This window comes from Sorex fumeus, unplaced genomic scaffold (genome assembly GCF_029834395.1).
Source record: "Sorex fumeus unplaced genomic scaffold, SorFum_2.1 ptg000047l, whole genome shotgun sequence".
NCBI lineage: Eukaryota > Metazoa > Chordata > Mammalia > Eulipotyphla > Soricidae > Sorex > Sorex fumeus.
The window spans coordinates 6,328,084-6,616,441 of NW_026606104.1; the positions used below are offsets into that span (position 1 = coordinate 6,328,084).

At 41.4% G+C, this 288,358-nt stretch overlaps 4 protein-coding genes and 1 pseudogene across 4 annotated transcripts; 1 reads left to right on the top strand and 4 right to left on the bottom strand.

The window, feature by feature from the left end:
- Window positions 1–57,002: 57,002 nt before the first annotated feature.
- On the bottom strand, window positions 57,003–98,937 carry FCRL5 (Fc receptor like 5). Its single transcript, XM_056122814.1, has 14 exons — window positions 98,631–98,937; window positions 94,170–94,424; window positions 93,297–93,581; window positions 81,122–81,397; window positions 74,826–75,104; window positions 67,884–68,162; window positions 66,785–67,063; window positions 64,710–64,988; window positions 60,414–60,530; window positions 58,455–58,464; window positions 58,291–58,373; window positions 58,041–58,109; window positions 57,195–57,226; window positions 57,003–57,092 (listed from the first exon to the last, which is right to left on the bottom strand). Exons 1-14 carry the CDS (start codon window positions 98,935–98,937, stop codon window positions 57,003–57,005), a joined length of 2,640 nt encoding a protein of 879 aa, XP_055978789.1.
- Window positions 98,938–100,080: 1,143 nt separating this feature from the next.
- Window positions 100,081–169,012, bottom strand: FCRL4 (Fc receptor like 4). The gene is made up of 8 exons (XM_056122815.1): window positions 169,009–169,012; window positions 166,070–166,321; window positions 164,100–164,369; window positions 163,470–163,754; window positions 159,740–159,767; window positions 157,583–157,665; window positions 157,297–157,365; window positions 100,081–100,157 (listed from the first exon to the last, which is right to left on the bottom strand). Exons 1-8 carry the CDS (start codon window positions 169,010–169,012, stop codon window positions 100,081–100,083), a joined length of 1,068 nt encoding a protein of 355 aa, XP_055978790.1.
- Window positions 169,013–212,405: 43,393 nt separating this feature from the next.
- Window positions 212,406–247,045, bottom strand: LOC130031471 (Fc receptor-like protein 3). Its single transcript, XM_056122816.1, is given in 13 exon segments — window positions 212,406–212,534; window positions 212,619–212,653; window positions 220,860–220,928; window positions 221,133–221,236; window positions 222,782–222,788; window positions 229,735–230,013; window positions 232,030–232,206; window positions 232,209–232,307; window positions 232,581–232,862; window positions 233,741–234,025; window positions 234,251–234,514; window positions 235,006–235,248; window positions 246,973–247,045. Coding segments are annotated over 13 exon segments (2,046 nt in total).
- Window positions 247,046–266,541: 19,496 nt separating this feature from the next.
- Window positions 266,542–268,209, bottom strand: LOC130031886 (protein Red-like; annotated as a pseudogene).
- A 7,918-nt stretch (window positions 268,210–276,127) lies between these two features.
- On the top strand, window positions 276,128–279,225 carry CD1D (CD1d molecule). Its single transcript, XM_056123546.1, has 6 exons — window positions 276,128–276,188; window positions 276,537–276,803; window positions 277,149–277,427; window positions 277,953–278,231; window positions 278,585–278,678; window positions 278,789–279,225. Exons 1-6 carry the CDS (start codon window positions 276,128–276,130, stop codon window positions 278,808–278,810), a joined length of 1,002 nt encoding a protein of 333 aa, XP_055979521.1. The 3' UTR covers window positions 278,811–279,225.
- The last annotated feature ends 9,133 nt before the right edge of the window (window positions 279,226–288,358 follow it).

The following is a 288,358-nucleotide window of genomic DNA, read 5'->3' on the forward strand; positions in this document are numbered from 1 at the left end:
CTGAAGAGGTCTATGCTTTCTTCAGGGTATTTTATGGAATATGGCCTAATCATGGTCATTAATCTGAATTAATTTTTTTTATATTTTGTGGTATGTGGATCCATTTTTATTTTTGCTTGTGGCTATACAGTTTTCCTGATATCATTTCTTGAGACTTACCTTGTTCCATTTCATGGACCTAACATCTTTGTCTTAGATCATCTGAGAGTTTAATTCTGGAATTTCAATTTTATTTCATTGTCTGAGAGTCTTAATACAGTAAAATATTTTTGATTATTATGGCTGGAGCGATAGCACAGCGGGTAGGGCGTTTGCCTTACAAGCGGCCAACATGGCCGACCCAAGTTCGATTCCTCCGCCCCTCTCGGAGAGCCCGGCAAGCTACCGAGAGTATTCGATATGCCAGACACAGTAACAACAAAGTCTCCAATGGAGACGTTACTGGGCCTGCTCGAGCAAATCGACGATCAACGGGAGGGCCTTTACCTTTATATTTATAGTATAATAGATTTATATAATAGAATACCTCCCATCTTCTTTTTCTTATAACTGCTCTGGCTATTTTGGGTGTTTTATGATTCCATACTAATTTTACTGGCATTTGTTCCAAGTCCTTGAAGAAAGAAATGTAAGGATTTGGTATTTTGATGTGAATTGCATGAATATGTATAATGCTTTGGAGAGAATGCTCATTTTGACAATGTTAATTCTTCTAAAATTTAAACATGGAATATTTATTCATTGCCTGGTATTCTTTTCCATTTCTTAAAAAAATGACTATAGTTTTTGATATATAAATCTTTCAAGGCTCTGTAGATTCCTATGTGTTTTATTTTTATTTTGACACTACAAAGTGGATTTGCCATTTTAATATATATATGTGTGTATATATCTTTTAGTTCATTATTTGCATATAAAATGTATCATATTTTGTGTAGTTTGCTAATTTGTTGTGTTGATTTATTGTTTCTAAATCTTTTTAGTGGAGTCTTTGAATTTTTTTATGTATATTATCATATCATCAATCTCCCCGTGGCATATTCGATATGCCAAAAACAGTAACAGCAAGTCTCACAATGGCGACGTTACTGGTACCCTCTCAAGAAAATTGATGAACAACGGGAAGACAGTGCTACCATATCATCAAAAGTAGAACAAAGATCCTAAGGTGGCACAATGGGAGAACTGACCCACACAATTCAGTTGAGGGAGGGGTTTGGGAAGGAGAAATGTTGGAGCACTTGGGAGCAGGAGGGAGTACACTGGTGATAGATGTAGTGTTGCAGTTAAGTACATGAGAAACCGTTATTAATTGCATTGCAAACCACAAAATCTCAATTAAAATTTTCTTAAAAATAGTAATAGGGGTTGGAAAGATAGTACAGCTGGCAGCCCCTTGTCTTGCATGCAGCCAACACAAGTTTGATCCCTGGCACTCCATATGATCCTCTGAGAATTGTCAAGAGTGATCCTTGAGCAGAGAGCCAGGAGTAAGCTACAAGGTTTGCTCGGAGTAAATAGCACCGCTCAGGACCAAATGGCAACTAGTTGTTGAGATAGCAACATTCCTGCATCAGAGATCACTCTGCTCCAGCACAGGAGACAGGACTTTTGGCCCACTTGGTACCAGAAACTTACCAGGCTGCATTCCATGCTTCCTCACGTGGAACTCCTACAGATATCAGAAAGCCAGACCAAATGTTTTGCCTCGGTCCCACTGATCTCTTTTCCCTTTTTGTGCCCAAGAAACTTAAAATCCTGCTTAGCCTTTCCCAGGGGATGACTCTACTCCAGCCTCAGCAAGGGCCAGTAGGGTCTGCCTGGGAGCACACTTCTCCTATTTCTTCACTTTACTCATCTCTGTCCCTCGTCTGTGTCAGGTGAAGTCTCTAACCTATCATAAGCCCTTGGTTAGGTGTGGCTCCCAAACCAAATCAAGACAAAACATAATAATGATAGTTTTATGTCTTCCTTTCCAATTAAATGCCTTTTATTTATTTTTCTTGTCTGATTTTGGTAATAACGACTTTCTAAGCTATTTGAATAATGGTGGAGAAAGATTACATCCTTGCCTTGTGCTGATCTCAGAGGGAAGGCTTTCAGTTTTTCTCTGTTGAACAGAATGTTGCCTATAGGTTTGTTGCATATGACTGCTTCTATCTTGAGGTACATTCTTCATCTTCCTCTTTATTAAAGGATTATTATAATGAACTGATGCTGATTGCTATCAAAGGCTTTTCTGCACCTATTGATATGATCATGTGGGAAAATCATCTCACTAATAAAAATTCCAATTTTGCCTCAGTTTTCTCGGTAAAATAAGCTTAGATAGATTTAAGGTGTATAGTCAAGCAGAAAAATGTCTTGCTAGGGCAGAACAGAGATTATCATAATTTCAATGTTGAATATTAAAGATACTTGCTGATTGCTTATCATCCTATGACCACAGCAATGCAAATATTCCAGCCTTTGTTCTTAATGTATTTGTTAACTCATAAACAGTGGTCCATGTGGAGGGACCTAGGGGGAAGGTAAAGCTCCACTAATAAAAAACCAAAGAAGGGTAACCCTGTCTTATGCCTGATCATAGAGGAAGGCTTTCAGTTTTTCACCATTGGGTATAATGTTTGCTGTGGGCTTGTGGTAAATAACTTTAACTATGTTGAGGAAGATGCTTGAGCTCCCATTCATTTCATTTCATTCATTGAGAGTTTTTATTGTGAATGGGTGCTGTATCTTGTCAAATGCTTTCTCTGCATCTATTGCCACGATTATAGGATTTTTCTTTTCCCTTGTATTGATAGGGTGCATTGTGTTGGTTGACTTATGTATGTTAAACCATTCTTGCAGCCACAGCACAACTGGGCCCCAGTAGCTCATCAATGAGCTAAAATGAGTTGGTCACTCTCACCACTACTATTTAATATAGTTTTGAAAGTTCTTGCCACAGCAATTAGGCAAGAAAGAGATACTAAGGGCACCCTAATAGCAAAAGAAGAATTTAAACTCTCACTGTTTGTGGATGACATAATACATATTTAGAACACCCTAAATACTGCAAAAAAAAAAGATCCTAGAAGCAATATATTTGTATAGTAAAATGGCAGGCTACAAAATCAATACTCATATATTCATAGTTTTTCTATATGCAAATAATTAAATAGAAGAGAGATAATTTTAAAAATACCATTTACAATTGTGTCCCAGAAAATCAAACACCAAGGAATCATCTTAACAAAAGAGGTGAGAGATTTATACAAAGAAAATTTAAAAAAGCACTAAAATAAATAAGAAAACGGTAGAAAATGGTAATATATCCCTTGTTCATGGATTGGAAGGGTGGCATATTTATTTAAGCAGTTAAAATACTTAACATAGTTGAGGATTTTCCTAGATTTTTGTCCCTATCCATTGATAGGGCTGAATTCCCTCAGTTTTCATTGCTCCTACTGCTATAGCATCTATAGGCTGACTCCAACTTCTTGTGTTTAGGGGAAGCTCTTCCAAGTTGTAGATTTGGTTCCCTCCTGGAGTTGGGAATTGGGTTGAGAGTCCTTGAAATCTACCAGTGCAGTCTGTGGAATGAAGCTCTAGCTACTCACATCCAGGGACATCTCCCACCCACAATTTATCTTTCTTTATAATACAGTGTGGACTCAATAATAAATGAGTTGAATGGTTAAAAGGACTTTTTTTTGTCCTCTTTCTACTATATTGACTGCTGACACTGGGCCAGGAGTCTGTGGTGCAAAAGTCTCTGTAGTGGAATGAAGGGAGGCGTGCAGGTGGAATATACTGGGAGGGTGTGAGTTTGGTGGGTATATTGTCTCTGTCCTGGATGCCTGCCTGTATTGGGAACCCTATTCTAAGGGTTGATTTTGCAGATAGTCAGAAGACCCATATCCTACTTATCCAGGGACCCTCAGTCTGCTATCATCACCCAAAAGTCCAGCTGAAAGGTGATTCTAAGCCCTCTGATTATAAAGACAGACAAATGAATCATATACCACCACACTGGCGAATCCACATTCCTAAGAGCCTTTCTCATCCTTTCTCTCTTTCTGAGACAAATTCTCTGAGAAGAGCAGGGAGAGTACTGACTTCTATGCACTGAATATTGTGTCTGTGTAGCATGTACTAAGTATTGGGCATTGTTTACTGAGTACTGAATTCTGTGCATTTGGGGCTAGTAATGGGTACCGAGTGCATGTCCTAGATATTGTGTACTCTCTTGGATACTATGTTTTGAGCTGTACTGTATATTGAGGATTGTGTACTGCACACAGAATAGCAACTTCTGTGTGCCCCTTGCTCAATCACAATGACAACATGAATGTGTCTTTGACACTGTAAGAAACTGGTTGAAGAATGCTACTTACTTCCTGACTATCTTTTTTTTTTAACTCCCTCACATTAAATGAGAAAAATAAAGTCTTCTTTAAGGTCTATGCATCTTCATCATAATAGTTAGTAGATTAGATTCTAGAGAAAAAGAGAGAAGGAACTTCACAGTATAAAACCACAGTAGAGTGAGGGATACAGCAGAACAATGCCTTCAGACCTTGGCACTGCCTGACTCCCTCTGCACTGAAATACTAGGCCCCAGCAGCTCTGTGTTGCAAGCTGGAGCACTGAACTATGTGGCAGGTTGACTGAGCATTCTGGAAATGACCAGAATCACCTCCGCATCCCCTAGCCCTTGAACCAATGTGCAATTCTGTTTACATTTGCACATCATTTCCTGAGAGTTCATATTGCTGCTGTAATAGCACTGTAGCACTATCCTTCTGTTGTTCATTGATTTGCTTGAGCGGGCACCAGTAACGTCTCCATTGTGAGACTTGTTGTTACTGTTTTATATCGAATACGTCAAGGGCAGCTTGCCAGGCTCTGCCGTGCGGACACGATACTCTCAGTAGCTGGCCAGGCTCTCCAAGAGGGGTAGAGGAATCGAACCCGGGTCCCCAGGTCAGCCCAAGGCAAATGTGCTATCCGCTGTGCTATTGCTCCAGCCCTGTTGTAATATTAACTAAATATCACAACAGTTGTTCACTGTAAATACAAATTCACTAAATATGATTATTTTCTCAACATTTTAAAATTTAAATAAAAAGAGAAGGCAGAGACATGATATGCAACCTTTGTCTTATCTGGCATTTCTTGTTCCCTTTCTACTTCACTTGCATAACACAACCCTCACTAACAATTCCTTTTAAATTTCTCACTTGCTACATACAACAGGAGTTTGGGAAAAAATGCAAGATAGATGTACAAACAATTCTCTCTTCACCAAGTTCATGAATGTGAACAGTCTGAAATTTCTTTCTAACTTGCTCCACAGTCTTAATACATGTGGGGATACAGGAACCATAACATTTCAGAGGCTGTTGTTACTTTTATGAACTTAGAAATTTTATTGGACTCAATGCCCTACACATGCTCATGGTAATCATTGACCTGACTTAATGGAAATCAGACATCCTACCTCATCAAATAGTATAGTTGCTTCTAACTTCCATTTTATTTCATAATGTAGAGACTTCTCAGAAGTTGTTAAATTTTTGGTCTTGTTTTGGGGATGCACTTCATAGTGCTCAGGGCTAACTCCTGGCTCAACACTCAGGGATCACACTTGGCAGACTGAGGTGTTAGGGATCAAATCTGAGTCAACCATGTGCAAGGCAAGCACCTTACTGTACTATCTTCCTGGCCCCCAGATTGTCATATTTTTAACTAGTTTGTGGTACCCCCCAATTTTTCCTTAAACAGTGCTTTGAAACTGGGGATTTCAGGACTGAGATTCATTTGACTGTGAGGGAGATGTGCCCCACAGGTATGACCAGACATCAGCTTTGCAAAAGTTAGTATTTAGTATTATTTAAAATGCAAAGTAAAATTTAAGCCATACCAGCAGTGCTCAGGAGTTACTTCTGACTCTGTGCTGTGCTCAGGAATCACTTCTGGCAGGCTCTGGGGACCATGAGAGATGCTGGAATTGAAACTAGGTCAGCCTTGTGCCAGGCAAGTGCCCTGTCCACTCTACCACTTGTCTGGCCCCAGCAACTTCCACAGGCATAGCGGATAGTTCTGAGAACACTGGCCTTGTTGTTGGACAAACAGTCTCCAGCACAACACTATTATGTTACCTGAACTACAATAATCAAAATGAAATAAGTTAAAAAATAAATATTTAAACGATTTGCTCCCATTGATCGTTGATTTGCTCGAGCGGGCAGTAACGTCTCCATTGGAGACTTTGTTGTTACTGTGTCTGGCATATCGAATACTCTCGGTAGCTTGCCGGGCTCTCTGAGAGGGGTGGAGAAATCGAACTCGGGTCGGCCATGTTGGCCGTGTGTAAGGCGAACGCCTTACCCGCTGTGCTATCGCTCCAGCCCAAGGATAAAAAAATAAAAAAAATGCAAAGTAACACTAAGGCAATGTGCAAAGTTCACAGGGAACTTTAAATTAAACCTTAGGTTGACAAACAACCCTTCCCTTTGTAATGATGTACTTGAAGCTGAGCCCTAATCCTAGGAGGGAGCACAGGGTCACTAGCCTTTACAGTGGAAAAACCAAGAAGTTCCCCAGAACCTAAGAAGCCTCCTCTAGGCAAGGGCAAAGTTTGGCTCTGGATCCCAGAGGCTGCCTATTCTCACTCTAAGTTCTATGACAGGATCTTCTCTGGTTATATCCCTCTCTCAAGGAGACTCCAAACTCTCCTGACATCCCCATTATTTCAGCAAAAGCAGCAGATTTCCAGACTGGGAATCTCCTTAATCAGCACAGATTCTGTGGCTCTACTTGGGTCATTTTTTAAAATAATTGAATCACCATGAGCTACAGTTACAAAGTTTTCATGTTTGAGTTCAGTTATTCAATGATCAAACACCCATCCCTCCACCAGTGTGCATTTTCCTCCACCAATGTCCCTAGTATCTCTTCCCCCATACCCCCTTCCCAACCCTCCCCCACCTCTATGTCAGACAATTTTCCTCTTACTCTCTCTCTCTCTCTCTCTCTCTCTCTGTCTTTCTTTCTCTCTCTCTCTCCTTTTGGGCATTATGGTTTGCGATACAGATACTGAGAGGCCATCATGTTTGGTCTTTTATCTACTTTCAGCACACATTTCCCATCCCGAGCGATCCCTCCAATCATCATTGACTTAGTGATCCCTTCTCTATCACAGCTGTCTTCTCCCCCAGCTCATGAAGCAAGCTTCCAACTATGGAGCAATCTTCCTGACCCCTGTCTCTACTGTCCTTGGGTGTTAGTCTCATATTATGTTATTTTATATTCCACAAATGAGTCATTTTCATTTGTGGACAGTCATTCTAAGTCTGTCTCTCTCTTTCTGACTCATTTCACTTAGCATGATACTCTCATGGACAACTTTTTCCCTCATTCATCAGGGTTGTAAAACCAATGTATTGGATTTCAGCATAAGAAAAATTATCCTGTTCAACAGAAATATCAGATAGCAAAGGAGACTCTGCTCCCCCCTAACCCCCACCCCCAATACACATCTGTCCCATTGAACCGCTCCTCTCCAGGAGCTCAGGACTCACAGAGAAGTATGGTGAATCCCAGTAGCCAGAACTTCCAGCAGAGGTGGGGGGCTCCTGTGTGGTACCCCATCACAGATTGCCTGCCAGCTGTTAGAGGAAACCTCTAGAAAGAAAGACAGGAAATGAGAAAAAAAACAGTCAAAGTGGCCTCATTATGCCCTTCCCTCAACCTGGGCAGAGTTACAACTGACTGTGGGAAGAGCTCACCCTCTCCCGGGAGCATCAGTCCTTTTCTCCCCGAACCTCCAGGAGGAGCCAGTGAGTAACTGCAGGACAAATGTATAACCAGCCTCCCTCCCACACTGTGTTGAAGAGATCCTGTCCCTGGGCCACCACAGCCCTGTGATCTCACGTCCCACCCAATCTGATGCCTTCCTGCTTCTCTGCATTAGCACATCTATGCAGGCAGCCCTGCCCAACAAGACCAGGCTACAGTCCTGATAGTATGGTCCAGAGCCTTGCTATTATATCCTGCTCCATGACCTCCTGTTTTGGTGTCTATCCTCTGCCACTGTTGACACTTTATCACCGATTAAAGAGTCAGATTTCCTTTGTGATAAAATACAACAAGCTAAGTAGAATCTGAGGATGATGAACAAAGTTCTTAGTAGGAAGGAACAATACCTTCAATAAAATATTGGCATGTATCTGCTGCCACTCTCTCCTCTTACAGACAGGCTAGCCAAGCGCTGCAGAAGCTGCATCTCACCTAAGCTCTTTCCTGGACCGAGTGTGATGGACACCTCCTCTGGCCACACTCAGCCTCCACCTCCTGATGGTCAGGCCTGGGACTCCTCTCCCAGGTGGACACCCCCACACCTGAGAACTCTCACTCATCATGGCCCAGGGTGTGCAGCACCATCTTCTCAGTCCCCATAAGGGCCCCCTCCTCCCCTCCAGCTGCCTAGACTGGATCTACAGAGCCAATCCTTCAAACAAGCACTCAGTAACAGAATATTAAATCCACTGAGGCTTGTGGAATCTGAACTCAAGGGAAATTGTTCATCCTGTAAGAAATCACACAGAAAATGAAGGAGCAGGATTGGAACGTATCATCACAGAATATAGAAATGTGAGTGTAGTCAGGTCAGTTGGACATGAGCAGGAAAGGAAGGTGCCTGGCCTGCCTGGAATGCACACATAAGCAGGAACGCTGCCTGGAACCAAAGTATCCAGGGTGCGGGGTCTCATTCTCCCCAAACGCCTAGCACAGGACCCTACAGATCAGATGTGGTGCCGGCTTTCCAACACAGTCAGCATTGCAGCAGTGGGACTCTATGGGAACCCCCAAAGACAGGAACAAGAAGGTCAGATGAAAACCCATACAGCTCATCAGGGCTCCTCTGTCTCAGGCCAGGCTGCCCAAAACATCTTTGGAGCAAACTTTTTTTACCTCTCATCATTTTCAGGAAAATTTCTGTCACTGTCACTGTCCTGAATAGATTTTTCTCCCTTGGGAGACAAGAATCACTCAACCTTTCCCGCTTACTCTGGGCTCCCATTAACAGAAATCCCCCCCCCCCCCCCCCCACCACATCACGGCTCCTGGTCTTTCCCTCTTTGGCCTCAAGCACCTCCCCCGAGTCCAGCTGAGCTCCCCCTGAACTTCTCTGTAGTGGCCCAGGTAAGAGGACAGAAACCCAGCATGTGTCCCCAAGGCCACCCAGCAATGGAGAAGTTACCTGCAAGTGCAGTTCCTGAGACGTGTCCTGGGTCAGATGACTTGTGCAGAGTCTAAGTCCAGGAAGTTCATCCACAGGCCCCTCAGGATGATGGGGGCCAAGTCACATATGTCCCTCCAGAGCTTGTGAGTTCACTCTGAGAGAACTTTTCTGTTATGAGAACTTCAGGGAGGGGAGGCGGAGCCTTGAGGGAAAGAGAAGTGAGGCAGCAGGTCAAGTCTCAGGAGGGAGACAGAAAGCAGAAAAAAACAAAATCCCGTGATCTACTCTCTTCTTCCACATCCAAGTCAACAGGGCTAAGGGCTATACTAGCACCCACACCCACTCCAGCAGCTTTGGCCAAGCTGGCCTCAATATAACTGCCTGGTTCAAGAAACGTCAGGGAATTAAAGGAGGGCGGATCTGGAACCCCAAGACCTTGATGTGTTTGTTGTGTGTTTGTGCACATATAAGTGCCAGATAGGAGAAAATGTACAGTTTAATTAGATGAAAAGTACAGGAAGAACAGAGTCTGAGAAGTGACCAGGAGAATATAAGCACCTGAGGATTCATAGAGGATTTGTAGGGAAGTCTCGGGATGTCCCCTAAGTCACATCTGCTTTTTTGTTTGAATGCAAAAACAGTACCCTGTGGTGAAGCTCTGACTTACACGAAGAATACATTTAATGAATACTTCCTCTATGCCAGGGGCTCGACATGTCTGATTTCAATGAATCTACAATGTGATGAGACCAATACTGAAGCACCCTATTATCTAAGTATCATATAGCTCAAAAGAAGAAGCATACAGATTTACCTAAATTTACAACTTTATAAATATAAATGGATATTTATTTTTATAAATATAAATGCAAAAAAGAGTAGATACATTGCCCAAGAATACATTTTTAAGTATGTGGCAAGACTCACAGGTTCTGTTAATGTAGCCCAGCATGGTATGTCTAAGAAGGAAAAGGAAATAAAGATTCTGAGAGATTCAAGTCCTGATTGTGAGAGACCTGGGGACAGAGGGGTGCCTGCTGTTTCCTGAGAGGAAATTGAGGTTTTAGGAGGAGGACAGAGCACTCTGAGGAAAGACAGTGTGGGGACAGGATCTGAATGAAAGGTTTGCTGACCTGCCTGGTGGGTGCACCTGCCAACTGCTGGTTTCCCAGGAGCAAAGAGACCCAGAGGGGCTGCAAGTGAGCAGACAGGAGCAGGTGCAGCCTGCCCACCACTGGCATTCCTTTGTCCTTGCCCTCTATCTTTCATAACCAGATAGCTCTTTGATGACTTACCAACACTAAAATTGTCATTAATTAAAATCAAATTTAGCTAAAACTTTGAATAGCTTCAATGGTCTTTCAGGGAAAACACTTAAAAGCAGAAAAACCTTAGCCAAACATAGAAAAAATTAATTCAGCATGTATGTTGGATGTGAATGGTACTGAGGCAGGCAGAAAGGCAGGTCTCAGTAGGAATACCAAGATATGATGTAGAAAGAGTGTACTCTGTCTCATTTCTTTTGCTAGTTCAAAAGCACAAAGACTGAACCCCCTTTGGAGAAAATGCAGGATCTGAGCCTGACAAGACTGAACGACATTAGCACCAGCAGAGAGAAGATGGTGCCCTCAGGAGAAGAGGAGACGCTGCAGCAGGAACAAAGGCCCTGGTGAGACTCTGAGGCCACCCACGCTTCAGAGTGCTTCTCCTCTGACAATGCCTGAAGCATCCCTTATCTGTTTCCAGGCCAAGGAAACACAAAGCAAACCCACATATAATGCTTTTCTAAAAACCCTTTGGGATTCTCCTCTATCTGGAAAAGCTCACATTCTCTCCTGTATGTGGTTCTCTGCCCTCTTTCCCCTTGAAATAAATTTCTTTGCTTCAGTATTTGCCTTCTCCTGAAAGTTATTTTGTAAGAATAAACAAATCTGGAATACTTGGAAATTCCAGAAATTGAAACAGACCATCATTTTTTTTAAAAAATTATTTTATTTTATTATTTTTTAATGTATCACCGTGAAGTACAGTTACGTACTTACAAACTTTCATGCTTACGTTTCAGTCATACAGTGATCGAGTACCCATCCCTCCACCAGTGCCCATTCTCCATCACCAATGATCCCAGTATCCCTTCCCCCACACCCACCCCATCCCCCTTCCCCCACCCCTGCCTCTGTGGCAGGCACATTCCCTTTTGCGCTCTTTCTCTCTCCTTTGGGTGCTGTGGTTTGCAATACAGGCATTAAGTGGCCATCATGTTCGAAGACCTTCTTCCTTCTCCTCCTCCTCCTCTCTTCTTCTTCTTCTTCTTCTTCTTCTTCTTCTTCTTCTTCTTCTTCTTCTTCTTCTTCTTCTTCTTCTTCTTCTTCTTCTTCCTCCTTTTTTTTTATCAAGAGCAAACCCTCACTCCAATCTGATACCCACAACTTACTAAAAACTCAGGTGGTGGGGATGAGTTCCCACACTGTGAAATCAGGTGGGGCTCAGGTGGAGTTTGATGTACGTCTTCAAGGAGTTTATAGGTAGGACCTCAGTGTCCAAGCTGTGTGTAAGCTTTACAGGCTCTATCAGTCCTGAACTACCCCCTCTCCCCCTCGCTGTCAATGGTGAGATTGAAGCTAGAACAAGCAGGCACCATCTATAATATTTTGTTAGAGTACAACCCATACCAAGTAAGATAGCATCCTATTCTACCTTATTTGTGAAGACTTTCACAAATAGAAGGGCTTCTCATTTCTCAGAGGAAAATAGGAAAAAGACGCCTTCAGGTTACAATTACCAACATTTATTACTGTTGTTGTTGTAGGGACTGGAGTGATAGCAGAGTGGGTAGGGCATTTGCCTTGCACGTGGTTGACCCAGGTTCGATTTCTCCGTCCCTCTCTGAGAGCCCGGCAAGCTACCGAGAGTATCTCGCCCGCATGGCAAAGCCTGGCAAGCTACCCGTGGTGTATTTGATATGCCAGAAACAGTAACAAGTCTCACAATGGAAACATTACTGGTGCCGCTCGAGCAAATGGATGAGCAACGAGATGACAGTGAATATATATATATATATATATATATATATATAGTTGTTGTAGATAGTTAACAAGTTTAAAATAGTGTCAACATGGCATTGATGTACAGTTATCACAACTTGCCACAGCCAAATACCCAAATGTCCTTCAAATCTCTTCTCCATTACTTACCCCCTCGTCCCCATACTGCCTGACAATCTCAGTTCAGCAATCAAAGGCCAAAGGTTGTTATTTCTCAATGCTTTCCTTGTTTGGTTTGTCCACATGCTACAGATGAGTGAGATCATCCAGTATTCATCTTTCTCCCTCTGACTTACTTTGTTTAACATGATACCATCCAGTTGCATCTGCATTGCAGAAATCGCAGGATTTTATCTTTTCTTACAGATGTGTAATATTACATTGTGTATAGATGCAACAATTTCTTATTTATTCATCTATCGCTGGACACATCCATATCTTGGTTTTTACTAAGTCCAACAATGAGCATAGGAAGTCACATATGTTTTCCAATTAATCTTTTTGTTTTCAGGGTTGTTACCAAGAAGTAAATTGCTGGGTATAAAGGTCTTTTTTTTTTATAAGAAATCTCTATACTATTTTCATAGAAACTGAAGTAGATGACATCTCCACCACCAAAGAAAGATGGTTCTTTTCTTCCACATCTCTGCCAACAGTTTTCAGTCTTTCTGATAAATGTCATTCACATCTGTGTGAGATATTTTCATAGTCATTTTATTTTTATTTCCCTGATAGTAAATGATGATGAACACATTTTTTTGGCCACATGTAAGGTGAGCACTTTATTGATTTTTTTCCTGTTGCTTTTTTCCCCCCCAACTATATTTATTTATTTATTTATTTATTATTAGTGAATCACTGTAAGGCACAGTTACAGACTTACAAATTTTCGTACTTGCATTTCAGTCATATGATGATCGAGTACCCATCCCTCCACCAGCGCCCATTTTCCGCCACCAATGGTCCCAGCATCCCTCCCACCATCCCCACCCCGTCCTCTCCACCCCACCCCATCCCACTTCTGTGGCAGGGCATTCCCTTTTGCTCTCTCTCCCCTTTTGTGTGTTGTGGTTTGCAATAGAGTTATTAAGTGGCCATCATGTTCAGTCTATAGTCTTTCAGCCTGCATCTCCAATCCCGAGTGGGCCCTCCTAGCACACTTTACTTGGTGATCCCTTCTCTATCTGAGCTGCCTTTTCCCCCAACATGTGAGGCCGGCTTCTAAGCTATGGAATAATCCTCCTGGTGCTGATTTCTACTATTCTTGGGTGTTTGTCCCCCATTCTGTTACTTTATATTTCACAAATGAGTGCAATCCTTCTGTCTGTCCCTATCTTTCTGACTCATTTCACTTAACATGATACTTTTCATGTTGATCCACCTATATGAAAATTTCATGACTTCATCTTTTCTAACAGCTGCATAGTATTCCATGAACACTTTTTAAAAACTGTCTTATTATTTACTTGTTATTTACTGACCTCTTATTGTCTAGTTCTCACTCTCAGAGAGCCCAGCAGGCTACCAAGAACATCCTGCCCGCATATATGTCTGACTGGGAACACCTGTAAAGGTGATTAGAGGCTGCCCCAAAGGCCTCCGTCCTTCTCAGAGAGCCCAGCAAGCTACTGAGAGTATACTGCCCGCATGGCAGAGCCTGGCAAGCTACCCGTGGCATACTCGATATGCCAAAAACAGTAACAACGATGGTCCTCATTCCCCTGATCTGAAATAGCCCACAATATGCCATTGGGCTACAGTAGCACGTGACAGGGATGAATGGAGATGTTACTGGTGCCCGTTTGAGCAAATTGATGAACAACGGGGTGATAGTGATAGTGATAGTGACTGACTTGTTATTCCTCTTCTGTTCATTTTCTCTCCCCATTTTTAATGGGGTTGTTGATTTTTGTTATTTGTTAAACTTTGTGAGTGCTTTAGGTATCAATAGGTACCATTACCTGGTTCCTCCAACACCGATACTTTGCTGATCTCAGATGGCTTCCTGTGCTCGGAGGGTGAGATGCTGAGAACCGAGTCTTCCAGATCGCTTATAGCTAAGTTTCACCAATCAAGCTCCATCGAGGAGACTGAGATTGAATCATCTGGAGTCTGTACTGGGTGCAGGTGGGGCCGTTTGTGCTGCATTGATGCTGGCAGAGAGCAGGGACAACTGCTCACTGGTGTTGGGATTCCTGTTCATTGCTGGGATGCAGCATCTGAGCAGTTCAGTGCTGCAGTGAGAGTCTGTAAGTCCATACTCAGATTGATGAAATTGTTTTCTCACCCTAAAAAAAATTGTAAAGCTGAGGGGATGGAACGCTAGCACAGCGGGTAGGGTGTTTGCCTTGCATCCAGCCAACCCAGGTTCAATTCCCAGCATCCAATATGGTCCCCCGAGCACCACCAGGAGTAATTCCTGAGTGCATGAGTCAGGAGTAACCACTGTGCATGATAGCTGGGTATGATACAAAAAGCAAAAATAAATAAATAAAAATTGTCAAGCTGATGCAGATCCACTATTAAGTATATTTCTTCTGAGTTACCTAAAGAGAATACTGAATTTACAACTGAAAACTTGTCAAGTGCAATGGAAAGGAAAAAAAGGAAAAGGCCCTCCCGTTGTTCATCGATTTGCTCGAGCGGGCCCAGTAACATCTCAATTGGAGATTTTGTTGTTACTGTGTTTGGCATATCGAATACATCACGGGTGGCTTGCCAGGCTCTGCTGTGTGGGCGAGATACTCTCGGTAGCTTGCCGAGCTCTCCGAGAGGAGACAAGTGCAATAAATAGAAAAAAAGAATTTCCAACAAGAAGCACTCAAAACAATATGAAATTCTCTGTTACTGTCTCTAACCTGACAACCCTTGGGACATACCCATGCTGACAAATGCTGTCAAGAGTGATGTGTAAGGCAGAATGCCACCTCTGTCACTATCATAGCACACACAGCTGGGGACAGAGTCAGGGCAGGGACCTAGACACCCCTTTCTGCTCACAGATCTCCTCACAACAAGGAGAGTGGTTCTTCGATTTCAACTGGGTTTCCGGTAAGGGAATTGACACCTCCTGACAAACTAGTCAACTTCCTGGGGGGAGGCACTATGCTCAGACACCTGGGAGTGGGGGTGGGGGCGACAGACAGAGAGAGAAAGAGACAGACAGAGAGAGAACCAAGGGACAGAGACAGCCTGTGCCTTGATGGTTTCCTGGAGAGCCCCCTGGTGGCATAATTTTTTCCTGCTTTTCTGGTAAAGGTAAAGGCCCTCCCGTTGATCGTCGATTTGCTCGAGCAGGCCCAGTAACGTCTCCATTGGAGACTTTGTTGTTACTGTGTTTGGCATATCGAATACTCTCGGTAGCTTGCCAGGCTCTCCGAGAGGGGCGGAGGAATCGAACTTGGGTCGGCCATGTTGGCCGCTTGTAAGGCGAACGCTGTGCTATCGCTCCAGTCCTGCTTTTCTGAAAGTGAATAAAACTTGCTGATGGGAGACCTGAGAATACGCTATTCTTCCAGCCAGCTCATTCTACAGAAGTGAGCCATGTGGAGAAGATAAACCAAAATGAAATGAAAATAGAATCCCTTGAGGCACTGAGGATACAATTCAAAGGACTGGTGCATATGCTCTGTATGCAGAAGGCCAGGGTTTAATCTCCAGCACCACCAAGGGTAACCTGGATGCTGGAGCACTACTGAGATTCCTGAGCACTGAACCTAGGATAGGGTTGAACGCACACCTCCCCCAAACTAGAGACGTTATTTCTGTTACCCCAGGAATAATTAAAAAAAAAGGCCCTCCCGTTGGTCGTCGATTTGCTCGAGCGGGCCCAGTAACGTCTCCATTGGAGACTTTGTTGTTACTGTGTCTGGCATATCGAATACTCTCGGTAGCTTGCTGGGCTCTCCGAGAGGGGTGGAGAATCAAACTCGGGTCGGCCATGTTGGCTGCGTGCAAGGCGAACGCCCTACCCGCTGTGCTATCGCTCCAGCCCCAGGAATATTCTAAATTATTCAGCTCCCGGATATTCTAAACTATTCAGCTCACGGATGAGAACAGTGCAGTCTTCTGCCCCCGCGCCTGGGTGTAATCCCATCAGCATGTAATCCCATCAGCGGCCAAGACTCAGAGACTATAAAATCCAGATCCCGGAACCGCGCGGTTGCAATTGCGGCCGCGCGACATCTTATCAGAACTTTTTTTTAATGACATCTTATTGTTTCATTCCTACTTTGGACAAACTTGCAGGCTATCGAATGTAGCTTGCCCACAGGGCAGAGTCTGGCAAACTCCCCGTGGCGTACCAAATATGCCAAATACCAGTAACAATGATGGGTCTCATTCTCCTAAAGAGCCTTGAATATAATCTCAGGGCTAGGATGAAAGAGACGTTACTGGGGCCTGCTCGAGGCAATCGACGAATAACAGGATGATGAAATGAAATGAATGAAATGAAATTCAGCTCCCACCTGACAGCCACCTTTATACCTGGGTTCGCTGGAAGTCCAGCCCCAGTAGCATTTCTGGCCCTCTAGGTCTCTGGATGGCAATTCTTCCACAAGATACAGCTAGCAGTGTGTGTGTGCTGGTGTAGGTGATGGAGAACAGAGGTAAGGGATGGTAGGGCAGAATATTACCTGCTTTCTCCCTCTGTCTGTTGTAAATCACATGCAGGCTAAACATACCTGGGGACACTGAGGAGCCAGGAGTCAACTCAGATCAGCCCTTGTCAGTTAGGGGACGAGACCTTTCTTGCACACTAAGCTCCAGTACTAGATACTTGTTTTTTTCTTTCTCCCTTCCCTTTGCCATTGCTATGACAGGATTCACATGCTTGCTGTGGTGCTCTTGGGGGTGGTGTCCCTGATTGTAGTGCTAACACACATGGCCACAGTGCCCCTTCTATTGTCCTGCCTGCTCATTTCCTTGCTCAATGTTGCTCATAAGTTTTTATGTCATTCCCAGGGGGCTTCAGACATCACACATTTGGTGGTGGTGCGAGTGATTGGAACAGCAGAGCTGGGGGTTGCACTCAAACACATGCACGTGGATGGCTCCAGGAGCCAACTTTCACCCTTGAGCGTGGCAGGTGAGAACTGCAAGTGCTGAGCTGCCCCCAGCCATCCCAGTGATTTTTATGGACACGCGGATTGTTTGACTTTATCTTTTTTTGTTCCTTTGTTTTATGTTGCTGTTTAGAGGAGAGGGTTTACACTGGGTGGTGCTAAGGGGATCATGCAGCTCTAGGATAGAATCTGGGCCTGCTGCATGCAAAAACCAGAGCTCCAATACTCCACTGCTGACCTCATCTTTTTTTGTGTGTGTGTGTGATTTTTATACATTTTATTTTAATAAAGTAGTTGACAATATTTCATTATAGAAAATATTCAAACACCCACCCCACTAGCAAGCATCTTCTCACCACAATAAAAGGGAAGTGTATGAAGGTTGTTGTATTTCATTCTGGAGCAAATTAAGCCTGTATATAAGAGAATACAAGCAAGTATGTTAAAACCAAACAAGTGTGTGCTACTTTAGGTACATCTGTGGGCTAGAGTATAAGAGGTCACGTGGCCACAAATGCAACCGTGTGCTACAGGAAATACTGCATCACTTTTCTCCAAGAACTTTATTTTATAGTCTCTGAATCTTGGCCATTGGTGAGATTACATGGCGCCAGGGGCAGTTTGTGGATGTGACTATCAAACTACTGGAAAACTGGGGAGCTGGTGGAGGTGGCCCAGTCCTGATCTAAGCAGGCTTGGAGATCTCAGCCATGGGTCCTGCATACCTGTGTTCCTCTGTCGGTTCCCTCATGGGTGAGGCTTGTTCGAGCATGTGGAGAGTGGCCTGAAGCATGGCTGTGCTGATGTGTTCTGAAGGTTTTTGGCTGCCAGGGTTCTGCTTGGACCAGGGAAGGAAACTCAACCTGCCCCCCTCCAAGGTGCCCCAGTGAAGACAGACTGGTGCAGGGTCTGGAGATTCTGCTGCTGATCTCATCTTGATGGTCTGAGCCATTCCTGCTCTGGGTTCTGATTTCTTTTCTAAAGCACATTCATTTTTTCTTTGTGTGTGTGTGTGTGTGTGTGTGTGTGTGTGTGTGTGTGTGTGTGTGTGTAGGAGGGCTCCATGACCTTCTTAGGAGGTCTGAATGAGGTATGTCTCTCCTAAAAGTGCCCCTTCCAGAGCCTCTGCTCTTGGACCCCAAGAATTTGGCCAAGGCCTCCTAGATCTCCCACAGGGGATTTTATTCTGACAGGACATGCTCAAGGAGCTGACACCAGCAACTGTAGAGCAGGGGGCCAGAGGGTGGTCTGATAGAGCTGGTGTAGAGGCAGGCAGCAAGGCCACAGAGAAAGGAGGGGAGAGGCAGGGGACGAAGAGCTGGGTGGAAGGCAGCAGAGAGGAGGAAGAAGGCCTGGCCAGGAGGACGTAGGTCTAGTCCACACTCTATGTTTCTGAATCGGGACTGGTAGTGGAACCAGAGTGGCAGAGTGGCACCTGAGGCTTTAATGTCTCTGAATATTCACATGGGTGTGAGGGGTTACATGCAGGATAACATATTGTTGACTGTCAGAGATGAGAGCGTGCCTCTTGATATGGTGGGGGGCGGAGGGGCGGTGCACGTGGTTCAATTATTTTTATTTATAATTAATTTTTTTAAATTAAGGTACATGATGTACAAAGTTGCTTATAATAGAGTTTTAGGCATACAGTGTTGGTGGTGTCCTCCTTCAATATGCTTGTATTCCCTTGTCCTATTATTCTATATGCCACAGAGAAGCGAGAGCATCCAGTATTTCAGTATTTGTCCTTTTTTCTCCTGACCTACTTCACATATGTGATAATCCCAGGTTCCATTCAAACTGTTGAAAACTGTGTGATTTTATTCTTTCTCACAGTTGCATAGTATTTCATTGTATACACTACCACACCTTCATTATTTATCCATCTGTCACGGGATACTTGAGTCGATTCCATATCCTCGTGAGTGTACTAAGTGCTGTAATAGATAATGGTTGTATGACCTTTTGAGGGAATTTTTTTTTATGTCCTAGGGGGTAGACAGTGAGAAATGGGACTTCTGGATCCTATGGTAGCTCAACTTTTCTGAGAGATCTTCATACTTTTTTCCATAAAAATTGAACCAGATAGTATTCCCACCAGCAGTGGATGAGAGTTCCATTTTCACTGCATCCCTGCCAACACAGATTATTTTCCGTTTTTTTGTTTATTTGTTTGTTTTTGATATATGCCATTCTTACTGGTATGAGATAATATCTCATTGTCCACTGCTGGCCCCAAGAAAAAACAGCCCTGAGCAGGGAGGACCAAGGTTGACAGAGACTTCAGGGCTGCAGGTTGGCTGTGGATTGGGAGCCTTTTCTGGATTTTGCAAAGCCAGTTCTTCTTCCAGCTAACACAGATGGCAAGGAAAGGAAATGTGTTCAGTTTTATAGCATACAATTCTCTAAAATATCCAGAAATAACCAGAACTATCAGGGTCTTCTTGATTCCCAAGTAATTTTAGAATACCTGTATTACTATTCATAGTGGGCTGGAGTGATAGCATAGCTGGTAAGGCGTTTGCCTTGCAAACGGCCAACATGGGTGACCGGAGTTCAATTCCTCTGCCCCTCTTGGAGAGCCCGGCAAGCTACCGAGAGTACCTCGCCCGGACAGCAAAGCCTGGCAAGCTACCCATGATGTATTCGATATGCCAAACACAGTAACAAGTCTCAAAATGGAGATGTTACTGGGCCCGCTTGAGCAAATCGATGAACAATGGGAGGACAGTGACAGTGACAGCGACTATTCATAGTGAAGAAGGTCAAGCATTTTTTTTCTTATGTGACAGTGCTGCCCATGAAGCATTGCCAAATCATCCTGATTCCTATATATTTCTCTTTCTATTATGGAAACTGAGATCATCCTGACTAAGACTTCACCAAGTTTGTAGGTGCAGGGAAGTCTCTGAACTATGATAAGTCTCTGAACTATATCCTCAGATGCCTGCTGCCTGGGAAATGGCACTTTCAGTTTCAATTGAAGCATATTTTCTGCAAAAAGGAACAAAATTCATATTGGGAGGACATGAGAGAATTTGGAAATACAGTAACATACTGTTTGTAGAGTATATTTCATAAATAACACAAATTTTGGTAGATTGATTTGGGGTTTTTTGGGTGAGTAAGCTTTAGTCCCAAGTGTCTAAGGTACTGGAAACAGAGTAAAGATAATCTGAGTGTCCCAAGACTTAACTCTATTTTCACGTCTTGTGAAAACTGAAGCAAGTGACCAAAACTGGACACATACGTCACATCTAGCACTAGGCATTGTCTCTGCACCCCCATTATGCCACCTATCTTAGGCAAAAGTAGAGCAAATTGGAGGTTAATGACATTTGCTGAGCCTAGAACCAGACGCACACCCTCCCTTACTATCTTTTAGTAAGCAAGTCATGAGATGAGAGAGAGAGAGCGAGAGAGAGAGAGAGAGAGAGCAAGCCAGCCAGCCAGCCAGCCAGAGAAGAGACAGAGCAGTTACAGAGAGAGGTGACAAGGATCAAAGTCATAGCCTCACACGTGAGGAATGCACTATACTGCTTGCTGAATCGTATCCCAAATCTAAGAGTGCATTAGCTGAACTAAAACTACACACTCTCTGGTGGAATGAAGCTGACATTGGTGCCAGAACAACATATGTATAAAACTCAACTATCAATGCACTGTAGCATTGTCATCCCCGTTGTTCATCGATTTGCTTGAGCGGGCAGCAGCAACATTTCCATTCGTCCCTGTCTGCTTGCTCCAGGAGCATGAAGTGAGTCTATCAATAACTTTGTAAATCACCAGTTCTTTAATGAAATAAAGTTGTTTTTAATGTAAAAAGAGCTATACAAATAATATCCTGCTCATCCCCCCCCCATTGCAATGTAATATTTGGTAATTTTTCCAAAATATACTTAGCCATATCCACTAGTTTCATTTATACGCATGAAAGAATTGGTAGATGAGGTGTGCTGATGCTCCTTAGACTTTTATCAGCCCAGAATTCACTGTGGGGGGAGGTCAGGCCGGAAGGAGGGGGCCTGGAAGTTTTTCTCTCTTTTCAGTCTCACTGATAGAGGGGTATGAGGATAACACTTGTAACTGCAATGATTCATTTTTATATTTAACTCTTTTAGAAGACTATTTAAAATTTTTTTTAAATTTTATTTTTACAAAGTTAACAATATTTGATTACATTTACTATTCAAACATCAATCCCACCACCAGTACATCTCCCCACCACCATATTTCTTTTCTTTTTTTTTTTTTAGCTTTTTGGGTCACATCCGGAGATGTACAGGGGTTCCTCCTGGCTTTGCACTCAGGAACTACCCCTGGCGGTGCTCAGGGGACCATTTGGGATGCTGGGAATCAAACCCGGGTTGGCCACGTGCAAGGCAAATGCCCTACCCGCTGTGCTATCGCTCGAGCCCCTTCTTCTTTTTTTAAAAAATTTGTCCCGAAGGTGCAAAACAGCACAGTAGAAGTGACGTCTGCACCTATATGTTCATTGCAGCACTGTTTACAGTAGCCAGAATCTGGAAACAACCCAAGAACAGAGTGCCCAAGAATAGACAACTGGTTAAAGAAACTTTGGTACACCCACCACCATATTTCTATCCTGAACCTCAAACCCTGCCCCCAAAGCAGAACTGAAATAATTTATTTTGTATTTTGTTATGAGTAATCCACTAAAAATGAGACAAAAAAGGTTAGAAGACTATTTTTTAAAATTTATTTATTTATTAATGAATCACTGTGAAGTACAGTTACAGCCTTACACAAACTTTTGTGCTTATGTTTCAGTCATACAACGATCGAGCACTCATCAGTCCACCAGTGCCCATTCACCACCACCAATATTACCAGTATTTCTCCCCGCCCCCCACCCCGCCCCAACTTCCCCACTACCTCTGTGTCAGGTGCATTCCCTTTTACTCTCTGTCCTTTAGGTGTTGTGGTTTGCAATACAGGTATTAAGTGGCCATCATGTTCGGTCTATAGTTTATTTTCAGCACACATCTCCCATCCCGAGCAGACCCTTAAAGCATCCTTTACTTGGTGGTCCCTTTTCTATCTCAGTTTCCTTTTCCTTCCAGCATGTGAGGCCAGCTTCCAAGCTGTGGAGCAACCCTCCTGGCCCTTATCTCTGCTATCCTTGGGTGTTAGTCTCCCATTCTGTTACCTTATATTCCACAAACGAGTGCAGTCCTTCTATGTCTGTCCCTCTCTTTCTGACTCATTTCACTTAGCATGATACTCCCCCATCCAAGTACTAACCAGGTCCGACCCTGCTTAGCTTCCGAGATCAGACGAGATCGGGCGCATTCAGGGTGGTATGGCCATAGTAGCATGATACTCTCCATGTTGATCCACTTGCATGCAAATTTCATGACTTCATCTTTTCTAACAGTTGCATAGTATTCTATTGTGTAGATGTACCAAAGTTTCTTTAGCCAGTCATCTGTTCTCAGGCACTCGGATTTTTTCCAGATTCTGGCTATCGTAAGCAATGCTACAATGAACATACAAGTGCAGATGTCATTTCTACTATACTTTTTTGCATCTCTGGGATATATCCCCAGAAGTGGTATTGCTGGGTCAAATGAGAGATCAATTTCTAATTTTTTGAGAAACGTCTGTACTGTTTCCTAAAAGGGCCGAACCAGTCGGCATTCCCACCAGCAGTGCAGGAGAGTCCTTTTCTCCCCACATCCACGCCAACACTGCTAGCTTTTGTTCTTTTGGATATGGGCCAGTCTCTGTGGTGTGAGATGATATCTCGTTGTTCTTTTGATCTGCATCTCCCTGATGATTAGTGGTGAAGAGCATTTTTTCATGTGCCTTTGCCCATTCGGATTTCTTCTTTGAGAAAGTTTCTGTTCATTTCATCGCCCCATTTTCTGATGGGATTGGCTGTTTTCTTCTTGTGGAGTCCAAACAGTGCTTTGTATATCCTTGATATCAACCCCTTGCTCGAGCGGGCCCAGTAACGTCTCCATTGGAGACTTTGTTGTTACTGTGTCTGGCATATCAAATACTCTCGGTAGCTTGCCGGGCTCTCCGAGAGGGGCGGAGGAATCGAACTCGGGTCGGCCATGTTGGCCGCTTGTAAGGCGAACGCCCTACCCGCTGTGCTATCGCTCCAGCCTATCAGGTATTGGTGAATATCCTTTCCCATTCTGTAGATTGTCTTTGTATTCTGGTCACTGTTTCTTTTGAGGTACAGAAGCTTCTTAGTTTAAGGTAGTCCCATTTGTTTGTCTCTGTTTCCACTTGCTTGGTCAGTAATGAGTCATCTTTGAAGACACCTTTAGCTTCAACGTCGTGGAGGGTTGTACCGACCTTTTCTTCAATGTGCTTTATGGATTCTGGTCTGATGTTGAGGTCTTTAATTCATTTTGATCTGACTTTTGGTGTTAGGTAGAAGTCTGAGTCTATATATTTTTGTATGTATCTGTCCAGTTTTCCCAGAACTATTTGTTAAAGAGGCTTTCCTTGCTCCACTTCACATTTCTTGCTCTCTTATCAAAGATTAGATGATCATATATTTGAGGGTGTGTGCAAGGATATTAAACCCTGTTCCATTGGTCTGTGGCTCTGCCTTTGCTCTAATATCATGCTGTTTAATTATTACCACTTTGACCACTTTGTAGTAGAGTTTGAGGTTAGGGAAGGTGATGCCTCCCATCTTCTTTTTCCCAAGAATTGCTTTAGCTATTTGTGGGTGTTTGTTGTTACATAAGAATTTCAAGAATGTTTGATCCATTTCTTTGAAGAATTTCATGGGTATCCTTATAGACATCACTGAATCTGTATAATGCTTTGGGGAATATTGCCATTTTGACAATGTTAATTCTCCCAATCCATGAGCAGGGGATATGTTTCCATTTCCTTGTGTCCTCTTTTATTTCGTGAAGTAGCTTTTTGTAGTTTTCTTTGTAGCAGGTCCTTTACCTCCTTAGTTGATTCCGAGGTACTTGATTTTCTGGGGCATGTTGTGAATGGGATTGCTTTTTTCATGTCACTTTCTAGAAGGCTATTTTGAAAGGGATGTCTCATTGCAATGAATCAGTACTGCAAAGGCTTGTTAAAAATGAAGCATGAGTGAAAGGAACTATTGAGGCTGCATTCTTCAAGTTATTGTCTCATTAGAATAGTCTGATGGCTTAAAACGAGTGAAATTTTAAGTAAGAATTAAAAAAAGACTCGAATAAATATTCATAATGTTTATAGTAAAAGAACTCAAGTCTATAGCCAGTGGACCAAAAAATGAGTGCATGTATTGCTATTAAATTAGAAATCACCAGTTGAGTTCCAGCAGAATGATACCCCCACATAAAGTGAATGTTAACTTATTTTTTATTGCTGTTTTATTTTTATTCTTTGGGCTTGTACATATTTGAATTATGTCACAATAAAATACTTTGAAGAGAAACTGGAGTATGTTTATCTTTTCTTTTTGGAAACTTTTTTTCTTTTCAAAGGAACCTGAATCTGTCCACTCACCCGCCATGTAATATAGATGACACCTAGTGGCTGGTGGCAGAAGTATAACTAGGTTGAAGGACTTGTTTAAATAGCACAGCGGGTAGGGCGTTTGCCTTACAAGCAGCCAACATGGGTGACCTGAGTTCGATTCCTCTGCGCCTCTCGGAGAGCCCAGCAAGCTACCGAGAGTATTAGATATGCCAGACACAGTAACAACAAAGTCTCCAATGGAGACGTTACTGGGCCTGCTCGAGCAAATCGACGATCAACGGGAGGGCCTTTACCTTTACCTTTTACCTCTTGGATAAACTTTGCTTCTTTTGGAGGCGTTTGTCTTTAATTTCTTTAGCAATTATGATTTACGATTTCACATACTATTGATGGTAGAACTTTATTGATACAATATTCCAACACCAGACCATTCACTGGAGGGCCCATTCCCCTCCACTACTATTTCAAGGTCACCTCCTCACTGGAGAGTCTTGAAATAATTGCCCACCAGTTCCTGGTTCCTTTCACATCCTGCAGTCTGACTCTTCAGTTATTCAAAGCAATTATATGGTGGAAATATGGTGATGCTCTAAGTACAGAACATGGGAACAAAGGATGATTTTTACATTAAGAAAGTTTCCAGTCAGGCATTTCTAACAATTGGAGTGATGCAACAATATACATAATTTAGCTAGAAATTCTCTTCCATTGTATGATGTGATAGATCAGTCTCTCTGAGGCACAGAGCTAAAACACATGAGAGGAATGTAAAGCGCATGGAGGGTCAAGGCTTGTTCTGGCTCTAGGCAAACAGCGACTGACAGAGGTCTCCTTTTATTCTACTTTTTTATCAGTTACATCCTAATGACTTCATCACAGAGAAAGTAACTAATGAGAGTACAAACAGTTATCGGATGAGCATTCATCAAAAGAACATCAGGATATACATTTTCTTGTCAAAGCTATGTTGTTATGATTAAAAAGAAAGATATGGAACTGACACATAGGCTCTCCAGACTACATCCCCCACATTCTTGTGGTTGGTTACACATAAGGCAAAGAGGAGGCTCATACTGATACTTGAAGGTCAAACCAGATTAAGGATGTGTGAGAGAGGGGGAAACTGCTGCCTTGTACTGCCAAGATAATGTATGACCAGGCGGGCATATGACCTGTACTTCTCCAGGTCACTGGACTCACAAGTTTTAGCTTGCCCACTTAATGTGAAAGTGGGGTCTTGGTTCTGCTTCCTGCTTGCAGGGCAGCATCCAGAGACTCGTCTGAATGTCCTGGCTTAGCACCAACATCTCCCTCTTTTTGGTTAGGATAAATTATAGCCATCATACCAAATTGGGCTGTCTGTTCACGCTGGCTTCTAGTTTTTTGTACTGCTTAAACTTCCCATAAAATATAAAACACATAATGGTCAGTACAAGTAGCAGAACACCCAGTCCTACTGATCCCTTGATTCTAGATACAAAGTTGAGGAAGTTTAGGCATTCAGCAATTATTTTCCGTATTCCTGAAGGTCCCATATTAGGAAGATGGTCTTTAGAGGTATCGTTTATTTTACTTTCCAAGTTCAGCATCGTAACTGTAACATTTTCATTTTTATGTTTTAAAAGTGTTTTATCAATATTATCCCAAGGAAACTCAGTTTCATTATGTGGTGCAAGGGTTATACAGAATAAAGAAGTATTCCAAAAACATTTAAAAGACGTTTGTCGGTGGAGACTAGCTAACTGGTCTCTGGGCAAAGTAACAGTTTGTGTAACATCAGCTAATTCAGAGTCAATTTGTCTTTGAGCAGTCCACATCTGGATGAGTTCTGCAGTCTGTGTTCCTTGCTTCAGGGCCACACCAGCTACGGCTGTTGTCGCTGCAATGATCCCCATAATAGCAGCGATGAGCAGACCCAAGAATCTCTTGGCCTGTCGGGAGAGATGGACAAGTAGTTGGTGAAGTGCTCCCATTGTTGGATTCTCTTCCCATGGTGGAGGAAGAGTCACTGGTATCCAAACATCTACTCGGGCTCTAAGAAAATATAAACTCTCTCCTTCTAGCAGTCTCATAGAAGGTTAATACAAGTATGCATGGAACACTTTCTGCAGGAAATAACTCCTTCATGTATCTGCCAATTATTTTTTCCTTTCAAGATCACATAAGGAAGAAGCACACAAGCTAAGACAGGGCAGGTTAAATTTCTGTTGAAATACATCACATCAATAATGCCATTCTTACTTTGGCCTCCCTGCTAAGATGCATGCTCATATACTTCACGGCCTCCAGTTTACACAGAGGTATGGCTGGGATAGATGTATTTGCAGCCAATCCAATAGCTTTAAAGCCTGTAGTTGAGAAGAGAAAACCGAATATCTACCTTACTCATAATGTGATCTACCCATTTACTATGGGTCTTAGTCAACAAAGCACTATGTTCTGTAAAGATATAATCTACAGTTTAAGGTAAGGTAAAGGTAAAGGCCCTCCCATTGACCATCGATTTGCTCGAGCGGGCCCAGCAACGTCTCCATTGGAGGCTTTGTTGTTACTGTGTTTGGCATATCGAATACATCACGGGGAGCTTGCCAGGATCTGCCGTGCAATCTACAGTTTAACAACATATCTAACTTATTTAGTTCCAAATTGAAACCCTTGATTTTCAATTATCTAAGAGTAAAGAGAGTCTGGATACTAGAACAATTCTGCAGATAATTAAAAGAGTTTCTTATAACAATATAGTTTGGTTACAGTTTCTTTCCTTAAACCTCAAATCTACATATTTCTTTATATTCATAAGACTTCTACACATTCCTTTAGATCATTTTGTCCTGTAACCTTTCTTCAAAACCAGTTTCACTTTAACAGGATTCCATTCCTTTTTCTCACTAATGATATCTCCATCCATCATCCTTTTTACTTAAAATATTCTTTCCTTGTACTCATATCTCATAGATTTTAACCTCCTTATTTTACTGAACTTAATATAGCTTGATATGCCGAGAAATTTGGATATACCAAATTTTTCTTGATATACCAAGAAAGTTGCTAATCTTTATCTCAATTACCATGGCTAAGCTGTACTCTGTAGTATTCTTTTAAAAGCATTACATCAGTCTTACAGACATTCAATAGGTTCCTAATTAAAGATCTTATAACATAGGATTCCAAATTCTAGTTAAAATACTCACTCATATATTTCATTTACCTACATATTCCTTCAATCTTCACCCACTTCATCACTTCCAGTGGACTACATTTTGCATTTTTTAAATGACTTTGTAAAGTAAAGGCCCTCCCGTTGATCCTCGATTTGCTCGAGCGGGCCCAGTAACGTCTCCATTGGAGACTTTGTTGTTACTGTGTCTGGCATATCAAATACTCTCGGTAGCTTGCCGGGCTCTCCGAGAGGGGCGGAGGAATCGAATTTGGGTCGGCCATGTTGGCTGCTTGTAAGGCGAACGCCCTACCCGCTGTGCTATACCTCAATTTTTATTTTTCTCTAATACACAACTCAAATAATCACATATGTAGTTTAAGCTTGTATTTTTAAACAATCCTTGAAAATCACAAAAATATAGAGAAAGGGAACAAAGTTTTAGATTATCTATATTTTCCTTAGTACAAAGGTCAAATACTCCTTCTAGTTTTCTCTCTCTCTCTCTTTTTTTTTTTTTGGCTTTTTTTGGGTCACACCCAGCGATGCTCAGGGGTTGCTCCTGGCTCTGCACTTAGGAGTGACTCCTGGTGATGCTGGGGTGGGGGTGGGGGGACCATATGGGATGCTGGGAATCAAACCTGGGTTGACGGGGGACCATATGGGATGCTGGGAATCGAACCTGGGTCGAACCCAATTCGGACGGGTGCAAGGCAAGTGCCCTACCCGCTGTGCTATTGCTCCAGCCCCCTAGTTTTCTCTTTTATCTCCTACTTCCTTTTCATAATTCTTGAGAAAAATCTCTACTGCCAAAAATACTCTAAACTTTAAATTCTTTTTTTACAACAAATATTTATTTTGTTTTTTTGATATACTCAATTCAAAAAGATATTCAAAACTTTTTAGCATTTAGATATTAACTTCCTAACTTCCTAACTTCAAGACCGGAATCAGCATAACACTGTGATATGACTCCATTCCCAACTGAGGCAAGCTCACTTGGGTGGGGCGGGGGTGGGGTGGAGGAGGGGCAGCTGCCTCTGTTCAACTGCAAGGTCACTAAAGCCAAAAGGGCAGTTGTCAGCTGCTTGGATTCATGGCTTCTGTACCTCTGTTTTTTGTAAAAATAGCCTAATTTTTCATTAATATTCTCAGTCTTATAAGATGAAAACTTGCATTCTCTTAGTTCTTTTTCACTTTAGTTTCAGGATCTAATTCTACAGCTCTTTTCCAGATACTACAGATTCTGAAGTTCAAAAGAATTTCAATCGTTAATAACCATTAATGTTTTTCTAATAAGAGATTTTAGATTGAGAAACTAGATTTCTCTGTAGAATTTCAATTTCAACATTCTAATGAAAAAAATGTGTTTAAACTTGGTCTAACAATTTCCAAAAACACCTAAACTTTTAAAAATTGCTGGGTTGCATTTCACTCTTACCTCTTATAATGATGATACTTGTCCAGGTCTAAGGATTTGTACTTCTAATTTCTACCTGGCTCTAACACTTGAGTATTCCACACAAACAGACAGACAGACAGACAGACAGAAAGACAACAGACTGACTACAAACACCACATGCACATGTGCACACACATACAGTTGATCAATCAATCTTCAAGAATAAAATTGAAAAATCTTTTGCCAGAATATTCTGCAGAAGAGAAACAATAGGCATCAGAACGAGGTTTTCAAAAAAGGAAATCAGTGGTTGAAGGATTACATGAAGCTTTCAACGTGGGAAGAGATGCACTAGTGAAAACCATCTTCCATGGGAAGGAACTCAGAATTGTGCTTTCTGTGCCATTAATGAACCTAGTGGAAATCCTGGGATTGGCAGCTTGACTTCATGCAAATGATCAAATGTTCAAACATTCAAGGTATAAATATCTATTAGTTCTTATTGATAGATTCAGTGGATGGGCAGAAACCTTTCCAATCTGTACTGAGAAAACCAGTATGGTGGTTTGGTGTTTCTATATCCATTAGAAAAATCTGGACACAAGAAATCATTTTCTATCAACTATGGGTGAGGCAGTTATTCCTTTCTTTCCATTATTTTTTCCATTATTTTTATTTTTATGAATAGAAATGGGTTGGCATTATATTGATTCAGTTTCAGTTGCTTTGACTCTTATTTTTTTCTAAGACAGAAAACTACTCTCTCTTTACTGGATCAGAATGGACCTTCTACTCCCCCAGGGTCTAATCATATCAAAGTGACGTTCCTCAGTCTAATTGATCTGATCTTTTCTTTCAGATAACTTCAGTAACCCATCCAATTCACTGCCTGGGGCCCACTAAAAACTAAAGTAGCATGAGGTTTCACCCCTTATGTAGGCAGGATCCACGCCCCTCTGTCAGCATGAAGCAGCTTCAGAAGATGGACCACCGAACATTTTTCCCTTAAAGATTTAAGGTGGCAAAATCTCTAGGGGAGAATATGATGTAGGCAGAAAGATAGGAAAAGGCCCTGGACAATGAAACAGGCCAGCAAATTTCTGGAAAGAAAATTCCAGCGCTGATCTACTTTGTGAAAACAGATAAGACCTTGAACGGTGGACTCTGAGGAGATTGGACCCCTCCCCATGAAGGAAATTCCTCAAGTTCTCTTGGACCTCTCCCTCAATCTGATTAACTTTAGTGGTTCAGTCCAATGAAGACCATCACCACTCCCAACCTCCTTGGTAACCTCCTTAGCAACGAACTTTTACCTGAGAAGAAACCCCACGTGGGGGTCAGGTTGGAGGAACCCTATAAAGGCCACCTTGAACAAAGGAAAGGCTCGTATATGCTGCCCGAGTCCATGTGCTGCTTGTGCCCACATGGCCGAGCACATGTGGCACTGGCATCTCCCCTCTTAAGATGTATGCTTTCATGTCTAATGCTAAAATGTGTGAGGAGCCCTCTCTGCCCTTGGAGAAGCCCGTGTTCTCTCTTGAGTGCGTTACTCTCTCTCTCTCTCTCTCTCTCCCCCCACTCCACAACTTAAAAACCCTCCAAATAAAATCTATTTGCTTAAAAAAAGTGCTTTTGATAATATAAAGCCGGCAAAATAAATTATCACAAAACTTGTTGTAAACTTAAAGTGGTCAGATGTTACCATTCTTGACTTTAACTTTAAAAGTTCTTAATTGAAACCCAAGCACAAAAATTTGTAAGTCTACAACTGTACCTCATGGTGTCTCACTAATAAAAATTAAAAAAAAATTTTTAAAAAGGCAAAAAAAAGTTCTTAATTGAGCGGTGTCCTGTTCTTAGGGTATCCTGTGGGCATTGGGGATGTTTCCCACACTCCCAGATCAGTGACCCTCCAGCGCACCTGCCTAGGTCTCACTGGAAAAGTTAGTTTTTCTGATTTTTGATCAGGCTTGGGCTGAGGAATCAAGTTGTTGATAATTACACCATACTCACCCCATTCATCTGCAGGGATCATGTACATGTCATATACATTGATGTACATGACACAATTCTCATCCTACTTTTCCCCCCAGTTTCAAATTGAACTGTTCTCTACTTCTGGGCTCAAACCAATAACAATACTTATATATCCTCTCGAGGAGGCACTGCATGACTTGTTCCTTCAAAGGCAGACCAGCTGCTTTTGTTAGAGAGTTCAGGATGTCAATATATGCATCCTGCTGCGGCATTGAATTGCCCATTCTTTAAGACTGGCTTCTGGGAGACCCTACAGCCCCGACATAATTTTTTATCCCTCCCAGTTCCTCCTGTAACCCGGGTTCTTACCTTCAGGGGCGCCAGATGTTGCATGATGTGATAGAGCAATCGGTCAGAGGCACAGAGATAAAACACATGAGAGGAATGTGAAGAGCTTGAAGGGCCAAGGCTCGTTCTGGCTCGAGGCAAAGAGCGACTGACAGAGGTCTCCTTTTATTGTTTTTATTTTTTTATCTGTTACATCACAGAGAAAGACTCACTAACGAGAGTACAGTTATAGGATGAGCATTCATCAAAAGAACATCAGGGTATACATTGTCTTGTCAAAGTTATGTTGTCAAAGCTATGTTGTTATGATTAAAAGGAAGATATGGAACTGGACACGTAGGATCTCCAGACTACATCCCCCACATTCTTGTGGTTGGTTACACATAGGGCAAAGAGAAGGCTCATACTGATACTTGATGGTCAAACCAGATTAAGGATGTGTAAGAGAGGGGGAAACTGCTGCCGTGTACTGCCAAGATAATGTATAACCAGGTGAGCATATGAGAGCATGCTGTACTTCTCTAGGTCATCAGACTCACAAGTTTTAGCTTGCCCACTTAATGTGAAAGTGGGGTCTTGGTTCTGCTTTGTGCTTGCAGGGCAGAGTCCAGAGGTTCATTCTAATGTCTTGGCTTAGCAGCAACACTCTTCCCTTTGGTTTTTTTTTTTTGGTAATGCCTATATTCCTTGAATTTTTGCACGCTAGGTACTAAGTTTCCCACAGCGTCCGGTGTTTAACAAGAAGCCAATGACCAGGAGTCAAGGAGTCCATTGAAGAGACTCCTGCTTTTGCTAAAATATGGATTGAAGGTCTGACCCTTTTGAAGAACTGAAACAATATAGGCTCAATGTTGAACTTAATCCCAGTGGACCTACTGATGTAGATGGACAGAGTGCAGACTATCCCTGATCCTAATGGTTAGACTCTGATTTTACACTGAGAAAGTTTTCAGGAAGTCAGTTCTAACAGTAATGAAACTAATATCTTTGGATTCTGGACACAGGCCACCCTGAAAAAAGTACTCACTCTGCTCTCCATCTTCATCATATCAATGTTACTTTACTTCTACTTAATGCCAGCAGAGCAACACTTGTGAGTGTCCTTTCCCCTGGGGTGCTCTGGAAATCACTTTGCCTACCAGAGTCTGAGATACTAAGCCTATGGATGGTCTTGAGCCAGGCCTGAGAGGGCCTGGACATCTCTCTGTCTAGTGGAGTCTTTTCCAAATTTGTGAGGATGCGGTGTCATAAACTGAGGGCAGGTAGGGTTCAGACTTGTTCTGCGGCTGAAAAACTGCCTGCCAGGGGCAGAGTTCTGTGGTGTTTCAGACAGAAGGCACCCCATGAATGGAAAGCAAGGATGCCCTTTCTTGAGCTTGCCCTGAGCAGGGAAAAGGAGGAAAGGAGAATCTTTTCTTTACACAGTAAATAACAGCCACAGTCTTCCAGCAGTTTTCTTTTCAGATGCTTCTGGACTTTGAGAATGAGGGAGTTATGACTCTATCTCTCCTTCTTTTCCTTTTCATGTAGCCAAATTCTCATGGATATCATGGCAACAATCCTTTGTGGCATAATAGCATCTTCCTACTAGGTGATAAATTCATCCACAGTTTTGAGGCAAGTTGATGTTCTTATAGACACTGAAATATTATTTTTATGTCCTAGTCAACTATCTTCCTGTCTTTTCACCATTTCACTTGTGACTGACTGTAAGTGGATGGCCAGAGGATGGTTGTGGGGGAGGTTGGGGGTGCAAGGTCTGGATTATATTTGCACTCATTTTTATCACTTAGATTAGCAGTTCTGTCAACAATATATTATTTTGTGAAGGGAGGAACGCTCCCAGTAAACTCTCCTAACTCTGTCTACCAAAATACACAGGGGCCTGAGTATTTGGTGCTGTTGGAACTCTGCCATGCTGAGTATTACCCAGGCCACCCTGATGGTGTTTGGAGGCCATGTGGTATTGGAGATCAAATCTGGGTTGTCCATATGCCAGGCATATGCTCTAACCACTGGATTGCCCCTGGACCATCCTGAATAGTTTTCTTTTCTCTTCCCTTTTCTTCCCTTCTCTTCCATTCCATTCCCTTCCTTACCCTTCCCTTCCTTTTCCTTCTTTTCTTTCCTCTTTTCCTTTTCAGACTAAATCTTGTAGTAATGAAGGATCACTCTTGGTGGTGCTCAGGAGATCATATATATGCGATGTCTGGGGCCAAATCAGGGTCATCCACATGCACAGCAAGTTTTTTTTACCTCCTGTACTGTATCTTTGGTCCCTGCAGTTTTTAAAAAAAATTGTTTATTTTGGGGTCACACCAGGTGGTTCTCGGGGCTTACTCTTGGTTCTGTGCTTAAGGATCAACTCCTGGCAGTTCTCAGGATAGCATAAGCAATGTCGGAGTCAAACCAGAGTTACCACATACAAGACAGGTACTTTAACTCCCATAATATCTCTATGGCCTCTTTCTGCATATTTTATTTTTTTCTGTGCCAGAAATTGAACCCAGAGCTTCACAGAAGCAAGATGAGCACTGTACTGCTGAACCACATTCCTGGCTCTGTTCAGATGTTTGCATAGCATGTATAGCAAAGATCACTGTATGACCTTTCCTTATTTTTATGTTTTGTTTAGTTTGGAGGGCCATACCCAGTGGTTCTCAGGGACTATTCGAACTAATATTTTAGCATCACTTTTTCTTTTTTTCTTTTTTGGGTCATACCTGATGATGCACAGGGGTCACTCCTGGCTCTGCACTCAGAAATTATTCCTGGTGGTGCTCAGGGGACCATATGGGATGCTGGGGACCAAACCTGGGTCGGCCACGTGCAAGGCAAATGCCTCATCCACTGTGCTATCACTCTAGCCCCCTAGCGTCACTCTTGATGGCACCTAGGGGACCATATCGTGGTGTTCATGTAGTCATATGGTGCTGGTTATCTAACCAGGCCTTCTGCATGCAAATCACGCGTTTGGCCCATTGTGCCACTTCTGATCCCTATCAGTAGCTTTTTCCAGAGAATAAAATGTAGGTATTAAAAAAATACATTGTGAGTGCCTTTTGCTTTTACTTGGGGCATTTTTTAGGCTTCAGAAATTAAATTACAATTACCAAAAAGTTAATATTCCCTTGGGAACATGGTATGAGCGCAGGATGACCCAAGGGATCTGTGAGATCTGTGTTACGCTCAGCACACAGCTGTGTTGAGGGCTGCAAAATCTGTTTTCAAACTCACGTGGTGATATTTAATATGTATGTCATTTGTGTAATTTTTTTGGCTTGGTCTTTTCCAAAATAACCCCTTAATGGAATGGGTGGGTGTGACGAAGGGTGAGGTGAGCGGGGAGGGGTGTGGTCAGCCTCTTGCTGAAGCACAGTAACTAGGAATCCAGTGCTGAAATAACCGGCTTGGAGGATATGTGCTTCCTTGGTTGTAGTTCTCTCAAGCTTGTCTCTTTCACTTTGCGCATCTTGTTAAGAAAAATCTTGCTGCACTATCTGGTCTTTTTTACTGGCTCTTCTAGAAAACAGTGTGAGCAATAGAGCCTGCTTCCAGAGCTCCAAAGGCCATCTCCTTCACAGCTGTAGCCACGATAGGCCTCCTTGGGGCGTCTGAGTCCTGCTTTTATGTTTTCACCTCCTATATCCATGGCCTTTGGGATCCGTAGTCACCACACAGGCCTGCTCAATACCCAGAACTTGAGGGGAAGGGCAGAAACTTTCTGTTCTGAGGCTGTGACCTCATGAATGCAAGCTCCAGTCCTGTTGCGGATGGAGAGTTTGGAATTCCTGGTGGGTTGAGACTTTTCTTCAAGGATTCTTGACCTTCCGATACCCATTCCCTCTACCCCTGCAGGACAAGGCCACCAGACACTCCAACTGGGGGGTTCTCTTCCCTAGACCCTGAACTTCTGACTCTGTGCCAGAAGTTTGTTTGCCTATTTTGTTTGCCTATTCCTGAGACTCTTCTGCATCAGAATTGTCTGGGTTTTAGCCTGGGGTATATAGAGTATCCTTCCCCTGCGCCTGGCTGTCCTCACCGGGGCCCCTTGAAGGGGGGCAGGTTGAGTTTCTCCACCCCGAGAAGAGCCCCGGAAGTTGAAGACCTCTGGGATTCAACCATATCCATGCTGAGACCACTAGCATGTGAAGACATGCTAGGATGAGCCTCATGCTTGAAGAACCCAGGTGTGCGGGACCTGGGGCTGAGATCTCCAAGCCTGCTCAGTTTGGGACTGGGCCTCCTCTACCCAGATCCCCCATCTTCCACTAGCTAGGCAGTTATACCCCCCAACTGTCATGTAACCCCATCAACGGCCAGGATCCAGAGACTATAAAACCAAGTTCCTGGAAGCACGTGACTGCATTCTCGGCCGTGTGAACTCTTATTATCTAGTTCTCGCTCTCAGATAACCCAGCAGGCTACTGAGAGTATCTTGCCACATATATGTCTGACTGGGAACACCTGTAAAGGTGATTAGAGGCTGCCCCAGAAGCCTCCATCCCTCTCGGAGAGCCCAGCAAGCTACGGAGAGAATCCCGCCCGCACAGCAGAGCCTGGTGTACTTGATATGCCAAGCTACCCGTGGTGTACTTGATATGCCAAAAACAGTAACAATGATGGTCCTCATTCCCCTGACCCTGAAAGAGTTCCAATATGCCATTGGGCTACACTAACACATGACAGGTCCTAATGGAGATGTTACTGGCGCCTGCTCGAGCAAATCGATGAACATCGGGGTAATAGTGATAGTGATAGATCAGGGATTCAAAAATCAGGCCAAACACTCCAACAGGTATGGCCTGAGACTTCAGAGCTGTGGCAGAGAAGACGTGGTGAAAAACCAAGGCTGCATTTTCCCACTACAGTTTAGGGAGGAGAGATGTGAGAGAAAGCAATTTCTAAAAGAAAATCATTACTTTGCCTTTGGTTTTCTGTTAGGAAAAACGGTGAAACTTTTCTCTAAATACCACAATGAACTTTTTTTTTAAAAAAAAAAAATCAATTCACAAGCGGTTAAAATTTCATGTGTTTATTGCTCTACCAAACTAATTTCCAAGTAATTTTTGGTTTTTACTCTAATTAATTTGGGGTGAGGGGCTGGGCCACACTTGGCTGTCCTCAGGCATTACACCTGATGGGCTTGGAGGACTATTTATGGTGCTGGGAACAGAATTCGGGTTAGCTCTGTACAAGGAAAGTACCTTACCCCCTATACTACCTTTCTAGTTCTCTAATTATTTTCATATGATTTAAATAATTTCTCTAAACAACATGTCAAGGCTTTCAACTATGGAAACACAAATAGTCTATGTGGAGAAAAATGGAAACTTGATTAATTAGGGAGTTCTCTTAATTTGGTTTGTTAGAGTATAATAAGGATAGTGAAAATAAGAACAAGCCCAAACATGAGCTAATTTTTTTGTTCTGAGTATTTTTCTTTAAATCTCTATACCAAGATCTCTACTAATTAAAAACAGTTTAGTCCCCAACTTCTTAAACTGTGGGTTTGGATCATATAAACAAATGTAAAGGTTGTGGGAAAAAATGGCAACAGCAAATGGTTTCTGAATGCATGACAACCAAGAATTAAAATAAATTCAACCGTGTGATGACTTTGAGGTGTTTTGGGAAATGTTCACCTGGGTTAAGTTTCTCAGGTAAGGGACCAGGAGGTGGTGGGTAGGGTACTTGCATTGAATGTGACTGAGCTAGGCTTGTTCCCTGCACCACGTACAATCCTCTGAGCTCTACCAGGAGTGATCCCTTAGTATAGAGCCAGGCACAAGTCCTGAGCATCATAGACCATGACCCCAAAATTAAAAAAAAATAAAATATTATGAGACTGACACCTTACCACTTGGAAAATCGATGAACAACGGGAGGACAGTGCTACAGTGCAGTGCTAAAATAATTTTAAAAAATCTCAGACTGTAGCCCCAAAATTTTAAAAAATTAAAAAATATCAGGTTAACAGCAAACAGAGGTTGTGAGTAGAAAAAGTTTAAAAAACACTTTTTTGGTAATCTAGGGCTATAGTATTCGTCATGATTATCCAGAGACACAGTAACAATGGCCTATCTAGCTAGACAGATTAATAGAAATTTATTGTGAGGGATTGGCTCACCTGATTATGGGGTCTGGGCATCCTCACAATCTGCTCACTGCTAGCCGACCAGGAAGACAGGAGGTCTGGATACAGGTCCAAGTCCAAAGACGTGGTGATCCATCATGTTGATTTTTACCAATTCAAATAGCTCGAGTGAATTTTCCTTTCTGTCTTTTTGTTCTTCAGTCTGAGCCCTCAGCAGATGGGTGATTCCCCTCACCTATACTCAGCCCACTGATTCAAAAGTCATTTTCTTCTGGAAACATCCTTCAGATACCCCATAGTTAATGTTTTACCAGCCACATGCTATCAGTATCACTGTATCACTGTCATCCTACTGTTCATGGATTTGTTCAAGCGGGCACCAGTAATGTCTTCATTTGTCCCAACCCTGAGAGTTTAGCAGCCTCTCCTTACTTTTCCTTCCCAACGGTGCCATATTGGAGGCTCTTTCAGGGTCAGGGAAATGAGACACGTTATTGTTACTGTTTTTGGCATATCAAATACACCATGGGGAGCTTGCCAGGCTCTGCCGTGCGTGCAGGATAATCTGGGTAGCTTGCCGGACTCTCCGAGATGGACGAAGATATAAGAGAATACAAGCAAGTATGTTATTCTTGTATGTTAAGAATAACATAGTTGCTTGTATTATCTTATATAAGAGATGTGTGCTGTTTTATTAAGTTTATTAATGTGTGTTGCTTTATTAAGTTCAGTAAATCACAAATCACAAATCATCCTGTTAATCGTCGATTGCCTCGAGCAGGCCCCAGTAACGTCTCCTTCATCCTAGCCCTGAGATTATATTCAAGGCTCTTTAGGAGAATGAGACCCATCATTGTTACTGGTATTTGGCATATTGGGTACGCTGCGGGGAGTTTGCCAGACTCTGCCGTGTGGACAGGCTACATTCGGTAGCCTGCCAGTTTGTCCAAAGTAGGAATGAGATAATAAGATGTCATAATAGGATGTCGTGCGGCTGCAAATGCGGCCGCGTGGTTCCGGGAGCTGGTTTTTATAGTCTCTGAGTCTTGGCCGTTGATGGGATTGATTACACGGCGCCAGGGGGCCAGTTGGTGGGTGTGACCCCCGCCTACTGGAATTTGGAGGATCTGGGTGGAGGATGCTCGGCCCAAATCCTAGTAGGCTTGGAGATCTCGGCCCCGGAACCCGCATGACTTTGTCCCTCTGCCATGTGTGCGGAGAGTGGTCTCAGCATGGTGGTGGCTGGTTCTGGAGGTCTTTGGCTGCTGGAGCCCTGGTTGGGGCGGGGAGGAAAGCTCACACCGCTCCTCTCCAAGGGACCCCGGTGGCAAGGACAGTCAGGTGCGGTAAATAAGTCAGTAAATAAGGAGGTTAAAACCTATGAGATATGACTATAAGAAGGGAATATAAGTTTGTATATTATGTAAAAAGAAAGATGGATGGAGATATCATTAGTGGAAAAAGGGAAAAGAATCCTGTTAAAGTGAAAACTGGTTTTACTTCTGGGAATATACCCCAGAGATGCAAAAAAGTATAGTAGAAATGACATCTGCACTTGTATGTTCATTGCAGCACTGTAGTTAATCAAATTGATACATATAATTAACTACAGTCTGTCATTTGAAATCACAGCACCATAGATGATACGGTTTAAGCAACAGAAAATTATTTCTAGAAGCTGGAAGTTCCAGATCAATGTCCAGCACTTTGTATCTAAAGAATGCTCTCTCTCTGGCTTGTAGAATGAATAGGTTGCCTTACTGTAGCCTTATATTGGAGAGGAGGTAAAAGAAGGGGAAAAGTGAGAAGATAAGAGAGAAGAGGAGAAAGGAAGGGAGAGGTGTTTCTTCTTACAGGGGAGCTAATCCCATCATGCGGTCCCCATCTTTGTGATCTTGCTGAACCATCATTACTTCATTACTCCAAACATAGCCACTTTGGAACACTAAAGCCTCAACATATAAATTTGAAGGAGAAAAAAAAGTACTCAGACCACACTATTTACCAAAGCTTCTTTCCTTCTGGTCTTCTTGACCTTTTTATTTTATGCAAAAAGTTAACATTGAAAGTCCAACACATATAGAGACAAAACTTCCAGATGTGAGCCTTCAACCAGACAAGCTATGCTCTTTCAAAGAACATTGTTGTGACATTATATACAAAAGCCATAGGATAAGAATTGTCTTTCCTGCTACCCCCTCTTTCTCTTTCTGTTTTGGGGCTACAGCCTGTGGTGCTCAGGGCTTACTTCTGACTCTGTGCTCAGGAATCATCTCTGGAGGGACCCAGGGGACCATATGGGGTGCTGGGAATTGAGCCCGAATTGGTCTCTTGCAAGCCAAGAGCCCTATCTATTGTACTATCATTCCAGCCCCAGAAATTCTCATTTTTAAAGACATTACAGTGAAAAGGAGACAAGAGCCACAGGTTTTAAGAAAATCCAAAACATAGCAAAGCATTTTTCATTAGACTCTGATTCAATACTCAGTCCTCTGGCCCTCTGGGATGGCAGCCTTACCCACAGGGTGCTCATAGGGGTCCTGCCTCCACTGTACCACATGGCTTCCTTGCATCAAGGATGTGGAGAAGGCCATAGCTTGTATAAATGGGCCAATGGCCCTATGTTCTCAACTCAGTTTGATGGTAATTTGCTCTCCTTGAATAACAGCATAAGATCACAGATTCCTATATTTCAATTTAGAGAAGTTAAGAGATGCAGGAAAGTTCCACATAAGAAGGTAAAAGGAATATGAAAAAAATTGGTGAAGTAGATTTGGAATTCATGGTCCGGTAATGGCAATTTACCTATGGAATGGGTCTGACTTCACACATAGTGCCAATCTGATGTTCTCATTTCACATTTCAAAACAACTGGGGACAGGTGGTAGCAATAATTTTACTTAGAGTTGTAATCACTCATTTCCCAAGAGATAGCATTATTTCTCAACATATAACACTTAATTCAACCAATTTATCTTAATAACCACAAATACTAAAATGGAAAATGTGAACTGAAATGCTGTTGACTGGGTATACTGGAATGAGTTGAAAGATCTCTGGAGTGGGTTATAGTTAGGGCAGAGCTGGGAGGCCTGGTTATCCCTCATGCTTCCCCCTTTTTTGCAATTCTGATTTCCTGCTTGCAGGAAAACCCACTGATTCACAGCAACAAATTCACAGCAACAAACCCACTGATTTCCACCAAACACCCCTACCCTTGCCAGTCACTTTTTGGATTTTATTAAAAATTCCCTGTGGTTGGATGGATAAAAAATTTATGACCTGCTTTTGACTGAGCTTTTTACAAAGTGTGGTTCCTCCAGTCAAGGATAAGAGACACCCACTAAACATTACTCTTCTCACCACTGAACTTTTTATCCAGGCTTTTCAAACTGGATGTCAACCTATTGTACTATCATTCCAGCCCCAGAAATTCTCATTTTTAAAGACATGAGAGTAAAAAGGAGACAAGAGCCACAGGTTTTAAGAAAGTCCAAAACTTAGCAAGGCATTTTTCATTAGACTCTGATTCAATACTCAGTCCTCTGGCCCTCTGGGATGGCAGCCTTACCCACAGGGTGCCTCCATAGCACCACATGGCCTCTCTGCATCCAGACTGGATGACAACTGAAAATAACAGTTAGAAGTAGATCTAATGACAGTAACTGCTAAGGCTTGATAACTTCTTCCCATGTGCTAGGCCCTGGTCTCAGGGTCACTCACTGTAGCACTGTAGCACTGTTTTCCCATTGTTCATCGATTTGCTTGAGCAGGCACCAGTAACATGTCCATTGTGAGGCTTGTTGTTACTGCTTTTGGCATATTGAACATGCCACTTACCAGGCTCTGCCGTGCAGGTGGGATACTCTCAGTAGCTTACCAGGCTCTGCCATGTAGGTGGGATACTCTAGGTAGCTTGTCGGGCTCTCCAAGAGGGACAGAGGAATTGAACCTGGGTCGGCTGTGTGCAAGGCAAAACGCCCTACCCGCTGTGCTATTGCTCAGGGTCATTCAAAAAATACATAATATGCAAATCTCATTTGGAGATTTGAGAGAGATAGGTTTGAGCAATGCACACTCAGTCTAGGGAGGCATGCCTGGCAGCAGGATTGTGAGTGAGGTGCTAGGGAGAAGCATGTGCAATGAGATTATATAGTGGGAAGCACAAGACAGCACAGAGTTAGGGGTTTGTATGTGTGTGGGGGGGCACTGACACAGCATTATTTTTGACAGAATACTCAGTGCCAGTCTCAGTTGCAATGTGGCATCTGAACAGAAGTTGGGTGTAGAACAGAAATGAGCCTGTACAACCCAGGAAGGAAGGGACTGGCAGGGCTCAATCAGGGTAAAGACTCAGGCAGGAATCATATGCTAAAAGATTGTCCACCCACTACTGAAACACATTGCATTCATTTGATTGTACAATGCATGGCTTTCAGCTAATACAAATGCTCCTGTGACAGCTACCCCAGTCAAGACAGAGCATTCTGTCACCTGACAGAATCTCCCTATGGGAAATTCCTCACCCTCCTCAGTGGTGGTAACATGTGAGCTTGCTGTCCCTATTCTTCATCTGCGTAAGAATATGACAAACAAGGAAGCACAGGGCTTGCAGTTTTGGAGGACTTTACAATATGTTAACTCTCACTGACAACACAGATTCCTCCCTGGTCCTTCTTTAGAAACATCTTTAGAATTTGTCAGTTGAGTGACATTTGGGTTCTTCCTAATTTTTGGAAAGTGTGAAATAGAAAGCTGATGATGAGCTCAGGATTGGGTAGAAATGGAAGTGTTCAACTCATTTGGATGAACATACCTGGGAGTGGCTGCTGGAATTTGCAGTAGGTGGGTGTTTAACTAGAGGAACTGCTTATGTTCATGCACAAAACTGACTGTATGGGGAAATGTATGTTTTAGGAAGCTGTCAAACTGAAAGACAGTTTCTTGACACTTTAAATATTGGTCTTGGCGACAAGTGCTTGGGGTAGGTGCTCCATGGCTCCCTTTCCCATGAGGACACCAGCTCTGCCTGTGAGGCAGCCACAAAGCCATCATGAGTCATGTGTGCCCGAGGTCTCAGGGAGGGAATGTCAGGAATTTACCCTCAGCCCTCTTTCCTGATGCTTTTTTGTCCTCAGCTTCTGTCTCTCCCTCTGCTGACTCACAGTGTTTGCCTCTCCCAGTGCAGACAGGCCCAGGTCCAGCCTCCCTCTGGTATCATCTCCATCAAGACATTTTCTCCATATCATGCCCTTGGGAGCACCTGATGAATGTGCTTTGGCTTGTGGACCCAACATCAAAGACCAGCTGACCTCCAAGTGCTCCTGGCTGAGCACAGGATGCCTGTTCCCACCCCTGTAAAGGCACCAGTCTCTATCTTCTGCCTCCTTCTGCCCACCCCCCACCATCATTGTCTGCCCAGCCACGGAGGAGCTAGCAAGCAACTATGTCTCCCGTCCAGTTTGTTCAGGGTACTGACCCCTCAAATCTGGCACCTACCTGGTTTCCAATGACATCTAGTGGTAACTAGTAAGAACTGCAACTTTACTTTGCATTTTCACTGGGCAACAAAAATGACCCAGGTACATTATTACAATGAACAGACACATCTGCAGGGAAAGGATACATTAAAGCACTAGATCAAAGCATTTAATATGAAATTCTCCATACATCTTTGTATAATCTCCCAGGGCAGCCAGGGAAGGCCCCAACAGCTCTCCCCCTTGCCACCCGGGTTGGGGAGGGCCCTCAGGCTGCTTGCCCAGCCCGGGCTGCCCAGGCCACGGGGCACACGGAGAAGGAAATCAGGGCCAAGCTGGTTTATTGATCATTTGCCGTTTATTCCATTCTCCTCACGTGCCTGTTCCAGTATCTCTGAGCCCCCCATTCTAGTCTCACACTGTCCCTCATTCCTGTCTCCTCTTGTCTCTCCCTCTCCCCCGCACTCCATCTTGCTGCCTGCCTCTCTGCCAGTCTCTCTCCAACTCCCTCTTCTCTCCTTTTCAAGCTACACTTAGTCCAGTAGCAAAATCAACATAATAAAGCCCTTCCTTTGCTCATGGGGAAAATACCCTTTAAGATGTTTTTTTCTCCTTTCCTCAATCCAATAACTCAATTAACACCTTAATTAACATCTTAGTTTTACTTTTTATTTATTTTATTTAAAAAAATTTTTATTAGTGAAACACCATGAGGTACAGTTGTAGACTTACAAATTTTTATGCTTGGGTTTCAGTTATATAATGATCCAGTACCCATCCCTCCACACGTTCCCATTCTCCATCATTTACATTTTTTAAAAAAAATTTGTATCTACTTTTTATTTTTAAGAAAGAAACATTTGCTTTTATTTTTAAGGAAACACTTGCTTTATTAAATGGAGATTCTTTAAAAATTAGGGTTTTAAAAAAATTTTTTTTTATTATTGAAACACCATGTGGTACAGTTGTTGACCTTACAAGTTTTTGTACTTGGGTTTCAGTCATACAATGATTGAGTACCCATCCCTCCACCAGTGCCCATTCTCCACCACCAATGATCCCAGTAACCCTCCCACCCCTCCCATACCCCCATCCCATCCTGCCTATGTGGCAGGGAATTCCCTTTTGTCCTCTCTCTCCTTTTGGTTGCTAAGGTTTGCAAAAGAGGCATTGAGTAGCAAACATGCTTGGTCTATAGTCTACTTTCAGCATGCATCTCCCATTCTGGGAGAATCCTCCTAACACCCTTTACTTGGTGTTCTCTTCTCTATCTGAGCTGCCCTTTCCCGTAGCATGTTCGGCTGGCTTTCAAGCCATGGAGTAAACCTCCTGTAACTTATCTCTACTATTCTAGGATGTTTGTCTCCTATTTTGTTACTTTATATTCCCCAGATGCATGCAATCTTTCTATGTCTGTCCCTCTCTTTATTACTCATTTCACTTAGCATGATACTTTCCATGTAGTGCCATTAGTATGTAAATTTCATGACTTCGTCTTTTCTGACAGCTGCACAGTACTCCATTGTATAGATGTACTAAAGTTTCTTTAACCAGTCATTTGTTCTTGGGCACTCGGATTTTTTTTTCAGATTTTGGCTATTGTGAACAGTGCAGCAATGAACATAGAAGTGTAGATGTCACTTTGGCTATACTTTTTTGCTTCTCCAGGATATATTCTCAGGAGTGGTATTGCTGGATCAAATGGAGCTCAATTTCTAATTTTTTAAGAATTGTTCATACTGTTTTTCAAAAGGGTTGAACCAGTTGGTATTCCCACCAGCAGTGAAGGAGAGTCCCTTTCTCGCCACATCCATGCCAGCACTGGTTGCCCCCGTTCTTTTGGATGTGGGCCAGTCTCTGTGGTGTGAGGTGATATCTCATTGTTGTTTTGATCTGCATCTCTCTAATGATTAGTGATGTAGAGCATTTTCTCATGTGCCTTTTAGCCATTCGGATTTCTTCTTTGAGAAAGTTTTTGTTCATTTCATTACCCCATTTTTTGATGAGGTTGCATGTTTTCTTTTTGTGGAGTTCAACTAGTGCTTTGTATATCCTTGATATCAACCCCTTATCAGATGGGTATTGGGTGAATATTCTTTCCCATTATAGATTGTCTTTGTATTCTGGTCACTATATCTTTTATATCTACAATGAAAACTATAAAACGCTACTCCATGAAATAAAAGAGGACATGAGGAAATGGAAATATATCCCCTGCTCATGGATAGAAATAATTAACATTGTCAAAATGGTAATACTCCCCAAAGCACTATACAGATTCAATGCAATCCCTATAAGGATACCCATAAAATTCTTCAAAGAAACAGATCAAGCACTCCTGAAATTCATATGGAACAACAAACGCCCATGAATAGCTAAAGCAATTCTTGGGAAAAAGACGTGGGGAGGCATTACCCTCCACAATCTCAAACTCTACTACAAAGTGGTAATAATAAAAAAAATGCATGGTACTGGAACAAAGGCAGGTCTGTAGACCAATAGAACAAGGTGGAATATCCATACACACAACCTCAAATGTATGAAAATCTAATCTTTGATAAAGGAGTAAGAAATGTGAAGCAGAGCAAGGAAAGCCTCTTTAACAAATGGTGCTCTCATAACTGGACAACCACATGCAAAAAATGGGCTTAGACCTCAACCTAATACCATGCACAAAAGTCACATCAAAATGGATTAAAGATCTCAACATCAGGCCAAAATCCATAAGATACATAGAAGACAAGTTCGGCAAAACCCTCCATGATATTGAGGCTAATGGTATCTTCAAAGACAACACTCCACTGACCAACCAAGTGGAAACAGAGATAAACAAATGGGACTATCTTAAAGTAAGAAGCTTCTGCACCTCAAAAGATCTTAGTTCTACTTCTTAATATTAATTTTTTTCTTAATATTAATTTGGGGAAAGCCAAATTTTTTGTAGGGACACAATAAGAGAGACATTGAGGCTTGTAAGACGGCTCTCCTGAGAATATCTCGCCACGGACTCAGACTACAGTTCTCAGGCCAGATTAATCTTTCCTAACCCTAACAGGGTCTGAATCTAGTTATTGTTTTTTGGATCATGACAGCATTTGTCCATGACCATGCTCTTAACTTATAATTAAGCATTAGGCATTTTGGCCAGACCCATTTCGATGTCAGGGTAGCACATAGCTCATTGCTTGCCCTGGGTCCATCCAGTCCTTCATCAGGACCCTGTCTTTGGGGGTGCTAGGAAGTAAGGGCAGCTGAGGCTTAGGTCCAGAGAACAGATGCTCAGGAGGAAAATATCACTGAGAGTCAATAAACTCCCACATTACAAAGCACAGCATTTATTTGTCTTTTTGTGTCCATACCAAAAGGACATTGCTCTGAATAAACTATGCAAAGGACTTAAAGAGTAGAGAAAAACAATATTTACAAGTCAATAGAGCACAAAGAAAGAAGTTACAAATAAACACAGAGGAATGGGAACACTGTGATGGAGCAACCCAATAAACCTAACCTACCTGAGACTATGCAGGCAGGACAAACCAATGTTATCCTACACAGCTCAAAGTTTATTATTAAGATTAATAATTTGTTTTTCACTAACTAGATATCATATATACATGCAAATAATATATATCATATTTACATTCCCGATTTATCAGCCTAAGATAGTACCAATTAAATACTAGAAATTGAAATATCCTACAGTAAACTAATTTTAGGAAAATTAAAGAATTTAGAACCATTAGATGATCTTTCTTCCTTTATCATCTGTCCTGACTTTGATAGTTAACATTATGACCCCTTTCTATATTTTTGTTTTTTTGGGGAGGGTGGGATTAGGGCATGCTAAGTAGTTCTCAGGGTTTATTGCTGGCTTAGGATCACTCATGCTGGTGTTTGGGGTGTGGGGGAACCATATGCTGTGCTGGTGATCCTCTGTACAATCTCTCTGCTCCCTACTATGCTTTTCTAGAGGCTGTGTTTATACTTAAAAAACAGTGTACTTTTATGTTTATTACAGCATTTTTTCAATATCCGATGTATGGAAACAACCTGAGTGCTCATTGATTGGTGAATGGATAGGGAAAATGAAGTACTTATACAGGACTATAAAAATAATAGTCATTTAAAAAAGCCATTTATGACAATGGCCCCTTGGAGGGAGCGGGTTGAGCTTTCCTCCTTGCCCCGACCAGGTCTCCGGCAGCCGACGACCTCCAGGACCAGACACCACCATGCTGAGACCACTCTCCGCACACCTGAAGGTACCGGCAGAGGGACAAAGCCACGTGGGTTCCGGGGCCGAGATCTCCAAGCCTACTCGGATTGGAGTCGAGCATCCTCCACCCAGATCCTCCAAATTCCAGTAGGCAGGGGTCACACCCACCAACTGGCCCCCTGGCGCCGTGTAATCCCATCAGCGGCCAAGACTCAGAGACTATAAAAACTAGAGCCCGGAACCGCCCGATATCTTATTATGACATCTTATTATCTCATTCCTACTTTGGACAAACTGGCAGGCTACCGAATGTAGCCTGCCCACATGGCAGAGTCTAACAAACTCCCCGTGGCATACCCAATATGCCAAATACCAGTAACAATGATGGGTCTCATTCTCCTAAAGAGCCTTGAATATAATCTCAGGGCTAGGATGAAGGAGACGTTACCGGGGCCTGCTCGAGGCAATCGACGAATAACAGGATGATCTGTGATCTGTGATCTGTGATGACAATATGCAAGGATAGACACTGGGCTTGAGTGATAGCACAGTGGTAGGGCATTTGCCTTGCGCGCAGCCAGCCTGACTGAGCAGGGTTTGATTCCTCTACCTCTCTCGGAGAGCCTGGGAAGCTACCGAGAGTATCTCGCCTGCAGGGCAAAGCCTGGCAAGCTACCCGTGATGTATTCAATATGCCAAACACAATAACAACGAGTCTCAAAATGGAGACGCTACTGGGCCCACTCGAACAAATCTATGAACAATGAGAGGACAGTACAGTGCTACAGTGCAAGGATAGACACAGTATTATGCTAACTTAAATAAGTCTGATAAAAAGAAATAAATACTATATATATTATTACGTTTAAGATGAAGCAAGGGCTGGAGCAATAGCACAAAAGGTAGGGCGTTTGCCTTGCACGTGGCCGACCTGGGTTCGATTCCTCCATCTCTCTCAGAGAGCCCCGCAAACTACTGAAAGTATCGCCCTGGCACGGCAAAGCCTGGCAAGCTCCCAGTGGCATATTCAATATGCCAAAAACAGTAACAACAAGTCTCACAATGGAGATGTTACTGGTGCCTGCTCTAGCAAACGAAAAACAGGAGGACAGTGCTATAGTTAGTGCTACAGGATGAAGCAAATAAAACAAAACAGGAACAAGTTCTTACATTCAAAGAACAGACGGCAGCTGCCGGAGGGAAAGGGACTGAAAGAGGTAAAACAGGCCAGGGGGCCAAATTTACGATATGGATGGGAACTAGATTTTCTGTGTGATTGTAATGGAACGTATACAGATATTGAAGTTGAAAATCAATGTTACTCCAATCACGAATCACGAATCATGACCATCCTGTTATTCGTCAATTGCCTCGAGCAGGCCCCAGTAACGTCTCCTTCATCCTAGCCCTGAGATTATATTCAAGGCTCTTTAGGAGAATGAGACCCATCATTGTTACTGGTATTTGGCATATTGGGTATGCCACAGGGAGTTTGCCAGACTCTGCCGTGTGAGCAGGCTACATTCGATAGCCTGCCAGTTTGTCCAAAGTAGGAATGAGATAATAAGATGTCATAATAAGATGTCTTGGCCGTTGATGGGATTACACAGCGCCAGGGGGCCAGTTGGTGGGTGTGACCCCCGCCTACTGGAATTTGGAGGACCTGGGTGGAGGATGCCCGGCCCCAATCCGAGTAGGCTTGGAGATCTCGGCCCCGGAACCCACGTGACTTTGTCCCTCTGCCAGTACCTTCATGTGTGCGGAGAGTGGTCTCAGCATGGTGGTGGCTGGTTCTGGAGGTCTTTGGCTGCCGGAGCCCTGGTCGGGGTGGGGAGGAAAGCTCAACCTGCTCCAATAAATTCTTTTAAAAGGGAAAAATGGTGTACTCAGGCCTCTGTTTTTTGTTGTATCATCATTAGATAAATTCTGTTGATTTTCCACCACACTACACAGGTAATTAGTAGATATAGACCTCTCTCCACTCTCCACCTCCAGATTTCTGTCAGTTACACTATCACTTTTATATGGGACATGTTTATAGTATTTAAGGACTGAAGTAACCATAATCAAATGTGCTATGTGTTTGACTGATTCTGAAAACTGAAAACCCCTAAATAGTATTTAGGACATTACGATTATATAAACATTGTTTACTGCAAAATCAAGTACTGTGATTAGATCCGAAAAAAAGAAAATAAAATACCATGTAATTAAACCCGGAGAATGTTCTATTAACACAATTCTCTTTCTTCCCACTCTATCATTTATTCACAATTTCTCTGTCCTTTAGTCCACAGCACATTTAAACCATGACTTTCTTGTCCTCTTTGCTTTTCCCAGGGTTTCTCAGTGCTGCTCTTTCCCCCTTGTTGTTGTTGTTCGTTATTCATCTCATTATTTAGAATTGACTAAGACCAGTGCAAGATGTTACTTGAAGTTTGTACTCAAATAATTTCTAAGTATACGTTATTTGCCTTGTGATCTTCATAGAAACCAGTCCGCATCCAGTTGCTCTGTTGACGACTGGTTTCTATGTTGCTCAGTGTAACTATTGAACAGAGAGTTTTTTTTGGGGGGGGGGAGGGGGGCACAACCAGCTGTGCTCAGGGCTTACTCTTATCTCTGCAAGCTGGGATCACTTCTTTTGATCCTGAGGACCATATGTGGTACCAGGACCATCTATAGTGCCAGGAATCGAACCCTGATTGTCTGCATGCAAAGCAGATGTCTATGCTCTGTACTATTTCTCCAGCTCCAGGACTGAGATTTTGTTCATTAAACATACAAGTCTCACATTCTCTTGGATATTGTGACTCTCTCTGTATTTTTAATTTTTGCTTGTTTTTGGGTCATACCTAGTAGTGCTCAGGTTGTATCATTTTTGTTGTATCATCTTTAGACAAATTCTGTTGATTTTCTACTGCACTACAAAGGTAATTAGTAGATATAGGCAGGGTTTACTCCTGTCTCTGTGCTCAGAGATCAATTTGGGAAGACTTGGGAAACAATATAGGGGGCTGGAGATCAAACCTGGGTTGGCCACATTGTGAGGTAAACGCTCTCTCTGCTGCTGTGCTATCACTCCGGTCCCAATTTTCTTTTTGTATTTTATAGTTATTGTTCAAGTTTAGATTTTCTGGAGCACATACACCATGAGTGTAGCATAGCAGATAAGATGCCCTTCGAATTTGATGCCTGACTTCAAAGTTGTAGTTTTGAATGACTGTATGCATAGGGTCGAAAATTCTCTCATGTAAAATGGACATGATGTGGTACTTTCTTTGGTTATTTTTAGGACAGGACAAGATGATGTATGCAGAATTATTGAGTCAATAAACAATAAAACGACAGTACTTTGTTGGAAAAAAAGACTACATTGGCATGTTCATTTGACTAGTGGGCCAATCTGAAGCATGGCAGCCAAAGCATCTCTCGAAGTTATGAAGCACTGCTGGCCATGATGCACTTTCTGGACCACATCCTGCTGTCTTTCATGACAGTATGGCCACAGATGTGGCTCCAGACTTCTCCCCAAAATCTGACTTCTATCCAAGGTCTACTTGACTGCTCCACTTGGAGTCCAGCATGGAGCTCAAGTGCAATTTGTTCGTAATGAAACTAATTTCCCAACCCTGTTTTGCTCACGCCATTCGCAGCTTCAGATATTTCAGGAGCTACTTTGAATCTTCTTTTCTCTCATGTGTTGTATCTAACCCATCAGAAAACATGGTGCTCTGTTCCAGAAAGCACCCAGAATCCCATCACTTCTGACTGCACCCTTGATTAAACTGTCACAAGCTTTTCACCTGGATTATCTATAGTGATTCTGATCTCCCTGCTTTTACTGTTGCTTCCTCATTCTCTGGCTAGGCAGGTATGGTCCTGCCTTACAGCCTATATTAACTTTGTGGGACTCTCCTCACATGTTCACTTATTGCCCAAATGGTCGAGAGAAACTTCCATACCTTTGTCAGGTGTCACGTTCCCAATGAAGCCTGCTGTAACCTCTTTTTAAAAAATAATTTAAGTTTTTTCCAGGGCTCTTCTAATTCCTTCTAAATTTCTTTATCTGCTACTTAGTTATTATGTTTATTAGTAGAAACTTCTTTTCCCTTCTGGAACATGAACTCCTTGGTGGTAGGACCTTTATCTAAACTCCTAGTTCCTTGCACAATGCCCAACTCAAGTGCAGGCACCAAAAAAAAAATACAGTGAACAAATGAGTAGATGATGGTGGGGTGAGCAATTTTCTCTCAACGATGACTTGATCCACTATGCCAAGCCTCTGAAGGAAACACCTGGATGAGGAATTTGGCTAATAAGTTCAAGTAACTAGATCTTCTTAAGGATATGGGTGAATCAGGGATGGTTATCACAGGGTAAGAAGGTAGGAAACATGAGAATGTCCCACCTCAGGAGTTGCCAAACCAGCTGGTCTCTCTTCTCTAGGTCTAATCTCCTGTCATTTCAGGCTGCACAAGGTGCTGAGTTCCTTCTCCCTGGAGGTATTTCAGCATAGGCTGGAGGGGATAATGGTATAATAGGTAATAACTCAAGCATGAGAAGTGTATCAAGTATGAACAACTTTCAAATTCTCCAAAAGTGAGATTGGAGAATCTCACTTTTGACTGAACTCCCCCTGACCTTTCCCATCCCCTTAAACCCAAGTCTCTATCCTGGAATCTCTGACCTCGCTGTGCTTCTGTGCCATTCCCCATATACACATTTCCTCCTTGGTGGGAACCATGAACTTCCTCTATCCAACATAGAGTGTTCTATATTTTAGGGAAAGAAATATGGTAGTTACCTTGACCGAGAACCTACATCCTACACAGATGGAAGGGAGATGAGTAAAGGGCCTCTGCATCTCAGTCTTACTCCTTGATCTTTCACTCTCACTCTTTATCACTGACATGGTCTCACAGCTCTCTCTGGACCACACAAGTATACTGCATTTTTATGTAGTTTCCACTTGACACATATGGGCTTGAGGTCCAGAGATGTGGAAGGAAGCACTGGAGAGATGGGATGGAGACTGATGGTCAGGTGAAAAGTAAAGATTAGGGTGGGGCTCAGAGATGGCTTCAAGGACAGCTCTGTAATGCAATCTAGTATCATCTTTTTATATCCAACTCCTTCATCTCTTTGTGCCAGAAAATTTAGAGCTGTGGGCTGCCAGTCTCCAGCTCAAGGAACTGTATTGGTTCAAAATTTTTCTGGTGAGCGAACACTGTACTCTGTAGTACCTGAAAAAGTTTACCTAGGGAATCACCTCTTTGTTTTTATTTTTCTGAAAAATAATCAGAGAGCACTCAATGGAAAATTCTTTATTTGAATTTATTTTTCTAAAAATAATCAACTAGCACCCAAAGGAAAATTTTAAAATGCTAAACATATGTATTCCCACACTCTCACCTAATTATCCCATTCCCTCATGTTAGTTAAAAAAGGTACCAAATAATTTTCTATCACTTCTTGTGGAGTATCTTTATGGCAATTTAACAGCTGCCACACTGTTATGGTGGAGTAGGGATCAACAAAGGCAAATAATCCAACATAGCTTTTGTTGCCAATATGGGTTCCTTTTCTCCTTTCTCTGAGAACATCTGCTTGGTATTTGTAGAGACATTATCTTCTCTATGCATAACCTAACCAGGCACCTGTGATTACTTATTTTACAGAGGAGGCAACCAGAATTTGGAGAAGCAAGATAGGGCATAGAGATACAACAAGAGTCAGGCCTCTGAATCCAAGACGCCTGAGATTTTTTTACTCACAAATGTGTCAGTAGGATATATATTTTGTAAAGAGCTTTTTTATACTTTTTCAAAAAAAGAATGCTGGTAATGAAGAGATAGTATAGCAAGCAAGTTGTTTATCTTGCACGAGGCTAACTCGAGTTATATACCTAGTACCCCATATGATCCCCTGAGTTCTGCCAGGAGTAATCCCAAAGCACCAAGTGAAGCTCTCAAACCAAAAAGTTATTTAATAATAAAATAAAAGAGTAATAGTCACATGAATTTCTTAAAGTACACTATATTATTACTGCCAATATTATTTTTCATGTTCAAATATTCTCAAGGCTAACCTTGGAAATTGATGTAGAATATGAGACCTAGGATTTGAAATCCACTTACTTAAGCATGTAGACATTGATTGTCATAAGAGCAGTGAGATATATCCTGGACTTGTGTGTTCACCTTGAAGTTTCAGGGAATATGGAATTGTGTAATGCAATCCCAGCATAGGGATATTCAGAATAATAGTGTTTGCTGAATATCTGTGTATGGTCTAAATTATTCATACCTTGAATCCCAGTCTCTGATGTGATATGAGGGGGTGCCTTGGTAAGATAACTGGAACAGAGGATAGAGTCCGGAGGAGAAGAATTAGTGTCCTGATCAAGGAAATCCACACAGCCTGGCTGGTTAGCAGCACCAAAGACTAGCCATCTGCTATGGCTGGAGCTGATTGCTTTAACTCCTGCTATGTGTTTTGCTGAATGCCCCATATCTTGGTTTCCCTAGCATGGAAAACTGTGTGCTGAATATTGAGATTGGCATGAAGCCTGCTATTTGGCTACTCTGGGTTGCTCTTTGATTAAGAGACAAGAAAACAGAGGATCTGGGCCATGTTTTCCTTCTAAACATAATGTAGGGCCAGGGAGATAATTCCATGAGCTTATAACTATATTTTAACACTGGAGGACCTGGTCATATTCTCAGAAACACATGATCCTCCATGTACTGCCAGGAATATTCTCCAAGTACATCTATATATGTTCCTCCTAACCAAACAACAGCAGCAGCAAATAAATGTATTGAAGAAAAGTTTCTGCTCCTGGAAGTTAATGAGGTAGAGAGAATAGACTCCTGTTCCTGGAAATCCCTCCTATAGAAGTAGACACAGGAGTGGAAGAAGGTACTCCTATCCCAAGCCCCCATGCCCAGAGTCCTTGGATAATGATTCCTAAAATAATCTCTCACTGGACTCCACTCTGGGGGTCACACCGGAAGAGTTGGTGGGTTCCTGAGACTCAACAAATCTCTCTGGAGATTCCCTGGACAGTTATCTAGGAATGCTATATTCCCACATGGAGGATGAAAGAGAGGTAAAGTCACCTGCAACCACTATGGATGCCAACCTCCATCAGTGAGCTCCTGAAGGATGTGTGTGGAGCCACAAGTGCTCACAGAGACTTAATGGGCTGAGATCCAGCCCTGTGAGGAGGCATCAAAAGTTCCTTCTCAGAACACATGGGTAATCATCAACTGCTAATCTCAGTTTTGTGGCTTTAAGTGCTGTTCCAAGAAAACAGGAAAAGTCCTATTTAACACTGTAACATATTCATTTATTGGCTGTGAGCTGAACATTTTTGTTATATGTTGGGGAGAGGAAGACCTTTTGCTTGTTGAAGAGAGCTTTCCTCACTCAAAAGGAGCTTTCCTCTCCTTCTTAGTTTATTTCTGGCACATGGCAAAGAACAGGGTTTTCTGAGTTTCCAAGGGAACACGGTGTGAGGGTAGGAATTCATCACAGTTGTCCATAGAAATTTACTAATTTAGGGACTATCTTAAACTAAGAAGCTTCTGCACCTCAAAAGAAACAGTGACCAAAATACAAAGACAGTCTACAGAATGGGAAAGGATATTCGCCAAATACACATCCGACAAGGGGTTGATATCAAGGATATACAAAGTGCTGGTTGAACTCCACAAGAAGAAAACATCCAACCCCATCAAAAAATGGGGCAACGAAATGAACAGAAACTTTCTCAAAGAAGAAATCCGAATGGCTAAAAGGCACATGAGAAAATGCTCTACATCATTAATCATCAGGGAGATGCAGATTAAAACCACAGTGAGATATCATTTCAAACCACAGAGACTGGCCCACATCCAAAAGAACAAAAGCAACCTGTGTTGGAGCGGATGTGACGAGAAAGGGACTCTCTTCACTGCTGGTGGGAATGCCGACTGGTTCAACCCTTTTGGAAAACAGTATGGACAATTCTCAAAAAATTAGAAATTGAGCTCCCATTTGACCCAGCAATGCCACTCCTGGGAATATACCCCGGAGAGGCAAAAAAGTGTAGTCGAAGTGACATCTGCACTTGTTTGTTCATTGCAGCACTGTTTACAATAGCTAGAATATGGAAAAAACCTGAGTGCCCGAGAACAGATAACTGGTTAAAGAAACTTTGGTACATCTACACAATGGAGTACTATGTAGCTGTTAGAAAAAATGAAGTCATGAAATTTACATACAAGTGGTACTACATGGAAAATATCATGCTAAGCGAAATGAGCCAGAAAGAGAGGGATAGACATAGAAAGATTGCATTCATTTGGGTAACATAAGGTAACAAAATAAGAGAATAACACCCAAGAACAGCTGTGATAAATACCAGGTGGTTCACTCCATGGCTTCGAGGCCAGCCGCACACTCTAGAGGTAAAGGCAGCTCAGATGGAGAAGGGAGCACCAAATAAAGGGTGCTGGGAGGATCCTCCCAGGATGGGAGATGCATGCTGAAAGTAGACTCTAGACCGAACATGATTGCCACCCAATGCCTCTTCTGCAAACCACAGCACCCAAAAGGATAGAGAGAGAACAAAAGGGAGTTCCCTGCCACAGAGGCAGGGTGGGATTGGGGATGGGAGGGTGGGAGGGATACTGGGATTAGTAGGAGTGGAGAACAGGCTCTAGTGGTGGAATGGTATAACTGAAACCCAAGCACAAAAACTTGTAAGTCTACAACTGTATCTCATGGTGTTTCACTAATTAAAAAAAAAGAAATTTACTCACTTATTCTTTCACTTATTTATTGATTCAGGCAAACACTACCAGAAAACCTCTTGTATTCCAATATTCATTAGATCAACTATCTGGCCATAACTTTTCTCAGTTCTTCTTAAATAATAGGATGAATCTAAGACCTAGGATTTGAAATCCACTAACGCGTGTAGACACTGATTGTCACAAGAGCAGGAGAGATCTATCTTGGAATTGTGTGCTCACCTTGAAGTTCCAGGGAATATGAAATTGTGTAATGTAGTCCTATCATAGGGACATTCAGAATAATGAAGGTGTCTCATTTGGTAGAATAGTGCAGCAGGCCCAAAAGGCAGATGGCAATTGGGAAGGGCATCCTCTAAGACCAGGTGTCCATGGGGAGTTCAGGGGCAGTTCTCTTTGAGGAACTATGGGGTTGTGTGTGTCTGTGAAGGAACCAGAAGACTGGCCAAAATGGAAATTCTCTAATGAAACCAGTGCACATAGTGAGTCCTTTACTGGTAGCAGAATCTTAGGCAAAGCAACTCCTAGAATAATGCTGTCACTTGGGAAATCAGTCTGAGTTCTGTAGGGGCCAGTGTTCTGAGTGAATTATCTAGGATTTATCTGGGAATATGGTCTAGGGCAGACTTAAATCTTCCCACTTCAATGCACCCTTTGCCTGAGGAACAGAGATGGACTGCAGGGTTTAACACAGTGGTCAGGAAGCTGGGTGGGCTCATCTGTGTGGATCTGAAGAAGCCAAGGGCTGAATCCTGGAGGCTGGGGTTGAAGTCACCTTCACCTCGGAGTAGATTACAGGGGAATCCTGCAGGGGTTCGGGGTTGGGGGTAGTGAGGGAAAAAAGCACAGGTGAGAATAGAGATGGGGGAGGGACCTGTGGGGAGGGTATTCTGGTCACAGAACTCACCTCATTCTTGACACTCCTTAGTCCAGAGGCCACTATGGAGAGAAGGGAAGCGGTCAGTCATTAAAAACCCTTAAGAGCTCCCTCCTTGAAGTCGCAGTTGTTTCTGGGGGTCCTCCCACCCATACCTAGGAGATGACTTCTCTCTCTCTCTCTCTCTCTCTCTCTCTCTCTCTCTCTCTCTCTCTCACACACACACACACACACACACACATCCTCCCTTCCTGTCCTATTATGTCCCTTTCCTCAGATCTCATTTATTCACAGCTTTCTCCAACTTTTTCCACATCAGTACACACTGTCAAAGACCTGACTGTGAAAAAATTGTCTTTAAGTTGCAATGTTGCTTGAAATTAAGATGGAAAAAGTAGGCATGGGTCACAGAAAGGGCTGAACTTTCAAAGCTGAGAGGCAAAAAACATGTTTTCCCATACAGCATCCAGGAAGGCAGCCCTAGTTAGACTGTCATTTTAGCCAAGAGACCTGCATCTGACTTTTGACCTCCAGTACAGTCAAATAATAAATTTTTATTACTTAATTCCACCAAGTTAGTGGTCATTTGTCACAACAGCAGTAGAAAACTAGTGCAGGTCCTGTCCCATTTCAAAAATGTGAACTTGGACATTCTGAAATGAAATGACCATCAAGGGCAATGGTTTTGCTACTTAGTGTACATACACAAGGTCATCTGCAAGGAATCAGAAGTCTGCGTGGTGGGTTTGGGTGAACCAGCTGTATATGCAGGAAGATTGAGGTGGCCCTGTGACCTTTCCTGAGCTTTAAACAAACAGATTCTGAGTCAGGGACACACTGAGAAATCATTAAAATCCAGGAGTACTCGGGTCTTACCTGTAGGTTTATTCGTCTCTTTAATACTCTTGACTTCGGAGTATACCACATCTCCTCCACTAAGATTTACTTGGAAAATAAAGTTGAAATTTGAGATAATTCTGAGTTTTTTCCCCCTTTGCTGGAGCTTCTTCTTCCTCCTCTAGCCTGTCCTTGGATAGTTAGCGGTCTGCAGGCCATTGCACATCTCCTCTCACCCCTTAACACACCCTCCCTGGGCTCCGATCAGATGCAGGGTCCTCAATCTCACCATTGCTGTACATTGGTTGCAGCTCTAAGTAGGCTGGTACATTGGAGTAGGTAGGCTCTTGGGGATTCAACTCTGAATGATTCCTATGAGACAAACATTGATGTTTCCCAGGAATTCGGAAAAAAGTTAGCTAGAACAACAATTTCCGACCTTAAACTTCTTACCTTGGGGTTTCTGCCAAACCCAGAAATATAAGCGAACATGTAAAGATAGTCTATTATTAGAAATGTCTTTATTTTTTATATACTAATAGCTTATAGGTAATTGTAAAGTTTATATTTATTATATAGCTATATTATAAATCATGATTAAATTAATATAAATTGCTTTCATATTTTATGGTGCCAGTTGATTCTGTTATTGCTCCTATTTTATAAATTAAGAAATGGAGATTTTAAGCATTAAACTGATTGATTAAGGAATGTGATCAGATAAAAAAAGAACGAAGTCTCAAACTGGTCCCCGAGACTGCTCTCAGATAGATGAGGACTTCAGAGAAGTCAGAATTGGGAAAGATTCAAAGACACTTGGGATAGCTGCTCCCATAGATATAGACTGGGAGCTGGGGTGTGACTATTGGCATCACATGGCAACCCCTTCCTCATATGCTGCCTACTGCTGGCTAAGAGATATCTCTGGGAGGCAAATAAGTGAGTTCATCTTTTCTGCTGACATCACAGGTTTTGGCTACATAGGCCACTCTCAGGTCTTTCTAGCACTTTTCAGGTTCGTTCAGCTATGACCACCTTAGGACATGAATAGATTTAGTAATCAAATGGTCACTTAGACAACCAAAGCAAGAATGATATAAGGCTATAAATAATAAAGTGAAAAAAAACCCCCATTAGCCTGTGATCCCTAAAGAAGGGCTCTGTATCTATAGTGAAAAATAACAAAGTGTTATAAATTGCCTTGAGATTTCTCAAGGGAAATGACACAGGACATGGGAACTATCCACCTTGGTAATACACAGCAGCAACTGTGCTTTTCAATTGCCATCAGATTTAATTCTATTTAAAAATTATTTAGGTATTTTATTAGCCACATGATTGCAGCCCAAGTCTTACCTAGTGGGGTCACAAGAAGGTCCTCCTGTTGCAAGGGAAAGCATAAGGGCATTAGGTACAGAAAAGTCTGCCTTCACAAGGTACATGGTTGGAAGGAGGTGCACCCAGATACAACTAGGAGTTGCTGTCAGGGAGTTGAACCCTTATTTATTCTGCCAAAGGGCAAATTGGGCAAAAATTATATATATCTTTATATATTTGTATGTTTCTTTATATAAATATATGTACACACACACACATATATATATAAATTACGTATATAAGGACATCAGATTCTGGTTTTCTTATACAAGATGATCTTGAAACAATAACATAACAATGCATAGATATGATAAGTAATAGGAGTCAACAAGTTAAAGTTAAGTTATATCAGTAACTTTTAACCTAGAGTTTGTAAAAACAATGAATGTTCAATAGCTGCATGCAAGAAAATAGTCATGATTTGAAAATCAGGTTGTCAAATCTCACTTGGTTTTTGTTTTCTCATGTTTCTCAGAGTCATTTTTCTCCTCTTCCTGGAGGAAGGGGCATGTAATATTTACCTTTTGACTCTGAGAAGCATAAGTAAAAATAGTCTCTGCAGCTTATACTATTGTACAGAGCAGAACTTTTTCAACTTTTCCCACTCCTGACCTTTTATTCACCTGAAAAATGCAACACTGGTGAGCTCTGCCAGAAATACCTCCCGTTCCCTACGTAGTTACTTTTGAGTTGATGTTTTGTTTCTGTGTAATTAGAAACATTTACAGTTGTTAAATTTTTCATGACCTCACTCTTCAATTGTGCAACGTCATATGGAGTTGTGATCCACAGTTTAGGAGTTTAAGAGCGAGAGAGACTACGTTTTTCAACCAAGAGAGCTTTAAAATATATATATATATATATATATATATATATATATATATATATATATATTTGAGCTTGGTAAATACAAGCTCCGGAGGACTGAAGGGGGTGTGAGTTTACATGATTGTGATTTAATCTGTTGAGAGTTTGAGGGCAGTTAGAAAAAAGCATGAGCCTGGTGGAATGGAACTGGCAAGGACAGCTACACACCTGCTTTCTTCCGGATCCAGTGATAGAGCAGAAGTGTCACCGCAGCAAGGCCCATCATGCCGAGCAGCCCCCCTGTGACGCCTGCAGTGACAGAGCCACTTCTGTTCTCTGTTAGCCCTGAGAGGAAGACCCAAATTCAAGATATTATGAGAAGTTACTATGAACAATTTTACATGGTTAAGCGGGAGAACCTGGAAAAAAAATGAACAGTTCCCTAGGATCTATAATATCCCAAAAAAGAGTGAAAAGAAAGTAAAACACTTGAAGAGTTCAATCACAAGTAAGGGAATGGAAATTGTTATCAAGATTCTATCCAAGAACAGAAGTCCTGGTACAGATGGGTTGACTGATGAGTTCTATCAAACCGTTAAAAAAGTTATATTACTTTTGCTCCTCCTATTCTCCTATTCTCTAAAAATATTGCAGAAATAGGAATCCTTTCTAACAGCTTATGAAGGTAACATTTCACCAAAACCCAAAGCAGATAGAGACACTAGCAGGAAAGAAAATTTCAGACCAATTGTCCTGTTCATCAACAAAAAAATCTCATCAAAATTTTAGTGAACCAAATCCAAAAATATCAAAAAGATCACATACCACCATCAAGTGAGATTTATCCTAGAGATGTAAGGATGGTTAAATGCATGAAAATAAATTCACATAACACGTCACATTAATAAAAGTAAAGATGAAAATAAAATGATCATATTAATCAATGCAGAGAAAGCTTTTGACAAGATCTAATATTCATTCATGATAAAAACTCTCAAGAAAGTAATATCTTCAATAACAAACTCACTTCCAGTATCATTCTCAATAGTGAAAAATTGAAAAATTAACTCTGATATCAGAATAAAACCAGGATGCTCATTCCCTTAATTTTTATTCAATATAATATTAAAAGTCAAAGCTATTAACAATCAGGCAAACAAAAGAAATGAAAGGGATCCAAATTGGAAAGAAAGAAGTCAAATTATCACTACTAGTAGATGACAGACTCTAAAAGGTAGCAGACTCTAAAGGGTCCACAAAAAAAGCTCCTAGAAACAATAAAGCAGCCATTAGGCTACAGAGTCAACACACAAAAATCTGTGACTATTCGGTTTTTCCAACACCATTTAAGAGGCAATCTGGAGCTCAAAGGTATTTTCAACGATATGAGTCCATTGGCAAAGGCAACAAAAACCAAAAATAAAGAAGTAAACTATGGAAAACTAAAGCATTTCTATATGGAAAAAGAAATACAGACTAAAACTAAAAACACCCAACTAAATGGGAGAAAATATTTGCATTCAAGACATCAGATAGAGTTAAAATCCAAGATATATAACCTTCAAGATACATACTCACACAGATTACCAAGGAAAACATACAAAAATTCTATCAAAAATGAGGAGAAGAAATTAACATTTTCCTAAAGACAGACAGATGACCAATAGGCACCTAAAATGCTCCTCACCACTAATTACCAGGGAAATTCAAATCAATACAACAATGAGATACCAGCTCATACCAGTGATAAATGGCACATATGAAAAAGAAAAACTGTGAACAGTCTGTGTTGGTGGGGCTGTGGTCAACTAGGAACTCGCATGCATTGCAGATTGGAATGTTGTCTGATTCAACCCGTATGGAAAACAATATGAATATCTTTCAGAAAAGTAAAAGTTGAGCTGCCGTATGACCCATAAATTCTACTTCTCACTATCTATACCGGGGCTGGAGCGATAGCACAGCGGTAGGGCGTTCGCCTTACAAGCGGCCAACATGGCCGTCCCAAGTTCGATTCCTCCGCCCCTCTCGGAGAGCCCAGCAAGCTACCGAGAGTATCTCGATATGCCAGACACAGTAACAACAAAGTCTCCAATGGAGACGTTACTGGGCCCGCTCGAGCAAATCGACGATCAACGGGAGGGCCTTTACCTTTTTACCTTTACTATCTATACCTAGGACACAAAAAGTTCATTGAAAAGGACACATGCACACCCCATTTTTCATTGCAACTAAGCACAGTAGCTAGGCTATGGAATCAACTTAGGTGTCCAAAGAAAAATGAACAGATAATGGAATATTTGTGGTATATAAATAAATGGAATACTGACAGAATGATGGTATAGTGGATAGGGTTTGTCTTGCACACAAACTGATCTGGGTTCAATCCCCAGCATCCCATTTGGTCCCCTGAGCACTGCTAGGAGTAATTCCCAAGTGCAGAGTCAGGGGTAATCCCTGAGCAGCCACAGGTGTGACCCAAAAAGTCAAAGTAAATTTATAAAATAGAATACTATTCAGTTGCAAGCAGCAATGAAATGCAATTTTAAGCAACTTGGATGGAGGTATCACAAATATTCTCATGTATGTGAAGTAAGCCAAACGGACAAATACTGAATAATTTCACTTATCTTCAGTATTAAAAATATGAGGATGAGGAAGTGCAAGGTATCAAAGTGGGTATTACTAGATTGCCCTTGACCATAAAGTATAGACATATGGACAGGGGTGTAGAATAACATAGCCTTAGGTAGTTTAGATTTATTGGGTTGTTCCCATCACTGTGCTTCCTTTCCTCTGTGTTTATTTGTAACCTCTTTCTTTGTGCTCTGTTGATTTGTTAATATTGTTTTTCTCTTCCCCTTAACTCCTTTGTATAGTATATTCAGAGAAATGTCCTTTTTGTATGGGCACAGGAAGACAGTAGTAAATGCTATGCTTTTGTTATGTGGGAGTCATTTGACTCTAAATAATAGTTTCCTCCTGGGCATCTGTTCTCTGGATATAAGCCTCAGCTGCCCTTACTTCCTAGCACCCCCCAAAGCAGAGTCCTGATAAGAGACTGGATGGACCCAGGGCAAGCAGTGAGCTAGCGAGATGGGTCTGGCCAAAATGCCTAATGCTTAACTATAAGTTAAGAGCTTGGTCATGGACAAATGCTGCCATGATCCAAAAAATAATAACTATATTTGAAATCTGCTAGGGTTAGGGATGATTAATCTGGCCTGAGCGCTGTAGTCTGAGTCTGTGGCAAGATGTTGCCAGGAGAGCTGCCCTACAACCTTCAATGTATCTCTTACTGTGTCCATACAAAAATAACTAAAGGAGAAAAACACCTTAAGAGCTATTTTGCCAGTGGGCGGTCAGGAAGGGCTTCCTTATGTTGTTTATGCTTCCAGACCAGGTGAAGCATGAGCCTGGAAGGCAAGGTGGAGAGGTATAAGTAGGAGCTGAGAGAGAAGCAGATGGGGAGCAGTCAGAGTCAGAATTGAGATAGGCGTCAGAATTGAGAGAGGGGAGGAGGAACCCAGGTTGAGAAACACAGCCTGAACAGTTGAGCAGGAGAGATGAGCAGGGATCAAGGGAGAGTTGAGCAGGAGAGATGAGCAGGGATCAAGGAATGAGGGGCAAGGAAGGAATAAGTGAGATTGGAGAGATGAGAGATGGAATAAATGGTAACCAATCAGCAACCACCCTGGTCCTCGTTCTTCCTTCACCTACATTTACATTTACATTTACATTTACATTTACATTTACATTTACATTGCCTACAGTTGTCCCGCCCATTGCCTACAGCTGTCCCTGTCCATACATAGTGGCTTGAGAGCACAGAACTCAGGCGGTGGGAGAGAGCTGCCCTGAGTGCCTTTGAACACACATCCTTCTGTGGGTGAGTTCCTTACACAGGGGAATGAAGAAATTGGGCGGGGTTGGAGAGTTGGGAGAATAGTAAAAGATAGATCAAATACATCAGGGTAAGGGTCAGGGACCTCAGTCACATGGACGACATAGAGGCATGGTATATCTATATATTTAAACAAAAAAGCCAACCACATAAAGTATTATATCTAAACTATAACATCCAAACTTTAAAATGTGCCTGTCAAGGAGGTAAGCTATGGTGTTAGAGGGTATCTGGGTACACTTGTAGAGAACAATTGACATGGTGGTGGGACTGATGTTGGAACACTCTATCCCTAAAATTCAACTATGTGTAACTTTGTAAATGACAGTTAAAAAATTAATTTTGAAAAAGTTGAGGAATCTCTTGTTCAGATTGATAGTGAGCAATGAGAGAAGCAGTTAGCTGATGAACACGATATTTGGTAATACTTTTTACCAACCTCCTCATCTTCCTCAAGGACCATCACTTTAGGAATGCTTTAGAAAATAACATGGAACGCTCCTAGCTCTATCTCTTGAGAAGCGCTGTCCTGGCTAAGCATAATGAGGATTCACCATATACTTGGAGAAAATGTGTTTTTTTCTTTGTTTGTTTACAAATGTAGCCTGAGTATAACATACCTGTGATATAAATTTCCACCACCTTACTGAGCTGGTCTCCCACATCATTGATGGCCTGGCAAGAGTAGTTTCCAGAATGTTCTGCTGTCAGAGAGAGATTGAAGGATGTTCCTCCTTCAGAGATGACTGAACTGTTTTTCAGGATGACGTCTTCATGGTAAAATCGGTATGTGATGGGAAAAGAGCCACTTCGCACCTCACAGTGAAGTTCTACCACATCCCCCACCACAGTCTGGGCCTGGGGAGCCCTGAGGGTGAGGATTGGGAGAGACACTGGAACTGAGAGAGAAAATGTCAGTTGAAGCTGCTATTCCTAACATGTTCACAGTATTTTTTTTTTCATTTTTTGAAACCACACTCAGTGCATGAGCTGATTCCTAGCTCTATGTCCCTAGCTGTGCTAAGAGAACCATGTATTGTTGGTGATGGAGCCTAGTCACCTGCATGCAAAGTATGCACTTCAAATCATTGAGCTATATCTCCATTCCCCATCACATTCATAAAAGAACAAAAATTACTAACAAATGGTGAACTTTAGGTTCCAATCTTGGAAAACATCTTGAAATACCTATGACAGACAAAGATCATGAGCTTAAACTACAAAAGACTTTTCAATGTACAAAAACATCTGACAGTAAAGTGTGAAATTGGTATGAGTCACTGAAAACTTCAAAGGTCATAAACAAAGATTATCATTCCATTACTAATTAAATACAAATAAAATCACTCATCAGTTCTGAAAAGCTTAAAATGACAACACTTATGAGGTTGTATATAAATAGATATCTTGATACACTTAAGGTGGGAATGAAAATTTGAGATGCTTCCTTGAATGACAATATGTCAATACATACCAAATTTAAATTGCATATATAAAATTTGACTTAGAAAATACGAAGGAAATCTTATTTTATTTAGGGGTAATAACATAAAATGCATGAAAATATCTTATTTTGGGGATTTCTATTATAGAATTTGGATAATAGCCCCAAACTAGAGATAGCATAGGTGACTGGCTAATGAAACAGAGAAGCTATTAAATATATACATGGGGGGCTAAAGTGATAGCACAGCAGGAAGGTGTTTGCCTTGCATGCGGCCAACCCGGGTTCGATTCCCAGCATCCCACATGGTCCCCTGAGTAATTCCTGAGTGCAAAGTCAGGAGTAACTCCTGTGCATCGCCAGGCTTGAACCAAAAAGCAATAAATAAATAAATAAATAAATAAAATAAAGATATACATGTACAGCTTATCTAAATTAAAGATGTATTTGTAAATGAAAATGCAAGTTTTATAATTCTTCAATATGATTATACTGCCCTAAAAATTCTATGCCTTTAGATTTATAATATAGTTTAATATTTCTAGAATATACTTGATATCACAGTGGCTATATCTTAGAAGTATGTATTTATGTAAATGTCTAAATTCAGGTAGAAAGGAACTTTCATTTTTCTATGTTTTTCCTGTTGTAACTTTTGATATTTATCATGGCAATAAGTATTCTGAAAGAATAATAAATTATTCTAAATTATAAATTGATGTGGTTCAAAACCAAAGATAAATAAATGATGAATATACTTGTAAATATATAAGCACATAACAATATTAAGAGTGGGCTCTTTTTCTTCTGAGACTATTCATGCTATATATAAATGTGGGGCTTGTTTGCATACCTGGTGATTAAAGGAGTTCAAGAGTGAGAACCACTCAGGGATAAATGAGAGAATAATCTGGACAAGATAATGGCTAAACCTTTTTTTTGTGCAGGAAAACCCCACATGAAAAAAATTTTAGTTTCCCTCGGTACCATGATTGCAAATTGTTATATAGTCTATGTTCCAAGAAACCTTTTCAAAAGGAATTATTATCAGTCAAGAAGACTGTTAGAACTTAGAGCTGGAAGGTTCAGGTTTCAAAACAGTAACTGCTGGACGGATTCTCACTTCCCAGTGGAGATTCTGTAGCAGCTAGATGCCCCAAGAATGTACGGAAGTGTTGGCACTGCCTGTCATCTCTTAGGGGTGAAGGAAATAAGAGCTTGATGCTGCAACTGGTGGAAGGACCAATTCACCTGTGACACTGAGGGTCACTACCTCACTTCTCTGGGCTCCCAGACCGTTGTCAGCCTCACAGGAGAAGTTTCCAGAATGTTCTGCCATCAGAGAGATGTTAAAGGATGCTCCTTCACCAGCGGGGGCTGGGTTGCTCCCCAGGGAGACATGTTCATGATAAAACTGGTACAGGATCGGGGGAGAGCCACTCCAGACCTCACAGTGAAGCTCCACCATGTCCCCCACCACAGCCTGGACCCTGGATGTCCTGAGGGTGAGGACAGGGCGGGAGACTGGAACTGAGGGGAGATAAAAACCATCAGCAACCACTGTTCCAATATGTTTGTCCATTGTAAAGAATTTTAAAACAGGAAAATGTTTTTCTGGACCTAGGGTATCATTCAGAACACAGCCTCTTTAGGAAGAGAAGGGATTTAGTATAGGATGAATACAAGTCTTAAGAAATTAATTTGAGTGGTAGGAGTCAGGGAAGTAATTTTATAGGAGGGAGTAGAAGTATTAATAACTTGGGGTTTCTTTTGAGGCATGATTGGAGGAAATTTTGGTCAGATAAGTGAAATAGTGTGTGTATGTGCTAGTGTGAGACTGACCTGAAGTGGTTGGTGAGTGAGATGGTGGCTTGTGTTGAATGAGTAATCATGCAGACACTAGAAGCATGGGATAATAGCAGAATGAGTTAGGTTGAGTGTGGCGCCAAGTCTGAGGTGAGAGTGGGTGTAACTCTAGGGTTATCCCACAACATGGTTAGGTAGGACATCTAAGAGGGCAGCATGGTGATGTTGGAAAAATTTTAGCAAGACTTTTGAGTGGAAGCCTGAGCTGTCCTGGGCCAGCTGGAGCAGTTAAAATATTGTGAAACAACAGAATATCAGGGGAAAGCCTGATAAAATAATGAAGGTAAAACAAAACAAAACAAAACCAACTAAATGTAAAACCCAGAACTCCCAGAAGTAGGCTAATTAGATAGCACATGAGCTGTCATGATACCACATAGCAAATGGCCCCACGGAACCTAGTGTTGAGGCTATTGTGGAATGCTGAGGAGATGATCAGTTTCTGTTTGTGCTGGAGTTGGAAGGGAAGGGCTGACTGACTTACCTTTGACATTGAGTGACACTCTGTCACTGTGCTGGGCCCCCAGGCCATTATCAGCCTCACAGTAGTATTTTCCGGAATGTTCTGTGGTCAGAGAGAGGTTGAAGGACACTCCTCCTCCTAAGGGGGCTGAGCTGCTCCCCAGGGAGACATCATCATGGTAAAACTGGTACAGGATTGGGGGAGAGCCTTTCTGGGCCTCACAGTGAAACTCTACCAAGTCCCCCACAATAGCCTGGGCGTGCGGAGTCCTGAGGGTGAGGACAGGGCGAGGCACTGGAACTGAGGGCAAACATGAGTTAGTTGATACCAGTATTTGTTTTCCAAAATTTAAAAGCCCTCTGTATCAGAAAACAAAATTCTGTGAATTTCTATAAAGTAAAAATTGCACAAGGAAAAAATAAAAATATTCTTATTTCTTTTGGTTTCATTTCCTAGAAGTGAACTCAGTTGCGATTCTTTATCTTTTCAGTGCTTTCGATTCTTTACCTTTTCAACACTCATCAACATATGAATAAGTATAAAAGTTCTGTACAGTGCTTTGGATCACAATATATATCATAATACATATACAGGTCCATGAACTGATTTTTCCTTTTAGCAACATATTATGTAGCACTGTAGCACTGTCTTCCCGTTGTTCATTGATTTGCTCGAGTGGGCCAGTAACATGGCGAGACTTATTACTGTGTTTGGCATATCAAATACATCATGGGTAGCTTGCCAGGATTTTGCGGGCAAGATACTCTCAGTAGCTTGCCAGGTCTATGAGAGGGGCGGAGGAATCGAACCTGGGCCGATGGGGTTGGCCGTGTGCAAGGCAAACGCCTTCTTCACTGTGCTATTGCTCCAGCCCTAACATACTATGTGTATTAGTAATAATGTATGTTACTGTTACTGTCACTGTCACTGTCCTCCTGTTGTTCATTGATTTGCTTGGGTAGGCACCAGTAATGTCTCCACTGTGAGACTTGTTGTTACTCTTTTTGGCATATCGAATACACCATGGTTGCTTGCCAGGCTCTGTGGGCGGGATAATCTCGGTAGCTTGCTGGGCTCTCTGAGAGGGATGGAAAAATCAAACCCATGTGGGCCACGTGCAAGGCAAACGCCTGACCTGCTCTGCTGTCGCTACAGCCCAACGTATGTTACTATATAAAATATATATTTCATTCACTTTTAAATATATACTTTATTTTTACATATAATTTGAGGCACAATTTTCACACTATAAAATGCAATATTACTTTTTTTCATTTTTACTTTAAATTAAATTTTTTTCTATTTTTTTATTTTATAAAGTAGTTCACAACATTTAATATTCAAACACTAATCCCACCACCATTACAACTTCCCACCACCATATTTTGGATGTTTCCATCTTGAACCCCAATCCCTGCCCCAAAGCAGAGCTGAAATAATATATTTTGTATAGTTTGTTATGAAAAACTGCTGAAATTGCTACAAAAAAGTATTCTTAGAGGAAAGAGGATGAAGATTGTTTTAGTTCACCCAGGGGCCATTAAGCCCTTCTATAAGAGATCACTAACATGTTGTTAGAAGTTGAGCCTTGTGTGTTTTGTATATATATATATATATATATATATATATATACACACACACACACATACATGCATACATATGTGTGTGTGTAAAAATATTTCTTATAATATTGGTTGCTTCCTACTTTGAACTCCATCAAATGTGGTACGGTACTCTTAGAGTATGGATGTGTGTGGGGGTGTGGTATGAAGTGTCGGGGCCGTGGGATCAAGGAATAGGTCCATTCGTGGGTGAAGCTCAGCCCGAGTGTGTGGAGAGTGGCCATAAGTGTGGCAGTGATTGAGTTCTGGAGGTTTTCGACTGCTGGGGCTGGGTCCCTCGGGGTGGAGAGGAGTCTCACCTGCCCTCCTCCAGGGTGCCCTGACTGAAACAGCCAGGCACTGGGTCCAGCATAAAATGCAATAATAAAGTTATAATATGATCATTTTGGGTAACTATTACTTAATTATTATAATAGCCACTGTATGGATTACCATAATACACATGTTACTCCCATTAATGGACATTTATGGTGCTGCTGTTTTCTAGTTAAAAAATGCTATTTATATGAAATAATGTATAATACTATGCATACAAATAAATATTTGAAATATACATAAGTGTATAGTTGTGTATACACAGTTTTAGAACAAATTCTTAGAAGTGGGTTTTTTGGAGGTGAGTGCTATAGGAGTGATATAAAATTGATCTTCAAAAGTTTGAAACTGCCTTTCATCCCCAATTGCCAAGGGACCCTGGAGGTCACGCTCATAAACTGCCTCTGGCTGCTACTTAAGCTCTTTAACTGCCATGATCCAGAGACACACAAAAGAATCTCTGAACTGAGTAGCTCTCTGCAGAGATGCCCCGGGACTTTAAGCCAGGCTGACTGGGGGGCCTCAGAAGGAGGCAGGGGCCTTAAAACCCGGTGACTGCCAACTTCCAGAACCCTATGAGAAGTGCAGGTGTGCAGGTTCTGTGACAACAAACTCCAGACCTCAAGGGATAGGGGATAGACGGAGCCTTCTCATAACCCCTCCCCCACTCCCCATCCTCAAGGGACACTGGAGGTCACACCCACAAACTGCCCCCAGCTACTATTTAAGCCCCGTAACAGCCACGATCCAGAGACTCACAAAAGAATCTCCGAACCGAGCAGCTCACTGCAAAGATTTCTCCAGACTCTTAATCTTAATTTTTAGAATTCCAGGAGCACACAGCTGCTCATGTGGGTGTGCAACATCTTATGCTATTCATAACAAGTAATACAAGAGAGAGTATGGAGGAGACTGTCTGCCATAGAGGCAGGGGTGGGATGGGGGGGTGTACTGGGGAAGGATGGAAAGGGGGGGATACTGGGGACCTTGGTGATGGAAGATGTGCACTGGTGGAGGGTTGGGTGATTGATTATTGTATGACTGAAACCCAAACAGGAAAGCTTTGTAACTGTATCGCACGGTGATTAAAAATTATAGTAATAAAGTTCTTTAAAAAATAAAATTAAATTAACATACTGAATAAAAAAGTAATGTGGAGTTCACATTCAATTCAATCAGCTTAATCAATGGCTGAATAAATAGCAGTACTCCTACATTTTAAAAAATAAGTTTGGATCAATTAACACCTGCACTAATATGTTTTCTCCCTTTCTTATCAGTAGTAGACATAATAATCACCAGATGAATGCAGAAGTTTATTGTTTCATTTACTGCCTTGTCTAGTCTTAAATAGTTGACCAATATGGAATTAACTAATTCATTTTCCCCCCCATACTCTCCCTGCAACCCCTCTTCTATTTCTTAACTCATTCATTCTTATGTCATCCTATAATCTGCTAGTTGATTTTTTAAAAAAAATTTTGGCCACACCCAGTGATAATTAGGGTTTACTCCTGGCTATGCACTCTGTAATTACTCTTGGCAGTGCTCAGGGGACCATATAGGATACCAGGGATTGAGCCTGTGTTGGCTGCATGCAGGGAAGTGCTCTGCCTGCTATACTATCTCTCTGGCCCCTAATAATCTGTTAAATATTTGTAAATACATACAAAATGGAAATTTTCAAAACTAATTTTTAAAAAATCAAGTCAATTCATAGCACAGCGGGTAGGGCGTTCGCCTTACACGCGACCAACATGGCCGACCCGAGTTCGATTCCTCCGCCCCTCTCGGAGAGCCCGGCAAGCTACCGAGAGTATTCGATATGCCAGACACAGTAACAACAAAGTCTCCAATGGAGACGTTACTGGGCTCGCTCGAGCAAATGGACGATCAACGGGAGGGCCTTTACTTTACTTATTGTTCTTTATTTTTCTCTATTATGAAATAATAATCACAAGATGATTATTGTTCTTTTGTTTCTTCTCCCTCTTACAAAATGACTTTTCTTTGTAAAATATAATTTCTTACATTTTTGTTCACTAGATTCCAGATGCTGGTTGAGGACCAGGTGTGTAATGAAGACTAAAACTGATGTGGTGCCATTCTTTTATTGTGCAGAAGCCATTTAGTTTGCTGTACTCCAAATGGTTTACTTTTGCTTTTGTTTTACTTGCCAATGGAGTCAAATCATTAAACACATCACAGAAACCAATATTTCTGTGGAATGATAATTCTTATGTGTTTATGGAATGTTTTCTTTTAAGTATTTATAGAACCAGCTCTTTTTTAGTAAACTGTTGTGCCTGGTACTAATTTAAGTCTTTTATTGGTAACTAGTTTTCCCAGAACTATTTATAAAAACTTTGCTCTCTCCATTTAATGCTCTTAATACTTTCCATAAATGAACATACGGGTATATTTCTGGTATTTCAATCCTAGTTCATTGTTTTTACTTGCATTTCTTGCAGTATAACACTGTTTTGACTATTACTTTTATAAAGTAGTTCAAAATGAGGGAATATGGTATCTCATGCTTTTTGTTCACTCAGGATTACTTTGACAATCAGTAAAGTTTTATGGTCATATACAAAATTTAGTAATTATTGTTCTATTTTCTGGGAGAATGCCATTGATATTTATACCTAGAAATTACATTGAATCTGCATAACGCTTTGGAGGTGTAAGAAAGAGAACCTGAGAATATTGGTGGAAGGAAGATTAATTGGGTTGGTGGGATTGATGTTGGAACATTGTATACCTGAACTCAATCACAAATAACTTTATGAATCATAGTGCCTTAAATTTAAAACTATAAAATACTGAATATTGTGCCTGGAGGAAAGATATAATTTAATTTATAAGATTTTTTAAAAGACATAGGGAAATAGAAAGACATTTCATGTACATAAATTTGAAGTACAGCTCTAGCAATGAGTCAAATTACATTGGTAGTTGAGGAAGAAGCTGAAATACAGAGAAATATGTCATACCCAGAATTCTAAGACGGTTGATTCTAGGGTTAATAGAAGTTTTGAGGGAAGATATTATGAGCTAGAGGGAATACGTGGGAAGGAGCAGCAACAGTTATGGGGCAGAGAAATAGAAAGAAAATAATAAACTAGGACACAGCAAAACATAAGTTTCTAGGTCACTGGGTTTCAAGATAATTTGCTTTTGAAAAATAAATTATATTTGGAGCCATCTTTAGCTCTTCAGTGAACTTTGCTGAGCTGTCTTTCCTATTTTTCTTACTCTCGTAGCATATCCCCTCTCGCTGGAAATTCCTGTGATCTCTCTTTTTCTCTAATGAAGAATGGTCTGATGAGACTCAGTTTATTTATCAAACTTTCTTCTTCCCATAAAAGAAAACTATTCTTTCACCTTTTGTTTTTTAAAAAGAAAATTGAACTTCTATCTATTAAGCAAAAAGCCCAAATGTAAACATAGCCAATTTTACTACTAAAATCACGTTTTTATTAGATGGATTTCCATGATCTGTGCATTGATGGTGGACATACATTTCTAGAGTATGTCATATTTCAACAAAAAATTAAAAACTTTGGGGCAGAGTGATAGCACAGTGGGTGGGGCACTTGCCTTGCACGTGACAGACCTGGGGTTGATACCTGGCACCACATATGGTTTCCTGAGCCCCACAAGGAATGATCCCTGAGTGCAGAGTCAGAAATAAGCCCTGAGTACAACAAGTCATGGCCCCAAAACAAAAAGAAAAGAATTTTAAGACATAATATTTTAAAAAGTACTCTTATTTTAATGAATCGAAATAAGGAATCACAGAAATGCAAGAATACAGAGAAGCTGGTTTACATGGAACAATTTTCTTCCTCTCCTTCACTACCAGTCCTCCCTGACCCAAACCTCTCAGGGAAAGCATGAACATATTGGGAATTCTTTGGAGAGAGTAAAGTCTTCTCCACATTTTGTTCATTTAATTGAATCTATAGTTAAGTTGAAATGTGTTAGTGAGGAAATATGAGATGTTTCTGTGAACTGAATTAAAAAAATTGATTTGGGTCAAAAACTTATAGAGCATGATAAGGTAATTGGAGAACAGTTTCATTTGGCAACAATTGGTGAATGTACTTAATTGTTTCAGGGGTGCTACCTGGGGACTACCTGAGGACTGAAGCCCACATGTGGCTAGTTTTGTGATGGGGAGTCAAGAGGGGAGTAGAGATAGAAGTAGAGTAGAGATAGAAGTTGGAAGTTCCTTGTAAATTCTGAAGAATGACATGAGAGGAATCTGGGTCAAGGATGAGAGACTATCAAAAGACAACATCCAGAGACTCTGAAAGAAAGTTTCCAGAAGAGAGTGACATAGACTGTCCTGACCCCATGCCAGGCTGTCTTCACTGGGGCAGTTCAGAGGGGGACGAATTGAGTTTCCCTCCCTGTCCCAGAAGAACCCCGGCAGCGGAAAACCTTCAGAACTCAACCACAGCCATGTTCAAGGCCGCTCTACACAAGCTTGGAGCCTCACCCACAAGAGACCCTGCAGAAAAACCCAGGTATGTGGGACTCGTGACTGAGATCTCCAAGTTCGCTCAGAGAAGGACTGAGCCTCCTCTCCCCAGCTCCCAAGTTTTCCAGTAGCTTGGCAGTCACACCCACAAACTGCCGCTGGGAAAAATATAATCTAATCAATGGCCAAAAAATGAGTGACATAGGCCATACCTGTGAGTGAATCTGCTCTATAATCATATTCTAAATTTTAGAATTCTGCACCTCTCATACTCTAGCCCACTGATGTACCAAAAGTAGCACACATTTGTTTGGGTTTAACATACATCCTTGTAATCACTTACACAAGGGCTTAAATGACTCCAGGATTAAATACAACAATCTTCACAAACTTTCCTCTTATGGTGATGGGAAAGTGCATGGTAATGGGATTGATGTTTGAATATTAAATGCAATGAATTATTGTGAACAACTTTATAAAATAAAATTATGAAAAATGAAAAAAAGAAGGATGAGAGACTAGCAGAAATCCAAGACTTACCAGCGACAAACAGGTTCACCGCTTCACTGTGCTGAGAGCCAAAGCCATTGTTGGCTGTGCAATAGTAACTACCTGAATGAGCTTCAGTCAGGTGGAAGCTGAAGAATGCTCCTTCTCCAGAGGCAATTGTCCTATCTTCCAGGATGACATTCATGCGGTAAAACTTGTAATTGATGTTGTGTGAACCTCTTTGGGTTTCACAGTGCAGCGTCACTATGTCTCCCTCAAAAGCTCGGGCCCGAGGAATTTGCAGACTGAGAACAGGAGGGGACACAGGTACTGAGGGAGAAAAGGACTTGATCAATAAGTAGCTCTTGCCATTATACCCCAATAAGAGGTCGAATGCTCAGGCTCATCTCTACTGAACTCAAAGTGGCCCAGCTGCCATCCATACTTTCCTCAGCTGTTCTTTCCTAACCTTGCTGTTCTTCTCCTGATCTTTCCTTTCCTATCAGAACTGAAACATCTCTGTAATATTTCTGTCCTCCCTTCTTGGGTCTCTTTTCTACTTAGGTGGTCTAAACTCTTTTTTTCCAGGGGAACTACCTCTGATATTGCCATCCTTTATTTTGCTGCAGACACAGCCAACCCTCACTAGACCAGCCTGCCTCCTTTGTCCTCTGATTCCAGATGAGTCCCTCTGTCTATCCAAGGGAAGACTCTCCTTTGTTCTTGACCTTAAATCAGCTCACCTCAATCCTGGATGTAAATTCTCTACCTCACTTATTTCTTCCAAAACCATCTAGCTATATCTAATCCTCTCCAAATGCAAAAGAGAACAAAAACAACCCTTCACTTTACCATCTTTGCCTCTTAACCTCATAATAATTTTATTGTTCATTTGTCCCAAAAGATATATTAATTTGTCATGACTTTTTCTGTAGGCAATGACAATATTGATGATTAAGTTAATGATGATGATACTACTACTACTAATAAATTCTTATAATAGCAATTGGGTGGAGCGATAGCACAGTGGGTAGGGTGTTTGCCTTGCACGTGGCCAACATGTGGTTAGATTTCTCTGTCCCTCTTGGAGAGCCCAGCAAGCTACTGAGAGAACCCTGCCCTCAAGGTAGAACATAGCAAGCTCCATGTAGTATATTCAGTTCTTCTCTTCCCTTTTTTGTTTTTTAAATTTTTAAATTTAAAAAATTACTTTAATTGAATCACTGTGAGATAAATCCTTACAGAGATGTTTATGATTAGGTTTCAGTCATACAGTGTTCCAAAACCCATCCTTCCACCAGTGTACATTTCCCAGCACCAGTGTCCCCATCATCCCATCACCCATCTGCCCTCCAACACCCACCCCCACCCCCAGTCTGCCATCCTGCCTCTATGGCAGACACTTTTACTCTCTCTGGGTCTCTGTGTCTCTGTCTACGTCTCTCTCTCCCTCTCCAGTTCTTCTCTTTCATTATCCATCATGTCTGTTATTTTTACGTAAACTGGCACTTTCTTTCCTTGGTTTCTATATTACACACTTGCAGAGCATCATTAACTTTGTGCCATTGTGCTTGGGTGGGGGGCTTCTTCCTTTTGGAGTTAGTCTGCATATGGTTCTGCTGGATGCTTTCTTTGTGACAACTTTCCTCTATTCCTGTCTTCTCCTAGAATGGTTCTTTTTCCATTCCTTCACTCCAAAGTTGTCATGAAACTCCCATGCATGAAAACCTTTCATAAATGCCACAAATATTATTGACTAAGCAGCTACAAGTAAGCTTAACCTTTAAAGCATATCTAGAAGTCATCTATATTTCATACACAATCTTCAGAAGCCTCAGATTGACTAATTAATTCTTCAATCTGTACTTTTCAGGCACTGTTCAAATTGCTAGAATATGGAATAAGCCTAAGTGCCCAACTACAGCTGAGTAAAAAAAGAAGTTGTAAATATAGCCAATGGAGAGCAATAAGCAATATAAAGGATGAAATCTTGCCCTTTGAAATGACATGGATGGACCTGGAGTTGATTGTGTTAATACAACATAAAGAGAAATACAAAACACCACACAGTTGAATTTAAGTGTGGAGTTTAATAATATTTTTTATTGTTTTTTTGGGGGGGTTACATATTTAGTTGTGCTCAGGGTTTACTTATGGATCACTCCTGGCATTACTGAAAGGACCCTATGGAGTGCCAAGGAGCAAACATCTTACCTGCTATACTATGTTTCTGTTCCCAAATGTGGAGTCTAAAGAAACTAAGTAAACAAACTAATAAAACACAAAATAAATAATATATAACCCTTAAAAAGGATATGTGACAGTCAATATAACAGTCAATATAACAGTCAATAAATGACAGAGGGAGTTAAGTTGATGATGGTGAATGGTAGAAATCTGGTAGTGTACCTATTGTAGTATATACATCCATCAAGGTGTAAAACTTATCTTAAAACTTACAAAGTCTTCTCAACCCGCCCCCAGTGCCATCTTGCTGCACAAAGCAGTCAAGAAACCAGACCGGCGGGCTCCACAACAACCCGGAGAATTCTCTGGGCCCCATATCAAGCTGATGTCACTGGGAGGTCCCAGATGGGGCAGGTGCTGTCTCCCCACCTTCTCCAGATGGAACCTCGGCGACCATGAGCTTCTACAAGCATGGCTCCAGTATGTGGGCACCAGGACTATTCTTCCAAACTGAACTTTCCTGATATGCAAAGTGAGCAATGGAAAGTAAATTATCTAGCAACTGTCCCTGGAAGGCAGTCTTGAATGGTGGTGGGAAAATTCGAGCAAAATATGATGCCCAACCGAAATGCATCTGGGCTTTGCATTAAACTATGGTGCCATGCTGCCCAGGAGGGGAAGGGTATTTGTCCCTCTGCCTTTCCCCCCTGGCAGTGGCGACATGGTGGCCGCTATCTTTCAGAGCCTAATGGACAGCCAGGTATGAGACTGCAGTGAGGAGGTATGTGGGGCCTCATGGGACCAGAGGTGGAACCGGCCCTGCTCCCCGCCCTGACAAGGACCTGAGTTGCCACCCATGAACGCCTCCTCTGGCTCCTTAGTGACCATGATCCCAGAGGCACACAAACCAATCTCAGAACCCAGCAGCTTTTGGCAGCAATTTCTCCAGACTTATTACTAGAATATCAGAAATCCAAAATCGCCTGGCTGTAATAGCAGTTGCATGACATCACATGCTCTTCATAATCAGCAATAGAAAACAAATTATCTAATGATGTCTTTTTGGCAGGTCTGATTGTTGGGTAAAATTCCAAATAATAATGGTGAGTCTTTTATTTTTTATTTTTTTTTTGCTTTTTGGGTCACACCCCGCGATGCTCAGGGGTTACTCCTGGTTCATGCACTCAGGAATTGCTCCTGGCGGTGCTCGGGAGACCATCTGGGATGCTGGGAATCGAACCTGTGTCGGCCATGTTGGCTGAGTGCAAGGCAAACACCTTACCCGCTGTGCTATCGCTCCAGCCCCAATGGTGGGTCTTTTGTTGTAATATTGAATGTGATCAACGTAGAGAGAGAGTAAAGTGGAAATCTACCACACAGGCAGGGGGAGGAGTGGGAGGGGAATGTACTGGGGTTCTTGGTGGTGAAAAATGTGCACTCGTGAAGGGATGGGTGTTTGATCATTGTATGACCAACTGAGACTTAAACTGAAAGGCTTTGTGACTGTTCTCACAGTGATTCAATAAATAAAAAAATTTAAAAAAACTTACAATGTCTTAAAAATTAATGGTTCATCACAATAAACAACCAAATAAAACCCTTTTGAACTCACTATTGTTCTCTTAGTAAATCCCAAGCCCTCATAGGGCCGAGATATGCCTCTATTTTACTTCATCTCCTCATTCTTATTTATTTACAGTCATCTGAACCCACATCATTCCAGCTCCTTGAGAATTTTATCCTTCCCTCACCACATTTGCTTAGTACCTGGTGCCTCTACCTGAAACAACCTTTTTCTTTTTCTAAAATGTTTCCACACATCCTCCTCATATACCATACCTCACATTAGCCCTTCTAAGGAATTTGCTCTCATATCCCAGCCTAGATGGGGGCTGCACTTCAGATGCTAGTATCTCGAATCTCACTCCAAGTTGTGCTTGCCTTTCCCTTGTATCTGTGTTTGACTGGTTGCTAATCTACACCTGTTATTAGATTCAGGATTGGGTGCACAGATCCATGTTGGTCTAGACTTATGTCTCCTGATACATGATGACCTTCGTCAGTCTGGTATACAGTATAACATAAGTAATATTAGTGAATAAATGAGCCTTAGTATAAATTCTCGGAGAATTTTAGAATGATGTCATTTTTTCCAGCTTCCTTAGAATTCTGAATAAGAGAAAATAACAGAAGCAAACCATCTCTATTTATTTCAGTTGATGTCTCTTTACAGGGTTCCATGGATCCTTCTTTTAGAATCTTTTCATTATCAGTGTTCAAGGAATTGGATTCTGGCTTGTCTTCAGACTTTTTCTTGAGGACTGTGAGCCTTTAAATCAGTGCTCAGGGTACCCAGGAGGCATTCTTGCAGATTCTTGGCAAACAAAGCCAGATGGTTTAATGCTACTTGGGTCCAGAAGTACTAGAGGTCATCAGGGCCTAACTGACTAGGGACTGGGATCGAAGTGCCAGAGATTGAATTAAGGGTCTTGTGCATGCAAGACCACTTGGTTTTGTTATTTAAGAGAAAAAAAATCTGATATAATCTTTCATCTTAGTCCAGGACTAGAGTGTGCCCTCAATATAAGCCAAAATCCAGAAATGTGAATGGACTATTCATTAAATTACAGTGCTGTGCCCCCCCCCCCCCCCACGGGAGGAAAAGGGTGTCTGTTTCTTTTGCCTCCCCCATTCCCTACTCCCCGCCCTGGGCAGCACAGTGGCTGCCGCCTCCGAGCTTATTGGACAGGCCAGGTATGAGCCATCGGTGATGGGGTAACTGTGGCCTCATGGCATGGGGGCAGAACCAGCACATCCTTCCCACCCTGCCACTAGTTGCCCCCCCCCCCCCACGAGTGGCTTTCTGGCACAGCCATGGACCCAGAGGCACACAAACCAATCTCGTAACTATGGGGCTTTTGGCAGAAATCCCTCCAGACTTAATTAATAAAATATCAGAAATCCAAAATGGTGCAGCCGCAATAGCAGCCGCATGACATCATTTGGTCTTCATAACCAGCAATAGAAAACAAATTATTTCACAACGCCTTTTCAGCAGTTCTGATTGTTGGGGGGAAAATTCCAAATAGTAATGTTGCATCTTTTGTCGAAATAATGGATGTAATCAAAGTATAGAGAGAGTTAAGTGGAAATCATTTGCCTCATCAGCATGGGGAGGGATCCCATGGGGGGTATATTGGGGTTCTTGGTCATGGAAAATATGCACTGATGAAGAGATGGGTATTTGATCATTGTATGACTGAGATTTAAACCTGAAAGCTTTGCAACTTTTCTCATGGTGATTCAATAAATAAATTTAGGAAAAAAATATAAGCCAAAATCATATGGCGCCTCCCCCTCCCCCAATTGTACCTGGCACAATATTAAAGCTTCATAAACAATTTAAACATTAAAACCATTTTTCTTTCCTCCACTTTGTTGCTGTTGCAACAATAATTGGTGGTAGCACACTTGGTTATTATCTACACTAGAGGTCACGTTTTTGTGGTGCCTGGGGTCACATTTGCAATGTCTTGGATCTCACTCCACAATGTGGAAAGATGCTTGGAATCAAAGTGGAGGCTCCACACAGGAAAAGTGGATCCCAATTTTTGATCCATATATTTCTATATCATTGACAGCTTCCTTGGGGCAGGGCCAGAGAGACTGTACAGCAGGTAGAACACTTGCCTTCCACGTGGCTGACCCAGGTTGAATCCAATATAGGCCCTCAAACTCTGCCCGGAGTAATCCCTGAGTCCTGTGGGGTATGGCCCAAAAAACAAATAAACAAAAATAACTTTGGCATAGTAAGCTGAGGTAGCAAAAGGGGCTCATCTTTGTTTTCTCATGTTTGGCACTCAGTACTGCTTCTAGTCTCTGTCTTGTTTGCCTCCCTCACCCTATGGCCCTAGTCCTCTCTAACTGAAAGTGCTTCAGCAAGCACTGGGGATCACTTACTGTGCTAGCCAGGCATCACGGATTGGGACTTTACAAGGAATGAGGCTTGAAGAAGCAAATGTCTATTCCAGTTAGCCAAGTGCTCCCAGCTGCACTGGATTGGTTTGTGGAAGAAGCAGAGGCAGCTTGAAGGTGGGGACACATTTATGAAAGGGTCAGTGAGAGAGGCGAGGGTTGAAGAACATTGGACTAGGTCTTACCCGTGACACAGAGTTGTATAATGTTGCTGCGCTGGACCTCCAGATCATTCTTGACTGTGCAGTAGTAGCTTCCAGAGTACTCTGCTCTCAGAGAGTAGCTGGAGGAACTTATTTTTCTCGAAGTCTCTTCTATCTCCTTAATAAGCTCATCTTCATGAAAAAACTGATACAAGATTGGGTGTGAGCCTCTCTGGGTTTTACAGTGCAGTGTCACCATGTCCCCCGCAAGAACTCGGGCCCCATGAGTGTACAGAGTGAAAACAGGAAACACAGACCCTGGAGGAGAAAAGGGCATGGTCAACAGTAGTTCTTGCCATTTCCTCTGCACCCCAGGCAGAGGTTAGTAAAATGTCCAGATTAGGCTTCACTCTCCTCATGTGGTCTGGCAGCATACTAGGCTTTCCTCAGCTACTCTGTCTTGTCCTCCTTACTACTTTATTACTATCCTTTCTTTTCACATCACTACTTTAGATATGTGGCTTCTTCTTCTTGCCTTCTCTCCTTAGGTGATCTCAATCCTGTTTTACAAAGAAACTGCCTCTGGGAGAGAAGTCCTTTATCTTCCTTCAGCTGTCCCACCCACCCAGAGCATTTTGAGTCTTCTTGTCAGTCCCCATTCTCCATGTTTGCATTCTTTTGGGTTGGCCTTGGGGTTCTGCCTATGACTTCTTTCCTTTATATCTGAGTTAACAAGCTAGGACACCTGCTCTATGGGCTATGCCCACGACCAGCCAGGCCAAGGTCATATTAATCCTAGTCAAGTGAAGAAGCACACTCTACTCTTAAAGTATGTTTATGTGTTATGAGTGGAGGCCTTGGGGCATACAAGACACTTTCTTCTCATTGCCTTGAAAGCTTTAAGTGCAACATGGTCATGGTCTTGGATACTGGTCAAGAAGGGATGTGGTCTGGGCTTCCCAACCCCATGCATGTCTTTGGATAAGAAGGTAATTTTGTTAACTGTCTCTGCATGCCTTTGTACATTGGCTACTGTTAACAATTAGACATGAATTGAAACAAAGATAACCATTTCAAGAGAAATTATTTGGGAGATACTAAAGTTGACTGGGAACCAACACATCAAAAGTTTTAGAAGACAAAAAGCAAAAGACTTCCGCAGATTATGGGGATTAGGAGAAGGGTGTGGGAAGAGAGAAGTTGTCTATACATTTAGGGGTGTGGTACTAGCATACTAGCATACTGATTGAAGAATGAGTCCCAGAAGAGAACAACACTTGGACACTTGCTCAGTGTTCTTCAGGATGAGGGCATTAGTATGATGGGATGAGACTTGACACATGTGGTGATAAAACCTTACTCTCAATGTTACTCTTACTGAAGATAAGTCTATTATGAACATCATTAAATTTTAATAACATAATAAGTTATTATTTTCCCATAGTTTGAACTATGGAAACACCTGAAAGGGTGATTAGTGGCAGCCCTAAAAGCCTTTATCCCTCTCGGAGAGCCTGACAAGCTACCGAGAGTATCCCGCCCGCAAAGCAGAGCCTGGCAAGCTATTCGTGGTGTATTCAATATGCCAAAAACAGTAAATTCAATAGGTCTCATTCCCCTGACCTTGAAAGAGACACCAATATGGCAGCATTAAGAAGGATGAGGAAGGAGAGGCTGATAAAATCTCAAGGCTGAACGAGGCTGCCAAAACGAAGAAGGACAAAAATGACTGTTTGTACTTTCAATGCACATATGTTGGCATCGGATACATCCATTGAGGACCTGATGGTGCAAACACGAAAGATCAAGTACAACATCATTGGTCTGACTGAGACGAGAAGGTATCAATCACATCACGGTGTTTTTGACACTGGAGAACTGTTTCTTGAAACATGTGACAAAAGAGGTGTTGGTGGTGTTGGTGTCCTTGTCAACACAAACTTGGCCATGAGCATTGATTCATTGAATGCCTAACAACCTGAATTGGATGATTACATTTGAATAGAGGTGGCTCACTGCCGGCAGTTTCTATCTTCATTGTCTCTGCACCAACATCCAGTTATGATGAAGAAATTGAGAGGTCCTACATGGATCTGGAGAAGTTCTATAAAGAAGACCATAACCTTCTACAAGATTATTGTCGGTGATTTTAATGCCAAGATAGGACTGAGAAGATCAGTCGAAGAACTCTACATTGGGACCCATGGCCTAGAATGGAACAAACAGGGTGAGAGACTGTCTGAGTTCATCATGTCGACCAAGACCATCCATGGTAACTCACAGTTCCAGAAGGCCGAATCTAAACTTACTGGACATGGGAGTCTCCAGGTGGACGGTTCCACAACGAAATTGACCACATCATATTCAATCAAGGTTTTGCCTGACCGATGTTGCTGTTGTCCCAAAATTCCAAACAGGATCAGACCACCATTTCCTTCGTGAAAAATTCTGTTTCATGCAGCGGGGAGAAAGGGCTGTAACTTTTAGGAAGAGAACTCCCAGAAAGACTACCAACTGGGAGCTCGTTGGCACTATTGCAGCAACATGGGAAGACACTGTTGTTGACAACATTGACAAAGAATACGACCGACTGGTTCAGCACCTCCATGATTGTGTGAGGAACGCCGAGAGAGAGAGAGAGCCACAAAAATACACCTGTCTTCAAAAACTCTTGAGCCCACTCGCCAACGTGGCTTGGTGAGAGTCTCAGGCAACTGCAAGCGAACGTCTGAGCTCGCAATGCAGTGCAGAGCAGTGATAAAGGAAGACCTCAAAGAGAGAAGAGCAGCAGTGCTGGCAGATGCTGCAGAAGCTGGGAAAAGCATTCACAACTCCTACCTGTTCTTCACCAACTACAAGACCAAGATGACTGCCCTTTGACATCGTGATGGATCTATCACATCTTCGAGAAGGGCAATAGAGAAGATTATCCATGACTTCTACTCGGATCTCTTCGATAGCCATGTCCACCTGCCCACATATGAAATTCCAAGGTATGATCCATCCATGTTGTTCCCAACATTCTCTCTTCTAAAATCTGACACACCATTTTGTTAGTAAAAACGTGAACAGCAAGTGGCCTAGACAAGGTCGAACACCTGAAGAACCTGCTGTCAGTACTCATCAATACACTGACTCAGATCTTCACATGGTACCTGTCTTAATGCAAGTTTCCTTTCCCTTTTTCTGCTGGAAAACCAGCAGGACTGTACTACTGTATAAGAAGGGAGATATCCACAACATTGGCAATTGTCACCCGATCTGCCTGTTGTCTGTTGTCTACAAGCTGTTCACTCGAGTCATCCTGAATAGGATTGGCAGAGCACTAGATGAAAGACAATCATGCGAGCAAGCTGGGTTCCGAAAAGGATTCAACATGAGCAACCATATCCACACATTAACCAAGCTCATTGAGGTTTCTCGGGAGTTCAAGATGCCGCTCTGTCTAATGTTCATTGATTTAAAGAAGGCTTTTGATTCTGTTGAGACTGAAGTGGTCATCGAGGCCCTATCCAAACAGGGCGTTCAAACTCAATACATCAGGATCCTCTGTGAGCTGTATTACGGATTCACCACCAGGATCTCACCATTCTACAGGGAGGTGATCATTGATGTCAAGAGAGGGGTTCGGTAGAGTGATACCATTTCCTTGAAACTCTTCGGTGCCACCCTCGAAAACGTCATGCGACGATTGGAATGGGAAGAAATGGGAGTGAAGATAGACGGTTGGCAACTACACCACCTCTGCTTTGCTGATGACATCATCCTAATAATACCAAACATCAGCCAAGTGGCACAAAGCTGGCCGACTTTGTGTGGAAAGGTCAGACTACGGCTGATTCTCACGAAGACAATGTTTGTGAGAAACAGTCTCATTCTTGATGTTCCATTCACTCTCAACAGAATGAACATCTCTGAATGCAACAGTTATGTGTACCTAGGTTGAGAAGTCAACATGATCAATGACCTGGCACCTGAGTTGCACAGAAGGAAGAGAGCAGCTTGGTACTCCTTCAAGAGAGTTGAAGAAATAGCTAAGAGGAAGAAGAACCTCTGGCTCTGGGCACATCTCTTTGATTCCACTGTTCTTCCTGCATTAACCAAGCCTCAGAGACCTGGGACCTATGAAAACAGGATGAGAATGCTATTTGGGTCTCCCAAAAGAGGAATCAAAAGAGCTATGCTTGGAGTATCACACTTCACTTAAGTGAGAGAAAGAATCCTGAGTTCCTCTGTCGATCAAGAATCAGGGACGCTGTCTCGTTTGCCAAGGCATTGAAAATCAGATGGACTGGCCCTGTAGTGCAATTTGGAGACGACTGCTGGACTAGAGCCATTTCCAGCTGGATTCCACGGGACATCAAAAGATTGCGTAGCCGCCCACCTATGAGATGGTCAGACTTCTTTGTCAAGACCCTGAATGATTGGTTTGAGGCTCTTCATGTTCCTGGAGCTTGCAGACACCATTAGGCTACACTAGGCACGCAACAGGGATGAATGGAGATGTTACTGGTGCCCGCTAAAGCAAGTCGATGAGTAACAGGATGTCAAGTGATCAACATAATAAGTATTGTTCTAAAATCAGATAGTATGGTGTTGTAAGAAGAGGAAGACACATTAGAGATTTCTCCACCTCCTTGTACACGCATGAAAGGTCTTATACTGGAAATGAATGTCCTCAATACACACCCATTCACTAATCTGTTATTTTAGATTCCCAGCTTCAAGAATTGTGAGAAAAGGAATCTCAGTTGTTTTAGCTGTTCAGTCCATGATATTTTGTGATGATAGCCACAGTGGACTAATACAGATGACTAGATAAAGAAGTAGAAAGAAGGTGAGCAGAGATTGTGTGTGTGTGTGTGTGTGTGTGTGTGTGTGTGTGTGTGGTAGTAAAAGACCTCAAAGTAGAGATGGTTAAACTTTTGTTTATTAACAGAAAAATCAAGACTGACTATCACCTCAACAAAGTAAAAGTGATGTCTGTAATTTCTCTATCACCAGAGATTGCTGTGGAGTAATGCTAAGAGAGTTTTTTTTTTTTTAATCAGACTGTGAATGTTCCTATTTATGATTTACTCACAGGAATTCCAGAGTTTCTGAGAGTGTAGTATAGAAGGCACTCAGAATTTCTTTCTTTCTTTCTTTCTTTCTTTCTTTCTTTCTTTCTGTCTGTCTGTCTGTCTGTCTGTCTGTCTTTCTTTCTTTCTTTCTTTCTTTCTTTCTTTCTTTCTTTCTTTTGCTTTTTGGGTCACACCCGGCGATGCACAGAGGTTACTCCTGGTTCATGCACTCAGGAATTACTCCTAGCGGTGCTCAGGGGACCATATGGGTTGCTGGGAATCAAACCTATGTCGGCTGCGTGCAAGGCAAACGCCCTACCCACTGTTCTATTGCTCCAGCCTGGTACTCAGAATTTCTAAGCAAAGGCCTGAGTCAAAACCTATGATTCACTGTAGCTGGAGTTCTCCAGATTTTGAAAGAAAATCTTGGTTTTGAGCTAACTCACCGATGGATGGTGGTAGTCTTTCCTCAGCCATTATCCAGGCTTAAAAGTCATTCCTAGTGTGTTGTAGGGGTGGAGAGACTGACTGACCTTCTCTAGGGGTCTCAATAAAAATCTGATACAGGATTGGGTGAGAGTCATTCTGAATTCCCAAGCAAACTACCACATTCTTGTGTGATATGTGACCTGAATACCATCAGTGGAAGAAAAGGGTATGTTACAGGGACAGAGGGGGGAAGGTGAAACAGTCAGAGAGGAGCCCTGTACATCCTTAAATCAAGGAGACTGATGAGTGATGACGCAGCCCAGACCAGTTTCAGAGCTAACATCCTATCATTTCAGGCTTTCTCCCAAGGCATTTCCCTGGAACAAAAAAGGAATTCACAAATACAAGATGTTTGGACATTTCAGTCACTGAACCTTTTCTCTAATCTCAATTTCCAAAAGCTCCAACAACCCATCAACACCCTCTGCTGATGTCTGACTAGTTGATAGATTATCCAAAGTATCAACTTATTGGTATTTATCAACCGTATTAGCACTCGACCTTCTGTGTGTGGTCTCACTGAGTCTGATAACCCATTTGTCAGAGGATGTATGGAACAGCCTTTCACTATGTTGTCCACTGGTTTGCTGGCAAAAGAGAGGCGTTCCTTCAAGGCTACCTACTAGTACTCTCCAGCATCACTCATTTTCACCTTGGAGATCTTTAATTCTTTCGAGTTTGACACAATCTCTTTTTTCATACCCTATCTTCTATGCCACACTACTTGGAAGGGTGCTGGGACTCCATCTACTGAGCATGTGAGGACCAGTTCCTGTCCTTCAAACACCAGCTCTATGACTGGGTAGGTGCGTATTTGGATGTGGGCAACAATTTCTAAATAAATAAAAGTGAAATAAGGCACTCCAATCAATCCTCATGATAGGAGAGAAGTTCCATATTAGGAAGGATTAAATCTGTTGATCCAAGGGGGAAAATCAATCTGTGTGAAACTGGGTTTGTTTTTTGGGAAAGGGAAGCAAGAGGAGGATACTGGTGCCCAGTGGCTTCTAATGATCATATAGCACATTGAGCACAAGGAACAAACCAAGTATTTCCATCATCCGATACGTCCTATTGACCCCATGAGTCGGTTATTCCAAAGATTATGTTCAGTGTTCAAGAGTGATATTGTTGGAGTGATATAGTGAAAAGGGGGACAGGAAAACTCTATGATCTTGCTTTACATTGCTGAGGGAAGGGGTATGAGAGGAAAAAGAGACAAAGAAATGATGAGGGGCTTGTCCTAGAGCTGTGGCAATTGCAATACTGCAGTGACTGGGTGGAAGTAAATCATTGGCATATACAGTAAACTTGCCCTTAATTCATTTTTAATTTTTTTTTACTTTTGAGCCATACCTGGCAATTTTCAGGGGCTATTCTCAGTTCCTTAATTTGTAGTTGTTCTCATTTCCAGTGGTATTTGGGGTTCAGCTGCATGCAAAGCATGTATTCAGTACATTGATTTGTCTCTGGTCTGAGCTAAACTTCTAAGTACCTTTAGTCTTAAAGCTAGTCAGAGGTTTTGAACCCGGGACAGCCCCCCTAAGTGGGAAAATCTGAGATGAAAGTGTTCTATACTTCAGCCAGGCATAGTCAGATAAAGATAATTTTGGGAAATACCCTTTAAGCCACCCTGGGGTTATTAAAAAAAAACCAGAAAAACAAAACAAAAAAAAGGTAAGACACCTAAACAAAGAAATGAATTAAACATTAAACTTGAAGCTGGGGTTTAATCAGTTATGTGTGGAAAGGAAGGGAGAGTGCATTCATACTTCTATAGTAATTTTTTGTTAAAAATGTTGGTGATACTCTCCCTACTTTCTCCAAATTGACCTTCCCTAAACCAGTGGCCTATTTTCAGAGAACAGATTAATAAATCTAGGCAGTTTAGAAAACCAGTCACTAAATCACTTAATCACTTAACTTCGCGTTAATCGTCGATTTGCTCGAGTGGGCGCCAGTAACATCTCCATTTGTCCCTGTTGCGTGCTAGTGTAGTCCAATGGCATCTGTTCGCTCTAGGAACATGAAGAGTCTCAAACTGATCGTTCATGATCTTGATGAAGAAGTCTGACCATCTGGTAGGTGGGCGGCCATGCGGTCTTTTCCGAGCACATGGAAAGTGGCCTGAAGCATGGCTGTGCTGATGTGTTCTGAAGGTTTTTGGCTGCCAGGGTTCTACTTGGGGCAGGGAAGGAAACTCAACCTGCCCCCCTCCAAGGTGCCCCAGTGAAGACAGACTGGTGCAGGGTCTGGAGATTGTGCTGCTGATCTCACCTTGATGGCCTGAGCCATTCTCATCTTGATGGCCTGAGCCATTCCTACTCTGGGTTCTGATTTCTTTTCTAAAGCACATTCATTTTTTCTGTGTGTGTGTGTGTGTGTGTGTGTGTGTGTGTGTGTGTGTGTGTAGGAGGGCTCCATGACCTTCTTAGGAGGTCTGAATGAGGTATGTCTCTCCTAAAAGTGCCCTTCCAGAGCCTCTGCTCTTGGATACCCCAAGAATTTGGCCAAGGCCTCCTAGATCTCCCACAGGGGATTTTATTCTGACAGGACATGCTCAAGGAGCTGACACCAGCAATTGTGGAGCAGGGGGCCAGAGGATGGTCTGATAGAGCTGATGCAGAGGCAGGGAGCAAGGCCATAGAGAAAGGAGGGGAGAGGCAGGGAATGAAGAGCTGGATGGAAGGCAGCAGAGAGGAGGAAGAAGGCCTGGCCAGGAGGACATAGGTCTAGTCCACACTCTATGTTTCTGAATCAGAACTGGTAGTGGAACCAGAGTGGCACCTGAGGCTTTTATGTCTCTGAATATTCACATGGGTGTGAGAGGTTAAATGCAGGATATCATACTGTCAGAGATGAGAGCGTGCCTGTTGATATGGTGGGGGGTGGAGGGGCGGTGCACGTGGTTCAATTATTTTTATTTCACTCAATCACTTAACTACCCGTTAGTCGTCGATTCGCTTGAGCGGGCACCAGTAACGTCTCCATTTGTCCCTGTCGTGTGCTAGTGTAGCCCAATGGCATCTGTTCGCTCTGGGAACATGAAGAGCCTCAAACCGATCATTCATGACCTTGATGAAGAAGTCTGACCATTTGGTAGGTGGGCGGCCACGCGGTCTTTTGACACCCCGTGGAATCCAGTCGGTAACAACTTTAGTCCAGCGGTCGTCTTTAAATCTCATTACGTGACCAGCCCATCTGATTTTTGACACTTTGGCAAACGAGACAGCGTCCCTGATTCTTGATTGTCGATGGATGTCAGAACTCCGGATTCGTTCTCTCATTTGAGTGAAACATGATATTCCAAGCATAGCTCTTTCTATTCTTCTTTGGGAACCTGAATAGCGTTCTCATCTTGTTTGCGTAGGGCCCAGGTCTCTGAGGCATATGTTAATGCAGGAAGAACAGTGGAATCAAAGAGATGTGCCCGGAGCCGGAGGTTCTTCGTCCTCTTAGCTATTTCTTCGACACTCTTGAAGGCGTTTCAAGCCGCTCTCTTCCTCCTGTGCAGCTCGGGTGCCAGGTCATTTGTCATGTTGGCTTCTAGACCTAGGTACACATAGCTGTTGCATTCGGAGATGGTCATTCCATTGAGAGAGAATGGGGCGTCAGGAATGAGACTGTTTCTCATAAACATTGTCTTCGTAAGATTCAGCTGTAGATCGACCTTTCCACACTCATGGTCAAAGTCGGCCAGCATTTGTGCCGCTTGGCTGATGTTTGGTGTTATTAAAACCATGTCATCAGCAAAGCTGAGGTGGTGTAATTGCCGACCATCTATCTTCACTCCCATTCCTTCCCATTCCAGTTGTCGCATGATGTTTTTGAGGGTGGCACTGAAGAGTTTCGGTGAAATGGTATCACCCTGCCAAACCCCTCTCTTGACATCGTTGATTACTTCTTTGTAGAATGGTGAGATCCTGGTAGTGAATCCGCAATACAGCTCACGGAAGATCTTGATATATTGAGCTTGAATGCCCAGATTGGCTAGGGCTTCAATGACCGCTTCCATCTCAACAGAATCAAAGGCCTTCTTTAAATCAATGAATGTTAGACAGAGCAGCATCTTGAACTCCTGAGAAACCTCAATGAGTTCTGGGAGTTCTCTTTTTAAACTTTGCAGCCCTTTCTCCCGCTCCGTGAAGTAGAATTTTGCACGAAGGAGACGGTGGTCCGATCCCATTCGGAATTTTGGGACAACAGCGACATCGGTCAGGCAAAACTTTGATTGAATGTGATGTGGTCTATTTCGTTGTGGAATCGTCCACAGACTCAGAGACTATAAAAACCAGATCCCGCAGGGAGAACAGTGCAGTCTCCTGCCCCCGCGCCTGGCTGTTCCTCGCCGTGGCCCCTTGGAGGGAGCGGGTTGAGCTTTCCTCCCCGCCCCGACCAGGTCTCTGGCAGCCGACGATCTTCAGAACCAGACACCGCCATGCTGAGACCACTCTCCACAGACCTGAAGGTACCGGCAGAGGGACAAAGCCACGTGGGTTCCAGGGCCGAGATCTCCAAGCCTACTCGGATTGGAGTCGAGCATCCTCCACCCAGTTCCTCCAAATTCCAGTAGGCGGGGGTCACACCCACCAACTGGCCCCCTGGCGCCGTGTAATCCCATCAGCGGCCAAGACTCAGAGACTATAAAAACCAGATCCCGGAACCGCGTGGCCGCATTTGTGGTCGCGCGACATTTTATTATGACATCTCATTCCTACTTTGACAAACTGGCAGGCTCCCGAATGTAACCTGCCCACACGGCAGAGTCTGGCAAACTCCCTGTGTCGTACCCAATATGCCAAATACCAGTAACAATGATGGGTCTCATTCTCCTAAAGAGCCTTGAATATAATCTCAGGGCTAGGATGAAGGAGGTATTACTGGGGCCTGCTCGAGGCAATTGACGAATAACAGGATGATCTGTGATCTGTGATGATGTGGTCTATTTCGTTGTGGAATCGTCCACCGGGAGACTCCCATGTCCAATGTTTAGATTCAACCTTCTGGAACTGTGAGTTACCATGGATGGTCTTGGTCGACATGATGAACTCAGACAGTCTCTCACCCTGTTCGTTCCATTCTAGGCCATGGGTCCCGATGTTAAGTTCTTCAACTGATCTTCTCGGTCCTATCTTGGCATTAAAATCACCCACAATGATCTTGTAGAAGGTGTGGTCTTCTTTATAGAACTTCTCCAGCTCCATGTAGAACTTCTCGATTTCTCTTTCATCATAATGAGATGTTGGTGCGTAGACAAAGAAGATAGAAACTGCTGGCAGTGAGCCACATCTATTCAAATGTAAACGTCCGATTCGGGTTGTTAGGCATTCAAATGAATCAATGCTCATGGCCAAGTTTGTGTTGACAAGGACACCGACGCCTCCGACACCTCTTTTATCGCATGTTCCGAGGAGCAATTCTTCTCCAGTGTCGAAAACGGTATGATGAGATTCGTGCTTTCTTGTCTCAGTCAGACCAATAATGTTGTACTTGATCTTTTGCACTTGTACCATCAGGTCCTCGATGGATGCATCTGATGCTAGCATACGTGCATTGAAAGTACGGACGATCATTTTTGTCTTCCTTCGCTGTGGCAGCCTAGTTCGGCCTTGAGATTTTATCGGCCTCTCCTTTCTCATCCTTCTCAGTGCTGTCATATCGGTGAAGCCTTCAGGGTCAGGTGAATGAGACCAGTTGTAGTTACTGGTTTTGGCATATCGAATACACAATGGATAGCTTGCCAGGCTTTTCCGTGCGGGCAGAATACTCTCGGTAGCTTGCCAGTCTTTCCGAGAGGGATAGAGGATTTTGGGGCGACCTCTAATCGCCCTCGTAGGTGTTACCATATTTGAACCCTATCAAATATGGTACGGCAATTGGTACGGAAGATGGGTATTTAGTGTCTTATGATGTGTCACGTGGCCGCAAAGCGGCCACAAGGGCCCAGAAAGCATCCTGGAGTGTGGCGGCAGCTGGGTAGTGGAGGTAGTGTCCAGTTATAGACTTTTTTAGGAATGAGGAGAAAATTATAGGGAAGTCTTCTATTTTCATTTCCTTCCCTTATGAAGTTGTGAAAACTGGACTATGTATCTCTTCCAATGCTTAAGTAGACTTTAAGAATGGCACATTTAGTCAGGATATAATGGCTAGCATTTATGCTTGAGGACCGATAGAATTCCAGAAGCTTAGGGAGAGGCAATAAAGTATACTACTATCCCTAGTGATTTCAACTTGGAACTATTTATTCACCCTAAATTCTCTCCCTTCTTGCTTTTATTTACTATGATCTAGGAGTCTGATATTCCAGGACTCTGATTATTTATTTAAGTTGAAGGACTCTGCCACTTCCCATTGCTTCTCTATGGACCTAGCTGGGGATGGGGTGTGTGTGTGTGTGGGAGGTGTTACAAAAAAGAGAAACTTCAGAAGAAACAAGAGAACAATATCTCATGGATTTGAGAGGAAAGTAACTCCATTTCTCTTGGATGTTCCTGGTTCTAAGCTCTCTTAAAATCTTCACAGAATTGGGTTTCTTCTCTTGTAAGACTTCCTTTCTGCATCCACATTAACCAGCATTCCTAGGCAATACCAGCTTTCCCAGGTAATTTGCAGCTCTGCCTATCTTTTACCAGTTATGGCAAATATCAGAATACTCCAGCACTCACTCTGCGTATACATGTAGGATTTCTGGCTTTTTTTCCTGACAGAAATAGTTTGTGTCTGGATCTCACACCAGTAAGCTGCAGGTTTTTTTCTCCACACAGAAATGATATGAAATTCTGGGGATTTTCTCCAGCCTGACCATAGGATTTGAGCATCACTCTGAAAGTTGAACTGGAGCTGGACATCTGACCTTTGTGGAGGGAGATAAGTCTTACAGGTCAGGATCACGGGGCTCCCTTCAATGGGCTTGAGGGCGCTGAATGTCAGCACAGGATCTGGAAAGAGTTCTGGAGAGAAAAATAACAACCTGATAAACTTTCAGCATCTGTATTGCAAACCATAATGCCAAAACGGAGAGAGAGAGAGAGAGAGAGAGAGAGAGAGAGAGAGAGAGAGAGAGAGAGAGAGAGAGAGAGGTGCTTGCCATAGAGGCAGGGAGGGGTGGGATGGGGGCTTAGAGGGGTGGGAGGGAAACTGGGGCACTGGTGCTGGTGATGGTAAATTACACTGGTGGAGGAATGGGTGTTAAAACATTGTATGGCTGAAACCCAAACACTAACAGCTCTGTAAAAAGAAATTAATTAATAAAAATAGAGAAAAAAAGAAAAAATCACAACAGTTCTCAAGTGGTGAGGCTCTGAACTGCTCAGGAGCTCATCTTTAGCACAAACAAGCAAAGCTTTCAAAAGCAGACAATGAAAGAGATGGCAACATCCTCAGAATTCTTAATATTTTTTCGCCTGAAGCATTGCTCCATGTCCTCTATTCCTGAAGGAATACATATTGCAGTTCAACAACATTCCATCTGACCCTGTTCTACAACTTTAGGGATATTCTTTGTGACAAACCTACTTCACAAATGCTGAAAACTTTACCTTGGACTTGGAGTTCAACTGCCTTTGAACTGACAAGGTGATGACCATTCTTAATTCCAATACAGCGATAAGAACCATTGTCCTTCAGACTTGCCTGCTTAATGTGGTATTCAAAGCCTTTTTTAAGATTGGCAAGAAATTTCTCATTCCTGTGTAATTTCACAGATCTCACCGCTGCTTCTGTCTTTTCTCGGCATCTCAGAACCACTGAGTCTGCTTCAAACACAGAGTACGGAGTCTGCAGGATCAGGTCATCTGTAGGAAACACAAGACCGCTAGTTTCATCCCATCAACTCCCTTCCTTCTCATTACTATTCCAAGTAGATTTAATTGGAATGAATATCAAGAAATGGAATTCTTAAAGCAATTATAATTTTTCTTAAGTAAAATTAATACAAGTGACTTGAGGAAATTCAGCCATCAGAATATTAATAAAAGTCTCCTGTCATTGAAATTTTGACATACATATTTCCAGTTCTCTGCACAGCGGGTAGAGCGTTTGCCTTGCACATGGCTGACCTGGGTTCGATTCCTCCATCCCTCTCTGAGAGACCTGCAAGCTACGGAGAGTATCCCGTCCGCATGACAGAGCCTGGCAAGCTTTCCATGGCGTATTCAATATGCCAAAAACAGAACAAGTCTCATAATGGAGATGTTACTGGTGGCTGCTCGAGCAAATCGATGAACAACGGGGTGACAGTGCTACAGTGCTTTTCCATGCACATGCATGTGAAAATCTTAAAATTTCTTTTTATGAACTATAAATATTTGTATAATTATATAATAACTTTCTTTTCACTTACACTGCTATGAAAACCTTTTCTGTCATTATTATCATTGTTGAACCTGAGTTTTTTCAATGACCGCAAAGTATTTCTTCAATTGTAGTTATGTATTTAATTTGTTTTTACTTTGTTTCTATAACTTGTCTTGTTTTATTTGGTGGGTGTACCTGCCATCCTCCCCGCCCCCCGCCCCCCCAGTACACTCACTGTGCTCAGGAATTATTACTGGCTCTGTGCTCAAGGATCCTCCTGGCAGTGCTAGGGGTATTTGAGCTAGAGTTGATCACAAACAAGGCAAGTGTCTAAACTCCTATTATTTCTCTACCTTCCTGTGTTTTCTTTTTTAAATTAATTAGCAATTAGTTACAATGCTGAAGTCCTGCTACACCATAACCACGGCCTGAGTATCGGAATCCTCCTGCCATTAGCATCCTCAGATCACATTTATATTGATAATAGCAAGATTGTTATCTTTTTCTAGCACCTTAAGCTGTGATTAAAAGTTATTTATTTTAGTACCTTTCTTTGTTCCTAATGAATTATTGTATTGCTATGAACTTCCTCCTAATACTGATTTTGCTCTGTCCCATAAGTGTCAGTAAATCATGTCTCCTTTGATTCCATGAATCGTTGAATTTCTTCTCTGATTTCCTCTTCAACTTATCAGTGATTTAGTATTAAGCTGTTTAACTTCCAAGTATTTGAGTTTTTTCCTCATTTTTGTTTGTGACTAATTTCCATTCTTAAGGCATCATGATCCAAGAATATGATTGACATGATTTCTATCTTCTTGATTTTATGGAGATATGTTTTGTGACTCAACATGTGATCAATCGTGGAGAAGGTACTATATGTGCTGGACAAGAATGTTAGTTCATTTTTTAGGGGGAGGAAGGGCCCTCTATATCTTTTTCAATTTGTTTTCAATACTAGTATTTTTCATATGCCAGACACAGTAACAACAAAGTCTCCAATGGAGACGTTACTGGGCCCGCTCGAGCAAATCGACGATCAACGGGAGGGCCTTTACCTTTTACCTTTACTAGTGTTTTTCTATTGAGTTTTTGTCAGTTGAGATCTACTCAGTAGTGATAGAAGAGCGTTAAGTCCTCTAAACACTAACTTCTTGTCAATCTCTTCCTTCAGATCTAGAGCAGTTCTTTTAAATATTTTGATGGCCCATCATTAGGTGCATAGATATATATGAATGAGTTCTTTATGATCTGTATTCTTCATCATTAAGAAATACCTGTCCCCATCCTCTGTAGCCTTTTAAAATTTGAAGTGTAGGCTGTCTTATGTGGATATCCCAACCTTTTAAAGAGAATGATTTGCCTGGAACATTGTTTCACAATCTTTGATTTTGAGCCTTCATTTACTTTGACTGTTCATGTATCATTGTATATAGCATAAAGTTGTGTTTAGTTCTTCAGTCCATCCTGTCACTCTGAATCTCTTGATTGGTGAGTTCAGATCATTGACATTGAGTGAGATTATTGAGATGAAGGAATTTATTGCTATCCTTTTGTAGAACTTATGAGAGTCTATGACGTTTGTTGCTTATTTATTGGTGCTCACCCATTAGTTCTCAGGATTTATGCCTGGCTATGCTCAGGTATCACTCCTGACAGTGCTTAGGGAAGTTTACAGGGTCCTGGGTATTGAGCTCAGGTCAGCTGTGTGCAAGGCAAGCATCTTACTCTCTATACTATCTCTCCAGCTCCATTTCTTATATTTTAGAAAAGCCCTGTTAGTTCTTCTTGCAAATGTAATTTCAAGGCAATGAAGTTTTCAGGTTGTTTCTTATCCACAAAGCTTTATATCATTCCTTGAAATCAAAATGACTATATAATATACCTGAGTAGAATATTCTTTGTAAGGTTATTTGTTTCATTGAGTTTTTAAACTATATCTCCTGACCTATAGAGTCTCACTTGATTAATTTTTGGTTGGGCCCCTTCAGGTCTCTTGAATCTGAGTATGCTAACTCACTAGTTTTGGAAAATCTCCTTCATAAATTCTTTGACTAGTGATTCTTCATTTAGTTCCACATCCTATTCCTTAGGTCTCTGTTTTCATATTGCTTTTTTTGAAGTCATTCCATAGTTCCCTATTGTGCTACTCATTTACCTTAAGACTTATTTTCCATATTTTATTATTTTCTAGAGGTTTTTCACATGTTATCTCTTAGAGTTCACTGATTTTGAAAAGCTACTATGTTTCTGCTGCTTTTGGCCTAAGGTTTATATATATATATAAACTTTGAACTCAATAAACATTTTTGTCATTGTGTATCTAAAGTTATTATCTGAGACATTAGAGAGCTACTTGGAATTAACAGAGCCCACTGGATTATTATCTCCGCTCACTGAGCTTGCTTCCCTGTTATATTCTGCCATCTAAGAATAAATGTTTGCACTTAACCCTCCAAGCCTCCCCTACCCTGAAGAACCTCTATGAGGGTTATAAAAGTGATTGTAGCTTTTATCCTTTTCCTTCCATGTCATACCTATCCCAGTGAACATTTCCTATTTCTGGTTTGTTGTTCTGAGTTCTGACTGAGGATTACAGGGAAACTTTGATATCCTTGACCCTCCTCTCTTCTGGTGCTAAGTGAGGGTTCTATGATATTTTTACTACTATCATAGTCTTATGGGTTTTGTTCTCTAGGATCAGTAGATTGGGCTAGGAATGAGTTACTATTAGCATGAAGTCTTGGATTGCCAATGATATATGAGTCCATTGGTTCATTGCATAGTGTCCTAAGCATATGTCCTATGAAGTTCGAGACAGCAAGCTATTGTGTGCTCACTAGCATAGTTGTTGGTATTCTGAAAACCCTGAGAAACAATTCAACCTGCACCTAAGGGGCAGTGTCTAGCTGGCAGACTTCCTCAGAAGACAGGCTTTAGGCACTCAGAGGGGGGGGATGGGGAAGGAGGAAACTCAGTAAAAAGAATCTGCTCTGTAACAAAGGGGAACACACAATTTCTTTATCCCACTTATTTGCTGCATGAAAACTTGGGTTTTTCTAATGTGTTTCTTTAATTGACCATTTAAGATCCCAGCATCATTTTGAGTATTGCTCTTGCGTCAAGGTCACTTCTAGTGATACCCAGTCAAGTGTGCCACACAGTTCAATATTCAGGCTTTGCTGTGTTTCGTAGGGTGGCAGTGCTGGGGCCATCAAAGGCACACCTGGCAGTCATGTGCTGCTGGGACTTGAACTTGGATTCCTACTCATGAGTCCCAGTCCCCTGAGTTATCTCCCCAGACCCATCAGTAGGTAAATTCTTGAAAGAAAAATAGCCAGTTCGACAAGGATAAACATTTTCTATGCTCCTTGCTACTGTCCTGCTTCCTTACTCATGGGATGAATAACATCATAACTAGAAAAACAACACTTTAAATCGAAACAGATGAATTTAGGAAGCAAAGTGATATCTTTCACTCAGTGTCAAAAATTTTATGTTAGTTATTATCCCAAGTAAATTGTATAGGTTTAAAGCCACACATATATTTAGACATTAGCAAAATTAATTATTCTCAATTTTTCCACTTGCATAAGAAGTTCATAAAACTATATATGCCAGGGCCCTATTTTAGATTTTGATTCAGTTAAATATAGGGTAAATTCTGATATCTAAAACTTTTATTACGTGCACTTCTTTCTCACCTGAGGAAAACAACAAGGTCACAGGCTTACTTAATTTTGAGCCTGGGACCTGGCATCTGTACTCTCCAGAAACACGGACCGTGACAGTGTTTCTTTTGCTTTCAAGTTCTGTTTTTTTCTCAGAATCCCAAAGGTACCAAGTTGTTTCCCCTGGTGCATAGAAGTGATATCCATGGCAAGTCAGATTCACACTCTCTCCTTGGAAGACTGTTGTCCATGGAGGATGGAGGGAAATCACTGGTTGGGGTGTCTCTGTGGAGAAAAGAGAAATGATCTTGAGGTAAGGTAACAGAATCCTCACCATCATGGTTTGTATAGGACAGATGGAAGGGTTTGTGTGTTAAAAACCTCTCAGAACCCCTGGGAAGGCCACTACTCCCTTCAGCCTGGGTGAACCAGAGTGATTGCCTCCTAGCACAGATGGACAGCTCAGGGAAATGCAGGGAGTCATGGTTTCAAAAGGCCATGCTTACAAGGTCCGCTGCTGAATGGGAATGAGAAAAGATAGCTAGTTATCCCACCATGAAACTAGATTCTAGAGAAAGTTACCTCCACCCTGACACTTTGCAATAATTACACATTCAAGAATTTGCCAAGGGGTCATCAAAATGACAAGTTTATACCTTCCTCAAAAGTTTATAATATGTTAAGATTTTGGCATTAAGAAAAGCTTGCGAAATTAACTTTTCTTGACATCTTTGTTTCATAGATGATGGCCCAAAGACCCAGTAAAACTATTATCATGGCTGACTTCAGCAGAGCAAGGTATTAGCTCAAGTCTTCAAGTCATTTATTGAGATCCAGAGGTGACTTAGACAAGACTGAAGGCCTAAGGCCACTAATTTTGGACAAGGAGAGAGGTGGAAACGAGTTCATGGTATACATTTCCCATTCAGATGATATGTTAATAGGTGAGGGCCAGAGAAACAGTACTGTGGGCAAGGTGCTTGCCTTTCATGGTGCTGACCCAGACTCAATTCCTGGCACCACATAAAATACCTCTCTATAGTACACTAAGCTCCATTAGGAGTTATTTCTGAACATAGGGCCAAAAGTAAACCCTGAGCATTGCCAATGTGGCCTCCCTCACCAAAGGGAAAAAAAAAGATAATACATGATATAGATAATGATGAAAATTCTACTCCAATTTACCTTTTTTTTGCATTTATTCTGGTTAAGGATCCACTCTAAGACATTCTTTTTTCCCCCATATAGTTTCTGGAGTATTTTATTCTCAAAAGTGAGATGGTTCTGCTGGTATCACTAAACTGTGACATTTTCAGAGGAGTTTTTCTTAACGCTTGAAATATGTCTTAATCTGAAGTTCTACACATTTGCCAAGGAATTGAGGATGTTCTGTCTCACTGGAGACAGTTTTCAACAGGAGTGGGTGCAGGGTTTATCAAAAACCAGAATCTTTGTGGACACTTGCCACTTCATTCAGAGAGGGTTACAGGATGACCTCGAAGTCATTCTGGCTTGGCAATACCAACAGAGGAGGTGACACTTTCACATCTTTGCCAATATCTAGAGATGTTATTAGGGCTTTTCATATAGCCATTAGAAAAGTTGATGCAATCTTATCCAGAGACACTGAAGAACTAAATTAAGGAGAACTCACCAAATTCACTAACAGGAGCTGCAAAATAAATAAATAAATAAATAAATAAATAAAGTCCAAAACTGTAAAGACAGAATATCATTTGACTTAAAAACATAATGCAGGAGGAAATAAAACATACTAACTTTTTCATTCATTTGTTTCTTTTATTAAACATTCATTTAAAATTTTATACTTTTTCTCCTCTCTCTCTTCCCACTCTCTCCACATACTCAAATCTCAACCCATACATCTTTTCATCTTTTTTCTTTTTGGTTTTTAAGCCTCCTCCCAGCAATGCTCAGGCCTCCTAAGTCTGTTCTCAGGGGTCAATTCTGGTGGTGCTCTGGGGTGTCAGGGATCCAACCAGGGTTGACCATGTGCAAACCAACCATCTTAACCCCTGTATTGTCTCCTCTTCCCCGTACATCCTTCCCTATCAACTGAACTAACTCACTCAGCCATTCCTACTGAGTTTCTCAGCATGGTGAATACATAACATCTTACTCATTTTAATTCCTTAATTTTTCTGCAGTTTATTTTGTTAAATAGGAATACTTTTGTCAATTTTCATGTATAATTTCATTTCTAGAAATTAAATATGAATAAATTAAATATACATAAATTTATATGCATGATTATGTAGCATATATTATACAAATTATATATCAAGCATAAATGTATACTGTAGCACTGTAGCACTGTCCTCCTGTTGTTCATCAATTTGCTTGAGCGGGCACCAGTAATGTTTCCATTGTGAGACTTGTTACTGTTTTTGGCATATTGAATATGCCACGGTGAGCTTGCCAGGCTCTGCTGTGTGGGTGGGGATACTCTTGGTAGCTTGCTGGGCTCTCTGAGAGGAACGGAGGAATTGAACCTGGGTTGGCCACGTGCAAGGCAAACGTCCTACCTGCTGTGCTATTGCTACAGCCCTAAATAATATAATATAATTTTTCTACCTTGCTATAAATCATTGACATAATTTAGATAATACAGAGAGAAATTTAATTTTCACAAAATACCTATTACCATAATTGACCATAACTTGCTTTCTTTGTGATAAAAATTTTCAGATCTATTTTCTTAAAAATGGTATTTTAAATTTACTTTCTTAGCATCTTTCAAATATGCAATACAGCATTGTTAATGCTAGCTAAGTAACTGCTGTCAATCTGAGGAAATAAGAGAGAAAGAATGTTCAATATGAGAAGACAAAAGTGTCTTATGTTCAATCTGAGAAGACATTTTGTGTCAGAATCCCAGAGGTACCAAGACACAAAAGTGTCTTCTCAGATTGAACATTTTTTAGCAGTGTTTCTCAACATTTTCTAGATGTGACCCCTTCCAAATTTCCTTCCTCTTGACACATATAATTCAAGTTGGCTTCTTAGTCTTCTGGTATGGGTTGATACTTAAGAAATTTTCCCTATTGCCCCTTGGAATATCTTGGGCACTCAAAGCCATGGTTCATGTGGTCCCAGTTGAGAAATGCTGGCCTACAAAATCAAGTTACTATTTCACCAGCTTGGTTCAAGTCTGGATATTTTCTTTTTATGGTGTAAACTGATCATTAAAATAAATAAAGAAAGCTCTTCAGGAAATAAAGACTCTGCTCTTTAGGAATCTAGAGTGTTTTTGGAAATGTCAGTGGTTTCAACTCCCCAAACAAAAAGCACATACAGTGATTACATGACCCAGGAAACAAAATTCATCCTCCTAATACTGACTTTAATGTTTTCTTCAATGGATTTGACTCCATTGATAATGAAAACAAAAGAAAAAATTTAATGAGATCATATATCAAACTGGGGGTATGGTGCCACCAGCAGGTCAACCTGTACCTGTGGGGCTAGTACATTAGCAGCCTGATGGTGCCTTCAGAATTCCAGATACCCTAAAATTGTTGCTGTGCCTTTGACCAGACCCCAACATCTTGGGGCCAAGTTTACCAAGAAATTAAATGGCCAAAAGTTAGGTATGTGGGAGACACACCCACAAACCACCTCCAGCTCAGCTCTATAAGTTCAAAGCCTCTGTCACTCTCAGAGAGCCTGGCAAGCTACCGAGGATATCCTGCCCATATGGCAGAGCCTGGCAAGCACCTGTGATGTATTCAGTGTGCCAAAAACAGTAACAACAACATACTCTTCATGTTCCTGGAGTGAGCAGATGCCACTGGGCTACACTAGCACGCGACAGGGACAAATGGAGACGTTACTGGCGCCCACTCGAGCAGTTGATGAGCAACGGGATGACAGTGATACAGTGCTGGAGCAATAGCACAGCGAGTAGGGCGTTCGCCTTACAAGCGGCCAACATGGTCGACCCGAGTTTGATTCCTCCGCCCCTCTTGGAGAGCCCGGCAAGCTACCGAGAGTATTTGATATGCCAAACACAGTAACAACAAAGTCTCCAATGGAGACGTTACTGGGCCCGCTTGAGCAAATTGACAGTGATATATCAAACTGAAAAGTTTCTTTACTCTCCATAAAAAATGGCTAATGTAAAAAGATAACCTATGAAATGAGAAGAAATATTTACACACAATATATCTGACAATTAGTATCTATGATTTGTAAAGCACTCTCAAGACACAACAATAAAAAAGAATCAAATGACTTCATCATAAATGGAGAGTACAGCTGAACAGACATTACCTCAAAGGAGAAATACTAAAGGTCAACAAACATAAAACAGCACATTAATAATCGTGAATGGTGAGACTGGATAGATAGTACAATGGAAAGTACACTTGCCTTGAACTTAGCCAACCAGGGTTCGATCCCCAGGATTCCATATGGTCCCTGAGGCACCACCAGAAATAACTTTGAAATGCAGCCCTAAGAGTACTCCCTGAGCATTGCTAGGTGTAACCCCCAATCCAAATCATCATCATCATCATCATCATCATCATCATCATCAATGATTTTCAGAGATAATGTAAATCAAAATGGCTATGAGATACTGTCTCATGAAGTGGAAGCAGCCAACATCACCCTCAGGCTAGAGAGATAGTACAGTGCTAGGGCACTTACCTTGCATGCAGCCAACTTGGGTTTGATCCATGCCAAATGATATGGTCTCCTGAACACCACAGGTGATCCCTGAGCACAGAGTCAGGAGTAAGCCCCAAGCACTTCTGGGTATGGTTACAAACAAACACACTTAAAAAAATAAACCCTATATCACTGTTGATAAAATCATCTAGCTCAGCTTCTGTAGAAAATGCAGGGAAATGACTCAAAAATTTTTTTTTATTTTTTTTTATTTATTTTTATTTATTTTATTTTTTTTATGACTCAAAAAATTTTAAAATAAAACTCCCATAGGACCCACAAATCTCACTCCTTGTCATCCATCCCAAGAACACAAAAACATTGACTCACTAAGATATAACAGAGGCGTTTTTCAGAGTAGCTAAGATCTTGAAACAACACAGATTCCCAATTACAGGTGAGTGAGTAAAGAAAATGTGATATTAGATCAAATAGAATACCTGCTACAATTTGAATGAAACTAGGAGTGTCATGTTAAAGGAAATGAGTCAGAGTGGAAAGAATACAAGTTGGATAATCTCATTTAAATGTGGTATATAAAGAAATAAAGAAAGTGCAAGGGCAATGATGAATGAAAGCAAACCCCTTAGACTGAAAATAAGATGTTTCAGGGTGGGGTAGAGAATAGGAATCAAGCAGGAATGTGGCTGATTAGAAGGGACATAAAGACAGTGCTGGAGGAGTTTTGGCACTTTGTGGTGGTGAAGGTGCAGTAAGCTTTCCACTAAAGCATAAATAAGAGTTTTGTATGCCATGATTTACAATTTGCTCGAGCGGGCCCAGTAACATCTCCATTGGAGACTTCGTTGTTACTGTGTCTGGCATATCGAATACGTCACGGGGAGCTTGCCAGGCTCTGCCGTGCGGGCGAGATACTCTCGGTAGCTTGCCAGGCTCTCCGAGAGGGGCGGAGGAATTGAACTCGGGTCGGCCATGTTGGCTGCGTGCAGGGCAAACACCCTACCACTGTGCTATCACTCCAGCCCTTGATTTACAATAATAAAAACATTTAGAAAAAACTAGAGAAGGGAGGGTCTGGAGAGATAGTGCAGCAGGTAAGGCATTCCTAGCATGCCTGACTATGGTCCCTGAGCACCTAGGAGTGATCCCTGAACACAATTTGGAGTAAGCCCTGAGCACAACTTAGTGTGGCTCCAAAATCAAGTAACAACAACAACAACAAAAACCTAAAAAGGCTAAGAGAAAACAAAATGAGGAAAGAAGAAGTAAAATAGAATAATTAGTGTAGACTTAAACTTCTATAACCAGAGAAATGTTTAAAGTGCTGTCAGACTTGTGGAAAGGGATATGGTTTAAAGAGCTGTAGTGCTGTAGTGTTAGCTTTGTGCGAGAAGCCTGAGGTTTACGACAGCATCTCCAGGAATGACCACAAAAATAGGCCAGAATGTAGCACTTTGCACTGCTAAGTATGCACCCTCCCCTCCACAATTAAAAGCACAAGAAAAAGTTTTATACTTGAAATGCATAAGGAAATGCATTAAGTTTCATAAGTTTGAAACTTAAGAATATCCTCGAACCCACACACCAGCAGGTATAAAAACTCAGGATGACACATTCTTATGACACCAGAAATACATTCCCATATTTAAAGTTGACTGCTATTCAACAGGGGTTATAAAAACACACAGTCGCACAACGAAGAAAACGTCTCTGATAAATTAAGCTTTTACTTAATATATACATGAGGAAAATGAAATTTGATTAATTGGATTCACACTGAAACCTACATTAAAAAAACTCAAAATAAATCTATGACTTTTTAAAGGTAAAAAGTTGCAAAGCAAATAAACAAAAAAGTTAAAAAGTTACTAGATAGATACACAGGAGGAAACTTGGCATTTAGCAGGGACATGACTTTTTGGCTATAACATTAATAGCAAGGCAACAAAAGCAAAATAGACTAATATTACACGAAAATAAAAAGTTTCTGCAAATGAAAGAAAACAATCAATACAAAGAGGCACTATATAAATCAGGAAAAATATTCACAAGCCCTATATATATAATAATGGGTTAACATCTGAAACGGTAAAGGAAATTTGACAATATGACAATCAGCAGCAAGAAAACAATCTGATGAAAAATCAAGGTAGATATTCTAAACAAAAATGTACAAATGGTTAATGAATATATGAAAAGATGCACAGCATCACTAATGATCAGGGAAGAGCACAGTAAAACCACACGAAGGGAACAGTTTACATCACTTAGAATAAGTATAATCAAAAGATAATAAGAGTTGAGTCGAATGTAAATAAAATGGAACCCTTATGTTCTGTTAGTAGGAACAAAATTTGTGAAATGAGTTTGTAAAATATTACATGAATTTCTAAAAATGTTGAAAACAGAATTCTCATATTAGACATTAGATAACATGTAGGATAAGAAGTTATCTACCAATCCCACCTGAGGGTACCTATTTGAAGGAAATGAATCAGTATCTCACAAAGAAACATCTACCCCTGACTCCCTGGTAGAGCTGTTCATGGTATCTAATATATGGAATCAAGGCAAACAATACAAATAATGAAAAAAAGTCATGTATTTATTCAGTTTAAAAAAATTCAAATCTGATGCTATTGTGATTACATTAATAAACCTGGAGGCTCTTCTGCAGACTGAAATAAACCAGACAGAGAAAGATGGATAAACCACGATTTCACTTTCATGTAGAATTGAGATACAGCCAAACAGAAGCAGAGTATAAAATGATGTTTGCTGGGCAGTGGTAGCAGGGAACTGGGAAGATGTCAGAAGAAACAAACCCTAGCTAAAAGATAAAAATTCTGTATATCTAAGTATGGTTACTATAATAACTGTAAAATAATAACTTTTAACTAAATAATAATGTTTACTTGAAGGTTGCTAATAGGATAGGTCTTAAGTATGTTCGCAGTATACACGGGTGTGCATGCTTGGCAATTATGTGAAGTGATAGAAAGGTTAATTATCTTATCTGTTGTAATGATATGTGATCAATAATCTTTGATGTTACTAGTACAATTATTTTGGGACAACATGAATCACAATATTGGTTGATAAATATTGTGTATATTCTGATTGCTCCACTGATGGGCTATTTCCACCTTACTCCCTATTTGTGGAGTATGTTTCCTCCATATTATATACACAATAATATTAAAATCAGGTCAATTTATAACCCTACAATGATTTTTACATTGTTTTTTTTTGCTTTTTGGATCACACCTGGCAATGCACAGGGGTCACTCCTGGCTCTGCACTCAGAATTATCCCTGGTGGTGCTCAGGGGACCATATGGGATGATGGGGATCGAACCCAGACTCTGTGCTATTGCTCCAGCCCCGATTTCTACATATTTAAGTGAAAATAACAGCCACCATCCTAGATGCTACATCAGAAGCCAGAGGTGCTTGCCTTGCACATGGTTGTCTGAGGAATATCCCCAGTACTCTAAACAATACCCCAAGCACCAGCAGGAGTGAGCCTGAGCACTCTCAGTGTGTTTAAAAACAAGTTAGTTATTCAGAAGATGAAGTCAAAACAGAAACATTAGGGTCCAGAGTGATAGTACAGCGGGCAGGGTGTTTGCCTTGCATGTGGCTGACCTGGATTCAATCCTTGGCATCCCATGTGGTTCCCTGCGCACCACCAAAAATAATTCCTGACTGCAAGAGTCAGAAGCAACCCCTAAGCATTGCTGGGTGTGGCTCAAAAACAAACCAAAAGAAATAAGTTGACTCCAGCCTTCATGGATCACTTTAAAGTATTCAAACTTTAGTGGAAGAAGCAATTTCATAGATACGGTGAAAATAATAAAAGAGCTAAATCTAGAACGTGGGCCTAAAATGTGACTAAATTTTCATAATTGCATGATAAAACTTGAACAAATGAGATTCTCCTTCAAGTAATGAGCAAAAAAAGCGGTTTCTTGAGATGAAATATACTGCTGGTGAACATGATGCAAGCATTGTTGAAACAATAACAAAAGATTTAAAATAGTGAGCTGCAGTGACTTCCACAGGGAGCACCAGTCTATGTAGTCGCCCCCCCCCCCCCAACAGGTACCCGCTTGGTGGGCACTCCCCACCACATCTCAGGACCCAGAAACCCAGCCGCCACCACCTGGCCGAGCAGGAGCAGCTGCAGCCACTTCCGCTGGGAGCACTACCCCCCATCCCAGGTCTGTGGACTAGCATCTGGACTGGCTGGGGGCTTGGACATCAAAGCAGGGGCGTGGCCTCCATTAAAAGTGGGCGTGGACTCCCCAAAGTGGGCGTGGCCTTCTCCAGGCCAGGCAGACACTCACTTGGTGGCAATTATATTTCCCACCCCCAGCATTCTGGACCCGAACGCCAGCCCTTGTCATCTAAATCTGTGAAAAAAATTCTGGCCACCTACACTATAATACAATAACAATCCACCGATCTACTCCAATTCTAACAAAATACAAGTACGCAACAGAAGCTGTATAAACCCAATACTAAAAGAACACCTCCTACAAAGCTTCACTAGATGCCCGTCATAAGCCAAAGAAAAATGCCTGCGAGGGTGCTCAGACCCGAGAAAGAGAAAAGGGTTTCCACCATTGACCGGCCTTATCCAGAATCCTTTCCCATGATAAGAGGGAACAGTGCTAGTGAATTCCAGGGTTTTACCACTAGACAAAAAAAATGACATGAAGAAACAGCGCAAATCACTACAAGGTGAAGAAGAAGAAAAGATTCCCGAATCCTCAACTGGGGTGACCTACAAATATGCTCTCTCCGATAAGGAACTCCAAGACGAAATGCAGAGGATGTTCAAGGATCTACTCAAAGAATCAATGGAGGTTTACTCCCAGTAGTACTCAGCACACGCACACAAAAAAATCAATGGAGGAGATATCCAGAAAACTAAAAGAAGAAATGAAAGAAACAACAGAATGGTTAGTTGAGAAAATACAGGAATAAATGAGAGCAGAAACAAAAAAGCTACAAAAAGAAGTGTCACAGATAAAGAATTCGGTAGATGAAATTAAAAAATCAGTAAGTGCCCTTAGCAAAAGGATGAGTGCAGTTGAAGACAGGATCAGTGAGCTTGAAGATGAGCAAAAGAAATCCCATAGGGAAAAACAAGCAATGGCAAAAGATCTCAAAATGGCTCTAAGGTGAATCAGAGACCTAGGGGATGACGCCAAGAGGAACAACATTAGAATCATCTGGTTAGTACCTCCTAACCAGAAGGGCAGGGAGGCAACCCCAATGAAAAAGCCACAGTCAAAGAAATCACTGCTGAAAAGTTCCCAGAGTTAAAGAATGCAAACATACAGATCCAAGGAGCCAGAAGGGTGCCAGCAAAAAGAGACCCTAATAAAAACACTCCAAGGCATACCATAGTCAAAACGATGGATGCTGTGGACAGACACAATATTACAAGCAGCAAGATCAAAGAAGGAAATCACATACAAAGGAGCACCCCTTAGATTTACAGCAGATCTATCAGAGAAAACCCTCCAAGCCCGAAGGCAGTGGTGGGATATAGTGAAAAAACTCAATGAAATAAGCGCCTCACCAAGAATACTTTATCCAGCTAAACGCTCACTCAAACTCGATAGAACTATACACCATTTTGTAGATAAACAACAGCTCAGGAACTTCATATACTCAAAACCAAATCTAAAGGGTTAAAGGGGCTCCTGTAGGATAAAAATGAAAACAATTAGAAACACAACCAACCCTTACAGAAACATGGCACAAAATCCCATGACAATAATCTCTCTTAATGTCAATGGTCTAAATGCACCAATCAAGAGACACAGAGTGGCAAAATGGATCCAGAAACTGAAACCAACATTCTGCTGTCTACAAAAAACTCATCTGAACAATCAGAGGAAACACAGACTCAAAGTTAAAGGATGAAAAACAATCCGCAAGCAAACAGCTTCCTCAAAAAAGCTGGGCTGGCCATTCTAGTATCAGACAACATAAATTTCAGGTTGAAAAAGATTAGGAGGGACAGTGAAGGCCATTTTCTATTCATCAATGAATGCATACAACAGGAAGAAATCACACTCTTAAATGTATATGCACCTAATGAGGGAACAGCTAAATATCTAAAACAACTATTAACAGATTTTAAAGAGGACATTGCTAGCAACACAATAGCAGCCAAAGACTTCAACATCACCTAATGACCTCTGGATAGATCAACAAGAACAAAACTCAGCAAGGAAACATTGGCTTTGAAGGAAGAAATAGAAGAGAGAGGGCTTATAGACCCATACAGGGCTTTACCACCCATAAAGAAAGAATGCACATTCTTTTCCAGTACACTCGGAACATTTTTCAAAATGTTCTGTGTGCACTGGCCACAAAACACACCTCAATAGAATCAGGAAGATAGAAATAGTATCAACAATTGTTTCAGACCACGATGCACTGAGAATAGAAGTGAATCGTACACAGACACGGAGAACCAAATTAAACACCTGGAAATTAGACAACTCAATGCTGAACAACGAGTGGGTCAGGAAGGAAGTCAAGGGCGAAATAAAAAGATACCTGGAAACAAATGAGAATAAAGACACGAGCTACAAGAACTTATGGGATGCAGCTAAAGCCATATTAAGGGGAACATTTATAGTTCTGCAAGCATATCTCAGGACAGAAGAAAGGATGCACATAAACAACTTAACTTCACAGCTCAAGATCTTAGAAAAGGATCAACAGAAGGAGCCCAAATCAGGCAGAAGGAAAGAGATCATAAAACTTAGAGCAGAAATCAATGACATGGAAACCAAAGAAACAATCTGCAAGATCAATGAAACCAAGAGTTGGTTCTTTGAGAAACTAAATAAGATAGATAAACCACTAGCAACACTCACAAAGAAACAGAGAGAGAGAGAGAACCCTAATAAACCAAATAAGAAATAAGAATGGAGTTATCACAACAGAAACCAAAGAATTTCAAGATCATCAGAGGCTACTTTGAAAGTCTGTATGCCATGAAACAAGTAGAAGAAATGGATAAATTCCTGGATTCCTATAATCTCCCGAAGCTGAGTCAAGAAGATCTAGAGTACCTGAATAGACCTATTAGCATCAAGGAAATTGAAACTGTAATCAAAAGTCTTCCCAAAAACAAAAGCCCGGGTCCAGATAGATTCACTAGCGAATTTTTCCTAACATTTAAAGAGGACCTATTGCCAGTTCTTCTCAAGCTTTTCCAGGAAATTGAAAAAACAGAAATTCTCCCAAACAGTTTCTATGAAGCCCATATCTCTCTAATACCAAAAGGAAACAAAGACACCACAAGAAAAGAAAACTACAGGCCGATATCACTGATGAACATGGATGCAAAAATTCTCAACAAAATACTAGCAAATAGAATTCAACAACTAATCAAAAAGATCATACACCATGACCAAGTGGGATTCATCCTGGGGATGGAAGGATGGTTTAACATTCGGAAATCAATCAATATAATCCATCATATCAACAGAAAAAGATAAAAATCATATAATCATATCAATAGATGCAGAGAAAGCATTTGACAAGATCCAGCACCCGAGAAGAGAGCGCGGACCCCAGGCCGGAGCACGCGTCCAGATCCAGACCGGCGCGCACAGCAGCCGACCGGCCCCCCACATCCAGGTGGGTTGGAAGACCCCAGCGGAGCCCCACCCCTGAACCCAGATGCGCCGCCTGCCGAGTGAGCCCCGCCGGAGGAGAGCGCGGATCCCATGATCCTGGGAGGGAGTGGCCTGGGATTGTCTAGGGGCATGGCCTCTAAGAATGGGGCGGGGCCTCCTAAAAGTGGGCGTGGCCTGCTTCCGGCCGGGTGGACGCTTACGCGGCCGCAGGTATATCACTCACTCCAAGCAACTTGGACCTTCATTCTTTCATCCTTTTCATCAACTTGTTACCTAATACCAACCAAAATTTCTCACCTCTTCTACTACAATTCAACAAAATCCCACTCGCCTACTCCATTTCCAACAAAAGTTCTGTTTGAAAATAGCTATACAAGCTCAGTAGTAAATAGTAACTCCTCCAAAAGTTTCACTCAATGTCAGTTATAAAACAAAGAATAACGCCTGATTGAGAAGAAGGTCAGACTCAGAAAGGTAGAAGAGGCGCATCTAGCAGCAACAAAGCTGAACGGCTCCTGGCAGTCTCCCCTCACTCAACTAGAACAGTAGCAGCGAGTGTGAAGGACCAAACCACACTGGTCACAATGGTAAAGCAACGCAAAAGCCCACCAAACTTTATTATTCACGAGGCTAGCCCAGACGACACCAACAGTACTATAGCGTTAGACAACCTATCCGACAAGGAATTCGGAATGGAGCTACTCAGGATGCTTAGGGAACTAAAAGAAACAATGGAAACCAATGCCAATAAAAGACAAGAGGATTTGAAGGCAGAAATGAGGAAAATGCAATCGGAAATGTCGGACCTGAAAAATCTGGTAGCCGAATTGAAAACCACAGTGGAAGGCCTCAGCAGCAGAGTAACAGCGGCTGAGAACAGAATCAGTGAGCTCGAAGATCAAGTTCAGAGTCTTGTCAGAAAACAGCAGAAAATGGAAAAGAGACTCACAGTTCGAGAACAGATGACAAGAGAAGATCGTGACAAAGCCAAGAGGGGTAACATAAGAATTATTGGAGTCCCAGAGGTACGGGAAGAAAACCTTGATGAAGAAGAAACTGTCAAAGAAATCATTGCTACAACGTTTCCAGAGCTGAAGAAAACTTGTGACCACATCCAGGAGGCCCGAAGGGTACCGGCTAGAAGAAATCCGAATAAAAATACCCCAAGACACATCCTGATCAAAATGAACAAAACTTTAGACAGAGACAAAATTCTGAAAGCAGCAAGATCGAAGAAAGAAATCTCTTACAAAGGAGCATCCTTAAAATTCACAGCTGATTTTTCTGATGAAACCCTCAGGGCCCGAAAACAGTGGTGGGACATAGTGAAAAAACTCAATGAAATAAAAGCTTCTCCAAAAATACTTTACCCAGCGAGACTTTCATTCATAATAGAAGGAACAACACAAAGTTTCACGGACAAACAACAGCTCAGGAACTTCATAGACTCAAAACCATGGTTACAAGTACAACTAAATGGGCTACTTTAAGACAAGACAGGCCTCTCAAATACACCAAATTTCAACAGAACAATGGGACAAAATCCCATAACAATAATCTCTCTCAATGTCAATGGGCTAAACGCACCAATTAAAAGACATAGAGTGGCAGGATGGATTAGAAAATTGAACCCAACATTCTGCTGCCTGCAAGAAACACATCTCAATAGTCAAAGCAAACACAGACTCAGAGTCAAAGGCTGGAAAACAATCCTACAGGCAAACAGCTCCCAGAAAAAAGCTGGGGTAGCTATCCTAATATCAGACCACATCGATTTCAGAGTGAAGAAGGTCATAAGAGACAGTGAAGGCCATTTCCTATTGACCAAAGGATCTGTACAACAGGAAGAACTTACAATAATAAATGTATATGCACCTAATGAGAGACCAGCAAAGTACTTAAAACAATTACTCATAGATTTGGAAAAAGACATTGATAGCAACACAATACTAGTGGGAGACTTCAACACCGCTTTGTCACCTCTTGATAGATCAACCAGACTCAAGCTTAGCAAGGACATACTTCATCTGAGGGAAACAATGGAAGAAAGGGGCTTAGTAGATATATACAGGACACTTCATCCACAAAAAGCTCAATACACATTCTTCACAAGCGTACATGGAACGATAGACCACATGCTGAGCCACAAAACATGCCTCCATAAAATTAAGAAGATAGTTAAGAAGATAGAGATTATATCAACAATCTTCTCAGACCATAATGCGCTGAAATTAGAAGTAAATCACACACAAAAACAGAAAACTAAATTAAACACATGGAAATTAAACAGTGCGCTATTAAACAACGAGTGGCTTAGACAGGAAATTAAAGAGGAAATCAAAAGATTCCTAGAAACGAATGAAAATGAGGACACGAGTTACCAAAACTTATGGGACACAGCAAAAGTGGTCTTAAGAGGAAAGTTTATAGCTCTACAAGCATTCCTCAGAAAGGAGGAGCGAGCCACATAAATAAACTAACCTCACAGCTTAAGAACTTGGAGAAGGACCAACAAAAGGAGCACAACCCTAACAGGAGGAAGGAAATAATAAAACTCAGAGCAGAGATTAACGGGATGGAAACCCAGAAAACAATCCGAAAGATCAATGAAACCAAGAGCTGGTTCTTTGAGAAAATTAACAAAATCGATAAGCCCCTAGCAAAACTCACAAAGAAAGGGAGAGAGAAAACCCTAATAAACCGAATCAGAAATGAAAAGGGGGTCATTACAACAGAAACTACAGAAATTCAAAGGATCCTCAGGGAGTACTTTGAAAAGCTTTATGCCACGGAACATCGAAACCTCGAGGAAATGGATAAATTCCTAGACTCCTACAGACTCCCAAGGCTGAACCAAGAAGACCTGGAATACCTGAACAGACCTATCACCATCAAGGAAATTGAAATGGTAATAAAAAGTCTCCCCAAGCACAAAAGCCCTGGCCCGGATGGATTCACCAGTGAATTCTTCCAAATCTTTAAAGAAGACTTACTCCCAATCCTCTTTAAGCTTTTCCATGAAATTGAAATATCAAATACACTTCCGAACAGTTTCTATGAAGCAAATATCACACTGATACCAAAAGCAGACAGAGATAACACAAAGAAAGAGAACTACAGGCCGATATCCCTGATGAACACAGATGCAAGATCCTCAACAAACTACTAGCAAATAGAATCCAACTACTCATCAAAAAGATCATACAACATGACCAAGTAGGATTCATCCCAGGGATGCAAGGATGGTTCAACATTCGGAAATCAATCAACACAATCCGTCATATCAATAAAAGAAAAGATAAAAAGCATATGATCATATCAATAGATGCAGAGAAAGCATTTGACAAGATCCAGCACCCCTTTATGATGAAAACCCTAGCAAAAATGGGTATAGAGGGGACTTTCCTCAACATAGTTAAAGCCATCTACCACAAGCCTACAGCAAGCATCATCCTCAATGGGGAAAAACTGAGAGCCTTCCCTCTAAGATCAGGGACGAGACAAGGATGCCCACTCTCTCCACTGCTGTTCAATATAGTACTGGAAGTACTTGCAATAGCAATTAGGCCAGAAAAAGATATTAAGGGAATTCAGGTAGGAAAGGAAGAAATCAAGCTCTCACTATTCGCAGATGATATGATACTATACTTGGAGAACCCAATAACCTCCACCAAAAAACTCCTAGAAACAATAGACTCGTATAGTAAAGTTGCAGGTTATAAAATCAATACCCAAAAGTCCATGGCTTTCCTATACGCAAACAGTGAGAGAGAGGAAAGCTATATGAAAAAATCAATCCCGTTCACAATTCTGCCCCAGAAAATCAAGTACCTAGGAATCAGCTTAACTAAGGAAGTAAAGGACCTGTACAAAGAAAACTACAAAACGCTAATTCAGGAAATAAAAGAGGACATGAGGAAATGGAAAGACATCCCCTGCTCATGGGTCGGGAGACTTAACATTGTCAAAATGGCAATACTACCGAAAGCACTGTACAAATTCAATGCAATTCCTATAAGGATACCCATGACATTCTTCAAAGAAATGGAGCAAACACTCCTGAAATTTATATGGAACAATAAACCCCCACGAATAGCTAAAGCAATTCTTGGGAAAAAGAAAATGGGAGGAATCAACCTCCCTAACTTCAAACTTTACTACAAAGCGGTAATAATCAAAACAGCATGGTACTGGAACAAAGGTAGAACTGTAGACCAATGGAACAGAGTTGAATACACTGACATCTCCCCTCAATCATATGGTCATCTAATATTTGATAAAGGTGCAAGAAATGTAAAGTGGAGTAAGGAAAGCCTCTTTAACAAATTGTGCTGGCATCACTGGACGGCTACATGCAAAAAAATGGGCTCAGAACTCTGCCTAACACCATGTACAAAGGTAAGATCAAAATGGATTAAAGACCTCAACATCAGACCAGAAACCATAAGATACATTGAAGACAAAGTTGGCAAAACCCTCCATGACATTGAGGCTAATGGTATGTTCAAAGATGACACGCCACTGGCTGAGCAAGTGAAAACAGAGATAGATAAATGGGACTTTCTTAAACTAAGAAGCTTCTGCCCATCAAAAGAAACAGTGACCAAAATACAAAGACAGTCTACAGAATGGGAAAGAATATTCGCCGAATACACATCTGACAAGGGGTTGATATCAAGGATATACTAAATACTGGTTGAACTCCACAAGAAGAAAACATCCAGCCCCATCAAAAATGGGGCAATGAAATGAACAGAAACTTTCTCAAAGAAGAAATCCGAATGGCAAAAAAGCACATGAGAAAATGCTCTACATCATTAATCATCAGGGAGATGCAGATCAAAACCACAATGAGATACCATCTCACACCTCAGAGACTGGCCCACATGAACAAAAACAACCGTTGCTGGCGCGGATGTGGCGAGAAAGGGACACTCCTTCACTGTTGGTGGGAATGCCGACTGGTTCAGTCCTTTTGGAAAACAGTATGGACGTTCCTCAAAAAATTAGAAATTGAGCTCCCATTTGACCCAGCGATACCACTCCTGGGAATATATCCCAGAGAGGCAAAAATGTGTAGCCGAAGTGACATCTGCACTTGTTTGTTCATTGCAGCACTCTTTACAGTAGCCAGAAACTGGAAGAGACCTGAGTGCCCAAGAACAGATGACTGGTTAAAGAAACTTTGGTACATCTACACAATGGAGTACTATGTAGCTCTTAGAAAAGATGAAGTCATGAACTTTACATACAAGTGGTACAATATGGAAAGTATCATGCTAAGCGAAATGAGTCAGAAAGAGAGGGATAGACATAGAAAGATTGCATTCATCTGGGGGATATAAAATAATAAAATATGAGATTAACACTCAAGAATAGCTGAGAGCAACACCAGGAGAATTACTCCATAACTTAGAGGCCAGCCGGGTATTCTAGGGGAAGGACAATTCAGATAGAAAGGGGAACACCAAGTGGAGGGTGTTTGGAGGATCCTCCCAGGAGGGGAGATGCAGGTTGAAAGTAGACTGGACTGAACATGTTAGCCACTCAATGCCTCTTTTGCTGATCACAACACCCAAAATGAGAGAGAGAACAAAAGGGAATGCCCTGCCACAGTGGCAGGGGGGGTTGGGGGGGGGTGGGGGGATGGGGGGGAGGTATATTATCCTGGTGGTGGAAAATGGGCACTGGTGGAGGGATGGGTATTTGATCATGGTATGACCGAGATACAAGCACAAAAATTTGTAAATCTACAACTGTACCTCATGGTGTTTCACTAATAAAAAAAAACAGCAAAAAAAAAGAAAGAAAGAAAGAAAGAAAGAAAGGAGGGAGGGAGGGAGAGAAAGAAAGAAAGAAAGAAAGAAAGAAAGAAAGAAAGAAAGAAAGAAAGAAAAAAAAAGATCCAGCACCCGTTTATGATGAAGACCCTCGCCAAATTGGGGATAGAGGGGACTTTCCACAATATAGTTAAAGCCTACAGCAAGCATCATCCTCAATGGGGAAAAACCGAGAGCCTTCCCCTTAAGATCAGGGATTAGACAAGGATGTCCACTTTCTCCACTACTGTTCAATAGAGTACTGGAAGTACTTGCAATAGCAATTAGGCAAGAAAGAGATATTAAGGGCATCCAACTGAGAAAGGAAGAAATCAAGCTCTCACTATTCGCAGATGATATGATACTATGCTTTGAGAACATTAAAACCTCTACCAAGAAACTCCTAGAAATGACAGATCTGTATAGTAAAGTGCCAGGCTATAAAATCAATACCCAAAGGTCCATGGCTTTCCTGTATGCAAATAGTAAGAGAGAAGAAAATGACATGAAGAAAACAATCCCGTTCACAATTCTGCCCCAGAAATTCAACTACCTAGGAATTAGCTTAACTAAAGAAGTAAAGGACCAGTACAAAGAAAACGACAAAATGCTGCTTCAGGAAATAAAAGAGGACATGAGGAAATGGAAAAATATCCCCTGATCATGGATGGAGAGAATTAACATTGTCAAAATGGCAATACTTCCCAAAGAACTGTACAAATTTAATGCGATCCCTATAAGGATACCCATGACAATCTTCAAAGAAATGGAGCAAACACTCCTGAAATTCATATGGAACAATAAGCCCCCACAAATAGCTAAAGCAATTCTTGGGGAAAAAATGGGAGGAATCAACCTCCCTAACTTCAAACTCTACTACAAAGCAGTAATAATTAAAACAGCATGGTACTGGAATAAAAGCAGAGAAGCAGAACAATGGAACAGAGTTGAATATACTGACATCTCCTCCCAAACATATGATCATCTAATCTTTGATAAAGGAGCAGGAAATGTAAAGTGGAGTAAGGAAAGCCTTTTTAACAAATTGTGCTGGCAAAACTGGACGGCTACATGCAAAAAACTAGGCTCAGATCTCTTCCTAACACCATGTACATAAGTAAGATCAAAATGGATTAAAGACCTCAACATCAGACCGGAATCCATAAGGTACATTGAAGACAAAGTTGGCAAAACCCTCCATGACATTGAAGCTAATGGTATCTTCAAAGATCTCGTGCCACTGACTAAGCAAGTGAAAACAGAGATAGACAAATGGGACTATTTTAAACTAAGAAGCTTCTGCCCATCAAAAGAAACAGTGACCAAAATACAAAGACAGTCTACAGAATGGGAAAAGATATTCGCCGAATACACATCCGACAAGGGGTTCATATCAAGGATATACAAGGTACTGGCTGAATTCCACAAGAAGGAAACATCCAACCCCATCAAAAAATAGGGCGAAGAAATGAACAGAAACTTTCTCAAAGAAGTAATCCAAATGGCTAAAAGACACATGAGAAAATGCTCTACATCATTAATCATCAGGGAGATGCAGATCAAAACAACAATGAGATATCACCTCACACCACAGAGACTGGCCCACATCAAAAAGAACAAAAGCAACTGGTGCTGGCGTGGATGTGATGAGAAAGGGACCCTCCTTCACTGCTGGTGGGAATGCCAACTGGTTCAGCCCTTTTGGAAAACAGTATGGACGATTCTCAAAAAACTAGAAATTGAGCTCCCATTTGACTCAGCAATACCACTCCTGGGAATATACCCCGGAGAGGCAAAAAAGTATAGTCGAAGTGACATCTGCATTTGTCTGTTCATTGCAGCACTGTTTACAATAGCTAGAATCTGGAAAAAAACCTGATTGCCTGAGAACAGATGACTGGTTAAAGAAACTTTGGTACATCTACACAATGGAGTACTATGCAGCTGTCAGAAAGGATAAAGTCATGAAATTTACATACAAGTGATACTACATGGAAAGTATCATGCTAAGCGAAATGAGTCAGAAAGAGAGGGACAGACATAGAAAGAGTGCATTAATCTGGGGAATTTAAAGTAACAAAATAGGGGACTAACACCCAAGAATAGCCGAGATAAATACCAGGAGGTTCACTCCATGGCTTTGAGGCCAACCACACACTCTAGGGGTAAAGGCAGCTCAGATAGAGAAGGGAGCTCCAAATAAAGGGTGTTGGGAGGATCCTCCAAGGATGGGAGAAGCATACAGAAGCATACAGAAGCATTAAGAAGCATTAATAAAGAAGCATTAAGTAGACTCTAGACCGAACATGATTTCCACTCAATGCCTCCTTTGCAAACCACAACACCCAAAAGGGGAGAGAGAGCAAAAGGGAGTGCCCTGCCACAGAGGCAGGGTGGGATTGAGGGATGAGGGAGGTGGGAGGGATAATGGGATTAGTGGTGGTGGAGAATGGGCACTGGTGGAGGGAGGGGTACTCGATCATTGTACAACGAAACCCAAGAACAAAAATTTGTAAGTCTACAACTGTACCTCATGGTGTTTCACTAATAAAAAAACATTTAAAATAGTACAGAAAATTAGTGATCAGGTATGGGCAGGATTTGAGACAATTGGCTGATTGTGAAAGAAGTTTTACCTTGTATAAAATGCTGTCAAACACTATGACTTGCTACAGAAAATGTGTCAGAGAAAAAGAGCTAGTGGCTACAACAAAGTTATGTTGTCTCTTAAGAAATTGTCCAGGTACCCACCTCTCAACAACCACTATCTCAGTCAGTTAGCAACTATCAACATCAAGGCATAGCCATTCCCTGGCAAAGATATTACGACTTGGCATTCTTTCAGCAGTATTTTAAATTATGTCCAATCTTAGTGTATTTTTAGACATAATATCATCACATAGTTATTTTTGTCTTGTTTTTAAAACTTTATTTTATAAATGCTTAGTTTTATAAAGTTATTCACGATGATTAATTCAATATTCCAACACCAATCCCACCATCACCACCATTGCACCATCTCACCATCATTATCTCCAACTTTCCTAACCACCAGGTTTTATCACACATTTATAGAGAAATTTAGTATAGGCAGTTGTACATGGAAACTCAAAACATTTTGGTTTTGAGTAAGTGCAGCAGTTATCTTTCCAGCCATCATCATTTTGGTGATTCAAGTTATAGAGATATTTGCTTTATTGTGGTGATCTAGGATTCTCTAGAACTATGTTACCTCCAAAGAGTGTCTGTATATCAAAACATTTTCCTGTGAATCTTAAAACCTTGTGAAGTACAATGGATGGGTTTTTATATTTGTCAATTATACATAACAAACCTGATGTGGAAGAGAAAGTGTCATGTTTCTAAGATTTTTCCCTTGTTTTACTTACTGTGCCTCCAGCCCCACCACCATGTCCCATCTTTCTCTCTCCATGTTTTACCCGCTAATGACTGCTATGATTTGTATTTATTTGCAAAGGAAGGAAACATATTTCATGTTAGAACCTACCCCTACCACGGCAGGACAAGAACCTGGTCTTATACAAGAAGCAAGTCCATATCCTCTGTATAGAGAAAAATAGGGTCTTTGTATAGGACTATATATATTTATATATATATATATGCGTGTGTGTGATTAAAAACTATTCACTTATATATATGTGTGAGAATAGTTTTTCTTGGTATTTGTTACAAAAAATAAACTATTAACTGTTGTGGTCACTGTAATGTCCTTCTCTGTGAAGTTGAAGTTTTAATATAGCTCTGATCATTTCTCAGTCTCAAGAGAGAAAATTCTGAGCTGTACAGTGAATAGAGTGAATGTCTTTCCAGTCATCAAGAAATCTGAACAAGGGGGTTCACATCCAATAAAATATTAGGAACATAGTAGAGAAAGACTGTCCCATCCCACTCAGGCCTATTGGGCCATTCTACTCACCCAGGACCAGCAGAGACATCCACAGCCGCATGAAGATCTGATCTATCCAGTGCTGAGATAAAGGAAAGGTTTTTTTCAGGAGTAATGGGTTTGGATTTAATTTTACAATAACTGCTGTTATACCAGCTCTAAGGAGCACATCTGAGAAATTGGTTTTTCTAAAGAGAGAATTCATTAATAAATTAGAAAAAAAGGGGAAGTGGGGAAACCCATCTTAAACTACTAGTCAAAGTTTCCAACACTACAACAAAAGTGAGAAAATAAGTGGCAGAGGTTTTTTTTTCCCTTTATTTTATTTTATTTTTTACAGTTGTAGATTTACAATTTTTTGTGCTTGGGTTTCAATTATACAATGATCAGATACCCATCCCTCCACCAGTGCCCATTTTCCACCACCATGGATAATATCCCTCCCACCACAATCCCCCCATCCCCCCTGTCTCTGTGGCAGGGCAATCCCCTGTGTTCTCTCTCTCCTTTTGGGTGTTGTGGTCTGCAAAAGAGGTATTGAGTGGCAAACATGTTCAGTCCATAGTCTACTTTCGACATGCATCTCCCCTCCTGGGAGGATCCTCCAAATATCCTTTATTTGGTGCTCCCTTCTCTATCTGAACTGCCCTTTCCTCTAGGATACCCGGCTGGCCTCTAAGTTATGGAGTAATCCTCCTGGTGCTGATCTCAGCTATTCTTGGGTATTAATCTCATACTTTGTTACTTTATATCCCCCAGATGAATGCAATCTTTCTATGTCTATCCCTCTCTTTCTGACTCATTTCGCTTAGCATGATACTTTCCATATTGTACCACTTGTATGTAAAGTTCATGACTTCATCTTTTCTAAGAGCTACATAGTACTCCATTGTGTAGATGTACCAAAGTTTCTTTAACCAGTCATCTGTTCTTGGGCACTCAGGTTTCTTCCAGTTTCTGGCTATTGTAAAGAGTGCTGCAATGAACAAACAAGTGCAGATGTCACTTCGACTATACATTTTTGCCTCTCTGGGATATATTCCCAGGAGTGGTATTGCTGGGTCAAATGGGAGCTCAATTTCTAATTTTTTGAGAATCGTCCATACTGTTTTCCAGAAGGGCTGAACCAGTGGACATTCCCACCAACAGTGAAGGAGTGTCCCTTTCTCGCCACATCCACGCCAGCATCGGTTGCTTTTGTTCTTTTGAATGTGGGCCAGTCTCTGAGGTGTGAGATGGTATCTCATTGTGGTTTTGATCTGCATCTCCCTGATGATTAATGATGTAGAGCATTTTCTCATGTGCTTTTTTTGCCATTCGGATTTCTTCTTTGAGAAAGTTTCTGTTCATTTCATTGCCCCGTTTTTGGATGGGGTTGGATGTTTTCTTCTTGTGGAGTTTAACCAGTATTTTGTATATCCTGGATATCAACCCCTTGTCAGATGTGTATTTGGTGAATATCCTTTCCCATTCTGTAGACTGTCTTTGTATTTTGGTCACTGTTTCTTTGGAGGTGCAGAAGCTTCTTAGTTTAAGATAGTCCCATTTATCTATCTCTGTTTTCACTTGCTCGGCAAGTGGCGTGGCATCTTTGAAGATACCATTAGCTTCAATGTCATGGAGGGTTTTGCCAACTTTATCTTCAATGTACCTTATGGTACATTGAATAAATTGTATAAATTCAATGCAATTGTATAAATTCAATGCAATCCCTATAAGGATACCCATGACATTCTTCAAAGAAATGGAGCAAACACTCCTGAAATTTATATGGAACAATAAGCCCCCACGAATAGCTAAAGCAATTCTTGGGAAAAAGAAAATAGGAGGAATCAACCTCCCGAACTTCAAACTGTACTACAAAGCAGTAATAATTAAAACAGCATGGTACTGGAACAAAGGCAGAACTGCAGACCAATGGAACAGGGTTGAATACACTGACATCTCTCCTCAATCATATGCTCATCTAATCTTTGATAAAGGTGCAAGTAATGTGAAGTGGAGTAAGGAAAGCCTCTTTAATAAATTGTGTTGGCATCACTGGACGGCTACATGCAAAAAAATAGGCTCAGAACTCTGCCTAACACCATGTACAAAAGTAAGATCAAAATGGATTAAAGACCTCAACATCAGACCAGAAACCATAAGGTACATTGAAGATAAAGTTGGCAAAACCCTCCATGACATTGAAGCTAATGGTATCTTCAAAGATGCCACGCCACTGGCCGAGCAAGTGAAAACAGAGATAGATAAATGGGACTATCTTAAACTAAGAAGCTTCTGCACCTCCAAAGAAACAGTGACCAAAATACAAAGACAGTCTACAGAATGGGAAAGGATATTCACCAAATACACATCTGACAAGGGGTTGATATCCAGGATATACAAAATACTGGTTAAACTCCACAAGAAGAAAACATCCAACCCCATCCAAAAATGGGGCAATGAAATGAACAGAAACTTTCTCAAAGAAGAAATCCGAATGGCAAAAAAGCACATGAGAAAATGCTCTACATCATTAATCATCAGGGAGATGCAGATCAAAACCACAATGAGATACCATCTCACACCTCAGAGACTAGCCCACATTCAAAAGAACAAAAGCAACCGATGCTGGCGTGGATGTGGCGAGAAAGGGACACTCCTTCACTGTTGGTGGGAATGTCCACTGGTTCAGCCCTTCTGGAAAACAGTATGGACGATTCTCAAAAAATTAGAAATTGAGCTCCCATTTGACCCAGCAATACCACTCCTGGGAATATATCCCAGAGAGGCAAAAATGTATAGTCGAAGTGACATCTGCACTTGTTTGTTCATTGCAGCACTCTTTACAATAGCCAGAAACTGGAAGAAACCTGAGTGCCCAAGAACAGATGACTGGTTAAAGAAACTTTGGTACATCTACACAATGGAGTACTATGTAGCTCTTAGAAAAGATGAAGTCATGAACTTTACATACAAGTGGTACAATATGGAAAGTATCATGCTAAGCGAAATGAGTCAGAAAGAGAGGGATAGACATAGAAAGATTGCATTCATCTGGGGGATATAAAGTAACAAAGTATGAGATTAATACCCAAGAATAGCTAAGATCAGCACCAGGAGGATTACTCCATAACTTAGAGGCCAGCCGGGTATCCTAGAGGAAAGGGCAGTTCAGATAGAGAAGGGAGCACCAAATAAAGGATGTTTGGAGGATCCTCCCAGGAGGGGAGATGCATGTCGAAAGTAGACTATGGACTGAACATGTTTGCCACTCAGTGCCTCTTTTGCAGACCACAACACCCAAAAGGAGAGAGAGAACACAGGGGATTGCCCTGCCACAGAGACAGGGGGGATGGGGGATGGGGGTGGGAGGGATATTATCCATGGTGGTGGAAATGGGCACTGGTGGAGGGATGGGTATCTGATCATTGTATAATTGAAACCAAAGCACAAAAAATTGTAAATCTACAACTTTAAAAAAAAATAAAATACAATAAAGGGGAAAAAAAAAGAATTGCTTTAGCTATTCGTGGGGGCTTATTGTTCCATATAAATTTCAGGAGTGTTTGCTCCATTTCTTTGAAGAATGTCATGGGTATCCTTATAGGGATTGAATTTATACAATGCTTTCGGTAGTATTGCCATTTTGACAATGTTAAGTCTCCCGACCCATGAGCAGGGGATATTTTTCCATTTCCTCATGTCCTCTTTTATTTCCTGAAGTAGTGTTTTGTAGTTTTCTTTGTACAGGTCCTTTACTTCCTTAGTTAAGCTGATTCCCAGGTACTTGATTTTCAGGGGCACAATTGTGAACGGGATTGTTTTTTTCATGTTGCTTTCTTCTCTCTCACTGTTTGCGTATAGGAAAGCCATGGACTTTTGGGTATTGATTTTATAACCTGCAACTTTACTATACGAGTGTATTGTTTCTAGGAGTTTTTTGGAGGAGGTTATTGGGTTCTCTAAGTAGAGTATCATATCATCTGCGAATAGTGAGAGCTTGATTTCTTCCTTTCCTACCTGAATGCCCTTAATATCTTTTTCTTGCCTAATCGCTATTGCAAGTACTTCCAGTACTATATTGAACAGCAGTGGAGAGAGTGGGCATCCCTGTCTCGTCCCTGATCTTAGAGGGAAGGCTCTCAGTTTTTCCCCATGGAGGATGATGCTTGCTGTAGGCTTGTGGTAGATGGCTTTAATTATGTTGAGGAAGGTCCTCTCTATACCCATTTCGGCTAGGGTTTTCATCATAAAGGGGTGCTGGATCTTATCAAATGCTTTCTCTGCATCTATTGATATGATCATATGCTTTTTATCTTTTCTTTTGTTGATATTATGGATTATGTTGATTGATTTCCGAATGTTAAACCATCCTTGCATCCCTGGGATGAATCCTACTTGGTCATGGTGTATGATCTTTTTGATGAGTAGTTGGATTCTATTTGCTAGTAGTTTGTTGAGGATCTTTGCATCTGTGTTCATCATGGATATCGGCCTGTAATTCTATTTCTTTGTGGTATCTCTGTCTGCTTTTGGTATCAGTGTGATATTTGCTTCGTAGAAACTGTTCGGAAGTGTTTTTGATATTTCAATTTCGTGGAAAAGCTTAAAGAGGATTGGGAGTAAGTCCTCTTTAAAGATTTGGAAGAATTCACTAGTGAATCCATCCGGGCCAGGACTTTTGTGCTTGGGAAGACTTTTTATTACCATTTCAATTTCCTTGATGGTGATAGGTCTGTTCAGGTATTCCAGGTCTTCTTGGTTCAGCCTTGGGAGTCTGTAGGAGTCTAGGAATTTATCCATTTCCTCGAGGTTTTGATGTTCCGTGGCATAAAGCTTCTCAAAGTACTCCCTGAGGATCCTCTGAATTTCTGTGGTTTCTATTGTAATGACCCCCTTTTCATTTCTGATTCGGTTTATTAGGATTTTCTCTCTCCCTTTCTTTTTCTTTTTTTTTCTCTCTCCCTTTGTGAGCTTTGCTAGAGGCTTATCGATCTTGTTAATTTTCTCAAAGAACCAGCTTTTGGTTTCATTGATCTTTCGGATTGTTTTTTGGGTTTCCATCTCGTTAATCTCTGCTCTGAGTTTTATTATTTCCTTTCTCCTCTTCGGGTTGTGCTCCTTTTTTTGGTCCTTCTCCAAGCTCTTAAGCTGTGAGGTTAGGTTACTTATGTGTGCTTGCTGCTCCTTCCTGAGGAATGCTTGTAGAGCTATAAACTTTCCTCTTAACACAGCCTTTGCTGTGTCCCATAAGTTTTGGTAACTCGTGTTCTCATTTTCATTCGTTTCTAGGAATCTTTTGATTTCCTCTTTGATTTCCTGTCTAATCCACTCGTTGTTCAATAGTGCACTGTTTAATTTCCAGGTGTTTGATTTAGTTTTCTGTTTTTGTGTGTGATTTACTTCTAATTTCAGCGCATTATGGTCTGAGAAGATTGTTGATACAATCTCTACCTTCTTAATTTTATGGAGGCATGTTTTGTGGCTCAGCATATGGTCTATCTTGGAGAATGTTCCATGTACGCTTGAGAAGAATGTGTATTCAGTTTTTTATGGATGAAGTTTCCTGTATATATCTACTAAGTCCCTTTTTTCCATTGTTTCCCTCAAATGAAGTATGTCCTTGCTAAGCTTGAGTCTGGTTGATCTATCAAGAGGTGACAAAGCAGTGTTGAAGTCTCCCACTAGTATTGTGTTGCTATTGATGTCTTTTTCCAAATCTATGAGTAGTTCTTTTAAGTACTTTGCTGGTCTCTCATTAGGTGCATATACATTTATTATTGTAAGTTCTTCCTGTTGTACAGATCCTTTGATCAATAAGAAATGGCCTTTACTGTCTCTTATGACCTTCCTCACTCTGAAATCGAAGTGGTCTGATATAAGTATGGCTACCCCAGCTTTTTTATGGGAGCTGTTTGCCTGTAGGATTGTTTTCCAGCCTTTGACTCTGAGTCTGTGTTTGCTTTGACTATTGAGATGCGTTTCTTGCAGGCAGCAGAATGTTGGGTTCAATTTTCTAATCCATCCTGCCACTCTATGTCTTTTAATTGGTGCATTTAGCCCATTGACATTGAGAGAGATTATTGTTATTGGATTTTGTCCCATTGTTCTGTTAAAATTTGGTGTATTTGAGGGGCCTTTCTTGCCTTAAAGTAGCCCATTTAGTTGTTCTTGTAACCATGGTTTTGAGTCTATGAAGTTCCTGAGCTGTTGTTTGTGAAACTGTGTGTTGTTCCTTCTATTATGAATGAGAGTCTTGCTGGGAAAAGTATTTTGGGGGAGGCATTTATTTCATTGATTTTTTTCACTATGTCCCACCACTGTTTTCGGGCCCTGAGGGTTTCATCAGAAAAATCAGCTGTGAATTTTAAGGATGCTCCTTTGTAAGAGATTTCTTTCTTCGATCTTGCTGCTTTCAGAATTATGTCTCTGTCTAAGGTTTTGGTCATTTTGATCAGGATGTGTCTTGGGGTATTTTTATTCGGATTTCTTCTAGCCGGTACCCTTTGTGCCTCCTGAATGTGGTCACAAGTTTTCTTCAGCTCTGGAAACGTTGTAGCAATGATGTCTTTGACAGTTTCTTCTTCATCAAGGTTTTCTTCCCGTACCTCTGGGACTCCAATAATTCTTATGTTACCCCTCTTGGCTTCATCATGATCTTCTCTTGCCATCTGTTCCCGAATTGTGAGTCTCTTTTCCATTTTCTGCTCTTTTCTGGAGAGTCTCTGAACTTCATCCTCGAGCTCACTGATTCTGTTCTCAGCCGCTGTTACTCTGCTGCTGAGGCCTTCCACTGAGCTTTGCAATTCGCCTACGAGATTTTTCAGGTCTGACATTTCTGATTGCATTTTCCTCATTTCTGCCTTCAGATCCTCTTGTCTTCTATTGGCATTGGTTTCCATTGTTTCTTTTAGTTCCCTAAGCATCCTGAGTAGCTCCCTTCTGAATTCCTTGTCAGAGAGGTTGTCTAACACTACAGTACTGTTGGTGTCATCTGGGCTAGACTCTTCAATATGAAAGTTTGGTGGTCTTTTGCGTTGCTTTACCATTGTGAGAGGTGTGGTTTAGTCCTTCACGTTCACTGTTACTATTCTGCTTGATATGCAGTGTGAGTTAAGATAGGCTTATGAGTTTTTGGCTACTGTATTTCTAGTGGCTGAGCTAAAATAGAGAAGTTTCCACCTAAGAAGGTAGCTTATGGTTCCTATGGCATATGTAGTGGGAAAATATTTCGTGGCTGCGTTAGCTGCCGCGGCTCCGGAAAGAGTCCCTGGCACTGGGTGAGGAGTTGGGAACGTCTCCTGTTTGGAATTGGAGCCGTTCAGCTTTGTTGCCCAGAGCTGGGCCTCTGTGCCTGTCCCACGCAGCTCAGGGGTTGAAAACCGGCTTTCTAGGGGCTGGATCTAGCTGCGCATGCCCAGAGAGGGTCCCAGGCCCTTGGGGGCGGGCTGTACCTGTTTGGAATTGGAGCCGTTCAGCTTTGTTGCCCAGAGCTGGGCCTCTGTGCCCGTCCCACCGTGGCAGAGGTTTTAAAAAGGAATACTTCATGCAGTATTTCTACTCTTTGGTAATCACCTTAAGAAAAGCAGAGGAAGATTGTTCTAAAAGAATGTTTATTGTAGCATCATTTGTAACAGTGAGTAATAGCTAAAAGGGATGAAAACTCTGCATTGCAGAAGGCACCCCATAGGGCATTGCAGTGGATGACTGAGCACAGAGCTGGTAATGATACCTAACAACACGAGGTTATGGCTCCAACCCACCATGCTAAAATAGAATAAAATAAAGGCAAATAGAAATTAATCTGTGTAAGTGCAGCAGGAGGTCTCCAAAGGAACAGAGTCTTTACATTCTTTGATAGCAAGTACAAATAGTGCTGCTACAAATATTCTGGGATGTATTTTTTTTAATATGCCTGTCACACAGTTATATTAGTACATTCCTGAAAGCAGAATTCCTGGCTCATAAGATTTGCTTATACTCAGATTAGAAAACACTGTTAAATTATTTTTCAAAATGGTTGTGCTAATTCATACACAGCTAACTAGAGTGTGAGAATTCTCATTGCTCTAATCTTTTCTGATGCTGACGTTATGATATTTTCAATTTCAGTCCTCTTGCTGCAACTATGTCAAAATAAAATTTTAATTTTCATATTTTTTGTGAATTATGCAGTTGTGCATTTTTTCATAATTTAATTGTTAATTTATGTGAACTGTCTGTTCAACTCTTTTACCATTTTTGTATTGATTTTCAGTCTTTGTTTCTGTGGTTCTTTTAAACTCCAGATATTAATCCTTTTGTGGAAGAAAATTGCTTTAATCTGTGGCTTCCTTTTCTTTCTTCAAGGGCCTTTTGATTAATTATCATACTAACTTTGATGAAATTCTAGTTATCAAACTTTCATTATTGTTTGTGATTTTTACCTCTCTTCATAGAAATATTGTTCAAGATTATGATTATATCTTACTAGGAACTTAATTTTATCTTGATTTTATATAAAAATGTAATTATGGCATGGATTTTTGTTCGTGTCTATATTTACTGTTTATACACACTTTTGCATGTATGGTGTGTATAAAGGACTATTTTTCTTAGTCCTAAAATTTACTGTAAGTTCTTTCAACCATTCATTACAATTCATGTTTGTCATGAAACGGAAAGTCATATTGGCCTGCTGCTGGGTATCCATTTTTGTTCCAATAGTCTATTTTTTCCTTATATTGATATCTGATCATCTTAATTTTTGTTACTTTATAGTAACTCTAACAGTCTTATTGCTTGAGTCGTATAATATCGTTGCTCTTTCTCAAAATTGTTTTGGCTATTTTTGGCTCTTTGCACTTCTGTATTTTTTTTTTTTTTTGCTTTTTTGGGTCACACCTAACAACATTGGTTGCGATGCACAGGGGTTACTCCTGGCTCTGCACTCAGGAGTTATTCCTGGCGGTGCTCAGGGGACCATATGAGATGCTGGGAATCAAACCTGGGTCGGCAGTGTGCAAGGCAAACTCCCTACCCGCTGTGCTATCTCTCCAGTCTCTCTATTTGTTTAAATATAAAATTATCAATTCTTGCTTTCATCTTCTGAAAAAGAGAACTTTCTGAATTTTAATAATAAGAATTACATTAAATATGTAAATTAATATGTATAATTTAATGTGGATTGAGTCTTCCAACTCATAAGCATGGACACTCTTCCCCACTTACTCCCTATTTACTTCCCCTATTTACTTCCCCTATTTACTTCCCCTATTTACTCCCTATTTACTTCCCCCTTTACTCCCTATCTTGAATTTCTCGCAATAATTTTTTGTAATTTTCTTTGTAGAAATCACACCTTTTGTTAGGCTTGTTTTTAATGCTGAAAAAGTTTTGACGCTATTATAGTTGACATTAAAATTTTTATAAATATTTTTTGTTGGTATGTTGCCATTAATTTTCCATGATTTTTTATCAGTTCCCAAGAAAATTATGTTAACTTCTGACTTAACAGCATGAATTTCTCTATTCTATTTCTGTCATTTTTTATTTTATATTTTAAAAATTATGTTATGAAGTTAATATACAGAATTGTTATAGCTTCCTGATAATTTGGCACACTTCCCATTGTTAAATGTCTTTGCCTCAATGTTTCTTATTTGTCTCCTTGTTGGAATTTTATCTATATTTGGGTGTTATTTAGAAGACTGAGTATAGATTCTTTAATCAGAGTCTGACACTGTGATGATGTCATTTTTTGGTGGAGTGGTATCTCTAGACTGGTGGGTTTATTTTTCACATTAGTGAAAGCTGAATACTTTTGATCAAAAACCATACTTTTTGCCCAATAATTCGTCTCATACTTATATGGGAATGCTACACTTCCCATCAGTATATAAACTCTAAGTCCTTTACCTTTGAATCTAGTTGGTCTCATGACTTGCTTTGTCAGTGGCAAAGTTGTGCAAATTTTGAGCTTGTCCCTTAAGAGGATCAGTGCACATTTTTACTATCTGGAGCCCCAGCTATTTTCATTATTAGAAATGCCATGAAGGAAGTCTACTTGTCCACTGGGACAATCCAAGTCAGCCCAGCTGTTCTAGCCACATCAGTCAAGCCCTGATGTTTCCACTCAGCCACATTCCTTAGTGAATGTATGTCACATGAGTGACCTTAGCATATACCTCCCAGTTAGATATAGACAATCTATAGAAGCATTGCTACTTAAAATCACAAGTTTCAAAATCATCTACTATGAAGCAATGGATAACTGACATGGTCTTATTTGTCATCCTCATAAATATTATCTTTAGGGGTCATAGCAATAATACAGCAGGTAGGGCATTGGCTTTGATGCCCTTTGATGCCCAGCTGACCTAGGTTTGATCCCTGGCATTCCATATGGTCACCAAAACACCATCAGGAGTAATTTCTTAGTGCAGAGCCAGAAGTAAACCCTGAGCATTGCTGAGTATGAGCCAAAACCAAAGCCAAATCAAAAATAAAGAAATATTATCTTTATCATTAATAATCAATTTGTCTATAGTAACGCTTAATAAGTCAATGTTAATTTTGCTTGTTATATGAAATTTGTTAATTTAGTCATTCAAATCAATATCCTTACTAATTTTGATCTAATTAATCTATTTTATGGAACAGCTTCTTTCCATCTAAGTTTTCTTTTCACCTCATTTTTTCTGATTCTTATTTTACATTTTGTCTCTTGCTTCTATTTCATTGGATATTACTCAGAAGCCCCATGTTCCTCGTTTCTCTTATCCTGTGTAGTAGAGGACCTTGGAATTAGAGATGTATAGTAAGTATATATCAGTTCCAGGTCAAAATATATAGAGACTGATGTGAAATATATAAAGACTGGAGTGAAATAGCCATACATCACTTCCCTTGTTTCAAGGAACAGATAGGCCATGTCTGCTGCCAACCACCGTTCAAAATGTAACATGAATAAAAAATATTCTTGTACATGTTAAGTTCATTCAAGTTTTGCAATTGTATGTCACCACTGCAAAACTATCCTTTCCAGATAGAGGGATCTCCCACTGAAACAGTTCCAAATTGCCATGCTTTTATCCAGCCTTATGAGAATTATATTAGTGCTCCTCAATATGTGTAAGTCTGGATTTTGGTCTAAGTTATGTAATTGAGGAATGACCCTTCTAATTTTGGGGTGTTTCACAATTTTTGTATAAGTCTGGAATAATCCATTCTTCAACAGTTAAGAAAAACTTACTATAAAACTATATTGCTCTTGTATTCATTTATGTGATTGTTACTTGGTAGCTGCCAAATTTTACCCTATGAGCCAAAGTTCCCAAGACCCTCCACCACTATCCTTATCTCCACTAATGGCCTCTTCATTTCCCTCATACAGTCCCACGTCCTGCTTCATACATGGACATTTGTAAACTAAAGCCGGTTTTCTTTTTTCTGTTTTGTGTATTCCCTTGTTTTGTCTTTCTATATAACACAGATGAGTTAGATTGTTGGTATTTGTCCTACTCCCCTCACTCCCAACTTATCTAGTTCAACATCTGACCCTGCAGTTCTATCCACAAAGCAGTGAACTGCATTATTTCATCTTTTCTCAGAGCTTCAGAGTATTCCATTGTGTATATATACCACAACTTCTTCATCCACACATCTGTCCTTGGACATTCAGGTTTTTTCCATATCATGGATATTGTATGAAGTACTCAATTGAATGTATGTGTGCATTTACATTTTTGAATGAATGTTTTATTTTTCTGTTTGGGGGGATAGAAAAAAAGCAAGAAGTGAAATTGCTGGGTTATGTGAACTTTCTAGTATTACTTTTCAGAGTAATCCCTTCACATTTTGTTCTTTTGGGGGGGATAGGAAGTGAGGCACAGGCACAGCCATTTGTGTTCAGGGCCTACTCTGTGCTCAGAGATCTATCCTACTTGTAGTTGGGAGACCATAATCAGTCTCTGGGATCAAACCAGGGTTCACCATATGCAAGGCAAGTGCCCTACCTGGTGTACTTTTTCTCCAGTCTCACATTTTGCTTAAAGGCTGAGAAACATGATATTTCCACCAACAGTAGATGAATATAAACCTTGATTATTTCTAGTCTTTTTTATATACACTGTTATCACTGGTGTGAGATGATAGTTCATTAATGTTTTGATTGTATTTCCCTGGTAATAAGTGACAATGAGTGCTTTTTCATGTCCACTGGCTATCTGCTTTCCTTCTTTTGGGAATGTCTGTTCATATCCTTTTCCAATTTTTTTTTTTGCTTTTTAGGTCACACCCAGCAATTCTCAGGCGTTACTCCTGGCTTTGCACTCAGGAATTACTCCTGGAAGTGCTTGGGGGACCATATGGGATGTTGGGGATTGAACCTGGGTCGACCGCAGGCAAGGCAAACGCCTTACCTGCTATACTGTCACTCCAGCCCCCCTCCTTTTCCCATTTGTGATGTAATTATTATCTTTTTGTTGTTGTTGAGCTTTGTGAGTACATTATATATTTCAAATACTTGTCCTTTAGCTGATATATTTTGTGCAAACATATTCTTGTAAGTTGGTAGAGTATCTCTTAATTTTATCCCAGGTTTCCTTTGCCTGGATAAGTACAAATGTTTGAATTTGTACTTACATTAAAAAAATGTTGTTATCTCCATTAGAGTTAAGCCATTGAAGACAACTCTGAGGCTCATATTTTGAAGAGTCTGTCTGTTTTCTTGATGTTTTTTATGGATTCCAAGCTAATATAAGGGTCTTTAATCCACTTTGAATTAATCTTTGTAAATGATGTGAGATACATGTCCAGTTTCATTATTTTTTGCATGTGACTATTTCATTTTCCCAACATTATTTGTTGAAGAAGCTTTCTTTTTTTTTTTTTTATTAGTGAAGCACCATGAGGTACAGTTGTAGATTTACAAATCTTTGTGCCTGAGTTTCGGTCATACAATGATCAAATATCCATCCCTCCACCAGTGCCCATTTCCCCCCACCCCCCCCTCCCACCCTGCCTCTGTGGCAGGGCATTCCCCTTTGTTCTCTCTCTCCTTTTGGGTGTTGTGGTCTGCAAAAGAGGCATTGAGTGGCAATCATGTTCAGTCCATAGTCTACTTTCAACATGCATTTCCCCTCCTGGGAGGATCCTCCAAACACCTTTCATTTGGTGTTCCCTTCTCTATCTGAACTGCCCTTTCCCCTAGAATATCCGGCTGACCTCTAAGTTATGGAGTAATCCTCCTGGTGTTGATCTCAGCTATTCTTAGGTATTGATCTCATATTTTGTTGCTTTATATCCCCCAGATGAATGCAATTTTTCTATGTCTATCCCTCTCTTTCTGACTCATTTCGCTTAGCATGATACTTTCCATATTGTACCACTTGTATGTAAATTTCATGACTTCATCTTTTCTAAGAGCTACGTAGTACTCCATTGTGTAGATGTACCAGAGTTTCTTTAACCAGTCATCTGTTCTTGGGCACTCAGGTTTCTTCCAGTTTCTGGCTATTGTAAACAGTGCTGCAATGAACAAACAAGTGCAGATGTCACTTCGACTACACATTTTTGCCTCTCTGGGGTATATTCCCAGGAGTGGTATCGCTGGGTCAAATGGGAGCTCAATTTCTAATTTTTTGAGAAACGTCCATGCTGTTTTCCAAAAGGGCTGAACTAGTCGACATTCCCACCAACAGTGAAGGAGTGTCCCTTTCTCGCCACATCCGCGCCAGCATCGGTTGCTTTTGTTCTTTTGAATGTGGGCCAGTCTCTGAGGTGTGAGATGGTATCTCATTGTGGTTTTGATCTGCATCTCCCTGATGATTAATGATGTAGAGCATTTTCTCATGTGCTTTTTTGCCATTCGGATTTCTTCTTTGAGAAAGTTTCTGTTCATTTCATTGCCCCATATTTTGATGGGGTTGGATGTTTTCTTCTTGTGGAGTTCCACCAGTATTTTGTATATCCTTGTTATCAACCCCTTGTCAGATGTGTATTCAGTGAATATCCTTTCCCATTCTGTAGACTGTCTTTGTATTTTGGTCACTGTTTCTTTGGAGGTGCAGAAGCTTTGAAGAAGCTTTCTTGCTGTGCTTCATGGATCCAGTTCCATTGTCAAAGAGTAACTATCCATAAAGTAGACTGTTTCTCTTTGTGTTATCTATTATTTTGGTCTGAGAGTCTATATTTATTTCCAAACCACTATTCAAAAAAAATCATAAAGGAAAATTTCTCAGAGCTGAGCAATGCATGCACCCATATACAAGAAATCCAAAGGGTCCCAGTTAAAACAGATCCAAATAAAAATACGTTAAGACACATAGTAATTATAATGACAAGTCAGAGATAGAGGCAGAATATTGAAGGCAGTCAGATTTTAAAGATTAGTAATTTAAACACAAAAGAAATAACATAAGATTCAATGCAGATATGTAAAGTGAGACACTTTGGGTCAGAATAAAATTGAGATATACTATGAAGAAATTTTTAAAACTTCAACTATATGATCATCTCACCAAGAATAGCTTACACAGGTCAATTATGATTCAGGTTTATAAGAATAGTACAAATCTTCATCAACAAGCTTAGGAACGTCATAGCCACGAGACCAGTTTTGTAAAAGGCATTAAAGAGACTTTTCAAAAAGAAGATACATTTTATGTATCACATAACTACTATAAAAGAATTATAATTTCATGACTTCATATTTTCTAACAGCTACATAGTACTCCATTGTGTAGATGTACCAAAATTTCTTTAACCAGTCATCTGTTCTGGGGCACTCAGAGGTTTTTTCCAGATTTTAGCTATTGTAAACAGTGCTGCAATGAACAAACAAGTGCAGATGTCACTTTTATTATACTTTTTTGACTCTCTGGGATATATTTCCAGGAGTGGTATTGCTAGGTCAAATGGGAACTCAGTTTCTAATTTTTTTTGAAGTAAATAGATTTTATTTGGAGGATTTTTAAGGTGTGGAGTTGGGGAAAGAGAGAGTGAGAGAGAGAGAGTAAAGTTAGACACGAAAGCATGAAAGTACACATCTCAAGAGGGGAGATGTGGGCGACACATATGCTCAACCCACATGTGCTCGGCCACGTGGGGGCAAGCAGCACAAGGGCTCAGGCAGCATACGCGTGCCCTTCCTTTGTTCAAGGTGGCCTTTATTCCTCCCCCTTTCCCCCTAGAGATTTCCAAGGGAGCATACCTCCACAGCAGATTTTCCACAGATTACCTCCTTCCTCATGGATTTCTTCACTGCATCAGTCCCTTCAGTCCCAGCAGTGAAGTAAATAGATTTTATTTGGAGGATTTTTAAGGTGTGGAGTTGGGGAAAGAAAGAGAGAGAGAGAGAGAGAGAGAGAGAGAGAGAGAGAGAGAGAGAGAGAGAAGTTAGACGCGAAAGCATGAAAGTACAATCTCAAGAGGGGAGATGCGGGCGACACATATGCTCAGCCCACATGTGCTCGGCCACGTGGGTGCAAGCAGCACAAGGGCTCAGGCAGCATATGCGCCCAGTTTCTAATTTTTTGAGAATCGTCCATACTGTTTTCCAAAAGGGCTGAACCAGTCAGCATTCCCACCAGCAATGAAGAAGGGTCCCTTTCTCGCCACATCTGTGCCAACACCGGTTTCTTTTGTTCTTTTGGATGTGGGCCAGTCTCTATGGTGTGAAATGATATCTCATTGTTGTTTTGATCTGCATCTCCCTGATGATTAATGATGTGGAGCATTTTCTCATGTGCCTTTTAGCCATTTTGATTACTTCTTTGAGAAAGTTTCTGTTCATTTCGTCACCCCACTTTTTGATGGGGTTGGATGTTTTCTTCTTGTTGAGTTCAACCAGTACTTTGTATATCCTTGATATCAACCCCTTGTCAGATGTGTATTGGGCGAATATCCTTTCCCACTAAAGATCACATTCATCTGGGTAACATAAAGTAACAAAATAGGAGACTAACACCCAAGAATAGCCAAGATAGGTATTAGGTGGTTTACTCTGTGGCTTGGAGGTCAGTCGCACATGCTAGTGGAAAAGGTAGCTCAGATAGAGAAGGGTCACCAAATAAAGGATATTGGGAGGATCCTCCCAGGATGGGAGTTGCATGCTGAAAGAAGACTATAGATCGAATATGATTGCCACTCAATGCCTCTTTTTCAAATCACAGCACCCAAAAGGAGAGAGAACAAAAGGGAATGCCCTGCCATAGAGGAATGGTGAGTTGGGGGGGATGGGGAGGAGGGATACTGGGATCAGTGGTGGTGGAGAATGGGCACTGGTGGAGGGGTGGGTATTTGATCATTGTATAACTGAAACCCAAGCACAAAAATTTGTAAGTCTACAACTGTACCTCATGGTGTTTCACTAATAAAAATTTAAAGATAAGAATTCAGGTTCTCCAAAGGAAAGACAATAAGATGTCGTGTGGCCAGCAAGGCGGCTGCGCATTTCTGGGAGCTGGGTTTTAGTCTCTGCATCTTGGCCGTAGATGGGACCAACCTGGCGCTGTCCGCAGCTGGTGGGTGTGACGCCTACCTATGGAAGATGGGGGAAAAGGTAGCTCAGATAGAGAGTGGGTCTGGGTGGAGAAGGCCCAGTCCCAATCTGAGTAGGCTTGGAGACCTCAGCCCCGGGACCCGCATGCCTGGGTTCCTCTGCCAGTTCTTTCATGCATGAGGGCCATCTGAACGTGTGGAGAGTGGTCCCAGCATGGCCATGACTGGCTCCGAAGATCCTCAGCTGCTGGGACTCTGCTCGGGGCAGCGGGAGGAGAGAAAACTCAACCCTTCCCCCTCCAAGGGGTCCCGGTGAGGACAGCCAGGCACGGGGCCAGGAGATATGTAATCACAGAATAATTCACATATGTGTATTTATGTCTGTATATTCATAATAAAAGCAAAAGTTATTCAACTCAAATGTTCATGTATGTGTGAGTGGATAAATAAAAGGGAAGCACTCCCTTACAATGTGATATTTGACAATGAAATGAAATAAATTGCTGATGCATACTACATAAAAAAAAGAATTATAATTAATCATTTTATCTCAATAATCTCACTCAGTGTCAATGGATTGAACTCACCAATCAAGAGACACTGAGTGGCAGGACTGATCAGAAGACTGAACCTAAGTTTCTGTTGTATGCAAAAGAGACACATATGAAGAGCCAGGGTAAACAAAGTCTCAAAACCAAAGACTAGGAAACAATCTTACAGGCAAACAACTCCCTTAAAAGAGCAGAGGTGACCATCTGCTTTGACAACACAGAATTTAATTTGAAAGGCCATAAAGGGACAATCATTTCATGATAATCAAAAGTCTTATACATCAAGAAGACCTTATACCACAAAACATGTATGCACCTAGTGATGCACCACCAAAATATATTTTATTAAAAAAATCTTTTGTTCATGCTATACCATTTCCTAAATCCCACACAAATAATAATTTGATTATAATATCTCTGAGTGACTGTCATACTTTACTGGGTATCTGTTAACTGAAGAACAGTGTGTAAAATGATCAAAGTATATGAAAGATGGCAGTATCCAACTTAAACTCATGTAAATTGTCTCAGGACATATCTATATTATATCTTTGTAATAAAGAAGGTATTCCTGACTTGAAGTAAAACCCCTCTCTGACTACACACAAGTTATGTGTAGGGATTTAGCATACATTTAACTTCAGTAGATAATGTTTGCTCCTGTGGAACCAATATTTTCTAACATCTCTTCCCATGTTTGTGGAGTAATCCATCCATCCATCCATCCATCCATCCATCCATCCATCCATCCATCCCCATCTAAGTAATTCAGACTGTTGATTTTGAATACATCAGTGGAAATCTGGAATGCTTCTACTTATCTCTGTGCTCTCCAAATGTTGCTTCCAAGTAAGTGGTTTGGATCATCAGGACTTTCTCCCCTTCATCCCACTTTATTTAAACACTGTGGTTTACAAAGTTGTTCATGATGGTTTGTTACAGGCATTGGATCTTTAGGATTTTCTATCTTGTTTTGGAACTCATCTTAGAGGTATATCTAAGGGTTGTGTCTTTCTTCCTTTGACTTGGTTTTGAAATTAAATTTTGCATTACATTATGGTCCAATTCTTTACAGTCTGTGAGTATGGATGTCACTTCCCAAAAGCTTCATTAAACTTGTAGTTTTGTTTTCCATTATTTCTGCCATTAGTAGTTTGTTTCAAAAAGTAGACTGTGGTAGAAAGATTGCATTCATCTGGGGAACATAAAGCAACAAAAAGGGAGATTAACACCCAGGAATGGCTGAGATTAGTACCAGGAATTTTGCTCCATGAATGGAAGGCCAGCCACAGGCTCTAGGTGAAAAGGAAGCTCAGATAGAGAAGAGAGTACCAAATGAAGGGTGTTGTGAGGGCCCTCCCAGGGTGGGAGAAGCATGCTAAAAGTAGTCGATAGACCAAACATGATTGCCACTCAAAGCCTCTCTTGCAAAACACAGTACCCAAAAGAAGAGAGAGAGAACAAGGGGGAATACCCTGCCACAGAGGCAGGATGGGACGGTGGTGGGGGGGATGAGGGTTGGGGGGGGATGCTGGGACCCGTGGGGATGGATGACGGGCACTGGTGGAGGGATGGGCACTTGATCATTGTATAACTGAAACCCAAGCACACAATTTATAAGCCTATAACTGTACCTCATGGTTTTTCACTAATAAAAAAAGGAAAAAAAAGTAGACTGTGGTAATAATCTTTTATCCTGAACTAAGAGATTATTATCCCAATATCTACTATACATTGATGCTAACTCTAATTATGTCTCCATACCAGGTACTGTATGTGGAGAAGTAATTGTTATTTTATTACTTAAATTGCACCATGTTATTTAATTTTTGTACCAACACCAAAAAGTTAGAGAAATGAAATTTTTTCAATGCTCTTACATAATATTAATACATCTTCATTTCTTTAAGTTGATAAAAAAAACTAAATCTAAAGAACCACAGAGAAGTGGTGAAATAGGATAAGAATTCAGAGCTATATGATCATACATCTAGCAAATTCAATAAGGACATTCAACAGTCACAGTTTCAGATATTGTTTTAAAGTCAACTGCAACTACAGTTACAGAAGTTTCCATAGTCAAATGATTGTATTGCAAAACAATTATTCTAGGTCGTTGGTGGTAAGAAATGGAAACCTGGTGTTCTGCAGTTTACAAATAAATATCAAACTATTTATAGGATGAGTAGTGTAAAACTCTCATTTATAGGATGAGTAGTGTAAAAAAAGGGGGGGGTGCTGGAGCGATAGTACAGCGGTAGGGCGTTTGCCTTGTGTGCAGCCAGCCTGGCCGAGCCGGGTTCAATTCCTCTGCCCCTCTCGGAGAGCCTGGCAAGCTTCTGAGAGTATTCAATATGCCAATCACAGTAACAAGAAGTCTCACAATGGAGACGTTACTGGGCCCGCTCAAGCAAATCGACGAACAACGGGAGGACAGTGTGACAGACAGTGTAAAACCAAAGATTTTTGAAGAATAAAAGAAGAAACATGCAAAATAGGAAGATGGGAATGAATCACAGTCATCTTATGACCATTGGTGCTCCTGCCAATCAATAGGAAGAGAGACAGTATCTCTAAGTTTATTGGGCCGCAAGTGAAAGTGAAAAGTCTCATACCATAGTACACAGAGAGTGTGGTAGAAGTGAAGAAGGATCTGAAAGGGCTGAACTCTACAGAAAATGGCCATACCCCTCACACCTCAACCCTGCAACTGACTTGTATAGTGATGGAACTGAAACGAGAGGTAAATAGGAGTCTTGGCAGCATAAAAATATCTGAACAAACATAATTTAATTTCTTTTTATTTTTATTGACATCATTGGTTTACAATTTATAAAATTTCAAAGGGTTAATGCCACACATCTTTATGTGTGTAATTGTCCCTTCTTGCTCCACCAGAGTTTTATTGCCACCCCATCCACAAAAAAATATCAGTTTCATTATTCCTCCCTCTTTCTTATTTCTTCCCTCTGGTAATCACCATAATTTTTGCAAAGTCAAAGAGTTAATTAAGTTTTTTTCCTCAACTCATTTGCTTTATTAATACTCAGTTCAGATATGAGTGAAACCATCCAATAATTGTTTTTCACTTCCTTACTTATTTTACTTACATAATCACTTCCATTTATTTTGTTCCAAAGGACATGACGCAAAAAGAAAAAAAAAAGGACATGACTCAAATCTTTTTTAACGCTAGTATAAATAGGCTGGAGCAATAGCACAGTAGGTAAGTCGTTTGCCTTGCATGCGGCCGACATAGCGGACCCGGGTTTGATTCTTCTGCCCCTCTCGGAGAAGAGCCCGGCAAGCTAACGAGATTATCTCGACTGCACGGTAAAGCTGGCAAGCTCCCTGTGACGTATTCAATATGCGAAAAACAGTAACAAGTCTCACAATTTGTTGTGAGACGTTACTGTGGCCCGTTCCAGCAAATCAGTGAATAATGGGATGACAGTGACAGTGACAGTGACAGCTTTTTATCCACTCATCTGTTTATGGGTAGTTTGACTAATTCCATTAACCGTTGGTTCTTGTGAATAAAGCTGGTATCAGTACAGGAGTAAAATCTCCTTTAAAGTTAATGTTCTCATACCCACTAGATAATTGCCTAAAAGCAGTATTACTGAATCACACAGAATTTTCATGTCTTAGCTTTTTAAGGAATCGCCATTCCATTTTCCATTATGTTGCACCATATTGGGTTAGCACTAATAGTTTATCAGTTGTCCTTTTTCTCCACATGTTTTGCTTTTCAATTCCTGTTTCTAATTTTTGAATATTGGCTATTTTTGGGACTCTGCACCAGGCTGTGCTGTGGGTGAGAGCCCTCCCCAACCCCAAGGGACCCAGCCCCAACGGCCAACCTCCACTGCCCAACCACCACCACACTCCAGGCAGCTTTCTGGACCTAGCGGCCACTTCCTACTCATTTATGCCTCTTGAAGAGCCTAGCAAGCTACCGAAAGTATCCTGCCCTCACAGACAGAGCCTGGCAAGCTCCCCGTGGTCTATTCTATATTCCAAATACAGTAACGACAATAGGTCTCATTCCCCTGACCCTGAAAGAGTCTCAAATTGTTGGGAAAAGATGAGTAAGAAGAGGCTACTAAAATCTCTGGGCTAGGAGGAATAGAAACATTACTGGCACCCGCTCAAGAAATTCAATGACCAACGGGATGACAGTGATACAGTGACAGTGGCTATTTTCATGAATCTAAAGTGATGTCTCATTGTGCTTTGATTTTTTTCCCCCCTAATAATGATATTGAAGGAGAAGGAGACTGTGGTCCAATCCCATTTGGAATTTTGGGACAACAGCAACATTGGTCAGGCAAAACCATCGATTGAATATGATGTGGTCATTTTCATTGTGGAACTGTCCACCGGGAGACTCCCATGTCCAACGTTTAGATTCAGCCTTCTGGAACTGTGAGTTACCATGGATGGTCTTGGTTGACATGATGAACTCAGAGTGGCAATCATGTGCCGACACCTCTTCTGTCACAAGTTCCGAGGAATAGTTCTCCAATGTCGAAAATAGTGTGATGTGGTTAATACTTTCTCGTCTCGGTCAGACCAATGATGTAGTACTTGATATTTTGCGCTTGCACCATCAGGTCCTTGATGGATGCATGCTTTGCCAGCGTACGTGCATTGAAAGTACAGCCAGTCATTTTAGTCCTTGTTCATTTTGGCAACCTAGTTCAGCCCTGAGATTTTATCAGCCTCTCCTTCCTCATCCTTCTTAATACTGCCGTATTGGGGCTCTTTCAGGGTCAGGGGAATGAGACCCATTGTTTCTACTGGTTTTGGCATATCGAATATGCCATGGATAGCTTGCCAGGCTCTGCTGTATGGGTGGGATACTCTCGAAAGCTTGCCAGGCTCTCCGAGAGGGATAGAGGTTTTTAGAGCGGCCTCTAATCGCCCTTCCAGGTGTTCCCATGGTTCAAACCATATTTGAACCCCATCAAATATGGTGCAGTAATCTTGGAAGATGGGTATTAAGTGTATTTTGATGTGTTGCCTGGCTGCTTTGTGGCTGTGCAGTCGGAAAGAGGCCTGGAGTGTGGTGGCAGCTGAGTAGTGAAGGTAGTGGAGGTAGTGGAGGTCGGCCGATGAGGTATTTATCTGGTAAGGGCAAGGTGGGGCTTCTGGCTGTGATCACTGGGTTGCCTGAGATTAGTGGGAGCAGTCAGAGGATCTCTGTTTCCGGGTCCCGTTGAGCCTACAGTCCAAGGTCACAAAGTTCCACTTGCCTGGTTCTATGGGGCTTCACTCAAGCATGAGACTCAGCCTGAGCCTCCGGAAAGTGGCCTGGAGCATGGTGGTGGCTGGGTAGTGGAAGTAGTGGAGAATTGCAAAATTCTACTTCACAGAGTGGGGAGAAAGGGCTGCAAAGTTTAAGAAGAGAATTCCCAGAACGACCACCAACTGGGAGCTCTTTGGCACTATTGCAGCAACATGGAAAGATGCCATCATTGACAACATTGATGAAGAATATGATTGACTGCTTCAGCACCTCCATCATTGTGCGAGAAACGCCGAGAGAGAGAAAGCCACAAAAAGACACCTGTCTTCGAAAACTCTCAAGCTCATTTGCCAATGTGGCTGGGTGAGAGCTTCAGGCAAATGTCCAAGTTCGCAAAGCAGTGTGGAGAAATGTTAAAGGAAGACCTCAAAGAGAGAAAAGCAGAAGTGCTGGCTGATGTGGCAGAAGCCAGGAAAAGAATTCACAACGTCCATCTGTCCTTTACCAACTACAAGACCAAGATGACTGCCCTCCAACGTCCTGATGGATCTATCACATCTTCCAGAAGGGCAATAGAGAAGATTATCCATGACTTCTATTCGGATCTCTTCGATAACCATGTACACCTGCCCACATACCAAATTATTGCAAGGGATGGATATTTTGTTCCTCACATTCTCCCTTCCAAAATCCAACATGCCATTTTGTCGGTAAAGAAGCAAACAGTACCTGGCCCAGACAAGGTCAGACTCGAACACCTGAAGAACCTGCTGTCAGTACTCTTCAATACACTGGTTCAGCTCTTCACATGCTACCTGTCTGAATGCAAGGTTCCTTTCCCCTTTCCTGCTGGAAAACCAGCAGGACTGTACAAGAAGGGAGATATGCACAACACTGGAAACTATTGCCCAATCTGCCTGTTGTCTGTTGTCTACAAGCTGTTCACTCGAGTCATCCTGAATAGGATTGGCAGACCACTAGATGAAGGACAACCATGAGAGCAAGCTGGTTCAGAAAAGGATTCAACACGATCAACCATATCCACATGTTAACCAAGCTCATTCAGGTTTCTCGGGAGTTCAAGATGCTGCTCTGTCTAATGTTCATTGATTTAAAGAAGGCCTTTGATTTTGTTGAGACTGAAGCATTCATCGAAGCCCTATCCAAACAGGGCATTCAAATTCAATACATCAGGATCTTCCGTGAGCTGTATTACAGATTCACTACCAGGATCTCACCATTCTACAAGGCAGTGATCATCCGTATCAAGAGAGGGGTTCAGCAGGGTGATACCATTTCACTGAAACTTTTCAGTGCCACCCTCGAGAACATCATGTGACGACTGGAATGGGAAGAAATGGGAGTGAAGATAGATGGTCGGCAACTACACCACCTCTGCTGATGACATCGTCCTAATATCACCAAACATCAGCCAAGCAGCACAAATGCTGGCTGACTTCGACCATGAGTGTGGAAAGGTTGGACTACAGCTGAATCTCATGAAGACAATGTTCATGTGAAATGGTCTCATTCCTGATGTTCCATTTGCTCTCAATGGAACGGACATCTCTGAATGCAACAGTTATGTGTACCTAGGTTGAGAAGTCAACATGATGACTTCCTAGGACCTGAGTTGTGCAGGAGAAAGAGAGTGGCTTGGAAGAGCATCAAAGAAATAGCTAACTAGAGACGTTACTGACTGGATTCCACAGGATGTCAAAAGATCACATGGCCGCCCACCTAAGAGATGGTCATTCTTCTTTGTCAAGACCCTGAATGATCAGTTTGAGGCTCTTCGTGTTCCTGGAGAGAGAAGTCACCTTTGGGCTACAGTAGCACGTGACAGGGATGAATGGAGACATTACTGGCGCCTGCTCGAGCAAATTGATGTAACGGGATATCAAGTGATCAAGTGATCAATGATATCGAACAATTTTATGTGTCTGTGAGACATCCGAACATATTCTTTGGAGAATTGACTATTCAGGGTTTTTTTTTTTGCCAGTTTTTAAAAACTTGGCTTGCTTCGTTTGTGTTTATTGGTTCGTTGCGTGAGTTCACTGTATTGTTTTAGATATTAACCCGTTTTCAGATGTACGAAGTTCAAATATATTCTCCTGATGTCCATGTTGCTTTTTTGGGGAGGGGGGACAATTGTTTTGTACTTAAAGCTTTTAAGTGATGTGTTCACAGTTTTTTCTTCTTGCTTTTGTTTCTTTTGATTTAGAGGTGAGTCTGCAAAGAAATCTGTATCCTTGAGATTCTTGGAGTACATCATCTATATTTTCTGTCATGTATTTTACATTTTGAGACCTACTATATGTCTTTAACTCACTTTGTGTTAGGGAATTTTTGTTTCTTTAATTTCGAGTCCACAGCAGGGTATGCTCAAGGTTCACTCCTGGCAGGGTTTGGGGGACTAACTGGGGTGCCAGAGATAGACTCTGACTAGGATGCTTGCAAAGTAAATACCCTTCCTGCTGTACTATCAGATCCCCTCTCTTTCAGTTAGTTTTTGTATTTATCATCTCACATGACCTTCCTGTGTCTCAGATAACTAGTTATTTTTCTGGAGGGAACATTGCACCCAATGTTCTATCATGACCAAGAGGTGAAGGAAGCCAAGCCCCATCAACAGAGACATCATAGCTCAGCCACTTAAAGCTGACTGACATTGATAAATAATTAAAATCTAATAATGTTGGTGTGAGAAACCAAAGGAGATAACATGCACTTAGCATATTAAAAATTGGGAAAGGTACTACACAAAAGCATCTTGTTCTTTCAAAGTTCTATTTTCCTTTTCTTCTCCAGTCTTTCTACCAAATTACCTTTCCTTAAAATGAAAAATTAAGAAAAAGCACTAGGTGATTGCATATTTATTCAATAAATATTAAAGAAAAAATTTCAATGGAAAATTTCATATGTTTTATCACTGTAGCACTGTCCTCCTGTTGTTCATCGATTTGCTCGAGCGGGCCCAGTAACATTTCCATTGTGAGACTTGTTGTTACTGTTTTTGGCATATCGAATACGTCATGGGTAGCATACCAGGCTTTGCTGTGCTGGCAAAATAGTCTCGGTAGCTTTTGTAGCTTGCCAGGCTCTCCAAGAGGGGCAGAGGAATTGAACGTGGCTTGACCAGGTCGGCGGCTTGCAAGGCAAACACCCTACCACTGTGCCATCACTCCATCACTGCAATATATTTAAAATTTCCAAATACGAGTGCCAGAGCGATAGTACAGTGGATAGGCATTTTCCTTGAATACAGCTGACCTGGGTTTAGTTCCTGGCATCCTATCTGGTCCCTTGAACATCTACCTGAGTGCAGAGCTGGAAGTAAACCCTGAGCATTGCTGAGTGTGGCACCCCCTCAAAAAGAAATTAAAATTTCCAAATAAAAAGTTGGCACCCATCTTGAATCACTCTTCTTTCTTACCACTATATTACACTAAACTGCAGATTATAATTCTATATTTTTCTGTTTAATATACTTTTTTCCCATAGATTTGCTTCAAGAGTAGTAAGAATGGCATAAAAATTTAACTAAGAACAATATTCATTTTTCATTTCCCCTGTATTAGCTAACTATGCTGAAACTAACATAGAAGGAAATGGAAAGTTATGGCGACTGAGAGTCTCTTTACTCTTCAGTCTTTTTTTTTTTTCAGTTTTCAGTAATTCAAAGGTAAGATGTATAGGTAGAATGTTCCCACATTAAGAAATGACTGTATTGAACAGGAGAGATAGTACAAGTAGGGGCTTGACTTGCATGCAGCAGACCCAGGTTCAATTCCTGGCACACCAAATGGTCCCTTGAATCTGTCAGGGGTGATTTCTGAGTGTAGAGCTAGGAGTAAGCCTTGAGCACTGCTAGGTGTGGCTCCAAATAAAAAAATAAAGAAAGGGAATGGAAAGTAAAGAAAGGGCAAAAGGGGGAAAAGAAAGGAAAGGGGGAAAGGAAGGAAAGGGAAAGAAAGGGAAGGGAAAGAAAAGGAAAGAAAAAAGAAACAGAAAAGACAAGAAAAGAAAGGGGGAAAGGAAGAGAAAAAAGAAAAAGAAAGAAAAGAAGAAAAGAGAAGAAAAGACAAGACAAGAAAAGAAAAAATAAAAAAGAGAAAAGAAAAGAAAAGAAGAGAAAAGAAAAGAAAAGAAAAGAAAAGAAAAGAAAAGGCAATGTTGGGCCCAAGAGATAGTACAAAGGTTAAGGCACTTGTCTTGCTCTCTTCCAATGCTGGTTCAATCCCAGGTACTGCCCAGGTTCACCAACCCTGACTCCTTGTAAAATCTTTCAGCCCCAGCATTTTCATTCTCTCTTAAGGATACAGTTCATATGCATGTACAGTCTGTAAAATATAGTTTCTTTTTTCAGTTTTTCAATAGAAGTGAAATGCTTTATTTATTTGTAGCTAAAGTTGACATTGCAAAATATAATGATAGATAAAAAATTATGCTAATCATTGAAATTTTAATTTTTTTGTATATTGAGAAACAATTTTTTGAAAAAGACATCAAAGAGCCATGAAAACAGAACAAAGCCTTATATTCTAGTACGTTGATAGCTTTTTAAAAAAATGCTTTTTGAAAGAAGAGTCCTTTTTCACTGAGTCCTGAGAGTAACATTCTGTGTCTACTTCTATTTTCTGCTTTGTGGTTGTGGGCAAGAAGTTCTTGCAGAGAAATTTGGTTTCTTTTGCTCTCAGGGTAGAAGGGCAAACAAACTGACTTCCTTTCAGAATGAAAGTGCTCATTTTTATAGACGCCAACTGGTTTGAGGTTTCCCCCTTGCCTTTCTAATTTATGTAAATTTAAGATATTATTTTTTCCATGCCTCTTGGAAGTCAAAATGTGCATTTTCCTATGCATAAATGATATTTTTATATGGGGTGCCTCTTTCTGAGATTCTTGAACTCACTTTTGTGTGGTAACTATTTTTGCATTTGTATCTCAAGTTCACACCCAGCTTCAGAGATTTTATTACACACAGTGTCAAGAAACTAGGACGGTGCTGATGTGAACAGAAGGCTGGTGATATGCAGAGTAGGATCATCAAAAATATGAACTGGGGGATCATAGAGACCATTTAGCTAGACTTCTAGCTTGATTCAAGAATGAAGTTCTTGGTCAAAGTGACAAATACACATGATCAATAAAGTACAATAGTAAAAGGTAGAACTTCTAAAAAAAAACACAAGCTATAAAGGCTTTTGCCACGGAGAGAGAAAACCAATAAAGATCTATACATTTCTAGAAGATTATTGTGGAGCAAATGTGGAGGATTAAATCATGGCACTAAAATGCAACATTCGGAGGAATTAGGTGAGACACTGCAATATTGAGTTTCTAATTGTACATCAATTATATATATATAAATAGAATATATCAATTATTTTATTATATAACCTTGTTCCTGTACTATCCTGATGACAAATATAGTCTTGTATTCTAGTAGCTATAGCAGAATACAATATAGTTTAGTATAATATAACACAGAATGAGATAATAACCTTTAAAAAAATTTATCTTTGCTATCCTGGGACTCTATCATAACCAGAGTTCATTTTAGAATAGTATCATTTCTTTTGTTCCCAATCTCCCTTTCTACTATGCTTTCAGATATACTTGGGTGTTCATCACCACTTTATTTTCGATATGTGGAGAGGAGAGGTCTCTTGATGCATAGTGAGTGTCAATATGAATGGATCATATGTGATAAATACACATCAACAAGCTCATCTGTATAAGTTCTTGAATCCTTTTATTGCATTACATAAATAAATTGTTGCTGTCTAAATTGGTTTTTGCTGAATAAAAGCTTTAATCTAGAAAGAAAGAAGTACCTAAGGCCCACTCATTATTGAAGCTGCTTTTTACATTAAATTCAGAATTTTTACCAAGGTGAATACTGAGATCAGCTGATAGAATATTGGATCAATGAACACAAGCTCACTAGGACTCTTTGAAAGAGTTCTCTAGGATAAGTTGATAGAAGAAAATAAGTCTATTTGAGTTTAAGTTGCCAGAATCAGTATATATGTGGGCTGGAGCAATAGCACAGTGGGTAGGGCATTTGCCTTGCACACAACCAACATGGCCAACCCAGGTTCGATTTCTCCGCCCCTCTCGGAGAGCCCAGCAAGCTACCGAGAGTATCTTGCTTGCACTGCAAAGCCTGGAAAGCTATCCGTGGCGTATTCGATATGCCTAACTCAGTAACAAGTCTCACAATGTTACTGGGCCCGCTCGAGCAAATCGATGAACAATGGGAGGACAGTGACAGTCACAGTATATATGCATCATGTACATGGTAATTACAGTTCTGGAGCACTTTTCTGGGGAGACCTTGAAGGGATGTGAAGAAAACTCTGCCATCTTAGAACTTTTAATACCACATCAAGTGGTGCACATTACCTAGAGTATGGAGTTTTCGAGAAATGATGTCTATCCTAATTCATGATCTAGACTGTGAGGCTTAGCATTTGGAAAAATAACAATAGTGGAAGACTATCACTGTATCACTGCATCACTGTCATCCTGTTGTTCACCAATTTAATTGAGTGGGCGCCAGTAATTTCTCTATTCGTCCCAGCCCTGAGATTTTATTTATTTATTTTTTTTATAATTTTATGTATTGAATCACCGTGAGAGCAGTTACAAAGCTTTCGGGTCTAAGTCTTGGTCATACAATGAAACACTCGTACCTTCACCAGTGCCCATTCTCCACCACCAAAAACCCCAGTATACCCCCATTCCACACCCTCCCCCTACCTGTGGGGCAGATGATTTCCACATTACTCTCTCTCTCTACTTTGATTACATTCAATATTTTGACATCAGACCCATTATTATTTGGGATTTTACCCCAACACTCAGTTCTGCTGAAAAGGCAACTGTAGACGATTTATTTTCTATTGCTGGTTATGAATAACATATGATGTCGCGTGGCTGCAGTAGTAGACACGTGATTTTGAAATTCCGAAATTTTAACACTTAAATCTGGAGGAATTTCTGCCAAAAGCTGCTGGGTTCTGAGATTTGTTCCTGAGTCTCTGGGGTCATGGCCGTTAAGCAGCTTGATCAGGAGCCAGAGAGGCCATTCCTGGGGGGTGACTCGGGGTCTTGTTGGGGTGGGGAGGAAAGAGCCGGCTCCACCCCCATCCCGTGAGACCTCACATGTCTCATCACTGAGGGCCCAAACCTGACTGTCCAATGGCCTTTGGAGGTTGGCAGCCACTGAGCCGCCTAAGGGGAGTAGGTGGAGGGACAGTACCCCTTTCCCCCAGGGTGGCCCAGCGACAGTAACTTACTGCCAGATGCATTTCTCTCAAAAGCCACTGGGTTCTGAGATTTGTTTCTAAGTCTCCGGGATCATGGCCATTAGCAGTTTGATCAGAAGCCAGGGAGGCCATTCGTGGGCAGAGACTCGGGGTCTCGTTGGGGTGGGGAGGTAAGGGCCGGATGCACCCCCATCCCGAGAGGCCCCATGTGTCTCGTCACAGCAGGCCCAAACCTGATTGTCCAGTGGCCTCTGGAGAATGGTGGCCACCAGGCCGCCAGGGGGAACAGGCCAAAGCATGAAACCTATTCCCACCTGGGTTGGCCCAGTGCCTGTAACCTACTGCAGGGACTGGACGCATTTCTGCCAAAAGCCGCTGGGTTTTGAGATTTGTTTCTGAGTCTCTGGGATCATGGCCATTAATCAGCTTGATCAGGAGCCAGAGAGGCCGTTTGTGGGTAGCAACTTGGGGTCTTGTTGGGATGGGGAAGAAAGGGCCGGCTCCACCCCCATCTGGTGAGGCCCTGTGTGTCTCATCACTGCGGGTCCAAACCTGACTTCCAATGGCCTCTGGCAGATGGCAGCCCCAGAGCCGCCAAGGGGGAGCAGGTGGAGGGACAGCACCCTTTCCCCCCTGGGATGTCCCAGCGACAGTAACCTACCGTGGGGTCCGGACGTATTTCTGCCAAAAGCTGCTGGGTTTCAAGACTTGTTTCTGAGCCTCTGGTATCATGGCTGTTAAGCAACTTGATCAGGAGCCAGAGAGGCCGTTTGTGGGTGGGAACTTGGGGTCTCGTTGGGGTGGGGAGGAAAGGGCCGGCTCCACCCCCATCTCATCATGTGTCTCGTCACTGCAGGCCCAAATCTGACTGTCCAGTGGCCTCTGGAAGATTGCATCACCGGGCTGCCAGGGGGAACAGGCCAAGGCATGAAACCTATTCCCACCAGGCGTGGCCCAGCACCAGAAACCTACCCAGCCCTGAGATTTTAGCAGCCTCTCCTTATTCATCTTTCCCAATGATTGGAGGCTCTTTCAGGGTCAGGGGAATGAGGCCTGTTATAGTTATTGTTTTTGGCATATCAAATATGCCACGGGGAGCTTGCCAGGCTCTGCCCATGCAGGTGGGATACTCTCAGTAGCTGAGCTCTCTTTGAGGCATATATATATATATATATATATATATATATATATATATTATTTGTTGCCTACTGTTTGAACCCCATCAAACATGGTGTGGTAATTATGGAAAATTATTACATTATTAAAATTAATTTATTATTAAAATTATCTCCAGCCTCTCCTTCACCCTGGAGGAGGATTAGGAGGAAGGTGGAGAGGAGGACAAGAAGGGGGTGACCCTATATGATGAGGAACTAGAAAGAGAGGTGCCTACCAAGAAGAGGAAGCTGGGGAAGAACCCAGATGTGGATATAAGCTTCTTGCCTGACCGAGACGGTGAGGAGGAGAACCGGCTCTGAGAAGAGCTGTGGCAGGAGTGGGAAGCCAAGCAGAAGATCAAGAATGAAGAGATTGAAATCACCTTCAGTTACTGGGTTGGCTCCAGCCACTGACACATGGTTAAAATGAAGAAGGGGAACTGGAAGACTAAAGTAAAAGCAATATGAGTGGAACTCTATGAAAGACACAGCATATGAAACAATATGTGTCCATGAGAAGTTTACTAAATGCCTTGCTGCAGAGTAATCCAGGGGACTTTACAGCCTGCTTTAGGTGAATGTTGGGCAACTGCTTTCCCCAGATGACTCAAAGGGTCTGTATATAAAGTGGCATTGTTGGGAGAAGAAGAAACTATGTTTGAACTCAGCTATATAAGCAGCTGCTCAACAAGACCAATGTACCCAAATCTAAATCCTCTGATATACACAGAGGATAAGCCTGAGCTTTCAACAGACTCCTGGTAAGGAGCAGCTTGCCACCTGAGAGCAGATTGCCTGTGTAAGATCACAAAAGAAATGAGTAATTTTTCTCAATGAAACAGGTAACATTAATTTGAAAGTGCTTATTAAGCACTTAGTACCTGGCATAGTTGTTTGGGATTTGTAAGTGAATAGAAAGGCAGAGGTTATAGCCCTTAAGACTGGACATCGTTTGCATATGGGTGCCCTGGGTTCCTTTCCTGGCATGGCATAGGTTCCCTGAGTACTTCTGGGAATCACCCCTGAGCACCATTGAATGTGGCTCCCAAAATGAAAGGAATAAGAAAACTTGCATTCCAGAGGAAGTGATGTGCAATAATGCATAACAGTAAATTTTACATTATGTTTTATGTGTTAAGTACTATGGAGTATAAAACAAAAAAGAATAAGGGAAATAAGGTGCTGAAAAAGATAAGAGTTTGAAAGTAAGTTTCAAGTTTTTGCATGTTACAGAGTATTTGAGGTGGGCTTCACAGTCTTGGTGAATATCTGATAGGATACATTCTGAAAGAGCAACCCAGGCAAAGATCTTGTTTGAATATTGCATGGAGTTTGCAGAGTGCCTACAGCTAAGTGACAAAAAGGAAATTAGCAGGAGGTGATGTCAGGAAGGCAACAGAAGAAAAGTTATGTAGAAACTCTGTGGGCATGTAGATCTGACTCCAGCTTTTTCTATAGGAAGATGAAAGCACCATGACTCAAGTACTGAGAAGTGGGTGAAGGGAGGAAGACATATAAGGGATTCACGACTGTCAAAGTAGGGAGACGGTGGAAACACAAGAAGTGATAAAATGAAGTTTTTATTGAAAGTTTTACTGTGGAAAATTAAAAACATACAAAGCATAAGCTAATATAAGCCCCTCTTCCTCTCACAAAAGACCCATCACTCAATTTCAGAAATTATGTAAACACAACCAATCCCATTTCATCTACATCCTAGCCATTTCCCTTACGCTTTTTATTGAATTTTTTTTGAGGTTGTTTGAAGGTTCTAGCCGGGGAGTGCAGCTACTTGCAAACCCTGCACAGAAGAACTGTCCGTCTCTTTGTCTCTTTTCTGGGAAGGCCGTCTGAGCTCAGCTTTTGAGGATGCACATGGAGCAGTGAGAGAGTAAGGACTGATCTGCCTAGCCAGTCAAAACAGCTGAATCACCCCTGGTTGAATCAGTGGGGTGACAGATGCCTCAGCCAGATCGCCCTCACATCCTCTTATTGCATTGTTTTTAGCAAATTATATAATTTCATCTATAAACTTTTTCAATTGAGTTTAAAAAGAGATATACTTCTTTAAAACAACAACATTATCGGTTATATCCCAAACACAACATTTCTTACTATACCAATGCACAAGTTTCACTTAGTATTTCATGTGATTTTATTTTTCCTAATTGCATTTGCTTGTATGAGGATAAAAACAAGTTCTGTCCATTTAATAGATCTCAAGTCATTTAATTTCTAAGTATTTCCTTCCTCTTTCTTTCCTTCCAATCTTCTTCTTTCTTTGTTTCTTTCTCCTTTATTTAACATTTATTTGCTGAAGAAACCAGAGCACTTGTCTTAGAGAAATTTCTCAGTTTAGACATTGCTGATTGCTATATTATGAGCAAATCGCATTTAATATATTCGTTTGTCTAGTCCCTGTAAACTGGCAGAAGCTCTAGAAAACTGTTTGGATTCAGTATTGATATTTTGTCATGAATGTCAGATATTGTGGATAATGCTAAATGCTTCCATCAAGAGATATATAATATTAGGCTATATATTTTCTATTTACCTAACTAGTAGGTGGAATATGAAACATCCATTCAAAATTGTGGTTTCTCACATTCTTTCTTTCTTTTTTTTCTGCTTTTTGGGTCACACCCAGCGTTGCTCAGGGGTTGCTCCTGGTTCTGCACTCAGGAATTACTCCTGGTGGTGCTTGGAGGACCATATGGGATACCAGGGATTGAACCCAGGTTGGTCATGTACAAGGCAAACACCCTACCCGCTGTACTATCGCTTACATTCTTTCTTAATATACAAAAAGAATTCTCGCACCAACTATTTAGTAACTCCTATAGGAAAGGTAGTCCTTTGTCCTTTGAGTGATAAATAGTATTGAGATATTACAGTGTGTGCTAAGGTGTTTATTGCTTATGGGTTGATAATTATTTCAATCTTTTTAGTGCACAGACTAAGGACACAAATGACATAAATATCTCTTTCAAAAACGAAAAATTCATCATCAGTTTATGTACTGGTATTTTCAACTCAATTTTATTTCTTTATGTTATTTAACTTTAAGATTTTATATATGTATTTTTCTCTAAAAATTAGCATAATTATGTTTAAATTTTTGGAAGCTCATCTTATAGCATGATTCTATGGTTATTTTGATTATCTAGTAAAGTACTTAATATCCTACTTTAAATTCTTTTCTCTGTAAACCAGTTAGAGCAAATCTTTTATCTGCAACTGTACTCAGAGAGAGTAAACCAGCTTTCTTCAACATTTTCTCCTATATGCTGTCACCTAGTTGACCAGTCGTTTTCAACCTTTTTACAAATTTGGTACTGCACCGGTCCAAGACCTTGTGGTTAAGGAATGCTGGTGTGAACAGTCTAAGTGGAAGGGAATGACCTATATCTTTATTATGATTTATCAAGCCAGTAGACACAATTGATCCCCAGTGGGAGAAGCAATTGTTGCCCCTTTTCATCATTTGTATGTGTAAATACCAATTTACCAAAATTAGTGCATTTGATTTACAACAGTTCTTCTCCTTCCTAATTTGTTTTTCTAAAATCCCTGTTCAGTCTTTCAGTTGACCATTCAATCACCAAGTCAGAATAGACGAGTCAGAAGTCTTGGGAATGGCATTTGCCTTGCATGTGACCAACTGAGGTTTGATCTCCAGCACCCCATATGGTCCCTTGAGCACCGCCAGGAGTAACTCCTGAGTGCAGGGCCAGTAGTAACCCCTGAGCACCACCAGGTGTGGCCCCAAAACAAAAACAAAAACCAAAAACAAACAAAAAGAAAGCCTTGGGAATAAATGCACATGGATAAAAAAGAAGAAATCTGGAACTGGTTGATCACTTCAAGGACCTTGAAAACTTCACTGAATGGCTGCTTTGAATTCAGGACATGTCACAAGCAGGACATTCCTAGAAACTTTCTGTGGGATTTTCATCCTTAGAGGAGATCATTTCTGATGACTCATCTGGGAGTTGTGTCTTCTTCACGTCCGAGTAGATAACTGAAGTCTGCTGGGTGGAAAGAAATAAAGAAGTACTGGAAAGATAGACAAGACATATATAAAAAAAAAAGTAGGAGAGAAAATAACAAGAAAACAATACTCACTGTATTCTCTGGAGATGTTGTGGAAGTACTAACTGTTGGAGAGAAAGAGAAACACTGAACCAGGCTTATTAGAATTCTCCCAGAGTCCAGTCTTTTAGACTGTTCCTCAGAAACTGGAAGCCACTGAGCCCGAAACATTTGAGGCCTTTCTGTTGATTGCCATGTTTTCCCAACCCTAAACATACAAGATATCCTACAATGCCTCTACATTTCTGTTTTACCACTTCTTTTTTTCTTTCCTTTTCCTTTTTTTTTTGCTTTTTGGGTCACACCCAGCAACGCATAGGGGTTATTCCTGGCTCATGCACTCAGGAATCACTCCTGGCAGTACTCGGGGAGACCATATGGAATGCTGGGAATTGAACCCAGGTCAGCCACGTGCAAGGCAACCGTCCTACCTACTGTGCTATTGCTCCAGCCTGTTTTACTATTTCTTAACCCAGCCTTCTTCAAGCTTTTTTCCACATTCCATCTTTAAAGACTTCGTATAATGCCACATCAAGAAAGCTTGTTCCTTTTCATTACCAGATATTGAGACATAATTTTCCTCTAAGTTTTAACTCTTGCCCTTTTTTGATTTACAGAACATTCATTTTACTCCTTCCTGTTTACAGGACCTTCATTCCACTCCTTCCCTGATTATTTTTAAGCTACTGTGAAAGTTCCTTCATGTGTATGCTCCATGAGGAAAACCTTTTGGACATTCTCTCTGTCTCTCTGTTCTCTCTCTCTCTCTCTCTCTCTCTCTCTCTCTCTCTCTCCCTCTCTCTTTCTCTGTCTGTCTTTGTCTCTGTCTCTGTCTCACCTCTGGCTCAGCTACTCAAGCTCATTTATTCACCTTATTTCAGAATCCCATAAATCTCGAAAGAGATCAAAAGCCGCAGTCAGACCCTACAGGGCTTATGCAATAGTTTATTTCTCTGGGAAAGATGGAAACAAGAGCCATGATCCAGAGACACACAAAAGAATCTCTGAATTGAACAGCTTCCTACAGAGATGCCTCCAGACTTTAAGTCAGGCTGACTTCACTGGGGCGCCTCAGACGGAGATAGGGGTCGTCGCTCCACCTGTCCCCGAAAAGCCCCCTGTGGCCACCAACTTTCAGAACCCAATGAGAAGTGCATGTCCCTATGGAACCCTAGAGATCATCCCCACAAACTGCCCCAAAACTGCTACTTAAGCTCATAATTAACAGTCATGATCCAGAGACATACAAAAGGATCTCCAAACCAAGCAGCTTGCTGCAGAGATTTCTCCGGACAGACCCTAATTATCTAAAATTTTAGAACTCCAGGACATATGGTCGCTCTCGAGGCTATGCGACATCTTATACTATTTATAACAAGCAATACAAAAGAGAGTATGGGGGAGATTGTCTGCCATTGAGGCAGGGGGAGGGGTGGAATAGGGGGTATACTGGGAACCTTAGTGGTGGAATATGTGCACTGGTGGAGGGTTGGGTGATTGATTGTTGTATGACTGAAATTCAAACAGAAAAGCTTTGTAACTGTATCTTATGGTGATTAAAAATTATAATAATAAAATTTTTTAATAAAATAAAATTAACATACTGAATTAAAAAAGTAATGTGGAATTCATGCCCAATTCAATCAGCTTAATTAATGGCTGAATAAATAGCAGTACTCCTATATTAAAAAAATAAAGAATTTAAGCACAGTACAGTAGGGATTTTATTGTTTTTTCTCACTGATTTACTCTGCACTTGAAATAGTACTTACCACACAGGATGTACTCAGTAATATGTATTGAGGAAGAAACAGAAAATTATGTTTGTGGCCAGAATCTCTCCAGTAACTTACCATTCCCTTCTTCTTTAACACAAATCATCTGGATCTCTGAGTACACCATATTTCCCTCTTTGAGGTGTGCTGGAAAGAAAAGACAACACTTTCTAGTCTGCTCCAGTCAGTGGTACTTGTTGCAAATTCTTCAGCTGTCTATTCCTGAATATAGATAAAGTAACTATGTATGGGGAGTTCCTGACTTTGGGTTAGTTCGGGAGGCCAGAGGCCTTTGTAAAGCCAAAAAGCACATTTTATTCCCCTGGATCAGATCAGGAACACGTTCCTGCCTGGGTATCCTCACCATTGCCATCCACTACTTGTAACTCCATAGCATCAGGACACATGTGTTGAGGTGACTCTTTTGGTCTTGGTGTGGGACAGCTGCTGTAAAAATACAGAAATACATGATTATTCCTGGAATACATGATTATGCAATGAGTGGGGGAGACAGAGAGAATGGGGGAGAAGGTGGGTATTACAAGTCACTGAGAACTGAAAATCCTGAATGAGTTAACTGAAGCCTTATTAGATCTATTTGGAATCAGATTATTGTTTTGTTAGAAATTCTGGACATGATGGTTTGGGCTGGCAATCTGGAATCAAGACTAGAATGTCCCTGACAGTCATCTTATAGACCAAATGATCACTCTCAACTTTTTTTTTCTTTTTGGGTGACATCCGGCGATGCAGAGGGGTTACTCCTGGCTCATGTACTCAGGAATTACTCCTGGTGGTGCTCGAGGGACCATATGGGATGCTGGGAATCGAACCTGGGTCGGCCACGTGCAAGGCAAATGCCCTACCCGCTGTGCTATCACTCCAGTCCCCTCAATTTTTTAAAAAACAATAAAAACTAGGCTCTTTATCACTAGGTAGTGGTTTAATATCTTTATATCACTCTCAAAAATTGAAGAAGGAATTAAACATTATCATTTCTCCAACCCTTTGGCCATGACTTAACAAAAATTTTTCCATAATTCAAAGAAAGGTGTAAGACTTTTTTTTTAACCCAAGGTAAAGGCACAGAGTCTGGTGATTATACATAAAAAGAAGGAAGAAAGGAAAGAGAGAATTCTCTAAACAGTGTAGAACAAATGTTCATTTAGCACAATTGCAGCACAAAAATTGTCCCTAAGATTATTTGCGCAAGAAATATTCTGTGCTGACCTAGAAAGTCTATATATATAATCATTTAGATGCATGAATACATTTTCAAATAAGAAACTGATACAAATTTATGTAAAATACATACTATCAAAAAGAATAGAAACAACCAGTGTTGTAACATAATGAGGAAAAAGAAACCCCTGTTCACTGTCGGTGGGACTGTTGACTGGTTCAGCCTCTATGAAAAACAATATGGAAACTATTAAAAAAATTAAGAATTGAATTTTCATGAAACTCAGCAATTCTACATCTTGGAGACCTACACCAAGGGCCCAAAAGTAGTGTTTTGAGAGATAATGTTTTTCTAGTTCATTTTAGCACTATTCACAATAGTCAATAATAGGCAACAACACAAGTGTCCAAGAACAGATGACTGGATAATAAAAATACCCAGACACACAAAATGGACTATACTACTCAGCTACAGGAAAGGTTAAAAAAATACCAACATTTATTAATTTTCTCCTAGTGGATGGAACTTGAGGGTATCAAGTTGGTAAAGTCACTCATATGGAGAGAGTCAAATGGAGAGACTTCTCTCATATGTGGGTTATAAAAGTACCTTGTTAAGGTGAGAATAAATGACCAAAGACAACAGAAACTGAGAGTTGGTTTTCAAGGAAGCAGGGAGTGAAAGTGGGAACAGATTGGATAGGGACATTGGTGGAGGGAAACTGACTCTGGTAGTGGTTGTAGCGCTAGAACATTGTATGCATGAAACTCTATCGTTAACAATATTGTAAATTATGTTGCCTCAAAATGGAGCAGTGATCAAATCTATAGTATGAACTTCTGGAATAATTTTAGGAAACTATGATTTTTATCATTTTAAGAAATATGAAATTGAGATAATTTAGCTATTGAGATAATTTAGCTATATTAGAAAATAATTTTTTTTTGGAAAGTAGAAAAGTTTATTGGAAAGTAAAAGGGAGGAAAAGGAACTAAGGATAGGTCTAAATTGTAGAAAACTATCTTGATCTAGTTTTACAAGCCCACTGTTCTGTATTTTTAAATTTATTCCCGAGCGATAGTGGGTAGGGCGTTTGCCTTGCAGGTGGTCAACCCAGGTTTGATTCCTCCGCCCTCTCAGAGAGCCCGGCAAGCTACCGAGAGTATCCCACCCGCACAGCAAAGCCTGGCAAGCTACCCGTGATGTATTTGATATGCCAAAAACAGTAACAAGAAGTCTCACAATGGAGACGTCACTGGTGCCCGCTGGAGAAAATTGATGAACAACTGGAGGAGAGTGCTACAGTGCTTGAGACCAGAGACCAATGTGAGTCCTTACCTTGCGTTGTCTCCTGGAAAACCAGCTTCTGTAAAACAAAGCACAGGTAGTTGTGTCAGCAGAGAGAACTCATTCCCCAAAACCTCACACAAGAGAGTTGCCTGAGAGAGGTCACAAGGGGTAGGTTTGGGTGGGTGGGGAAACAATTAAAACCTAGCCCCGCCCTGGATTCCCAAAAAGAATGATGCAAAATAGGATTGAACATAACACTTATCTTGCTAGGGGCAAAAGTTCACTTCCTGCATGAATATGCAATTGCTCAAGGCTGTGTTGCTACCTTGGAAACATCCGATAGAACCAGCCACTATAGGCTGATCTCAAGTCCATCTGTGGTTAAGCACAGGCAAAATTCAGGCTCCAACTCAGGATTGTCAAGGAGACTTATGGCCAAATGTCCAAAGTGCTCCACATCCAGGACAGGTCAGGTACAGAGGTGCTCTCAGACAGTTAGTAAACTGAAGTGAATTGAAATAAGAGATAAACTTGAAATGTGTGGATCACTATCACGATCATCCTGTTGTTCTTTGATTGCCTTGAGCAGGCACCAGTAACGTCTCCTTCGTCCTAGCCCTGAAATTTTAAAGTGCCATATTCAAGGCCCTTTCATTGTTAGGAGAATGAAACTCATCATTGTTACTAGTATTTGGCATATTGGGTATGCCACGGGGAGTTTGCCAGACTCTGCCGTGTGGGCAGGTTACATTCGGTAGCCTGCCAAGTTGTCCAAAGTAAGAATGAGATAAGATGTCGTGTGGCTGTGAATGTGGCTGTGTGCTCCTGGAGTTGGGTTTTATAGTCTCTGGGTCTTGGTCATTGATGGGATTACACGGTGCCCGGGGCGGGGGTGGGGGGGTTGTGTGTGTCAGTTGGTGGGTGTGACCCCTGCCTACTGGAAGATGCAGGATCTGGGTGGAGGATGCTCAGCCCCGGTACCTTCATGGGTGTGGAGAGTGGTCTCAGCATGGTTGTGGCCGGTTCTAGAGGTCTTTGGCTGCCAGAACTCTGCTCGGGGAGGGGAGGGAAACTCAACCCGCCCCCCTGCAAGGGGCCCTGGCGAGGACAGCCAGGAGCGGGACAGGAGACTCTGCACTGTTCTCTTCTGGGAGCTGGGTTTTATAGTCTCTGGGTCTTGGCTGTTGATGGGATTACACGGCGCGGGGTGGGGGGGGGTGTCAATTGGTGGGTGTGACCCCTGCCTACTAATTGTTCTAAATCCGAAAAAGGTTGGATGTGTGTCTGGTATACCAGACTTTATGACATCTGAAACTACCCTGACTTGAACTAAGTCAAAAGCATTTGGAAGGAATAGCCTGTGGAGCACAGGGCAAGAGGTTTGGGTTTGCCTCAGTGAAGTCTCTGAGGACGAAGAAGGATGATTGGTCAAATGCCTGTTCTGTCTTTCCTGCACAGAACCCCTCAGTGTGTTTTGCTGTCCATCTATGAGGGATTTAAGATAACCCAAGTATGTTATTAACTTTAATTAGAGCTAAAGAAAATACTAAAGGTAACTTCAAAGCTTTTGTAACTTTATTTGAAAATTTTTACTTCCTCACTCTCTCTCGCTTCAGACTTATAAAACAGATTGGATGCAAACACCTTGATCCACAGCAAGTGTTTAAAAATTTTAGTGAGTAATGTGTGGAAATTGGGGTGGCAAAGTAGAGTACAGTGTTAGGGCAGGTGTTGAGTTTGTAATGAATTGCCATATCTGAGTCAGAATAGGACACGGCTCTAAGGAGGTGAGAAAGGGCACAAACCTGATTTCCTCTGGTGCCAGCAGTAAAACAGCAGAGCCAACGTCAGGAGAAGAAAGGTGAACAGTCCCCAAGTGACTCCCACAGCAATGGCGGTACTTTTGCTCTTGTCAATCCTCCTAGAGGTACTTCCATTCTTTACTAAAGGAAAGAATCTACTTGAGTTACAGCAGAAGAGGGTTGGACCTGGAATTATATGATGTCCTAGGATTTCCTCAGCTTGGTTCTAAGGCTAGGGCTTGGGAGAAGAGGAAAGTAAAGGGGTCAGTATTTCGAGCATCCTTGAGAAATAGGTTTGGCTGGGGTGGCACAGGCAGTGACTTCTACTTGTGGGCAGCTCAACCCTGTGTCTAACAGGGAGTGATTCAGCATGAAATGGTAAAGACAGGAGTGAAAATTCTGGGGTTGGAGCAATAATACAAGGGATAGGGTGTTTGCCTTACATGCAGCCAACCCAGTTTGGATCCCTGACATCCCATATGATCCCCGAGCCCCACCAGAAGTTATCCCTGAGCACAGATCCAGGAGTAAGCCCCAAGCACTGCATGGTGTGACCTTCCTCTAATAAAAACATAATAATAAAATAAAGACTTAAAAACCTGATAACCAGTGATACTGGACATCTTTTTATATGTCAGCTACCAGTATTCCCTCTAGGAGAAGTGTATATTCAAGTCTTCTGTCTATATTTTTATTGGGTTTCGTGTGTGGAGTTAATTTGTATGATTTCTTTATCTGCATAGGGTATTAGCTCCCTGTCATATGTATGGTGTACAAATATCTTCTCCAATTCAGTAGATTGTCTTTTCATTCTTTTTCTTTTCTTTTGCTGTACAGAAGCTGTTCAATTTAAAGTGGTCCAAATTGTTTAGCTTTGCAATAATTTTTCATGTGTTGGAGTTAAATTTCCAAAGATATCTCTCACATCATAATGGCATCGTAGAACATTAAAAGAGAGAAAAAGAATGATATTGCACTGTTCAGACAATTTAAATTCCCATGTGAAATTCTTCATAGATTCAATGTATCCCTAACACAATTCTAATGTCATTCTTGTTTGTTTGTTTGTTTCCTTGTTTGGGGGCCACACCCTGTGATGCCCAGGAATTACTCCTGGCTCTGCACTTGGGAAATACTCCTGGCAGTGATTGGAGGACTAGATGTGGAAGTGGGGGTGAGGGGTGAAGGGAAGGGGAATGGAACACAGATTGGTTGAATGCAAGACTTATAGACTTATCAGCTGTACTATAGCTTTCATCCCATCCAACGGCATTCTTATACAAGTTTTTTTTTATAATCTTAAAATTTGCATGGAACTTTAAAGATCCCAAATACCCTTTGTATTTCTAATATAAATGAATAAAGCATGAGACCTCGTACTTTCTGATTTCAAACTATATTACATGCTTTAGTAATTAAAATAGAGTGGTATTAGTAGAGTCCAGTGAAATAGAACCAAGATTCCAGAAATTAACCATGTACATATAGTCAACTATTATTTTACAAGAGAGCCAAAACATTTCTTAGAGAAGTTCTTGGGGAAGAGATAACATCTTTAGTAGATGGTACTGGGAAAACTAGATATTCAAATGCAAAAGAATGAAACTTGATCTCTGTTGTAAGTACTCAAAAAACTTAACTCAAAATGGGTTGAAGATTTAAATATAATTACCTGAAAATGAAACTAGAAAAATATTTGCAAAAGCTCCTTGATATTGATTTTATAATGATATTATGGCTTACACTATAACTCAGACAACAGAAGGAAAAAGCAAATGAGATTACAAAGTAAAATCTTTCTTAACAGCAAAAAAGGACAGAGAGAGGGAGAGAGAGAGAGAGAGTGAGAGAGAGAGAGAGAGAGAGAGAAGAAAAAGCAATCTATGGAACAGGGAATATGTTTGAAAATTATAAATCGCTAAGGGGTAATTCTTATAATAGGAGCTACACCAGCAAGCCTGGCCCCCAGTGCTCACTTTGCACGTGGATCTGTCTCGGAAGACTGTGCTTAGAGATGTTGTTGAGCACAGCTTCAGCGCCACACCAATAAACTCCAGAGTCTTTTCTCCAGATGTTGGAGATCTGGAATTCTGGGGACCTGCTCCACTTTGACAACACAACCCCATTGTCTCTGTAGAAGATGAAGTGTAGTAGAGTGTCCTGTCTTTCCGGAGGAAGCTGTACTCCACAGATCAGTGTGACTGAGCTCCCCTCTTCAGGCTGGAGGTCTGTGATATTCAGTGTTGGATCTGGAAATAGTTCTTGAAAGAGGAGGTAAATGATATTTTCAGTACAATGGTACTCAAATCTGGTAAAGACAAGCTTAATAATACTTAGTCCTAGGAAATTTCATGCACACAGCAAGACCAACCTATCCACACCTCTGTCATATTTTTCTTCTAAAGTTAGTTAAGTTCTAGTCACTCAATTTTCTATGCTTCCTATAGACCTTAGGCCTCTCATTTATGGCATTTATATATATTATATATTAATATAACTATTAGTATGTATTTGAAAAAATATTTTTGATGTTGATATATAAATTATATAACCTATTTCCCCACCCTGACATTACTAAGTAAATCCATGTGAAACAAAGTACTTACCTTGAATTTTAATAATTTTAAAATTTGACCTAAATTTATACATTTTATTCTCAATTCCAATGCACTGGTATGAGCCACTGTCATTTAACCTTGCTTGAGGTATAAAAAGGTCTAAGCTTTTGTTAAAATTAGAAATAATTTTCCCATTCCGGATGTATTTCACATCAGTCAACTCTTTTCTTCTTCCTCTTCCTCTTCCTCTTTTCTTGCATCTCAGAATGAAGCTGTCACCTTCAAACACAAAGGTTGGGGTCTGAAGGATAAGGGAACCTGGAAAACACAGGGAAATAAGACATGCCATTTATGGTGCCTTTCTTCCCTATGAGTGTCATGGATTTCAAAGGTTTTTTTTTCTTTTGTCTACAGAGTTTAGTCTCCTGCTCCCTGCTCTCTTATTTTCTTCTAAATCAGCATGACAGGCTTTAGATGTGACTCTGAAATAAATCTCTAGCACATATCTTTAAATTTTCTAAACTAACTCAAAAATATATTGATTTTGAAATGGAGAGTAATAGGTGGGATGGAATGTGATCATAACCTTAATGTCATGGAATATGGCAAAGATCAATAACTCTCACCTGTCTCAGGGCAAGATTCACCTAAGAAGAAGCTCTAGAGAAATATTCCGGAAAGTGTAATGGCATACTTAACACAGACACAAATACACAGTAAGGGTTTGTGAATATGGTCCTCCATGGAAATTCTCATGCTCCTCAGATTCTAATTATAGGTTAAGGCTGTCTTTTGTGTCTCTGCGTGAGTGCCTCTTTCTCTAGAGTAATGTCCATGGTGTCTATCTCTAAAGTTGACAAAAATAGAAAGATGGGAAGTTCATTAAAGTTAGAGAGAAGAATGGACATAGAAAAGGGACAGAACCTAGGATCCATGCATGAGGTTGGAGATTACTTACTAGGGAACTCGTGTTTTATGGCATTTTCACTTCATAACATTCGTATAGGTGTAATTTCTCCCTTTGGTATCTATAAATTCTTAAAGGTATGATTTAAGAGAGTTTTATTTTGAACCCTTTTGTACTAACTCATTCCTTCAACTGCTGTCTGTAGTATGTAGGAACATTCGTTGGACCCACCTCTCACAGGCTGCAGCCATGTTGACTCAAATGTCTCAACTCCACTGCTTTACAAATATTCTGTAAATTGTTTCAGGTACCCGGTGTCCAGGCTGATGTTTTGATTTTTTTTTATTGAGTTGAGGTGGGTAGCCTTATCCCCACCCCCCATCCTGCAACATTTATCCTGTATTTCCAACAGCCCCGGCAGTCACATCCATCTGTCATAGCCACTACCAAGTCAACTCATTGGCTCAGACCTTAGATTCTGAAGTTTCTGGCCCACAAAGTCACATACATGGCAATGACACCTCCTAAAGCAACAAGCAGCTTAATAAATTTTTATAAAAAGACTTAATAACCATGTGATGAGATATAATAATTTTCACATAAATTAATTTTTTATGCCCGCTGATTTTTTTATATTGCAGCTTTGTTATCTAATCAGTTTTAATTTTAGAATTGTATCAACAGTTATGGCTTTTTTACATTAAAGTAAATAAAATAATTTTTTAACAAAAAACATTCATTGCTTAATATTAGACATTTCTTTAATTGCTCGTTTTGGTTATTTTGACCATACCCAGTAAAGCTCAGGGGCTACTCCTAGCTCAGTGCTCAGGGGGCACACGACATGCTGCTTAAGGCAGCATGTGGTATGAAGATAAAACTTAGGTCTCCTGACAAGCATGAAATTCAGCCCCTTGAGTCATCACCCCAGCGCCAATATTAGACATTTAAACTTTAATATCAGTAGCAGTTTGAAAAACATTTACAAAGTGAGTGATGAAGCTCACATAGCTAAGGTGAAGTGGAATGAAGAAACTCAGTTCTTAAAAACTCTAGGAAGCTAAAATTTTTCTTAACCATCTCCAAAGTTTTATCTAATTACTTTTCTCACCTGAAGAAAACAGCAAATTCACAGGCTTACTTGGGAGTGAGCCCGGAGCCTGGCATCTGTACATTCCAGAATCACGGACTGTGAGGTTGTTTCCTGTGGTTTTATCTCGTATATTTTTATGATCATACCAAATATATTGTGTTTGCCCTGTTACATAATCATCAGATCCATTGCAAATCATTTTCACTGCAGCTCCTTTGAAGAAGGTGGTCCATGGCGGACGGATGGAGATCACTGATTGATGTGCAGTCGCTAAGGAGAGAAGAGAAATGAGTCAAAAGTGGAGGTGCCTGCGTGCAGCAACCCTGCGTCCAGGGTTGGCCTTTTCATGTGCAACCCTGGTAACACAATGCCCCATGGAAGATCAGGGATGGGATACTCACAGTTTCCTCACTTTTTCAGGTGGCCCAAGTCCTAAAGTAGATTTTACCTGGGTTCCTTGTGTTATTGGCACCCCTCTAAGGTGAACATTTGTGTGGTCTGGATGTATGGGAATGCAGTTGTAAATAGAGGGAGTATAATAATTGATTTAAATTTTACATGAGGAACTGAGTTGTATTTTTACACAAGAAATAGCTAGAGGTGAGCAGACTGATGTGTAAAGTGAGAGAATGCTGGGGTAAATAATTTCCTTAATTAATTGTTCAAATTTCAAAAACATTCTTGCATAATGATAAAATATGGGTTCCACATGAAGTGCTGTCCTCTTACTTTTGAAACATTGAGCAACAGGAATTGAAAGGTAGAAAGATAAGAACAAATTAAAATGATGCTTAATTCTCCTCGTTGACAGATTGAAAACTATTTCTCTCACTATTTCTTTGTTGATGTTTAGAATTTTTTTTCTCTGTCCCTTTCAGATATATCCCCCAAATGTCAAAGTCAGTCTCTTCTATCCTTACAGTTCAGGAAAGTCTTTCTCAGGATGGAAGGTCTGTTTCAGAGAGATAGTCCGATGAGTAGGGTGCTTTCCTTGCATGCAGCTAACCCAGGTTTGATCCTTGCCTCCCCATAGGGCCCCTCAAGCCTGCTAGGAGTGATCCCTGAGCTCAGAGCCAGCAGTAAGCCCAGAGAACCATGGTATGGCCCCCAAACAAAAGCAAAACAAAATAAACAAAATGGAAAAGTATTGTCTTCTAAAGGATACGTCCCAATATCTGTGCAGAAGAAGAGTCTGACTTAGGTGGGAACCTTGTCCCCAAATGCTAAACAACCACTGGTTTGAAAATCTGAGAAGTTTATTTCTTCTCTGGATAATAGTCCATTACCTAGAACTGATCTACAGTACTGAGTTTACCATGGCAAGGGGATGAGGAGACATTGAGAGGAAAATGGACCCTCTGGTGGGGAGTGTGGTGTTGGAACATTGTATGCGTAACCCTGAAATTAGCAGTATTGTAAATCACAGTGCTGAAAAATAAAATAAGGAAATTGTTTTTGAAAATGATAGGGTTTCATGGATTCAATATTTCAATATCACAACCTTCATCAGAATGTCCCCCCTCCTTAATCTTTTCAAATATTTTTTCAAAATGACCCTTCTCCCTCCCTATTCCCCCACGATTGTAAGCCCAGTTCTGTAGACTAGTTCTCAGTATCTGTTTCCTTGACCAACTGATATTTTCTTACTATCTTTCTTTTTATCTTGCATATGAGAGAGATAAGTTTGTATCTGTCTCTCTCCTTTTGCTACTCTCATTATGATACTCTCTGAATCCATCTATGTAGCAACAAATTGCAATATTTTGTCTTGCTCATAATTAAGTATTCTAAGTATTCTATTATGCATATATACCATAGTTTCTTTACTCATTCTTCTGTTTTTGGACATGGATTGTTTCCAGATTTGGGCTATTGTGGATAGCTCTGCAATGAATAGAGGACCACAAATGTTTTTTTGAATAGTAAAATCCTATCATTAACTGTTGTAAATCATGGTGCTTTAAAAAAATTTTAAAAAAACCCTTCTATTCTTGTCCTGTGAAAGACTTAAAAACAGTATCAAAAACAATTTCCTAGTGGACATTCGGTACTTGACTACTAAGTATTACAATAAACGGATGTTAGCAAATATCCTTTTAAATTCATGTTTTTGTATTTTGGGGATAGATGCCAAGAAATGGTGTCTTTGGTTTTTTATGGGAGTTTTATACCTTTTCTTTTCTCTCTCTCTCTCTCCCCTTTCTCCCTTTCTCTTCCTCTCTCTCTCTCTCCCTCTCTCTAGCTCTCTCTTTCTTAAATGTGGGACTTAATGTAGCAATAAGGGGTCAAAGGCAACAACAGAATGGAACAACTGATCCACAAAACTGAATTGATTGGTGCTGACGGTTGGGGTGCAGCATTGGAAGGGAGGGACAGTGGTTTTGGGGGGAGGTAAGTAGGTACACTGGTAATGGGTATGGTGTTACAATTATGTACATAGGAAATTATCATTATCAATATTTAAATTACAAAACCGTAAGCAATAAAAAAAATTTAAAATAAGTAAAACAAATAAAACACTATGACTTAACATGAATAGTCTCTCTAAATATTAAAGTTAGGAATAACTAATTACGATTCGAACCTGGGACTTTGCTCTCACCGCTTACGTGCCCCAGGTGTCCTCTAGGACCCTGGGCCTCCCCCCATCCCTGAGCCTCTTCCTGTTCTTCCCCAACGCTGCACCTGGTCCTTTCCATCCCTCAGGTCAGTCATTATTTGAACCCGGACTTCACTCTCCCCGTGCACTCGCCCCAGGTGTTCTCTAGAACCCTGGGCTGCCTCCCATCCCTGAGCCTCTCTCTGTTCCATCTCCAACGCTGCAGCCTGGTCTTCGCCATCCCTCAGGTTGTACCCGTCCCACACACCAGGTACCCGTAGGGGGTGTGGCCGCTTCAGAAGTGGGCGTGGCTTAAATTTTGGGCTGACTGCCGCTCACACAGCCATAGATAAATTACGCATACCCTGCAATATCGTTTAATATCTCAGTCTCCATACCACCACACCAACATGAAGAAATAACGCAAATCCCCACCACAAGGAGAGGACAATGGAAAGAGTCCAGAAGCCTCATTAAGTGTTACTCACCTAAAGGACCTCTCTGATAAAGATTTCAGATATGAAGTAATGGAGATGTCCAATGAACTCAAAGAAACAGTGACACAGTTATCCAATAAATTAAAGGAGGACATGAAAGAAACAATGGATCTGACCATTGAGAAATTACAGGAAGAAATGAGAGCAGAAATTGAAAAGCTACACACAGAAGTGTCACGAATAAAGGATTCGGTAGATAAAATAAAAAACTCAGTCTGTGCCCTCAACAGTAGAATGGCTACAGCTGAAGTTAAAATCAGTGAGATGGAAGATCAGCTACACCAAGCCTACAGGCAACAACAAACAATGGTAAGAGACCTCAAAATAACTCTAGAGTGAATCAGAGTTCTAGGATATGATTCCAAGAGTAACAACATTGTAGTCATTGGAGTACAAGAAGCTTAGGGAAACAATCCCAATGAAAAAGCCACGATTAAACAAATCATTGCTGAAAAATTCCCAGAGCTGGACAATGAAGCCATTCAGATTCAAGGAGCCCGAAGGGTACCAGCTAAAAGAGACCCTAACAAAAACACTCCAAGACATATTATAGTTAGAATGATTGATACCATGGGTAGAGACACAATACTGTAAGCAGCAAGGTCAAAAAAGGAAATCACATACAAAGGAGCACCCCTTAGATTCACAGCAGACCTATCAGAGGAAACCCTCCAAGCCCAAAGGCAATGGTGGGATATAGTGAAAAAACTCACTGAAATTTAGCTTCACCAAGAATACTCTATCCAGCTAAGCTCTCACTCAAGCTCGAAGGAACGGTACACTCTTTTGTGGATAAACAACAGCTCAGGAACTTCATAGACTCAAAACCAAATCAAAAAGAAGGGCTAAAGGGGCTACTATAAGATAAGACAAACCCTACAAGCACAACAAATCCTTACAGAAAGTTGACACAAAACCCCATAACAATAATCTCTCACAATGCCAACGGTCTAAATTCACCAATTAAGAGACACAGAGTGGCAAAATGGATTCAGAGACAGAACCCAACATTCTGCTGCCTAAAAGAAACTCATCTGAACAGTCAGAGCAAACACAGACTCAAAGATAAAGGATGGAAAACAATCCTGCAAGAAAACAGCTCCCTCAAAAAAGCTGGGCTGGCCATACTAGTATCAGACAACATAAATTTCAGGTTGAAAAAGGTTAGGAGGGACAGCGAAGACCATTTTCTATTTATCAAGGGATACATACAACAGGAAGAAATCACACTCAAATGTATATGCACCTAATGAGGGAACAGCTAAATATTTAAAACAACTATTAACAGGGCTGGAGCGATAGCACAGCGGGTAGGGTGTCTGCCTTGCACGCAGCCAACATGGTCGACCCGAGTTCGATTCCTCCGCCCCTCTTGGAGAGCCTGGCAAGCTACCGAGAGTATTCGATATGCCAGACACAGTAACAACAAAGTCTCCAATGGAGACGTTACTGGGCCCGCTCGAGCAACTATTAACAGATTTTAAAGAGGACATTGCTAGCAACACAATAGTAGCCTGAGACTTCAACATCACCCTTATGACCTCTGGATAGATCAACAAGAACAAAACTCAGCAAGGAAACATTGGCTTTGAAGGAAGAAATAGAAGAGAATAGAAGAGAGAGGGCTTATGGACTTATACAGGGCTTCACACCCTAAAAAGAAAGAATGCACATTCTTTTCCAGTGCACACAGAACATTTTCCAAAATGTTCTGTGTGCACTGGCCATAAAACATACCTCAATAGAATCAGGAAGATAGAAATAGTATCAACAATTTTTTCAAATCGCGATGCACTGAAGATAGAAGCGAATCACACACAGACACGGAGAACCAAATCAAACACCTGGAAATTAAACAACTCAATGTTGAACAAGGAGTAGGTCAGGAAGGAAGTCAAGGATGAAATCAAAAGATACATGGAAACAAATTGGAATGAAGATATGAGCTACCAGAACCTATAGGACGCAGCTAAAGCCCTGTTAAGGGGAAAATTTGTAACTCTGCAAGCATTTCTCAGGAAGAAAGAAAGGGCCCACATAAGCAACTTGACTTCACAGCTCAAGATCTTAGAAAAGGACCAACAACAGGAGCCCAAATCATGCAGAAGTAGGTAAGGTAAAGGTAAAGGCCCTCCCGTTGTTCATCATTTCCTCGCGCAGGCCCAGTAACGTCTCCATTGGAGATTTTGTTGTTACTGTGTTTGGCATATCGAATACATCACGGGTAGCTTGCCAGGCTCTGCCGTGCGGGCGAGATACTCTCGGTAGCTTGCCGGGCTCTCCGAGAGGGGCGGAGGAATCGAACTCGGGTCGGCCATGTTGGCTGCGTGCAAGGCAAACGCCCTACCGCTGTGCTATCGAGAGATAATAAAACTTAGAGCAGAAATCAATGACATGGAAACCCAAAAACAATCCGAAAGATCAATGAAACCAAGAGATGGTTCTTTGAGAAAATAAACAAGAGGAATAACTAATTACAACCAATATACCTTCAAGTTCTCTTGAGATTAGTTAAGTTTTAATCTCCAAACAAGTTTGTAGTCAGTTGTATCTTATTGTCTCTGTAACAGTGTAAGATTTTTTTTCTGTTTTGTAATCTCACCAGATTGTTAATGCTTGTTCTTTTATGCTGACCTCCTAAAAACTAGGCTTCCCAGAAAAAATTCAATAGTTAAAAATGATGTTCCTCAGAGCAAGCGGAAAATTGCCTCTCATCATCAGAGTCTTAAAGTTATGCCACAACAAAACACACATGTCAAATAACTATTGTAGCTTTGTTTTATTCTCCGATGACCTGTTTACTCAGAACTCACGTTCTTTACTGTAAGTGACCTCTTTCTTCCCATTTCTCCTTCATATATATCACTTAATCACTTAACTTCCCGTTAGTCGTCGATTTGCTCGAGCGGGCGCCAGTAACGTCTCCATTTGTCCCTGTCGCGTGCTAGTGTAGCCCAATGGCATCTGTTCGCTCCGGGAACATGAAGGGCCTCAAACCGATCGTTCATGATCTTGACGAAGAAGTCTGACCATCTGGAAGGTGGGCGGCCACGCGGTCTTTTGACATCCCGTGGATTCCAGTCGGTAATAGCTCTAGTCCAACGGTCGTCTTTAAATCTCATTTCGTGACCAGCCCATCTGATTTTCGACACCTTGGCAAATGAGACAGCGTCCCTGATTCTTGATCGTCGACCGATGTCAGAACTCTGGATTTTTTCTCTCATTTGAGTGAAACGTGATATTCCAAGCATAGCTCTTTCTATTCTTCTTTGGGAGACCTGAATAGCATTCTCATCTTGATTGCTTGCGTAGGGCCCAGGTCTCTGAGGCATATGTTAATGCAGGAAGAACAGTGGAATCAAAGAGATGTGCCCGGAGCCGGAGGTTCTTCGTCCTCTTAGCTATTCATATATATATATATGCCCCAAATTTCAACTGCCTCCCTTAGTCACATTTTTCTGTGCATTTCACTAGGTAGTGCAGCTGATTTTCTCTTGCTACTCTGAGTTTTATTAGAATAACTTGTAAGTCCCCATTATAACCTATACTAGAAAGGGAAAGTTTATTTTCCCTGACACAACAAAAGTTCAACCCAAATTATTCACCTGCAAATATCCATTTTTTTCATTGGAAATCTTCCTCCTTTAATGCTACTATCCATTCTTCTGAAAGGCGAGCGATTTAACAGGAAATTCTTTCACTGGTGTACAATGAAAATAAATGACAATATGGTATTTCAGATTGCAGGAGGTGCCACTAATTCACAAAGCAGGTAAAAGTTCTGGGGGACCATCTCTGCCATCTCACAGAGTCCTGACTAGTGTAAGAGAGCAAGGTCTGTCAAGCACTGAAGAGAAATCAGTGATAGGAAGAACACTTGCTTGCTTTCTGAAAGTTATTCCATGCACTCCTCAACAAGAGACAGTTCAGGGTAAGATATTTTAGAGTTTTGAAGCTAGAGGTAGAATAGGGCAAGATAAAGTTGGGGAAGGCTTTATCTTTAGAGTGAGAGAAGAAAAGAGAATTGGAAAGGCGGAAAGGAGGGAGTTGGAAGTCCTCTTTCACAATTCTATCCTGTTTCCTAATAGCTTTCACACTTCACTTTTATTTTTTTACTGCACCCAACTTCCCCAATTTAAAAAGTCAATATTAGGTCTATGTTTTGTTCTATAATTTTCCTGTGGTAATCTTAATTCTGCAAGATAGAACATAAAGCATATAACTTCTGCTTGTGTTGTTTCACACTTTAAAAATAAAAATCTCAATTTTGTGTGAAATTTACTATAATTTTTAAAAGTGTAGTGGCAATTTAAGTGGCTTTTTTTTTCTTTTGAAGACTTTTATGCTCAAAAAGAGAGTATTGTTCATATTTTTATTTATTTTTTGTTTTGAGGCCACTGTGCTGTGCTCAGGGCTTACTCCTGACTCTGAGCTCAGGGATTACTCCTGGTAGGATTTAGAGGTCTATATGGTATGCCAAGATCCAACCCAGGTCGACATCCTGCAAGGCAAAGGCTCTACCAGCTACACTATCACTCTAGCTCCTCATCCATATTTTATTTTATTATATTTTTTGCTTTTTGGGTCACACCCAAAAATGCTCAGGGATTGCTCCTGGCTGTGATTTCAGGAATTACTCCTCGTGGTGCTCAGGGGACCATATGGGATGCTGGAGATAGAACCTGGGTCAGCAACATGCAAGGCAAATGCCCTTCCTGCTGTACTATCGTTCTGGCCCTCATCCACATTTTAGAGATGAGAGGTACTTGCCTTTTATTAAGTTCATAATAATAATAATAATAAAGACTTGTTTAAATAGCACAGCGGGTAGGGCGTTCGCCTTACAAGCAACCAACATGGCCGACCTGAGTTTGATTCCTCTGCCCCTCTTGGAGAGCCCGGCAAGCTACCAAGAGTATTCGATATGCCAGACACAGTAATAACAAAGTCTCCAATGGAGACGTTACTGGGCCTGCTTGAGCAAATCGACGATCAACGGGAGGGCCTTTACCTTTATTAAGTTCAAAATATTCTTAATATTTTTCTGAAAGAATTGCCTGGTAAATCATTTAGTTACACCCAAAAGCAAAGGTAGTATTCTTGTTGCAGGCAGATGGGTAGGAGTGTCCTGGTAGCACTCCCATTGTTCATCGATTTGCTCAGGTGGGCACCAGTAACGTCTCCATTGTGAGACTTGTTGTTACTGTTTTTGGCATATCGAATACGCCACGGGGAACTTGCCAGGCTCTGCTGTGCGGGCAGGGTACTTTCAGTAGCTTGCCGGGCTCTATGAAAGGGATGGAGAAATTGAACTGGGGTCGGCCGCATGCAAGGCAAATGCCTTACCCGATATGCTATTGCTCCAGCCCCCTACTAAATGTACTTTGGGAAAATAATAAAAGCTAAAAGGAGATGACCTGTTCCATATAATTTTAGGACCAAGTGTTACATGAAAATCTTTAAAGCAGGCAGATCTTCAGTTACTATGCAGAAATATCAAGAGCATATTTTAGAGCAACTTGCTGTGAACCATTTGAAAGGCATCTGGATGGATTCTCAGGATAAAAACAACAACAAAAAAAACACAAACACACACGTGCACAAAAAAAACAAACAACAAAACAACCTTCCCTTTCATAGAGCACTTGACTCATATCTCAACCTCCTCTACCTAATTCTTATGAGGGCAGCCTGGCTACCCAACCACATTAGGCCAACAGTCCGCCAGCCTATTCCAATCAAAATATTCCCCAAACTCACCAAAATAATGATGAACACAATCTGTACAAACCTTCAAGGAATTACCTTCCTCTTTGGTACTCCTGTGTGACTTATGTGGGGCCTCTAGTACCAAAGAGGAAGGTAATTCCTTGAAGGATAAAGAGAAGACCACCATTGATGGAGCTTATCCAGAGCCCTCCTGGGCAGTGAGAGGGGGACACTGATAGTAAATTTGATCCACCTCCATACTATTACAGCAACATGGGGAAAGAGTGCAAATCCCGATCACAAGTAGTGGATGAAGAAAAGAGCCCTGAAGCCTCAACAGGGGATACCCACATATACATTCTCTCTGATAAAGAATTCAGAGATGAAATGGTGAGGATGTTCAATAAGCTCAAAGAAACAATGGAATAGACACCCAAAAATGCAGGAGGATATGAAAGAAACAGTGGAATGAACAGTCAATAAAATACAGGAAGAAATGAGAGCAGAAATAAGAAAAGTACAAATAGAAGTGTCACTAATAAAAAATGGTAGATTAAATTAAAAAAAAGATTCAGTGAGTGGTGCTCTCAAGAGTAGAATGAAAACAGCCAAAGACAGAATCAGTGAGTGTGAAGATGAGTCAAAGTCATCTACCACAAGCCCAGGGCCCAGCATTATTTTCAATGGGGTAAAACCAAAAGTCTTTCTAAGATCAGGAATGCCCACTCTTGCCACTTTTATTCAATATAGTACTGAAAGTACTTGTCACAGCAATTAGGGGGTGGGGTGGGAAAGATATTAAGGGCATCCAGAGAGGAAAGAAAGAAATCAAACTCTCACTATTTGAAGATGACATGATATTATACTTAGAGAACCCTAATGCCTTTACCAAGAAGCTCCTAGAAACAATAGATTTGTATAGTGAAGTGGCAGGCTACAAAATCAATGCCAAAAGTCCATGGCTTTCCTGTATGCAAATAATAAGGAAGAAAGTGATATGAAAAAAACAATCCCATTCACAATCATGCCTCAGAAAATCAAGTACCTTGGAATCAGCTTAATTAAGGAGGTAAGGGACCTGTACAAAGAAAACTACTAAATGCTACTTCGAGAAATAAAAGAGAACATGAGGACATGGAAACACATCCCCTACTCATGAGTTGGGAGAATTAACATTGTCAAAATGAAAATACTCCCCAAAGCATTATACATATTCAGTGATATCCCTATAATGGTAACCATGATGTTTTTCAAAGAATTTGATCACTCTTTAATTCATATGGAACAATAAACCCTCATGAATAGCTAAAGCAATTCTGGGGGAGGAGAGGATGATGAGAGGCACCACCTTCCCCAACTTCAAACTGTACTCCAAAGAAGTAATAAATAAAACAGCATGGTATTGGAATAGAGACAGATCCGCAAACTAATGGAATAGGGTTGAATATCCTGACACACACCTCAAATATACAATAACTTAATCTTTAATATGGGAGCAAGAAATATGAAGTGGAGCAAGGAAATCCTCTTTAAGAAGTGGTGCTGGCAAAACTGGAAAGCTATATGCAAAAAAAAAAAATCAGCTCACACCTCTATCTAACACCATGTAAAAAAGTAGGCTGGGATATCAAGGTGATGATTAGAACAATGAACAGAAAAATCTCTCTCAAGGCATTTGGACTGATATTTGGCATAAACTACCCAGGGGGAGTGTTCTCTGAAGGTGGAGCTAAGAAACATAGGGAAGAAAACAAGTTCTCTAGCTTCCCCAAGACAAGAGCTTATGTCTATCATTTCCTACGATTCATTGCATATTTAAGGTTGGCTAAAGTCCCCCTTGAATTCCATGCTTGGTATTTTAGTATCCCTAAGGACTTTCAGAACAATTGCAGCAGGTATGGCGTGAGAGGGAGAGGGAGAGGGAAAGGGAGAGGGAGAGAGAGAGAGAGAGAGAGAGAGAGAGAGAGAGAGAGAGAGAGAGAGAGAGAGAGAGAGAGACTACAAACTTTATGGTCAGAGTCAATTTGAGTGAAGTTTCCCATGCCTGATGTCCTCAGGAATAGGATGAAGAAACAAGACCGTTTCTTATGTGAGAAAGATAGTTAAAAAAGCAAAAAGGAAAGAGACTTACCAAAATGTTCACAAACTGCAGCTGCAAGAGAGTGGAGAACCAGGCATTAGCACAAGGCAGGGAGTCCTGACCCATACCACCCTGATAACTCCCCACTGACATTTGACTTCCAGCCAGGAAGAGAAACTGTTCCATTTCCCCAACCACGGAGAAGCAAGCGAGGACTGTGGCCAAAAGCTCAGGCTGTGGGGGAGTTTTAAATAACGCTTAGCTATGTGACCGCAGGCAAACTGTACAAAACCTCCAAGGCTTTGTTTTGTCATATGTAAACTGGGAACCAGAAAAGTGCCCCTAGATTATTAATTTAAAACATTTATTTAGGGGCTAGAGTGATAGTACAGCAGGTAGGGAGTTTGCCTTGCACACTACCGGCCCAGGTTCAGTCCCTGGCATCCCACAGAGTCCCCCAAGCACTGCCAGAAGTAATTCCTGAGTGCAGAGCCAGGAGTAACCCCTGAGCATCGCTGTGTGTGACCCAAAAAAAAAATTATTTATTTATTGGGGTGGGGCACAGCTGGTAGTGCTTAGCTATTTTAGATTTGTGCTCAGGGATCACCTCAGGCAGGGCTCAGGGAACTGTATGGGATGCCACAGATTGAACCAGGTTGATAGAATGCAATGGAAGCACTCTGTCCACTGTACCATTTTTCTATCCCCCTTCTTTTAATTCATTAAATAGCTAATTCTTTGATAATCTTTGTTGCCTCAATATTTTCTCTTAGGGTGGGAGCTCAAGCAGTGTTCTTGGGGGGGGGGGGGTTGGGGGTCATTTCTTGTCAATCACACTGACAATTTAGTGCCAGGGCCCAAGGTTGTAATGTTCTGTGGGCTCCGTGGTGCCAGCCCAGGTGGTGCTTTGAGACGCATAGGGCTGCACCCAGTAATGCTCTGAATACCAGGTAGTGACAGAAGTCGAATTCCAATCTGATGCCTACTATGCATGTGCCCCAACTCTGTGCTCTCTCCCTGGCCCCTATTCCAAAATTTAAAAATGTAATGTTACACTGCTGGGATTTGAGTTTGGTCTCTTTACACCTGCAACACTCACTGTATCAGTATCACTGTCATCCTGTTATTCATCAATTTGCTTGGGTGGGCACCAGTAACGTCTGCATTCATCCTAGCCCTGAGATTTTAGCAACCTCTTCTTACTCATCCTTTTCAATGGTGCCACATTGGAGACTCTTTCAGGGTCAGGGAAATGAGACACCTCATTGTTACTGTTTTTGGCATATCGAATACTCTACGGGAGCTTGCCAGCCTCTGCTGTGCAGGCAGAATACTCTCGGTAACTTGTAAGGTTCTCCGAGAAGGAGAACTAGACTATAAGAGGTCGCTTCCGGAAGCTTTGTTTTATAGGAGCTCTTTACAACCTAAAATATTTAATTCTGTTTTTAGTAAAGTCACATTCAGGCATTAAGGTTCAGATGAAATCCTAGCTCATTCAGGTAGTCTTTCGTGTGCTTCTAGGCTAAGAACCCTTGTTTAGTCTCTTCCCTTTTCTCTACACGCAAACGTTTACCACACAAGCAGGGTGGATAGCTCAGCTGATAAAACACAGCCGGTAGGGCATTTGCCTTGCACATGGCCGACCTGGGTTTAATTCCTCCATCCCTCTCGGAGAGAACCGGCAAGCTACTGAGAGTGTCCCACCCACATGTCAGAGCTTGGCAAGCTCCCCGTGGCATGTTCGATATGCCAAAAACAGTAACAATAAGTCTCACAATGGAGACGTTACTGGTGCCCGCTCAAGCAAATTGATGAACAACAGGAGAACAGTGTTACAGTGCTACAACATGTGTAAAGCAAGGGGCTTTGATCCTTTTCACCACCTGATCCCCAGAGTTAGGCAGAGATTGATTGGCCCCAAGCAGAGCCAGACTGAGCTCTTCTGGGTATGTCCCTCATAAAAAAAATATAAACAAAATTTTCATTTTATGACTCATCACTGAATATGCAGAATGAAGCAGTTGTTACAACTATATTTCTAACATTATAGTACAGCTTAGAATCCTGATTCTGTCACTGTAGCACTGAATAGAACTTATGGCAAGAAATCAACTCTGTATTTTAGCTTCCTTATCTGTAAAATGGGATTTGCAACAGTGACAACTCTTTATTGTTAGAAGATTAAATAAATCAATGCCTTATTTTTATAAGAGTATCTTACACAGTCAGTATTCAGCATGAATTAATTAGTATCATCACACATTGTTTTACAACGCATTGTGAAGTAGGTTTCTTGTATTATCAAGTCAACTCTTCTTGCATTTGTACTTTGCTTTTCTGCTCTTGAAGGCAGAACCAAAGCCTTTTGTCCCTGTGTCCTCTGCAATGCCCAACACTGTGTTCTTCCCAGCAGAGCCATTCACTCGAGATTTACTAAATTTGATATGCCACACAGACAAATGGGAAATATACAAATATAATTAATATTTAGTCTAAAAATGACTCACTGGTCTATATTTCCCATGTCATGAGCTATTAGGAAATGATGCCCAATTTGGATAAGTATTGAGAGGTAGCAGAGAAACAGAGGGGGAAAAATAAGGGGAAAATTATTTCTTCCCTTCAAACACCCTTTGCAAAAAATCAAGCACTTCAGATCTTAGAGTATAGAGAAATAACTATTTCAGCAGATCATTTCTCTATCAGCTCACAATTTGGAACTGGTCATTTTGCAAAGGACTCAGTTTGTGTTTTACTAAAGGTCTTCATGATTTGCAATAAGAGAGTTAACTGAATCTAACTGTATTTTTCAATATGAAAGAACAAGTCCATTGTGGGGCCAGGTTGGGACATGGGTGGGGAAGGGCGCGGGGAGTGTTGGGGAGGCACTTTCCCTAGGATGTTAAAAGCGAATGAAGAATACATGTTTACAAATCACTTTCCCCCCTCATGGCTTTAAATTTACATTTTCCCTCTGTGCTAATTTTTCTACTGTTCTGACATGAAAATAATGTATATTTGTTCATCAGCCCACATAAAAATGCCTTTGACTTGAGTAATTTCAGGGTTCTAGAGCAAAGGCTTCCTTACTTACCTAGGGTCAGCAAGGACACCCACAGTAGCATTGAATCCTGCTTTGGCAGACTGCAAGGATGCATTTCTCTGGATTCAGGATGGTTGCCAGTGCCGAAGAGTTCAGTAAAATGTTTCTATGAGTGTAGCTGGCCACCTTAATAAAGTTAAAGAGGAAGAAGAAGAATCTTTAAATACTCAATAGCATGTTACCCAAGGTAAGAGAATCCCCAGTGATAAAAGCCCATATTTATGGAATTATTTAATTACTGGTCTTTCATCTTCACATATGAATAGTTCCTGATGACATTAATCTTCATATTTTCAGAAGCTCACAGTCTCTATCAGTCTAGGAAACCACAATCTATACCAGACTACAATAATGTAGTAGTTTTCTCCCTCTAGATTTCAGGGAAGGCCACAATCCTGTTGATACTCACACAATCCAAGGATGTACCTGAACCACTCCAGAGTTGGAGACCTTCTAGTCCAATGCTGAAGAGCTGTGTTCTGGTCCCTACAAACTCCAGGAGACTAAATAGTATGAATTCACTGAGCTGTAACACATCACGTAACCTGTCTAGCGCTTATGAAAATATCTTGACTCATCTGTCACAGAAGAAAAGACAAGCTTTGGTCTGAGTAGGAGACAAATTGATGAATATGTTAGAGCCCCGGCAGGCTTTTACTGGAAAATGAATCATAAAAATATCAGGGTAATAGAACTTAAATGTTGTAAAATTGAAAATTTCTTCAAGAATATCTTAACAACACATACTGTCTCTACAACTATGTAAGACACATTGCTTCAATAAAATTTTTTTTAAAAAAGAAAACATTGCCAGTGCAGGGTATATCATGGTCAGCAAAAATCAGTAAACTATCGTTTTGGTGGGACAGATTGAAGAATCAAGAGGGAGCCTAAAACAGAGTGAAAAGGGCCTGCTAGTCTAGCAGGAGGAAAATCTGACCCAGTTCTGGGGAATCAGGAGAGGTTATCCTGGGAAAACTCAGTCAAATTGAAAATATATTATTTCAGGAATGAGAGACATGCATGGACAGAAGTAGAAAGTTTTATTTGTTTTATTTTATTCAGAGGAAGGCACATCCAGCAGTACTCTGTGCTCAGGGATTACTCCTGGTGAGGCTTGGGGGATCCTATGGAGCGTCAGGGATTGAACCATGCAAGGCAAGCAGCCCACCCACTGTACTTACTATGTCTTCAGCCCCCAGAAGTAGAAAGTTATCTTCTACAATACCATCCTCACCACAGCTGTGAAAAAATGACCCTGGATACTCCCAGGAGGGGAGAATAAAAGACACAGAAGAATTTTGAGTCTTGTGGCCTTTATATATATAACAACCATTTTCTATAGATTTATTATAGTTTCTTTCATTTTTTAGGGATTGAATGTCAAATAAGTTGCAAGAAATGTTCATACTTTAGTAGCATAATAAGATGAATAAAACGCATTTCCTTTCAAGACTCTCCTATACGTTAAGGTTCATGGTGGACTTGAGCACAATCTAGTACACCTAAGTGTAGTGTCAATAATACCTTGGTACTTTGTCACTTGGTCTGGTAACCTCTCTTCTTTTAGCTACCTCACCTGTTTCAAGAACAAGGTATTATGAAGATGACACTGCTTCTTCTTGATTAGGAGATTTCAGTAAAGTGTTTAGCTTCTTCATGCCTTAACCTCATGACTGGTGAAAGAAGGTGGTAAAAATACTATGTACTTTAAGGAGACCTCAATGTGCTTATGAATGACTTAGGATTCATGGCTTTGCCTATGTACTCATGGTACAGTATAAGAACTCAATAAGTCTCTACTTTTATTTTATGGTTATGAACTAAGACACATTTTATTATTGATGCAGTATTCTATTATCAAGAGTGTTTCATATACGTTAGTAACTAAAATAATAACTAAGAGTTGGAGAAAAGTTAAAACCATGTTTTATATTTCCTTGTTCTGAGAATCAATTTTGTTAATGAATGAATTCAAATTACCAAAGAACAAGTTTATATTTATGATATTATATTTAATATGTCAAAAACACAAAAAGTTATGTTTATAACCACTGCATGAAAATTTTAATAGCGTATATGTTACTTAGTATTTTTATGGCTGTATTTAAGTCACTGATGTGAATGTCTCAGTGATTGGTGTCAGAACTATAGTTTGTTCTCAAAACTTGTTCCTCCAGCTATAAATAGAAAATACCACAGTTTACTGTTTGACTAGTCAGGGATCATGGACAATGTTCAGATTTTCAATTAATCAAATAAAATAATATTCATATGTAGTGACAATATAAAAATGAAAGATCCTTTTTATGTATGAAAAGAAGCATTTAAAATTCTACATTTCAGAATTAAAATTTCAAAATAACTAGATTATAGACAAATTGCTAAAATAATATAGATTTCTGAGCACTTCTTGACTTTAATTCCTCAATTTCAAGTTTCCCAAATGTTATTATCTCATATCATAGTATTACATTTGCCAAAATTAAAAAACTAAGATTGGTTGCTAAATCCTTATTTTATTCAGAGTTCACCAATTTTTTCATGAATATAATTTTTCTTTCAAAATATCCCATGTGAAATACCCTATTACATTTGCTTTCCTTTCCTCACTTTCTTCTCCTTACTTTCCTCTGGTCTGTGACAAGTTTTCAGACTTTGCTGGTTTTCATGGCCTTGACAATTTTGAGGAGCATTGGTAGGGCATTTTTGTGGTATCTTCTATCTGAGTTTGTTGTTTTTCTCATGATTAGACTGTAGCAATGGGTTTTCAGAAAGAACACAAGTGGATTGTATTTCTGATCATATTGTGTCAACAGTTAGTAGTAACCCCATGGCTCTTTACAAGTGCTTTTTTTCTTGATCACTTAGCTAAAGCAGAACTTGCAGCCTTCTGAGTTGTAAGTTTCTATGTCCTTCCATACCCTATGGTTTGGAAGTATTTCACTAAGCCCTGCCACATTCAGGAAGTTCCACCTCTGTAAGGAGGTATTCTCTCTACTCACTTATTTATTAAATTTCCCATGAGCTTGTGCCTATCTCCCTCCCTCCCTCCCTCCCTCCCTCCCTCCCTTCCTTCCTTCCTTCCTTCCTTCCTTCCTTCTTTCCATTTATATATCTTAGAATTCATGCATATTTATTTTATTCTTTGAATAATAATCCAATATCATTCAACATTACCTTATTCTGTTTCTTAAATTGCTCCAACTTCTGTCATTAGGGGTTCTTTAAGATTGGTGGTCTTATCTGCACTCATATTTTCATTGCAGCACTGTTTACAATAGCCAGAATCTGGAAAAAACCCAAATGCCTGAGAACAGATGACTGGCTAAAGAAAATTTGGTACAGCTACACAATAGAATACTATACAGCTGTTAGAAAAGATAAAGTCATGAAATTTGCGTATAAGTGGATTAACATGGAGACTATAATGCTAAGTGAAATGAGTCAGAAAGAGAATGACAGACATAGGAAGATTGCACTCATTTGTGAATATAAAGTAACAGTATGGGAGATTTACAACCAAGAATAGTAGAGATGAGTACCCGGAGGATTGCTTCATGGCCCAGTAACTGGTCTCACATGCTGGGAGAAAAGGCAGTTCAGATAGAAAAGGTATTACCAAGTAAAGGATGCTTGGAGGACCCACTCGGGATGGGAGATATGTACTGAGAGTAGACTGTAGACTGAACATAATCACCACTTAATACCTGCACTGCAGACCACAACACCCTAAAGCAGAGAGTGAGTAAAAAGGAAATCCACCTGCCACAGAGGTGGGGGGGATGGGAGGAGGCTGGAAGAGGGATACTGGGAACACTGGTGGTGGAGAACGGGCACTGGTGGAGGGATGAGTACTCAATCATTGTATGACTGAAATGTGAACACAAAAGTTTGTAGGCTATAACTGAATCTCATGGTGATTCATTAAAAAATAAAAAAAATTAAAAAGCAAAAGATTGGTGGTCCTGAGAGCGCTCTAAGAGTGGAAAAAATACTGAAGATATAAGAATTTTTTTTTTGCTTTTAACTGTATTTGGTCCAAAACAAACAGTAATGGGTTTTGTAGTCATTGTCTGCAAGCTGATTTTCTAATGATGAAGGAACAATTGTTGGAATAATCAATATTTTGCTTCAACAAAAAGACAGCTCATTTTAACATCCTTTGAAGGCTAGACATGTTCTCTTATAGAAGTCTTCTATTCTCCCTAAATACGGATAGGACAATTTCTAATTTCCAATGACAAAGGCAATCTTTTTTGCGTTAGAGACTTCTTTTCTAAGCTGAACTCTTCTGTCTTCCTGAGAATACAAATTGTTTTGCTCAAAACCTGACCAAGTCAGAACAAAATCACATCTGTTAAGTTTGCTGAATGCCAGGTCCACAGATCCATAAAAAAAAATTCTGTCAGGGGATGAAAAATTTCAGATACCGGATCAGAAGTATAAAACCAGGCTCTGAAGTTTTCCACAAGTTATTAGCTCTATAGACCAACACAAATCTACACTGAAATTTTATTTTTATTTGGCTTTTTTGGGTCACACATGGCAGTATGTAGAAATTACTCCTAGCTCTATGCTCAAGGACTGCTCCTGGTGGTGCCAGAGATCAAACCAGGATCAAACCAATCTATAAGACGAGTTCCTTACCCAGTGTACTATCTCTCCTCTCCCTATACTGACACTTTGAAGAAAATTTTTTTTTTACCTTTTCGGTCACACCCAGCATTGCTCAGGAGTTATTCCTAGCTCGGCACTCAGGAACTACTCCTGGCAGTGCTCAGGGGACCATAAGGGGTGCCTGGGATCTAACTAGGGTTGGCCATGTGCAAGGCAAATGTCCTACCCACTTTACTATGACTCCGGCTCTGAAAAAAATTTTAATGTCAAAATTTTATCTACATTTTATTTAAGTCTTATAAAATTGGTAAGAAATAATACAAAAAACACCTGTATGCTCTGAGATTCATTCATGTATCAAAATTTATTTACAAAATATTCTGTTTTACCTAGTTTAATCAAACTGACTCTAAATAAAGCTTGTACTCTCTGACACGCCTTGAAATTACATTGTCAGATTCAAAGATGTCTTTGTATATTGCTGCTAGGCAAGAAGATTTGAAGGAGATTCCAACTTTGAGTGAAAGGAAGGCTTACGCCACCAGGAAGACATTGGTATGCAATTAGGTGTGTATACATTAATTAACATGAAGTTTTGTTATATATTTAATGCAGTATACTCTTTGTATCCCAAAACACATCATAAAATATTATTCTAGGGCACAGGAATTTAGTATAGGAGTCAGGGCAGATGACAAACCTGGGTTTGATTCCTAGCAACACATGACCTCCTGAGGACCAGGTATTCTCTAGAGCCATGGGGCTGAAGAAGCATCCTTATATTGAACCGATGGGCTGGTTGACTAAGACTCATGGCAAGTGACCTAGGGTTCTCTGATAACCACTTGGGAGTCAAAAAGAATACACACACCTACTCTCTCTTTATCTCTCACATATATGTGTGTGACATTTTTTAATAGATTCTGGGTTCAAAACTGGATGTGTTACCTTTGCTAATGTTTTTATCCTTTCTATGACATTTCTTTTATAAGTAAACAATCAGTTTGCACTTAGAACAGTGGCTAGTACATAGCAATTTTATGTTAAACATTAACTGTTATTATCACCAGCAACTGTGTTTTTTATCATTATTTCTGCAAATGAGCTAATATAGAGGCCAGTGAGATTTTCCAGAGATAGTGATATTTAAGCTAAAATTTGACAAAGTGGGAATTAAGTGTCAGAGTATACTTAATCTCAAGAAAGGGGAATAGAATGTGACTTGCCTAAAATTTTATTTTTTTGTCATTCTCAAGTTTTTCATTTTGAGTTCTAAGTAAGCTAAGATGCAAAATTTCTTAACACATTGTACATGTACAATTAATGTTGAATGAATGGGCCAACATGTAGATGCAGATAAGATAAAAGGCCTCACCTGTTGAATTAATTCCACCACATTTTCCTGAACCGCCAAGAATTAGTGTCAGTCAAGAGGAAATTCTAGAATAGGTTTGGTATACAATGAGCCCACTTTATTTTAGGTAGAAGTAGATTAAGCTCTGAAAGGCCCCCTGCTCAGAGGTTGACAATTCAGGTAAGCATATTCCACAGGAAGGACATATGGTCTCCTTGACAGTAGGTTTCTGAGTCTACCCAGTGTTTCTCTCATTTCTGGCATGGTGCATGGATCAGAGTCAGGGCTCAATATATGTTAGTGGAATTAGTGAAAAATGTGAAATGCCTGTCTTTCCAAGGGCATATAGCAGGTGCTTTCTCCTTGGGAAATCCAATGATCTATCTGGCTGAGTTATCTAAGTGAGCCACTTAACTTCTGTCAATCTCAGTGTCTTTAAGGTGGAGCATTAGAGCATGAGATTTGAGCACCGTCTCCTTAGCCTGCTTCTATTCCTTTTATGTAAGTTAAATAGCTTAGGTAAGCCCTGTGTTTTGATTTATGAATTTGTGAAATATGGGCAGCAAAAATAGGGATATCACCTCTCAAATTAGGACTAAATTGTTAATGTTTGCTAAAAGAGGATAATAGTTTGGGATACATGGCAAGCCCCATTTACTGTTTACTGTTATTTTTATTGCACTATGTTTGATATATGAAATATTAATTTCACTTATTTGTGTAAGATGTAATGATTGAATTTTTATCATACTGTGAAGTTATCATCACAATCTAGTTATCACCAATCACCACTCACAAATGGTGATGTGTGTGATGAGAATTTTAACGTCTATTTTCTTGGCAACTTTCATATAGTCAATGATTATTGTTAACTAAGTTGCTATGGATGGAAACCACAGTACAGATGGGAAGGTTCTTGCCTTGCACACAGCTGGCCTGGGTTTGATTCCCAGCATCCTATATGGTCCCCAGAGCCTGCCAGGAGTGAATTATGAGTGCAGAGCAAGAGTAACTCCTGAGCATTGCCAGGTGTGGCCCCAAAACAACAACAACAACAACAACAACAACAACAAAATAGAGTTGCCATGAACATCCCCAAGTTTATGTATTTGGTTTATTGTTAACTGGAAGTTGTTCCTTTCAGTCATCTTCACCCATCTTATCTACCTCTTCCCCTGGTATTTACAAATCTGTTCTTTGTATCTGTAAGTTGTGTTTTAGATTGTTTTAGATTGCACATGTAAGTGAGATCACATATATTTGTCATTTGCTGCCTGAGTTATTTTATTTAGCATAATGTTCTCAAGGTTTATCTGCAACTTCTTGGTTCATTCATCCATGAACAGACATTTGTCTTAGCTGTTGTGAATGATGCTGCCATGAATGTTGGGCTCAGATATTTTTGGAGCTAGTGCTTTTATTTTATTCTGATAATTACCCAGAATGATATTGCTCTATCATATGGTATTTTTATTTTTAATTTTTTTCTTTTTGTGTCACACCTGGCAATACACAGGAGTTACTTCTGGCTCTGCACTCAGGAATTAACCCTGGCGGTGCTCAGGGGACCATATGGGATGCTGGGAATTGAACCCAGATCGGCCATGTGCAAGGCAAATGCCCTACCTGCTGTGCTCCAGCCCTTTTATTTTCAATTTTTAAAGAAATCTACTATGTTTTTCATAGTGGCTTCACAGTTTACATTTCTTTTTCTTCATATCTTCATCAACACTTGTTCTTTCTTATCTTTATTGTTTTGTTTGTTTTGAATCCTAGCTGGGTTCATCATGTTCACTGCAAGTACCTCAGTGTGGTACTTGGGGGTCACTCCTTGCAGTACTTGGGATAGTTCAGATAGATAGAGATCTAATCTAGGATTCTCACATGCAAACCATGAGCAGCTTCAGCCCTTTCACCCATCCTGGTTCTATTTCTTCTTTTTTCGACAGTAGCTTTTCTCATGGGCTGGAGCGATAGCACAGCGGTAGGGCGTTTGCCTTGCACGCAGCCAGCCTGGTCGAGCCAGAGTTCAATTCCTCCGCCCCTCTCGGAGAGCCCAGCAAGTACCAAGACTATCTTGCCCGCACAGCAAAGCCTGGCAAGCTGCCTGTGGAGTATTCGATATGCCAAACACAGTAACAACAAGTCTCACAATGGGACGTTACTGGCCCCGCTGGAGCAAATCGATGAACAACGGGAGGACAGTGCTACAGTGTAGCTTTTCTCACAGGTTGGTGGTAATATCTCATTGTGATTTTTTTCCTGTTTTGGGGGGCCACACCCAGCAGTGTTCAGGTGTTATTTCTGGTTATGCACTCAGGCGGTGCTTCAGGGACCACACGGGATACACGGGATTAAATTTGTGTTGGTGCATGCAGGGCAAACACTTTATCTGCTGTACTATCACTCTGGCCCCTCATTGTGATTTTGATGTAATTTCCCTGTTGATTTTTGAAGTTGAGTACCTTTTCTTGTACATCTTTGCCACCTGTAGATCCTTCTTGAAAACATACCTATTTCAAATACTTTTTTAATTATTGTAACTTTATTGGTCCAAATCTAACTATGTATTTGACTCAGATGAGAAATTTAAATTAATATAATTTCTTGTGCTTTATTTATAAAAATTCAGGTTTATCAGTTTCCATAAAGGCTGGAACTGATAGCGTTTTAGATTGATTAATTAATTATTATTTCTGTTGTAAGCCAGATTTACTGAATCCAAGGCCATGCTATTCAACTCTGTGGGATATTGAATATATAGACTACATCTTGAACAAAATTCCTCAGAGCTGTTTAGTAGAATCTGATATTTTGTTTTTTCTTTTTCCTCTCCATTGTAAAACTTTACTTTTTGGGCCGGATATGAGACTTAATGGAATCAAGTCCAGGTTCTCACACATACAAGGCAGGGAGTCTACCACTAAGTTTAAGAACTTAGGTCCCTGGAAATAAACTTAACAAAAAAGGTGAAAAACTTTTACATACACACACAACCCCCCCTCAAAAAACCCCCCCAACAATTATAAATCACTTCTAAAAGAAATTAAAAAGGACACAAAGAAATGGAAACATATCCCCAGTTCATGAATGAAAGACTAATGCTATTAAAATGGAAATATTTCCCAAAACATTACACAGATTCAATGCAATATATGTAAAAATGCCCATGACTTTTCAAAAGGCATAGATCAAAAGCTGTTAATATTTATATGGAATAATAAATCCCTAAAAAACCAAAAATCCTAGGGAAAAAGAAGTTGGTCGTTTTCTCTTTCCCCCTTTTAAAAACTATATTATTAAGCTGTAGCAGTTAAAGCAGTGTGATGCTGGACTAAGAATAGACTCTGAGACCAGTGAAATAGAGTGTGTTCTGAGCCTGACCAAAGATTTGCTTATAGAGATGTCTCCCACTTCCTAACTTTAACTTCCAGTTTTATCTATGACAAGGTGTCACCATACCTGTCCTTCCTTTACCAGGTGTTTCTCCTTTTCAAAAAGATCAGATATAAAGACTTTCTACAGAGGAGAGCAGATATATATCTAATTCCTTCCTTTTAATTGCAGGACTTTTATGGAAATACTCTGGTACTGAATTAAGACCCCTATCAATTTGAATTAAGACTCAATTTACTATCACCTACTTGAAGGTGGAGCACAGCAATCTCTTGGTTGCATTAACATCCACGAAGTACTGGGAGGCCACTTTGTTTGGGGCTGAGGTCTCCCTGGCACTGGGTAGAATAGGTCAGTTTCCAGGTCTCATCAGTACACCTGTATTGGGAGGAGTTTAATTTGGCAGCAGCTGACATGGGTTGCTATGTCTGAGCAGTGGGCAGAGGAGGCATGAGCAGGCAGGGTCCCAGAGGTGTTAGTCAGCCTAGGGCTAGGGCTGAGGTTTCCCAGTCATGCACTTTTTAAATATTAAATTTAGATTTCTATTTAAGGTTACATTAGGTTGGACACTAAGTTGGACCTTGGACTGTGTTGCTGAATTTTATGAATATACGTTAGTCCCCACTTTCAATAGATTGAAAGATGTATGAAGAACAAGACACTTCTCTTTTTCATATTCTATTAGTGACTCTTTTTTCATCAGGTTTTAAGGACTAAAGTAATTTTTTTGTAGGAGTACTGCTATTTATTCAACCATTGATTAGCTGATTGAATTGTGCATGAACTCCACTGGACTAAAGTAATTTATCTGAGAAATATTTCAGGTGCCAGGTTTACCTGAGCCGAATTAAATGTCAGGGCTGAAAACTGAAAACAGACAACGGATGCAATGCTGCTACTTTATTCTGGCAGTGGGTCATGAACTTATGTAATAATTACCTGTGTGCATGCTTTCAGGCTTTATTTCTCTGAAATATGATGTGCTGATCCCTGCCATATACCACCTATAAAACTTGTCCTTCCCTTTCAAGATTCACTCCTTGCTTTTCTTGTGTTGCTCTCTTATTTGCATTCCTCAGCACAGAGTCTCACTTTTAGAGTTAACCCATTCACACAGAATAGCAGGCAAGTGAGAAAAGTGCAAGTGATCAATGCAAAGAGTTAATGCTACCTTGACCTCTGAGTTGTCACAGATTACTTTCTTTTGCCTGGAACTGCCCCTCCTGCCCAGGCCAAAAAAAAAAAGAGAAAGAGAGAGAGAGAAAGAAAGAAACCAAAGACTAAAGCAGATGTTCATTTCCAATTCTTTCAAATTGTGACCTTCTGACATCTTTATCAGCAACCCACTAACCACTACTTCTTCTTTTTATTCCTACTTCCCTGAGTTCCCTTTCCACACTTCATACTTTATGTAAAGCAGCACTGTTCTAGTTTCATGGCTAAAAAGACAGTAGTTGTTAAAAAATATTATTAATTAAGAGAAGATTTATTTGAACTGTGGCATATATAAATTGGAGATGAAAAATTTCTTCAAGGAAAGGAGAGAGAAGAATTAGAATTATTAAGATAGTTTATAAATACAATTTAATTTACAAATATGGTAATACTGAAAAGAAACTGAGACATCAAAGAAACATGAGAGTGGTGAGTGCACTGTCCATTTTCTTGAGATGAATGTTTCCTTATTCACCAACAATACACTGCTTTTGGGTGTACCCGGTAAGAGTATGCCACCTACAGAGAGAAATTCAGCTTTTTTTCTGGTCTGATCTCAGATTGACGTCAGCAGCTGAGTTATCCCAGGAAGACCCAGTCTCCATGGGGCCAAGATCTCTGAACAGACCCAGTTTGGCAGACCCAATTCCTTCCCTGCCAAAGTACCAGCACTCCACCCATTTACATCGGATTCCTGCCACTGCCAGAGAAACTCCCAACTTCAGGACTGATCTCAGAGAGATGCCAAAGAGACTCCTGCAGTTGATCTTCCCAGCTCCAAAATATGAAGCTGTATATGTGGCTGTGCAACACCTCCAAACTTCACAGACCAGAAAAACCAAGAAAATTAGATGGGAAAATTGAGTAGAAGCTCACTGAGCTTGGTGAGTGGAAACACAGAAGACCCAACTTGCATCTAACAATTCATTAATCCTCGGGTCATGACTTTAGCAACACCATTATGGAAATATATGTTGTAATAGCAATGCAAACTTAATTAGTGTTTGCTAAGGGAGTAGGCTTGGGGAGTGGGTGGGAAACTAGGGATATAGGTGAAGGTAAGGGCCCTTTGGTATTGTGACTGGTGTTGGAATATTGAATACTGAAACAACTGTATTGTGAACAGCTTTGTAAATCATGGTGTTTAAATAAAGTTTTTTTTAAGAGTGTGACCCCTACAAATATTTAGCACACACAAATTAATGTGTCAATCCATAATTCTATCATACTTACTTTTCTAAAAATGAAGTAGACTGAATGACCTATGGAAGGGTTAGGTTCCCTTAAGCAGCAATTACATGATGCATCAATGTGCTTCATTAGCAGATTATTTGCCACTGGCCATCATTACCTTAAAATTTTTGTTTCTAACACCCATTTTTGTCAGATGTCTTGCCATTCTTTGGTCATAACTCTGCTTTGGAAAACACAGTTGAAATGGCACGTCTTACACACGCATAATTCATTATTATTTCCTTTTTTCAGGCCATGTTTACCTCTGCTAATCTGTGCCTTCTGTAAAAGGTCCCCATCTCTTTGCTCTGCTTTTGAGGATGGTCCTGTATACTAGGGTCCCTATCCCTTCTGATAGCTAGTGAATTTTCCCACCTGTTTTATTCTATTCAGATAGGACGTTGTCATAAGTCCTATACTTTCCCCACATTTTTTTTACCAGATTCCTGATTTTATTGAAACTTAAAAATTTGATATTTTAGATATCAGTTTTATAACATGTATACAACGACATAGATAGCTTGTATACAATAATGTTAACATTTATAGTTTTTTTTTATTAGTGAAACACCATGAGGTACAGTTGTAGATTTACTATTTTTTGTGCTTGGGTTTTGATTATACAATGATCAGATACCCATCCCTCCACCAGTGCCCATTTTCCACCACCATGGATAATATCCCCCCACCCCCATCCCCCATTCCCCCTGCCTCTGTGGCAGGGCAATCCCCTGTATTCTCTCTCTCATTGTGGGTGTTGTGGTCTGCAAAAGAGGTATTGAGTGGCAAACATGTTCAGTCCATAGTCTACTTTCGACATGCATCTCCCCTCCTGGGAGGATCCTCCTAACACCCTTTATTTGGTGTTCCCTTCTCTATCTGAACTGCCCTTTCCCCTAGAATACCCGGCTGGCCTCTAAGTTATGGAGTAATCCTCCTGGTGCTGATCTCAGCTATTCTTGGGTATTAATCTTATATTGTGTTGCATTATATCCCCCAGATGAATGCAATCTTTCTATGTCTATCCCTTTCTTTCTGACTCATTTCGCTTTTTAGCATGATACTTTCCATGTTGTACCACTTGTATGTAAATTTCATGACTTCATCTTTTCTAACAGCTATATAGTACTCCATTGTGTAGATGTACCAAAGTTTCTTTAACCAGTCATCTGTTCTTGGGCATTCAGGTTTCTTCCAGTTTCTGACTATTGTAAAGAGTGCTGCAATGAACAAACAAGTGCAGATGTCACTTCGACTATACATTTTTGCCTCTTTGTTTCTTTGGAGGTTCAGAAGCTTCTTAGTTTAGATAGTCCCATTTATCTATCTCTGTTTTCACTTGCTCGGCCAGTGGTGTGACATCTTTGAAGATACCATTAGCTTCAATGTCATGGAGGGTTTTGCCAACTTTGTCTTCAGTGTACCTTATGATTTCTGGTCTGATTTTGAGGTCTTTAATCCATTTTGATCTTACTTTTGTACATGGTGTTAGGCAGAGTTCTGAGCCCATTTTTTTTGCATGTAGCCGTCCAGTGATGCCAGCACAATTTGTTAAAGAGGCTTTCCTTACTCAACTTCACATTACTTGCACCTTTATCAAAGATTAGATGATCATGATTGAGGGGAGATATCAGTGTATTCAACCCTGTTCCATTGGTCTGCAGTTCTGCCTTTGTTCCAGTACCATGCTGTTTTAATTATTACTGCTTTGTAGTACAATTTGAAGTTCGGGAGGTTGATTCCTCCCATTTTCTTTTTCCCAAGAATTGCTATAGCTATTTGTGGGGGCTTATTGTTCCATATAAATTTCAGGAGTGTTTGCTCCATTTCTTTGAAGAATGTCATGGGTATCCTTATAGGGATTGCATTGAATTTATACAATGCTTTCGGTAGTATTGCCATTTTGACAATGTTAAGTCTCCCGACCCATGAGCAGGGGATATCTTTCCATTTCCTCATGTCCTCTTTTATTTCCTGAAGTAGCGTTTTGTAGTTTTCTTTGTACAGGTCCTTTACATCCTTAGTTAAGCTGATTCCTAGGTACTTGATTTTCTGGGGCACAATTGTGAACGGGATTGTTTTTTTCATGTTGCTTTCTTCTCTCTCACTGTTTGCGTATAGAAAAGCCATGGACTTTTGGGTATTGATTTTATAGCCTGCAACTTTACTATACGAGTCTATTGTTTCTAGGAGTTTTTTGGTGGAGGTTATTGGGTTCTCTAAGTAGAGTATCATATCATCTGCGAATAGTGAGAGCTTGATTTCTTCCTTTCCTACCTGAATGCCCTTAATATCTTTTTCTTGCCTAATCGCTATTGCAAGTACTTCCAGTACTATATTGGACTGGACAGCAGTGGAGATAGTGGGCATCCTTGTCTCATCCCTGATCTTAGAGGGAAGGCTCTCAGTTTTTCCCCATTGAGGATGATGCTTGCTGTAGGCTTGTGGTAGATGGCTTTAATTATGTTGAGAAAGGTCCCCTCTATACCCATTTTGGCTAGGGTTTTCATCATAAAGCGGTGCTGGATCTTGTCAAATGCTTTCTCTGCATCTATTGATATAATCATATGCTTTTTATCTTTTCTTTTGTTGATATGATGGATTATGTTGATTGATTTCCGAATGTTGAACCATCCTTGCATCCCTGGGATGAATCCTACTTGGTCATGGTGTATGATCTTTTTGATGAGTAGTTGGATTCTATTTGCTAGTACTTTGTTGAGGATCTTTGCATCTGTGTTCATCAGGGATTTCGGTCTGTAATTCTCTTCCTTTGTGGTATCGCTGTCTGCTTTTGGTATCAGTGTGGTATTTGCTTCGTAGAAACTGTTCGGAAGTGTTTTTGATATTTCAATTTCGTGGAAAAGCTTAAAGAGGATTGGGAGTAAGGCCTCTTTAAAGATTTGGAAGAATTCAGTAGTGAATCCATCTGGGCCAGGACTTTTGTACTTGGGAAGACTTTTTATTACCATTTCAATTTCCTTGATGGTGATAGGTCTGTTCAGGTATTCCAGGTCTTCTTGGTTCAGCCTTGGGAGTCTGTAGGAGTCTAGGAATTTATCCATTTCCTCGAGGTTTTGATGTTCCGTGGCATAAAGCTTCTCAAAGTACTCCCTGAGGATCCTTTGAATTTCTGTAGTTTCTGTTGTAATGACCCCCTTTTCATTTCTGATTAGGTTTATTAGGATTTTCTCTCTCCCTTTCTTTGTGAGTTTTGCTAGAGGCTTATCGATCTTGTTAATTTTCTCGAAGAACCAGCTCTTGGTTTCATTGCTCTTTCGGATTGTTTTTTGGGTTTCCATTTCGTTAATCTCTGCTCTGAGTTTTATTATTTCCTTTCTCCTGTTCGGGTTGTGCTCCTTTTTTTGGTCCTTCTCCAAGCTCTTAAGCTGTGAGGGTAGGTTATTTATGTGTGCTCGCTCCTCCTTCCTGAGGAATGCTTGTAGAGCTATAAACTTTCCTCTTAACACAGCTTTTGCTGTGTCCCATAAGTTTTGGTAACTCGTGTCCTCATTTTCATTCGTTTCTAGGAATCTTTTGATTTCCTCTTTGATTTCCTGTCTAATCCACTCGTTGTTCAATAGTGCACTGTTTAATTTCCAGGTGTTTGATTTAGTTTTCTGTTTTTGTGTGTGATTTACTTCTAATTTCAGCGCATTATGGTCTGAGAAGATTGTTGATACAATCTCCATCTTCTTAATTTTATGGAGGTATGTTTTGTGGCTCAGCATGTGGTCTATCTTGGAGAATGTTCCATGTACGCTTGAGAAGAATGTGTATTCAGCTTTTTGTGGATGAAGTGTCCTGTATATATCTACTAAGTCCCTTTCTTCCATTGTTTCCCTCAGATGAAATATGTCCTTGTTAAGCTTGAGTCTGGTTGATCTATCAAGAGGTGACAAAGCGGTGTTGAAGTCTCCCACTAGTATTGTGTTGCTATTGATGTCTTTTTCAAAGTCTACGAGTCGTTGTTTTAAGTACTTTGCTGGTCTCTCATTAGGTGCATATACATTTATTATTGTAAGTTCTTCCTGTTGTACAGATCCTTTGATCAATAAGAAATGGCCTTCACTGTCTCTTATGACCTTCTTCACTCTGAATTCGATGTGGTCTGATATTAGGATGGCTACCCCAGCTTTTTTCTGGGAGCTGTTTGCCTGTAGGATTGTTTTCCAGCCTTTGACTCTGAGTCTGTGTTTGCTTTGACTATTGAGATGTGTTTCTTGCAGGCAGCAGAATGTTGGGTTCAATTTTCTAATCCGTCCTGCCACTCTATGTCTTTTAGTTGGTGCGTTTAGCCCATTGACATTGAGAGAGATTATTATTATGGGATTTTGTCCCATTGTTCTGTTGAAATTTGGTGTATTTGAGGGGCCTTTCTTGCCTTAATGTAGCCCATTTAGTTCTTCTTGTAACCATGGTTTTGAGTCTATGAAGTTCCTGAGCTGTTGTTTGTCTGTGAAACTGTGTGTTGTTCCTTCTATTATGAATGAGAGTCACGCTGGGTAAAGTATGTTTGGTGAGACATTTATTTCATTGAGTTTTTCACTATGTCCCACCACTGTTTTTGGGCCATGAGGGTTTCATCAGAAAAATCAGCTGTGAATTTTAAGGATGCTCCTTTGTAAGAGATTTCTTTCTTCGATCTTGCTGCTTTCAGAATTTTGTCTCTGTCTAAGATTTTGGTCATTTTGATCAGAATGTGTCTTGGGGTATTTTTATTCGTATTTCTTCTAGCTGTTATCCTTCGTGCCTCCTGAATGTGGTCACAAGTTTTCTTCAGCTCTGGAAACGTTGTAGCAATGATGTCTTTGACAGTTTCTTCTTCATCAAGGTTTTCTTCCTGTACCTCTGGGACTCCAATAATTCTTATGTTACCCCTCTTGGCTTCATCACGATATTCTCTTGCCATCTGTTCCTGAATTGTGAGTCTCTTTTCCATTTTCTGCTCTTTTCTGGAGAGTCTCTGAACTTAATCTTTGAGCTCACTGATTCTGTTCTCAGCAGCTCTTACTCTGCTGCTGAGGCCTTCCACTGAGGTTTTCAATTCGCCTACGAGATTTTTCACGTCTGACATTTCTGATTGCATTTTCCTCATTTCTGCCTTCAAATCCTCTTGTCTTCTATTGGCATTGCTTTCCATTGTTTCTTTTAGTTCCCTAAGCATCCTAAGTAGCTCCCTTCTGAATTCCTTGTCAGAGAGGTTGTCTAACACTACAGTACTGTTGGTGTCATCTGGGCTAGACTCTTCAATAAGAAAGTTTGGTGGGCTTTTGCGTTGCTTTACCTTTGTGACAAGTGTGGTTTAGTCCTTCACGTTCACTGTTACTATTCTGCTTGATATGCAGTGTGAGTTAAGATAGGCTTATGAGTTATTGGCTACTGTGTTTCTAGTGGCTGAGCTAAACTAGAGAAGTTTCCATCTAAGAAGGTAGCTTATGGTTCCTATGGTATATGTAGTGGGAAAATATTTCGCGGCCACATTAGCGGCCGCGGCTCCAGAAAGAGTCCGTGGCACTGGGCGAGAAGTTGGGAACGTCTCCTGGTTGGAATGAAGAGCCATTCAGCTTTGTTGCCCAGAGCTGGGCCGACGTTCCCGTCCTGCGCAGATGAGGGGAGAAAACCGGCTTTCTAGGAGATGGATCTAGCTGCGCATGCCCAGAGAGGGTCCCATGCCCTTGGGGGCAGGCTTTAACTGGTTGGAATTGGAGCCGTTCAGCTTTGTTGCCCAGAGCTGGATCTCCGTGCCCGTCCCGAGCAGATCAGGGGAGAAAACCGGCTTTCTAGGAGATGGATCTAGCTGCGCGTGCCCAGAGAGGGTCCCAGGCCCTTGGGGCGGGCTGTACCTGGTTGGAATTGGAGCCGTTCAGCTTTGTTGCCCAGAGCTGGGCCTCCGTGCCTGTCCCGCACAGATGAGGGGAGAAAACCGGCTCTCTAGGAGATGGATCTAGCTGCGCATGCCCAGAGAGGGTCCCAGGCTCTTGGGGGCGGGCTGTATCTGGTTGGAAGCCGTTCAGCTTTGTTGCCCAGAGCTGGACCTCTGTGCCCGTCCCGCGCAGATCAGGGGAGAAAACCGACTTTCTAGGAGATGGATCTAGCTGCGCATGCCCAGAGAGGGTCCCAGGCCCTTGGGGGCGGGCTGTACCTGGTTGGAATTGGAGCCGTTCAGCTTTGTTGCCCAGAGCTGGGCCTCCGTGCCCGTCCCGAGCAGATTAGGGGAGAAAACCGGCTTTCTGTTTGGAATTGGAGCCGTTCAGCTTTGTTGCCCAGAACTGGGCCTCCGTGCCCGTCCCGTGCAGATCAGGGGAGCACTTTCCCCACATTTGACAATAGATTTGGATATTGTATACTGTGGTGTCATTGTTTGCATTAAAGTAGGTGGCCCCCATGGGTGGCTTATGTGAGGCAGTGTAGAGAGATGGTCACTTTCTCCTGATCTACCTCTGCCATCCTGAGGCTATCTTGGAAGACTAGAACTGATAAAGTCTTCGATGAGTCCTTGCACAGCATGGGTCAGAGCACTGCCAGCCTCACAAAGTAGCCATCAAGACACACCTGACATTCATTTGGTCTTTTCAGCTGGGAGTTGATCCCCACCACCTAATTTATTAAGGAGCTATGGACTCAAGTTGGGCCAAGGAATTGCTCTTTGCAGGAAGGGAAAGTTAGTCCAATGCCTTACCCAGGGTTACTCAGTTCTTGTCTTGCCTCACAGAAAAAGAATTTCAGGAGAAGACAAGCAGTGAAATAAAACAGATTTTATTTGGAGGGTTTTAGAAAGGGGAAGGAGGGAGAGGAAGTGATAGAGAAAGTAATTTGCTGAAGAGAGAATGCTGGTTTCTCCATAGGCAGAGAGACCCCCTACACATATCCCAGCATTAGATATGAAAACATGAAAGTACACATCTCAAGAGGGGAGATGAGTGTGAGACATGTGCTTGGGTTCCATATCCGCTCAGCCATGTGAGCACAATCAGCACACGGGCTCTGGTAGCATATACACACACTTTCTTTGTTCAAGGTGGCTTTTATAGGGTTTCTCCAATCCGCCCCCTCGTGGGGCTTTCTAGGTAAGAGTCTGTTGCTAGGTAAATTAGATAAGAGTCTATTGCCACAGTTGTTGCCAAGAAGGTAGAGTTGGGAGTGGTCTTCTTTGAAACTCCTTTTCTTGACCTTTGTTCCTACTGGATCTTCTCTCAGAGGAGGGTGTCCAGACTTTTCTGGTCTGGTCTAGTTGAGGATTAATCAGATTAAAACAAGGAACGTTTTTGAGTAATTTCCTTTAGTCCCTTTCTGTGGGGAGGGTTCCAGTCCCATCAGGGCTGAAGAAAGTTTTATCAGGTCTTGCTTTTTTATCAACAAGGTGGGTCAGACTTAGAATTTAGGGGTTCCCTGGTGCAAGTAGAGGTCTGAACCGTTTTTTTTCTTTTTACTTTGCCTTGACTTGGATCTTTTTTTCTTGCCATGATTTATCTTGCCTTGACTTTTTTCTTACCTTGCCTGCCTTGCCTTGCTTGTTTTTCCCTCCTTTACCTTGCCTTGGGCTGGAGCAATAGCACAGCGGGTAGGGCATTTGCCTTGCACACAGCCAACCCAGGTTCGATTTCTCTGTCCCTCTCGGAGATCCCGGCCAGCTACCGAGAGTATCCCGCCTGCATCGCAAAACCTGGCAAACTCCCCGAGAGTATCCCGCCTGCATCGCAAAGCTTGGCAAACTCCCCGTGGGATATTCAATATGCCAAAAACAGTAACAACAAGTCTCACAATGGAGACATTACTGGTGCTCGCTTGAGCAAATTGATGAACAATGAGAGGACAGTGCTACAAGTGCTACAGTGCTGGTGCATTAGGGCCAATCGAAGGTCCCCCTGGCCGTCTGATGAAAGAAGCAATGGGGGCCACAGGCTGGTTGCTTCCTTATTCAAATCTCTCATTGTTAATTATAGAGAAATCGTGAAGGGTTGGGGAGAGTAGCAATTACACATAGGTGTGACTGAACATTAATATAAACAACAAACAAATGTAAAGCCCTTCCTTCAGGCGAAGTTCTACTAGAAGATCCAACCAGGATAGAATATTATCTAGGGACTCCTGTACTTTAGATTCCTACTAGGAGACCTGCCCAAGGGAGAAATTCCATCTAAGGGTGTATTGCTTCCTCTTTTCCTTTGCTAGTAATCCATTTCGGTAGAGCCTGGAAGCTACCTGTGATGTAGTCGATATGCCAAAAACAGTAATAATAACGGGTCTCATTCCCCTGACTCTGGAAGGCCCTTCAATATGGCAGCATTGGGAAAGACGAGGAAGGAGAGACTGCTAAAATCTCAGTGCTGGGATGAATGGAGATGTTACTGGCACCTGCGTGAGTAAATTGATGAACAACGGAATGACAGTGACATTGACAGTAATCTATTTAAACAATTATATTGAATTTACTTCTTAATAATAATTCTAATCATTTTGTATGAACACAGTAAGAGATATCAACTTTTATCTATACCCTAGATTAAGCTTGAAGAGTGGCTTTTCCTGGGGACATCTAGCATATTTCCCAGACTACAGTCCTCAGTCCAAGTTAGTTTTTCCTCACCCAATGGGTTCCTTATTCAGTTACTTCTTTTGGGGTCATGACAGTTTATTCCATGACCGTGCTCTTAGTTTATCATATTTCTTATGTTTCTTAGGCAGTCCCTTTCTCAAAATCAGTGTATCATATGACTTGCCTTGGGTCCATCCAAGTCCCTCGGCTGACCCACTTTCTGGGGTGTTAGGAACTAAGGGCAACTGAAGCTTAAGTGATGACGGATGCCCAGGAATAAATATTCACTGTATCACTGTCATCCTGTTGTTCATCGATTTCCTCAAGCAGGCACCAGTAACGTGTCCTTTGTCCCAGCCCTGAGATTTTAGAAAGTGCCACATTCGAGGCTCTTTCAGGGTCAGGGGAATGAGACCCATCATTGTTACTGGGTTTTGGCACATCAAATATGCCAGGGGGAGTTTGCCAGACTCTGCTGTGCGGGCAGGATGCTCTTGGTAGTCTGCTGATTTCTCCAAGAGTAAAGGCCCTAAGGCCCTCCCGTTGATCATCGATTTGCTCGAGCGGGCCCAGTAACGTCTCCATTGGAGACTTTGTTGTTACTGTGTCTGGCATATCGAATACTCTCGGTAGCTTGCCGGGCTCTCCGAGAGGGGCGGAGGAATCGAACTCGGGTCAGCCATGTTGGCCGCTTGTAAAGCGAACGCCCTAACGCTGTGCTATCGCTCCAGCCCAAGAACTAGATAATAAGATGTTGCAGTCACATTTGTGGCCGCATGCTTCCGGGAGCTGGGTCTTGGCTGTTGATGGGATAACACGGCGCCAGGGGCAGTTGGTTGGCTGTAAGATGGGGGATCTGGGTGGAGGAGGCCCAGTCCTGATCCGAGCAGGCTTGGAGATCTCAGACCTGGGTCCCCCATGCCGGGGTTCCTCTGCCAGTTCCTTCATGCACGAGGCTCATCCGAACATGTGGAAAGTGGTCTTAAGCATGGCTGTGGCTGGTTCCGAAGGTCTTTGGTTGCCAGGGCTCTTCTCTGGGCGGGGAGGAAAACTCAACCCGCCCACCTCCAAGGGAACCCTTGGAGTAAATATTATTTGGAGTTAATTAACTCCCATGTTAACAAGCATAACATTAACTCTCTTCCTGTGTCTATACAAAAAGTACCTTGCTCTAAAATGAACTATGCAAAGGACATAGAGGAAAGAGAAAAATAATATTTCACTTACATATACTAAATCCAAAGCCCTTAGAAGATTTGACTCTACAAATTACAGTGTCTAATTTGGAGATATTTGTAATTAACAAATAGGGGAAGAAAAGCACAAAGGAGAGATTAAGGGTAAACACAGAATTGGGAGTGCCCTGATGGAATTGGCTGTGCGTCAAAGACTGTGATGGGTGTAGTTCAGTTAACCTAAGCTCCCTGGGGAGGCACAAGGACAACCCAACATTAAACCTGAAATGCTTAGAACTGTAATTCAACACTGTGGGTATTTTATTTAATTTTTTCTGATATTAAAGTATACAAAATAACAGCTTTAAAAAAAAATCACAGTTGATCACTGTGGCTTTATAGTATAGTTTCAAGTTAGGTAATGAGATAACTCCCTGTCTCTTATTTTTTAGTATGGCTTTTGTTATTTAAGGTCTCTTCTGATTACATATAAACTTTATTACTGACTAATCTAACGACAAATGACATCTGAATTTGGATGGGTATAGCATTAAATCTAAATAGTAATTTATGTAGGGTCATCATTTTGACAATAGTGATTATTTCAATCCATGGGCATGAAATATGTTTCCATTTTCTAAGGTCTTCCATTGGATAACATTGGGTTTTCCTTGCTCCTCCCTCAGGGAGCTTAGGTTTATTGACCTGCTTCCCTCAACAGTGTCCCTGAGGCACACCCAATTCCATCAAGCACTAATAATCCTATATTGTTTCTCTCTTTCTTTTATGTCATTTGCATGGCTTATTTAGCAATGTCCTTTTTGTATAAACACAGGAAGACCGTTGATGCTATGCTTTTGTAACATGTGAGTTAATTGACTCCAAATAATAATTACTCGGACATCCATCATATTTACTTGACTTAAGCCTCAATTGCCCTTACTTCCTAAAAGCCCCAAAAGGAGGATCCCAAAGAAGGGACTGGATCGACCCAGAGAAAACTTTAAGATACCCTGGCATCGAAAGGGGGAAGCTAAGCATCGTAAGTATAATAAGTTAAGAGCATGGTCAGGGGACAAACTCTATCATGACCCAAAAAGAAGTAACTGAATAAAGACACTGCTTGGGTTAGGAAAGAGTAATCTGGCTTGAGGACTGTGGTCTGGGATATATAGTGAGATGTCCCCAGGAAGAGCCAACCTTTAAGCTTGACTTACTCTTATATCTCTTACTGTGTCCATGTGTTCATACAAAATGACTAGAAATATTGGGGGTTTTAATTTTTATTTATTTATTTTTGCTTTTGGGTCACACCCGGCAATGCCTAGAAGTTACTCCTGGCTTTACACTCAGGAATTACTCCTCACAGTGCTCAGGGGACCATATGGGATGATGGGAATCGAAACTGGGTTGGCCACGTGCAAGGCAAATGCCCTACCCACTGTATATTGCTCCAACTCCAAAATGACTAGAAATATTATAAGAAGTAAATTCTCTATGATTGTTTAAATGGGTTACTAGCTGAGGAAAGGAGAAAGCAACACACCCTAGATTGAATCCTGCCCTTGAGTGGGTCTCCTAGTAATCTAGAGTGCTGAACCCTCATATGAGATTTTGTCCTTGAGTTAATCTCCTAGAACTTCCCCTGAAGGAGTGTCTTTACATCTGTTTCTTGTTATGACAATGTTAAACCCCACCTATGTGTACCCCGACCCTTCATGATTTCTATATAACTATGCTACAAGGGGGAAGGGGGGACTAGAAAGAGAAGGATTAGATGATGACTAGAAGACTAGACTAGACGAGGACTATGGGGACTGGAAGTAGAGGACTTTGGGGTCTATGAGGAGACTAGGATGACGGAACTATGATGACTGGGACTATGACCAAATCTACAACTATGGTTGTGCTGTAAGGGGAGAGATTGGACTATACTGGGGAGGATAGAGAAATAAACTATCTACCAACCAGCCTGGGGTTCTGTTTCTCCATTCCCCATGGTCCTTCATCCAGCTGTCGTGAGTTGGTCAGGGTAATGGTTCTCAGCCACCGAATGCTCAAGTTCCATGTGCCCCCACGTTTTTCTTTGGAAACTCACAGTTTTCTATCTCTTTCTTAAGTGATTCAAATATTTCATGGTATAGATCTCTCACGTGGTTAAGTTGATCCCCAAATACTTGATGTTTTTATCACTATTTTTAATGGGACAGACTCATTGCTTTCCTTCTGTAACTAGGGCTTCTAATCTAACTAATAAAAATGCAAATAGGAGGTATCCTTGCCTTAAAGCTATAGTGATAAAAATTCAGCTAATTTTTTTACAAAGGAGCTCAGAACACGAAATGGAGTAGAGGTAGCCTCCTCAAAAATGGTGCTAGGAAAACTGGACAACCACTTGTAAAAATCAAATGCTGGATTTATTTGTCACACCTTACACAATAGTCAAATCAAAGTGATCAAGGACCTTGAGATCAGAGCCAGAGCTATAGTATAACAGACAGTATTTGCCTTGCACATAACTGACTCAGGTTCAATCGTCAGTACTCCATATGGTTCCCCGAGTCCACCAGGAGCAATTCCTGGGTGCAGAGCCAGGAGTTAACTCTGAACACTGCCAGGTGTGACCTGCCCTACCCCACCAAAGAAAACCTTGATATAAGACCAGATGCATAAAATACATTTATGAAAATAGAGGCAGACCACTCCAAAATTTGGATCTCAAAGGAGTCTTCAATAATATGTTGCAATTTTCAAAGGGAACAGAATAAAAGATAAACAAATGGGGATACATCAAATTAAAGACTTTCTGCATGGGAAATATAATTTGGGCTAAAACTAAAATGAAAACTTAAGAAAATGGGAGAAAATATTTCCACTCAGCACATCAGATAAAGGGTTGATATCAAGATTATAAAGTCCTCACAAAGATCAACAATAACAGCAACAACAAAACCCAGAAACCCTATCCAAAAAATAGGGAGAGGAAACAAACAAATATTTCTCTGAAGAAGACAAGTAGGCACATAAAAAAATGATCAATTTCGGGACCAGAGCGATAGTAGAGCAGATAGGGCATTTGCCTTGCATGCGGCCTACCTGGGTTCAATCCCCAGCATCTCATATGGCCCCCAAACACTGCCAGGAGTAATTCCTGAGTACAGAGCCAGGAATAACCCCTGAGATCTCTGTGTGTGACTCAAAAAAAAAACCCAAAATAAATAAATAATTTTAAAAAGTGCTCAATATCACTTATTATTAGGGAAAATCAAGATAACCATGAGATATGGTTATGGTTATGGTTATCTCACCAGTGAAAATTGCCTTTATCAAAAATGATGGGAACAATTGGTGTTAATTGGGATGTGGGGAAAAAGGAATTCTTATTCATTGCTGGTGGGGTTGTTATCTAGTTCAACCCCTATGAAAAATAGTATGGACAGTTCTAAGTAGAGTAAGAATTGAAATTCCATATGACTCAGCAATTCTACTCCTGAGTATCTAGCCTCAGGACACAAAAACACTCATTCAAAAGGACATATGCACACCATTATTCACGGTAGGACTTAGTACAATAGCAAAAATATGGAATCGCCTAAGAATCCATTATCAAGTGAGTGAATTATGAAAAACTAGTGTATGTGTGTGTGTACACAATTGAATACTGTGCAGCTGCAAGAAGTAATAAAATCATACAATTTGCTGTAACTTGGTGGAATTAGAAATTATCAAGTTAATGAAGTAAAAGAGAAGGACAAACACAAGATGATCTCACTCGTTTGTGGTACGTGGAACAACTGGATGAGGGAATGGAAGGTATTAAAAGGAAGATGATTCGGTAATCCTTTCCAGAATATTAAAGGAGAAGAACAGAGAAGGAAAGAAGTCAAGGAAGGTAACAAAAAGAAGCCCAGGAGGAAGTAATGGGTGGGGGCAAGGGGCAGGAGTTAAGGGCCTCAGGTTCATAGTTGCTGTATCCAAACAGCAGAGTAAACAACACCGAAAGTAGGAGATCTAAACCACAACAACCAAACTTTAAAAGGTGACTGCCAAGAAGGCAGTCTGGGGAGTGAGGGGTGGGAAATAGGAGCACCTGGGGAACATAAGTACACTTGGTGAAGGGAAGTTAACACTGGTGGTGGGACTTGTGCAGAACATAGTATGCCTATACCTCAATTATAAATAATTTTGTAAATCACAGTGTCTTAACAATAGGGTAAAAAATAAATAAAATATAACATAACATGTATTTGACAATAGGGATGGAGCAATAGTACAGTGGTAGGGCGTTTACCTTGCATGCGGCCAACTTGGCCGACCTCAGTTCGATCCCTTTGCCCCTCTCGGAGAGCCCTACAAGCTACTGAGAATATCCCGCCCAGATGGCAAAGCCTGGCAATCTACTCGTGACATATTCGTTATGCCAAACACAGTAACAAGTTTCACAATGGAGATGTTACTGGGTCCACTGGAGCAAATCGATAAACAAAGGGAGGACAGTGCTACAGAAAATATGTATAAATTCCTTGCAGGGCTGGGAGGATAGTAGTGGGGGAATAAGTTGCTTAAATTGATATACAGAGAAAAAAGTGTGAATAACTCCTTATTCCTCAAGAGTTTGATTTTCTCAAAGACTGTTGGAATCCTTGCTGGCACTGTTTCCAATCACCTGGTTGGTACCACCCTCTTGCCCAATTCTCCATGAATTCTTCTCAAGCTGAGAGGGCTTTGGACACACTGCCCAAAGGTGGGGAGGACAACACCAAAAGGAGTGCAGTCTCCCCATAATTTGAAATTGCTATAGTTCAGTTTACGGCATTTGCTGACTCATCGCCCCTCCACAGTTACAAGCGATTTCTCCTTTTCGTGCCAGGGATCTAACTCAGGCATGCTTTCTGCCACCAAGTCACATAGCCAGCTCCAAAAATTCTTAGCATATATTCTTTTGTAAATTCAAAAGTTAACCAAAATAATAAAAAAGACTTGCAAATTTTCATAGCATCATCATTTTTAATTATTGAAACTAAACAATCCAGATGCCTATTAAAAGGTAAGTTTTTTATCTCTTAAATGACATGAAAAATGTGATATATTCATGTAATGGAACATTCACTCAGCATTTAAAGAAATGTGCTGTGAGAGACTGGCACACATCCAAAAGAACAAAAGCAACTGGTGTTGACATGGATGTGGAGAGAAAGGGACTCTCCTTCACTTCTGGTGGGAATGCCGACTGGTTCAGCTCTTTTGGAAAATAGCATGGACTCTTCTCAAAAACTTAGAAATTGAGCTCCCATTTGACCCAACAATACCACTTCTGAGAATATATCGCAGAGGTGCAAAGAAGTATAGTAGAAATGACATCTGGACTTATAGGTTCATTGCAGTACTGTTTACCATAGCCAGAATCTGGGAAAAACATGAGGGCCCGAGAAAAGATGACTGGTTAAAAAAACTTGGTACATCTACATAATGGAATACTATGCAACTGTTAGAAAAGACGAAGTCATGAAATTTGCATATAAGTGGATCAACATGGAAAGTTCCAAGTTAAGTGAAATGAATCAGAAAGAGAGGGACAGACATGGAAAGATTTCACTCATTTGTGGAATATGAAATAGCAGAATGGAGACTAACACCCAAGAACAGTAAAGATTAGTACCAGGAGGATTGCTGCACAGCTTAGAAGCCGGCCTCACATCCTGGGGGGAAAGGCAGCTCAGATAGAGAAGGGACCACCAAGTAAAGGGTGCTCAGATAGAAAAGGAACCACCGAGTAAAGGGTACTAGGAGGTCGCGCTTGGGATGGGAGATGCAGACTGAAAGTAGACTATAGACCAAACATGATGGCCACTCAATACCTCTACTGCAAACCACAACACCAAAAAGGAGAGAACAAATGGGAATGCCCTGCCACAGAGGCAGGGTGGGGTGGAGGGGACGGGGCAGGGGTGGTGGGAGGGATTCTGGGACCATTGGTGGTGGATAATGGGCACTGGTGGAGGGATGGGTACTCGATCATTTTATGACTGAAACGCAAGCACAAAAGTTTGTAAGTCTGTAACTGTACTCTATGGTGATTCACTAATAAAAAATTTAAAAAATACATAATGTCATAATGTGGTGGACAAAATGTCTATGTACCGATACTGATTTTATATGATGTTACAAGTAAATGTTACTTCAATACAGCAAAAAAGAAATGTGCTGTGGATATGTGAAATAATGTGAATAACTATCAATCTTTCGCGTTAGTGAAAAAAACCCTATGCACAAAAGAACACATACAAAAATAAAAGAACACATACTATATAATTTATACAGAATTTTAGAAGATACCATTAGAGTCACCTCAGTGGTCGTCAGGAGCCACTAGCACCACACATGGCAATGCTGGGGGTGGGGACCATAAGATACTGTGAATCAAATCAGGGTCTCATCTCATGCACCCCAACTCCAGTACTCTGGCTCAACAGGTACTACTAGTTGCTATCAGTTTAAGAGCCTGATAAGAAGTCTAGGAGGAAGTTCCATCACATAAGTATTCCATATTCTGTAGCTGCTTTAGTTTCCCTCTCTCTTGCTGACAATGCTGATTCTTATCTTCCTACAGAGTAGCTATAAAGTTGACACCACTAATGCAAGCTCCTAAAGGTGACTGCACTGCTGCCTCCATCGTGTCTCCCTTTGAGTGACTTTCTTTTACCTCAGTAAAAAAACATACCTTTGTCATCACTCTTTTTTTTTAATTTTTATTAGTGAAACACCATGAGGTACAGTTGTAGACTTACAAATTTTTGTGCCTGGGTTTCAATTATACAATGATCAAATATCCATCCCTCCACCAGTGCCCATTTTCCATCACCACGGGTCCCAGTATCCCTCCCACTCCCCTTACCCCCATCCCACCCTGCCTCTGTGGCAGGGCATTCCCTTTTGCTCTCTCCCTATCCTTTTGGGTGTTGTGGTTTGCAAAAGAGGCATTGAGTGGCAATCATGTTTGGTCTAAAGTCTACTTTCAGCATGCTTCTCCCATCCTGGGAGGATCCTCCCAACACCCTTTATTCGGTGCTCCCTTCTCTATCTGAGCTCCCTTTTCCCCTAACCTGTGTGGCTGACCTCCAAGCCACGGAGCAAATCTCCAGGTACTAATCTCGGCCATTCTTGGGTGTTAGTCTCCTATTTTGTTACTTTATGTTCCCCCAGATGAATGCAATCTTTCTATGTCTATCCCTCTCTTTCTGACTCATTTTGCTTAGCATGGTACTTTCATGTAGTACCATTTGTATGTAAATTTCATGACTTCATCTTTTCTAACAGCTACATAGTACTCCATTGTGTAGATGTACCAAAGTTTCTTTAACCAGTCATCTGTTCTCAGGAACTCAGGTTTTTTCCAGATTCTAGCTATTGTAAAGAGTACTGCAATGAACAAACAAGTGCAGATGTCACTTCGACTATACTTTTTTGCCTCTCTGGGATATATTCCCAGGAGTGGTATTGCTGGGTCAAATGGGAGCTCGATTTCTAATTTTTTGCGAATTGTCCATACTGTTTTTCAGAAGGGCTGAACCAGTCGGCATACCCACCAGCAGTGAAGGAGTGTCCCTTTCTCGCCACATCCGCACCAGCACCGGTTGCTTTTGTTCTTGTGGATGTGGGCCAGTCTCTGTGGTGTGAAATGATATCTCATTGTGGTTTTGATCTGCATCTCCCTGATGATTAATGATGTGGAGCACTTTCTCATGTGCCTTTTAGCTGTTCAGATTTCTTCTTTGAGAAAGTTTTTGTTCATTTCGTCGCCCCATTTTTTTAATGGGGTTGGATGTTTTCTCCTTGTGGAGTTCAACCAGCACCTTGTCTATCCTTGATCAACCCCTTGCCAGATGTGTATTCGGTGAATATCCTTTCCCATTCTGTAGTCTGTCTTTGTATTTTGGTCACTGTTTTCTTTTGAGGTGCAGAAGCTTCTTAGTTTAAGATAGTCCCATTTGTCTATCTCTGTACACACTTGCTTGGCCAGTGGCATGACATCTTTGAAGATACCATTAGCTTCAATATCATGGAGGGTTTTGCCAACTTTGTCTTCAATGTACCTTATGGATTCCGGTCTGATGTTGAGATCTTTAATCCATTTTGTTCTTACTTTTGTAAATGATGTTAGGCAGAGATCTGAGCCCACTTTTTTGCATGTAGCCATCCAGTTTTGCCTGCACAATTTGTTAAAGAGGCTTTCTGTGTTCCACTTCACCTTTCTTGCTCCCTTATCGAAGATTAGATGATCATATGCTTTGGGGGAAATGTCAGTATATTCAACCCTGTTTCATTGGTCTGCAGCTCTACCTTTGTTCCAGTACCATGATGTTTTAATTATTACTGCTTTGTAGTAGAGTTTGAAGTTAGGGAGGTTGATTCCTCCCATTTTCTTTTTCCCAAGAATTGCTTTAGCTATTTGTGGGGGCTTATTGTTCCATATAAATTTCAGGAGTGTTTGCTCCATTTCTTTGAAGAATGTCATGGGTATCCTTATAGGTATCGCACTGAATTTGTACTGTGCTTTGGGAAGTATTGCCATTTTGACAATGTTAATTCTCCCCACAGCGGGTAGGGCGTTCGCCTTACAAGCGGCCAACATGGCCGACCCGAGTTCGATTCCTCCGCCCCTCTCGGAGAGCCCGGCAAGCTACCGAGAGTATTCGATATGCCAGACACAGTAACAACAAAGTCTCCAGTGGAGACGTTACTGGGCCCGCTCGAGCAAATCGACGATCAACGGGAGGGCCTTTACCTTTTACCTAATTCTCCCCATCCATGAGCAGGGGATATTTTTCCATTCCCTCATGCCCTCTTTCATTTCCTGAAGTAGCGTTTTGTAGTTTTCTTTGTACAGGTCCTTTACTTCCCTAGTTAAGCTGATTCCTAGGTACTTGATTTTCTGGGGGATAATTGTGAACGGCATTGTTTTCTTCATGCCACTTTCTTCTCTTTCACTATTTTCATATAGGAAAGCTATGGACTTTTGGGTATTGATTTTATAGCTTGCCACTTTCCTATACAAGTCTATTGTTTCTAGGAGTTTCTTGGTAGAGGTTTTAAGTTCTCTAAGTATAGTATCATATCATCTGCGAATAGTGAGAGCTTGGTTTCTTCTTTTCCTACCTGTCACTGTCACTGTCCTCCCGTTGTTCATCGATTTGCTCGAGCGGGCCCAGTAACGTCTCCATTAGAGACTTTGTTGTTACTGTGTTTTGGCATATTAAATACATCACGGGTAGCTTGCCAAGCTCTGCCGTGCAGGCGAGATACTCTTGGTAGCTTGCCGGCTCTCCGAGAGGGGTTGAGGAATCGAACTCAGGTCGGCCATGTTGGCTGTGTGCAAGGCAAACGCCCTACCACTGTGCTATCGCTCCAGCCCATATTTTCCTACCTGGATGCCCTTAATATCTTCTTCTTGCCTAGTCGCTATTGCAAGTACTTCCAGTACTATATTGAACAGTAGTGGAGAGAGTGGACATCCTTGTCTCGTCCCTGATCTTAGGGGTCAGACTCTCAGTTTTTACCCATTGAGGATGATTCTTGCTCTAGACTTGTGGTAGATGGCTTTAACTATATTGAAGAAAGTCCCCTCTATCCTCATTTTGCCTTTGCCATCACTCTTTCAGGTGATTTTCCCACAGCTACATTTATTGGCAAGTCCTCGTTCCCACTTTAAATATCTTTAGTTTTCTTGCATCCCAAATTGGGGAGGTATCCGGAAGCCACTGTAAGCACAGATACTTATTACAGCTGGATTTTTCAGTCCCCCTAAGTCCTGGTATATATTCTGTACTGCATTTTGTACTTATTAATATGAAAACAACTCTTAACTCTCTATTCCATAATGTGTACTTAACATGTGAGAAAAAAATTTTCTCAGTAAAATAATTTGCTAGTTGACTTTATAAGCTGAAGATTTTATATATAAGTATATATATGTATATACATATATCAGATTGCATTTTGCTACTTGTTACCCTTTCTAACACCCAATGGGAGAGCATAAAAATTTAAATACATGTAGTATCTCTATGCTTAAGCTATTTTTAAGGTTCACAAAGCATTACTGTACGATTTAATAAAACTCATAAACTTTATTGTAAAATCAGTGGTGTCAATAAATTATCTTTTTTATGTATACCAGTCATCAGTGAACTTACTTACAATAGACTTTTCAAACAGTAGATGTTGGATAATTAACTAGTAAGACTGGGCTGCCACAGGTAGAGAGAAAGGTTGAGTCTGTGCTATAGAAAATTGTACATACTATGTTGCATATATCATGAAGAAATTGTACAGATGCAGATAAACTACATCTCTTGGCCATTACTGATTTGGTATTGGGAAATGCCATATACACGAGAACATCAGTGATGCTACTATTATACATTAAGGAAGACAAAATGCTCATAGCAAACTTCTAATGCAGAGACAGTCAAATAAAAAGCTTTGATCACATTAAGATCAAGTGGTTGTGTTTACAATCTTGTGATCAAGGTTGACTGTTTCTCCTTTCTTTATTCCATTGGCCAAGTTGCTGAATTGCCTTTACATGTGTTTCACATGTAAAAATAATACAGCTGTGCTGCCCACTCTGTTCCTAGAGAACACAAAAATTTAGGCACAAAGCAGATTGACAGACATTTCACAGTTTCATGTCATCTACGATGCAGCCTCCTGGAAGACAGATTCCTGAGGCAGAGATGATGCATAGTTGGAGAGAACAGAGAAAAATGGCATAGTGATTTCCCAGGTCTCTATGGGGATTCTGTGATTCAAGGATGGTTATATGGTTATTCATTTATAGAAGATTCTCATAATCGCCTGCAGCACTTCCCTGGGTCATGTTTCCACCGCTCCTCTGCCCATGAGAGTCATCTGTGTGTATTTTGTGTACTTTCTTGATCTCTGAATAGATGAACACAGGTTCCTTGGGAGAAAAAACACAAACAGTAAGTAGCTAAATATAAGTGAGGAGACTCAGAGAGTAAAGAAACCAGAAAATGTGACTCACCGTATTATCTTTTTGATGCATCCTTGATGAACTTTCTGTTGGTAAAGGGGGAGAAAAAGTATTAGTGTGGAAATATATTTCACCTTACAACCTTACAACTTAAATAAGAGTTTCCAAGCCAATCTTTTCTCTGCCTACTCATCTAATTACTGCATTCTTTGCTGAATGCTTCCAGATTCTCACACAGTATCCTATACCCAAAACAAATAAAGTTCTGTCCCTACTTCTAAATTCCCATAATGAATTTCTTTATCATTAATCAAACCAAGAAACCCCTTTTTTTGAGAGCAAAAGGGAATACCCTGCTACTGAATCAGGGCAGGGGGAGGGGATGAATTGGGGATGGGAGGGTTTCTGGGATCATTGGTGGTGGAGAATGGGCACTGGTGGAGGGATGGGTATTCGATCATTGTATAACTGAAACCCAAGCACAAACATTTGTGTTTGTGTCTACAACTGTATCTCATGGTGTTTCACTAATAAAAAATTTTTTAAAAATGATGCAGTAATCAGCAAAAAAAAACCTTTTTATAACTCCTTTTGCTCTCCCTCTACCATTTCCCTTCTTTTCCCTCCTTCTCAGTGACTCTGTCTCTCTCTTTTCCTCCACCTCTCTCTCTCTCTCTTCTCACAGGCACTATATTAATCATCTTGGGGGAAGGTTTACTTCATTTTTCATATGAATAGTGTAAAAAGTTAGATCAGGATATGGCATTCTACTGCTACACAATTTTTTAGGAAGCCAAAGATGTATGGCTGAGAAAATTTAATGTGTTTATTTCTTTTATACTTTCAAAGGATTCTTTGGAATATTTCAGTATGATCAGGATAAAAATCAAAAATTCAGTATTTTGACAATAAAAACATCAGGCAGAGCTTGGGAGGGGGCATCAAATGCAGGACCTGGCAAGAGCCACATTTTGTAATGAAGAGTTATTAATAGTAGTTAATCTAAGCAATTATGTGAGGAATTATGCATTGTAGAGATATCATACTTTAAAATGATTGGTGAATAGTTGGAGAAAGATTTGAGACAAAAAGATCAGTTAAGAGAATTGTAATAAAGATGTGAGGTGGGAGGTTTTTTTGTTTTTTGCTTTTTGGGTCACACTCAGCGATGCTCAGGGGTTACTCCTTGCTCTGCACTCAGGAATTACTCCTGACAGTGCTTGGGGGATCATATGGGATGCCGGGTATTGAAGATTGAACCTGGGTGAAGCACATGTAAGGCAAATGCCTTACCCGCTGTACTATTGCTCTGGCCCCAAGGTTGGAGCCTTTCAAGGCAGTGTGGGCCCCAAGCTGGCAGTGACTTTGAACTGCTGATGCAATCTGCAAGGCTCTAATATTCAGACATTTCAGGTTAGAAGGTGTGTGTATGGGGCAGGGGGGTGTTTTCTGGAGCAACTGCCAGTTAATCTCCCCCATCAGACCTCATAAAAACCACAAATTAGCCTCTAATTCAGAACTCACTAGGGAAGCCTGACCACCCGAACCATATTGATTTGCCAATAGGCCAATAATCCATTAGTCCCTACTCAATCAACATTCTTCCCTAAATCACAAAAGCAACTGTGAGCACAAGAATCCAAACTGCAAAGGTCATGATGGTAAAGCAACACAGAAACCTGCTGGCTTAGTGAATGAAGATACTAGCCCAGATGACCCAACCAGCAATAATGAGCTATATAACCCTCTGAGAGAAATTTATAATGGAGCTGTTAAGGATGCATGGGCTGGAGTGATAGCAAAGTGGGTAGTGCATTTGCCTTGCACGCAGCCAACATGGCCGACCCGAGTTCAATTCCTCTGCCCTCTCAAAGAGCCCGGCAAGCTACTGAGAGTATCTCGCCCGCACGGCAAAGCCTGGCAAGCTACCTGTGACGTATTTGATATGCCAAACACAGTAACAACAATGGAGATGTTACTGGGCCCGCTCGACCAATTCGATGAGCAACGGGAGGACAGTGACAGTGAAGGATGCATAAGGAGCTCAAAGAAATGATGGAACACAAAGCAAATAAAATATAGGAGCATATGAGAGCAGAAATGAGGAAAATACAAATGAAAATACAAACAGAAATGTCAGCTCTCAAAAACCTGGTAGTTGAAAAGAAAAACTCACTGGAAGGTCTCAGTAGTAAAGTAACAGCTGCCAAGGAGAGAATCAGTGAGCTCCAAGATGAAGTACAGAGAATCTCAAGACAACAGCAGAAGATGAGAAAAGAGCCTCAAAATAAACCGACACATTACAAGAGAACATTTGAATGAATTTAAGGAGAACAACATAAGAATCATTGGGGTACCAGAGGGGCAGGAAGAAAATATGACCCTTAAATATGAGTGATAGCACAGCAAGTAGGGTGTTTGCCTCATACACTACTAGCCTGGGTTAAATTGCTTCGCCCCTCTCGGAGAGCCTGGCAAGCTACCGAGAGTATCCCTCCTGCATGATAGAGCCTGCCAAGCTACCATGATGTATTCGTATGCCATATGGTTTTGACAGTTGCTTCTTCATTAGAAACCATTCTTCATTCAGCAAACCATCATTGCTGAAAAGTTTCCAGAGCTGAAGAGTGCATGCGCCAAAATCCATGAGACCTGAAAGGTACCAGCTAAAAAAATCCAAATAAAAATACTCCAAGACACATCCTAATCAGAATGACAAAAAGCATAGAGACAGAATACTGAAAATAGCAAGATCAAAGAAGGAAATTAGTTGCAAAGGAGCATCCTTAGAATTTAAACAGACTTACCAGACAAAATCCTCTGGGCCCAAAGACAGTGGTGGGATATAGTGAAAAAACTCAATGAAATGAATGCCTCACCAAAAATATTTTACCCGGCTAGCCTCATGTTCATATTTGAAGGAACAATACACAGCTTCACAGATAAACAACAACTCAGGAACTTCATGGACCTTCAGGAATCTTTGGTACAAGAAGGACTAAATGGGTTACTTTAAGACAAGACAAGCCCCTCCAACACACCAAACTCTTGCAGAAGAATGGGACTAAATATTTCTCAATGTCAATGGACTAAATGTATCAATTAATTAGAAACAGAGTGGTAGGGGTAGGATGGGTTAGAAAATTGAATTCAACACTGTATTGCCTGCAAGAAACACACATGAATCTACTAGTATCTGCCACATAGACTTCAAGCTGAAGAAGGTTATAAGACAGTGAAATCAATACCCCCAAATCCATGGCTTTTATACAAATAATGAAAGAGAAAAGAGAGATATTAGAAAAACAATTCCATTCACAATCGTGCCTCAGAAAATCAAGTACTTTAGAATCAGTTTAACTAAAGAGGTGAAGGACATATACAAAAAAAATTACAAAACAGTACTTCAAGGTATAAAAGAGGACAAGAGAAAATGGAAACACATCTCTTGCTCATGGATTAGAAGGATTAATATTGCCAAAAATGGTAATACTCCCCAAAGCATTGTGCAGATTCAATGCAGTTTCTATAAGGATACCCATGACATTTTTCCAACAAATAAATAAAACATTCCTGAAATTTATATGGAACAATATGAATAGATAAAGCAATAGCTTAAATAGCTATTTAATAATGGCTAAAGTAATCCTTGGGAAAAAGAATATGGGAGACATCACTTTCCCCAACTTCAAACTCTACTACAAAGCAATAGTAATTAAAACAGCATGGTATTGGAATAAAGAAAGACCCACAGACCAATGTAATAGAGTTGACTATCCTGACACCAACCCTCACATATGAGTGACAGCACAGCAGGTAGGACATTTGCCTTGCACACGACCGACCTGGGTTTGATTCCTATACCCCTCTCGGAGAACCTGGAAAGCTACCGAGAGTATTCCTCCCGCACGAAAGAGCCTGCCAAGCTACTGTGGCATATTCGATATGCCAAAAACAGAAACAACAAGTCTCACAATGGAGACTTTACTGGTGCCTGCTCAAGCAAATCGATGAACAATGGGAAGGACAGTGCTACAGTGCTAATATTTGATAAATGAGCAAGAAATGTGAAATGGGAGTGGGTCAGGATGGCAGTGGAGCAGCAGCAAACACTGGTGGAACAGCAGCTCTCAGTGGTCTGAACAGCCAATGGGACCAAAAAAATTCTGCATGAGTGAAACATGGGTGTCCCTTGAGTATTCTGGCTCAGTGAGAGTGCCATTAAATGAAACCGGCACTGTCCTGGAGTGGGACATGTGAGGATGGTGGCAGCATAACCAATGGCTGGTGGAGGTCTGGAAGCTCTTAGTGTTATGGGTAGTAGAAAAGTTTTAACGGATCTGAATAGAGCTCTTCAGTTCAGACTTGGCACCACTGCAGAACATGGGGTTGAGGTCCCTGAGTAGAGGATTCCCACAGTGGGCCACAATGGGCCCTGGCAATTCACCACCCATGGGACAGCCCTACTGCCATTTCCTTCCTCGACCAGCCTGTACCTCCTGCAGCACATTATGGAGGAAAACCTCCCTGAGCACCAACTCTCTGGAGATGAAGATGGAGGGTATGTGCTCCTCCCTGGTTAGGTTCTGCTGGACTAGTAGCTGCAGTCCACCCAAAGTGCCCAACCTGCATACTGTAGTAACCTGGCCCTGGTCCTTGCAGGGTCCACTGCTACATTTACTACTGAGACCCAGGGGGCACAGTGCTGTTGGAAGGTCAACCTGAACCTGTGGGGCGATAGCATCAGCAGCTTGATGGTACTCTTGGGCTCCTGACATCCCAAAATCGCTGTTGTGCTCTTACCAGACTCCAACAACTCAGGAACAAGTTTCCTGAGATATTAAATTGCCAAAAGTTATGTATGTGAAAGTCACACCCACAAACCACCTCTGGCTCAGGCATACAAGCTCATTTATCGGCCTTGCTTCAGAGTGCCATAAATAAATCTCGAAAGAGATCAGAAACTGCAATTAATCTTGTACATTTGGGTTACAATGGATGGTGGTGGGTTTGCCAGTGCCTGCCCAAACAGAGCCCTTAGCAGCTGCAAGCTCTCCTACAATTCAAAATCTCCACCATGCCTCTGGCCACATTTCACTTTTTAAGGTGGACCTCATTGAGATATTAATGTGCTGAAAATTTGGGTATGCATGTTTTTTTATTGAAGTCTCCAGGCTTTCTTGGAGTCAGCATGGGCTACCTTCCCCCACTTTCTGATACTTGAAAGTGCCAACAGTCACCTCCACCTCCAGCGGCACCATGGGAACTCTTCCACCAGTCTTGTTTCAGAGACCCATATAAATCTCAAAAGAGACCAGAAGCCACAGTTAATCTTGGACTGTGCAAAGCTGTACAAATGGGATACACTGGATGTGGGTGGATTTGTCAGTGCCCACCTAAATGGAGCCCCTGGCAGCTGCGTGCTCCCACAATTCAAAATTGCCACCATATCCCCAGTCTGACTCTACCACTCTGGGATGGCCCTCATCAAGATATTAGGTAAAGGTAAAGGCCCTCCCGTTGATCATCGATTTGCTCGAGCAGGCCCAGTAACGTCTCCATGGGAGACTTTGTTGTTACTGTGTCTGGCATACCAAATACGTCACGGGGAGCTTGCCAGGCTCTGCCGTGTGGGCGAGATACTCTCGGTAGCTTGCCGGGCTCTCCGAGAGGGGCGGAGGAATCGAACTCGGGTCGGCCATGTTGGCTGCATGCAAGGCAAATGCCCTACCGCTGTGCTATCGATATGTGGGTTTTGTGACTGAAATCTCCAGGCTTTTTCAGGGTCAATATAGGCTACCTCCCCCCACCTCCCTGCACCTTTGGAAGCCTTGGCAGTCCACAACCAAATGCTGCCACCGCGTTGCAAACCATAATGCACAAAAGGAGGGGTGGAGGGAGAGAGAGAGAGACAGAGAGACAGAGAGAGACAGAGACAGAAATACATAGAGAGAGACAGAGAGAGAGAGAGAGGAAAGATGCCTTCCACAGAAGCAGATGGGAGGCGGGAATAGGGGGTGGGGGTAGGGTGAGGTGGGAGAGAAACTGGGGACATTGGTGGTGGAAAATGTGCACTGGTGGAGGAATGGGTGTTGAAAGCTTGTATGATGGAAACCCAATCATGAATAGCTTTGTGAGGGTCTATTTCATAGTGATTCAGTAGGAAATCTTCTTCAACAAGTGGTGCTGGGGAAAGTGAGCACCTACTTAAAAAAAAAAGAACTCAGATCTATTTCTAACACCAGGCACCAAAGTCAGATCAAAATGGATTAAAGACCTCAATATCAAACTTGAATCCATAATGAACGTGGAGGAAAATGTGGGCATTGAAAATGTGGGCAATGCCTCCATGGCATTGAAGCTAAAAACATCTTCAAAGAGGAAACACCACTGAGCAAGCGAGTAGAAGCAAAGATAAACAAATGGAACTACATTAAACTAAGAAGTTTCTGCACCTCAATAGAAACAGTGACCAAGATACAAAGTCAACGCACAGATTGGGAAAAGTTATCTACCCTATAACCATCTGATAAGGGGTTAAGGGCTAGAGCGATAGCACAGCGGTAGGGCATTTGCCTTGCACGCAGTCAACATGGCCGACCCGACTTCAATTCCTCCACCCCTCTCGGAGAGCCCGGCAAGCTACCGAGAGTATCTCGCCCGCACGGCAGAGCCTGGCAAGCTCCTCGTGACGTATTCAGTATGCCAGACACAGTAACAACAAAGTCTCCAATGGAGACGTTACTGGGCCCACTCGAGCAAATCGATGATCAATGGGAGGGCCTTTACTTTACTTTTATATAAGTTACTGATGGGACTTTACAAGAAGAAAATCCAAACCCCATCAGAAAACGGAGAGAAAATGAACAGAAATTTCCTCAAAGAAGAAATACAAATGGCCAAAAGACACATTAAAATAATACTCTACATCACTAATTATCAGGGAGATGCAAACCAAAACAACAATGAGATATTATCTCACACCACAAGACTGGCACCCATTTTAAAAAGTACAAGAACAACCAGTTCTGGCATGGATGTGGGGAAAAAGAGACTATCCTTCATTGTTGTTGGAAATGCACACTGGTCCAGCCTTTTTGGAAAAGAATAAGGGCTTTCCTCTAAAGCTAGAAATTAAGCTTCAGGTGACCCAGCAATACCACTTATGGGAATAAAACCTAGGGGCCCAAAAACACACAGCAGAAATGCCACCTGCACTTCCATGTTTATTGCAGCACTACTCACAATAGCCAGAATCTGGAAACAGCCTACATGCCAGAGGACAGAGGAAAATGGAATACTATGCAGTCATTAGCAAAAAATGATGTCAAGAAATTTGCTTATAAATGAATGGACATGGAGAGTATCATGCTGAGTGAAGTGAGTAAGAAGGAGAGGGACAGGTATAGAATGATTGCACTCATTTATGGGATATAAAATAAAACAAAATATGAGACTAATAACCAAGGACAGTAGAAATAAGGGCCAAGAGGATTGACACATAGTTGGAAACTTGCTTCAACTGCTGGGGGAGAAGGGACAAGTGCATTTAGGATAGAGAAAGGACCACTATGACAAAAATGTTTGGAAATGATCACTCTGGATAAGAACTGTGTGCTGAAAGAGGTAATGAAACAGACAGGCTGGGCGGGGTGGGGTGGGGTGGTGAATGGGAAACTGGGAACATTGATTGGTGGTCAGAAATGTACACTGGTGGAATGGGTGTTAGAACATTGTATGACTGAAACCTGATAATAAACAACTTTGTCACTGTGTATCTCAAGATGATTCAATAAGAAAATAAAAGATAATTGTAATAAATTATCCGTGAGGTTATGAGGGACTTATTTTACCACTTGCAGTTATTTATTCTTTCAAAAAGTATTTAAGGAGATCCATAATTTTTAAGCGTTGTTCTAGATGCTATTGACACATTAGGAAAAAATTATTTTTGTATTCAAATATTTTGTTGGATAATAAGGTAAAGGCCCTCCCGTTGATCGTCGATTTTCTCGAGCGGGCCCAGTAACGTCTCCATTGGAGACTTTGTTGTTACTGTGTTTGGCATATCGAATACTCTCAATAGCTTGCCGGGCTGACAAAATTGACAGGTAAGGGTGGATAGCTATAATTATGACAGTACAATATGATTATGACAATATAAGTATCGAGAATACAAGGGGAGCAGGTAATTTCTTCCATATTGAATTTATATTTGAGATGTGTTAGTGATCAAAAACTCTTGTTGGCTCAGTTAACATACTCCCACCGCTAATTAGAAAGATGCCTCACCTGAATTTTCTTCTGCCTGTTGTATGTTCCAAATCTGTGAATAAACAACGTCTGTATCTTTGGAATTAACTGTAAGAGAATGGGTAATCTTTTATATAGAAAATGGCTGTATTCCAGAGCCCACATTCTAAACTCATTTCTAGTCCCTAAGTGCCAAGAACCCCATTTTAAAACTTAATGTTACTGGACCATTGACGGTTGCTCAGTATCTCACCCCTCTCACTCTCACTCCTCTAGATCAGCTCTAGAGCCCTTTTCCCCATTAAAACTCACCATTTCTATATACTGGCTGCAAATCCATTAAAGGTTGTGACCTAAAGTTGATGATTTCTCGGGATTCTGTTCTGGAGTATCTAGAGACAGGTGACTCATTGGAACTACAAAGGTAATGGGGAGCAGGTACAGTGGGAAGAGATAAGAGAGAAAAATATTTGAAGATCAAAAAGAATCTCAGGACTGGAGCAACAGTACAGTGGGTAGGGCGTTTGCCTTGCACGTGGCAAACACAGGTTTGATTTCCAGCATCCCATATGGGCCCCTGAGCACCGCCAGGAATGATTCCTGAGGCAAAGCCAGGAGTAATCCCTGAGCATCACTGGGTGTGACCCAAAAAGAAAAAAAAGACCCTCAGAGAAGTCAATATCCAGGAAGATACTAGCAGACATCATGTAAAAATGCCATGGCTACTTGCTTGAAAGTTCTCCATGCTCTTTCAAGAAAATGTCAGCTTTGTTGTGGAATATATTGTAGTCCTGGATGGCATTACAGAGAAGGAAAATAAAGGCAAGGTTAGAGAGCAAAGCTACATGATCCCAAGATAGTTCTGTTTCTTTTTGTTTTTGTGCCAAACTCGGCAGTGTTCAGGGCTTACCTCCTGGCAAACTCAGGGTACCATACAGAATACCAAGGATCAAACCTGTTTTGGTCACATGCAAAGCAAAGACCCTACCTGCTGTACTATTGCTCCAACCCACGTCTTAAAACACTCTTTAAAAGAGAAAATACTTGTCTTTACAGTTAAAAAATAAATTTTAAAAAAGTCAATGCTTAAATTTATGCACAGAAATTTCACTATTCACACAAAACTTAATAGTTAGGGATCTGAGGGAAGACTTAATGGCAAAAAATGCCTTCCTTTCGAGTTTGATGTCATGTGTTTGATCCCTGAAGCTACCCAACAACACTGAAAACATTTTATCCAAAGCACAACAACCAAAGTTAAAAATATACTTATCAAGGTGGGGTGGAAAGGAACCTGGGAAACTGTTTAAGGGAAACTGACACCATTTCAAATGGTGGTGTTAGTACTAGATTATTGTTTGTCTAAAAATTAATTATCAAAATATTTTTAAATCATGGTTCTCTAATAAACTTTTAAAAGTGAGTAAATCAAATATACCTTTAGCTAGACTAAAAAATAAAGTGAGAAAATTCTAATAAAATCAGAAATAAAAGTAGTGAAGTTACAATAGATTCTACAAAAATGCAAAAGAACATGAGAGAGTGTTATGGATAACATAAAAAAATAGAAAACTTGCTGAAAGAAGATATTTGAAAAATATAAATAACTGATAAAACCTAACAACAAAGAATAAACGGCTTTAAAAATGCATGATAGTTGGGGCTGAAGCGATAGCACAGTGGTTAGGGAGTTTGCCTTGCACATGGCAAACCCGGGTTTGATTCCCAGCATCCCATATGGTCTCCGGAGCATGCCCAGAAGTAATTCCTGAGTGCAGAGCAGGAGTAACCCCTGTGCGTCACTGGGTGTGGCCCGCCCCCTAAAAACAAAAACAAAATAAATAATGCATGGAGGATCTGAATATATACTCCAAAGAAGACATGCAGATGACATCTAGGGACACTAAGCTCTTCATCATCTTTTTTATGGAAACATAAATCAGACATTAATAAGCTATTACCTCACGCCTGTGAAAATAAAAGGAAGAAAAAGTGTTGGTGATGAAGGGGAGAAAATATATCCCTAATAAAGGGCCCAAGAAATATTATAGAAGGCAAGATGCTAGCCTTGCAAGTGACTGACCCGGGTTCAATCCTGGGCATCACATAGGTCTTCTGACCATCACTACTAGTAATCCTTAAGCACATAGCCTAGAATATGACCTGAGCAAAGCTGGGTGTGGCCCCCAAACAATAACAATAACAATAACAACAACAATAACAATGACAACAACTAAATATCCTTTTATATTTCGGTAGGAATGTAAATTGGTGGGTTCATTTTTTTAAAATAGCGTGGAGATAGTTTTTTAAAAAGAAAGCACTGTGCACTGTAGCACTGTCCTCCCGTTGTTCATCGATTTGCTCGAGCAGGCCCAGTAACGTCTCCATTTTGAGGCTTGTTACTGTGTTTGGCATATTGAATATGTCACGGGTAGCTTGCCAGGCTTTGCCATGCAGACGAGATACTCTCGGTGGTTTGCCAGGCTCTCGGAGAGGGGTGGAGGAATCAAACCCGGCTAAGCCAGGCCTGCCACGTGCAAGGCAAATGCCCTACCACTGTGCTATTGTTCCAGACCCAAATAGAAAAATTATACAAAATATAGCTATCCCGCTTCTGGGAATTTTAGCATTAAATTCATAGTTTAATGAATTTAAATTAATTCATTAATTTGAATATATATACATATATACATACACCTATATGTTCATCATAGATTATTTGAAATTATGAGACTTGGAAGCAAACAATACCTATTGATAGATGAGTGGATAAAGAAGGTGTGGTATATTAATTAATGGACCACTAATAAATTGGAGAAAAGAGATGAAAAGAAAACAAATTTTAAAAAAAGAAAAGATGGGGATATGATGTTGCCAGCAGGTCAACCTGTACCTGTGGGGCGAGTGCATCAGCAATCTGATGGTGCCTTCAGTTTTCCTGATACCCCAAAATTGCCACTGTACCTTTGGCTGGATCCCAACAACTTGGGGTCAAGTTTCCCAAAACATTAAACGGTCAAAAGTTAGGTATGTGGGAGCCACACCCACAAATCACCTACAGCTCAGCTATACAAGCTCATTTATTGGCCTTATTTCAGAGACCCTTAAATCTCGAAAGAGATCAAAAGCCGCAGTGAGGGCCGGCAGTGTGGTGCGCTATGGGCGAGCATATGTGCCCTGCAAGGCATATGTCAATAGTTTATTTATCTGGAAAAGATGGAAACAAGGGCCATAATCCAGAGACACACAAAAGAATCTTTGAACCGAGCATCTCTCTGCAGAGATGCCTCCAGACTTTAAGCCGGGACAACTTCACTGGGGTGCCTCAGACGGGATAGGCATCATCCCTCCACCTGCCCTCTAAAATTCCCCACAGCTGCCAACTTCCAGAACCCAATGAGAAGTGTAGGTACTTGGGTTCAGTGATAGCAAACTCCAGGCCTCAAGGGAAAGGGGATGGCCAATCTTGAGCTCCTTAACACGCATGATCCAGAGACACACAAAAGAATCTCCAAACCGAGCAGCTGTCTCCAGAGATTTCTCCAGATCCTAATTACCTAAAATTTTAGAGTTCCAGGAGTGCCACGTGACATCATATGCTATTCATAACAAGCAATACAAAAGAGAGTATGGGGGAAATTGTTTGCCATAGAGGCAGGGGAAGGGGTGAGATGGGGAGATACTGGGGACATTGGCGGTGGAAGATCGCACTGGTGGAGGGTTGGGTGTTTGATCACTGTATAACTGAAAATCAAATAGGAAAGTTTTGTAACTGTATCTCATGATGATTCAATATAATAAAATTAACATTCTGAATTTAAAAAATAAAAGCAATGTGGAGTTCATACCCAATTCAATCAGCTTAATCAATGGCTGAATAAATAGCAGTACTCCTATTTAAATAAAAAGAAGAAAAGGAAAGAAATCCTGAGGCTGTAGAGATAACACAGAGGAGAAAGTGCTTGCCCTGAACACAGTCAATCCAGGTTTGAGTCTCATTACCATATATGGTCCCCTGAGCAGCACCAGGAGGGATCCCTGAACATAGAGCTACAAGTAAGAACTGTTGAGCTTGCCCCACAAACATGCAAAAAAAAAAAATTGAAATCCTTCCATTTATAGCAACATAGATGGATGTAGAGGGTAATACATAGGGCAGAGAAACAAATAACCATATAATCTTGCTCACTCAGAAGAAAAAGAAGCAAAATGAATGAACAAACAGAACAATAACAAAAGAGACTTTTAGGTCACAAAAACAAAAGAATTCAAAACCAGTCTTGAAGAGGTAAGTGGGACTGGGACAAATCAGGTAAATAAAATGATTGTATGGTAAAGAATGGAAACTAGATTTTTGATTTGTGCTTGTTTAAAATAGTATTTCCAAACGTTGACTTACAATACTGTGCACCTAAAGCCTCTATGACATAAAATATTGTTATCTCAGTTGGAAAAAAATCGTAATACTATAAGAGCACTTTAGGAAAAGGGTGAGTTTTTGTTTTTAACCAAATTCATTTTCTTCTTTAGTTAACATCAAGAATTGAACATTTCTGACATCCAATAATTATTTTTCAATGAATGTATGAGTAGAGGAATAAGAAATAAAGCTCTATGAACAATAATGTCATTACAATGAACAGTTAATTTTCTACAAGAGCACGTTGAAAGAAGTAGATTTATACAGATAACATAAGTCCTGTGTTAAAGTATGTACAAATTAATAGTATTCACAACTATGACTAAAGTGACCTTAATCACATTTCTGGATTTTATAAATGTGAAAAAACTAATAAGAAATCCAAAATGTTAAATGCGTATAAAATTTCACATTCCTATCTTGTGGTATATAAATAAATCACAAAAATGTTAGTTGCACAGAAAGCAGAGATACTACCTAGAAGTTCCAGGGGCAGTTGGTTCTCCTGAAAAATAAAAAAGGTGAGTTAGATGTATAATGTGAACCATTTAGAACACCCATTCCTAGGAATCAGATTCATTCTACACCTCTGCTATGACAAATCTTAATGAATATCCAGTTCTGCCACATCATGTTAAAGTAATGAAGGTAAAGTCTCATAAGACTTTTATCCAGAATCACACCTAACTTCAAATCACCATCATTTGATCAGTAATATCAAAGTGAACTCTAAGTAGCTGTGAGCCAATAGTTGGAGAGAAAATTTTAATGTTTAATCCTCGGTAAAGTATTTGCTCCAGTTCTACTTCACTATCCAAACTGAAGCTTTGAAAGGTAAAGACAGAATTATCTCACAATGACTTAATCTTATGGTAGTATGCTTAGAACTCTATTTAGCTGTCAGCCTTAAAAAATCTATCCCAACAAAATTTGATATTTACTTTTTTACATTCTGTTTTCTTCTCTTTTATATGACTAATTGAAATTTAGCATTTCTTTTTCCAATATATGTACATATTGTATTATAATTATCTCTTTTTATATTTGCTTCTAATTCTTTCTATGGAAAGTTGTGTTACTGAGGCTGCAATCCTATCTTAGACATTTTGTATCTTAGTGTTCTGATGTTAAAAAAAAATACTCAGCAATGATTTGTTAAATCACTCTCACTGTCATTGTCACTCTCACTGTCACTATTCATCAATTTGTTTGAGCAGGCCCAGTAACATTGTGAAACTTGTGATTTGTTAAAGGTAAAGGTAAAAGGTAAAGGCCCTCCCGTTGATCGTTGATTTGCTCGAGCGGGCCCAGTAACGTCTCCATTGGAGACTTTGTTGTTACTGTGTCTGGCGTATCGAATACTCTTGGTAGCTTGCCGGGCTCTCCGAGAGGGGCAGAGGAATCGAACTCGGGCCGGCCATGTTGGCCGCTTGTAAGGCGAACACCCTACCCGCTGTGCTATCGATACCAGAAAAATTTAACAAAAATTATTTGTTAACTACTAGAGAAATTAAATTATGTACTTTGAGGACAGAAAGAATAACAAGTGACAAAACTTGAAATCCCTGAAGGTCTATAAGATTGTAAAACAATTTTAAAAAACCACTGTGAAGTAACAACTTTATTAGGAATGTTGGAAGGAGTGAAGAGATTGGGACACACTTGGTGATGGTTAGGGTCTATTCTTGGCTCTGTACTCAAAAGTGACCTCAAATGGTGCTCAGAAGACCATATGTGGTACCAGGCATTCAATTCAAGGTTAGCATTCCCACAGCCACATGGAAGGTTTTGCCTCTTGTACTATCTCTCCACCTCTATTTTGTTTTATAAGCAATATTTCCTACACTGTAGTTGTGAGAAGAGCTGAGGCCCTTATTTGAAAGAAGATAATTGTCCTATAAAGAATATTTCACACAAGTCCAAATTATTATAGCAACATTAAAAGTGACAATATTAATGATTAAGATGTAGACACTCACCTGATCTCCTTTTGATTCTGAAACTACCCACCAGAATAGCCAGAGCAGCCAGACCAAGTGCACTTAGCAATCCCCCGGTGACTGTTCTGCTACTATGGGCTGCTTTGCTTCCGGGAGTCCCTAAGCAAAGAGAACTATACTTGAGTACCCGTGGCAAACTTTTATTTATTTATTTATTTATTTATATCTAAGCAAAACAGATGAGAGGATGGAGCGCTATCAGGGCAGATCTTTGTCAGGATCTGATTTCTCCATTTGCATTATCTCCAAATTAATTTGAAATCTTTTAAATAATGGCACAAAGTGATGATTTAAAGCATATGAGATTTAGATTAATTCCTTTTCCCTCCCCAGGAAATCAGAACCATTTTCCAGAAAATCAAAGCATTGGTGTCATGTTCAAAAACCTTTTTTACTCTTTTAAGGTTTGTACAGTTGTAAGTGATCAAGCAGGAGGATCAAGCAATCCATCCTGTTCCCCACAAATGCATTTCTTATAATCTCTCACTCTCCCTTGACTCTTATTAAATCATTCCGTTGTTTTTAGGGTTATTTTTATTATTTTTTTGCTTTTTGGGTCACACCTGGCTATGCACAGGAGTTACTCCTGGCTTTATACTAGGAATTACTCCGGGAAGTGCTTGGGGGACCATATGGGATGCTGAGAATTGAACCCGGGTCGGTCACGTGCAAGGCAAGCACCCTACCCGCTGTACTATCGCTCCAGCCCCCTCTCATTCAGTTTTAAAAGATATTCTGGAATATTGTGTGTTTGAAGTTGATACAGAGTCCAGTTATAGATGAGGTTGAGGAAAGCAAACAACAGGCTCCTTGAGTACCCACTTCTCAGCCTCAAAGAAAAACCCGCACCAGGCCCTGTAAGAAGATTCCTGAAGCTTTTCAGATGCCTTCTTCTGCAGTATTTACTTCCCATAATTTTCTAATAACTTATTTTTTTTATGTAGGAGTACTGCTTTTACTGCTTTTTTTTATGTAGGAGCCACTGATTAGTTGATTGAATTGGGCAAGAACTCCACCTTACATTTTTTTCATTTTTTATAATTTTATTTATTGAATCACCATGAGAGCAGTTACAAAGCTTTTGGGTTTAAGTCTCAATCATACAATGAAACACCCGGACCTTCACCAGTGCCCATTCTCCACCACCAAAAACCCCAGTATACCTCCATCCCACACCCTCCCCCTATCTGTGGGGCAGATGATTTCCACATTACTCTCTCTCTCTACTTTGATTACATTCAATATTTTGACACCAGATGCACCATTATTATTTGGTATTTTAGCCTAACACTCAGATCTGCCAAAAAGCAACAGTAGACAATTTGTGTTCTAATGCTAGTTATGAATAACATATGATGTTGCGTGGCTGCAGTAGTGGCCGTGGGATTTTGAAATTCTGAAATTTTAACAATTAAATCTGGAGGGATTTATTGCCAAAACCTGCTGGGTTCCGAGATTTGTCCTGAGTCTCTGGGATCATGGCCTTTAAGCAGCTTGATCAGGAGCCAGAGAAGCCGTTTGTGGGTGGCGACTCAGTGTCTCCTTGGGACAGGGAGGAAAGGGTGACCTCCACCCCCATCCTGTGAGGCCCCTTGTATCTTGTCACTTCGGGCCCAAACCTGACTGTCCAGTGGCCCCTGGAGGATAGCAGCCACCGGGCCACCAGGGGGAACAGGAGAAGGCACAAAAACTGTTCCCACCAGGGATGGGCCAGCACCGGTAACCTACTGCAGGGTCTGGACACATTTCTGCCCAAAGTCGCTGGGTTTGTTTCTGAGTCTCTGGGATCATGGCCATTAAGCAGCTTGATCATGAGCCAGAGAGGCGATTTGTGGGTGGCAACTCGGGGTCTCATGGGACGGGGAGGAAAGGGTCGGCTCCAACCCCATCCCGTGAGACCCCATGTGTCTCATCACTGCGGGACACATTTCTGCCAAAAGCCATTGGGTTTCGAGATTTGTTTCTGAGTCTCTGGGATCATGGCCATTAAGCAGTTCGATAAGGAACCAGAGAGGTCACGCCTCCAATGATATAGCTGAGTTGAGGTGGTTTGTGGGTGTTTCTCCCACATACCTAACTTTTGGCTGTTTACTCTCATGGTAAACTTTGCCCCAAGTGTTTGGGCTCTGGACAAAGCAGCAATTTTGGGGTATCTGGAAGTCTGAAGGCGCCATCAGGCTGCTGATGCACTCACTTCTCAGGTACAGATTGACCTGCTGGCGGCACCATCCCCCCACAATAACTTATTTTTCAAACCAGCTCTATACAAACCACTAACACCAATCTAAAAAGTAAAATTGCTTGGGGGAACAAGCTATCTTATCCATCGTCTTTGTTTGATAGCACCCGATTAAGCCTGCTTTCCTCCCATTAACTCATCTTTTAAATATTGGCCTTCAGGTGGTGAGCAACTGACTTGGGTTTGGTATCCCAATCAGTAGAAGAATTGTACTGACCATAATAGAACCTAAACTCCCAAACTCCAACCCACCTGTGATGTTGAGTGTCAACACCAAACTGCTCTGGGTTTCCAGTCCATTGTCTGCTTCACAGGAGAAGTTTGCCGAATGTTCAAAGGTCAGGGTAAGGTTGAAGGATGCTCCTCCACCAGAGAGGGCTGAGCTGTTTCCCAGGTTGACATCCCCCTGGTAAAACTGGTATAAGATTGGAGGAGAGCCTCTCTGGGCCTCACAGTGAAGCTCCACAACATCTCCCACCATAGCCTGGGCTTGGGGGCCCCGGAGAGTGAGCATAGGGCGAGACACTGGAACTGGGGATGAAAGTAGGTAGCATTAATACAAATATATATGATAGTTTCATAAAGGAAGTATCTGCCATAATGTGGTAGAAAGATGCTGAACATGGGATACAAAAAAATCTGAATCTTATCTCTGTGATCTTGATATTTTACAATATTTTAATCTCTGAGTATATTCATTTGTAAAATTGATCTAATGGCAATATTTCTCAAACTTTTAAAAATATGTGTACATGAAATATGTAAAAATTTATACTCAATATTCATATTTTGATATAAATATCTAAAAATGACATTAAAGTTAATTTCTTAACATTTTTCACTCCTGGAATATTATCTTTAATGATTTATGCATATTTAAAACAAGGTTTTGTTGACTCTGTCCGATTACTTTTCTTCACTTTTCTACATAGCATTTAGCAAAAATCACACTCCCTCACTTCTTTCTTGGCTATTTATTATTGCACACTTACATTCCCTTATGCAATGTAACTTTCATGCTTTTCATGGACAAGGTCTGTGTTTCATCCCTGACATCACATGATCCCTTGAAACACTGCCAGCAGCGACTCCAGGACACAGAGCCAGGAGGAGCCTGTAAGCACCACCAGGTGTGCTCCCCCCTCAAAAAAAAGCACTTGGAATGGAGTATCTTCTACTGTACACAGAATTAAATTGACTAAAATTAACTACAATTGATTTTCTAAGCATTTCCCTGGGCATTGCAAGCTTTCATTAAACTTTAGCATCTCCAATAATGCATCATACATATTAGGAAGTAATAATATTATCTATGTGGCAAAACAGATTCCTGGTGCTTCCTACTCTGCTGTTTTTCCAGAATCATACTGGACTCCTATACTTTTGTCTGTTATATGTTGAAATCCATGATCATCAATTCTTTCTGTGCATTTATCCCTCCACGGTTCACCAAACTTCTGATTCATAGCAGAAAGACTTTCCAAAATGCCAGATAGACAATGCTTCATCAATTTCTGGCACAGGAGTATCAAATTGAAGGCTTTATTTATCAATTCCTTTGTTCATAACAAAATATGGAACCCTCATTATCAAGGTATTCTCTTTATGCCCCAATTTTATCTAAAGTCCCATGTGGGGAACTTGAACAGTGTTAAGGCACTAACCTTGCATGCAGTCAACCATATGGTATCTAAACATGTTCAGGAGTGACCTCAGCCCAGAACAAGATATGAGCCCTGAACACTGCCAGGTGTGGCCCCAAACCCTCCCATTCACCAAAAGAAAAGTTTATATGCACCATAACACTCCTTTAATATCAATCCTGAGAACAAAAGGCTGGAGTCATTATATTCTCTGACTTTATACTATAAAGCTTATAGTAATCAAAACCATGTGGTGTTTGAGTGAAAACACTCAGATTAATGAAATAGTGTTGAGAATACAGAATTAAATTCATATATTAAACTCATATATAGTTAATTTGTGACAAAGTAGCCAAAAAACATTCAGTGGGAGAAGGAAAACTTTTTCAACAAATAGCTTTGTCAAAACTCATTTGTAAAGGGACAGAAAAAAATAGGGACAGAAAAAAATAGGAGGGGGGAGTGAAAGTGAAAGGAGAGAAAGAGAGAGAGGAAAAGAAAGACAGATAGACAGACTTTATTGTCGTACTCTAATTCATAAAATGCAATGAGGAAAACCCATGATACTGACTTCAGAAGTGTCTTCAATGATTTGACTCCTTTGATAAATCAAAAGCAAAAATAAATAAATGGAACTATATCAAACTACAAATATTCCTCAACAAAAATAAAACTATGACTAAAATTAAGTCACCCTAATGAATGAGAGAAAATATTCTCACACCATACATATGACATAAGGTTATTACTAAGTAGTGGTTATGGTGCTATAGCATTTTGTACATGAATTATAACTATTAACATTATTGTAAATCATGTTACCTCAATAAGAATAAAAGGTGTGGGGGAAAAAGGGAAGATATAGTGTTCTCAACTAACTGTTGTGAATTACAGTTCTATTTACCTTTGATGTTGAGACTTATTCTGTCACTAGTCTGAGATCCCAGGCCATTATCAGCCTCACAGTAGTAGTTTCCAGAATGTTCTTCAGTAAGAGAAACTTTGAAGTACACTCCACCTCCAGAGAGGGCTGTACGGCTCCACAGGGTGACAGTCTCATGATAGAACTGGTACTGAATTGTGGGGAACCTCTCTGGGCCTTACAGTGAAGCTCCACCAAGTCTCCCACCACATATTGGGCAGTGTAAGCTCCCAAAGTGAGGACAGGGCAAGACACTGGAGCTGAGAGAGATAATAGGGTTATCAGAGAAAAACTCTGCTAGTGGGACAAATTCACACCCTCATCCAGGAAGCCTAACATTAGATACACCTCTTGAACCATGAGGAGTAATCCTGAGAACCAGGAGGAATAATTTTTTTCATCACTGATCCCATCTCTCCATGAGAAATAAGTTATTCAATTTACTTTGCAATCTTTGCTATTTCTTGGTTATCTGCCAGAGAATCTGCTCCTTGGCTTGGACCTAAGACTGGGAAAAAGAAGGTAGGACTTACTTTTTAATGTGACTGTAACCCGCTGACTGAGGATGGGACCATCAGAGTTGTCTGCTGTGCAGTAGTATCTCCCAGCATCGCTCTCTTTTACAGAGGGTATCTTCAGTTCTGCTGACAAGGAATTTTGTGTCTTTCTTCCCAAATTTGTGCCCTCTCTGTGCCAGGAGAATGTGATAGTTCCTGTGCCTTGGGCCACTGAGCAGATAAGGAACAGATTTTCTCCTTCAATCCTCTGTCCCTCAGGAGGTTGTATCTCCAGTTTCACTGCAGATATAGGAACTCCTGGGAGAACACAAAATGACACATTACATTCCTGATGCCAGCATCTTCAGGGTCAAGGATAAGGTTAGTGCTACCACAAATAAGCCAACAGCAGCCAAGGTCCAAAAGTGGTAGTAAGGAACACTTCCTGCACACACAATGATTTCATACTTGGAGAATGTGGGCACTGGGCCTTTTATGTTAAATTTACTATAAATGAAAATCACATTTTATAGATATTTTTCTCTAAAGAATCTTTGACGCATTAATGAACCCAAATAAGAGCAAACATTGATAACGTTATGTTTATTTTGAAATGAGTTTCCTCAAATTTAAACCTATTCTTCAATACTCTCCTCTATTGTCACATCTCTCCACATTCTTCTCTAACTTCCAGTTTGTGTTTAGTCACCCTCTTTTGGTCACCATCAGTTAACATACCCAGTTAACATATCCTAAACATATCCAGTTTGTGGATATGTTTAGGTCAACAAACAGAAACACTCTGGAGACTCTAAAGAGTCTGGTGGTCATTTGTGTTTCTAGTGCTTCTAGCTCTCTAACTGTTCACGATATTGTTTCCATAGCTTCCGCATGGTTGGGAACCCAGTGACTGATCTAAAACTACAATTGTTGACTTAGGTGGAGTAGAATGTTTTAGGAAAATTTGGACCATGCTGAATCTAAAAAAAAAAGTAAAAACAAATGAGGATTCCAGAAGTGTTGTACTAGGGAGAAGAGAGCATTTTTGTATTGCTTTATTCATTGTACTAGGGTGCAGAAGAGACCATTGTTTTATTCCCTTGTCCCAACTCTGACTCTGGAAGAGTCAAGTGCGTACACATCCACCAACACACACACACACACACACACACACACACACACACACACACACTTACTCTGAACATGTATCTGGTGTCTCAAGCTTCTTTTCATGACTCTGTGATTAGTTGTCTGAGCCTGACACCAATAAGATCCAGAGTCTTCACTCCACAAGACAGGGATGTAGAGCTCTGGGAAGCTGCTCCAGCCTGACCCAAGGATTTGGTTTTCTCGAAAGAAACAGAATTGAAGCGAAGTACTGAACTTTCGTGGAGGGAGCCAGGTTTCACACTTGAGAGTCACTGGATTCCCTTCTATTGGCTTTAAAGGACTGACTGTCAGCACAGGTTGTGGAAACAACTCTAGAAAGAATAAATCAATTTTCAGGGATATTGGGTTCAGAGTTTCCAAAGAGATGCACCTGTATTTTTATCACAAGAAAGCAGGAAATAGATATCCAAGCAGACATATCCTCCTCTGTATCATGATTGATGAGTTTTTCATGAAATTCCTTTTGTAAACACCCTCCTCAATCCCAAACACTGTTTTCTACTAAGTCCAGCCATCTACAAGAGCATGGCCCTTACCTTGAATTTGGATCATTAGAGGTTTTGAAGCTTCTGCCCATTTAATATATTCTAGAATTTTATGTTTATAAGCAGTACAATGATATTGGCTATTGTCACCAGATACTGAACTTAGTATGAAATCTGAGTCGGTATCACCAATTATTTCTCCATCTTTGTAGTAAGTCCATTTATTATTACTGTTTTGGTTTTTTTTCATTCGGCATCTCAGATGTACATCTTCTCCTTCAAATATAGGATGTGAAACCTGCAAGATCAGCTCATCTGCAAAGAATGAAGGAAGCCACTCAATTTACCCTTGTCTTTTTTCCCTTCCACTTCTTATTTTCTCCCCGTAAGGAAAAAAGTACTGTACTGTGCAACATTTTCATGTAGCCCTAATACCAATTCTCCTTATCCTAGAAGAGCAAATTAATTCCCCAATTCTACAGAAATAATGCAACCCCCACAACCTTCTCTAACACCCGCCCCACTCTTCAGAGTCATAATTAAATCAAAGATGGATTTTATAGCCTGCTTTTCTTCAGACCTGAGCCACTTTGTGCGTGGTGACTTCTGGATTACTGACTTGCCCTGGATAGAGAAATAGGGACAATATGGACAATGTAGCCTTCTGTTGCTGCCTTCTTCCTTGCATTTCCCATTGGTGATCCAAACAGAACATTTTCATGACAATTTGAAACTTTGCTATACTCCCAACCTTCAGATATTCCCCCAGTAGCTTGCTTTTATTGACTTCTACTTTCTTGTCTCACCAGATAAAAATTTCACATGCACAGGGTCACTGAGAGAAGATGCCTGAGTCTTGCATTTGTAAGATCCAGACTTTTCAACTTGAATCTCTTCAGACTCTGTTTTCCAGAGCTTTTCTTCTTTGTACCAAATTACATCTCCTTCACCTGGAGAGTGTAAATCCTTGCATGTGAGTATCATCTTTTCTCCTTTGAAGACTGTAGACCATGGAGGATTCAGGAAAATAAAAGCTTTTGGAACTATTCCTGAACAGAAAATAGAAAGATGAAAGTGAATAAAGAATGGATGGAAGAAGGGATTGGCCTGATCTTCAGTGGGAATGTTCCAATACTAATTCTTATTAAAACCAGGTTGGATATGCATCAGAACATGTGGGAAAGGGCTGGGATAGAGTCTGTTCTTCCTTATCCTTTGCCTATAGTGCAGATATGAGTGTTATACAACTAAAGCTCCTGTGTAGGTCCAGGAGATTGTAGACTTTAGAAGGTCAACTGGCCATAAAATGCTTTTATCTGTTTTTATTTTCAATTAAAATTGTGCCCAGAACGCAGATAACTCAGAGAAACTTTCTATTATAGGAAAATCTGGTTAATGTTTAATAAATGATTTAAAAATTCTTTTCATTACTTTGAAACCTTGCTTGGTTTGTTATTCTATAAGGGTGGCAACTTATTTTTTCTAACTTTGTCAAAATTAAAATTAAGAAATACAAAAGACATCGCCCGCCGCCCTTCTTTGCAGGTTTGTTGGTCAGGACGTTCCTGCCCCTCTCACCCCGGCCCTCCCCCCGCCCCCACCGTGAGGCAGTTGGAGGAGACTTTGGAGAACACCTGCCCGAGTCCCGCTAGCGAGCCTTCCACCTCATCACCCCGTCCTTGTCTGCAGGTTTGTTGGTCAGCGGGACCCTGCCCTGCAGGCCTGGTGCACTCCTTCCCCAGTTGCGCCCTCACTGCTGGGCAGTCAGATAGGACCAGGGTCTAGCATATGGGAATGGTTCGGGGTGTGGACTCCACTGTAGGGGTGTGGCCTCCTCAAAAGTGGGTGTGGGGGCTGGAGCGATAGCTCAGCGGGTAGGGTGTTTGCCTTGCACACGACCAACCTGGGTCAATTCCCAGCATCCCATATGGTCCCCCTGAGCACTGCCAGGAGTAATTCCTGAGTGCAGAGCCAGGAGTAACCCCTGTGCATTGTCAGGTGTGACCCAAAAAGCAAAAAAAAAAAAAAAGTGGGTGTGGCCTTCTGTGTGGTTAGCAGCTGCTCGTATGTCTGCAGTTACTTTCTCCATTCCCAGCACTCTCAACTTATTTGCCAACCTATATCACCTAATTCTGAGCAAAACGTCCCTCTCAAACACAATGTGACAACAATCCACTGGCGTATACCAACTCCATTAAAAGGCCAGTGTATGCAAAAAGCTGTATAAGCCCTATAAAAAAAGAGCACATCCTCCAATGCCTATCATAAGTCACAGAATAATGTATGAGAGGAAGGAGGTATTCTAGAAGGGGAGAAGGGTGACCACCATCGACTGAGCTCATTCAGAACCCTTTCCCACTATAAGGGGGAACAGTACTAGTGAACTTGAAGGTTCTAACTCTATACAAACACAACAACATGAAGAAACATTGCAAATCTGCCCTATGAGGAGAGGAGGACGAAGAAAAGAGTCCCAAATCCTCAACAGGGGTTACCCACAAATACGATCTCTCCAATAAAGAATTCTGAGATGGAAAACTGAGGATATTCAAGGAACTCAAAGAATCAATAGAGCAGACATCCAGAAAATTAAAGGAAGAAATGAAAGAATCAGTGTAATGGATAGTCAAGAAATTATGGAAGAAATGAGAGCAGAAATAAAAAAGCTACAAAAAGAAGTGTTAAAAATGAAGGATTTGTTAGATGAAACTAAAAACTCAGTGGGTGTCCTCAACAGTAGAATGACTACAGCCGAAGACAGGATCAGTGAGCTTGACGATGAGCAGCAGAAATTGTATAGACAACAACAAACAACGGTAAAAGATCTCAAAATAGCTCTAAGGCAAATAAGAGACCTAGGGGATGATACCAAAAGGAACGATATTAAAAATCATTGGAGTACTAGAAGGACAGGGAGGCAAACCCAATGGAAAAAAAAAACCATGGTGAAAGAAATCATTGCTAAAAAGTTTCCGGAGTTAAATAATGCAGACATCCAGATCCAAGGACCCAAAAGGGTGCCAGCTAAAAGAGACCCTAATAAAACACTTTAAGGCAGAATGATGGATGCCGTGGATAGAGACCTTGCAAGAAGTAAGGTCTAAGAAGGAAATCACATACAAAGGAGAACCTTTTACAGTACAGTAAACCTTTTACTGTACAGATGTACAGTAGGCCTATCAGAGGAAACCCTCCAAGCCCGAAGACAATGGCCAGATATAGTGAAAAAACTCAATGAAATGAACGCCTCACCAGGGATACTTTGTCCAGCTAAATTCTCACTCAAACTTGATGAAACAATACACCATTTTATAGGTAAACAACAGCTCAGGAACTTCATAAATTCAAAACCAAACCTAAAAGAAGGATTAAAGGGATTCCTGTAAGACAAGAAGGAAAACACCTAAAAGCACAACCAATCCCTACAGAAAGATGGCTCAAAACCCCATGACAATAATCTCTTTCAATGTCATTGGTCTAAATGCACCAATCAAGAGACACCAATCAAGAGTGGCAAAATGGATCCAGAAACTGAAACCAACATTCTGCTGTCTATAAAAAACACATCTGGCTTCCCGCCCCACCAAGACCACAAGTTGCCCCCCCATCCCCCCCCCCCCCCCCATGCCACGAGCAGCTCTCTTGCATGGCCCTGGCCCCAGAGGCACACGAACCAAATTTGGAACCCAGCAGCTATTGGTAGAAAAGTGAATGGACTATGAGTTAAGCTACCACGACATGCCTCCCTGGGAGGGAAAGGGTGTCTGTCTCTTCCGCCTTCATGCCCCACACCTGCGGCACAGTGGCCACCGCCTCAGAGCTTATTTGAGAGCCAGGTATGAGCTGGCAGTGACAGGGCAACTGTGGCCTCATTGGGATGGGGTGCGGAACCGGCACATCCTTCTAGTCTCACCGAGACCACGAGTTTCCCCCCACCCCCAAGAGAGGCTCTCCAGCATGGCCATGGCCCCAGCAGCACACAAACCAATCTCAGAACTATGCAGCTTTTGGCATAAATGTGAATAGACTATGCTTTAAACTACAGTGCCGTTCCCCTTCGGGAGGGAAAGGGTTTCTGTCTCTTCTGCCTCCCTCCATCCTGGTGGCACGGTGGCCACAACCTCAGAGCTTATTGGACAGTCAGGTATGAGCCGAAGGTGATGGGGCAACTGCAGCCTCATGGGATGGAGTGTAAAACTGGCATGTCCATCTCGTTCCACCGAGACCACAAGTTGCCCCCATGAACAGCTGTCTGGCACGGCCATGGCCCCAGAGGCACATGGACATAATTTCGAACCCAAAAGCTTTTGGCAGAAATGTGAATGGACTATGCATCAAGCTACATTGCTGTGCTCCCCCTGGGAGGGAAAGGGTGTCTGTCTCTTCCGCCTCCCCCACGGTGGTGGCCGCTACCTCAGAGCTAATTGGAAAGCCAGGTATGAGCCAGCAGTGACGGAACAACTGAGGCCTCATGGGATGGGACATGGAACTGGAACTTCCTTCCCGCCCCATGAAGACACGAGCTACCAGAACCTATGGGATGCAGCTAAAGCTGTGTTAAGAGGAAAATTTATAGCTTTGCAAGCATTCCTAAGACAGGAAGAAAGGCCCTACATAGATAACCTAACCTCACAGCTCAAGATCTTAGAAAAAGGCCAACAAAAGGAACCGAAATTTGGCTGAATGAAAGAAATAATAAAACTTAGAGCAGAAATTAATGACATGGAAACCAAAAAAACAATTCGAAAGGTCAATGAAACCAAGAGCTGGTTATTTGAGAAAATAAACAAGATAGATAAACCAGTAGCAAGACTCACAAAGAAAGAGAGATTATCCTAATAAACCGAATCAGAAATGATAAAGGGGACATCACAACAGAAACCAATGAAATTCAAAAAATCATCAGAGACTACTCTTAGGGTCTGTATGCCATGAAACAAGAGAACCTAAAAGAAATGGATAAATTCCTGGATTCCTATATCTATCAAAATTGAACCAAGAAGACTTGGAATAACCTGAATAGACTTATTCATATCAAGGAAATTGAAATTGTAATCAAAAGTCTTCCTAAAAACAAAAGCCCAGGCCCAGATGGATTCACTAATGAATTCTTCCAAACATTTAAAGTAGACCTGTTGCCAGTTCTCAAGTTTTTCCAGGAAATTGAAAAAACAGGAACTCTCCCAAACAGTTTCTATGAGGCACATATCTCCCTAATACCAAAAGCAAACAAAGACACCACCAACAAAAAAAACTATAGGCCAATATCCTTGATGAACACAGATGCGAAGATCCTCAACAAAATATTAGCAAATAGAATCCAACAACTCATTAAAAAGATCATACACCATGACCAAGTGGGATTCACCCCCGGGGATACAAGGGTGGTATAACATTCAGAAATCGATCAACATAATCCATCATATCAACAAAAGTAGAGATAACAACATTATGATCATATCAATAGATGCAGAGAAAGCATTTGACAAGATCCAGCACCCATTTATGATGAAAACTCTCACCAAAATGGGTTTTGAAGGAACTTTCCTCAAGATAGTCAAAGCCATCTATGACAAACCCGTGGCAAGCATTATCCTCGTGGGGAAAATCTAAGGGCCTTTCCTCTAAGATCAAGAACAAGACAAGGATGCCCACTATCACCACTTCTGTTCAATATAGTACTGGAAGTAATTACAATAGCAATTAGGCAAGAAAAAGACATTAAAGTCATCCAGATAGGAAAGGAAGAAATCAAGCTCTCACTATTCGCAGATGATATGATACTATATCTAGATAATCCTAAATCTTCTACCAAGAAACTCCTAGAAACAACAGACTTGTACAGTAAAGTTGCAGGCTATAAAATTAATACCCAAAAATCCATGTTCTTCCTACATGCAAATAATGAGACAGAGGAAAGTGACATGAAAAAAATAATTCCATTTACAATCATGCCCCAGAAAATCAAATACTTTATATCAGCCTAACTAAAGAGGTAAAGTATCTCTACAACAAAACTTAGAAAACACTACTCCATGAAATAAAAGAGGAGACGGGGAAATGGAAATATATCCCCTGCTCATGGATAGGAAGAATTAACATTGTCAAAATGGCAATACTCCCTAAAGCATTATACAGATCCAATGTGATCCCTATAAGGATAGCAATGAAATTCTTCAAAGAAATATATTAAGCACTCCTGAAATTCATATGGAACAATAAACGCCTATGAGTAGCTAAAGCAATTCTTGGGGAAAAGACTTTGGGAGGCATTACCCTCCCCATCCTCAAACTCTACTACAAAGCGGTAATAATTAAAACAGCATGGTACTGGAACAAAAGGCAGGTCTGTAGACCAATGGAACAGGGTGGAATATCCTTACACACAACCCCAAATGTATGAATACTTAATCTTTGATAAGGGAGCAATAAATGTGAAGTGGAACAAGGAAAACCTCTTTAACAAATGGTGCTGGCATAACTGGACAACCACATGCAAAAAACTGGGCTTAGACCTCGACCTAACACCATTCACAAAAGTCAGAACAAAATGGATTAAAGATCTCAACATAGGCCAGAATCCATAAGGTACATTGAAGACAAGGTCAGCAAAACCCTCCACAATATTGAGGCTAACGGTATCTTTAAAGATGACACTCCATTGACTAACCAAGTGGAAACAGAGATAAACAAATGGGACTATCTTAAACTAAGAAGATTCTGCACCACAAAAGATACAGTGGCCAAAATACAAAGACAATCTACAGAATGGGAAAGAATATTCACCCAATACCCTTCTGATAAGGGGTTGATATCAAGGATATACAAAGCACTGGTTGAACTCCATAAGAAGAAAACATCCAACCCCATCAAAAAATAGGGTGATGAAATGAACAAAAACTTTCTCAAAAAAGAAATCCGAATGGCTAAAAGGCACATGACAAAATGCTCTACATCACTAATCATCAGAAAACAACAATGAGATATCATCTCACAACACAGAAACTGGCCCACATCCAAAAGAACAAAAGCAACTGGTATTGGCACGAATGTGGTGAGAAAGGGACTCTCCTTCACTGCTGGTGGGAATGCCGACTGGTCCAGCCCTTTTGGAAAGCAGTATGGATGATTCTCAAAAAATTAGAAATTGAGTTCCCATTTGACCCAGCAATACCACTCCTGGGACTATATCCCAGAGAGGTAAAAGAGTATAGTAGAAATGACATATGCACCTTGCTGCAATGTTCACAATGTTCACAACAGCCAAAATCTGGAAAAAACCTGAGTGCCCAAGAACAGATGACTGGTTAAAGAAACTTTGATATATCTACACAATGGAATACTATGCAGCTGTTAGAAAAGATGTCACTGTCACTGTCACTCTCCTCTCGTTGTTCTTCAATTTTGCTCGAGCGGGCCCAATAACATCTCCATTTTGAGACTTGTTGTTACTGTGTTTGGCATATTGAATACATCAAGGGGAGCTTGCCAGGCTTTGCTGTGAGGGCGAGATACTCTCGGTAGCTTGCCAGACTCTCTGAGAAGGGTGGAGAAATCGCACCCAGCTCTGCTGGAATTTACATACAAGTGGTTCTACATGGAAAGTATCATGCTAAGTAAAATGAGTCAGAAAGAGAGGGACAGACATAAAAAAAATTGCATTCACCTGTGGAATATAAAGTAACAAAATAGGAGATTAAAACCCAAGAATACTCGAGATAAGTACTAGGAGTTTCGCTCCATTGCTCGGAGGCCAGCCACACATGCTGTGGGAAAAGGCAGCTCAGAAAGAGAAGGGAGCACCAAATAAAGGGTGTTGGGAGGATCCTCCCAGGATGGGAGAAGCATGCTGAAAATAGACTATAGACCGAACATGATTGCCACTCAATGCCTGTTTTGCAAATCACAGCACCCAAAAAAGGAGAGAGAACAAAAGGGAATGCCCTGCCAGAGAGGCAGGGTGGGATGGGGAGGGGGGGATGAGGGTGGGAGGGATACTGGGATCCGTGATGGTGGAAAATGGGCACTGATAGAGGGATAGGTACTTGATCATTGTATAATTGAAACCCAATCACAAAATTTTGTAAGTCTACAACTGTACCTCATGGTGTTTCACTAATAAAAATTTTTTAAAAAATACTTCGACTGGGAAGAATAAATGTACTCTTGGTTAGTGCTTTTCAGACTTCAGTTCCCATTCATATCACTTTTTGAGATGTTACTAAAATGCAGATTCTATTCTGTGAATTTGAGGTTCGGACAAATGTTTTGGCTTTCGAGTAAATTTTCAGATGATGTTAGGTTGCTGGCTGCTTTAAGCACAGTGTGCAGAAGGAACGTGCCTGTTGGCCAAAGTGTTAAAAACGTAGGGATGCTTGCCTAGTGCCCCTGTAAGAGTACAAATAAGTTAAACAAAGGAGAAGCATGAGTCAAACAAAACACGGTTGTACACATTTAGATGGAATCAAACATGGACTACCCAGGCATTAACTGAATACAAAGAAAGATATTTTTGAAGTTTCCTATGAAGTGTCAAAAAAACAGAGTCACTGTATCTTGTATCTTTCACTGGCAAGGAAAAGTGAAGCATTTTCTATTAAGAAGAAACCAAAGGCTCTCAGCTGCTGAATTGTATGGTGCCAGTTTGCACCATACAATTGCTCTACCTCTTTATCTTCCTTCAAAAGTGTCTAATGTTATGGGTCCTGGAAAATGATATGTTTTTTTCCAAAGTATGCTCTTAATTTTACAATAAAAGCTCTTCAAAAAATTCAAGCAAAACAAACAATAGAGAGGTAATTTATTGTATTGTTGAGACATCAGTTAGAAAACATATGCTTTAGAATTTGGGACATGTTAGGAGAATTACAGGCTTACAATGTGTATCTATGCATTTTTAGCTTGCACATTATCAGAAATTTCTAAGGATTTATAAGCATTCACAGAATGACTCTAGGCTTTCAACTGTGGGGCATTTTTCTAGATCATTTGCTTAGTGCTCCTATAGGCACCCAGCAATCTAATAGATGATTTTTCAATATTGTCATGTACTTGACACAAATAGACCTGACTTTGAAAATTTTATTTGTTCTTTTGCTAGTGTGTGTGTACATGTGTGTGTAAGAAGCAGTGCTGCTTGCCTTACACTATACAATGTGCAGAATATAAGCAACACTGCCAATAGCTGAGTGAGATCACATGTTTCGAAGCCTTGCAGCCTGGTGAGCATGGTTCTAGTTAGGTTAGCAACTGATTTCCTTTGAGTTGTTGCCGCTGCCCACCAGGCTGCTGTTGCCATCTTTGACTTTCTTAATATTTTATTTGGGGTGTCAGTGATGTGTTTCTTTATTCCTACATGCCAACTTCTCCTTTATATTTTAAGAAGTCTTCAAGAATACAGCATCCGTTTACAAGACAGTTCAAAACAACCTTGTACTGGTTTAGTGCTTGAATTGGCATGCGTATGTTGGTTGATTTTCATCCTTAACTTTTCAGATCTTTTAAGGGAAATAAGGACTAGTTTGTAAAAGTGTTCGTTGTTTGAACATAATCTTAGCCTACATCACTCTTCTGATCATTATAAATAGAAACAATAAAGCATAAAAAGATGTATTCATATATTCGTCGATTGCCTCGAGCAGGCCCCAGTAACGTCTCCTTCGTCCTAGCCCTGAGATTTTTTTTTTAAAGTGCCATATTAAAAGCTCTTCCAGGGTTAGGAGAATGAGACCCATCATTGTTACTGGTATTTGGCATATTAGGTACGCCACGGGGAGTTTGCCAGACTCTGCCGTGTGGGCAGGTTACATTCGGTAGCCTGCCAGTTTGTCCAAAGTAGGAATGAGATAATAAGGTGTCGGAGTTGGGTTTTATAGTCTCTGAGTCTTGGCCGTTGATGGGATTACTTTCCGACTTAAGGTAGGACACGGAAATGGGGCCAGACAGAGAGAACAGAGGGGGGCGGGGGGGGCACTCTCCTGGCATGTAGATGACCTGGGGCTCATTCCCAGCACCCAAGATGGTTCCCTGAATCTTCAAGAAGTTATTCCCAAGGGGCCAGAGTGATAGCACAGAGGGTAGGGTGTTTGTCCTGCATGCTGCCAACCCGATTCAATTCCCGGCATCCCATATGGTCTCTCGAGCACCACCAGGAGTAATTTCTGAGTGCAGAGCCAGGAGTGACCCCTGTGCATCGTGGGATGTGGCCCAAAAAGCAAAAAAAAAAAAAAGAGGTTATCCCTGAGTGCAGAGCCAGGCGTAAGCCCCGAGCACTGCCAGGTATAGCCCCAAACCCAAACCCAAACATAAACTCCCTCAAAACCCCTCCCCCTCTCCCCAAAAAAGCTAACAGCAAAAACAAATCCAGAGAAATAGCTCAGTAAGCATTTAGTGAGGGACTTGCTGCAGAGAAAACTGAAGCAGCGGGGAGGGAGAGAGAGCACTGTGTCTAGCGAGTCCTCTTCTGAGGTTCTGCCCCACGCAGCAGCAACAGCCAAGAGCTTGAGCTGCGTTTCTCTTTCCACGGGCCACGCGCAGCGCGCGCATAGCTTACTCCCGCTGTGCTCAGGAGCACTCCTGACAGTGCTGGGGACCGACGACAAGTCGGCCGCGGGCAAGGTGGGCGCTTCCCCGCTGAGCTCTCTCAGGCCCCTCCTTCCCGTGAGGCTCCATGTTGTACGGGGGAGAGAGGCAGGAGAGAGCAATCGACACCTTCCGTGCGACATGCTCAGAGAGGGCGGGGAGCAGCTACGTGAGCTCTGCATGATCCTGAAGATGCGCGTCCTCCGGAACACGCAGAGTATTCATATATATGTACACATAAAAATACATACATCTCATTACACATATACACATATATACATATATGTATTCATAGGCACATATAGATCCTCCTCACTGGTAGAACTTTACAAGAAGAAAAATAATCAACCACTTCAAAAACTGGGGTGAAGTAATTTACAGATATTTCCTCTAAGAAGACATACAGATGTCCAAGAGGTATAGAGGTATATAAAAAATATCCTGTATCACTTATCATTAGGGAAATGCAAATCAAATCAGCAATACAACATCTCATACTAGAAGACCAGTACCATATTGAAACAGTACTTTGCTTAATCAGACTCACCAAGACAGAGTCTTGTGACTGACCAGACCCAGGCAAAGCACCTGAAGCTATCAGTGCCAGTCAAGGCTCTCAAGTGCCTTTATAGGGTAATCAGACGAGCTCATCATTCTTTCACAGTCTATCATGCATCAGCAAGGAAGGACAGGTTACAAGATGGCTTTTATCATGCAATAGGCAGCACATCTCACAGCAAAGGAAAGGAGTTTCCTGAAACCAGGGGTTTTGTGCTTTGTACAAACTGCAAGTTAAGAACTTTCTCAAAGGTAAAGTTGTTCACCCATACCAGCAAAATCATAAGTCCAAGGAATACATGTCATAAAATCTAAAGAACACATGATAGAAAGTTACATGATTATAATTCTCACATCGTAATCACAAAGAATGAAAATGACCAGTGTTGATATGGATGTTGCAAAATAGACCATCATCCATTGCTGGAGGGATGTCAACCTGTGCAATCTTATGGGAAAACAATATAGACACTTCTCAAAAAACAAAAACCAGGAATTGAGCTTTTCTTGCTGGGGATATGACCCAGTAATTCCACTTCTTGGCATGTACCCCAGAGGCCCAAAGTCTACTCAGAAAGGACATGTTGCACTCATGTGATCATTGCAACACTATACACAATAGCCCAAATCAGGAAAGAACCCAAGTCTCCAAGAACAGAGGACTGGATAAAGAAACTGGTACAAATACCATGGAAAACTATGCAGCTATCAGAAAAGACAAAACCATGGAATTATCTATCTGCAGTATTTGGAGGGTATGCTACAGAGTGGAGAAAATAACAAATGCCCAAGGAAACAGGAACTGTTCAGTAAGAAGCAGGGATGGAGGATGGAGAAACTAGGATAGGGAAAGACACTGGGATCATGGTGGGAGAAGCAGATACTCTGGTGCAGTATTATGGTGCTGGAATGTTTCATTCTTGAAACCCTAACATTAACAATATTATAAATTACCTAGCTCAAATATTTTTAAAAGTCCAAGAAAAAACACAAACCATAGTTGTTTTTGGTTTTTTATTTTTATTTTTTTGATCAATATCTGTCCTAAGAAATTAATCTTGCAACTTTAAGTCCTTATTACAAATACAAGATGCACACTCTAATAGGGAAAAGCCTAAGGGAAGTATTAGGGATGAACCCTTGGACATCGTACCCCAGCTATTAGTTGTTACTGACAACGTGTGACTCTCATTGAGGGTGAAGTTCAAGGAGGGGCCACAGAAAGGAAGGCCACGTATAGTCAGGTGGTAAAACTTCAAAGCTTTTATTATTGATATATAATTTGGGGAGGGCTTTTTGTGTCACAACCCGCAGTGCTCAGGGGTTACTCCTGGGTCTGCACTTGGGACTTACTCTTGGCGGTGCTCAGGGGACCATATGGAATACCAAGGATCGAACCCAGGCTGGCCACATCAAAGGCAAATGTCCTACCCTCTATACTACTACTCCGACTCTTATTGATATACAATTTTCACAAGACAAACTACATGGATTCAAGCATACTATTACAGTGTCACATTCCACGCCCTCTCTTCGAAAACAAAGAGAACATCCTCATCCTCCCATGGAGTCTTTCTTCTGCTTCCTTCAAATTAGTATCTCCCACAAAGGATTCCCTGTTGTGTTTCTATCACCTTGGAGCACATCTGCCATTTCTAGGTCAACATAGCCTGTGCTCTTGTTGATGACTTTTCTACACATAAACATGTTTTTGTGGTTCTGAAGTCATTGGGCCCCCTTTGGTGGTTTATGTAAGTTGGGGAGGAGAGAGATGGTCACCTTCTCCCAATCCACCTCTGCCACCCCGGGACCTGTTGGGAAGATTAAGACCTTAAAGGAATGTGATGAGCCCCTGGGTGGAGCTGACCTTGAGTCCCGCCAGCCCCACGAGACCCCACCAGCCCCGTCAAGCCACACCTGATATCTGCATGGTCTTCTCCGCATGGGAGTTGTTCCCCACCATCCGATCTTTTGGGGAGACCTGAAAGTCTTAAGCTGAAGTGAGGAATTGCTCTTTTCCGGAAAGGATAGTCAGACCTAGGCCTTACCCAGGGTTTCCAGGTACTTTGTCCTGTCTCACAGAAAAGATTTTCAGGAAGAGACAAGAAGTCAAATGAAACAGATTTTATTTGGAGGGTTTTGGAAGGGGAAGGAGTGAGAGAAAATGTGTGTGTGAGAGAGTAACATGTTCAAGAGAGAAAGTGGACTTCCCCATCGATGGAAAGAGCCCTAGTACACATCTCAAGAGGGGAGATGTGGGTGACACATGTGCTCAGGGACCACATGTGTTTGGCCTTATGGCACAAGGAGCACAAGGACTTGGCTTGGGCAGCATCAGTGTGCTCTTCCTTTGTTCAAGATGCTTTGATAGGGTGTCTTCAATCTTCTCCACATGGGACTTTTTAGGTAGGTCAGAGTCCATTGCTAGGATTGTTGCTAAGATATAGAGTTGGGACGGTTTGCTTTGAAACTCCTTTCCCTGATCTTTGTTCCTGCTGGATCTTCTCTGAGAGAATGGGTCCAGCCTTCTGGGCTAGCGCCAGGTAAAGGCCTTATCAGGTATTGCTGCCTGTATCCACGAGGTGGGTCCAGATAGCTTTAGGGCTAGGTGGTTTTACTACTTCCTAAGAATTCCATTGCATGGGGGCCCTTTCCTATCTACCTGCCTGCCTACATCAGTTCCTCCACTTTGCCATTGACAAAATGTTGAAATTTTTCTGATAGTGATTTAATGAACAGCTTATAGTTTGATGAAGCTGTTAGCAGAATACTTACATGTACTTATATGCTTATATACTTCTATGAAATTATGATTAGGAGGAGACTACTTGCTAGAAGTTGGCTGTTTTAGAAACATTGTTATTACCATTATATTATTCTTCCCTGACACAACAAAAGGACAGTGGTGGAAGGTCATGGACATTTTGGAGGTGGTAGCACATAACTTTGTTTATGAATACTATAAGCTTAAACACGATTATAACCATATTCTTTAAACTAAATAAAAACTTTAAATAGAATAAAATAAAATTACATATCCACCTGCAAAAAAATACTTTTTTTCAGTGAAGCAAGTAGTTTTTCTGTTTGTCTTGTTATACTTTGTTTTTGAGCCACAACAGCTGGTGCTTAGGGTTTACACCTGACTTCATGCTCAGGGATTCTTCCTGGCTGGCTTGGGGGCCCATAGCGAGGAAGCTGGGGAATCAAACCTATGTTGGCCACATGCACCCTATCTGTTGTGCTATCACCTGACCCCCAAAGAAAGATATTTTTATTGAACAAAACTTACTTAGAAAGATGTAAGGAGAAAGAGGTAACATGTGTTCAAGAGAGAACACAGTCTTCTCCAGAGAGGAAATAAGTTTGAGCAAAGAGACACAGAGATAAGAAATTAGAATACACATTTAAGGGAGAACGGAGGCTTGGAGAACAATTAAGCAAGCAAAGAGACATAGAGGCAAGCAATAAAGATATGTATTCAGGGAGAACACAGACCAAAGAACACAGGCTCTCAAAGATTTTAATTAAAAAAAAATAAAGAGAAAACTTAGACATAACTTTCCAAGACATTGAAGTCAGAGGAATCTTTAAGGGTGAAATTCCACTAACCAAGTAAGTGGAAGCAAAGAAAAACAAATGGGACTCCATTAAATTAAGAAGATTCTGTACCTCAAAGAAAATAATCAGAATAGAAAGACAGCCCACAAACTTGGAGAAATTCTTTGCTTACCATGCATCTAATAAAGAGCCAAGAGAGCCAAAGCACTGGTAGAACTGGACAAAGGGAAAAAATCCAACCCCATCAAAAAACGGCGAGAAGAGATGAACAGAAAATTCCTCAAAGAAGAAATATAGCACTGTATAGCACTATCCTCACATTATACATCATTTGCTTGAGTGGGCACCAGCAACTTCTTCATTGTGAGACTTGTTTTTACTGTTTTTGGCATATCGAATATGCCACGGGGAGCTTTCCAGGCTCTGCTGTGTAGGCAGGAAACTCTCGGTAGCTTGCTGGGCTCTCCGAGAGGGATGGAGGAATCGAACCCAGGTCAGCCATTTGCAAGGCAAATGCCCTACCCGCTGTACTATCACTCCAGCCCAAAGAAGAAATAGAAATGGCAAAAAAAAGCATATGAAAAATAAACATCACAAAGCATTAGACAAATGCAAATCAAAGCAATGAGATACCACCTCACACCACAGAGAGTCACACTCATCACAAAGAACAACAACCACTTGTGTTGGCATGGGTACAGCCAAAAAGAACTCTCATTCACTGCTGGGGAATGTCGGCTGCACCAGCCTTTTGGGAAGACAGTTGAACATTCCTCAGAAAACTAGGAACTGAACTCCCATTCGATCCACAATTCCACTCTTGTAAATATACCCAAGGGCCCCAAAGCACAAAACAGAAAAGGCATCAGCATTCCTATGTTCATTGCAGCACAATTTAATATAACCAAAATCTGCTAACAACTTATGTACTCAAGATGAAGAAACTATGGTTTTATATTCACAATGGAATATGACACAGTCATTAGAAAAGATGGAGTTATAAAATTTGCTGATACATGGATAGATCTGGAGAGTATCGTGCTGACTTAAATGAGTCAGAGGGAGGACAAACACTGACTGACCCCACTCATTTGCAGATATACAAGTATCATGGCAGGAAAATAATGCCCAAAGACAATAGGAACAAAAGGCAGGAGAACTGGTCCTCGTAGAGAGCTTCCCAAAGTAGGGAGATGTGGTTTAGGTCCAGGAAGGGACCACTACGACAATGATAGGGAAAAGTGGTTAATTTGGATGAGAACTGGGTGCAGTAAGAAGGTTAGGTGATGCACATGATATACTTTCAGTAACAATATTGTAAACCACGGTGCCATAAATAAAAAGAGAAAAGTGCCTGTCATAGCATTGGAGGGGTGGGGATGGGTGGGAAAATGGGGGCATTGTTGGAGGGAAGGAGTCACTCTAAAGGGATTACTGCTTGATCATTGTAAATCTGAAACGCAATCATGAATAACTTTGTGATGTGTTAATTCAGGTCAAGAACTCTATCCCTCAGCTTGCCCCATAACTTCTGCACCATCTATAACCTCTTTCTGGGTCCATATGGGATGCAGGGAATTGAACCTGGGTCCGCACATGCAAAGAAGATGCCCTACTGCTGTACTCTTGCTCCAGACCCACCCCCCGACTCTTGATGCTGTGGGGTTTTCTGGATTTTTGTTTTTCTTTTTGGGTCACACCTGGTGTTGCCCTGGGGTTACTCCTGGCTGCGCACTCAAGAATTACTCCTGGTGGTGCTCACAGAACCATATGGGATGCTGGGAACCAAACCCAGGTCAGCCGTGTGGAAGGCAAACACCCTACCTGCTGTGTTATCGCTCCAGTCCCTTAAATGCTGGGTTTTGATCTGCAAGTCTGAGTTTCTTTAGAAGAATCTATTCGTTAAGAATCAGTAGCAGGCGAGTGGTATGGTGCCACCAGCAGGTCAATCTGTACCTGTGAGGTGAGTGCATCAGCAGCCTGATGGCGCCCTCAGACTTCCAGATACCCTAAAATTGCTACTGTGCCTTTGGCCAGACCCCAAAAACTTGGGGCAAAGTTTACCAAGAAAGTAAATTGCCAAAAGTTAGGTATGTGGGAAACACACCCACAAACCACCTCTGGCTCAGTTATATAATTGGAGGCATGGCCTCTTCTGGTTTCTGATTGAACTGCTTAATGGCCATGATCCCAGAGACTCAGAAACAAATCTCGAAACCCAGCGGCTTTTGGCAGAAATGTGTCTAGTCCCTGCAATAGGTTACCAGTGCTGGGCCAACTCAGGTGGGAATAGGTTTTGTGCCTTGGCCTGTTTTCCCTGGCGGCCCAGTGGGCACCATTCTCCAGAGGCCACTGGACAGTCAGGTTTGGGCCCACAGTGAAGAGACACTTTGGGTCTCATGGGATTGGGGTGGAGACGGTCCTGTCCTCCCCACCCCAACAAGACCCCAAGTCATCGCCCACAAAAGTCTCTCTGGCTCCTGATCAAGCTGCTTAACAGCCATGATCCCAGAGACTCAGAAACAAATCTCAAAAACCAGCGGCTTTTGGCAGAAATGCATCCAGACCCCAGAGTAGGTTACTGTCACCGGGCCACCCCAGGAGGGAAAGGATGCTCCCCCTTGGCGGCTTGGTGGCTGCCATCCTCCAGAGGCCATTTGACAGTCAGGCTTGGGCCCGCAGTGACAAAACTTGTTGGGCCTCATGGGATGGGGGTGGAGCCGGTCCTGTCCTCCCCATCCCAAGGAGACCCCAAGTCATCACCTATGAATGGCCTTTCTGGCTCCTGATCAAGCTGTTAAACAGCCATGATCCCAGAGACTCAGGAGCAAATCTCGGAACCCAGCAGGTTTTGGCAGAAATCCCTCCAGATTTCAGTGTTAAAATTTCGGAATTTCAAAATCACGCGGCCACTGCTGCAGCCACGCGACATCATATGTTATTCATAACCATCAATAGAAAATAAATTGTCTTCTGTTGCCTTTTCAGCAGATCTGAGTGTTGAGGTAAAATCTCAAATAATAATGGTGGGTCTGGTGTCAAATTATTGAATGTGATCAAAGTAGAGAGAGAGAGTAATGTGGAAATCATCTGCCCCACAGGTAGGGGGAGGGTGTGGGATGGGGGTATACTGGGATTGTTGGGGGTGGAGAATGGGCACTGACAAAGGTACAGGTGTTTCATTGTGTGACCGAGACTTAGACCCGAAAGCTTTGTAACTGCTCTCACTGTGATTCAATAAATAAAATTATAAAAAAAATCAGTAGCAGGAACCTGTAAGCCATATGCACATTTAGATATAGTCCTGTACCCTAATTGGAATTGAGATTTTTCTCCTCAGAGCAATGACATGTCCTAAAATGTTTGTGCGGTGGGGGTGAAAGTTGAAACACCAGAATCAGTTTCCATAGACATTGTTTACTTTTGATTTTTGATGGCTTATAAATGTTTATGAAAATTCACATTAACTTTTATTAAGTTCAGTTTGTATCCAGATGCCTTTCAAATGTTCACACCAGGATTGCTCTAAAAATTGTCCTTTCTATTTCTCCACAGTAACAGAAGATGTGCCTTGGCTTGGATACTATAATCCTTGCTCTTTATTTTGTAGCCAGCTTTGCACTATACAGTTTTATAAATGCGCTTTAACATCTGCGAACACACATGATCCCAATAAAAGAATGGTCCCAAACCCAAATAAAATGATTTTATTTGGTACGGGGGTGACACCTTGACTGAGCCCGGGGATTGTTACTGGCTCTGCGACTAGGGGTCATTTCAGGCAGTTCTTGGGGACCATCTATGATTTGGAGGATCAGACAAGGATTGTCCACGTGCAAGGCACATGCCTGAACCTCTAAACTATCTTTTTAGCCCTTATCTAATTATTTAGTAGGATTCCAGACTTCTGTGAATTTTCATAGATATTTAACATTCTCTTCTGTTTAAATGTAGTAAAGAAGATTTACTTAGATTGCTTTTTGGTTAACTGCTTTAATTTATAAGAAGGATTGTTCAAACATTCTCTCAAGTTCTAGGAGATTAACTCAAGGACAAAATCTCACCTGAGGGTTTGGCATTCTAGATTACTAGGAGATCCACTCAAAGGCGGGATTCCATCCAGGGGGTATTGCTTTCTCCTTTCCTCAGCTAGTAATCCATTTAACCAAATATAGTAAATTTACTTCTTATCACACTTCTAGTCATTTTGTAGAACATGATAAGAAATATATTAACCTTAAAGGTTGGCTTTTCCTTAGATATCTCCCTATATATTCCAGACCACAGTCCTCAGGCCAGGTTTGTCTTTTCTAACCCCAGCAGGATCCTTATGCATTTACTTCTTTTTGGGTCATGACAGAGTTGTCCCATGACCGTACTCTTAAGTTATTGTACTTAGGGTGCTTAGCTTGTTCCCTTTCAATGTCAGGGTAGTTTACTGTTTGCCCTGGTCCATCCAGTCCCTTCATCAGGATCCTGCTTTTGGGGTACTAGGAAGTAAGGGCAATTGAGGCTTAAGTCAGATAAATATGATTCCCAGAAGTAAATATTATTTTGGAGTCAATGAACTCCCATATTACAAAGCATAGCATGAATTGTCTTTCTGTGTCTATACAAAAAGGACATTGCTAAATAATGCATGCAAATGACATAAAGGAAAAAGAAAGCAATATAGGATTATTAGTGCTTGATGGAATTGGCTGTGTGTCAGAGGCACTCTGTGGGAGTAACTCAATAAACCTAAGCTCCCTAAAGGAGGAACAAGAACAACCCCATTGTTATCCAACAGAAAGCTACCTGAAGAAGACTTCAAAACAACTCTCTTACTGATAATCACTGAACTGAGGACTTCTATGGAACGTAAGGCCAGCTGCACATGCTGTGAGAAAAGGCTGTCAGATAGAGAAGGGAACACCAAGTAAAGGTGTGGGAGGATCCGCCCAGGATGGGAGATGCATGCTGAAAGTAGACTATAGACTGAACATGATTGCCACTCAATACCTCTTTTGCAAACCACAACATCCAAAAGGAGAGAGAGAACAAAAGCCTGGGAGGGTGGGAAGGGGGGGATAGGGGTGGTGGTGGGAGGGCTATTGTGATCATTGGTGGTGGAGAATGGGCATTGGTGAAGGGATGGGTACTTGATCATTGTATAACTGAAACCCAAGCACAAAAATTTGTAAGTCTACAACTGTACCTCATGGTGTTTCACTAATAGAAATAAAAAAAAAGAAATACAAAAGACTGAATGAGGTGGTATGAACTCCTTGATAAATCATATCCGCATTTGAAAAATTTTAATTAACTGATAGGACTAGACATTGAAACAGGACAGAAACATGAGCTCCTTTTAGAGACATATTAAAATTTGTCCACAACAATCTACCCTGGAATGAGGAGCTACTTTCATGTCCCTTGACAGTGGCACTATTGGACATTCAAAGGAAGGGTTTCTTAGAAAATAGAGGAATTCAGGGGCCAAAGCGACAGTACAGCAGGTAGGGCCCAGCATGCAGGCAACAGTTGCTTGCAATTCAATCACTGGCATCCCACATGGTCTCCTGAGCATGGCCAGGAGTAATTCCTGAGTGCAGAGCCAGGAGAAACCCCTGAGCATCGCCAGGCGCGACCCAAAAAGAAAAGAAAAAAGAGGCGTTCATATCTGAGGTTCTCTCAGTATTAGCCTTCTTCCTCTTTTTTTTCTCTACAAATGTCCTCTCCTCTAACATTGAAGCACCCCAATAATGGAGGGGGAAAAAAGATGCCATAAATCAAAGGCGGGACTGCAACTCAAGCACTAGTTTGGAGAGTTAAAGTACCACTGAGGCTGACACACTCCTGCAGCCCTGGTTTACAGGCAAGACTTTGCAACCTGAAAGGAACACACTCAGAATTAACTCTCTCTTTAAATTAAAGGAACTTTAATTTAACATGGGCTGGAGCGATAGCACAGCAGTAGGGCGTTTGCCTTGCATGCAGCCAACATGGTCGACCCGAGTTTGATTCCTCTGCCCCTCTCGGAGAGCCCGGCAAGCTACCGAGAGAATCTCGCCCACACGGCAGAGCCTGGCAAGCTCCCCGTGATGTATTCGATATGCCAAACACAGTAACAACAAAATCTCCAATGGAGACGTAACTGGGCCCACTCGAGCAAATCGATGAACAACGGGAGGGCCTTTACCTTTATCTTTTACCTTAATTTAACATATGAAATGCCCAATGGCAAAAGAATTGAAGACAAGGAGAGCTGATCTTTAGTAGGAAGATTGTAACTGGCTGGGTTGTGGGGATAAGAGAAGGGAACATTAGAACAATGGGAGAATGAAAAGTGCAGGCTACAGGAGCAGGTATTGGGGGCAGGAGGAAAACTGAAGACTTGGGAGGAGGGGAGTGGGCACTGGTAAAAGGACTGGTGTTGGAACAACATATGCCTGAAACTCAATCATAAACATCCTTGTAAGCTTGCAATTCACAGTGGTTTTATTTTTTTAATAGGGGGGCGGGCGGGGAGAGGAAGACTTTCAGAGACCATCTGAAAGGGTCAATTCTCAGTGACATGGAGGAATAGAGAGAAGGGAAACTGACCTGATTGCTCTCTTCCTGGAGCTGTAGAAGAAAGGACGAGATGAAAAGATTAGCACAGAGCAACGTCTTATAAACCTTTTAAATGATATACTCTCTCTGAAATTTTCCAACAACCTATCTACAAACACTTCTTTAGTTTTTCTTTAGCATTCCTTCGTTCCCCTATGTAAAATCCAGAACCCAAGCAAATGAAAAGCCTGAGATTTATTTGATCATAAAATTTGTTTTATCAAGTCATATTATGACTTGTGCTAAAAGATTAGCACAGAGGAATGTTTTATTAACCTCTTAAATGATATATTCTCTCTGAAATTTTACAACAATCTATCTACACTTTAGTTTTTCTTTTGCATTTCTTTGCTTTCCTATATAAAATCCAGAACCCTAAGCAAACGAATAGCCCGAGATTTATTTTATCATGAAATTTGTTTTATCAAGGCACATCATGACTTGTGCCCATAACCTGGTTTTGACTATTGTAAACTTAACAGTTCATGCTTTATCCTCCTGCGCAACTTTTCTAGCATGAACTCACAATGCAAAGGCCGAAAGGACATGGAGAAAGTTTATACTCCCAGAATTTTCAGGCTGTTGCTCCTCCCACATTTTCAGTCTATTTAATGTTGACTTATAGATTTCAGCACGCAAGTTGTATTTCTCAGATATTTCCTCATTCTTCCAAGTTTTATAAGTGATCGTTTGTATAAACCATGTCGTTAAATGGATGAGAAAGCAAAGGCAACCTACTTAACTTGCTCTGAGAGTTGTATTCAGAGATGTTTGACTTTCCTGACAACTAGCTGAGCTCATTTCCCATACCCTACTGTCTCTAAACCCCAAATGGAAACAAAAAATCCTTGGCTTTTCCCCCTGTCTTACATTAGAAACTAAAGCTACCCTGTCCCACCTGGATTCATTTACTCACCCAAAATCAGCAGCAGCAGCCACAGAAGCATGGAGTCCAGGCCTGACTGAGGGCAGAGAAAGCCTGTGTTATCAAAAGTCAGGCTTATCTCCCATCTGAAAAGAAGGTTTGGGGTGTAGTATCTTCAAAATTAGAAAAAGGGAAGTGAGATTATTGTATCTAGCTATAGGTTCTGCAAAGAATATGGCTGCCTTCTCCGTGCTTTTGGTGTTCTGATTCCAGCCAGTATGTTTTCAGATGTTGGTGAGCATATTTCAATAGCTCTGATCTCTCAGGAAATTGACTCAGAGCCGTTCTTGAATTTGCTGAAACTGCCCAGCTGTGGGTCCGCTGGCATTCAAATTGCTTTTACTCCATTCTTCAAAGGGAAAACACCATCATCATCTTGAAACGAGATATTCTCTGGTTCCATATGAGGCTGCTAAGATAGATCTGCCTTGGGGAGTTTGATGATCTTGGAAATAGACACACCAGATCCAAGCATCAGAACAGATGCAAAAGCCATACATACCTTTACATAAATTGGCATGAAGCTGCTAAAGAAGGAAAATAGAATTTTGCCATTTGACAAGAGAGATTTCCCCTAAGACCCACTAAATCTGTGTAAGGAAGTTAAATTAATAAACCCAATCTGAATTTTCAAAAACACCAGTGGTGGGGGAGAGGGAAAGTACAGCAGGTAGGTGCTTGCCTTGTATGCTGCTTGATTTCCGGGTACCTGCAGCACCTCCCGGAATCATTCATGAGCACAGAGTAAAGAGTAGGCCCTGAGCACTGCTGGGAAAGAGAAAGAGAGACAGACAGACAGATAGACAGAGACAGAGAACAGAGAAAAAGAAAGAAAAAGAAAGAAAGAAGGAAGGATGGAAGGGAGGAAGGAAAGAAGGAAGGAAGGAAAGGAAGAAAGAGAAAGGAAAGAATGGAAGGAAGGGAAAGAGGGAGGGAGGATAAAAGGACATTTTTTGTGAAAATTTGTGTGGAAATGATTTTGAAATTTTGTTGGAATCATAAAATACCCCAATTCACCAAATCAATTCTAACAAAAGAGATGAAGCTTAAAAGTGTATGCTCTCATACTTCAACCTAAATTCCAATGCAATAATAATTAAAATGAGGGCTGGAGCGATAGCACAGCGGTAGGGCGTTTGCCTTGCACGCAGCCAACATGGTCGACCCAAGTTCAATTCCTCCGCCCCTCTCGGAGAGCCTGGCAAGCTACTGAGAGTATCTCGCCCACACGGCAGAGCCTGGCAAGCTCCCGTATTCGATATGCCAAACACAGTAACAACAAAATCTCCAATGGAGACGTTACTGGGCCCGCTCGAGCAAATCGATGAACAACGGGAGGGCCTTTACCTTTTTACCTTTGATGTGATTTGGAACAAAAATGGGGACAGGAACCAATTAAATGGAACAGATTCCAACAATAGATCCTTATGTATATGAAATAACATCTGGTCTTTGATAAAGACAAAACCTTATTTCAGAGAAAGCCTTTTCAACAAATGGTGGTGGAAAATTGATCTGCTACATGCAAAAACAGAACTAAAAGAAAAATCACTTTGAACATTATACACAAAAACTGATGAAAGACCTTGATATGAGACAAAAGCTCTAAGTCTTGGGGAGATAGTACAGGAGCTAAGGCACTTGTCTTGCACGTAGCCAACCCCATTTTGATCCCTGCTACTGCATATAATTGACTTCCTAAGCACTGATCAGAAATGATCTCTCAGAAGTAAGCTCTGAGAAGCTCTGTGAGTGGTCCCTAAACAAACACACACAACTGTGAGATATATAAAAGGAATGGGAAACATTAAGGAATCTTAAAAACAAAAGTAATTTGGTTGAAAACTTTATTTGTATTTATTTTCAAGAGTCTGATTCTTCTTCCCTGGGATTTAATCTTTGAACTTCAACTTTTTTTCTATGGATACCATAGTAAATGCCATAAACTTATGGCATTTCAATGTTTCAATTTTGTTAGAGGATCTTGTGCAATTATTTTATTTTATTTAAGAATATTGGGTTTCATCCCAGGTCTCTGCAGGACGGGCACGGAGGCCCAGCTCTGGGCAACCAAGCGAACGGCTCCTATTCCAACCAGGTACAGCCCGCCCCCAAGGGCCTGGGACCCTCTGTGCGCATGCCCAGCTAGCTCCACCTCCTAGAAAGCCGGTTTCACCCCAGGTCTGCGCGGGACGGGCACGGATGCCCAGCTCTGAGCAACCAAGTGAACGGCTCCTATTCCAACCAGGTACAGCCCGCCCCCAAGGGCCTGGGACCCTCTGTGCGCATACCCAGCTAGCTCCATCGATGTTCCCAACTCCTCACTCAGTGCCAGGGACTCTTTCCGGAGCCGCGGCTGCTAATGCGGCTGCGAAATATTTTCCCACTACATATGCCATAGGAACCATAAGCTACCTTCTTAGATGGAAACTTCTCTAGTTTAACTCAGTCACTAGAAACACAGTAGCCAATAACTCATAAGCCTATCTTAACTCACACTGCATATCAAGCAGAATAGTAACAGTGAACGTGAAGGACTAAACCACACTTGTCACAAAGGTAAAGCAACGCAAAAGCCCACCAAACTTTCTTATTGAAGAGTCTAGCCCAGATGACACCAATAGTACTGCAGTGTTAGACAACCTCTCTGACAAGGAATTCAGGAGGGAGCTACTTAGGATGCTTAGGGAATTAAAAGAAACAATGGAAAGCAATGCCAATAGAAGACAAGAGGATTTGAAGGCAGAAATGAGGAAAATGCAATCCGAAATGTCAGACGTGAAAAATCTCGTAGGCGAATTGAAAAACTCAGTGGAAGGCCTCAGCAGCAGAGTAACAGCTGCAGAGAAGAGAATCAGTGAGCTCGAAGATGAAGTTCAGAGACTCTCCAGAAAAGAGCAGAAAATGGAAAAGAGACTCACAATTCGGGAACAGATGGCAAGAGAAGATCGTGATGAAGCCAAGAGGGGTAACATAAGAATTATTGGAGTCCCAGAGGTACAGGAAGAAAACCTTGATGAAGAAGAAACTGTCAAAGACATCATTGCTACAACGTTTCCAGAGCTGAAGAAAACTTGTGACCATATTCAGGAGGCCCGAAGGGTACCAGCTAGAAGAAATCCGAATAAAAATACCCCAAGACACATTCTGATCAAAATGACCAAAACCTTAGACAGAGACAAAATTCTGAAAGCAGCAAGATCGAAGAAAGAAATCTCTTACAAAGGAGCATCCTTAAAATTCACAGCTGATTTTTCTGATGAAACCCTCATGGCCCGAAAACAGTGGTGGGACATAGTGAAAAAACTCAACGAAATAAATGCCTCCCCAAAAATACTTTACCCAGCGAGACTCTCATTCATAATAGAAGGAACAACACACAGTTTCACAGACAAACAACAGCTCAGGAACTTCATAGACTCAAAACTGTGGTTACAAGAACAACTAAATGGTCTACTTTAAGGCAAGAAAGGTCCCTCAAATACACCAAATTTCAACAGAACAATGGGACAAAATCCCATAACAATAATCTCTCTCAATGTCAATGGGCTAAACGTACCAATTAAAAGACATAGAGTGGCAAGATGGATTAGAAAATTGAACCCAACATTCTGCTGCCTGCAAGAAACACATCTCAATAGTCAAAGCAAACACAGACTCAGAGTCAAAGGCTGGAAAACAATCCTACAGGCAAACAGCTCCCAGAAAAAAGCTGAGGTAGCCATCCTAATATCAGACCACATCGATTTCAGAGTGAGGAAGGTCATAAGAGACAGTGAAGGTCATTTCTTATTGATCAAAGGATCTGTACAACAGGAAGAACTTACAATAATAAATGTATATGCACCTAATGAGAGACCAGCAAAGTACTTAAAACAACTACTCATAGATTTGGAAAAAGACATCAACAGCAACGCAATACTTGTGGGAGACTTCAACACTGCTTTGTCACCTCTTGATAGATCAACCAGACTCAAGCTTAGGAAGGACATACTTCATCTGAGGGAAACAATGGAAGAAAGGGACTTAGTAGATATATACAGGACACTTCATCCAAAAAAAGCTGAATACACATTCTTCTCAACCATACATGGAACATTCTCCAAGATAGACCACATGCTGAGCCACAAAACATGCCTCCAAAAAATTAAGAAGATAGAGATTGTATCGACAATCTTCTCAGACCATAATGCGCTGAAATTAGAAGTAAATCACACACAAAAACAGAAAACTAAATCAAACACCTGGAAATTAAACAGTGCTCTACTGAACAACGAGTGGCTTAGACAGGAAATCAAAGAGGAAATCAAAAGATTCCTAGAAACGAATGAAAATGAGGACACGAGTTACCAAAACTTATGGGACACAGCAAAAGCTGTGTTAAGAGGAAAGTTTCTAGCTCTACAAGAATTCCTCAGGAGGGAGGAGCGAGCACACATAAGTAACCTAACCTCACAGCTTAAGAGCTTGGAGAAGGACCAAAAAAAGGAGCACAACCCGAACAGGAGAAAGGAAATAATAAAACTCAGAGCAGAGATTAACGAGATGGAAACCCAAAAAAACAATCCGAAAGATCAATGAAACCAAGAGCTGGTTCTTCGAGAAAATTAACAAGATTGATAAGCCTCTAGCAAAACTCACAAAGAAAGGAAGAGAGAAAACCCTAATAAACCGAATCAGAAATGAAAAGGGGGTCATTACAACAGAAACTACAGAAATTCAAAGGATCCTCAGGGAGTACTTTGAGAAGCTTTATGCCACGGAACATCAAAACCTCGAGGAAATGGATAAATTCCTAGACTCCTACAGACTCCCAAGGCTGAACCAAGAAGACCTGGAATACCTGAACAGACCTATCACCATCAAGGAAATTGAAATGGTAATAAAAAGTCTCCCCAAGCACAAAAGTCCTGGTCCGGATGGATTCACTAGTGAATTCTTCCAAATCTTTAAAGAGGACTTACTCCCAATCCTCTTTAAGCTTTTCCACGAAATTGAAATATCAAAAACACTTCCAAACAGTTTCTACGAAGCAAATATCACACTGATACCAAAAGCAGACAGAGATACCACAAAGAAATAGAATTACAGGCCGATATCCCTGATGAACACAGATGCAAAGATCCTCAACAAACTACTAGCAAATAGAATCTGACTACTCATCAAAAAGATCATACACCATGACCAAGTAGGATTCATCCCAGTGATGCAAGGATGGTTCAACATTCGGAAATCAATCAACATAATCCATCATATCAACAAAAGAAAAGATAAAAAGCATATGATTATATCAATAGATGCAGAGAAAACATTTGACAAGATCCAGCACCCCTTTATGATGAAAACCCTAGCCAAAATGGGTATAGAGGGGACCTTCCTCAACATAATTAAAGCCATCTACCACAAGCCTACAGCAAGCATCATCCTCAATGGGGAAAAACTGAGAGCCTTCCCCCTAAGGTCAGGGACGAGACAAGGATGCCCACTCTCTCCACTGCTGTTCAATATAGTACTGGAAGTACTTGCAATAGCGATTAGGCAAGAAAAAGATATTAAGGGCATTCAGGTGGGAAAGGAAGAAATCAAGCTCTCACTATTCGCAGATGATATGATACTACACTATTAGAGAACCCAATAACCTCCACCAAAAAACTCCTAGAAACAATAGACTCGTATAGTAAAGTTGCAGGCTATAAAATCAATACCCAAAAGTCCATGGCTTTCCTATACGCAAACAGTGAGAGAGAAGAAAGCAACATGAAAAAAACAATCCCGTTCACAATTGTGCCCCAGAAAATCAAGTACTTAGGAATCAGCTTAACTAAGGAAGTAAAGGACCTGTACAAAGAAAACTACAAAACGCTACTTCAGGAAATAAAAGAGGACATGAGGAAATGGAAAGATATCCCCTGCTCATGGGTCGGGAGACTTAACATTGTCAAAATGGCAATACTACCGAAAGCATTGTATAAATTCAATGCAATCCCTATAAGGATACCCACGACATTCTTCAAAGAAATGGAGCAAACACTCCTGAAATTTATATGGAACAATAAGCCCCCACGAATAGCTAAAGCAATTCTTGGGAAAAAGAAAATGGGAGGAATCAACCTCCCGAACTTCAAATTGTACTACAAAGCAGTAATAATTAAAACAGCATGGTACTGGAACAAAGGCAGAACTGCAGACCAATGGAAGAGGGCTGAATACACTGACATCTCCCCTCAATCATATGATCATCTAATCTTTGATAAAGGTGCAAGTAATGTGAAGTGGAGTAAGGAAAGCCTCTTTAACAAATTGTGCTGGCATCACTGGACGGCTACATGCAAAAAAATGGGCTCAGAACTCTGCCTAACTCCGTGTACAAAAGTAAGATCAAAATGGATTAAAGACCTCAACATCAGACCAGAAACCATAAGGTACATTGAAGATAAAGTTGGCAAAACCCTCCATGACATTGAAGCTAATAGTATCTTCAAAGATGCCACGCCACTGGCCGAGCAAGTGAAAACAGAGATAGATAAATGGGACTATCTTAAACTAAGAAGCTTCTGCACCTCCAAAGAAACAGTGACCAAAATACAAAGACAGTCTACAGAATGGGAAAGGATATTCGCCGAATACACATCTGACAAGGGGTTGATATCCAGGATATACAAAATACTGGTTAAACTCCACAAGAAGAAAACATCCAACCCCATCCAAAAATGGGGCAATGAAATGAACAGAAACTTTCTCAAAGAAGAAATCCGAATGGCAAAAAAGCACATGAGAAAATGCTCTACATCATTAATCATCAGGGAGATGCAGATCAAAACCACAATGAGATACCATCTCACACCTCAGAGACTGGTCCACATTCAAAAGAACAAAAGCAACCGATGCTGGCGCGGATGTGGCGAGAAAGGGACACTCCTTCACTGTTGGTGGGAATGTCGATTGGTTCAGCCCTTCTGGAAAACAGTATGGACAATTCGGAAAAAATTAAGAAATCGAGCTCCCATTTGACCCAGCAATACCACTCCTGGGACTATATCCCAGAGAGGCAAAAATGTATAGTCGAAGTGACATCTGCACTTGTTTGTTCATTGCAGCACTCTTTACAATAGCCAGAAACTGGAAGAAACCTGAATGCCCAAGAACAGATGACTGGTTAAAGAAACTTTGGTACATCTACACAATGGAGTACTATGTAGCTCTTAGAAAAGATGAAGTCATGAAATTTACATACAAGTGGTACAACATGGAAAGTATCATGCTAAGCGAAATGAGTCAGAAAGAGAGGGATAGACATAGAAAGATTGCATTCATCTGGGGGATATAAAGTAACAAAATATGAGATTAATACCCAAGAATAGCTGAGATCAGCACCAGGAGGATTACTCCATAGCTTAGTGGCCAGTCGGGCATTCTAGAGGAAAGGGCAGCTCAGATAGAGAAGGGAACACCAAATAAAGGGTGTTTGGAGGACCCTCCCAGGAGGGGAGATGCATGTCGAAAGTGGACTATGGACTGAACATGTTCACCACTCAATGCCTCTTTTGCAGACCACAACACCCAAAAGGAGAGAGAGAACACAGGGGGTTGCCCTGCCACAGAGGCAGGGGGGGATGGGGGGATGGGGGTGGGGGGGATATTATCCATGGTGGTGGAAAATGGGCACTGGTGGAGGGATGGGTATCTGATCATTGTATAATCAAACCCAAGCACAAAAAATTGTAAATCTACAACTGTACCTCATGGTGTTTCACTAATAAAAAAAATTAAAAAAAAAAGAATATTGAGTAACTTACTGATCCAAAATTGGTATGAAAAATGTGATTACAAGCAAATTTCAACCTAAGATGTCTTATGCCATTGATATTATTTAGTTTACTTTTTTTTAAAATTTAGACACTGTGATTTATAAAGAATTTCACAAAAGAACTCAGGCATGAAATGTTTCCACTTCAATCCCACCTTCATTGTTTGTATCCCTCTACCAAAAACTTCAGGTTCCCTACTAATCCCCAGCTGGTCTCTTTAATTAACAGCTTTTCAAATTTAATTACTGTTGTTTGGGTCCCTTAAGGGGATGTTAACCTAAGGAATATTAGCTCTAGTAGGTTAGAAATATATGGATGCCTCAGTTCTATACCACAGAGGGTCCCAAAGGTGTTTTCAATGATATGATTACATTGGCAAGGTAACAGAAACGAAAATAAAGCAATGGGACTACATCAGGTTTAAAAGATTCAAATGATAATATGGTGTTTATGATGTTTTTCTTAATCTTCTGAAAAAAATTGTAAACCGCCCACTGGTGGTATACCACAAGTTTACCCACAAAAACCAATCAGTTCTAGAGAAGCAGTTTCCTAGAGAGTCTCTTGCTACTTTTAGAAAAACAACACGAACAGCCACAAAATTACTAAAAATTCTGCAAAGAAGTACCTAAGATTTTTTTGTACTCATATGGGGTGCCAGGGATCGAACCTGGGTCAGCTAAATGCAATGTAAGTGCCCTACATGCTGTGCTACCACTTCAGCCCAAAGTACATAAGTTCTTAGAGTCAAGGGCAATAAATATCATAAAAGTTACACTTGCCTAAAATAACTTGCAAACTATATCGTCTTTTACAAATATTTGTAGTTGCTTATACAGTTTTGGATTAGTCTTGAAAATATTTAGTAGAATTAGCAATAAGGCTACCTGAGTTTTGAGTTTTCTTTATGGAAAGTCAGTTGATCAAATATCACCAAATTTTTAAATTCTCAGTATGGCTTTTGCTAGTCACAGTGCTCAGTGATTCCATACATATTTTTATTAGTTATGTTCTAAGCCTTCCTTGAAGAATGTCACAGAAGGTTGGAGAGATAGTGAAGCAGGTAAGGAGTTACCTTGCATGTGACTAACTGGAGTTCAATCCCTGGCACCATATATGGTTCCCTGAGGAGTGATCTCTATTTCTAGATATTATTTGTATCCCTAGATAGTGTAGTCCTCTTGGGTATGATCACTATCTAGAAATTTAAAATCAGGAACAACCCCCGAGAACAAAAAGTGTAGTCTCCAAAACAAACAATAAAAATAATATCATTTGGATTTGGGTGGTGTTTGCTTTAAATCTATATAATAATTTTGGTATGATGGTCATTTTGATGACATTGAATCTTCTAATCAATGAACATAGAATATTTTTCCACTTTCTAAGGTCCTCTTCTATTTCTTTTTTTTTCTCTACGGAAACCTTTTTGGGTCATTTTTAATTATTCATAATAAACAATACAAAATAAATTATTTAGCATCTGCCTTTGGGGCAGGCTTAGATGATGGTGGGAAAACTCAAAATAGTGGTGGTGGGAAGGTGTAATGGTGGTGGGATTGGTGTTGAAATACTGAATGTCACTAATTACTATGAATAACTCTCTGAAAATAAAATTAAAAAGTAAATAAATAAAAGATTGAGCCTTAGGGTCAGACTGGCAGTCTTCTAGGCTGACCCTAGTGCCTAGAGGTTCTCTGCCCAGAGGTAAGTCTCAAGAGAGACCTAAATGAGCCAGACAATTGAGATAAATCATTCAATCCATTCATCTGTCCATCTCTTGGCCACCAGTAAAAGTTATTCCTCCCTCTTCCCTCCCATTCTACCACTCACTATCTAGAAATTTAGTGCTCAGAAAAGGATTCAGCTGACTTTCTGCATGTGAAATCAAGGCCTGACTGCAAACAATCAGTAGAACTGATAACTATCTAAATACTTCAGGATACAGAAGAAAGCAAGTTTAATTATTATTTATTTATTTATTTATTTATTTATTTATAGTAAGGGCTACTTCTGGAGGTGTTCAGAGTTCATTAGGGCCACAACCAGCAGTGCTGGGGGAAAAGACAGGCAATGCGAAGCCAGGGACTGATCCCTGTGCCTCACACATGCACACCGTGTGCCCTGCCCCAAGGGCCCCAGGATAACCAATTTTAATGGAGCCAAATGATTCTACAGTAAAAGTTTATAAACATTCACACATACACACACACACACACACACAAACCTTGTGACTTTTCTGGGAACTGAAGAACTGAAGAAAGAGCAATGGGACACACATCCGTGGAGAGCCTCTTTCTGTACATTAATGGAGATCAGTATTTTGGTCTTTTGATCTCAACCCCATCTTCTTCTTCTTCTCAATGACTGGACTAATCTTCTTCCACTGACAATCAAGTTCTGCCTCGTCGTTGGTTTCCTTAAAGTTTCTGGTTTTCCACCCTTCAGACATCTTGATGCCATACTGGAACGCGGCTTTGAGCAAAGCCTCTTTGTTGTTCATATATTCACTGTAGTCCTCTTGGGTATCAAAGTCCCATCGGCTAAGGGTCCCTTCTTGTTACCCTGGTCCATTTTGCTGTAATGCATCTCCTCAACACTGTCCACAGACATATCATCTATCGTGGCTGGGTAACACTCGGCATAACTGTTGAACATCCCGAAGAAATCTCCAAGCTGCGTCTTCTTGTCCTCTGGCTTCTGCAACGATTCAGTGCCTTCCCAGCCAGTGGAACCAGAAAATTTTTCATTGATGGACTTGATCAAATCCTTGGCAGATGCAGGTCCTTTTGTCAACATCAATGGACTCATCATCCACTTTTGGCTTCTCGAAGTAGCTGTGTCTCTTTTTCTCCTCCTCCTCTCTCACGGTCCTGCTCCCGTTCTTGCTCCCATTCCCGTTCCCTCTCCTGCTCTCTGTCCCGGTCTCTGTCCCTTTCACAATCACGCTCCCTTTCTCAGTATCTTTCCCGCTCCTTGTCCCGGGGTGTCTTGGTTGTGGAAGGTACATAATCCCCAATGTTTTCAAATATATTCATGTCGGCCACAGGAGGCATCGTCTCTTCTAGCTTCCCTTTATCTTTCTTTTTGAGCTTCTTGTTACCGGTACCCTGCCTCAAGTAGGAAAGAATCTGTGTGAGCTTGCTGATGACAGTGTCATTTGTTGTCAGTGTGGTCTGTGCCTCCATGGTGGGGCAATCAGCCTTGCTGCCGATAAGAGTGGTGGGGATGTCTGTGTCTGCATACTCATGATCCAGGTCCACCACATAGGCCATGTGGCCTGGCAGGAACAGCTTATTCCATCCATATGCTTTGCTCTTGAAGAGCATACAGTAAACATTGCGGCCTAAACGTTGTTTTAAATTCAGTTTTGTTTTCAGGGTTCTCATCTATCTTGGTTTCCTTCTGGGGTTTTCCCATTAGTTCTTCCTCCTCTTTCTCCTTGCTGGCAATATCAGCTTGTACCTTCTGAAGCAGAGCAAAATCCAAGCCTTTCACCAAATGTGTATGTTCCATGTCACCACCCAAGAACTTGGACTCCTGGGTCAACTGTCTTCTTTTCTGTGCAGCTGATTTGTCTGCCTCAGCAGTGGGGCCCACTGTCCTGTAGTTTTCTGTGGTGCTGATCAGCTCAGTTTCCTCATAATCTTTGTTCACACCATCTCTTCGTTCCTTGGCCTGGTCCTGATACTTCTCTGCTAGCTCTTGCTCTCTCTCAATATCTTACTGGCAAAGCTTTGCATAATAACTTTTCTTTTTTCTTCTCCATGCAGCTGGATCCTCATCCTCGTTATACTCCCTTGGCATCTCATGATGACGTGATTTAGAGGGCGGTGCAGAGGTAGGTGCAGCCGTTGGGGTCATGAGAAGTTTTCTGGAATCTTCTTGGTGAGCTTATATTGGTGGAAGGAGTGAGGATCATCCACATCAAGGTCATCTGGGACCAAAGGATTAGAAAACGGCTCGCTATCTCGCTCTGGCATTTTGTCCGCATCCTTTTATCACCAGCCCTCTTCTATTTCTTTTATTAAATGGCATAGTTCCTCTCTTTTGTTATGTTGATTTTTTTTGGTCACTATTTTGTGTGGGGTCGTTCTAAAAATATTTTTCTAGCTTATTATTTCTGTATAGAATTGCAATAAATTGTTATATATCAGGCTGGAGCGATAGCACAGCAGGTAGGGCATTTGCCTTGCACATGATCAACCTGGGTCGCCTGGGTTTGGTTCCTCCACCCCTCTCAGAGCCCGGCAAGCTACTGAGAGTATCCCACCCGCAAGGCAGGGCCTGGCAAGCTCCCTGTGGTGTATTCACTATGCCAAAAACAGTAACAACAAATCTCACAATGGAAATGTTACTGGGCCCACTCCAGCAAATCGATGAACAACAGGAGGACAGGCTATAGTGCTACAGTGTTATATATTGATTTTGTAGCATGCTACTTTTCTCTCTTTTTAAAAAAATTTTTATTAGTGAACACCATGAGGTACAATTTGTAGACTTACAAATTTTTGTGCTTGGGTTTCAGTTATACAGTGATCGAGTACCCATCCCTCCACCAGTGCCCATTCTCCACCACCAATGATCCCAGTATCCCTCCCACTCCCCCATGCCCCCCATCCAACCCGCCTCTGTGGCAGGACATTCCCTTTTGTTCTCTCTCTCCTTTCAGGTGCTGTGTTTTGCAAAAGAGGCGCTGAGCAGCAATCACGTTCCATCTATAGTCTATTTTCAGCATAGCATGCTACTTTTCTGTATTTATTGTTTCTAAAACATTTTTAATAAACTTCTTGGAACTCTCTACATATATTATCATGTCATTTTCAAACTGTGACAGTTTGTTTGACTTCCTCTCCAAATTAGGTCCATTTTTTTTCTTGCCTTATTGATGTAGCTAGGATATGCAGTACTATACTGAATCATAATGGAAGAAGTAGACACCCTTGCCTGTGCATAATCTCAGAGGGAAAGCTTTATTTCTGTGTGTTTTTATTTTATTTTGGTATGATTTGAGGACCATATCTGGAGGTGCTCGTGTCTTACTCCTGGCTCTATGTTCAGGGATTGCTCTTGGCAGAACTCTGGAAATCTTAAGTTATGTCAAGGATTGAACCCAGTTCAGCAAGTTCCCTGTCTGCTGTATTATTATTTCAACCCCTGGAGTCAGATTTAAAAAAACAAAAAATTTAATTGAATCACTGTAAGATAGCAGTCATACAATGATCATACACCCATCCCTCCACCAGTGCACATTTTCCACCACCAACGTCCCCATACCTCCTGCCCCCGCCCATTCCAACCCTCCCCCTGCCTCTGTGGCAGACAATTTCCCCCATACTCTCTCTCTCTACTTTGTGGCATTATGGTTTGGTATACAGATACTGAGAGGCTATCATGTTTGGTCCTTTATCTACTTTCAGCTGGAGTCATGTTTTTAAGAAACTCAACATAAGGGATAAAGGGGTTGATATCAAGGATATACAAGGCACTGATTGAACTTTACAAAAAAAAAAAAAAGACCTCCTCCAACCCCATCAGAAAATGGGACAATGAAATGAACAGAAACTTTCTCAAGGAAGATACCCAAATGACCAAATGAAAAAATGCTCTTGAAAAAATGAAAAAATGTTCTTCATGACTAATTATCAGGAAGATGCAGATCAAAACAACAATGAGATCATCTCATACCATAAAGACTGGCTCACATCCAAAAGAACAAAAGCAACTGGTGTTGGAGTAAAGGACTCTCCTTCACTGCTGGTGGGAATGCCAACTGGTTCAGCCCTTTTGGAAAACAATATGGATGCTTCTCAAAAAATTAGAAATTGAGCTCCCATTTGACCCAGCAATACCACTTCTGGGAATATATCCCTTAGAGGCAAAAGAGTATAGTAGAAATGACATCTGCACCTGTATGTCCATTGCTGCACTGTTTATAATAGCCAAAATCTGGGAAAAAAACCTGAGTGCCCAATAACAGATGACTGGATAAAGAAACTTTGGTACATCTACACAATGGAATACTATGCAGCTGTTAGAAAAGATAAAGGCAATGACGTTTGCATACAAGTGGATCAACATGAAAAGTATCATGTTAAGTGAAATGAGTCAGAGAGGGACAGACATAGAAAGATTGTACTCATCTGTGGAATATAATGTAACATAATAGGAGACTAACACCCAAGAATAGTAGAGATAAGAACCAGGAAGTTTACTCCATGGCTTGGAAGCCAGCCTCAAATGCTGGGGGGAAAGGCCGCTCAGATAGAGACGGGAACACCAAGTAAAGGATGTTTGGAGGACCCGCTTGGGTTGGGAGATTCATGCCTAATGTAGACTATAGATCAAACACAATGGCCACACAATGCCTCTATTGCAAACTACAACACCCAAAAGGAAAGAGAGAACAAAAGGGAATGCCTGGCCACAGAGGCAGGGTGGGGTGGGGGTGGTGGGAAGATACTGGGATCATTGGTGGGAGAATGGAGGGATGGGTACTCGATCATTGTATGACTGAAATGCAAGCACGAAAGTTTGTAAGCATGTAACTGTACCTCACGTGATTCACTAATTTAAAAAGAAAGAAACTCAACAAACCTAAGTTTTTTGAGCATACACATGCATGCATAAATACACAAATGGAATGGAAATGGGATATTCTAAAGACTGTCAATAGATCTTTTAAGCAGCTAGAGGAAGAAGATATCTTAAACATATTGAGGTAAAATAAGAATAAAAATAAAACTCTTATCAATAATGAAGCAAAACAAAGGCAATGGAATAACCAAGAATTCTGTATCCAGCAAATATCTCTCAAAATAAAGACAAATAACAACTATTCCAAAATTAAAGATTTAGTGATTTGTTGTAACAGATATGCACTATAAGAAATATAACAAGAATCTCTTTGGGTTGAAGAAAAAGAAGATATTAAATAAAACTTTGGTCCTACAGAAAGAAATTAACAGTAAATATTCAAGAGCATTTTTTATTTTTAATTGTATTATTTAAATAAAACACTGACCATGTTTCACACATTTGCAGTTATACATAAAGAAAAAATTATGACAATAAGACATAAAGAGTAGGAAGAGAAAATGGAAAAAAATTGTATTTGATTCTCACATTGTGAAATAATGTGATGTTATTTAAAGGTAGCATGTGATATATCAAAAACATATTGCATGGCCAGGAAGAGAGCTCAGGTGATAAAGCATAAGCCTAGAGTGGTAAAACATCTTTTAAGCAACTAAAGGAAGAAGATATTTTAAATATACTGAGGGAAAATAAGAATAAAAATAAATCTCTTATCAATATAAGCAAAACAAAAAGACCCTACATTTGAGACCCTACATTTGATCCTTGACCTTGCATCGTGTGGGGAATGCAGGAAGGCCCTGGATCTACTATCAGAGATGCTCAGTCGTGGGGGAGGGTAAGGTGGGAGAGGGGGCTTGACAGGTGCTTGTGAACTGCCAGAACCACACCTGGGAGTGGAGGGAGAATTTAACTCAGGGTCTCACCCATGCTTTGCATGTGCTCTACTACTTGAATCACACCTCCAGCCTCTGGAAGGGGTTTGGGGGTGAGGGAGGGGAGTAAATATTTCTTTATTATCTCATTCTGTTTGGGGACGATATTAAGCTAATTAAGCTAGGCCACAACATAGTTTAGCCTAGGACTATGTTCAAGGTTCCATCCTAGAGTGAGGGTAAGAAACATCTTTGCTCTAGGGCTTTTACTACAACCAAAGGAAGATGGGAAAATAAATGTTAGTGGAATATGAGGAACCAGTTTAAGGGGACACAATGATTTTAATTCAGGCAGTTCTCCAGTGGATTTTGGAGATGACAGAGGTAAACTTAAACATTTCAATATGTACTAGGAGAGTTTTACAACACTAGCTAGTAGAAAGTGTGTGGAGGTGGCAACAGAGAGAGTTCTAGAGTTCTGTCTTTGTTCATGTGGAGTCTGAGGGCCTAGGAAGATTCCCCTGAGAAAGTGACCATGATCTGACATCTGAGTGGGAAATAACTAAGTTACTGAAAAGAAGTGAAACCTCAAGTCTTCAAGGCAAAGGAAACGATTGGTGCAAAGATCTGTGACAGGAAAGAGCTATGCAAAGTAGAGGAACAGAAATCACACAACTAGGTCAAGACACAAAATAGTGAAACTAGGATTAAAGAGGATGTGAAAGGAAGAAGAACCTTGCAGATTATGGTCTTGTAGCTCATGTCAGTGATTATGGTCTCTGCTTTAGAAAAGCAATTTCAGGAATTCTGGCAAAGAGTTAGGATGGTGATGAGGCTGTGGGTGAAGGTGCAGGAGGAATGTGGATTCAAGAGAAATTTTCAAAAGAGGAAAAAGAATCGAATTGCTGATACTGGACTGATGGTGGAAGAGTTGTCCAGGGTTCCTGACTCCCCCGAGGATTCTTCCCAGCCCTCCCCCAATGCTCTAATGCTCTGATCACTGTTGCCTTGTTCTTTCTGTGTGAGGATGAGAGAAGTGGGGAGACATGCGTCAAGATAGATGCCATTATCTCATCACTGCCCATTTAAAAGGAGGGTTTAGATATATATTTACAGCATTCAGCCGAAGAGAAGGACAACATGGAGGGCGGGATCCACAGATCCCTAAGGGAAAAAAAAACAGGTTCCAAAAAGAGCCAAGATCATCGGGAAGCCCCAGATGGGGTAGGTACCGCATCCCGCCTCCCCCAGATGGAACCCCGGTGATCAGAAGCCTCTACAAGCACAGCTCGAGTATGCGGGAACTAGGACTTTTTCTCAAATCTGCCGGGACTACAACTCCCAGGTAACCTCAGATTCCGGAAGTCACGCCCACAGCCCGCCCCCCAGCACCATATTTACAGCATTCAGCCGAAGAGAAGGACAACATGGAGGGCGGGATCCACAGATCCCAAAGGAAAAAAAAAAACAGGTTCCAAAAAGAGCCGAGATCATCGGGAAGCCCCAGATGGCGTAGGTACCACATCCCACCTCCCCCAGATGGAACCCCGGTGACCAGAAGCCTCTACAACCACAGCTCGTGTATGCGGGAACTAGGACTTTTCCTCAAAACTGCACGGCTGCTTATGCGGCCGCGCGACATCTCTCTATATACAAAGTGATCCATGGGAAGTAAACCACCCAACGTTTCTCTCTGAAAATCATAGTTAAGTTTGGAGCACGGCCACAGCCCCAGAAACACAAGGACTTAATGCATAACCCAGCAGCTTGGAGCAGAAAAGTGAACGGGCTATGCGTTAATCCAGGCCATCATGACTGCCTGGAGGGGAAAGGGTGTTGCCCCATTCGCCCTCTCCTCTCTGGAAAGAAAGATGGCGGCCACATGGGAGCCTTGTGGACAGCAGGCATGAGCCGGGGGAGTGGGGGCGACTAAAACCTCATGGGAAGGGGAGCGTTCCGGTCCGTCCTTCACACCCTACCGAGGTCACCAGTTGCCCCCCACGAGCAGCTCTCCAGCACGGCCACAGCCCCAGAAGCACAAGGACTTAATGCAGAACCCAGCAGCTTGGAGCAGAAAAGTGAAAGGACTATGCATTAATCCAGGCCATCAAGTCTGCCAGAGGGGAAAGTGTGTTGCCCCATTCGCCCTCTCTTCTCTGGAAAGAAGGATGGCGGCCGCATGGGAGCCTTGTGGACAGCAGGTATGAGCCGGGGGTGTGGGGGCGACTAAAACCTCATGGGAAGGGGGGCGTTTCGGTCCGCCCTTCATGCCCTACCAAGGCCACCAGTTGCCCCCCACTAGCGGCTCTCTAGCACGGCCACGACTCCAGAGCACAGAAACCAATTTCTTAACTATCTGACTTTCAGTAGAAATACTTCCAGGGTCAATAAGTAAAATAGCAGAAATCCAAAACCAACATTTAATTCTTGAACCCAGCTGTAGAAAGCAAATCACTTCACAATGCTTTTTCATTATGTCTGATTTGGGGGGGGGTAAACTCTAAATAATAGTGGTGAATCTTTTATTGAAACAATGAATCTAATCAAAGCAGATAGAGTGTTAACTAGAATTCATCTACCCCACAGGGACTGGGAGGGGTGGGGGTGGGGTTTTATTGGGGTTCTTCATGGTAAAAAATAAGTTGTGGTAAAGGGAAATGTGTTTGATATTTGCATGACTGAGATTTGTAACCTTTCCCACGGTGATTTGATATTTGTAACCTTTCCCACGGTGATTCAATAAATAAATAAATAAATATAAAAAAAATAATAAATAAAAGGAGGGTTTATTTAGAGATTGGGTGAATGTGGAAACAGAGACCCCACTGGAAAGGCCAGGAAGGTGAGGAGGAGAGAAAGACAATGGGAGAGGCTGAGAACACTGGCATAAAATATTGAGATGTGCTAATCACAAAGAATATTAGCTAATCACTCCAATCTTTTTTTAAAATTTTTTTATTTTTTAATGAATCACTGTGAGGTACAGTTATAGACTTACAAACTTTTGTGCTTACGTTTCAGTCATACATGATCGAGTACCCATTCCTCCACCAGTGCCCATTCTCTACCACCAATGTTCCTTGTATCCCTCCAAACCTCCCCCCCCATGGCAGACATTCCCTTTTACTCTCTCTCTCTCTCCTTTAGGGTATTGTGGTCTGCAGTGCAAGTATTGAATGACTATCATGGTCAGTCTTTAGACTACTTTGGCATGCATCTCCCATCCCCAGCAGGCCCTCCAAACACCCTTTACTTGGTGGTCCCTTCTCTATCTGATCTGCCTTTTCCCCCAGCATGTGAGGCCAGCTTCCAAGCCATGGAGCAAACCTGCTGGTACTTATCTCGACTATTCTTGGGTGTTAGTCGCCCATTCTGGTACCTCAAACTCCAGTGTTTATACTGGAGTTTATACTCCACAAATGCAGTCACTCCAATCTTATCAACATACAACTGAGAACATTAATTTTCATTCTTCATGATGTAGTAGATATAGTAAGTGAAGTACTTGGACCTGCAGAAATATTGAAAAGCACCAAAGTTTATAAAGCAAATGAAACCACCAATCATCTTTTCGCCTAGAGACAGTTGCTACTGAGGCAGAAGATGAGGTACCTTCCATCTTTTCTCTTCGTATCTAGTATCAGGATCACACTTGGCAGAGCCCTGGTGATGGTGGTCAAGTTGGAGGGTCACAGGAGGTTACACCGCCAAGATGGGGAGTGGGAGGTTTGAGGTACCAGGGATCAAACACAGGGCTTTCTCTCATTTGGCATTTTAAATGGTCAGAGTTATAAGAACAACATATTCTACCCTGCTTGTAATATATGCATATATCTAAACTACAGAGCCATGAATACTGAAGCATGAAATCTCAACTACAGTGATTCATTTTTAAATTATGCCTGTTAAGGAGGCAGGCTGGGTGGGGGAAGGGCACCTGGGGGCATTGGTTGATACTGATGGCATAGATGTTGAAACATTGCTTGAAAATCTAACATGAAACGATTGTAAATCGTGGTGCCTAGATATTTTAAATTAAACAATTAATTAAATTGCAGCTATAGGGTTCCCACGTACTGTTTCAATTCCGCAACGAAACAGGAAGTTTTCGTGCCAGTTTTGGCAAACACGGGTTTGTTCATGTATGAACTTCAAGGACCCAGCTAGGGTTCTTGGCACCTCAAAAGAGCTAACTGCACGGGCGACCTTCCTTTCTCTGATAAAGGGAGCAGGAGACAAGACTGCAAGACCTGCCTAAGCTTATCAGGGCTTGGAACCGGGCAGCCAAGGATCAAAAGCTCCGCCCTGCGCTAGGCTGGGGCGGGGCCTCTCGGCAGGGTCTCGGGGCGGGGTTAAACCCTGGCGGACTTCAGGCTCTGGCAGCTGGTTGCACAGCGGGAGCCGGGTGCAGAAACCCACGCTCAGAGACATGAGGTGGCTGCTCTTCCTTCTGCTCTGTGAGCTTCACCAGATCTGGGCGAGTTCTGAGGGTGAGCTTCCACATCCCGCAGAGGGGAACAAGGAGAGAGACTCCTGATGGAGAGGGATTCTTCGCGGAAACCATGAACCCACCTGCAGGATCCTGCTGGAACTCTTCCTGCCTTTGACTCCGGTTTAGGCTTGGGCTCCAGGTGCAGGGATGGGGAGAGCTGCTCTTAGTTAGTTAGACACGCTCCCCATGCCTTTGCCCAATCTGGTTTTTTTTTTGTTTGTTTGTTTGTTTGTTTTCTCTTTTCCTCCCCCCTTCCTTCTCTTGCTTCCCTTTACATTTATCCCTCATCCACCCCCCACCCCTTCCCGCCGTTCCCCATGCTCTGCAGATCTTCCCTGTCTCCCAACCTCTCAAGGGACTGTGCCCTTCCGCTGTCTCCAGATCTCGTCCTTCGCCAACAGCAGCGGGTGGCGCACAGATATATCCTTGTGGCTGGGAGAGCTGTTGACCCACACTTGGAAGAATGACTCCAACTCTTTCCGCTTCCTGAAGCCTTGGTCTCAGGGCACATTCACACACAAGCAGTGGCAGAAATTACAACATCTATTTCAAGTTTATCGGAGCAGCTTCACCAGGGACGTGCAAGAATTCGCCAAAATGCTGCAAGTAAACTGTGAGCTGAGGGATGGGTTGCTGCTCACCCTGTCCTGCACCCCCCTCCCCCCTCCTCCAGATCTTCCCCTGAGACCTTCTGAGTCCCCAGCCTAGCTAGGTAACTTGCCCAAGGGCAGAGTGGAGCAGAAGCCATACCTAGAGATTGGCCCTCCCGGTGAGATACTCTTTCCCTCTACCCTCTAATCCCACTAATCCCACTTCCACCTCAGAGTTTCTAGACTCTGATTTCTCATTCTCCAGTTCCCCTTCTCTCCTTGCTTTGAGTCCCCAGACTGACGAGTTTCTCCTTAATTTCTTTCAATCCTTTAAACATGTCTCAGTCTCTGTTCATTCCTCTCCTCAGATCCCTTTGATATCCAGATGTATGTTGGATGTGATGTGAAGCCCAAAAGTTCTCCAGAAGTCTTCCTCCATGTAGCATTTCAAGGAACAGAGATCCTGAGTTTCCAAGGAACCTGTTGGGTGCCAGCCCCAGATGCCCCACAATGGGTGGACAAGGTCTGTGAAGTGATGAACCAAGACCGGGGGACCAGGGAGACAGTGCAGTGGCTCCTCAATGACACCTGTCCGGAGTTTGTCAGAGGCATCGTAGAGATGGGAAAATCAGAGTTGGAGAAGCAAGGTCAGTGTGCATTTGGCTCCTGCCAGGGTTTGCACTTCATGGCACATCAGAGGAAGAGGGGGTTCAGGAGGAAGCAAGGTACAGACCCACACATGGAGGAATGACTCTGACACCCCCCCCCCCCCCACTTCCTGAAGCCTCGGTCTCAGCATTCATTCACCCACACTGCAGAGGTGCTGATTCACACACTGAATTCCCTTTGGGTTTCAGTAATCAAATTCAACAAACATTGAGTGTCTGATTGGATTCCTGTTTGAGTGAAAAGACGGGAAGACAGATTAGATTTGATGTATGCTTGGTGTTGTACAGCTGACATGGGAGGCCTGGAAGACAGAGTGGGGGTCTGGAGAAATCTGGATCAGTATGGGGGATGGATTTTGGGGAAAGCATTTTAATGAAGCTGACACAAATAAATGGAGTATGTGAGAGGTTTAAAGGTGACATACACGAGCCTACTATGAGGCTGGGAGCCTGGAATGCAGGCTCCTCACTCTAACATTACCCCCATTGCCTTGTTGGATGCAGTGAAACCTGTGGCTTGGCTATCTCGTGGCCCCGCCCTTGGTCCTGGTCGATTGCTGCTGGTGTGCCATGTCTCAGGATTCTACCCTAAGCCTGTGCAGGTGACATGGATGAGGGGTGAGCAGAAGCAGCCCGGCACTCAGCAAGGGGATATCCTGCCCAATGCAGATGGGACATGGTCTCTCCAAGTATCCCTGGATGTCGTGTCTGGGGAAGCAGCAGGCCTGACATGCCACATTAAACACAGCAGTCTTGGAGACCAGGACATCATTCTCTACTGGGGTGAGAAAGAACTGGGGCCATGGAAGGAGAATCCACAGCTTAGAGAGAAAAACTGGGAGGAAGACTGGGAGTTGGCACCCCCAACCAGGTTCAGGGATGAGATTCCTAGTCAGAAGAGCTGGAAGAAGAGGATTCCCGGACAGGAAAGATAGAACTCCAACAAGAAAGACAATACTAAAAATGTACAGTTCCTAGCAGATTAAGAATCCCAGGAGAACTTGTGCCCCAGGAGAGAGTATTAGGAACTTTCAGAAAGTAGCTCTATTTTATTATAAGTGTCCAGACGAGGGTCTAGGGGATATGGACTCAGGAATGATCCTTTGCTGAGAAATGCCCTTTGTTCCTCCAAACAGAGGTGAAGCATGTCTCTGTGGGTTTGATCGTGCTGGTAATACTGTTGCTGCTCCTGATTGGTGGAGGCTTATTCATCAGGTTTAAGAAGCCCTGGTAAGTCTCCCTTATCATTGCTCCTACACTCAAACCCCTCCGTATTTTCTCTCCCTTTGAACCTCTGTCCCCTTTGTCTCAGTGGTCTCTCTCTTTCTATTCTCTTACAGCTCCTATCAAGATATTTTATGACTTTCCTGTCTTTCTGGAACACAAAATGTCAAGTTCCTAACTTCTGTGCTCAGGAATGAAGGTGAAGGAGCAGGTACCTCTAAGAAGCAGGGAACTATCACAAGGCAACTGTTCTCGCACTCTTTTAGTGTTTTATCTATGAAGAGTTGAGTTCTCTTTCCTTAAACTACAAGTTTATAAACCCATTGGCTCTGCAAAGAGGGAAGTACAAACTCAGCTACCTCTCAGGGACAAACAGCTAAGAACCAACGCACGTAAAGGCATGTGATTACTGTTTGGTGGAGTCCGCGGTGAACTACAAAGCATTTGTCCTGCTGAAGGAAGTAGATCCACATGCTAATGTTTACTTATAAAGTATGACCCTGCTTGGCTTTAATCTGCATTTTCTAAGTAAAGTAATATCTGGATTTTCATATCAATAAAACTGATAGTAAGATGTTGACTCAAATTTTTATAAACACTTTGGTTAAATACCCCAAATCTCATTTATAAAAAGTTTGTCCAGACTGACATCTTGGCAGTTATAGGAAATTGTTTCTGTTGTGAATTTCAATTTATAAAAAAAAAGAACATTTTTTGTTTCAAAGGAAGTTAAGTTGTAGGGAACAGAGGTGTTTCAATCTTTAACTTGAAGTTACGTCAAGAGAAAAAGTCTCATTTTAATGTGCATTATAATTGGAAGGCTACTCTAGAGAGGAATATTTCTCTCAATTCAAATGGTCAATCATGAACAACAATCAGGAGCTTAGTGATAGTTAGTGATAGTGTCTGCTCTGCTTTGCAAGTGCACGGTTTTGAGTTCAATCCTGACCTGCCCCCCACACCCAGACACTGGCTTCTGAAATGCAAAAACAAACAAACAAACAAACAAAAAAGCATGGCCTCTGAAATGAATAACACAAAGAATAAAGATAGTCATAAAGTTATACTCCTTGACATGGTCCCAACACATTCTGCTTCTTCTAAAATAAGCACTGCAGCACTGTCCTGGGAGCTTACCAGACTCTGCTGTGTGGACAGGATACTCTCAGTAGCTTGCCCGGCTCTCCAAGAGGGATGGAGGAATTGAATCCTGGTCAGCCGCAAAAGTGCAAGGCAAATGCCCTACCCGCTGTGCTATCTTTCCAGCCTGTTCTAAAATAAGATAATCATTAAAATGTCTCTTGGGTGAACTACAACAATCTTACACAATCTTACACACTTTCCTCGAAGAAAACATTTTTGGATAATTTTTAGCCACTTTTTTTATAACAAGCAATACAAAATAAATTACTTTGGTTCTTCTTAGGAGGCAGGGTTTGGGTTTGGGATGGAAACATTTAAAATATGGTGGTGAGAAGGTGCAATGGTGGTGGGATTGGTGTTCAAATATTAAATGTAATCAATTATTGTGGACAACTTTATATAAATAAATAGCACTGTAGCACTGTAGCACTGTCCTCCCGTTGTTCATTGATTTGCTCGAGCTGGCCCAGTAACGTCTCCATTGTGAGACTTGTTGTTACTCTGTTTGGCATATTGAATACGTCACGGATAGTTTTTTTTAAAAGATAATTAAAGAAGACAGTGTATGAAAATGACCGCACCCACTTATGCAGATATAAGCTGGAGTGATGCCGACTCAGCAGTGTGCTCTGTCCGTAGCTTAGAGAACAGGAGACTTAGAGCAACAGCAGGCATTCCTGCTGTGAGGAAGTGAGAAGGCAGGTCAAATCCGAGAAGTAATCTCTCAACAGTCTGGACCCTTGAATGTATAGAAAGAGACTGAATTAATAGCACTGTAGCACTGTAGTACTGTCCTCCTGTTGTTCATCAATTTGCTCAAGCAGGCCCAATAATGTCTCCATTGTGAGACTTGTTGTTACTGTGTTTGGCATATCGAATACATCACGGTGAGCTTGCCAGGCTTTGCCTTGCAGGCAAGATACTCTCGGTAGGAACTAATAGCTATCTTCATAAATAATTTTCTGGGCCTCAACAATAGTACAGTGGGTAGTATGCTAACCTTACATGCAGCCAACCCAGGTTCAATTCTTGGGCATCCCATGTGGTCCCTCAAGTACCACCAGGAGTGATCCCTGAGTTCAGAGTCAAGAGTAAACCTTGAGCACCATGGTGGGGCCCCCAAACAAACAAAATTTCCCCTTTTTTCTCCCTACAGTTTTGGGTGTGGGGGAGCACACTCAGTAATACTCAGAAATACTCCCAGCTCTGTGCTTTGTGCGTGTGTGGGCGGGGTGGGGGGGGGTGGTTGGCACTCCTGCTGCTTAGAGGACCGTGCAGTGCTGGAGATCAAACCTGGGACTCCTGTATGCAAAGTGCCCTCCTGTCATTTAAGCTGTCTCCTTGCTCTCTGCTTGCCTTTTTTAGCTTGTTCTATGGCTTCAGTGACCAGGTGTCTCACTCTTTCTCTCTCAAACACACACACAACACACACCAACACACACACACACACAAACACACACACTTTGTTGCATGCTTACAGAGGAGTCCATGTGGTGCCTGCACACTTAGCCCTGGTACTCACCAGAGGCAGCACACTTTCTCTTGCAGTGCTCCTAAACATGCTGACTGGGAGCCACACTCCTTTAAGCTGTGCTTTTTCACTTTATGTTTGTCAAGTTCACTTGGTTGGTGTGGTGTTCACAGGTGCTCATGGCAGGTCACAGACACTCTGGGGTTGCAGTTCTTGCACACATTTGGCCACAGTGCTCCGAATTTCTCACAGTTTCTTGTGATGTTGATGGTCCCAAGCAACAGAATTGATGGGACTACACTTGGCACCTGTTGGTGTTACTGGGGATCTTGACTCATTCTTGGAAGGCAGTTCTTTTATGCCATCACTTTAACTCTGTTAGAGACTTTGTTTGAGAATATGATCTGGCATCATCTCTGGTGGACTTCGAGGCCTGAACCTAGGATTTGGGTGAAGGACCTGCTAGATTCTGAATCAGTGGTTCCCAATCCACAGTCTTCTGACCGGGAACCTCATCTTGTAAGTTGCAAATAGCTTTGGTGTGTAAACTCACACAAAGTAGGGGGCACGGCACCCACACGGCGGCGGCTCTATCTCTCCCACCACCCGCGTTCGGTAGTCTCACCCTTCTACCACCCCGGAGAGGTCGATGGCGATGGTCAGGCAGAGGAAGGAACGAGGGCCAGGCTGGTAGGTATTAGTCATAGTTTATTCTGATTCTCTCCTCATCTGTCTCTCTATCTCTGCCCCCATTCTTCCTCCCCCAGCTACTTCATTCTCCTTCTCCACCCCCCTTCATCCTCCTCTCTCTTCTGATCCTCTCTGAACTCTCTTCTTCCTTCTGCCTTCTGTCTCACTCCTACAGTACAGTTAAATCCTCTCTCCATGAGGAATTGGAGAAAACAATTACATAGGTGTGGTCACAATCAATAGGGGTGGAGATCAATAGGGGTAGAAATCTTAGCCTCAGGGAAGACCGCTCCTAGGACAGATCCTCCCTCAGCAGGAGGACCCACCCTAGAGCAGAATCCCATGGGCGTGCCTCTCCTCTCCTTGTCCGACAAGTGTACAAGAATATAATATAAATCATTTTGTATGGATACAGTAAGAAATGTCTTAAACTTATAGAATTGCACTCCTAGGGCCATCTTGATCTCAGACTACGGTGCTCAGGCCAGATAGTCTTTCCCACCCCTAGCAGGATCCTAGTCTTGTCGTTACCTTGGATCATGACAGCATTTGTCCATGATCAAACTCTTAACTTATAGTTAAGAATCGTGGCACTTTGGCCTGGCCCATTTCGCTGCCAGGGTAGCTCACTGCTTGCCCTGGGTCCATTCAGTCCCTCGTCGGGACCCTGCTTTTGGGGTGTTAGGAACTAAGGGCAACTGAGGCTTAAGTCGAGAAAGATGCCCAGGAGTGAATAATATTCAAGGCCAATCAAATCCTAAATTACAAAGCATAATGTTAACGGTCTTCCTGTATCTATACAAAAAGGATATTACTTTAAAGTAAACTATTCACAAGGCATAAGGAGAGGAGAAAGGCAATATTTCACTCATACATATAAAATCATAGATTTCTGGGAAACTGATCTTACAAATTAACAAAGTCTGATTAAGGGGAAAGCTGATTAACTGGGTGGGAAGGAGAGCATAGGAAAGACTGTTTACATGTTTACATGTAAACACAATGGAAGTGGAAGTGCCTCTGGAGCACTGAGGTGGGTGTAACCAGATTGATGGGTGTAACCAGATTAATGGGTGTAACCAGATAAAACCTAAGCTTCTTGAAGGACAAAGCAATGTTACCCAACACTTTGGGCCTCACCTCAGACCAACAGTCAATGAGAAATCTTGGAAATGGAGCCCAAGATTGACTTTGGGTTATTCAGAGAAAACTTCATGGAGAGAAGGGAATTTGAAGCAAGAATCAGAGAGACAGCAATGTGAACCAGTAAGTGCACCCAATATCAAAATAGGCATGCCATGTTCTCACTCTCCTCTGGTGTAAAGAATCTTCGTCTGGATTATGTTCTAACTATATAAAAGTTCAGTGTCCTCCAACTTTCTATTTAGGGTGTTTTGAAGCCACACTCTGAGATGCTTAGGACTTACTCCTGGCTCTGTGCTCAGGGATCACTCCTAAAGTTACTTGGAGGATCATATGGGGTGCCTCAGATTAAACCAGAGTCAGCTAAATTGCAAGGCAGGCCCCTTATCCCCTGTACTATCTCTTCAGTGTCCCCAAATTCATATTTTTGAAAAAAATTTTTTTTGCATTTTTGGGCCACATTCAGTGCTCAGGGCTTATCCTGGCTCTGCACTCAAGATTCACACCTGTCAGGCTCAGAGGACCATGTGGGGTGTTCAATCCATGATGGCATTCAATCCACATCAGCTACATGAAAGACGAGCATCTTAACCACTGTACTATTGCTCCATCCCCAGTACTTTTAAGTTTTTATACTCAAGGTGATGGCGATGGTACAAGGAGTTGAGGTATTTGCAAGTTGAATAGGACATGAGGGATGAGGTGACATGAACAGAATTAGTGCCATTATAAGAGTCATTATGCCATTTCTACCATGTAAAGACACAGCAATAAGATGCTAACATAAATCTGAAAGCATATCTCCTGCCTGGCCCACAAACAAAATGGCCCAAAGCAGAGGTACAGGCCATAGTTGTGAAGTGCCTCCCGAGTCCTGCAACTAAACAGTCCTACCCAGAGGCACAGACCACAGGGCTGGGCATGAAATTCCTATTTTTTCCTCACCAACTTGTGGAAGAAGTGACTTGTAAGCTGTCTGCAGGCTCTTGGGACCCTGTCCAGGTGTTTCCCTAGGAGCCCTGTACAAAAAAGCCCAAAATAGAGGCACAAGTCACAGAACTAGGCATGAAATTCTTGGGTTTTTTTCCCTCACAAACAGGAAGAGAGAGGAATAGCTTGGTCAGCCTCCTCACAGTCCCTTCTAGGTGCTTTCATCAGAGCCTCACAAACAAAACCACCTGACCCAAAGGCACAAGTGTTAGGCTGCTAGTCCCTTCTTCCTACCCTCACAGATTAAACACTTCCCATCCCCACAAACAAAACTTCGACCCAGATCCAGAGGCACCTATAACACAGACCTTTGGTTGATACCCAAACCAAAGGCACTGGGGGTGAAATTTCTGCTTTTCCTCACAAACAGGACTAAGTGAATGTGGGGTTCTGTAAAACTCGTTGAGGGCAGCCAGGGGGTGGCCCCGGCGGCTCTTCCCCTGGCCGCCCAGGTTCTGGGGGGCCAGACGGCTCACCCAGCCGGGGCAGCCTGGGACATGGGGCAGAAGGTGGACGAAATGAGGGCCAAGCCAGTTGGTTGATCAATTGCTGTTTATTCCATTCTCCCCACACGCCTGCGCCAGTCTCTCTGAGCCCCCCATTCTAGTCTCACACTGCTCCTCATTCCCGTCTCCTCCTGTCTCTCCCGCTGATCTCTCTGTGCTCCATCTCGCAGCCTGGGCTCGCTCTCTCTATGCCTGCTCCTGTATTCTTCTACATTCTTCTCCCTCTGTCCCCTTGCTGGTCTCTCTGTGGTCCATCTTGCCACCCTGCTCTCTCTGTCTCTCTCTGTCTCTCTGTCTCTCTCTCTCTCTTTCTCTCTTTCTCTCTCTCTCTCTCTCCAGCTCTCTTGTCTCTCCAACTCCCCAGCACTCTGGGCTGACACTGCACTCAGTCCAGTAGCCAAATCAACATAAGAAAGTCCTTCCTGGGGGCCCACCAAGTTCAATGGGAACACCACCTAAAAGGTATTCCAAAGCCCTTCCTGACTGCCCAAGGGCAAAATACCTCCTAAGGTGTTTTTCTCCTTTCCTCAGTCCAATAACTCTATCAACATCTTAGTACTAGTTATTTTTGTATGGACACAGTAAGAGATAACCATTGAGGTTTGTAGGGCAGCTCTCCTGGAAACATCTAGCCACAGACTCAGACTACAGCATTCAGGCCAGATTAATCATTCCTAACCCTAGCAGGGTCCGAATCTAGTTATTACTTTCTGGATCATGATAGCATTTGTCCATGACCAAGCTCTTAACTTATAGTTAAGCATTATGGCACTTTGGTCAGGCCCATTTCGATGCCAGGGTAGCACATGGCTTACGGGTTGCCCTGGTTCCATCCAGTTCCTCGTCAGGACCTTGCTTTTGGGGGCACTAGGCAAGAAGCAAAGGAAGCTGAGGCTTAGGTGAGAGAACAGATGCCCAGGAGGAAAATATCACTGAGAGTCACATCACAAAAGCATAGCATATACTGTATCTTCTTGTGTCTATTGCTCTGCATAAACTATGCAAAGGACTTAGGGAGAAGAGAAAAACAACATTTACAAGTCAACAGAGCCCAAAGAAAGAAGTTACAAATAAACACAGAGGAATGGGAGCACTGCGATAGGAGCAATAACCTATCACCAATAAACCTAAACTACCTGAGGCTATGCAGGAAGGACAAAAATAGTGTCATCCTATAGGGATCCAGTCAGATTAGCCCACAGCTTTAAGGGGGGAGGTGTGGCAAGGGGCCCTGGATCTGCTGGTAGTACCTCTCTACTTTTTGTGAGGAAAAACTTGGTATTTTATCTCCATCACCTTCATTTGTGTCTTTGAGTATGTTGAGTTTATTCGTGGGGCTGAGGAGAGGCCCTGGGCTTTACCCTGTGGAGTCGCCCTTCTCTCCACTATTGCCCTTGTGCCCCCCAAAATTCCCCCTCCCTCCCTTATAGTAAATTTATAGTGACAACAGTGCCAAGTTTTTCTCACTTGAGGATACTGGATAAACCCTTCAGGAGGAAGAAGCTCTGAGTTTCTTTCTATTATGTAGTGGGATAGCAGACGTGGAATGAACACATTCATTCTGCCCCATAGCACACAGCTCAGAGACATTTAGGGATTCAATAACCTCAATCTGGCAACAACCTTCCCTTGATCCTCTTGATACAGAAACAGGCACCCAGACCAAGACTTCCTGACCTTCCCCGTAAGCCATCTCCTCTATGGAATCTCACACAACCAGAAGAATCCAAATTCTCACTCTGGAAATCCCGGAAATTCAGAAACCAGTGGAGGGTGGTTTCTAGTTAGTCTGGTGACTGTAGAGCCAGTTTGATGGCCTTTTGAAATCAACACATTTCTCTAAGCCCAAGGGAGTAAACAAAATCTCTGACAAACTCATCACTCAGGTCTTGGGGACAAGTGACCTGCCTAGTTTATTCTTCTTTTGTCTCCTTTAGCTTAGAATTCATGTGAAGTTTTCTTGTATCATATAGTTTTTTTTTTTACTATAAGTAAAAAAGTAAAAGTAAAAGGCCCTCCCGTTGATCGTCGATTTGCTCGAGCGGGCCCAGTAACGTCTCCATTGGAGACTTTGTTGTTACTGTGTCTGGCATATTGAATACTCTCGGTAGCTTGCCGGGCTCTCCGAGAGGGGCGGAGGAATCGAACTCGGGTCGGCCATGTTGGCCGCGTGTAAGGCGAACGCCCCTACCCGCTGTGCTATTAAACTTGCTCTGTTTACCTCACTGTGTGGTGTCTATTTTCTTATTGCATTCACTTACACCTACTTTTCACAAGTTACAGAAATCCACAAATTTTCCAAAGCAATCACTTGAATTTAATAGCTACTTGAATTTTGCTGGTATGTTTATACCATCAACTTGAGCCACTAGGTATTGCTTTTTCTCTAAGAACTTAGACTTTATGTTTTGTTTTGTAGAAGTCATCTCAGAAGTTATTCACTGGTCTACTTTTCAGTAAATCTCCTCTGATGCATGGGTTTAGAGTATAGTCGAAAGAGGTGTTATCAAAAATTAAATCAGAACACATATAAATTGGGTGTGGCTCAGAAAAAATTCTGTGACTTTGTTTTGTTTTTCCATCCTTGCATTTGATTGACCTGGCTTTCTCAGATGTCCTTCTGAAAACCCTGTTCTCAACCCTGTTCTCAAATCACACATTTCTCTCCACCAGCTAGTGCTCAGATACTCAGGGCCTTTGAACTTTTGATGCCTTCTATGTCTGTTGGCCTCCTCACTTTCAGATTGGATCTTGCTCTGATATCCAGCAACACGAGAGGACTTACCTACTTTATTTTATTAGTTTATTTATTTATTTTACTTAACTTTGTCTGAGTCTTTTAAAAAGCTTGTACTCCTTTTCTGATCTCCTGACTATATCAGGAAGTTTATTTGAAATCTGAAGATTGACTTAAATTTAATATTGACTTTTAAAATTCCTGTGAATTATAATAAACTTGATTTGATAGATTCCTACAGAATGATTTATAATATGTAAGGTAATTGGCAGATGGAATAAAGTCAGCATAAAAACAAATTTATTAGAACTTGACAAGATGCTTAATTGTTATTAGTTGCAGTGAAACAACTGAAAATGTCAGGGATCAAAAAGTCACATGTATTTCAAACCGTCACAGTAATCATGCATACCACATCAGGGCCAGCTTGACATTTCAGTGAGGGCAGGTTGTTGGGTTGCAGAAAATTTCAACTCAATGTGTGAACGTGACCTGTAATAAACAGTTGTTTGATAGGTGCAAAATGACATGTTCCCTTTTGCATTTTGAACATTCAAAGTGATGATGCCTGTGAAAGAAAGGCAGGAGGTAGAGGTGATTTCTCAGCATCATGATCCAGGGCAAGCTGGCATATCATCAGTGGCATAAGCTGAGTCCAGGAAAGGTAGAGATGTGACAGTTGAGATCACCTACTGATGCTGCAGCCTCTGAAAAAAATTGAGCTATAATAACCTTCCTTTGGGCCTGAGAGCTGGCTGCTAAGGCAAAAAAACAAAAAGGCAATGACACTTAAATAAGCATAAGAAAATATGAGTGTAATATAGAGTTCACGACTTTCTAAATAATCAGGCTCAACAGATGATTCTTACACAAAGACAACTGGAATTTTGTGTGTTTATTCACTTGTTTATATCAGGGAGTGCTCAGGGCCAACTCCTGGCTCTGTGCTCAGGAGTAATTCCTAGTGAAACTCGGGGGGACCTTATGGGGTGCTGGGGAATCAAAC

What these genes read in the sequence shown, in the direction of transcription:
- FCRL5 (XM_056122814.1), bottom strand. Translation starts at nt 98,937, where the DNA reads ATGATGGTGAGGATTCTGTTACCTTACCTCAAGATCATTTCTCTTTTC. An exon ending in TATACAACTCTGTGTCACGG is followed by an intron (nt 75,105 to 81,121) that starts GTAAGACCTAGT and finishes TTTCTCCCTCAG; the next exon opens with TACCTGTGTCCCCTCCTGTT. An exon ending in AGAGACGAATAAACCTACAG is followed by an intron (nt 57,227 to 58,040) that starts GTAAGACCCGAG and finishes TTCTCTCCATAG; the next exon opens with TGGCCTCTGGACTAAGGAGT.
- FCRL4 (XM_056122815.1), bottom strand. An exon ending in GAATTTGCTGTTTTCTTCAG is followed by an intron (nt 164,370 to 166,069) that starts GTGAGAAAAGTA and finishes TGTGTTTTCCAG; the next exon opens with GTTCCCTTATCCTTCAGACC. An exon ending in TAAAATTATTAAAATTCAAG is followed by an intron (nt 163,755 to 164,099) that starts GTAAGTACTTTG and finishes TCCTCTTTCAAG; the next exon opens with AACTATTTCCAGATCCAACA.
- CD1D (XM_056123546.1), top strand. Translation starts at nt 276,128, where the DNA reads ATGAGGTGGCTGCTCTTCCTTCTGCTCTGTGAGCTTCACCAGATCTGG. An exon ending in GATCTGGGCGAGTTCTGAGG is followed by an intron (nt 276,189 to 276,536) that starts GTGAGCTTCCAC and finishes CCTGTCTCCCAA; the next exon opens with CCTCTCAAGGGACTGTGCCC. An exon ending in ATCAGAGTTGGAGAAGCAAG is followed by an intron (nt 277,428 to 277,952) that starts GTCAGTGTGCAT and finishes TGTTGGATGCAG; the next exon opens with TGAAACCTGTGGCTTGGCTA.